Raw genomic sequence first — 243,615 nt, forward strand, 5'->3', positions numbered from 1 at the left:
CAACTGCACGCAGACACAGTCTGTTCTGCCAAGGCATCCCTCCAACTCCACTGGGAACATCCCAGCGCCTCTAAACCAGCTGCAGAAGGCAGCCAGTGCTGTACGGCTGGAGGACATGTTGGTCTCAATGCCCCCACTTCCTTTCTTCAAAATTTGGAAAAAAGTTAGGAAAGCAAGGATGGGGATTTCAATGTGCTGGAGAGACTCTTCAGTGTTGTTATTAAGCAGCTAAAGCCACAATGAACAGGACTATCAGAATTAACCATTTATATTGGATCTAATAGCTATTAAAATAAAGTCAGACTCTTCAGTAAGAAATGAATGGCCTTAAATAAAGTAACCGCTAGAATGTATTCAAAGACCCATGCACATCCATGTGCTTTTGACTCTGCAGATGACATGAGGAAGAAATGTGCCCGCCAGCAGCAGCGAGGGCTCCACAGCTCCTGCTCCCAGCCCTGCCGAGATCCGAGTCCCATGCCTGCAAGGCAGTGCACCATCCAGGTGCTCTGTTGTCTCTCAGACAAGCAGGATGGACACGGACTGATTTCTGTGCCAGCCTTCCCGTTAGTGTAACGCTGTCTAAAGTCAGCACGGCTCTTTGTGACCTGCTCTGAAAATCTGAACTGAGCAGCTGAAACACAAAGCTGCTTCATTCTACTGCTCTCAGGTCCCAAGAGCTCTGCTTTGGGCAGTGGTGGTGACATGGACAGCAGGGGAGGGGAAGAGAGGAGTTTGGTGGTACCTGAGCCTGGCCATATGGACATACCAGCGCTGTTCCTCATTGGGAGGACACCACACAGGACATCACCACCTGAGCGACCCAGTACCCTTGTGACTCCAGGTACTTTTCTCACTGCCCACATAAATACAGCCTGTGTGACAATCTGCTGCCAGGACAGCACTCCACATGAATCTCTTCAGTGCAAACGTCTGAATTAAAAATCTAAGATTACACAAGCAAGTGAGCCCCTCTTAGTGAAAAAGGGAAAGGGAGCCAAACACGAGAACTTCCCCAACAGAACCGCCTTGCTGTGATGGAGCTAAGACTGCCAACACAGATGAGATGGATCAAGGCATTACTACCTTCCTTCATGGAGTCTGTAAAAATAAAGACAGTATGTAGCCATGGTGCCAAAGGAAAAAACCCTCAACTCCTTCACTTCTTTCTCTGCATCACATAAAGTACCTACAGAAAGACAGATACTTGAAAATATAGCACAAATTGTCTGCAGTAACAATTCAGCGTTTGGTTTGTGAAGTCCAAGCTCAGACTGAACCCCTTCCTTTCAGCAGCCTGCGCTTCTGGTACCAGAGCTGTATGGAGTCTGGCATCCTGCAGTCCAAGTTAAAAGTTCCCGATTGCGAAAACTTTCCCTTGGGAGAGGCAGCAGCCAGCCCGGTTTCTCTACTTGGTGGCACTTAGAGAAAAGGTTACATACACTTACACAATTACTGTTAGCAGCTGACAAAGGATATATGCACTCTTCCTCTCACCCCCCTGAACTCTTCACTCCTAAGAATTATACTTTACCCAATTAATTTTTGACAGGTATGAAATCAACTGTACATACAATTTAAAATAAATAGTAATTAATGTATTCCACTAATGTCTACAGCATGCTAGGCAGAGTCCAGTAAGAGGTAAAGATGTCCCCCATCTGACGCTTGGTCATGTTCACTGCCTAGTCTGCACTGATTAATACAGTTGCTAAGCTACATCAACAGAATGAAACATGGGGCACACTCAAAAGTTTCAGAACATAAATTATAACAAAAATTAGTTCAATGACTGTTCCCCATAAATCTGCTTAGATGTGAGGAGCACTGCAGTTTATGAAGCCAAGGACAGACCAAGGCATTCCTGGAGGAGCCCCGACTCTACCTATCTATAGGCCCACACAGCATCACCAGCAATTCAGTATCAGATCTGCTTGCGAGCTGAAGCATAGGAGGTAACACGCAAATACACCGACAGATCTCCAGCTTGCACTTCAGCAGACCCTCAATATCTTCGATTGCCTCTGCTTTGAATCAATTGGCTCCAATCAGAAATGTAAAACTATATAGCTCCAGAAATAAGTGACTTCAGAGCATGAGCTGCCCTGTCAAAGTAAGGGGAATATTCGAGAGTGCAGATAACTATACTTGCTTGTCTACTATTCTAAAATGATTTTGTATTACACTTGAACTAAGAGAAGGCACATGGTCTGTTGTTCAAATTACAACTTCATTCATAAACAAAGACAACAGTTTAAATGGAACATGAAACAAAACATATTGAAAGCATCAGTCCTTAAGCCTCAGGTCTAGATGTCATTTTTCCCCATATTAATGTTCATTTTTTATTCCCCATTTTATTCTCACAGGAATGTTTGTAGACAGCATATTTTTTGATACCACAAATCTGACCCCAGGATTTTTCAGCCCTATCAGCATGTGGTCTACCCTGACCGCACCTATTTTAAATGAGTATGAAAACTCCATGAACTGTTAAATCGAAGACAACAGGGAAGGAATTGTTTTTAAGATATCTTTTGAAGATGCTACTTTACTTGATAGTATTTCTCAGTCTAAAATTCACTACATTACCTGTAATGAATAAGTACAGTGCCTTAGGAAAATAGTTGACTTTTGGGGGACTTAATATGCCTAATCGTTTACATTGTGCTAAGAAGCTTACTGGGTACATTTGCTTTGGATTTTAGCTCCCTACTGCCTGTATATCTGACCTGTACTGATTATCAAGCTATTTATTAGCCAGAATACTGCTGTTTTCTGAGCTACTGATCAATTAAACTGCACAACAGACTGTCTGCAAAGGAATTATTTTAAAGGAGCTCAACATTAGTTCTATAATTTAGTGAACCTATTGCTTAAAAAAACCAACCAAACAAAAAAAACCCCAAACAACAAAAAAACCCTACAACAACCCAAAAATATTCTTAAAGGAGAATATACCAAACCCCTAATCACCACCAGGAAAAAAAAACCTTAACCAGGAATTGTTTCGGAAGGTTGTGAATGCATTCCTTGATTACCTCACAAGTTTCAATATAGCTCATGAGCAGTGCAACTATTCTCTAGTGGTATCTTTACAGCATTTAATAACAGATGAACATGCGGCCACAAGAATATTCCTACAAACATCCAGGAACAAAGCAGCCAAATGCCTCTGCTGCAGTTTGGCACTCCAAATGTTGAAGGAAAAATTACTAGCAGAAACAGGTTTGCTGTCTGATTCATATGATTGTAGACACCATTTACCACTCATTGTAAGGTATTTCATAGAGCTTTTTTTTCCCCCCTGAAAGCTATTTCTCCAGCACCTGCAGGAGAGGTGCCATGTGCACACCTTTCAGCGGTGAGCCACAAAAGGGCACTCCCCCTTACAAAAACAACTCCTGCTTTACAGAAAAAGACCGCATTTCTGTGCAGACCTCATTTCTAGCAAAGTTTTCCCTTTCGTTTTTGAAGCAGCAAATCTCAACTTTCTTAACTTGTTCCTCTTGTGAATAGGAGATGAAAACCAGGAGTAATGCTCAACAGCTGCTGAAAACACTAACACAAAAGACTCTGGAGACATTTCTTCATGCAAGAGAAGGTTTAGCCAAAGTGCCACAAATACTTGGCATTTATATTTGTAAGAGAAAGGTTAAAGGAAGCTAAAGATGTTAGGCTACCAATTATTCATCACCTGAAGTCATACCTACATCAGATGTCTGCCAGCACAGTATGTAGTCAAACTCTAAACCCAGAGGAAAAACCTAGGCTCAGCCAAGGTGGATTACACAACTCTCTGAAAGGTTGTAAAATAATCTTACTGATCTTTGGAACATCTTAATGCTCTGGAGAATTGTGGGTCACATTCGATTTGTGCCAACAGAAGGTCCATCCTATGATTGTATTTGAAAACAGTATTGCCATAATTAAATTGTGGAAGGGCTCTGAAAAAGCCTGGGTAATTTCCCTGCCTGTAAGTACTGTTTTTAGCAGCAACTCTGTGTTACAAGGACTTAACTGCAGGTTGCTGCTAACTCTCAGTCAGAATTAAATTCAAAAGCATGAGAAATTGATCAGTAACTGCATGTCCCACAGATACCACATATACAATGCACTCACAGAACTGGCAAAACCAAAAATTTCTTCTTCACGTTTCCACAAAGATTATAATTCTGAAAGGCTATTTTCCCAATAAATGCATTTTTAAAGCTCATCTCACACTAACATTTTAGTTTTCATTCTCTCCACTTATTACAAACAAAATAATTCATTCACTAAAGTGAAACCCAAAACTTACTTAAAACTAGAACCCAAAATACTCTCATTGGGGTACATATTGTCTTCTCCCCCCCCATCTGTTTTTTCCCATGTCTGCATACTGCCTGCTCTCAGCCAGACACAGACATACTGAACCAATGTTCTCCCAACATCTGCGGCCAGGCTGGAGCTGAGGAGCACTGGGAATCCCAGGGAAGTCCAGGCCACAGAAGTTTGAATAAACTGAAATCATCACAAAACATTGGCTGATTGTTCAGAACAAACCAGCTGATGCTCACTCATCATGATGAAACGTGCAGTAAGTGCTAATGCATTAGGAGAAGCTGAATGGTTCTGAACAACTCTTTCCTTTTCAAGCATAACAGAGCTGAATGCTGATAGTCGTACTAGATACTAGCAGCGTATTTTCTCAAAATACCCTGCAAAGCACTTAACGATCATGGGTTACTTCTGACTGTTCACAGAGCTAAGCTGATAGAAATCCCTCCTGGAATGATCTCACTAGTGCAAAGTCCAAAAGAACAAAGATTCAAGCAAGGTCCATTTGCTCCATCATTCAATCCACCAAAACTGTATGAAAACTAGGAGAAAATAACAGTGCAGAGAGCACCTAGCTGATGTTGAAAGTCAAACCATTTAAAACCAAAAGAGAAAATGCATGACCTCAGTAAATACACTACTAGAGGAAAAAATGTTTTCTGTAAGTGTAATCGTGTCATTATAGTATTGACATTTACCTTATTGCTTCATTTTTATCTTAAGCTAACTTGAGCCTAAGAAAGAAATATAGTAATAACTATGATGAATAAAAATGAATGAAATAAAAAAAAGGAGGAAAAAGAATAAGTCAATTGTTATTAAAAAACCCATATTTGAGAATTTGGAGATCTCCCTCCCATCCTTCCTCTCTCACTCACCCTCAGAGTGAGCTCATCAGCACTCAGCTCCTGGCACCCGTGTTTCCTGCTCCCCCTCCTCCCAGCTTCCCTCCCTTGGTCCCTGCATTACCGGGAGCCCTGTGCCCGCACAGTCCCCAGGGCCACGCAGTGCTGCCAGCCACAGACACTCACACAGCCAGCCAAGCTCAGACAAATAATGCAGATCACAGTACCAGAGCCCCGATTCCCACAGCACAGCATGTCCTGCAGCAGAACCAGCAACGTTTCCTACTGCACTCCTTAAGCAGCTTCTGCTTCCAAGGTCGTCTTTTTTTTTTTTTTTTTATTAAAAAAGTGCATTTTGTTAAATTCACTGGGGTGCCAGGTGGAGTTGGAAGAAGAAATCAAAATCCCCTTCTTGTTGGTCATCTTTTACAGAAAGGAAAAGGAAATAGATTGATTTTCCTGTCCTGCAATGCATTTTTCACTTCTTTAAAAAACTAGTTATCACACTAGTAAACCCTACCCATGTGCCTTTGAACATTCATTTTAGCATCAGAGCTCCATATATGACATGCCAAAAAGATAGAACAGATCAGTTCATACTGCAACGTATTTCATGTGTAAAATTCAGCTGAAGCGTAAACCCAATGGTATCAAACTGCATCTATAAACGCAACCGTATTTTAATTCCCAGCTTTGGACACCATCTTAACTTCCAACAGCCAAATCATAACCATGGAATGCTTTAGGGATTTGTGAGCTGAAATTTGCCCTGAAATGCAGTCTAGACAATCCCAGGGCCGCTTGTAAGAATAGGAAATGGTGAATTTTCATGTAGTAGTTGTTTTGTCACTGTTGTTATTTTAATGGCAACTTCTGACCTACAATTTCCCCCAGACTAAACATGAGGCTTTCTTAGAGCCCTTCCTTCACATTTCATTACTTTCAGAGCTCCAAGTATTGAAATCGAATGTAGCAACAAGAATTTTCACTAGAAAAACAGTATACTAAAAAGAATATCAAATATTCTGTAAAGTTCAAAAAAAAATATTCAGGTACTCCTTCTGTAAATCCTTATAAATGGGATGTTTTTTTCTTACTTTATCTTTATTCCTATTTTACTGCTGATTAAACATAAGGAATTTGAAGAGAGTCACAGCATGCATTAATTTGATGTGTCTTTTTGATGTCTCTTTTCTAGTCAACCTGCCTTTTCCAAGGGTTAACCAGGATTATCTCTCTACGGTACTTTCACAGTCTATCTGCTGGCCCGAAAAAAGGCCAGAGTAACACATCTGGCAAATGTGTTATTCATTCTTAGTAAGTTAGTACTTAGAATGAATACACACAGGGTCTAGCCTCAGAATAATTCTGAGAAATGTTGCAATATCCAAATACTTTTAATAAGTGTTAAGGACATGGATTTGCAATAACTGTTTGCTAGTGTTTTTTAGTTGAAGGTTCATTACAGAGAAATTTATTCTGTTTTAAAATACCTACAGCGCCCAGCTGGTTGCAGTGCTGCTGCAGAATTCCTGCTTGGTCTCCAGCAAGAAGAGTCCAAATTCTCAGGCCGAAGCTGAAGTGACTTCAATGTATTTGTAATTGCAATAATGCAATTGAGTCCCTGAGGCTCACCAGCTCTGTGGCTCAGGTTTCTGTTACAGCAGAGCCAGTACTTCTCACTGGATGTTTTGAAGTGAAAACTATCTACAACCATAATTTGCTAAAACCTCTTAAAATCATTTCTGACTCTAATAATAATAGTGCAAGCTAAGCAAATAACTCTCAAACCGCTTCTCTAACTGTTAAGTAGGTTCCAAGACTGCTTTTTACCTATGGGAAGACAGGAATGTGAAGTGAGTTTCTGCTTTGCACAGACCAAGTGAAGGGCAAACCTGAATGTCAGTACCTGCTGAATTCCAGGCGGTTTTCACCCTCGCAGCCCAGACTGCTTTGTGGCCCAATCAGTTACAAAAGCCTTTTAGAAAGTTCTCATGTGTGAAAACATCAAACAAGCTGCAAGAGAGTCCACAGCCCTTGCCAATAACTAACACAGCCGAGTGAAATGCTTGGAATATTAACAAGACTGAAAATACTGCTGTGATTTGACCAAGGACTGGCCAAAAAGGACTGACCGAAAACTACATAGAAATAGTCTCAGAATGTGAATCATATCAAAGATTAAAGGTCCAGCTAGAGACTACATAAAAATAGCCCTTATTTTTAAATAATCCCAGTGATGAGCAATCAGCTTGTCTTGTCTCTGCTCATCACAGGCTAGGGTCCTTCCGCAAGCTTCTTGTAACATTTTCATCTAAGACATAACATGCACTTATCACCAAATGCTGCATCCCTTACACTCTCAGGGATGCAGCAGGGAACAGGAGTTGTATGTGTACAGCAAGCACTGCCTCCCCGAGAGGCTGCCGGGGAGGCCACACAGGCAGCACAGCACAGGGAGGTGGGCAGTCGCCAGATCCTGGGAAAAAAAAGGGTTCCTTGGAAGCCTGCGTTAAGCGTGTTAGTTTAGGGCTCCATCCAGCTTTTGTAGGAGTCAATGGAAAGTGTCCCCAGGGTGAGCCACATACCTGTAACAGTTCACACATAGCAAGAGAGCTTTTCACCCTTAGTAAGCAATACAAACCTGCCAGGTTTTAATTCCAATGGATTTAATCTAAATATAGAGTAATTCTGAGTGACACACATAATACACATAATTCTGAAATAAAAATATCTTTGCCTGCAGTTCTGTTAACTCTAATAAAATGCAAATTTACAAGAAAAAGGGTCTCTAAAATTGTACAATGCGTTACAGAAGATTTAGCATCTACAAAACAAAACAGAAAAATCAACTTCAGAAGGAGGCTGTCTTCAAGACACAGCAAGGCAAGTACGAAATTATCACAGTCTGTATTTAAGTGGAAACTCTGAGTTCCTGAGAAACTTCATCCCTTCTGTAATCCTGCCATGTGCAGGATCTTTTCCTGTCATCCCAGCTCTAATCCTGCCACAACCAGAAACTTTTACTGTTTTTCCATAGACTGAATTCTTTCTGGCTAGAAACATAAATTTTGGCTTTAGGTCCCTAAGCAAGTTTACTCTAGAGGTCATCTCAAAACCAATGTTAAAGCAGAGAGCGCAGCAGAATACTTTGCTGGCAGCCACTCCCAGAAGCAAACTGGACATTAATTATGTCAGGCTTAGGACAGAACACAGTACCAATTTCCCTCCAGCAGCGGCCCTCTCACATCCAGGAGGGGAAAGCCACCTGGTTGTGGACTGAGCTGGGCCTAGGGGGTACAGGTTCTCACCATCTTACTGTCTGGCGGCTGCTGGCAGAGAGGAATGTCACCTTCCACCAGGCAGAGACTCCCAGCACAGCCTCAAGAGGCTGACTCCCACAGGGGAGCGAGGAGGAGAAGAACTTCTCAGCTTCTTCAACAGGCCAACAGACCCAGGTCCTCAGTGTCTGACCCTTTTCTTATTGCCGTTTCAAACACCGCTCTCAGTACCTTGTCATGGAGTGTAGCCACAAGCAGCAGACACTGCCTTGCTGGAGCCTCACACAAGGCTCACGCATCCAGCCCCAGGGCTTTTCTCCCTGGAGAGACCCTCTATGATATTTTCCTGTGCTACTTGTGTAAATCAGACAATTTCTGCATTTAGTGCCTTTGCTACTTAAATAAAAAGCAGGGAAGGCCTGAAAGTTGTTAGTCAGTGGATTTGCACCAGGAGTGGGTTTGATCCAGTGAGTTCTCCCAGGCTTTGCTAGCCTCCACGTGGCCTCTCAAGGGTCCTTCCCAGATACCTGCCTGCTGTGAAGGGCCTGCATGACTGAATGGCTCAGCAAGATCAGCAATTTCTTCTGTCAGATTTTCAGAAGAAATCAGAAATGAGGACTAGATCCCAGTCAACCATCAAAGCCAAAAGAACTACTATCTTTGGGAATGACCTAATGTGTTAGACATGTCATTCAGACTCCCTGGCTTGTCTTGGTCTTGAAATAAAAGTTACTTAAAAAACTACATCTGGAAACATAATGCAGCCTCCTAATGACTCCCTGTTACACCAGGCCCCTACAATTTAAACACAACCCGTTTGTGCAAGTGGAAAAGGCTCTCTCCTTCTAGCACATTTCCACAGGCTCAGGAGAAAAACTCCCATGGGATGCTCTGGGATCTCCTCCACAGCAGAGCAAAGGGAGGGCAGTCAGACCTGGAAGACCCTCAAGAGATTCATTCCCATGCGGAGGACACCCACCGCTCACTGGCATTCCCAAGCTGACCAGCACAGCCTCCACTCATGCCTCACTCTCCCTTCGGTGTGTCAGCAATGGGCCAGCAATAGTTTTGCAGTCCCAGGCCAGGGACTTCTACCCCCCCGAGTGCTTAGACTAGTTTTGTTCCAAACCAGGAGCAGGCTGTGTTTTCCACAATGCAGACTGAAGGGCAGATGTGTTTATAGATGCACATCCCAGACCTCTGGAGCTTCCCGAAAGGATTGGTGCACCTGGGAGCTCCAGCGGTGGGACACATCTTGGCAAAGCCCAGGTGCCTTGCTAAGGTGGCAGACATGGCAGGAATGAGCGTGTGCGAGAGAGGAAATGCTTTTGGTAATTGACAGAAGCTTCAAATGGGCTGTTTCGCCTTCAACACATTTTCACCAGAAGTTTTTAAGCTTGATCACGACCTAGATTACCCTGAAGTGCTGGGTTTGAACCGTGTAACTTGGACCCCTCTACACAATTACTGCATGAGATTTGTAAATTGAATGAAGAAAAAAATTAATTGGAAGGCATCAAAATTATGTTCCAATGCAAATACATTTCACATTTCAACCCCACATTGCATCTCTAATTTCAAATTACTCAAAAGTTTTAAAACTGTTTCTGGATGTACATTTAAACAGAGTGAGGTGCCTTCTCATGCCTCTGTCTTCTCCCAACCCAGAGGTTCTATTTTGAAGCCAAAGAGGACTCCAGGGTTATGTCCCAGCTCGGCACCTCACCGCTCTTGGGGCTGCTCAGGTGCCTGTTTCACTGCAGCTACTTTGTATGAAGAAAAAAGAAAAATGTTTCCCTGGGCCTTTTGCCTTGCCTGGCCTCCTCTTTAAAAGCAGACTGTTGTCATTTGATGGCATTAGTTCACACAGTTCTTTTAAAACTAAGCATGTAATTATTTAAGACGACAGATGCTCTTTGTGTTACATACAATATAAGCAAGCTATCATGTAAGAAGATGCAATAACTCCTGTCTATGAAAAAACTCCCCAGAACAACCCTTCCTCTTCCTTCCATTAAGATCTAGGGCCTAAATTTTTTCAATAGAAAAATTGCTTTCTACTGCTCTGAAGTAACAGCTAATACCAGACTATAAGCAGTGACAGAAAAAATCAACACATAATTACAGCATTTTGCTCTGTTTAACAAAACCACTTTTCCTGTGCAGTTCACTGATGCCCTGCAGAGGCATCCTGCGACCTCACGGGAGAGGGGAGCACCAGCATCTGACCCACCACAGGGAAGATCAGTGGGAGCAACAGGAGCAGAGCAGCTCCCAGCACAGGGACCATCAGCAGCTTGAGCGTGAAAATGGATGTAATGAAATGGGTACACTCGCACAAGAAACAAGTCGGACAATATTTCTGGATAGACAGATTCATCTAGAAGTCCTTTCTGCTGGAAAGCAATGCAAAACCATGGTCTTCCAGTAGCAATATACATGGGACATACAAGAGCACTTCAGAACGCACTGTGAAAAACACACAAATTCTCATGCTTGTGTGAGCTTGTATCTAAGGGCTTAAAGTAATACAAAAAGATTTTAATATTGTGTTGTTGTAAGGAAATATTTTTAAGTTTTAATCCTATTTATAGCTATTGAGAAGCTCATATGTATTAAAGGACCATTGATACTTTTTTTATTATTTTCACTTCACGTGAAATTACTTCCTGGCTTATCTGTCAATGACTTCAAACATTTGTTGTAATTCTTTGTTACTGAGATTTAATTACTGTAACCCTTGTTTCTGGCCTCTGAAGTTTAGGCAGACCCATTTCTGGTAGATTCCTCCCTTTGAAAGCTCCCCGGCCTCCTGCCTTCAGCAATTCTGCCTGAGCTGCCTTTGCTTGGCAGCTGGACCATCTCTCTCAGGGTTGTCCCCTTTGAGGACAGCAGTTGCTGCAGATGTTTGGTCTTGCTTCTTAGCCCTTATAAACTTTTTGTCCTTTATGGATTCTTTGCTGTTCCTTCAAGGGCTCTATACTAAGGGCACTAAGCCAGAGACCTGGCAAAATGCCACACCCCCTCACTCCCCCGCCCCTTCATTATTAACTTTAAGAGAAAATGCCAACCCCTTTTACAGCCAAAGCAAACATTTTTCTGTGTTATTGCTGTGTTTAGCATTAGAAGGGACAATACATGAAAAAAACCTACAATGCTGAAAAAACCTACAATGCTGAAAAAACCTACAATGCTGAAAAAACCTACAATGCTGAAAAAACCTACAATGCTGAAAAAACCTACAATGCTGAAAAAACCTACAATGCTGAAAAAACCTACAATGCTGAAAAAACCTACAATGCTGAAAAAACCTACAATGCTGAAAAAACCTACAATGCTGAAAAAACCTACAATGCTGAAAAAACCTACAATGCTGAAAAAACCTACAATGCTGAAAAAACCGGAGGCCAAATAGATACTACAGAAACCATGCTTTAAAGTAATTTATTTAAATTCTGACAGAGCTCCATGACATTTGTAACTCAAAAGGATTACTTCTACCCCTCCCCCTGATTAAAAAAATAAATATCCAAACCAAACAAAAACCCCACAGAAGAAAGCAGAAGTACAGACTAGAGATAAGTGCTTACAGACAAACAGAGGGGAAAGACCCTCCCGGGTCACTAAACTTTGTGCTGCTGCACACAGCTTTACACCAATATATTTCAAGAAAGCCACACCATTCTCAGAAGAAGGAAAAAAAATAAAATAATCCTACCTGCTGAAGTTGAGCCAAAGTGCTCAACTTTGAACTCCCATTCAGTGGGACAATTCCCACGAAAGCTCAGGTTTCTCAGAGTCTTCAAGTATTAGTCCCTTAAAATCATTTAGGGTAATTACTTCAGAAATGGTAGATGTGCTTAAATATCAAAGAAATGTGATTCTCTCTATGAGCAATGACAGGCATGCTGTGAGAAAACCGAAGTATCAACTGAACTGTTAAATAAAGCCTAGTGACAATGCAGCAAGAGAAGGCAATCATATCTGGCTGTAGTCACACCTCACCTCAGGCTTAGCAGAAAAACACAAGGTAAAAATAGGAAATAATAATAATAATAATAATATCCCTTTCAATACCATTTACACTTACTAGTGATGACTTCTACTTTTTAGCCCCTTCCTCATCATTCCACACTTTTTATTACCAATTTATGGGCAAAGCATTTTAAACAGCTGTTAAAAACACCCAAAAAGGCTTTCAAACCCTACGAAGGTTTGTGCTAGCTCTGGGGGGAAAAAGAAAAAGTGACACCTGGGGAGATGTGGACACAGCCCGGACCACAGATGCTGAGAAAGGTCTGGGGAACCAACGCAAGTCCTCCAGCTCCTTCAGCCCGCTCCTTGGCCCAGCCTTCTCCACCCCCTTCTGTCTCACCTTGTGGCAATACCATCAGGCGAATTTAGGGAGAAATGGCTTTTAAAGCACATACATTAAAAGATTTACCACATCTAAAAAGGTTGCGTTAAACTATTTTCCAATGAAAACAAGCATTTCTTAGCATCGCTACAACTCAAAAGTCTGAGTGCTTCCTTGTTGCTAGTAAGCTTAAGCAATGTGCCTTGAGCAAAAGAAACACAGAATGAGGAAAGACATTATCAACAGAGTATCAACTAAATAGGCGAAGCTTTCCTTGAGTCTATACATGTATAGCAGGAAGTGTAATAAGAAATAGAGCATATAGATACCTAAGACAGATCACAGCATATTTCATGGTAGACAGTGTTATTAAATATAAGCACAGTAGTAATAGCCAAGCCCACCAGAAATGGGAAGTGTGCACAGCAGCTTCTAGGGTTTCTATAGCAGCATACACATCGGGGAAGGAATGCGAGAGCTGTCAGGTTTCATAAAAGTGTTTAATGTCTCTTCACAGAGAGCTCAGCCAGATATCAATATTCAAGTCAAGATGGGTAAAAGTCCTGTTAGGTTAATCCTAGCTATGAGAAACAATAATCCACGACCTGAGAATGTTTTGTTGGTATATTGCAATTCTAGATTAATTGCTCCCTTAAGTAGAGAGAATGACATTCATATAATAGCTTTGTATTCCTCCCAACAGCTAATTTCCAAAAACCATGGTGGGCGGGGGCGGGGGGAGGGAGGGGGCGGGAAGAGAAGAAGGGGTAGCAGAAAGGAAAAAAAGTGCATTTTTCTTGCAAACTAAAGCAGTAAAGTCAGCAAGATTCTATAAGTGTCTTGTAAAGTGGTAATATATGATTCTTCAAGCTGGTTGAGGAGCTACCTACATGAGGAAGTTGTACTGCATCCCTAGTTACGCCAGTACTGAACTAATGAACAGGCTGTGTGGCTCTGGTTTCAGCTGAAACTGCGGCACTTCTGATTTGTACATTGAGAATAATTAAGGTAAGAATGACTCACACAGAGTGTTCCTAAAGATTTAACAGGAAAATAAGGACTTTAACAGGAAAATAAAGAACTATGCTTACCTATAGAAAAGGTGGTAAAAGGTCTCCATCAATACCCATAATATTATATAATTTTTATATTTCTGTAACATCTCAGTTTGACAAGTTTGAAATGACTGGCGAGACCTTCACAAAGCACAAAGTGGTATTTTCAATTTATGCAAATCACACGCTTCTTTACTGCAACGCCTACAAGGATGAGCTACTGAGATGTGTGAAAAGAGGAGGGGGCTAGGGGCAGAAATCCTTCCCTCAATTGAGTCCAAATGCCCAAGCATTGCTCCAGATAGTATTTTCCCTTTGCAGCACTAACTGTGGTTGGAATGAAATGTAGTTTGGAGACAGTCAGTAATCAAGTACTCAAAAATAAAAAGCATTGCTAATATAGCAGGATAAACTAGAGCAGTTGCTTCTCATTTCACAGTGCACATAAAATGGAATCCCATCACTAACAACCTCACACGTTGGTTTTAATGGTTGCATGCATTTTTTGTGGCAATTTAGCAGTTGTTTCTTATAAGATAATTAAATACATTCAAATAAGATGGATTTTAGTAAAGGATAGAAAAGAAAGTTTCATTCACGTGGTTTTGGATGAAACAGTCCACCAAATCTGAGAGATTCCTGCACAGCAGATAAAACACAAGTCTGCCTACCACCAAGTCATCCATTCCTTAAAATGCTGATCTCACACAGTCACTACTGCAGGCACAGCAGTTGCACACAGCAGCACAAGAGCAGGGCTTTAGCTGTCCCTTGAAACATCATCAGTCATTTCAGTGGAGGCAAGAAAGGTTACAGCTGTATTTTACTAGCAATTTATCTTCAGGAAACTGGTACAGGATACAAGACAGCAGTATATTGCCACTGCCATCAACACAAACTGAGTTCTAGCACTTTTACGAGGTGGAAGACAGCATAGTGCCAAGTATTAGCTTCTCACCAAAATAAGTCACTTGCATAGTCTACTGAATAGCATTTAAAAAAACCAAAATAATTATATAATGAAGTTTAAGGAATACGCTATGTTTCTCTATCCCTCTCTCCAATGGTATTTTTGAACACAGTAAATGATCTTTTAGCCTAACTAATGATTTTCAGGAACACTTAAACAACTTGATCCAAAAACATTCTAACTACAGTCCTTGTTTTCAGTCTGCAACTGATGACGCTATATTTCTTCCAGTCACACTTAAAAGTTTTACCCCCGGGCACGTATTTGTAATCTGTCCTACTGGGTCACTGCCTGGACCCCCATTCTGCAGTGTCCCATCACACCAAGGCAGGTCTGAGGTGACCCCGCTGGGCAGCAGGACAAGGTCAGTGAGCAGAGCCACATGAGTGCAATCTGCTGCACTTGCACAACTGCCTTGTGCAGACACATCCTTAAGTGCATGACCTTGTTTAACTTTATCTAATCTCGGTTTTAGCACGTCGGTATCAACTATAAACCACATGTGAAAATAGGAAATTGTGGAAGAGCTTATTTCCAGACTACAGCTATATGCTGTATGTTCAATTCCAGGGAAATTTAATGTAGATACCACAAGTTGTGCTTGGATAGTACTGCAGTGTCACGCTGATGGGGGCCTAAGTACTCACAGAAAGAAGCAAATTATCAGAAGTTACCCAAATGAGCAAATCCATTAAATCACCAGGGAAGAGAGACGTACTGATCCAAACAGTATGAGCTCAGAAAGAAAGGGGAGAAGGTTACTTACTCCCTCCACGTTGCTTTCCTGCTGTTCAGTTTGGCACCAAGCATGGTTTTCGTCAAGCTGACGTGTAGCATTCATGGTTTGTTAAAAGCCTCTTTAGTTCTGAATGGACTTTAGATGGACTTTTCCCTCTATTTGAGATAGTTGTTTTATACAAGACACTAGCAACCAACTAGCAATAATTTTGAAAGCATGATGGAGGTAGATTGATCCTGGCGCACGCTATAAATATTCACCAATACACTGAAAATGTTAAAGCACTAAAGAGCATGGTTCATACACAAAAAACCCCTCCGATTATCACAAAACTGGCAGAGAAATGAAATCTGGACCTGTTTTGCTAAGAAATCAACTATGATGATATAATGTCTCTTAATTTCTCTATGTTTTATCCAACAACATGCCTCAGCTGCCATCTGAAGTTTGATTAGAGCAGTCAAATAGTGAAAGACACCAATTTGCAATAGCTGCAGTAATTCTGATGGGCACCAGTCACTAGCAGCGTATTCAAACCATTACTACTGAGCTACTTTCAGCAAATTAAGGTGTTTTGAACTCCACGCACATGTATGTACAGCAGATGTCTCTGTTTACAGGCAGTGTACGTTTCACAATTGTATCATAAGCTGATGTGATTTAGGCAATGGATCTTGCATAGGAAATTTCAGTGCTGACCACTGCGTACGTGGAAGTGACCACAGGAACTACACTGAAAAACAGGAAACTACAGAAAAAACAGCACAGAATGGCATTAGATGCCTAGGAAAGTAGAGGGGAGGAGGCCTAAACAAGACGAGTCTTAGACTTCTCAGTGCAATGGATTAACAAGTTTAAAAGTATGTTACGTTCAGCATTCCTGAATTCCCTGTTGACTGTTGCTTCTGTGAAGTAATTCGGTTTTAACATAAAACTACAGCTCGTAATACTGATGAATAGAAAAATAATGAAGAAGAACAGTGTGTACATCCAGAAAGACAGTGGAAATTTCCACATTCACTTGTCAAGCCAGTTCAGAAAGGAAATGAAGCTAAAACATTCTCTCTGTACAGGCATCCCACACTCCTGTTCAGAGCTACTGAACACGCATTATTTGAAGGATCAGACTTGTGATATTTTCAGTGCAAAAAACCTCTGTACTTTCATCTTTGATTAAGGATGCTATTCTGGCAGTTGCATATGAAGTCAGAAATTTGCACATTCAAACAGTTTCTTACCAACTATTCTCAGACTCATCAACTCTGCATATCAAATGTGTGCTTTCCCACTTGAGCAATACAAAGTGTAAGAAAGCTAAATCCGATTCTACCTAATGAACTAAGTTTTTGAGTAAATTGTCATGTACCCAGCGGTTCTGCTGGTTAAATGTGTCACCCACCTCTATGCACCGCACAGAAAACGAAGAAATCAAACTGTAGGAAGGTTGAGCTTAACTGGACCAAAGCCAATGACATTTGCATGGCACACTTGGATCCACCCTGCAGAGTAGGGATTTTTAAGTGGAAAAATGAGTGCCATTCTCAAAGAAAACTCAAGTCTCACTTGAGGCCAGATCCTTTTTTCAATGCTAAATTTCTACACTCTATTAAAGCTTATTTCACCTTTTTATAACTTCATTGCTAATAACAGTGATATGATTTTAAATACTAGTGATCCTGAAAGTTGTTTAAAACCCTCATTTATGTTTCAATAAAAATTTCTCACTCAGACTCTCCCTGTAAGGCTCACATGACAACCTGTCTGTCTGTAATTTACAGCTGCATTACTCACTCGGTAACAGGTCTCCAGGGAACCTCGCCTGCAGAGCTCCTTCCCCACAACATCGTTTGCTTTGAAGTTTTCAGCCACAGACCTGGGGGCTTAGTCCATGTGTAGTTGTTCAGCTGAGCCAATAAATCACACCATTTCTACCTCCCTGTTACAGAACTGTCTCTTGTCTGTACTGATTTATTAGAAAAATACCGAAGTCACTTCATATACTTTTTTTTCATGAAGATCTTTATATTTTTTGATTAGTCTGTTTCTAAAGCAAACACTTGAAGGAGTCATTGTCTTGCTCACATTTTCCTTTGTTTAATTTCTAGGACCACTAAATTGACATCAGTTTTGTGATATAAACTTCGTGCTTGCAAAATCACAGCATTGATTTTGCAGGGTATATCTAGCAGTGACAGACACTTCGAGACAAAATACTTCCCTAGAATCAAACACAATATGCTTCTCCTAATAAGCAAAAATAAGCACCTAATAAGCAAAAATATCATGCAGATGTTTTTATGTTTTTCCATCTTTTATCACTCCTATAGTCCAGCTACTGAAAACAAGTTTTCCTAAGATTACTGTTTCTCTTAGAACCATAACAATATATTTTACTGTCTTTTTAATATATGGAATAAAATTGTTGCACACACACTGCTTATCTCAATATCAAGATAAATAACACCAGTTCAATACTTGCACTGCAAGACCTTCAGGGCAGGTACTGGCTCCAAATATTTTTTGCACTGCTTATTACAAACATGTGCCACTAATATTAGAGTATTTCTCTTGCTTCAAAAGCCATTTATCCATATGAAATAACACAGGGTTTTGTCTCTGAGCATTTCTACCCACCATAAATTTAAACTGCCATAAAAAAAAAATAATCTAGATGCCATTTCAGCTTTACCTGCGACATCCCAAGCACCAGGTTGAGTGGTGGCAAGGGCCTGCACAGGGCTGTGAAAGTTACAGGAAGCTGTGCTACCAAGAGACCAGCTATGGGGAACTTGCACAATGACCCTGCACCCTCTCACAGTCAGAAGAAAACAGAGGAGCAGGGCTGGCTGAGATAAGGGTATGAGATCTTTATAAAGCTTCTCCAGATGAGAGGGGTTGACAGCATTTGTTAGATATATTTAATTTTATATACCCTCAAATATACCCAGACGCTTTCAGTCTTTCAAGACAGAGAGCACTCACAAACATCTGAACTGGGGAGAAAAAAAGAAAAAGAAAGAAAGAAAAAAAAAAAGAGTGATGGCAGAAAGTGAGCCAGATGTGTTTGTCAGAGGCACTTGGATTTGCAAAATTAAGTCCTCTGCAGCCAATTCTGAATCCTTGGAAACCAGTGGGAGTTTACCTATATCATCACTGGATCAGAATTTGGTCCCTCATCCTTACTTATTATGACCTAAAAATTAAAACCAGCTCATACACAACCAACCAGGTATTTTCTACATGTATTCACAAGGGGAAAGTCTTCAGAAAGAGCAGAGAAAGCAGTATGGCACCCTTACTTTGTTTTAGAAGACTCAAACCAAAATTATGAGGGGAAAGGGAAAAGCCAACAAAACACCATCCATAAAAGAATGTCTGGTGGAGCAGGGGCTCAGCATAAAGGAAAGTGTAGTACGTTTCAACAACAAAGAAAACATAAGCTCCATATTTTTTATACTCCTTTCCAAAGCATCTGCATTTGGATTTGATCTCTTTGGCCTCTCTGCCAGATGTTTCTTATTCTTTTTATAGCAGAGATGGGTGAGAACAAGGAGAGTGCAACTCCTAGGTCAGAGCAGCCTGCGCAGGAACAATTGTATTCCATCTTGCCTCCCTCAGAGGCAACCTGAGCTTCACAGAGCTTGGCACAAACACTAGTCAATCATGGATTATTGCAGTTTTCCACAATTTTCAATATGTGAGGGTAAAAAAAGTTTTGTTTTGGGTTGAGCAAACAATTGCATTCAACTCCAAGTGCTTTGTTTTAAACCAAGCAAATTTTTAACTGGGAAGAAGTCATGAAAAGATTACATGAATTTGAGAACTATTTCTGGCACAAAACTGAAATAATCTACAGAAGAAGTTTTGATTAAAAAATTGTGCCGTGCTGAAGTGTTGTCAGTACAGTTCTCCTGTCAAAAATCAGGCAAGAACCTTATCTCCTGTGAAATCAAATCTCCAGTTGAGGGCGTTACCAATACTTAGGTACAGAAAGAGTGGACTCCGTCTTCCTTCCAGTGACTAACCATATGCAGTGACATGCATGAAGGGTGGCTTGTTGCTCACTCATGTACAGGGCTGCTTCCTCCTCTGATCAGCAAGCCGTGCTCATCTACAGGCGTACAGACAGAGGGATCCAGCAGAACAGCTAGGAGGAAGCACAGGGGCACCTACACCAGCGGGTGCTCTCAACAGTGCGCTTTGTGAACACCCTGGCCTCACCCTGCTATCGGTTTCCTGCAGGGCTGTGAAATGAGCTGTAAGAGTCTTAGTTCCCGTCAGAAGTATTTATTAACATTGGGTTTACACATCTGGAAGATGATTATAAAGATTTTGCTTGTGAACAAAATGTTGGTAGTGCCACTCCTCAGTGCAGCAATGAAACCCTTTACAAGTCAATGTAGTTTTTATTACCACCAGGTGAGATAATGTTGCAAGCTTCAAGAATATCAAAGTAAGCAGAGTTCAAAGTTTAGAAAACAAGAAAGGGTTTTATGTGCACATGTAATTGCAGAGACTGCAAGACTTTCCCCTCCCTGTTCCACGGCCATTTGACCTCCTCTCCTTGCTGGCATCTCCATACATTTGTTTGTCAAGCTTTCCAAACGTTCTCTTAAGTTTTCTTTTAAAATGAAAAACTGCTACTGCCCTTCTGGACACACACCTTCCCACCCCCCAAAAAAACCCAACACAATTGTCCTCATAGACTGAGACTGCAGAAGAAGAGTTCCTCTCTCTAAGCTGTTCCAGGTGTTGCTCCATTCACTTTCCCCAAGAGGCATTTCTCTATCACTTAAAAAGCAGCACCAAAAGCCCAGTGATTTTCCTGCCAAGACACTGCTTGGATGTGCAAGTGTCCAGCCACCGTGAGCGAGCATGGTGGTGGGAAAGCAGCTGAAGGTTTCAGCAGAAGGGACCCACCTTTTCTTCGGAGCTGACTCTCCAAGGTCAAAGCCCACCTGCGACAGCAGCAGCTCTCTTGATGTGGTTTGAGATGACAGAATGAACTCTCACAAAGGCTGGGGTTCACAGCAGCTTCACCACCCCATCTCCGACAGCCTGACGCATTGAGTGGTGGAACAGACAGCCCACAGCATGGCCTTCCTGCCTGGGGACACCACCACTGCAGCTCCCAGTGAAAGAAACTCGCAGATGATTGATATTGCTCTGGGATTGACACAAGAACCAAATTAGAATAAAATGTTATTTTTAATTATGCTTCATGCCATCACAGGATGAATGGGGGACCGAAGTCTCCAGTTTTGCCCAACGTGTAGGATTTTGCTCTCACAACTGTCTAATAACCTTTTAGTGAAGTCACTTTGGACTTCACATTGTAAACAAAAACAGAACAAAGCCAAAGGTTATCTGCTAAGCACACAGTAGATAAAACAAGCTAGAAGCCAAGAGTATGCAAATTTACAGCTAAGTACTTCCAGACAGTGACTCTTTGGTTTTGGCTAATCCCAGTGTCAGACAATGCTTTTCCAGGATGAGTTTGATATTATTTTTTTTTTTGAAGGATTCGGAAATGAACCGAGTTGTGTTTTTGTTTTGTTTTGTTTTTTAAAAAAAAAAAGGCCAAGTCATCCCCTTTTTTGTTCTGTCCTTTCAATGAAAAAAGAATCCTGAAAGTATTTTCAAGAAACGGAAAGACTGCTTTAGTTCAAATGCTGGAAAACTGATGATTTTGGCCAGGTACCATTTGGGTTATTCCATCCATCCTCTGCTTTCAACATTGAGTGGGTAATTTACCTTTCTCAGCTGTTCTAAGGGACATGGCCTCTCTTTGAAGGAGAAAAAAATGCACGTATTACTTAGAGGCTGCTACAAGTAGACCACTGGATATCACCCTGCGTGCAAACACAAGTCAAATCACAGAGAAAAGAGGAATAGTAAAGTGAAGCTGCTTTAAAACTACATACTCGCTGTTTCCCATGTCTAACTAGTGCCTCTATTCTCTGTTATGAAACAAAGGAAAAAATGTGCAAAATGTTCACAAATTAAGATGAAAATGTTCTGTGACTAAATGCAATATTTACTTGAAGTAAATCTGGTATTTACAGTTGTTTTTTTTTCCAAGTGCTTTGAACATAAAAAAGACTTTATAAATATACTGGAAAGTGTTTAAACTTCAGCCAGAGATGAATGCTTCATTTCAGAAATTAACATTGGCTTTGGGCTGACAGAGGAATAGCTCAGCATGACAAAGAAGCATCATCTGGGCCTTTTGATGAAGACCAGCTTATGGCAACAGGTTTCCGGTTTATAACTGTAACACAAGCCAATGTTATATCATGTTATAGAGAGCTAAGCTTGCTTTGGAAATAATTTGTTCATGTATATTATCCAAGCACCATCAGCCCTAAGACAGCATTGAGAAAAAAAAAAAGGCATTTTCTCTTCATACCAAGAAAAATGCTGGAAAGCATGGAAATGAGAGGCAAATGTTGTTGCAGAAATAAGAAAAACATTGCTCAGGTTTCTGAACAGAGCTGTTGAGCATGTGGCTTAAGGACTGCTGAAAGAATTAAGGGCACATTCCTTTCAGCTTGATTCAACAATTTTCTTCATAAAAAATTACAGTATTAAGCTTCCTGTTGTGGAAAGAGAACATATTTACTAGCTTTTAATGAGAGTCACTAGCTTTTAATAGAGAACTTTCAGCCAGTGTTCACAATCTGCTGTAGTTTTACCCAAGAAAGATGTTAAAATCTTTATTGGTCTAACTATATACAGTTACTTGTTTCAGTCATTCAAAAAACAGCAGTTGCCAGTGTCCTGATCTAAGTAAAAGCTTATTTGTATAGCAGTGATGTATTTTACCTACAGATACCTTCTGGCCAGCCAAAATGGCCATTTCTGATACCTTTGCTTGGAAAACAACAAACCCCGGAGAGCGAGAGGAGCCGTCGGCACAGCCCTTCCTTTGCTGCCGGGAGCGTGGAAGCAAAGAGACAGGAGCCGGCTGACAGCAGAGGAGTTCTGCTGCTGGATCCGAAGGAGACCAGCAGTAAACCACCAACCTGTCACCCAAGTCAGCCGTGCTGATTGAAAAGCGTCTGAGTTTCTCTCCTACAAAACTGCCCTGATGCAGGTTTTTGAGCCAAGCCAGCTCTTTCAAGAGCCTCTTGTAGCCCACTGGGAGGTAAGTCAAGCCTTCAGTGTAAGCAGAGGGCAGCGCAGGTCTGCTCGCCAGCAGGCTGGCAGTGCTTGCTGCCAAGCTGTAGGTGGTGAGCACTGGGGCACCATGCCCACAGGGGGCCTGGGCTGCGGCAGACAGCTCCTGCCGGCAGCAGTTCTGGGGATGCTGGCCCTGGGAGCTGGCAGCTGCCACCAAGTCATCACTAAATGGGCACTGCTTCATCTTCAGGAGTGGGCAGAAAGCCTAAGACATGCAGGGAAGCTCTTATGGATATGAGAAGCCCTCACCCTCCTCATACAAAGGCCTCCTCGTGACACCACCTGTAAGTAACCTTTCCAACTCAAGCAAAATAAAATTTCTCAGTGGCTGGCATCAGCACTGAACTACCTTGAGTGGGATGTATGGCAAAGGATAGTATAGTTTGTTTCAGAAATGCAAGCTACAAATCAGATTTAAAATGAGGTGCTAAAATATGGAATCTTACTTTTTTTTTTAGATTAATCTAGATGGAGTCTATAACCTTCATAATATTTTTTTCCCTTTAAAAAAAATGGGATTAGCCACAGAATGTTGAAAACCAAAAAAAACCCCAATAATTAAAAACTATGTTCACCCTTTATGAAAGATTTACCAGGGAGAGAGAAAAGCGACAATAGTAAAGCAAAGGCCTATTAGTTTGGAAGTAAAATACTAAGTGCATTCCTACTCATACTGAGTTTACTGTCGACTGTCACTGGAACAACACAAAGAGCAATTTATATTTCTCCTTCTACGGAACACTTAGAGTCTCTGTTGTGCCTTTAACTAAAGCACTGCAAAGCAAAGGGTTATGAGGCATTTACCAACTCCTCCTGTTGCCGGCAGACACTAGGACAGCAGTTGTGCTGTTTTGGCCGGACTCTTCGCAAAGCTCAGATGCGTGGGTGTCTTCCTCATCGCCTCCAACACCATGTGCCTCTGAAGAGCCACACTGAACTGTCACACACTGGGACGCCTCTTGCCATGTGAATGCTTGCACGTATGACTTATCCCCACATTCACATGTTAACTAATCTTACAGCCTTTTTTTCTCAGGGCTGAGAAACATGCACCATTACATGTGGAAAAGAGGAAAAAAACCTTTAGAAAGTGAACAGATTTTTAAATTTAGATTATTGAAAATGCATTTAAAAGCCTTTACGAACACCTGCAATTTGTAACGCAGACCTGTATTCAGTAGTTAACCTGTATCACAAAAGCACAATACCACAAGTTTGCTGGTGGCAGCATTGAAGCCAGAGAACATGCCACGGTCGTGCCCTTGCCTGTTTGCTGGCGAGGCGAGCGGCAGAGCCCAGGGATCCTCCCGGCCTGCCAGGGCCCACGCCGCAGCCGAGGAAGCCGTGGTTTGGCCGCCAGTGCTGCTTCCCTGCAGGAGAGGCCGGCGGGGCTTTGAACACGCCAGACCTCGGGACTGAGCAGCCCTGAACACAGACAGGAGGGAGCCAAGGCCAGGAACATCCATTTCAGCATTTCTGGGAAAGTTAAAACAGCAACTGAGCAAGTATGGTATTCTGCTGCTATTGCACTTTTTGCTTGTTAGTTGTTCTGCTTCCATCTCCCACTCCTGAAGGAACAGTTTTGCCTAGTTCTTCCTTCACCCTCCATCACCTTCACAGCTTTTTAAACACGTAACTCAATCCCTTCCTTCCTGCATCCAAAAAAAAGCATCTATGTGCTGCTGAAAGATGCACACAGGGTGGAGGAACCCCCTTACTCTATCCTGTAAGTTCCCATTCCAAACCCTTCCTCACTGCCCATTTACCACCAACCAGGTCTGCCTTGGCACCCAGCTCCTGCTCTTCCTCGCTCCACCAGCCATCCGGGCTCCCAGAACAAAGGGTTCCTTGGCAGTGGGTGCTCTTGTGGAATAAAACACAGACGCAACATTCAATATTTTGGTTTTCCATTTCATATCTACCCAGCAAGCTTCAGGCTCATAGGTTGCATTGTGAATGAAGGCATGCCTTTAAAAAAAATTCCATATTGATAATGTGAAATTTTTCTGTGTCAGGTTAGTAACTATAATTTAGCTACTGACTGAATGACAAACTTTTTACTTTTTTTACCAAAAAAAAATTTAAGATCACATACATGTAGACTGTTCCAATTCATATACAGTGTCAAATATAGGTACCCTCTTTAAATTCATTATTTTTTCCTAGTGCAACAAAAAAAGAAAGTCACGCTTTTTGGTTTTGAACTGTATTCAATCAAAGACTTAGTAAGACATTCAAAGTTTTAGATTCTTAATGCATCACCATTTAATTTCTGAATGCAAGCCAAGGAATAAACAGAAAAGAACATTTATTTTAGTGGCTGTCAAGTTGCTTCCAAATGCTCTCTCTATTCCACATCCCTAATAGAAAACTAATAAATAAAACCAGATTATGCTGGGCCAAGTGCAAGGGATCCCAAATCCCAGAGCCTGACTCCTCACCAGAGGATCCCTGCTTGCCCCAGGCGTCCTGGTGGACCCTGCAGCACCTCCTATCTTGGAAATGCCACTGAGTCCAAGAAGCCTCACCTGCAGCAGCGTTCCCCAGCACCTGGGCAAGGAGAGATGCATTTTCCCCCTGCCCTCCTGCACCCACCTCTGCCCCACAGTGCCAGTACCAAGGAGCTGCTATTGCGCTCCTGGCAGCTGTGCCACACCACGGCCTGTCCCAACACACTGCACCTTCCCTGCTGCTCCCCAAAAAGACGGGAATTTGCATTAAGGGTCATGCCGACAGCAACAGGGAGACAAGAGCAGGGAGCAAGGCATAGGTTAAATAAATTTAGGTTAATTGCATTTTGATCTGTATGAAAGCATCAGATTTCTTGGCTTTTAGCACAGCAGTATGATATTCTATAAGAGATTTTTATGGAAGAAAACTCTGTTTTGGAATAGTTTGCAACATTTATCCTTGGAGAGTATATTACATTCAGTAATGGAAAGGTCATTCGAACTGACTTACGGTTCTGACACAAACCAACAGAAACATACAGTTAAGTCTGAAATATACAGCATGTTTCCAAAACAAATGAAACATAATAGCAGTCACTTAGGAAACCAGCAAGGAAATGCTCTCTCCTCCACCAGTCCATTCTTGCCTTACGTATATACCAATACAAAAATCTGTTGTTCCATCTAGCACTGCTGAAGGGTGCCCGATCTCATTCATTAAGCTCAGAAACAGTAAGCTATTCCAAAAGAGGTGGTGTAATGATGGAGTTTCCTCCTCCATTCCCCTTTACCCCAATTAACATCCAAGTCAGCGCTGATGGAGCCAGCTCACACAGGAAGAGTTAAAGCTAATAGCCCACTGATGGGCAAAGTCCCATTTTACACCTGGTTTAGATAAAGAAACGGCAACCATCAAAAAAGCATTCCCTGGGTAAATAAATGCTATTACAAATGTAAGTCTATAAAGTTCTTTGGATATAACCAGATCGGACTCTGGATTCATGGAATTGGAATGGAATTCACTCTAGTGATAAAAACAAGATCTTATGAATTTCTGAGCCCATGAAATCTAGATCTAGGGACTTGCCAATCCATCTATAGCTCAGAGCCACCCCACTGAAACAAAGCGCCACATGTTCTAAAAATACCTTTAGTCGCATAATTAATCCAAATGTCCCACCTTTCCTTTTAATCAGCAAGTCAATAGCTCTATACAAGAAGCAAAGGGTTTTAACAATCACCTTTACTGAGTTTATTGGGAGTTATACAGACGATCTCCTCAGTGTTAATGCGAGTTCAGTACCATACACCCCTGTACATCCCACCTCACATATTATCAAGGTCACCTCTCCTCACAACATAAGATATTTGAATTGTGACCCAGTGTTACACTGAATTTATTTATACACTTTATCAGACTTTAGACATTTCTACCATTACAGTCAAAAATGTAAACATCCTTTTTTTTTTAATTGCAGAGCTATGTTTGGTTTGTGTAATATCTTGTATACTTTTCTGTAAAAGTATTAGGTTAAACACAATCTGGACAACTATTTTATAGGACAAAGAAAAAGAAACCGCACAATATTATTCAAAACCAGAACATAAGTAAACAACACAGACTTCAGAAATCTCATCTCGAGATGTTTGAAAAGTCGTATTTGGAAGACCTTGATTTTCCCTGTGGTGATCCATTTTAAACCAGAACACAAAATAAACATATTAAATCTAATAAACAACGTGGCTTTAGCATTGTTTAAATGTTGAACTACAACACATTTAAAGCAGAGTTCAAAGCAGGCCAGTCATTTCTCATGTAATTTTGTCATAGGACACAGCTATTACAAGAGCCTTAGAAAGACAACCGCTACACAACAGTCATTAAAGAAGCCACAGGACAATATTATTAAGATAAAAGTAGCAGAAGAGACACACAGAGATCATTACCTAGCTCTAATCTCATGATCTCATTATGAGAATTGAATTTTTTTTAAAGTACTTTTAATCAGGCATTTTATACTTGAAAATTATCGAGACGCACTCTGCTGAACATACAAAGGGAGAAAATGACAAGTTTAAACTCTCCACTTTTTGCTTTTTAAATTCATATCACATTTTCACAGTTTTTTTTCTCCCAAATGACTTTTCAGATGTTATTCAATGTAGAAATTATTCAATTACTTAAAGCTTAATGTTTTAAAAAGGCACATCAAGCGAGCATTCTCCCCAGCCTTCTTAATCAGCTTATTGATGCAAGTTCCCCACAAAACCACCACCACCGTTACTTCAGTTAACGTGCTCAGCCCCAGAGTCCGTACATTTAGAAACTGTCTGACAATATAGTTACAGCAGAAAAGCCTTATAATGTAAGTTGAGCTTATATAGGAAAATATAGTTTTGATTTTATGCAACCCACCATGACACGTTCAGCAATTAACATAACGTGTATTAGCTAAAAGCATTCTTAATTCCTATATTGCGAACAAGCATATTCTAGTACAGCGTTCAGGCTTTCTTACCTGTAGAACTGGCATTTTCTTTTCCCTCCTTCCCATATTTCAATCCAGAAAAACCTCTAATTTTCCAGTATTGACCTTAACTTCAAATATAAGAATTCCTACATTTGTAAGAGCTCTCATTGCCTACAACTGCCAATCTTCAACCATAAGCCTCAAAACCTATTTAATGGAATAGAGCACAAAATAGCACTAGACCTTGCCAAACAAAAGGTCTGAACCTCTGCTTACCTTTAAATAGTCCCTGCAGGTTTGCGTGAATAACTTTAGGCACGGTGTGGCTCACTCTTCTAACATCTGAAAATAATGAAGTTGTCTGGCTAATTAAAATGCTGACAAATTGAGAGCAAAACCTATCAGCTGTGCAGAAGAGAGCTTGCAATCGCAACCTGACAAGCTAGCATACATGACTTTAAAGCATTTCACTTCTAAATTTTAATTTAATTTAATTGTAACTGGGAAATAAAACATAATTAAAAAACATAGTATCATCTGTAACTTGGAAATAAACAACCATGCCTTGTTTCTTTTACCCAGAGGTATCTGTTTGCTTGTTTATTTTGGTGGGGTTTCTCTGTTTGTTTTTTCAAGTATTTAAAGGACAAATTAAAGGCCAGTGAGCAGGGCCATCTTCAGGAGATGACAAATTCATACTTCATCATAAGCAAAGGTCATCCGTGGCATGTATCAGCTTTTTGTTTGTTTTCAATTAGCTGGTAGGTAAGTTTTAAGATTCTTGTTAATGAACTGCCAGAACATCTTTCTTTGATCACTGCACTATGCCTATAGGTTACATAGGCTTATAGATTTGTACGTAACAACATACTGCCCTTTGGAATCATTTATTTTTACCTAAGATGCTGGCTAATTACAATTAGAAATTGTCAAATGGTTAAAGATGGTATCAGCTATTAAAAAATTCTTATTTCAATTCCCACTGATACATATCTCATAGATCTATTTAGTCATATATATGTGTGTATGTATACATATTCATGCCATTTTTGCATCAGAGGAGCTGTGATCATATCATTTTACTAGTTAATCTTTGGGTGTGATGAAGTACAGCTTTACCCAGAGTGTTATGATAAATAAAAGAAATAAAGAATCATGCTTTTTTAAAAAAAACCTGATTTTAACTACCTGCTATCTCGAGGAGCCGTTATCTACTGCCCAGCAGGTGCTGCATGCCTCCTGGTGGTGAAGTACTCTCAATTCACACTGACCACAGATATAGGTAGGAATTTCTAAACTTTCATACTTGATAGTCTAAGTTTAGGACTTTCAGTTCCAACCCCAAGAACACAAGCATACCCTGACATACGCAGAATACAATGGAAATACCCCAGCTGATTTTGGCAGAAGTTGAGAGTAGGAATCAGGCAAAGAACTTGAGGGAAAGGCTTATACTGGAAAAGTCACAGGTTTGACTTCATGTCATGCCCAGTATGCTCCGTTCCCATTGCGACACATGAAACTCTCCAAAGTGCGTTGGTCTCTCTGAGGCAAGAGACTCAGGAGGTGTGTGTGCGAGGAGAGAACAGAGGTTTAACAACAAAAAAAATCACCCTATCCAAAAAAAATCTCTAGTGGCTCCAGAAGAATGGAAACTAATCTGTTAACCTCATAAGATTTTTCAGTTTGCAAACTATTTGCAAATTTTAAACCACATAGGTCACACTCAGCAAGAAACAAAGAAAACCAAAACAAAGCCACTGGTGAGTTGGTATGTGCAGGGGAGAACAGGTGAAGCTTTCCAAATGAAAATTCAAACCTCAATCATGCTTTCTGCAAACTATATAAACCTTTTCCCACCTCACACATTAATCAAAGCTATTGATTTGTGGCAAAGTTACTGGCAGGGTATGAGAAGATACAATTAGGGCCGGTTTGTTGTTTTTTAATATATGAACTGCTCATATCAAAACAGGGGGAGTTAAATACCTTATTTAAAGACACTTGACTATAATTTTGTGGAGATGCATAAACAGAAAAGCTTCTGCATACTCTCAGCACAACATTTTTTTTTTTTTTAACTGCACATGCAGGAGTCTTCTAATGTATTTCTTTGCTTCAGAACAAATAATATCATAGGAGAAATCATAAGTCACTTGGATCAATCAAAGCTGGTTGTAAGAATTTCTGACCCATGTGGTTGAGTAGCAAAATTGGCATTTGGGATTAAACAGATACCCTCAGATCTTGACAGCTTAGTAGAAACCATCCAGAAAACAAAGTACTTTGAATGTAAATTCTCCAATTTCAAGGTCAGTTTTTAAAGGTAAGGAGGGAGAACAAAAAATGGAGTATTTACAAGGCCTAAAAACTTACAAAATGCAAGAGAATCAGTGCTGTAATGTTTAACTACTTCTGTTTGTGTAGCTAATTTTGTTGACATTTCATAAAGCCATGTTCATTCAACTTCTTGGTTCTTCTCATGTTTTATTTTTTATTAAGGCAGTCACAGTTGAGCATTACTGGAAAGCAGATTGTTTCACCGGCTGCCATGAGAGCCTTTCTGTGGAACAGATACAGGGGAAGGGACGGGCAGCAGTGAATTACTCCCCCCTGTAGAGCACCAGTACAATGACCACCCTCCACTGTCCCTCAGCCTAAAAAATAAGCACTGACACCAGCTTGAGGAACCAAAACTGTTGTGTAACATATGCACCAAATCTTCCTACTCTCCAGCATTCAGCATCAGACGTCTTACTGATTTCAATAAAGCATTGTCTCTGCAATTCACAGCATGAAGAAAAAAAAAAACCCAGGGATTTATGCAACTCCATCAGTATCAGATAACAGGAGAAGGAATGACTATAAGCTTAGATAAAAGAAGCACAATATCCAACTAGCAAGTGTGCAGGATATTCAGTCTATGAATTAGCACAAAAATTGGTATGCAGCATGTTGTGATTGTTACAGATTCAAACTTAGTTTAATTTTTCAAGATAAAAGAATAGCCCACTGTTCATATGAGCATTTTATTATGGCTGTCCCTGACGTCCTGACAATGACTTGCAGTGCCAATGCTGAACACACAGGAGCGGGTTTGACAGCAGCCTGGCCATGGTTTTTGTTTAAAGGCAAGGTCACTAAATGACCTAGTGCAATGGACCACCATGCTGGGAACTAAGACAAGAACTGCAAGAACGCTCTTTCCCTGGTAAGGGTCATCCTCTGAGTCAGACACCAGCATGATCTAGAGACTGACCTCGAATTGATTTAAAGAGTCTTCATGCAGTTATCTATGTACTAAGGCATAGTTCTGAGTGATCTACATTCACTGAATTTGACTAACCTTTTTGTATCAGCGTAGCTATGTTCCTCTCTCTTATGACCAACGTCCCTAAATTTTCCCAGGGTGCTAGATCTAATCTTGTGTTCATCCTGGGAGCTTGTTTCCACTGTACACTGCTAAAATACTTGTTTCCAGAGCAAGTAAATAAGACATTACAGCCGCTTCTTCAATTTTAAATTAAACAATTCTATTAGCCTTGTGCCTTTAATAACACAAATAACCAGAAAACTTGCTGCCTTATCCTATGCATGTAAATTCATACTGTCTAGTGGCCATCAAGAAACAACGACATGCCAGATTAAGTATTCTCACAATATACCTACAGAAAGCAAGCAACACAGGCACCTTCAAAATTTGCTTTCAATACTGTTTTTGAAATGAAAACCATTAAAAAACACTCTAACCAATGTTTGAGAAGAGCATTGAAAGCATCCCGTCTACACCTGCAATACCACTTCAACAGGAGTGTCTGTGATTCAGTTCATTTGCCACTTGAGTAGATTTGCAGGTTAACATCTCTGCTTGCCAGGTGGTCTGAAAGGAGACTAAAGATCTCACTGAAAGCACAGGAACTACTAATTGTACATGTCATTGTAGATCAAACATGTTATTACCCTGTTTGAGGATATGCTCCAGTAATGAGGATAGCAGATTTTCCCCAGGCACAGTTTTAAACATGCTTTTCCTCTAAGTTCGAGTGACAGATGATTCCTCTTTTCGTGCCCACATCTAATAACTACCCAGGTGAAAGAGAAAGATGTTACAGCTTTCCACAAGGCAAGAAAAGATAGACCTTTCTCAACTAAATAGGTTATTATCTGCGTGCCTGTATTAAATGCACCAAGCAGGAGCTTTTGATGTGGCTGCCAATACTGCGGGTGATTTATCGGGCCCCATGTCATCTGAGCTGGATAGAGTTCAAAAGCAGCGGCCAGTGGGAGTCCCGGGCTTCTCAGACCCAGTGCAGACATCAGTAACAGCCCATCCCAACCAGAAAAGATGAATTGCCTCCTGACTGCGCATCTAAGATACTCACCAGTCAGAAGGGTACAGAAGAAGAACAAAAGAAAGCTGGAGCACAGAGCGCTGTGGCCACAGGGCCACCCGTCAGGATGGGCCAGGAGGGGTGGGCAGCCGCAGCCCAACACCCCATGGACAGGCAGTGCCAGCGACCAGCAGACAAGGACAAGGATGAGGAGGAAGATGGGGTCAGGGCCGGCCTGCCTGAGGAGCAGCCCTGGCAGCGTCCTGCTGCAATGGAGGCGTCGGGCTGGGCAGGGCGGGGCAGGCCCCGCTGAGGCCTGTGGGCGCCCTCAGGGCCCGGGCAGCATCGCTGACAGGGAACGACCCCTCTGCCCAAGACCCTGTGGAGAAAGCAAACATAAATGCAATATTCTACATTAATTTTAGCTTCACATCAATTTTATGGCCATGACTTTCGGAACAGAACTGTGAATTAAAATAGCTGAGTCTGGCAGCAACATCTACACAATTTTAATTTCATTAGTATATTAAAACTATAATTCTCAGACCCTTTCTCAGGACACGCTCCCAAAAGAAAGGTTCTGTAGGAACCGGAAGACAGCACACATCCATCACCAGAGGCAGGAGGCCACGTTCCCTGCCCACATCTCTCCCTCCGGGCCCCGCAGCCTGGAGTAGCCAGCAAGCCGCCGTGCCAGCAGCTGCAAGACAGGTTCAGGGAATGTCCTCTTCCATTCCCGCCTGAAAAGCTCCTTTTCTGTGTCTGTAACGAGCCCTCAGCACAAAGCCAGCACTCCCCGTGACGGGCACGACCCACAACTGACAGTGTTTAACACTTTCCAAAGCGTCTTGCAGAGCTGAGAAGAATCAACATGGGTGCCAGGAGGTGATGACTTCCATATCAAAAAGAGAGCCTTTTACCTCAGCTGGTTCTAGCAATCTGGCTGGGCAAAATCTGCATCAATTGAATTTGTTTTCTGTGTAAGATGCTAACTGGCAATACCTGTCACAATGCAGGAGATATTTAAAAGTGCCAGCATTTTCGTGTAGTTGTTGGTAATTGCAAAACAGCTTGTTTTACTCTAGATGCTATTATCTATTGCTATACATACTCAACAGCATATGAAAGAGCCTTATTGTCTCCTGACAAGGTTTTTACATTGCTGTAGTTTCACTGAATTCAGCTAAACTCCTCTTAAATAGTAACAGAAAAGTAAGAGTGGACACCACTGAATCCAAGGTGCCTTGTGAAGTCAGTCATGCATTTCCGAAAGACCGTTAATTTCCAGAGGAGTAAAATGGAACTCTGGCGGGATTACTGCCATGAGATTTTGGCCAGGGCAAACAGGAGTGGAATCTCTTTTCCCATGACCAGCTGCCTTGTTCTTCCTACATAAGTAGAAAACTTTATTTAAACTTTATCAGAGTTCCATAGAACACCAAGGTTCCAGCTGTATGCCTGAGTGTGTTTGCTTATATGTATGAGAGAATCTCAGTCCTCTTTACATATATTTCTCTGACGTACTGCTTGGTTTCTTGGAGAGCGGTATACAGCATTGGATTGCATAAAGAAGGTGTGACTTATAGTCCCCATATTAATATTTGCATAAATACACTAGCAGCTCAAAAAAACTGGCTGCGTTTTTCAGAATCAATTGATGTTTTGCTGGGAGCTTGTCCAATTCCTTACAATGGAACTTAAGTGCCTGACTATGGCCTTGAGCCACAGAAGAATTGTACCTAAGTGTGTTATTTTGAAAATTCCCAACAAGGCACTCAAAGAGTCATGTAAACCTTTTAAAGGCTGTCCAATAACCCACTGAGACGGCCCTTAACAAAACCTTATCATACTAATGTTAGTTGCCCTGTTAGTAACCTATATTTCACAGTCTGGCGAAGGAGATCATGTGCTTTAAAGCTCATTTGAAGAAACTTATTTATATCACAAGCTTCAATCAGATGCCAGAGTTCTTTACTGCACTGGAGGTACTGTTATCTCATCTTAAAACTGCCATATTTGCTTTAGAGTAACAGTTAAGACTACCTGAAGATGTGTTACTTTGACTTACTGTGTAAGTTAAGAAACTGTAAGACAATGTAAACTTTGCTCTAATGTCTAAGAACTTGAATATATTGCATATTAAAACAGAATTTCTGCATGCTCACTCAAGCACAGTTTACTTAATTTCTTAAGCACTCAGCCGCAGAGGCTGAGATCTATAGCTCTGAAGAGTACGTTGGAAATATCACACTGAAATGTAAAATACCAGTTTGGTTCTGGCTCTGAGTGTTAAGCACTGTCAGAATGCTCAATTCTGCATAAAAGATCCAGATATTTAAGATTTAATTTGAAGCATATAAGTTTAGGTTAAGACAAGGTGAGAAACTAGAAATATTTCACTGAAAGTGCTGCAAAATTTTGTGCTTGCAGCCTTACTCCAGGACTCTGACTCAGTGCTCATTCCATTGTGCATGGAGGAGGCATGGGAATACACAGCATCTGCTCCAGAGAACCAGGTAACAACAGGGACTTCTTTCCAGATGTAGCAGTACTTACTGCCGAAGATGTGAACTGGGTTGTTCTCTTATCTCAGAGTGGTTCTTTCAGGCTTCAAAAACCCTGGCAGATGCAACTGCACCAAGTCACATCATCGGGTTTTTCCATGTGTAAATAATAGCAGAAGCTATACCTTCTTCAAGGGAAAACAGTTTTGACAAAAGGTACTGGGCTCTCGGAGCTTAGTGACTCCTCAATCCAGCACTGGGCATGTGTCACCTGGTCACTTTGGACAGGTTCCCACTCCTTTTGCCTGTTAAAGAAAAATGAGACAGTGGGCAGCCTTGTGCCCTGCGAAGCAAGTCCTTCGCACTGAATTAACTTCCTGGATAGATTTCTTTTAGCATTCTTTTTCCAACATGAATTGAAAATAACATACTCCTACACAGATAAGAGATGCTGACATGCTGCTTTATCACAAATTTTAGTGTTTTATTTTGTTTGTTATTACTTCCCTATTTAAGAAAACATTAAGACAATCCAATTCTGGCACAATCAGACACACGATCTGGTACCATACAGTGAATTGGCACAGAAGACATTAAAAGAATTTGGCCAGCAAGAAGCTGTGAAGAAAAAGAACAACATGAAAACATTTTGCAAAGGACATTTAAGGAGAACTGGCATAGTAAGGAGAGAAGAGATAGCACAAGGAGGAAAAAATTGAGGCAGAGCGGGATTGTGTGACAGGAACCGAGGCACCTGGAGTACTGGTCTGCAAAACAGTCAGATCAGTCTCACAAGGAAACACTGCGTATATGGGAGGGAATGGCCAGTATCTGCAATGGAAGAACAAATTAAAAAGCTAATATCAATTACAGAAAAAAGAGGTACATGATTCAGATGATTAGAATTGCACAAAATAAAAAAATCTTCTGCTGACACTGATGCACAAAACACAGCAGTATGGTGCTCTTTAAAACTGTTGTGCCCTCTTAAGGTAATTTTTTTTTTTGACTCCTGTAAATAAAGGGATCATCCACCGTTTCCTTCAAGATTCCAGCTTTGTGATTCAGCCCCATCACAGTTTGCTTGAAGGAAGCTGACAATACACCTAGCAATACAGACGCCTTATGCAACAGCTCCTGATGCGCACAAAACACATGCAGCTCCCCTGCACTAGTTTCTGCTGCTGCCACACCAGGAATATGAGCATTCTGCCTTATGAACAGGGTCGGCCACTAGAGATGCAGACTTGCTGCTTGAAAAGCAAGACTATTCCCATTTTCCAAGAAAAAAAACAAGGAATCATTCCTTCCATATATCATTTGCTCTCTGTGACTTCATTCCCTAAAGATTGAGTCATTTTGCACTGACTTGTTCATGCTGAGGAAGAAGAAAAATAAAATGCTCATTAAAAAAGTAAACAGAAAAATTGAAAAGCAAAACAAGAGCACCAAATTATGAATATATATATCCACCTAATATAGGGTGGATTAGTGTGTGCACTTGAAAATTCTGTGCATATTTGACTTCGTAGGCCTGGCTTTCTTCAAGGATACAGAGTTGTAAGTAATGTTGAAATATGTAATAAACTAAGCACTGTTCAGTTCCAGGGCCTAGACTTCTACTTGATTTGAATGGTATTTTTGCCTGAATGAAGACCTCAATACTGAAGTTTGGAACTCTGAGTTTTACACTAACACACTGAACTCGGGTTCAGGAGAGCTGGTTTGCTTCCTTGCGCTACCACAGATATTTATATACTTTTGCCCGAGTAGCAGTCATCCAGCAACCATGTCCCTGTCCCCTGAGACCCTCTGGTTTCAGGTGTGCCTCCTGCTACCCTGCTGCCCAGCCAGCCCTCCCAGCTGCCCCTCAAACGCAGAGCTTCCTCAGGTAAACCAGTGAGCTGCTCTCATGGCTGAAAGCATGATGCCAGCTCAAGTGAAGCAAACATAATGTTCCTGAATGCCACCTGCCTACTGTGAGTTACATATGCTTCGAAAGGCACACAAACTATACGAGCGAGTTGTAGAGCCATGCTGCCTTTCCTCCTTGTTTGTACAAAGTTAGGTTATGTCATATAAATGTACATTAGGCATTGAACTGCTAAAAACCAAGCAGAAATTGTGTTCCATTTTTGGTATGTATTATTTGCTGTGAAGACCCAGTTCAAAAGTCCTTTCTTCGTTCAGTGTTCCTCTTCCTAGCACTGCTGAGCTTACGCTCAACCACACCTTGCCAAAATATAGTTTTGTTTAACAAAAAGCTCCCTTGATTCTCCTCAATAATGAATTCCACCTAAAGCAATGTCTTTAAATATCAGACATGTGCCAGAATTTGCCAGCAAAACAGAGAGATCAGCATGGGTTTGTATAACCATTGTATTTTCCATAAGGCAGCCCCATTAAATCACAACCACATTATAATGTAAAATATTCCACATGTTCTTCAGCAACCTTCTGGAAGGAGAACTTTGTATTTTTTGTAATTTAATACTCTGTTTCTCAGAAGCATAGTAAGAGCTGGATTTTAATTACAATACACATAATGTATCCCTAGATGAATACGCTTTTCTTAAAACTGACAAGGTATATTGTACATTTAAAATATTTTTTTATTTTAATGCAGATTTTCAAGTATGTGTTTTTGGAAAATGTTCTCAGAAGAAACTTCAGTCCTTTTTCTACCACAAATTATGAAGACTAGTACAAATCATTAAAAAAAAGTCTTTTACCTCATGTTTACACCCACAAAAAAACAACAGTGGAATGTGTCACTCCAGAAGCCTTGACCTCAGTAATTCAGCAGAAAAAAAAATTACTCATGAAAGCAATTCACCCTTTGCCCTTCAGACCGTAATTAAGATTTAGAAAACATGCCTAATGATAGCCCTGCAAGCCTCTCTTTATCGCTCAGGGGAACAGACTTCAGTGGGACCAGGGACAGTGTGAGCTCTCAAGTTTTCCCTTGTTCTCAGGGTAGCACCTAAAAACGTCAGCACTTAATTTAGTGCCAGTGCTCAATCGGGGCTTTGTTATTTTTCTGAGACCAGAAGTGCCAGGTAGTACAAGCAGGTTAGTGTTTCTCGATGTAAACTCCCATGCTGAACCGAACTGAGACCACCTACGTGTTTCACAGAGACAACCACTGAGATGGTAACTAAGAGCATCCAGTAGATACCTCAAGAGAAGTTCTAGCGGGAATACACATAAAATCACATTACTACCAACTTCCTGAATTTCCTGTAGTTGGTGCTACACTTCACAATTTCAGAATATGTGCAATTTTTTAAGTGAAGATCATCATGATGTTCATCCCTACTTAAGCATACACAGTCACCTTATAGATTTAAATCACTTCCTCTTTTATTTGCTTTTTAATTTCTATGAACAATTTTTAGAACCTTTAAAAGATATTTTTAAGACTCTATCTTGTCTTTTAAAGTTTTATCTTACCATTACTGCTCCAATTATACATTTGCTATTTGCAAAGAAAACACAGCATTAGCCCATAATAGGATATTTAGTCATCAAATCAGTCCAAGATATAATATAGAGAATTATTAACAGGCAATGCAGTAACATATCCATGGCTGAAAAAAAAAAAAAGCCATTTGAGTTTGTATACAAGAATACACTAAATTGTTCATGTTTCTCTTCTCATTATATCTTTCATTTTTAATCTTAAGAAAAAATTATAGTGACCCTAAGCAGACAAATAACAACACACTCAGTGTCCACTCAAATCCGTAATACCTGGCTCTTACAGTTTCCTTTTCCCGAGTATTCTGAGGTTCAGTCAATATTGAAAAATACTGTCATGCTGTGGATTAAGTGGTTTCAATTTTCCATGTAGTCTTAATATGGGTTATTTTGCCATTCCAATAAATTAATCCCACTATGTATGCTTAAACCTTCTTCCTCACTTCAGACAAACTCTGCCAAGAAGGGACTCTCATAGATACTCCAAAAGCCTTTTCTTACTTATTTCCTCTGGAAGACTATTGTGATTTAGCAAAGAATCCACTTTCTGAGGATAACCTCAGAGAGCACTGTACCAAGACTGTCACCATACTGTGGCAGTGGGCAACGGCAAGACATTTAATCCAGGTCAGGCAAGGTGCACCAATTTAAATTCCACAAATATGCAAGTTTTACCTGATATTCAGATTGGTGGTGTTTTTTCAGAAACGTTTGATTAGCTGTAGTTTCGGTGTCTTCTTACAGCCATCCTGATAGGACAGGTTTATGTACCAAAACGTGGCACTATCATCAAAATAGCATAGGACACTCCACCTATGGAAATAAGCACGCCATCTGAGTAAGTGAAAAATGTTATTTGCAATATAACATTCTCAGATAATTATTGTTGATCTGTGTGTAGAAACAAGTGTGAAGCACTTAATTAGTTTTCTTGATTCCGCAAGAACAGGGATCTTCACCTATTTTTACCAAACCAGGCTAATAGATTTGGTTTGTCCTAGAATGAGGCTGATGAGAAAAGATAAATACTTGGTACACACACATACTACAGCTTCTGTTTGGCACCATGGCGCTGAGGCATTTGTAAGCAGATTCATGCTGACCTCTGATGCTTTGGCTTTCCTCATAGAAAACTGAAACATTTGGCAAAATTAACATTTCTCCAAGAAAAATACCAATTCTGTGGAAAGCGCAAAATCTCAGTTAAAAAAAAAAAAACAACAAAAAAAAAAACAAAAAACTTTTTGGCTGAAAATTCCTACCCAGTTCCAGGCACAAATGACAACCTTGTTTGAAGGTTCATGTAAAGTCGGGTGCCAAGCATCGTCCGCTTCCTTGTGGACTTCCTTACACACTAAAAGCACAATCCAGCATCATTTACGCTCTGTGGATTATACTGGTTTCCTCTCATTTCACTCTAAACCCTGAAGACAATCTTCTTATCTTTTATATCGACAGCAGACAACATACAAACACACCGGTTTCTGGCAAGAAATCATCAGAAGTTGCTTAGGCAGATTTATTTATGACTAACACAACAACCTGAACATTTATCTGGCAGAAGGCAGCAATGGGTTATTACTCTGTCCAAACCCATCTGGAGTGTTACCCTGTTGTGACTTCATTCTATATCTGGCATAGCTATTCTTTAAATACTTTTTTTTTTTTTTGGTGGAAGATGTTTAGCAACTATATCAAATAAATTCACCGATGATTCCTAAGGCATCATAGTTCAGATAAACAGGAGTATTTCTGCAGAAGAACGTGGGGTTTACGTGAGATTGTTAAGGAGCTTGTTTCCTGAAACAATACTGATTCTTTGCTAATTTGGAACATAGAGATGGAGTCACAAATGTGTAACGCAACAGAACTGCCATAAACCTGAGTGACAGTTGAATAATCTGTGTGTCTCGCCCAGTGTATCTAAACTCAGCTGCTCTTTGCCCTGCACAGATAGAAAGAATTTTGTGGCTGGACCGTAAACAGCCATATTAACACAATTATTAATGTTGTGCATGTTCAACCAACTGATCTGTGAGGAATATAAAACTGCAAATAACCAGGGACAAGGAGTAACAAGCGCATTTGGGCTTTAGCGGGAAAAATTCAGGTGCTGGACAAAAATCAGCAATGCTGGTACACGTGGTGATGTTGATACACAGTGACATTGAATACCAGGCACAGAATGGATCAAGGAGCTATGGGGCCTCTTCCAGTGCCATTCGGGAGATGCATTTAGAATCACGGGATGGTTTGGGTTGGAAGAGACCGTTACAGGTCACCTAGTCCAGCCTCCCTGCCACGAGCAGGGACATCTTCAACTAGATCAGGCTGCTCAGAGCCCCATCCAATCTGACCCTGAAAGTTTCCAGGGTTTTCCTCAAAGTTCCTAAATTTTAACTTTGTGCAAGCAGCGATGTACTAGAAATTTCCTGCAGCTTAGAGTTTCGCTTCTAATCCTGGATATAAGGACATAATAATTTGGCATTAATTAAAGCAACTATTAAAATGCAACTGTAACGTTTAGCAGCTCAAGAGCTATTAGAGAGCTGGGTAATCATGTGTTAACGTATCTACTAACCTTTTCTAACACATACTTTCAGCAGAAACATACCATCAGCCAAGTTTATCACTGTTATAAACACCATTTGGCAAAACATGAGGAGCTGAAGTACTGATAGACTTGATCTAAAAAGGAGTCATGGAATCATAGAATACCAGGTTGGAAGGATCATCTGGTCCAGCCTTTCTTGGCAAAAGCACGGTGTAGACAAGATGGCTCAGCACCCTGTCCAGCTGAATCGTAAAAGTGTCCAATGATGGGGAATCCACCACTTCCCTGGGGAGACTATTCCAATGGCTGATCCTTCTCATTGATAAAAATTTTTCTCCGGTCCAACGGGAATCTCCCCAAGAGTCACTTGTCCCCATCACCCCTCCTCTTTTCCATGTGACTCCTTGTAAAAAGGGAGTCTCCATCTCCTTTGTAGCCACCCTTTAAATACTGGAACGTGGTGACGAGGTCTGCCTTAAACCTTCTTTTCTCAAGGCTGAGCGAACCCGAGTCTCTAAGCTTTTCCTCGTATGTCAGGCTTCCCCACCCTTGATCATCTTGGCGGCCCTTCCCTGGACCCTCTCCAGCCCGCCCGTGTCTGTTTTGCATAGTGAGGACCAAAACTGCACACAATATTCCAGCTGTGGCCTGATAAGCTCTGCGCAGAGTGGGACAGTGACTTGTCTCTGCTGGCGATGCCCTTGTTGATGCAACCTCGGTCCCCAAAACCCCGAACTTAGGAGTAGTTTTAAAGTGTCGCCACTCAGTTTTTGGAGGGATCACGCACAATTCCCTCACGACGGCAAATTTTACCAGTTTTGTTCCTTTAATTACGAGGGCTGGGGCCGGGCTCCCGCAGAGGCACAGCGGACCCCAGCCCGGGGCGGGGGGGAGCGGGCGGCGCTGCCGGGCCCCCGCAGCCCCAGGGCGGCTCTGCTGCCCCGGGGGGCGGCGGCGGTCGCCTCTTCCCGAGCCGCGCCGGCTGCGGGGGGCACGGGCGGGCTGGCAGCTCCTCGGGCGGCCCCGGCCCCCCCCCAGCGCGGCGGCGCCTCCCGGGAGGAGGAGCCGGCGGCGGCGGCGGGACCCTCCCCACCCGGCCCTGCCCGGCTCTGCCCCGAGGTAGCGGCCCCGCCGGGGACTGCGGCCGCCAGCGCGGCCCCGCGGCAGTCGCCGCAGGTAGGGGCGGCGGGGCCGGGCCTCTGCCGCCGGGCCGCCCTCAGCCAGGTGCCGGAGCGGACGCGGGCTCCGCTCCCGGCGCAGGTGGGGACCGGGAGCCGGTCCCCGGCCGAGGGTCCTGGGGAAGCGCCGCGGGGAGCGCGGGGCCGCTGCCGCCGCTCGGCGGCTCTGAGCGCGGGCTTTGAAATTAGTTAATTTTGTTTGGAATAATTACTGGCAAGAAAGGAGCTGACGTGTGCCTTCCCGAGGATAAATTGCTAGCAGATTTATACACGCTCTGCGCGGCCAGAGCCGTGATGCAACCACAGCCAAATACTACAGCTTCCACGTTTGCTTCCTTCAAAAATTAAAACTCTACCTGTAAGCAGCAACTCACGGGGCACAGCGCGCTCAGACGAAGAAACTGTGAGGCTGTTTCTTTAAATGACAAGCGGTTTAGGTCATTACGCAGATCTGAAAACTGAGGGGAAAACCAAGAGTTTGGGGTCTGTTTTATGGGTTGGTTTTTCTTTCAAGTTAAAAAATTCTTGTGCTTCTGGCTTAAAACTGAGCAACTCAACTCGCTGTAAATGCTTGTGTGTTTTGTTTTCCTCGTAGGAATCTGTTTGTTCGCTTTTGCTGTGAAGGATGACAGCCTAGTGTTTCCCCGCAGGATGAAGGCAATACGGAGAGGCAGACCCTGGTGCCTGGGGACCCTCCTCGCTCTCTGCCTGGCCGCCCTCCCCGGCTGCAGCGCCTGTCCCAGGCTCTGCGCCTGCTATGTCCCCACCGAGGTGCACTGCACGTTCCGGTACTTCACAGCTGTCCCACCACACATCCCCCCAAACGTGGAGCGCATCAATCTGGGGTATGTTTAACATCGAGATTTTAAAATATTCTGTCCACTTATCTTTCAACACTTTTTGCAAAGCAATGATTAAGAGTTTACAGATTCAGGGCTAGAAATTAACTAAAGCAATAAATAAATCTTAAGAGCTTAATGTTCTGCAGTACTCAGAAATGGTTGCAGTCACAGCTAGCAAAGCCTAGCCTCCAACACTAAGTGGAAATTTTGGGGATGTATCACAGGGCATGTAAGAACTTCAAAATGTTTTGAACTCAAATGAATTCCTGTATACTATCCAAACATTTTGCATCTGTAACATGACACTCAGAAGGATTCTGAAATAGGGAGAATTCTCTCTGGGAAAAGATAGTTCAGAGCTCAGAGAGTGGGCTGGAATACTAGTATGTGTATTAAAATCTTCAGAGACTTCCATGTGACTTTAGAGTGTCACACAATGCTAATATCTGTTTTTATCTATTGAGTTCTTGGGAAATAACTTGTCTGAGTATTTCAGCTTTCAAAATGGTTCTGTTCTGTGAGTGGTTAAAAGGAACTATACCCAGGCTCAGCTGGCCCATTAATGCAATTTCCAGCAAGTACCCTCTCTCGTACAATCAAATGGTGAGACCAATCAGCAATATTTGACTGATCCTTGTATCGCTTTTGATACACATAACCGTTGAGTTGTCCATATGCATATGCAGAAAATATAAAAGGAAGATTTCATTGAAGTCTTCCCTTCATCTGCCTTCTGCTTCCCGGCAACATATCCAGATCCCAGCTCCTGACTCTTGTCTGCCCTTTCCTTCCATTGATTTTGTCAGTGTTGTCCAGAAGTGCTGTATATGAAGTCTTACAATTAAGTACCAGTACTTTTAGAGGACTATGAGTTATCTGAGGTGTGAGACATATGTTTGAAATACATTAATTACTACTCCGGCCATCTATCTGACTGGTCAATCGATCTAACTTACCTGTCACTGCTGTGCAGTACAGTTCTCACTCAAAGGGGGCTCTGTTTCATTTTTGGTTCCCCATTTAAATCCAGTTTAGGCTATCTATACCGTATCAGTGCTCATGGAGATCAGAGAAGGCTGAGGATAGGTCCGCATTAACAAGTAGCGTGCACCATTGAACACCTTTGGAGATGGCATAGTCAGGGACCAGGGAGGGACACCACGACACTCCGCAGAACCCTAGGCACAGCCCTCGTCATCCAGGTCCCAGGAGGAAGGTCACACCCCAGTACCCTTGGTTTTACCTAGTTCTCGGCAGACAGCAAAGGCGGCTCTCTTGTGTTCGTGGTCCTCTCTGCGATACTGCAGCGCTGGGAAAGAGGCATCAATGTATCACCAATCTCTACCATTACAGGAACTCCTTGCTCTTCTACGTTGAAACCCGAAACCAGCATTCTTGTCTGCACATTTTTGCGGTTATTTTCCCAATCTACTGTTGAGACAGTCTTCAGAAAGCTGCCCTGGAAAAGTTACCAAATCTTGTGTTAACAGGAAGGAATAACTTAAAATTTAATCTTAGCAACCAGAAGTGCCACCTACCTTTATGCATTTCCAAGGAGTTGCTCTTTTGGTTTGGGTTGGTTTGTTTGTTTGAAAGTTTGTGAAGTTAAGATGTCTGACTAAACCCAGGTCTGGGATGAAATGTTTGTTACAGTTACAACAGCTTGCTTCAACTGAAGGGAACGGATTTTTCTGGCCTGGAGAAACTGGAGTTACTGATGCTGCACAGCAACGAGATAAATACAATCCCTGATAAGGTGTTCAGTGATTTATATTCATTACAGGTAAGAACTAAATGACCTGATCTTAGTTAGGAGATACATAACAAAAATTAAGATTAGGTTCTTTTAAACAATCTGCAGTAATACTGATAAACGGAAACAGACCAGTAGTCTGTAGCATTTTGGTTTCCTGTTTGTTGTTGTATCCACATGAAAGACGAGGGCCTTCAAGATCCAGTATCCTAATAGGAAATGTCTTCCCTTCCCAAGTGGGCATTCAGTACAGTTTAAAGAGCATAACAAACATATTGGTAGGTATCTGTCAGCAATATCTGAACAGGCAACTGCAGCCGAGATGCTCTTTGCATGAGAGAGAAAGATTGCAGAGCTTCGAGTACTGCAACTTGGTTTTAGTTAATTTGTTAGTCAATTTATGGGGTTTTTTGAGGATTATTTTCCATCCACATTTCCCTTTCCCTTCAGTGCAGTATAATCCTGCCCCTTTCTGTCTTTCATTAAAAAAAAGGCTCCTACTGAACAGAAACTGAAGATATTACATATAAACATCTTAATGCTTTAAAAAAAACTACAGTTCATTGGTTTTATAGTTTAATATATTTAATTTGTGGACTTTTAAAATGTAGTATTCGATGCCTGTTTTGTTTTTTAACTGAAATATTACTCTTTATGAAATATTACCTATATTTAAATATATTGTAAAAATCAGTAAATGTACAGTGTCATAGAGGGATTCTGGAGCCATCTCAGTATCTCACTGTGCCATATAGATATTCATATATAAAGAAGTACTTACATGATTGTTTCGGAGAACCATTCCCAACGAATTCGATGTACAGGTAATGCTCTGTTCTCCAGTTAATTTTCCATCTAGAGCTGTTATTAACTGCCACAGAGAAGTAATAATGTTGCAGCTGTGGTGAACTAAGAATATGAGAGACCTGAACTGCTCAGACAGAAAACAGGGTATTGGCTCAGTTGCTGGGTTTAGGGGATTACGGGTGGGAGGGAAAGGCAGAAACCAGACGAGCTTTGGAGCGCACAGATCTTCAGGTTCCATTAACCCTCATAAAGGGCAGTTCTGTGCCTGAAAGCTTGCTTGTTAACTCCTTGCAACTGACTTAATGAAATAAGCTTTATGGTGTCCTACGAGCTTTTCCTCCCTTATCAACAAGCAAGATGACAACACAATTATAGATAGTTTTAATGGAATTATATTTGGCAAATAAACTTGCACGTTATTGTGATTTTGTACTTTTCCCCCTCCCTGATTTTCAAAATACAGAATTTGTGACTGTAACAGTATAATTCTAACAGGAAAAGTAACAACAAAAAGGCTGTCTTGGGTACCATACTTAGTACTTCAGCAACATGCCAGATTTGTTCATCTCATAGTTACAAATTTGACTTTTAACCTGTCAGCAACAAAATGGCACCTGAGAGTGGAGGTTTGGCAAGTACACATCTCACATGACACAAATTCTGAAGCTGGGAACACACTTAGCATTCTATTGGTTAAACTTCAAACAAAATAGACTGTTGCATGCCTTTTTATAGTCATAACCCTGGGTGGAACAAAAATCACTGCCACAGTTTATGGTCAAATTCTGCTTACCTTTTCCATAAGTGTGGTTTAATCAGGAATTTTTGAATGAGAATTAAGCATTGCTTTATTATATTTTTTTAATCATTGCATTTTGTAAATGTGACTGCTGAGGTGTCACCTTAATGGACTGTTGGAACAAGAAAGCATCCTTGTAGTCCTGCAACTAACATTGCATTTAAAAATAATTCCTTCTACTAAGTTTTTTTTCCCCAATCACTTGCATTACTGGTCTGGTGAAGTACTTTCATATCAAGAGTAACCATCAATCAAAATTTGTTAGGAGTCTTTTTGTACAATATAACAATAATTTTGTAACAATATAACATGGGTTATATTATACACTTGTTACTTTTTCCATCAACAGGTCTTAAAAATGAGTTACAACAAGGTCAGAGTACTTCAGCAGGATGTTTTTTATGGTCTAAAGAGCTTGGTACGGTTGCATATGGACCACAATGAAATTGAATTTGTAAATCCCAATGTTTTCTATGGACTCACATCACTGAGGTTGGTCCACTTGGAAGGAAATTTACTTAAGCAGCTTCATCCAGATACCTTTGTCACCTTGCGCTATAGCCAAATATTTAAAATATCCTCCATGAAGCACATATATTTGTCTGACAATGTGTTGACTTCATTACCACAAGAAATGTTTTCCTACATGTCTGAGCTAGAGAGCATTTACCTTCATGGAAACCCATGGTCCTGTGATTGCAATCTACAGTGGTTTGCAGAATGGGCAAAACAGAGACCAGGTGAGCTGAAGGCTTTGTTTGTGCTTTTTAATCATGTTACAGCATCTTATTCTTTCTGATAAAGGTAACTGTCATTTGTTTATTTATTCTCCCAGAAAAGACTGGAAGACAAGATTTTTGTAGGTGCATGGAATCAGGATAAACAGATTAATACCATTTAGTTTCCTAGATTAAATTAATTTAGTGGTCTTAATCCATTTCTAAGTGCAGCTTTCCTTAATGGAACATTTTCCTTGGCCAGTCCAAAGTTTCTGTGCACCAGGAGAATCCACAGGAGATAAGAAAGCTAATTTTTTATGTAACTGGCAATAGCGAAGACCACATTGTACTCAATTCTTCAAAATCAAAAGGAATGGGACTCAAGGACTTTCTTCGTCGCTGCCCTGAGTAGAGGTTGCACATGACAGTGTAGTGTTACCCCCAAACTGCTAGAGCCTGTGTCCACAGCAGAGCCCACCTTGCCTGGTGTCAAACCACTGGGACAGAAGGACACCACACTGAGCTGCAATAGCAACAGTCCTTGAGCAGTTTCATCAAAGAAAATTCATTAGTTTTCTTAGGTTTAGGTTTTCATAGGTTACTTTAAGATGAACTTTGTTAGTATTTTATTCAAGAGAACAACTTGCTGGTAGTTATGTGGGTTTTTTTAATGCTAAAAATTGTATCACAGAAGCTGACTGCATTTTTCTTCCCTTCAGATGCTCTAAAGTGCAAAAAAGACAGAAGTTCTGGTGCTCAGCAATGCCCAGTTTGTGCTAGTCCCAAAAATCATAAAGGGAAAGGCTTAGTGGGTATTCCTTCTGCATCTTTAACCTGCTTTAAGCCAGCCATACATGACTCCCTGAAATTTAAAAACCTCACAGTGCCAGATGATGGGGATTTGAGTTCTGTCTCTCCCAAGGACTTCATAGCTCCTATAGGATCTGTGGTTTTGAACATGACTGACCAAGCAGGGAGTCGAGGTAACTTGGTTTGCAACATCCAGAAACCTAAAGAAATGTCTCCCATCTCATTTGACAACAATGGCAACAGTACAGTACTCAAAACATCATTCTCGGCATTTCTTGTGTGTGGCATTGACTATGAACATATTCAGCAGCTATGGAGCATACTGGCACTGTACAGTAATTCTCCCTTAAAACTGGAAAGGAATGACCTAGCAACTAATGTGCCTTTTATTAGTTACAAATATAAACAAATCTACTCTGAGAAAGATGAACTTTTTACCAATATAGAGACTGAACTGAGAGCTGAACCATCTTGGTTAATGCAAAGCAAAGTGGCATTACAGCTAGACAGGACAGCAACCACACTAAACACATTGCACATCCAGTACTTCACGGATGCTCAGATTACTTTGCCCAGCACTGACAGAAAACAGGTGAGAAATAACTGGACCATCATCTCCAGGGACAACAAAACACAAACGGAGCACACTGTTTTAATCGGGGGGACCGTAGAACTGGAGTGCCAAGCAGTTGGAGAACCAGCTCCTGCCATAGAGTGGATACTGGCTGATGGGAGCAAAGTCAAAGCTCCTTACATCAGTGAGGATGGAAGAATCATAGTAGTTAAAACCGGCACATTCACGTTACGGACAGCTGATACTTTTGACACTGGGCTTTATCACTGCATAGGCACAAATTACAATGACGCAGATACTCTCACGTTTAGAATTACCGTGATCGATCCTTACGTGGAACACAACAGCGTAAATGGAGCCAAACTTTCTACGTTTGTTGGCAGCACTCTCTACCTTCCCTGTACATCCACTGCTGCTCCAGATGCTGCCATTAGCTGGGTGTTACCTCAGCACGTGATTCTTCATCATTCCATAAGAAACAAACACATTTTTGACAATGGTACCTTGAGAATACAAGGGGTGACAGCACGGGACAGTGGCTACTTTAGATGTGTTGCAGCCAACCAGTATGGTGTCGATCTTTTGGTTTTCCAAGTGCTAGTTAGAAAGGATGAAACCACTCTAAAGAAAAAGCTCGTAGCTGTGGGAGAATGGGAAGAGGGCGATGGCTCTGGCAATGCAATGCTGGCGTCTGATACAAGACAGAAACATCCTTTAGCTACTCCAGCTACCTTGACAGCTCATCAGGAATCTGCTGCCTCAGCATCCAGGAATCGCATCGCACAGAGTGCACGTAAAAGGAGCAGCTACGGGAAAATTACTTACAGGCACTACAAGGACAAAATAAGCAGGCGGTTTAGAGGAGACAGAAGACAGTTTGTTTCCTCAGCCAGGAGAGTTGATCCAGAGCGCTGGGCAGCCTTTTTGGAAAAAACAAAGAGGAACTCAACATTGATAGAAAAACGAGAAGAAGTTGCAACGAAACCACCTATTCAGGGCAGTAAGTTCTCAGAAGTACCTGGGGATGAGGAGGAAGCATCTGGTGATCTCGTATCTCCAGAAGAAGAATTCATGATACCAGTAACAGAGACAGCCACTGTGTCTACTCTGGGGAGAGCAATGGAAAGCGTAGTAACTGCGGGGCCTGAGATGACTGCGAGTAACACTCCTGTGAGGAAAATCTCTCTCCTGGTTCCAGACGCAGTAACTCCCCTGCCCTCTCCTTTTTCACAGTCTGTGTCATCTGACAGCAGAAGGCCACAACCATACCTAAAACCTACAATTACAAGCTCATGGGAAAGACCCGACTTAAGTCAAATATCAGCAAATGGTATAAAACAAACAACTGTATCAAATGGAGCAAGTAAAACATCTACACTCTTCCCTGCTGAGCAAAGGCTGGTATATTCTGGGGAAGGTAATAATCACCATTTAAAATCTGTATCTACGACACCCATGACAGATGTTACAGACACCAGCAAGTCCGTAACTTCCCAGAACACAGTGGACAAGCTACATGTTTTTACTGAGTCTATTGATAAGATTTCCACCAAAACAGATCACCAGATACTTGTAGTGACAGTCAGTGAGCCAAGTCCTGAATTTGATCACATATATTTTCACAGTACTCCGAAACAAGTAACTCCTAAGCCACCATTGGACTCAGCTGTCATTACTCATCAGCAAATTCAGGTTATTCAGGATGTGAGAACTCATACAGCCCAGGCCCAGAAGCAATATGGAAGACGAAGGAAAATTTCTGGTAGGAGACGAATTGTTAGACCAGGACGTATTCCAAGTATGAAAGAACACAGATACAATTTTGGGAGGCCAGGGTTTGTCAGAGGAAGTACAGCTGTCTCTGCAGATGTTCAAGTGAATATGAAATATGTATCAAACATACCAATTTTAAATAATTTAAGCAGCTCTATCGACTCATTTAGCCCAGAAGCACCTCTGTCCTCCCCCTCTACCATGAATACGCCATTGGAGCACACAGCAGGTACTCATCAAAACACAGCATTCCTCAGGGAAGAGAAAAACAAAGCTAGTGCAAGGCAAAAAGCTACTGCAACAGTAATGCCTTTAATTACAAAAGGCACCCATGATACTCCTCAACGGAAATTAGACACCAGCACTTCATTTCAAACAACTACTGATACAGTCCAACCTTTTAGTGTCAGACAACCAACAATGGCAACCCATACAGCTCATATTACAACAGAAATTACACATACCATAAGCACTGAGGGATCTTCTACCCTTGAATCAGTCTCACCCAGCATTAAGCCTAGAACCTCAGCAAAAAATTCTCAAGCAGGAAATATTACTTGGGAACGTCTGTTTGGAAATGATGCACAAAAAGAGATCCTTCTTCAGAAGCTACCAACCCAACAGACAGATGTGTTTCTATCAACAGAGGTATTGACCATGCTTCCTAAAACTACGGCAGCATTATCTATGTCCAAAATGTCTCCCTTGGACTTTATGCCTACTTCAACAAGTGGGTATCACAGCAGTGGTTTATTGTCTTTAAACAAGCCCTTTCATTATGGCAGTAGTAAATCAGAAGAACATCTTCCCACGTCAAAACTGCAGTCTTACTCTAATCCTGCAACTAGTGCAACCAAAGAAACGGATGTAGCAAGTTTGAAGCCAACAGCGACACCTATTATTACTCCTCAAACTGACACCAGAATCACCAAAAGTAAAACACTCAGAGTGGGAAGAAAGCGAGGTCACAGGAGGAAGAGGCCCCCTAAAACATCTCCTTCACAAAGCGTGACTGCCGGCCACAGCATCGCAGCGGCTCCCGCTGTGAATGCAGCCACGCCTGTCGTGACAACAACTACATCACTGACTATGCCTACAGGTCCTACCCCTGCAAAACCTGTCTCTGAGAGTGCAGGCGCAGCCTCGGTGACAGAAATGCCAGCACTGTGGAGCCTTAACACAGCAGAGGCACCTCAGCACGTGCCTACAGCAGCCACGCAGACGTCAGTGACCCCTGTTACACAGAAGAACACCCCGTCAGCACCCGATACTCCTATTGCTTGGAGCCCCACCACCACAAGTCAAACCACATCACTGCTTTCAAAGCCTTTCAGCATCACAACTGTGAGACCTGCCACAGTCTGTGCAGCATCTGGGTCAGAACCTGCTCAGCAAATCAAAGCCACCACAACAGCAGGTGAAAAATCACACCTGAAAATGGAAGAGAGAGTTATCCAAGGAAACCACGTTGCACAGCCTACATTCCCAGCAAGAACCGAGTCAAGTGCCAGAGCTCCTGCTGCATCCACAGCTATGTCTCCTCCCAGTGCTCAGCATCCCACCCCACCACCAGCTCTAACAGCAGTTGTGCTGCCTGCACGTACTGTGAGAACCACTGCGCCTCCGTCAGGAGAGATGAAATTCTGGCAGAGGCCCTCTGCTAAAGTCACAGAGGGAGGCAACACATCAACTGTCAATACACTGACCATACCATCACGGATCACAACTGCGTATGCTCCTCTGTGGGGGAAGGACAAGGACAGTTCTGTAAAAGGCTGGTCGGAAAAGAGACAAGATCAAGGAACTACCACAAACAATCCTAGAGCCTTGGACACTTTAAGCAGAAATCATTTTGCAAAGCCCAGAATAATTGGAGGCAAATTAGCTGCTTTCACTGTACTAGCTAATTCAGATGCTTTTATTCCTTGTGAAGCTACTGGTAACCCCCGTCCAACAATACAGTGGACCAAGATATCATCAGGTAAGCTTGAGAAACCTCTTTAGAATTTACCTCCTATTATAGCCTTGGCAGATGTTTTGTGTGCCAAACACAAGTACTGCTTCATTAGGAGTAACGTGAAGTATCAGTGAAAAGATGAAGTTGGAAACAGTGAAAAAGAAAGATATCCCAGCACACTTGCTGGAGTGGCGTACTACTAATTATGAAACAGTTCTTTAGGGGGGAAAAAAAGGAAATATATGATCTATATTTAACTATAATTCTGTGCTTATTATGAGAAGATTTCAATATTTATTGTATATTACCTGCTATTTCAGAACAGTGAGACAAGTGAAAAGAAAAATCTGTCTGTGGCAACAAACCATCAAATCAAGTTTAAGCTATGCCAAAATATATTTGAATATGCAAAACCTAGTCACAACTACACCAAAGTATTTTTGGATATGTAAAGCCCCATCTGCTTTACCCAAACTTTGTCTCTAGTGAGGACTAAGTTTTGTTTTTACTTTAAAGCTTTGTCACTGTATATGCAAAATACTATTATTTTTCTCTTTCTCACTAGTGTCTTAGTTATTTGGGCAAAGTAGACAGGGTAGGGAAAGTGTTTTCAAGGGCTGAGTACAAAGGAACAGAAGAGAGAGGTTATAACGTGCTGCGCTGTTGCCCCCTTGCTTCCGTAGGGACCGATGCTCTGAACGGCCGAGGCAACGGCAGATGGATGGTCTTTGCCAACGGCACACTCTCCATCGCCCGGGCGGGCCTGGAGGACCGGGGGCAGTACCTGTGCACCGCAGCCAACCCACACGGTGTGGCACGGCTCCTGGTCACCTTGTCAGTAGTGGCCTACCCACCCCGCATCACCGGTGGCAGGTGGCAGCTCCTCACCGCTCACTCTGGAAAGCCCGTGGCAGTGAAGTGCAGGGCTGAGGGCAGGCCTCCTCCCACCATCTCGTGGGTTCTAGCAAATAAAACACACATCTCTGACTCTTCTGCAGGAAATAGCAAAGTTCATGTGGAACCAGATGGCACTTTAATTATCAAGGAAGTCACTGTTTACGACAGGGGCCTTTACACATGCATGGCTAAAAACCCAGCAGGCACTGACACGCTGGTTGTAAAACTGCAGGTCATTGCAGCACCTCCCGCTATTCTGGAAGAGAAGAGACAACGTGTTGAAGGAATGATGGGGGAAAATTTGAAACTCCCTTGCACCGTGAAAGGGAATCCTCAGCCCACTGTCCACTGGGTCCTCTTTGATGGCACGGTGGTGAAACCTCTGCAGTTTGTAAACGCAAAGCTGTTCCTGTTCTCCAACGGTACCCTCCACCTCAGCAACATTGTCCCTTCTGACAGTGGGAATTACGAGTGCATCGCCACAAGCTCGACTGGCTCCGAAAGGAGGGTGGTAAGCCTCGTGGTGGAACACAGAGATACGCTTCCAAAAATAGCTACCGCCTCTCAAGAAATTACTCAGTTGAATTTTGGCGATAAGTTGCTTCTGAACTGCACAGCAACTGGGGAGCCAAAGCCCAGGATCATCTGGAGGTTACCTTCCAAGGCAGTTGTTGACCAGTGGCACAGGTAGGAGTCTTCCCCTCTCTCTCCTCCCCCCCCACCCCGAAACTTCAACCGCTGTCTTCTCTGGTGCTTATATAAGTGACTGTTACATCACTGAAACAATACATTGTGAAGTAAATTCACTTTTAAACTTTTAACAGTGGTGAAACATCTGTGATGTAGGTTTGTTATTATAGGTCTAATAACAGATCACATCAATTGTCGTAAGTGGGTAAGATCTTACCAAAATGGATACAAGTCATATTTGAATTAAGGAAACTGATGGTAATCATGCATTAGCTGAATTCTGTCATTTTGTAGGAGGTAAAGTTATTTATAGTAGAACTCAGGAGCAAGAGGCTTCTGTAGTCTCTGCCAAGTCTACCTTTGAGGACCTCCCCTCTATGCCTCCTCCCACAGTAACACTTCCCCTTTGCTTTGGGAGAGACAGTCCCAGGTCAGGATGTTCCCATCAGGCTCATGAAAACTTACAGCGGGGCCAAGGGAGATCCAGGTCCGTGCCCTGCTGCAGGAAGGGCAGTCAGAGAGTCATCACTCGGTGCCAAGTGTCGTTGTGGACAACATGTGGCGGCACTGCCAGCTGCCCCCAGCTGAGGGCAAGTATTGCGGATTATCTGCAAGGAGAGGCATGAGAGAGAGGAGCAGAGCATGGTGGGGTGAGGGACGTAAGATTCAACAGGCTCATTCGTTCACAGAAGAGTTTTCAGCAGGGCAGAGGCGGCATCGTGCAGCTTTGCGCACCCGCGCAGAGTCAGCGAGCTCAGGCACACCCACGTAACAACTACATCAGGTTATAACCCTGCGGGGATGTGGACACAGTGCCTTTGGAGAGAGCTTCTGTATCCTGTTGTGCTGTTAATATTGTCGGTCACTTCCAGTGCTCTGTATTCACCTCCAGCATTTTTGTTCCGTAACTCTTTTCCTCTTTCTCCCCCTACAACAGAATGGGAAGTCGAATCCGTGTCTACCCCAATGGATCCCTGGTTATTGAGGCAGTTACTGAAAAGGATGCAGGTGACTATTTGTGTGTCGCAAGAAACAAAATTGGCGATGATCTGATACTGATGAAAGTCAGCATCACAATGAAACCAGCCAAGATTGACCAGAAACAGTATTTCAAGAAACTGGTGCCATATGGAAAAGATTTCAGAGTGGACTGCAAGGCCTCTGGGTCACCCGCACCAGAAATATCCTGGGGTTTGCCAGATGGGACGGTGATCAATAATGCGATGCTGGCAGATGACAGTGGACACAGGTCTCGCAGATACGTCCTCTTTGACAATGGAACTCTGTATCTCAACAAAGTTGGAGTAACAGAAGGAGGAGACTATACCTGCTATGCTCAAAACACACTGGGAAGAGACGAAATGAAGATACGCATCACAGTCGTCATGGCAGCCCCTCAGATAAAGGACAATTACAAGACATACATTAAAGTGAAAGCTGGAGACACGGCATTACTGGACTGTGAAGCTGTTGGAGAACCCAAGCCAAAAATATTCTGGTTGCTGCCTTCCAGTGACATGATCTCCTCGTCAACAGACAGGCATTTCCTGCACGTCAACGGTTCTCTATCAGTCAGTCAAGTCAAACTGTTGGATGCTGGGGAGTATATGTGTGTCGCTCGTAACCCTGGAGGGGATGACACAAAACTGTATAAACTGGATGTTGCTGCTAAACCACCCATCATAAATGGTTTATACGCGAATAAAACAATCATGAAAGTGACAGCAGTGAGGCATTCAAAGAAACAAATCGACTGTAGAGCAGAAGGGACACCTTCCCCTCAGATTATGTGGATCATGCCTGATAATATTTTCCTAACGGCTCCATATTATGGGAGCAGGATTGTAGTACACAAAAATGGGACACTTGAGATTCGGAACATAAGGTCTTCTGACACAGCAGATTTTATCTGTGTGGCACGTAACGATGGGGGAGAGAGTATGTTGGTGGTGCAGCTGGAGGTATTAGAAATGCTAAGGCGGCCTATGTTTAAAAATCCATTCAATGAAAAAATAATAGCAAAACCTGGAAAAACCACCACATTGAATTGTTCTGTGGATGGAAACCCTCCACCTGACATAAGCTGGATGTTGCCTAATGGCACATGGTTTTCCAGCGGCATCAAGAGTTCCCAGTTTCTCACAGGTAGCAGTGGTACTCTGACCATCTATAATCCTGATAGAGACAAAGCAGGAAAGTATCGCTGTGCTGCCAGGAATAAAGTTGGGTACATTGAAAAGCTGATCATCTTGGAGGTTGGCCAGAAGCCCACTATTCTCACTCACCCAACGGGGCCAGTGAAGGGCATTAGCGGGGAGTCACTGTCACTTCACTGCCTGTCTGATGGGAGTCCCAAACCAAAAACAGCGTGGACTCTGCCGGGCGGCCACGTGCTGGATCGACCACAGATCAACAGGAAATACATCCTGCTGGAAAACGGGACTTTGGTTATACGAGAAGCCACCATTCACGACAGAGGAAGTTACGTGTGTAAGGCCCACAATAACGCCGGGGATTCCTCTATAACTGTTCCGGTCGTTATCGTAGCCTATCCCCCGAGGATTACCAACAGACCGCCACAGACCATACACACGATGCCTGGTGCAGCAGTTCAGCTCCACTGCATAGCGCTGGGAATACCAAAACCAGAGATCACCTGGGAATTACCTGACCACTCGGTGCTCTCTACAGATCACCACAGCCGAGCATCTGGGAGCCAACTGCTTCATCCCCACGGGACGTTACTCATCCAGAATCCCCAACCCTCAGATTCTGGCGCGTACAAGTGCACAGCGAAGAACCATCTTGGCAGTGATTTCACAGTAACATACATTCACGTCATTTGAAGAAATACAGCAGCAATTATTGGTAACAAAATCTACAGCTGGACTGAGTTCCTTCTTGGAATATGTTTAACCAAAGGCAGCCATCGGCATGTAAGTGCCTAAATACATGTACAGTATTCAGTCTGTGATGACCGTGCAAAAAAAAGAGAGGAAGGGCTTGGGGAAAATTAGATCTAGCCTTATTATCTAGCATTGGTTTTTTCAGTGATTAATCAAACTTAAATAAAAACAAACGTAAGGCACTTTTGCTCTGCCAGCAAACATTGAATATCAAAAAAAAAAAATTACTTTCTGGAAACGTACCTAGAGATCTTCAGTAAAGGATCGACTTTTTTGTATTAGTTTAATATTGTCCACCTTGTATAACTATCATCGGCATGGGTCACATAAAGCAAGAGTATCTGAGAACCAAAGAGCAGATTTTATTGTGATGCAGATTATCTTCTTAATAAGTTTGAATATTTAGTATGTTTTTTTAATAAATATTCAATGGTGAAACAAGTAGTGCAGTATTTTTAACAATAGAGCTGTTTCACACAGTCTTTTTTGAAGAACTTTGGGATAGTACATACAGAACATGTTTATTCTCATTTTCAAACGGGAGAGGAAGCTCTGTTTAATGCTGTTTAGAAAAATTGTACAGATCGTGTGTAGAAACACTCCCGCTTGGTATCTTTTTCCTATTGTCACAAAAGCATTTTTAAAAGATTTCTCACTAGAAAACAATTGTATCAATTTGCATATAAATTTAGAATTCTGATTTCTCAATTCAGTAGACAGGTCTAAGAAGCAACCTCCTGTACATGAGGGAAAAATGCCTTCACAATGGTAGGAAATTGCCACCTACACATTTTACACGAATGAATCGCAGATTGGACTGGTCAAGTAAAAGATAAAGCCAGTAATAAAAGCTCAGAGTTTCTTATTTTGTTCCTAAGAGATATATTAACGTCTGGACGGGGGGGTGTGAAAATACATGCAATGCAGTCTTTCTCCTTAAGTTTGCAAGTTCAGGACGTGTGTGTCTCACGGAATGAACGGTGCCATCCCTGTACTTCCAGCTGGTCCCACAGCCTGCAGCGCCCGGCACTGCCTGATCCTGCCGGAGCGGAGCAGAGAGACCGCCCGGCTCAGCTGGGGCTGCTGGAGGGAGCGGTCTCAGCATCCATTGCAGAGTCTGATGATGTGTGAAGGCTTCAGTATAAACATCCCCTGCCTCAGGAACAACTCCAGCTCTTAATAAAAAATCCAAGAATGGTAAGATGTCTCTTTTGGGCCTGTACGATGCCACTTCCTGCAATGGAACTCCTCGGTGCTAGCGCCACAGCAGCGTCCGAACCGCTTGCACTAACGTCTCTCGGCAGCAGCTGATTAGCAAACCAGACACTCACCGGTGAGAAAGTATTCGAGTCCCAAGAGCCAAATGCGGATTCTGCCTCATTTAACCACATCACAATCAACCTGGGGAATTTTAAATTTTCTTTTATTTAAGACTGTAACCTCACCTTGGATCGGTTTTCTGCTGGTTTGATCATTTTCTGACGTCAACCACGACATACGGGTTTGCTGTGGGCGTGTTCCCTCCTTCCACAGCATTGATGGAGCAGTAGCCACAAAACAGCTGGATTACACCAATCTCACTGGTTAATATCTGTAATAGCTTCCACTACTGTGAAGAACAGTAAATCTTCAAAGAAAAAAAAAAACAAAAAACTAAACAGAAATAATTACATAAATAAGACTTAATTGACTATTGCAAAAGCCAATCAAAACTTACTTGTCTATAGATTTCCATGCCGTGAGTATTCTTTCATCAGCTGTACTGCTTCCCACAGCCCTCTGAAGCTTGCGCAGTGCAGTTTTCTGCCTCCCCATAGAACACCTGACTACGACACCTTCGATAAACTCTTTGTATGGTAAAGTAAGCAAATTGAGTTAATACAAAACAGGGAAAAAAATATTCCTGTGTATATTTTAGAAGCATGTTCCACTTCCAAAATCATTGCATTCAAAACAAAAAAACCCAACATCATATAGACTAACTCCTAAATTACATAAAATCATATTAAATTTCTACTGTTTTTTTAACTCTAATACGAGCAAAATTATGACATATTTGAACAGGTTTGAGTGATAATTTGTTTGCAGTAATTTTGATTTATAATTTACCTGTGGTTTTGCAAGGAAGCTGTTAACACATAATGCCTTGCACTGCTGAAACTCGCCCAGCCATCAAGACTCAAACATGCAATTTGAAGGACTTACCATACAACACGGGGAGCAGACACAGGTAACAGGAATAACCCATTTCGGGCCACTTCAGTACCCAGAGCTGTCAGTTACGGCAGCGCTGAAACCACAGAAAGGACTTCAGTGGCTTTTCCCCGTTCACTTTGTGAAAGCAGGTACGAGGCTTGTTACTGAGGGCATCAAGTGAGAGACGGAGATTCGCCTCCCGTGAGGCTTTACCAGGACTCGGGGATTTCCCTACACGAGTAGAGCAAAACCTGATTTGAGTGTTCAGTCCTTCTTGCTACGTCGTGCACTCCTTCAGAACTCATCGCTGGTGAACTTTATATGAAAAAGACCAAATAGGAAACACAGCTACTTCTAGTAGGTTTATTAACATTACATTGTGGCTTTTAATATAAACTTTAAGAAGTTCTAATACAAGCAATAAACCCACTCAGCACCTTCTTACCACAATGAGAGCAAGAGAAAATTGGTACTTTAAACAAGGAACTTTTATAAAGTGCATATGAAAATTACAGTCAAATAAACACAATTTAAATTGATGCTTGTTCTACCAACAAAGAAAGGGCGAATATTTTAATGAACAAATTAACTTCTATGCCAAAATCGGAAGTGCCTTTCAGTTCAGCAGTTTGGTCCAGTGCAGTTCTTTAAACAAAAAATAAATAATTAAAAAAAAAAAAAAAATAATCAACAAACCCAAAAAAGTGTTTCCCACAAATAAATAAATCCAGCATTCTTTGTCCTCTTTAAAATTAACAGGACCTAAAAAGCACCGAATTCATAAAATCTGCTATAACATTCTTCAAATAGACCCACAAGTCCATACATTTAAATCTAGTTAAACGCAAAAAAAAAATAATCCCCAAACCCCAAAAACCCACCTTGTTACATATTCACATCAACTGCAGCACAAAAAATAATTATTGAAATAATAAGAGAAGAAAACTAAAGTTTGCTTTCTAGCAATAACTAGTGCATTGAATTTTGAATGTTCTGTTCTTCAGTGCAAACGTAACATGACGTCTCCCTTCCATCGCTGATTCAGAAGTGTGAAGGATGCCCGTACTGGTTCACTCCTTGTTGTGGCTGGTTACCTGGTTGATAAAGCAAAGGGAAGCGTTTGTGCCTCATGACTTGTATCTACAGAAAAATACCTGCATTTCATGCAGCGGTAGCAAACATGCTAACACGTTCCCTTATACACCTATCGAATGCACGCAAGAGGGGCTACTTCCCACGGGGGCTTTGCCTGTGGTAGGACTATAGAAGGGAGGGGAGAAAACATGCAGCAAACTGTGACTGGGCTGCCAGCCCAGTGACTCAGGCTTCTCTGGAGACCAACAGAAACCCATGGGATGCACTAGCACGAGAATTTTGGTATTACATCACCACTGGGATGGTTAACCAGCCTTCAGTAAGTAAATCACTCACATCTATATATGGCAGCATTTAAATAGGCAAAACATCTCCAGAAAGACAATTTCATATTCAAATATACATATATATACATATTTACGTACATCCATGCACGCACACACTTACTAGAGAGCTGCTTCTGGAGCTGCCTGACCAGCGCCGCTGTCTGCTGTTGCTGCTGTGTCTGCTGTAAGCCTTGTCTCGGGAACTGCAAGAGAAACATGAAAGATGGAAGAACTCGCAGAGGGCCAGTGCCAGCTCAGGTACCTGCAGAAGCGATCAGCTCACGCTGCCCCATCAGCCGGGGGACTGCAGACGGCAGGCGGTGCCCCCATGGCAGCCCTGACCGGACCTTCACAGCACAGCAAGGACACACGGAGCTCACTTCGAATTCACAGAACATCTGTCTTCTGCATTCCCTGAAACCTCACGCATTTCCAGTTGTGTTACAAGTGTCACATGTGTCCAGCCAGACACAAGGGACGGAGTCAGTCTCTGTCTTTTCCACCTCTGGAGAGGTCGGTATTCATCCTGCAAGTCACCCTGAGCAGCTTTACTGCCTGTATTGTTCAAAGACAAGGCAAATCAAAACTGCAAATAAAAATTAACAGCCTTTCTAGCATTTTAAAACACTGACGTGTGCTTGAAGCCTAATAGTCAAAAGAAGCTTCTCGAAAAATATTTTTCCCAGGGCAGTGGCACTTCAGGTAAAACGAAGGATGAGCACAAAGCACACGTTGCTCACTGCGCTGCACACCTGCAGCGGGGCTGTAGCTGCACGCTCAATTCTTGGCTCCAGTGGAACAAGAGACGGACCAGTGCCCAGCCAACCGGGCCAACTCCTCCACCGAGCAAAATAATCATCGTTCTGATCAGGGTTGAGACAAGGCCCTTCCAGTCCATGGCATTAAGCACAAAGGGATTAGACACAAAAAGCTTCTAAAGAAATCTGCTGTTAATGAATTAAATCATGACTTCAATCACTTTGAAAGTGCCCTGGATGTAAATGCATTGACTTTCACAAATTTGCACTCTATTTATACTTGCACCAAAGCAGAGTTTAGTCTTTAATTGGTCTGACAGCATGCACGATTCCCTACATATCTGACCCATGAAGCCTATTTTTCAAGTAAGGATGGGCAGGAGAACAAGCACCGCTTCCCATTCCACGCTTCTGGCTGTCTTTCAGAGGAAAATCGTTCTCTATTAGCAACTTTTAATGACCTGTATGCCAGAGTGCTGAATATACTGCACACTGTGCTACTGAATTACGACAGACGGTCTGTGTGCGTGCCGTTAGGATGGATACCTCTGGAGCCAAAGGTCTGCCTATACAAGAAGCATTTCTTCCCTTGGAAAACGTGTCACCCACATGAAAGAAAACCATCTGTGCAGGACCTATCTTGGACTCCTGCGGACAGAGAGCCGAGGGCACAACTCCCTCATTCTTACCTACTCCTGGGAGGGGAATCGTGATGCATAGGTACTGCTATGCCAGCGAGTACAAACCAGACCAAACCCTCACCATTTACTGTCTCTCAGCATCTCTAGGCTCTCTAGAACTGCTTCCTAAGTCCTGGAGTTTTCCTTCTCATTAGATTTGGTGAAAACGCATGTGCCTCTAAGTGATTTTTTGTGCTTCTGCACAAGGATACACAACAAGCCTGACCAGTTTGAAAATGTGATGTGCTGAACGAAAATGGAGTTATTCAATACTTTAATAACATCACTTGCGCTACAGAAAACACCCAGGCTTTGTTTCAGTGAAACCTTTTGCTTACTGAAGGCAGTTTCAGTGTTTTACAAGACTTCAGCATCTTTTCCCTTTCTGAAACCAAATCCTTCACTTAAAATACATTGTGTAATCATCTGGCTAACAGTCCTCAGTAAATGCTGAGGTTAGTAAAAGCATTAACCACACCAGGGTTTCTTGGGGACACGAAACCAACACGCAGAAAGCTTTCTGCTGTGCTAAGTGCTGGAAGAGGAGCCCGCAGCCAGGCAGGTGCTCTGTCTCCACAACGGTCTTTCACATGCACTTTGTTCAAGATACAAACACTACTAAGAAAAGCTCAAAAATGGATGAAAATGATCTTTCAATAGCTATCAGATAAACTCCTTTCATTTATCCTTACTCTTGCACTTACAAGCCACCTCCAGTTTCTCTATAACATCATGTTGATTAATGCTTTTAAACTCAGAGGCTAGCAATTTCAGCAATACTGTATTTTCTCCATTTTTCTACGGCAAACTTTTCCTAGTTATCCTCAACTACCTTAACTATGCCTGAAAAAACCTGCCCAAATACAGGAAAGAAGCATAATGACATTGTAAATTCAGTGGATGTGTCCATAAAAATGACGTGGTAGTGACAGTGATTTAGCAATCATACATTGAGCTATAAAAGGCTGCAATTCAGCATAAAGGAACGTCTCACAAACGATTTTGTTTGTACAGTTGTCGTCACGCAGCTCCATTTTATGACTAATGATCTAATTTAAAAGGATCTTCAAACAATAAAAGCCATTTTTCCCCAGCGTGTTAGCAGCACATCCTAAAAACTGAAGGCCCGAAGTCACTCACAAGTCACTTGTGACACGACTTAAGGCAGGGGCTGGAGTTTGGTGGAGGTGGAGCTGCCGGCGGCTGCAGCCGACGCCAGAGGGAGCGGGGGGAGCATGGATGCTCATGCACAGGGCAAGCACGGCAAGGTGGAGGAATGCCAACCAGCAGCACCTCACAGCTTCAAGTGAACGCTTTTCTAAGTGCTACAGCAAAAACTAGTTCCCCAAAATACCCGGCAGTCGCCTCCGCTTACCAAAGGCTGCTGCGGTTGCACAGGCTGGAGACCAAGCGCCTGCTGCTGCCCCTGCTGCTGCTGCAACTGAAAGGAGATGGGCATTGAAACCACAGCGACACGACACGCACTCTGCCTCGGGGAACAGCTACCAGCCCAGCAGTTACGGCTGCTCACGACTGATGGCCAGCACAGGAGCTGGGCTGCTGCTCACGACTGATGGCCAGCACAGGAGCTGGGCTGGCTTGCAGCACCGGTCACTGAAGGCCCCGTTTGGGAGATAAGCCTCACACCTCTCCGCTTTCATCGTCAGCCACCAAGGCTGACAAGGAGCATTGATAATAGACCAAAAAATACTTAAAGGCTGGTATATTTAGTTTACTACAACATCAAAATATTTAGATAAAATACATTATTCAACAGGAACTGGTATGGATAGCTATTGCATTAGAATGATAACACGAAAATAACTCCAACCATCAAAGGGCCACAGGAAGGATTTTAATGTAATTTACTTCTCTACATATTTAGCTGATAAACTGATATTTACTTTCAAATTAAAAATGTATCATCAAATCAGAATATAGGAAATAGGCTAGACAGGAAGCAAGCCCTTCCATTTAATTCTGGTGCACAATATACGGCCAGACAGGGGAGAGCACAACCACTGCTTTTGTCACAGCACATTCAGCTTGGCCATTCTCAAATTTACCTTCTCCAGAGGCATTCTACAATCTTGAGAAATAAAGTACTGAATTTTATATGTATGTTCAGAGCTCTCTTTTGGAAATCCCAAATGTAAACAATGAATTACCGGACTTGAGTAAGAGCAGTTTGGGTTTATAGCACCAGGCTCTGCTGCTTAGACTTGAAGACACATGCATCACCCGATACAGTGACGTCTACGCTCCCTTCCTGCACTGAAACACCCTGGGTCTCCAGTGCAGCTGAGCCCCTCACCTGGAAGAGCCTCTGCTGTCGCATCTGCTGCTGTCTCTGTCTCACTGGCTCCGGAGGCAGCGGCACCGCGTTCAGGGCCGGATGAGGACCCGCCGTCGATGCACTGTCCAGTCCCCCTCCAACCAGAGAATTTGGCTGCAAAGGCTGATGGCTCAGTCTGATCGGGGGAAAATAATAATGGATTATACTTCATTTATAGATAGAGCACAAGTAGGATTACTCAACTATAAGCTGTGACGTTAGACTTCTATAGATTTAAAAGACATTACGTTTTACAGGAAGCATATATTTCCAAATATGAACGCTTTGAAAATTATTCCATAATAGAAGCTGTACCATACTATTGCCCAGTAACTGATGTAATAACACATTCCTCTAACAAGAAGAACAGATCCAAGCATTCAGTTCTTGCTTTACTGGGAAGAGTGAGTTTCTACATTTCAAGCAAGAATTCCACGTAAGCACTAAAACATTCTCCCAAACAAAACATCTCCTAGTTACGTTATCATGAATTTAAAACTGAATATAAAGACTTTTTACTTGCTAAAATACTAAAAACACCCCACCAAGCAAGAGAAATTTTCTTAGGATGTTATGGGAGTGATTAACATTAACAAAGCCGAAAGACATACATGGGGAAATTAACAAGCTCGTAATTTAAATTAGCTGTTTAAAACTCAGTAAAGACAAGGCAATTCAGGTTAGCAGCTTTATTCCTAACGCAATGCTCTCTGTAGGTTTTCGTACACGGCTGACAACAAAGTCAAGGCAAAACCTTTTGAGGTTTTTTTTGAACTTGTGTTTTCTTGACTATATTGGAATATTTATTGTTCAATACCACACACGTGTTTGCATAATATGGATACCATATCTGTGTGTGTAGTGAAATGGGAACCAACAGCTATCTTTAAATGAACTTTTATGTTCTACAAACACACAGGACAACTGTGCTACAACATGTGCCAAGACCAACTTAAAATAAAAATTAAATGAGGGAAAAAAACAGGAGGAAATTGGAGAGAAAGGCATATTTATTGCTAATTAGACCCAGTGTCAACCTCATTTTGATTAATACACTTCATTTTAAATAAAGCTTTAGATCTCTAAGCAATGCCATTAAATTCCTGCAATGTTACCATCTGGGAGAACCGCAGAGGCTCACCGGGGAGTGCCTGTCAGAGGCTGGATGTAGGCAGCAGCCTGCTGTTGGATGTACCCGCCGGGCTGCTGCTGCATCTGCCGCAGCCGCTCGGCCAGCCCGGGGCTGGAATGAGCCGCCGGGTAGGTTCGGGGGGTATAGCTGGGGGAAAGCACCACGCCGCCGGGCTGCTGCTGCTGCAAAGGCATCTGAGTGCTGTACATGGTGTATCCGTGAGGCATGCTCTGCGGGGCAAACAGGCAGAAAAGTAACTTCAGCGCGCTCGCACTTAAATTAGCTTAACTCTAAAAGAAAGAGATGGCTTTTACCAAAGAGCCAGAGCCTGGACAACCAGAGGCAAGTCAGTGAGATGCCCACGCACCAACCTGTGAGTCCCCCACACTGGCTGCACCCCACTTCTCTTTGTGGGTTCAAGCAGCTGCAACGTGGTCACACACAGCAGGGTGGGACGTGCACCCGTGCCACCCGTCCCGGGGGAGGCACTGAGCGAGAGCGGGGCTCTGCTCCACAGCTCCACCTCTCTCTTTCCTTTGTTCCTCCTCCGAATCCCAAGTACCAGAATGACCATGACATAATGAAGAGTTGCTGGTATCACTATCTCACCAAAAATTGGCTAAATTTCAGGCTTAACGCAGAAGTATGCTTGCCTTTAACAGCAACAACATTAGGAAGAACTGGGAAGTGACCACATTAAAAGCGTTTACAAGCTACAGCGCGCGGAGACCACAAGCATCCTGGAAAGAGGACTCACCGTTACCCTAGGCCACACACAGGAGGCTTGTCCCACACATAGAAAATCAGGCTGGGAGGTAAAGGAGCTCTGTTTAAAAGCATTTTTACGCATACACTCCATGGAAGCAGTGCAGTACCTGTGCTTGCTGTAACCCTGGGTACTGTGGAAGCTGAGACGGGGGTCGAACTTGTGGAGTGAAAATAGCAGCTTGGTCCATCGGCTGACCCTGAAAGACACATCGCCCATCAGATACGGCCTCCACACCCCCAACAAGTCCAGCTCTGGACACAAACCCCACCAAGTTGTCCCCTAAAGAGTCATGGAGAGACTTGACCATTTCCTTCAAGACAGCACTGCTGCCCAGTGCCCAACTGAACTGCATTTACTCATAGGGAGACAGAAGAATTGACTTTTGTTTGATTTCTGACATGACTGTAACACAGCAGCAGTGAAGAAACAGGCATTTACTGACCAGAGGTCTTGCAGACACCCTTTAAAATGAGGATTTACAAAGGATTAGGAAAAAAATACTCTAGCTGTCTTGAAGACAGTACATTAAATTATATAGGAAGCTTAGAGTGAATGATAATCCCCAGTAAAAAATACACAGTCGGTATCTTTTTCAGGCTACCTGATTACTAGCTTTCCCCCAGATGAAGCAGGCAAACGCTGATTAGCAAATTTTGTGATGACACACAAAATACCAGTTTGATAAATGGGTAATAACGCAAGCATCTCCAGCTCCCAGCCAGTACAGCTCAGAAACACACTCCCTGTTTCTGATCAGCAGACAGCCTGGATTGCTCATTTCAGATTGCCTCCATATTTATGGCCAATTAATGGCAAATAATTTAAAATTTTCAACTATAATTGCATTAATATCTTTTGAAGCACCAGAAAAAGAGGAAAAAAAAAATGTTAGACTTAATTTCAGGACCAAGATTGTAAAAACTGATGAATGAGAATTTTCCAAGGATACAATCAAGTCTGTGTATTTTTTGTGCGATTGTGATGCTGCATTTGATCATTTTGAAAAACATTCTACTTTAAAAAGCCCAGTGGCAGACATGAGCTGGAAGCAGTGACGCTCCTTCCTTGTAGCTGCCCGGTTCACCACAAAAACAAACAAAAAAATCCAAGTCCTCCAACAAAGCCTTTGCCATTTTAATTAGGATATCCTTATAGAGATGCATTATAATTTGAGGCTAAAAGTGACCTTGATAACACACTGCAAGCAGCAACATTACAATCAGGGCTGTCCGGTGGAAAAGAAAACCTCACATGGGCTAAAATACTGAAGCACCATTGGAACTTTCCTTCTTTATCTGCTCCCATCCCTTTAGGGATAATTACACCAAACATTAACAGGTCTGTAAGCACAACCAGCACTCCTGCAGTTCAGCTATTATTTTGGATTTGGTTTAAAAAAATGTGCATCCTCATCGACAGACCTGGGAAAGAAGCAGAGCTACCTATTGTGAACGGGAATCGCTCAGGGAAGCAGTATGGTAGAGAGAAAGTGTTCCAGCTTCAACTGACCCAGCCCCAAGAGATATGGACCGCTGTGAACGGGGCTGGATTAACCGCCCTGTGCTTTGGGTAGAGAACAGACAGAAGAGGTCAAGGACAAGATGCAAAACCAGAGGCAAAGCTACCACAGGGGGCCACAGGGTTGGCACACACATTTTTCATACCTTCCTTTCTTTTAAAAACAAGCAAGACCTAGCTAGGCTCTGTGCCAGCCTCTGGGACCACCACTAAAGGGGTGACTAAGGCCCAGGCAGGACAGCAGCCAACTCTGAGACAACCAGCTACACTAAGGAGCAGAAATTCCACTAAGGATTTGTTTCAAAAACAAGCCACTGTCTCATGGAAAATTCTGAAAAACATATTAGGAGGTGTGAACAGAGTAACATCTGTCAGTTCTGACAGAAGTTTAAGGTAAATTAAATTTATCTGGAAAAACATCTGCAAAATCAGACAGGGAGCTCTCAAAACAACCACCTGATAGGTGAGAAACTGAAACGCGGAACAGAACATACGTCTTGCAGTCGGGATGCACATAAACAGATGTCAGCCAAGTACAGGGGGAAGGTACTCAACTACTTAAGATTTTTTCTTTTTTTAAACAGAGGCAAAAGAAGAGAAACAAAAAACACCAATAAATCCTCTGAGGAAATTGCTTCTGAAACTTTTTCAAAGATGCCAATCACATGATAGATAAAGATGCAACTTGAAGTCACCCAAAGGTAAAATCTGGAAAAATCATGACTGATTTCTAGAAAAACTGGTGCCTTAAGCTATTCCCTGCAGTAACACAAGCACCTGGTGGGTTCTGTGCAGCTGCTCTGCGGAGCGGTGCTCCATGTGTTTTTCTTTTGTTTCTCTGGGTCACAGCTAACCTGGGGTGCCCAAGAGCAAAATCTGTCTACTCATGCCCATGCAGCGCAAACCGTGCCCCTGCAAAGCCAGTGGAAATTGTATGAATGGAAACTGAATTAGGCCCTAATTCCGTAACAAAATCCTAAGCGAGCAGCTGCATGTTCCCAGCAATACAGGGTGGGCAGAAAGCCCCAAGTGAGTTTTGCCCACAGATCTTCTCCCTGCCATTTAAAGCACACGCGAGCAGCAGAGCTTGGCAGGGTGGGACTCCAGAGCAGCACCCGTACCGAAGGCACCACCGCCCAGGCCAGGCAAGCACCACAAGCAGAACCACACGTGAAACGCAAGCAAAAAGCTATTCATTAGGTAGGGGACAGATCAATTTATTCCACGGCAGCACACGGCCACCGAGCGAGCTCCTGTGTTGTGAGAGCGAGCTCTGCATTCCCGAGGAGCAGCAGCAGATGTTGCTTAATTCAAGGGGACTTCTCCCTCCCTGCATAATTTAGTAAAGAGTTAACTAAACATGCAAGCCGGTTGCTGCAAGCCAGAACTGCATGCACGTCAAACAAAAACAAAACAACAAAAAAAGAGAAAAAAACCCAAATACTTATATACAATGCTGATGCAATGCTACAGTAATAACCACTGTTCTCTTTACCTTACGCTGAAGCAAAACTTACTGCTTTTTCCTGTTAGGTATGTGACCATAGCGTGTTTGGAGGGAATTTTCTTTTCTAGGTAGTGCTGGGACTAGCAAAGGTGATTGTAGCAGCCATGGCACTTTAGGCGGATTTTAACCAAAATCTGACCAAATCTGACATTGAAAGTAGGCAATGAAACACTAACGCTTATTTAGATAAGATGATGATGACAGATTTGAAAGACGTCACTGTATCCTTGCTGCATAACTAGGCGTGCCTAATTAACTGCAAATATGGTCATCTACACCCTCTTCTGATATGTTACCAGTAACAACAGGATGGTTGCACTTATATAAAATATAGACAAGAGGGAAAACAGCACAGCCTTTTCGAAAACACGTTTTGCTTTGTCTTTCCAATTAGTGCTTTTAACAATGTTGCAGTTTCCCTAAAACAGGACGAAAGTCCTGCAAAGTAACACCGCAACAGGTTTTCTAATTAATATCTGGAAGGCTTTTCAACAGAGATATTAGGGATGAAGCTTCATGCCATCACTGTTTTTCCCCAGAAAACTGAATTCTGTGAAGGGTAATAATTTAACAGGTATGAGTTAGCTGTTACTTGTTTAGGCAGTAACAAAAAATGGTTATTCTCATCAGTGCACATTCTGCCGTAGCTCAGGAACAGACCGTCAGGCAGCATGCTGTCCTGCTCAGGTGGGACAAGAAGCATTTTGGTATTCTGGAACCTACAGCTCACGCAGGGCCAGGGGAGCCAACCCTCACTGCCTGAGCTGAGTGGCACGACTGTCCCACCACAGCGGGAACAGGCTCCAAGTGCTGCCTGGGAAGCTCTGGTGGCCAAGAAGGATGTGTGGTCCATCCTTTACTGCGACACAGCTGATGGCAGCAGAGAGGAGCAGACCCAGCTGCTGGTGGGGAGCCAAGGGCAGAATGGGAACACGCCAGCCAGGCTTAGATGGACATGGCATTGGACATACCTTGCAGCTACTCTAATCTTTCACAGCGAGAAACAAAACAGAAGAGGAAAAAAAAAATTCATCGATGTTGCAATTGTTGGAAATATTTGTAAGAAAAAAAAAATATTCTGTGTGTGCAGGTGTATTCACAGCCTTCCCACATGCAGCCACTGCGCTACCTAGGTGAGAGGAGTGCCAAAGCGTACCATTCTCATCAAAAGCAGCGTGTGCAGCCTGTGTGTTGAAATAAATGCATGTTTGTGCAAAAGAAAAAATAAAGAGAAGTTCACGGTCTCAGAGTGGTTACCATTATGTTGTCAAAGCCATCCTGAAGGGATACAGCAGTGCTACAGACATCCTAAAGGAAAAGGACAGGCGAGAAAATAGCAAACAATACAAAGAATATACATGATAAGGCTTGGATTGTTAGTGAAGCAGTACAGCACTTTTACAGAGCTCACCTGTATGTACTCATAGAATGCTGAAGTTTAGGAACACTAACAAGGTCCTTTTAAGTGTTTTTTATGCTAATGAACCTCAATACTTTTGTGACATTTATGAAGAGAAATTCTAAACATGGATAGGACTCCTTATCATTCACAGGAGCCTATTAATTCTATACCTAACACTGACATTTTTTTAACAAGTCGTGGTTCTTAAAGACCTTGCACCACAGGTATTTGTTTTCACAAGCACAGCATGCACAGCACAGCACTAAAGAGCAGAGTCCTCCTGGACTGATTTTACAGAACTCTCCACACCAGTGCCAGTGATTTCAAGCCGAGTAGGCAATTTCCTTCTGCAGCTGCAGAAACATAAAAACCAAAGAAGAAACCTTCCCTATTTAAGCTCTACCTAACAACATGCACCACACAGTAGCAAAGCTTCCAAATCATCTTCTTCCTGAATTTTCAGGTACTATCTTCAGGCTTGTTCATTGCCACAGCATTTCCTGCTCTAAATCCAGGACTGCAGGAAGAACCACAAGTTCCCCAGGACGTGTTTCTGAACCGGAGCACCATGGACGCAGGCAGGTGTCCCACCGGGGCAGCCCAGGGTGCTGGGAAGCGCGCAAAGCCCCAGTGCCACTGGGACCTTGGAGGGGTTTCCCTGGTGTCAGCATGGCCAGCACACGCTGAGACAAGGAAAGCAGACAGGGCAGCCTGGTGAACTGTTCATTCACTTCGTTACAGTGAAAGTTTTCAAGCATCAGGCTAAATCATAGAATGGTTAGAGTTGGAAGCGACCTTTAAAGATCATCGAGTTCCAACCCCCCTGCCATGCGCAGGGACACCTCCACTAGAGCAGGTTGCTCAAAGCCCCATCCAGCCTGGCCTTAAACACTTCCAGGGACGGGACATCCACAACTTCTCGGGCAACCTGTTCCAGTGCCTCACCTCCCTCACAGTAAAGAATTTCTTTCTAGTATCTAATCTGAATCTCCCCTCTTTCAATTAAAAACCATTACCTCTTGTCCTATCACTACACTCCCTGACAAAGAGTCCCTCTCCAGCTCTCCTGTAGGCTCCCCTCAGACACTGGAAGGCTGCTACAAGGTCTTCCCGGAGCCTTCTCTTCTCCAGGCTGAACAACCCCAGCTCTGTCTTCATAGGAGAGGTGATCTAGCCCTCTGATCATGATTCTTCCCAAACATCCAGTAAGGCAATATATTAGAACTAGACGGAAAACAGTGTCAATCTGGGGTGCTCCCCGGCCCAAAGGACCTGGCTGTGCATGCCACTGTGTGGAAGTAACTGGGAAACAACGCCCAGGTTGGATGGCTCTGGTTTGACTTGGTTTACATCAGTTTAACTCATGCTGCCTTATTGCAGAAGTAAAACCACGGCTGATACAGAACCACTGACTGATGAACGTCCGGCACATGTCGAACGTCAGCTGAAATACACATGTGAACCTACTCTGCTGAGTTTTAGTGCAACTTTTACATTGTAAAAGTTTGATCCAAATTTTATGAAAAAGTTCATCACAGACACCTTATTAATCTTATTTAGGCATAGATTCATGCCTTCATGGCAAGGTTATTCTCCTTACTGACAACCTGTCCATGCAGCACTTTGGAGAAGTTAACTGTTGCTCTTAACACCTCAGATACTGTCCTTATTTGAAATCAAAAGGGAAACACAACATCTTTTGTCTTCTAAATGTGACAGTGTTAAATAACAGCATTTCTTAAATGAGAGAATAACATGTTATTTTAGATCTTCACTTTTTGATCCACCTAGCCATAAGTAGCAATGGTCATTTGTTTACTCAGCGCTCTTATTTAAGCCTGTATTCTCTCATAGTAATTGAAAGCCAGTTGGACTAACACTAAAATTGTGAGATAGTGTAAGAAATATTACAGAGTTTCTATTAAATAGGAAGCAATGGCTCACTGTAGAGCCCAGTAGCCTGACATTTACGGTACCTGATCCTTAATACCTCATAGTGCCTACAGGGCACCAATGCAGGATTAAATATCCACTGTACCATTGATATTATAAAAACACACATCCACAGCTTTCGGGGACTGCTTTTTTTTTTTTTTTTTAAGGTAGAAGACAGCACACACACAGGGAAACCCTGGTTTCACAATTATGAACAGCCCCATGAAAAACTATTGTAGCCCATCAGCAATTTTAGCACTACAGAGGGCTTTGCATGTATCATAGCAGAGAGATCGAAAGACGGGTGAGAAGGATAAAGAGGGAGCTATAACAAAATAGAGATAGCATGGGAGAAATTACGAGGATATTTGCTGAAAATTTGGACTATTTTGAGCAAAGAGGGCACATCACAGAGTTTGAAGGCAAGACAGCATAAAGGTAATGTAATATATTCTGCCATGAAGGTAAGAATGGGTCAGGAAGACTTTAAAATAAAGGTGAGAAGTTATCGGTTTTACCACCAACCACTGTACATGTGTTGCAGGTTATCTGGGATCCAAAAAACAATTTTCTATTCTTACACCATTAAGTCAAAAGCAGCCTATCTGTAGCCATATTCTGAGAAGGAGCTTAGGCTCTGAAGGGTGTTGCACAATAGCCGTGTGCAGTTTGGCACACAGCAGCTGTTCTCTGCAAAAACATTAAGAGAAGAAATACCAACTATTTCTAGAGAACATGGGTGTCTGTGTGCACACGTGTATGGAAACGGCTCCTGGTGGACTTCCTGGATTTTCAGTTGTGAAGAGCATTGCTGTGCCTCTGCTGCTTACTTGCAGTTTGGTGGTACACAGCACCATGCATTACACTATGAAAGCCTCTGTGACACAACAGGGAACAAGAATATCATCAAGTAGCAGAAGCAAAACCTAATTTTATGAAACATAGGAAAACCAGAAGGGGCTAAGAGACCAAAGGGCAAATGAAGTTTAAAAGCAGGTGGCCCTGGCTAAGCAATATTAAGGGTATTACTGCAATTGTAAGTATCAGCTGGCCCTCCACTCTGTAAGCCTACGCAGGGCAAGCAACCCTAGCGGAAGGCAAAACCACCGTGGCGCTCTTCAGACTTGGGGGTTTGGACAAACCTGTTGGAGAGACCGTGACTGTGCTTGCTGCCTGAGGAGCCGCTGCTGCTGCTGCTGCTCTTGCTGCAGGAGTTTCATCTGGAGCAACTGCTGCTGAGGCGTGATTGCATGGATAGAGGGGGGCTGCATCATGGTGCCAGAGCGCCGCTGCAGCATGTTCGACAGGGCTTGCTTCGTATTGGTTGGAACAAAGGAGCCTGTCGGATCCAGCCTGGAACCACCTAAAAACCACCCAAAACACAAATGTAGTCTCTGTCTTCCATAAGAGTGATGTCGGTACAGATCACTGCTAGTTCATCAGCTCCTCTTCGGTTAGCTCTACTATACCGATAATAAACTTATCGCTGTAAAGGCAGACAGTGAACTGGATTAAACCAGATTACAGGCCTGAAAAATTGAACGGGGAAAATAACTTTGAAGGCTATCCCTTGTAAATTACAACAAAAAGTAAAAAGGCTAAAGGCTATTGCATATTCTATGTCACATAAAACATTTGACTACTACTGATGAACAGAAGTTGCGTGTCTGATCAAAAGCATGATATGAACAGCTAATTATGTCAAGCCAATTTTATAATGCGATGGCAGTAATTTATGCACTCTCTGCTATCTGATAAGAATCACGTATCCATACACAGGCAATCTCAAATATTTGTTTTTAAAAATCAGCATTTCCTTAAACCTTTTTAGCCACTGTCTGGTATAGTCGACTTTTACACACTTAAAATACGGATCTAGTTGTATTTGGAGCTCCAGAAAGAATATCTAAAATTTTAACTGGAACAAAACTTCTAAACTTCTGCATAATATCAGAGAAGAACACAATATTTCTCAGAACATCATAAACTGCTGCCCCCTAGAGCAAGTAAAATACCTATGTTAAACTGTGTACACATTAACTAGAAGAAACAAAACAATTCTACAAAAAATTAAGCACGTATCACAAATGCTGAAAAAAAGTGAGCCCGTGAATTTATTTATTGCATCTAGCAGATGTTAAATTAGCCATCATGGTTCTTGGTATGAATCATAGAAGAAATAACCCAAAGGTCACTTGTTCCTTTTAATCATCCCTCTCTTATTTAACTCCTCATTGAATTTCTACCAGGTTTCTTGGACTATCACCACAAATCCCAGAGTAGGTAATTTTTGCTTATCTACCAAAAAAGTTCAATAGCTTAATAGAGACAGACCTACAACAAATAATAGAAAGCCCTTCAAAAAAAGAGGGCTAACTAAAGGAGTAAAATAAATGGCAACAGCAGACACAACTTGCTTCGGAGAAAGTTAGAAAAAGAATGTGGCTATAAGAAGCCAATTTTTATCATACATCAAATAATAAAGCCCCATGTCTGTGAATTCAAAGCTTACACGTACCTGGTGGGAGGGGCTGGTTCTGCACAAAGAAGCCGGGCTGCGGCGGCTGTCCCATGATGTTGTAACCCCACAAGGCAGACTGAGGATGGTGCATCATTTGAGAGGAAATCGGTGAATAAGTGGGAGGCACTCTATATAAGTTATTCTGCGGATATTCCTTAAAATACACAGTAAAAGTGAATGTTACTGACATTCATACCTTACTAACTCATAAATAATGCCAATTTTCCTACTAAATTATTAAAGGACAGAGACAGGTCCCATTGTCGTTTGCAATGATGTAAAAAATAGATTAAGTCTCAGGCTGCCCACAGGTAATTAACACTAACAACTTCACAGACACACCATCCATTTTTACCTTATTAGCAAGTTTTTTCTGCAGGCTATAATTAGGTATAGCACAAGGACAGCTTACTGTATCAGTATGTAACTAACAAGAGGAACTTAACTGAAATATCAAAAAGGTCAGAAAATGATCTTAAAATTACAACTACTTAAAACACAACATGCTGACAAACCAGCTGGATGCTGACAGAACACTATCACATCTACAGTAGGTAAGACTACACTGGCAGCAGTGTGAAGAAGATGTAAACCCGCAGAATCCTGCTACTGTAAATGTACATTATTATTTGGGTGGTGCCAGGAACGTTTTTCAAACCCTTGGTCTAAGGGATTCTTTAGCTCAGGAAGGAACCCACATCTCAAAAGCCATTAAAACCAAAAGGGAAAGTGTCTCAGAAACCAGAACAAACCACACAGTAGAACAGTTTACCCACGTGAAAGAGCTTCTTTCAAATTGTTTTCCATTTGAACGGGACCTGGGTTTAAACCAACATTTGGTCTCCACAATTTGAACAGGAGGAATTTTAGAAATTGATATAAACAATAACAGCTGTACTTTACACCAAACAAGAGAAAGCATATATGGAACCCGGAGTAATATTTAGTGAGTAAGATCCAGTCTAGCGTATTTTATATGGCACGTAAGATCCTAAGCATGGTACATTGCTCTACGCTGATTTCTACTTGATAGAAATCCACCCTCCTTCTGACCATCTCTATTCACTCCCTTTATTAGGAGCCGCTCCTCTGGGTGCAGAACAATTTCTGAAGGTAGCCAGGACAGCACCATGCAACATCAGATGCTTCAGTGAGATATTGCAAGTTTTGTATGAGGCACCAACTACTTACATCAGCCCTTGAGCTTGATTTTGACTTTCGCTTCCTGCCTTTTGTCTTCTTCTCATCATCCGTGGCATGTTTTCCCTGATCTGAGAGCTCTCCTGACTTTCTTTCTGGTTCCTGAGAGACAGGTGTGGTGGGCTCTTCCTCCTCCTCCTCTGGAGGAAGGGGCAAGGGCTCGAGGTAGTAACTCCGTGGCTTGGGTTTGGTGTGTGTGTGGTACAGGAGGAGATGCTGCTGCTCCTCATATTTTATCACTTTCCTGTCGACACGAACGGTACCAAACCATGCCCAGGAAAGAGGAGCAGGATTTTTGTGACCTTCAAATAAGTCCCAAGGGGACACCTTTTGTTTTGTTGAAACCTGAAGACCCTGTTTCAGAATAAAAGTTAGTGTTTTAAAGAAGTTGAACACTAGAGCAGGCTTCTTGCTTTTGTACATCCTTGAGTCAAAAAAAATCTGGTAGGCTTTTTTCCTCTCCCCAAAATGTGCCAAATGAATACCGGTGGGATTTTAACTTCTATTCAAGGCTGCCACTAGATAAAAGCAATTATATTTTTATAGTACTATTTGCTCATAGCTATGCTAGAAATCTCAATCTCCATCCATCATATTTCAGAGGAAAAGTCAAATATTTATCATAAATTGCTAATCCGAGAATACCCTTGCTAAAAGTTCACCTATTTAAATAAGGGGATAAAGCCTAAACACATCGCAAAAAAAGTCTACCCAGTCTGCAGAATAAAAAGCTCTATCCTAAGCTTTATCCTTCTCTTTCAAATAAAGTATTTTTAAAAAAATTATGCATCCCTTCATATTCCCAAAAAACCCAAAACAACTAATACACTTTTCCCCCACCCCACCCCTCCTCTGTCTTTTGTAAGCAGCATCACCCCCTGTCTTCTTCCCAGCAATTAACATGTCAAAAGGTTCCCAGGTCAAGCGAGCTCTCAAATGTAGGATTCTGCTTGAAAAGCAAATACTTTTGTAAGAGTTTCTGCTGTTCAAGTCAAATGTAATTTCCTTTTTGGCAAATTTTGCAGAGTTGGCTGACATCAGTCAAGACCCTATATTGCAAAATTGAGCAAGCTTATGTCAACGCTCATCACATTAGCAGTTACAAATTGACCATGTGCTCTGTGGATTTAACAAGGAAGGGCACGCAGCAAACATCATGACTGAATTTTAAACAAACCAGAAAGTGAAAGGTTACCCAAAATTTTGGATTTGTACAAGTAGCATAAAACTGTTTCCATTAAAGATGTATATATCTCTAAGGCTCTGAGACTATCTGCAAGTATCAGCGAGTCGAAAGAGAGAGGAGGAAGGAATCGCTGTGGGTGATGCTGCAGGGGTGGTGAAGCTGGTGCACGGTCCAAGGCAGACCAGGCTGCTCGAACCGTTGGGCTGGGATTTAACAGCTCCCTGGGTGCCTCTCTAAACCCACTCCAGGTTTCACACTCTGACTGGGAATTTTCACATGGATCATGCAAACAAAAACTGTGCAAGAATACTTGGAATGGAAATACATTCGATACCAAAAAACAGTCTGTCATTTGCAACGATTTTTAAAAGTATTATTCTACAAGCCCAGCACTCCTCACTTTTGGCATCACTGCTCACAGAAAGGTTCCTGTTTACATGAGACTGCAGCTTCAGCAGACTGTGGCTGAAGCTTTAGCAATGACTGAGTGCATTAGAAAGCTGTATTACAGCAGATGTACAATGCTTTTATGATACTGCATCTAAACGCATGTACTGGACAAGCTGTACCTGTCTGCTTGAACTTCCCACACTTCAAAAATCATGGAAAAACTGAGATGAAAACGAACATATACTCTTGCCTGTTTCTTATCAATGGAGTCAAATCCTGCAATTTTGTTCCCCTTGGTGTCAATCAAGGATCCCATTGGCTCACAAGTAATAATATCACACGTCTGCTTTGGCAAAGGGAGCAGCTGGCGAACCTTGTCAATGCTTTCTGACCGCTTGTCCCCCAGCTCTTTCTAGAGAATAAATACATCAATCAATCAAACAGAAAGTGGGGGAAAAAGGAAGAGAAACATTCCACTGCTTTCACTATTAGAAAATGTCCAGTTTCTGGATGAATCATTTCCTTCTATTTTCACTAAATTTAAACAAGTGGCTTTGCAAGGGTTTTGTTTTGTTTTTTAAGAATGTAAATTGTCTTTTCCTCTCTTGTTAGAGCAGAATATAGAAAATAGGCAATACAAATTAAATACAAATCTAGCGTCTCAAACATGAATAAAAGTAGTTAAGTGTCTTGCAGGGTGCTTAACCGCAATTTAATACGAAGAAAATATTAGAAGTCTGTCTTCCCACCCCCATATTCCTGTATTTTTATTTTCCTCTTTTTCTCCTTGTTATCATTAGTGCTGTTTCAGTCTCTCCTCTTTTTCCAAGAGGCCTCCCCAGAACTAGAAATGGCAGGATTAAAAGATAAGCACACAATGCGCTTCAAAAAAAATGCTGAAAATGACAAGACGTAATACTTACTTTTAATTTTTTCACTAAATTCATGTAAGCCCTTTTGTTTTCCTCAGGCCCTCCTTGGGAAGCATTTGACAAGTCGGAGGCAAGCGTCCCATTGATGAGGACACCCAGCATATCGAGCACGGTCGTGAACAATTCGCTGAGAGTAAAGACAAGTATTACCCAGAGGAACTACTCATTGCAAAGAGATCTAGAGACAGATATTCACAGCAAAGCCCACAAACATAGCTTTTTAGACAGGTGGGCTTTTCAGGGCGCTCTGCACACACACACCTCTCAGCCTGCAAGCGTAAGCCCCGGCATATACATCTGGGGGGTCTGTTGAGACGTATACACAAATCTTATTCTAAATCCCAGCTCAGAGCTACAGACGGCACAAACTGCTAACAGAGAGTCATGAGGAATTACAGGCTCCCACTGAGGAAAGCGCTCAGGTACATGCTTGTTAAGGAAGAGTATAAATAGCAGCTCCAGGGCTTTCCAAAATGGAGGTGCTCCCCAACCAAGACCACCATTGAGCATGTAAGTTGCACTCAAGCAGTAACAGGATAATAGCAAGAAAAATAATAACATACATGCAGTCTAAACTTAAGAGCACTAAGGACGTGAATTAGCTTGTTTAAATAGCACGGACGTACTTGTTGGTCTGCATATCAACAGTTCCTGAAGTGATTATCTGGAGGAGCAGAAGCGCCCAGTCTGTGGTCCACTGGGTACTCCTCTGCACAGTATCAAACATGCCACCAACCTGCAAAATAATATAGCAGATCCATATATCTCATAGAGGCACACTTCCCCTATCATGTGGATTATTTATAAATAAAACTGCTATCCAGTCCCGTGAGTTCTTCTGTGCTGAATGCCACCTTGAACTGCTGACTTTAAATAACTTTTCCTCCCCACCCCATGCTCCCAGCATAAAGCTCCTCCTAAGAAGGAACTATAGAAAAGCAAAATAATTTTACACTGCTCCTTCAGTTTCATATCTTCACTTTCATGTTTGATGCAATAAACTGAAGTTGGTGAAAAACATTTCAGAAGTGAAAAGGTGTTGAATTAAAACTTTATAGTAGTCATCTTCCTCCCACACCCAAAAATAGACAATAATGTCCAGTGTAAAGAGAAAAAATCTGAAGAACAATATAGCATTGACTGAAAATGAAAATTGCTAAATGATATATTTTACTCTATGAACAACTTTTCACTATTTCTACCAGTATAGTATGATACTGTAAAATCTGCTTTGGCTTTGAGAAGGAGCCATTTTACCAAAATTCATCCTCCAAAGGACCAAACTGCAGTAACACAGGATACCTGCTCAGGTTGCAAGCCTCATTACCAAATGGTCAGACTAGAATCCAAATCCCAAATTTCAAAGGTATAACAATTCTAGCTAATGAAAGCACAGCTGGCTCAAGGTCCCTTGGCCTGAACCAGTGGCAGCGTAAGGCTGCGGTTATCCCTCTAGTTGCACAACTACATCTAAGTAGCTTCCAAAGAAATGGGAAGAGAACGCTGCAGTGTTACTCCTGCCTTGGTCCTCCCTCATTTGGCCTCACATGTAGCCTCCACACGTTTGTGCACTGTGCTAAACATGCTGCAGTGGTCCTGACATCTGGAACAGAGGTTTCAAGAGATGTGGGACATTGGAGAACTTGATGGAAACTTAATTACTACACGCACAGTAGAAATACATACTTGATTAATTCATGCATCCAAGTAGCAGCAACTGAAATTGCACATGTAAGTTAAATAGCCAAATGTTACACTCCCCAAGAGCTCTGAAAGTCTCAACTATATTGACTGCCTAATTCCATAAAATCTTCACTTGTTACATGGGTATAAACCATCAGTGGACAACAGCTTTGCATATCCACAAAGAGATGATACATTTCTGAAGTTCCAAAGACATTGCAAGGAAGAAAGCAGCACAAAAATAAGGCATGAATAAGGTATAGGCTGTCCTTCCTATTCATTTTACGTCCAAACGTTATGGCCAGGAGGCATCAGCTGAAACGAGAGATTGGAAGAGCAGAGACTAACACCAATGGAGCAGAGAACCCCTTGTGTCAGAGTAGAAGGGACACTAACAGCCTTTGCTGTCCCCGGCCAGCCCAACCTGGGGCTACCCCCACCCCTTGCCCTGGGCTCGGGAGCCCCAGGTCAGGAGCCTCAGCCTCTCCACATGGCCCTGCCTGGCCATGCCAGGGCTGTGTCTGACCCTTGTCCCCCTTGATGGGCCTGATCCTGAGCCACCTGCCATGGGCTGACATCCTGGTGTAGCCTCAGCTTGTCCCCATCCCAGTGGAGGTGCCTGATGCCTGGGGCTGGGGTCTGCCAGCTCTTAGGGAGCCCCGGCCCCTGCGGTGCCCTGACACAGTGCTTCTTGTTCCTTACCACCTACTCCAGAGTAGCTGTTACATCCTTTTATAACATCAGGATAACCATATCAGTTTTTCTTACCAAGTTAAGACGAAGTTGTAGGGCTTCATGCATCATTTGCCTAGCTTTAACATCATCCTGGTACCGCTCTTCCCTCCAGTTACTAAGGATCTAAGAAAAGGCATTTGATTAAGGTTGTTTTCTACCCATAAAGGAATGTTCTCCCTTTGAAGTTGAAGTAGTTGTGACCATTATCTATACAGAATCACAAAGGATTATTAACCTTTTTATCCTCATGCCTTTAAGGTTTAGAGCAGATTAAGGGGAAAGAATTAGTTTGTAAAGAGCTAATACTCTGCTATCAATTGTGTGACTAGATCTTCCTGCTGCAGCAAAAAGAAAATAAGCAGCTTCGTTATGCATTTATTAAAAATACTGTTTCAAGCACTCTATTTAACTGTTCACTACAGGTAAGTAAATAGATCTCTCGCACTGGATGCAGCTTCCCAACAGGATCTGGTAAGGTCTCTGGATGAGAAATGACCAGAACCTTAGGGAACCTGGACCAGCTGCATTTCAGGAGAACCGATAGAGCAAAAGGAAAGCCCAAGTGTCAGTAACACCAGGAGAAAAAACATCAAAGGAATGATTTTAACTAGGATGTGGACCTACATCATAGCCTGGACCTGAGCTGAGAGGCAAAATAAGAAAATAACAGCCCTACAGGTATCAATTTTCACTGTCACCATAATTCATAGAAACTAAAGTCAGAAAAAAGGGAAACGTACCCACTACACTGGGCACTGTATATATTCATTTTAAAGACAGTCTTAAGGAGCTACTGTAGGCTAGAGCATGACTCAGATGGGAGCAGGAAGTCTAGAGCAGAATCAGCAGAGGTTGTGAGTAAGCACAAGTGATCCAAAGGAAGAACTGTAGGCAATGGGCCAGTTTGGGACGAGCAATAATGTTTTTTAACATATAAAAAACCCTTAATCTGTACCAGCTGGAAAAGATGAAGGGTTTTCCTAAAGAAGGAAAGTTTCAAACTTATAAAAACTTTTTATGATCAAGCTAGAGACTGAGAAGACTGTTCCTCTCAGGACAAACACCTTTTATTGTTTTTCCTGGAAAGAACTGAGATCAGACTCAAGTGCATTCTACGTCTCTGTAACCATTTTAGAAAAAAAAGATGTATTTGCTCTCAAAAAGGAACAAACACCTCCCCATTCTTCCTTCCTTGGACTGTTCCTTTTGGCATCCCATTGCACTGTAATTTTCCTGGTTTTACACCATCATATACACATAGAACTCATGACACATAAAACATCTAACGAAGGGTGCTCATGGTTATGTGCTTGTTTTACCTGATTAACTTGATTCTGCAGTGATGTTAGAAGCCCTTCCCGTTGCTCATCCTGTCCCTTAAGGCAAGTAAGTACCAATGAAAGGAAAGGTTGCTGACTCAAGAGAGACATGCTTTAAGAGAGGCAAACACAGAAGTCAATTAGTAAAGTTATTTTGATGCTTCCCATCCTCACTCCCTTCCTTGTTTTGTCTATTTTTTTTTTTCCTGGAAGTGGCATCGCCTGCATCTATGTCTGTTTCTGGTTTAGTAAATTAGAGCCTTGCCAGGCGAATCAAAGATCATGCACGTAAGAAGGCAGAGCACCAGCCAGTATAAATGCACGTATCATGCATGTCATCACTGAGAACCCACCTAGCTCAGGGCATTGAATGACTAAGAATTGCACGGACACTTGAAGGCCTGACTCAGAAATAGAACATGTTATTTTAAGGCTACTTTGATTAACCAGACATATAATTTTTGTGGAGATTAGGTGCCTAAACTTTCTAATCCATGTTAATGGTCTGAAACAAATCCCAAGGAAGTTTCCCCTACAAGCACTGATTAGAATGACAGCTGCCTATATTCCACTAAAATTCTAACATGGGCTTAGTGGAAGTAAACTGAGATGCAGCTGTAGCTGCCTGTAGGATATGCTGTACCAGTGCAAGGGCTTTTTTTTTTTTTTTTTTTTTTTTTTAACATTAATGTGGATCCATTATAGACATAAAACTAAGACAAACTGAAAGAAATAGAGGAAGGTGAATTTGGAAGCACAACGTGTGAAGTAGAAGAGGAGAAGTTAAAAATGTCAGCAAAGGGATTTGAGTAACAGCTCATGCAATGATTTTTGCAGTTTTAGGTATATAAGCTCCTTGAAAATTAGATGTATCCATAAACACAATATAGATACATATCCACTCATACACATGTGTATTTATTACAAGTATTCATTTCAACAGCTATTTTCATTTGGCATTTGACTTCAACAATTTAGGTGACAATTAGTGTAAAGGAATGGCAAAATCCCAAGGTGTCATAAAAGAAGCAAAATAGTCTGCATTTTCAAAAGTCATGTTAAACAGTGATTTTTCTGATTTTAGGAACAACATGGTAGGAACACATCTTCATTTTCTCATTAATTTCCATAAGAAACATTTACTGTTTGCAAGACAGGTATTATTGCAATTGCTATCCCTGTTACAGAAAGCAGTTTGAAAAAAGAATGAGAGAAATTATATATGTTATGTAATACTTCACACTTTCCCATAGTATCGTTGGTTTTGTCAATCACAGAGCAGTAAAGTTTGTTTTCAATCAAGAGGAGGCTGAAAAGCTTCAAAAGGCACACAAGGAAGTTAAGTTATTGCTACAACTAGAACAACTTTGTAAATGCTTTTACTTCTGCGCATAGGAAACACCATGGAGGAAGGGCTTGACAGTTTCTATAGGCATTATGTTTAGGCTTTGAAAGAGGCTTGGTTTAGGTTTCCCACACTAGAGCTCTCCTGTAGGAAAAGAAAGGGAAGACAGAGCGAGGTTCCATACTCTACTGATACAAGTAGCAAGAGCACCAGTGAATAATGGAACAGTGCTGAAATGCTCAGAAACACCTGAAAAAGAGATCCGGAAAGCAAGATGTCTTTTTTATCTAACAGATCAAGCAGGTATTACAAATGAATTAGAAGGACAAGGAGGAGATGGATTCATAAAGCTAATGCAAAGCGTACTTAACTGAAAAACTGAACATGGCAAACAGAACTTGTATAGGTCGATAATATCACAGAAGCAGCTTATTAAAGAAACAGCCCAGATGAACTAGGAGGGTCCAGCACATCAGAGAGTAACGGGCATACTGCAATTATGATGGAAAGGAAAAAATATAAAAATTTTCTAACCTTAAAGGGAAAATAAACTAGGTGGAAGTGGTAGGAAAATGGCAGTAGATTTAAAATGCTCCATGAGTCTTATGACAACCACGAGTCAAAATCAATACATACAACGCAGGCTTACAAGAGTACTACAAAGTGGCGAAGCCCAATTATTGGTCCCACGCTCAGGGACTGTATACATCGCAGGTGATCAACAATCAAATACCACAAGCTTTTAAGTATATAAGTGATTTTAAGTGATTTGTTTATTTGAACAACTGTAATTTGGAAAAGCTTCACAAAAAGAAAGATGGTTGGTATGCGAAGCTAAGAGACCTTGTGTATAGTATTCAATGTAGTTTCTATCATAACTCTAAGAAAGGACAAAGAAAGTATAGGCACTGCGGAAGCATATTTTACTAGAGGAAAACCAATAACCACTAAGTCATTAAAATTCTCATGTGCTTGTAAAGTTAGAAATGAGCTTAAGCTTAATTCCCAACAGGAATTGACATTTTATGACAATTATGGAATCTTAATGGTAAGAAAAGTGGCCTACTGCCATAGAAGGGAAGAGACACCAAGGCTGCTGACTACTCTTTTAAATCTCTAACACTTCCCAACACCAAGCTGCAGAACAGCCACTAGAAGATGTGGTACAAAGGTTTCACGTTTCTTCCTCTGAAACCAATGATATTTCTTCAAACTAAATGAAACCTGAACCCTGTTTGGGACTGATAAACTTTTGCTCCACAAAAGTAAACCAATAGGGTTTTGTGAAGCCAAAATCCAGTCCTCAGTATACTCCCCTTTCAAAAATACCTTTCAGCTCTCATACCTTTCCCTGTATCAGCAGATACAGGGATCTCCCAAGGTCGTACCTTTTTTGCTTCTGTCTATCTCTTTCCTTCTTAGAAGATGACCCCAAATGCTGACCTTTCTCCAGCTCCTCTCCCGCAGCTTTCAAGACCCTACCTTGAACTGAGGTAGGCAGTTTTGCAATCAGGGGAGCCACCAGCCACACTCCTCGCCGCTCAGAGGAACTAGAAGTAGAACAAACTTATTTCAGCCAAAATATCCGTGTAGTTTGGCAACCAGTATTAGCTGTTACAAGACTGAACTGCTTTAATAAAACAGTTGACACAATGCATCTCGAGTAACTACTGTGGACTGAGCAGTCACAATTTCTGGTTTCCAGAAAATTCAAGAACAGCAACTATATTTATTGTTAAACAAAAGTAAATAGAAGTAACCTTCAGGTAACTCATTTCTGTACATTCCTGTTTCAAGTGCAAAAAAGTCTAGGCAATCTACACATAATTAAGCATCATGTTGGCTAAAATAATTAAAAAGGTGCTACAAAAAAATACCTTAGGAATGTCTTTTTACCATTCTGTCTTGTATTACTTGTGTCAGCATTTCCAACAGAGTTTGGATTGAAGAGGCCTATACCAGAGTTAGAAGAGTTATTGTTTAGATCAGCGGATTGCTGAAACACCTCTATTGTCGCCTTTGCAATATTATCCAACAAGCTGTTCATTTCAGCCACAGACCCAGAACCCTACAGTAAAACATAAGTAAACTAGCACATTCATGGTATGTTTGCTCATGGACTACGTTAAAATTAAACATACTTTATTGCATTAAATATTTAGATAAGAAAGTTTGAAAACAAATACTCACAGGCTCCTTCATGCACTGTTTGATCATTAGTTGCAGCTCCAACCAAGACTGCCGGAGAGTCCACTGATCTAAGTTCTAGGTAAGAATTAACATTACAAATACAAGTGTCAACACTTCACAGGTATGAAGAAAAAAAAGTCTCATAATTGAATACATTACATGCAAAAGCCTCATCTTATAAGCAGATCATCACAGTCACCACTGGTTTTAACAGCCTAATGATATCCTAAATATTAGACCTATTAAAGAATGTATGTTAACTTCCACATCTTTGCAGTCAATATTGTTACTCAATACTTTTAACTATGCAACTTTTCTGAATAAGAATCTTGCTCTCTGAAAAATCTTAGTTAAATATGAATACAGGAAACATAAGTCGTTCTTTCATTAGTAATTACATTAATCCATGGCATTGCCATCCAAGTAGACATGTTTATAGTTAGCACAAGGCCATCTAGACACGATTAAGGTAAGCACAGCAGCTGAAGTGATTATTTTGCAGGACACGGATCACTATTTGTCCTGGACCAGATATTGCTGATTTGATTCTTCACAATTCTATTCAAAGAAAATCCATTTTGTAGTTTAAGAAATGAAGCATCCCTAATGCAGCTGAATTTGAAGAAATGGTCAGTTCAGGACTGTCCGTGTAGGTGTTTGAGCCTTTTCCATGGAGTGTCTTTCGCCACAGGACTGTCACAGAGCCCTGCTGAGACAGCAGGCACCTCCACCTAAGCAGCAACCTTTTCAGTGGCTTCCTAATGACTGACAATGACGAACAGCAATGGGGAACGTGCTGCACACTTATTTCCTCCATAACTGTGGAATCAGAAGTAACGAGACACCAGAAGTCACGCTGTGAAACGTTTACCACAGAGACCCAGGATGCTGAGCACGTACAAACTTTAAGGAAGAATCTAATGCCTGATTGCACCAGGAACTGCAAATCAATGTCAGTTGGTGGTGCTGCCGAACGACAGGTTAAGAGTCAGTGCATCACAGGTATTTTTTCCACCTTTTCCCCGCTGCATTACCTGAAGTATGCGTTTGATGTGCTGCCTCTGAGGGTTGTCACCCTCGGTGCATTCTTTAATACCATGAGGATAACAGATAAGTTGAAGGAGTTTCTGTGCTTGTTTGTTTGAAAGAACAGGATCCAAAATAAGATCTTTGTCTGTGCACAGCCTCTCAGGTTCTTTTAAACAGTGTTCTCCAACCCATTCCTGTAAGTAATAAGATAACAGATTCACAAGATAGTCTCGAGGCAATATTAACTTTGAGTAAGCTAAACAGAAAAGTGATTTTTCCATATGCAAAACCTGAAGTGAACTATGGTTCATGCAACATGTGAGATTAGAAATGTCTTCTGTCATTCAGTATCATCTGAAAGTATAAGACTGTCAACGTGTTTTCCAAAATTCATTTTTCCTATACTTTGAAAGCAACTTTGCAACAAACCAAATGCTACTGCAAAAGCACTTTGTGCAGACAGCTGATGGAGTGTTCCTATTGCCTTCTCAAAGTGCTTGAGATTCAAGTAGGAAAACCACGGCAATTCAGATAAAATGCAGGGAAATGCTAATAACTAACCACAGCAATTTTCCCCCCCAGTAACATACTACTCCATGTATAAATTGTCCAAATCAGGAAACCCAAACAGAATTCAAATATTGAAAGACTTCAACTTTCATTCTGCACCAAAATATATGTTACACTTTTTGAATAAAATAATGTTCTTTCTCCAAATGAAGACAGAAGAGTAGTTTTACAGATTACCTGCTGGCAAATTGTTCTTAGCACATATCTAGCATACTCGCTTAAACTAGCAGTTTCTATAGAAACAGCTTTTCCGCATGACTTCAAAGTGTGAGAGGAACCCCAGATTTCATCCTCATTGAGTTCATCTAATAAGCCTCTAATATGGAGATCTTCACTCTTCAAGGAGTCGACATTGTTGCTGCCAATTTCAGCGTCACCTGTACAGCAGAAGCACAGAAGCACAGAACTTTTACCCAAGCCCCCATGTCCCCAGAACCCTTGCCCGCTGGGGGACACCTTTGGATGCACAGGTCAGCTGAGGAGTAAAGCAGGAGTGGGGCAGTTGCATTCAAAAAGAGCAGCACTAACTGACTCCGAAATCACCATCTTCAAAGTATTGTCCACTTGCTTCATTTTGCATAGAATATTTTTAACGGATAATTCAGACATAGGAAAAGGTTTATATAAATGAAACACAAATAAAGCCACTATGTGCTCGACAGGAAAAGCTCTGTGAGTGTATGGAATTGCTTAGGGAGATAAGGAAGAGTTGGGTTACTCACTCTTCTCAGATGTCCCTTTCCCAAGTCTTCTCTCTTACTTTGATTTATTAACAGTCCACAGATCAAGAGACAAGTTTTGACCAGTGGCCCTTTAGCCCACCTTACTGTGAACTTCTTAACAAGAAGAACTTCTTGGGCAAGGAAGAAGATGCAACTACAGCACGTAGTAGTGGAGAAAAAAGCCCAAACTGTTGCACATAATAATACCTTAGACCTGCGAGGCCAGCCAGGAGAGCGCATGATGACATGCTGCATGGAAAGCAGGCTAACTTAGCCTTAATGTTTTAAGTCAGCAGAAACTCCTGTGAACCTTAACTGATGCACCACATGCAATAGTCATCCCTTAGAAAAACACCCAGTTTACTATCGGGATCAACAACTACCATGACATGACAAAGCTAAATGGCTTGCTTCAGCCACATGGAATATCCACTCACTCAGACACACACACACATTCACACCATGGCTTCTGGTGACAATATGCTAGAAGTTTTTGCTAAAGTCTACCAGTACCAGCAAAATATTTCATACTACTGCACCAAGGAGACTGACAGCCTTTCAGCAGCTGCGGCCACATCCCCAGACTACTACACATTTACACAGAGTGCTCGAAACATGATGGTGTGCAGGGTCTTCCTGCACACTCAGTTCTCTCGTCACTGTTTCTGTGTTCCCTGGTACTGCATTGCCCTGAATGAAAAAGAAAAAATGAGGGTCGAGTAGAGTTACTGCTAAGAAAAACAGCCAACGCCTGTGCCCCCACCCTGGCTTGTGCTGCTTTAGAGTTACTCCTAAACAAACGGCATACAATCCTTTTTTTAGCAAGACTGAACTTGTTTTCTAGAGCATATCAAAAGCAGACCCCTGACTGGCTGTGACAGACCAGCCTGTACCCAGACAGTACCTCCCGGTGAGTGGCAGCGGTGGTGACCTCCTCTGCACGGCCCACTGCAGCACGAGGAATCAACTCCTTACAGAGAGGGGAGACACTGAATGAACAGCATTGTCACTCGTGAGACAGAACAGAAGTTACTTTTAAGATAGGCCAACAGCAAAACAGTAAAACATACCCTGAGAAATGAAAGCAGTTATAATCCCTCTGTTCCCCCAAATCCAGGCAAATCCGAAACCCCCCGTACCGCTGACCCAATGGCTGATAGAGCAGATGCATCAAGCCCTGCAGACCCAAAGCCCAGGACAAGCTCATTACAAAGAGTGTGGGGAAACAAGCCGATGGACAACTGTGCCCAACATACATGAACAGACAGCAGCAATCAGCCCATCCACACCCTCCCTGCACTCAACCGTCTTAGGAGCTTGTGAGCACAACCACATCAGGCCCAAATCTGTATCCGTGAAGGACAAGAGGGAAGAACCTGGCAGGCAAATAATAGGATGAAGAGACTGATACCAAGCCACATGTGAAGCTAAAGCCACTCCAGAACACTATGATAAAACTTGTTAAGACATTTAATACACCCTAGAGCAAATGACTGCAGCATCATCTCTCATTGTGGGTAGAGATTATTTTTTCTAACGTAGATTTCAACTCACAAAGCTTCCTCAGCATAGAACTACAACAGCTATCATTTATCTGATGCTTTTCCCCAGAAAATCAAGTACAATTTTTAAATAACTAATGCAGTGTGACAACAAGAGACATCTCCAAATATAACATTTTGGGTATAGAAGGAGATGTGCTGCAGTGAAGGCACAAATAAGCTGTATGCCCAAATCTTTCTTTGTACCAGTCTGCACCAGACCCTATCCAAACTACGTCCCTGCATAGAGGCAAAACAACAAGCATTCACACTACACACCGTTAATGAAGAAAAATAGCAAATCCCAGCACTCTTTATAGCAAGAAAACACAGATAATCACAGAATCACAGAATGATATGGGGTTGGAAGGGACCCCTGGAGATCATCTAGTTCAACCCCCCTGCCAAAGTAGGTCCACCTAGAGCAGGTTGCACAGGAACGTGTCAAGGCAGGTTTTGAATGTCTCTGGAGACACCACCCTCCTGGGCAGCCTATTCCACCCTCAAAGTAAAGAAGTTCCTCCTCATGTTTAGGTGGAACTTCTTATATTCAAGTTTGTGCCCATTTCCTCTTGTCCTATCCCTGGGAACCACTGAATAACGCCCATAAATGGATTTCAAACTCACTCTCAAATCCATCTGTCCATCCCAGATAGCTATGCCATTAAAATCTTTCCCAATATAGTCAAATCATTAAGGATCATGGGGGTTTTGAGACAGTTCTGAGATACTGGTCAACAGGGAATATAGTAACAGCACTCTAACTGGAGGTATACCGCTGTGGGTATGTCCACATCTGGAAGATCTTGCTTGTTTAGCTGGACGTTTACTTAGCTCCAAAAATACACTTCACCATAGGTCACAAGAGCTTTAACTGAACTTAAGCCAAACCAAAGCTTTGAGGCAGTTATTTGTTTGGAAAAATAGCACACTTGTTCGTGGACAGTTGCTAAGCAGTGATTCTTTCACAACTTCCACAATGACAGGCACACGTGATTTGTGGTAAAACACAGAAAAAAGGTGGGAAAAATTATTTGAGAGCATATTTCCTCTCCATATTTGAGAAGGACTCGCCTGAGTTCGAAACGTACTGGGACTTAGTGGTGGGGTGAGGGTCAAAATGTGAAAAAGTCACATCTGCTCAAAGCCTTATCAGCTGGGGCTGACTCACCAGAGAAAAGCTCTGTCTCTTGACCTGTGGGGGAAATGCTACTCACATGCTACAGAAGCAAGGACAGCATCCACATTTTTCTCCTGTCATCAGGGTTTTCCTTTCCAAGGAGCATTCTCAGGGAAGTGAACTAGCACAATCTGTTTTTTTACCCAAACACTGGAACAAAAACATTACAAATGACTCTGCATAATCTTACCAAGCATCAAAATTGCTTTTAAGACTGCAAACACAGCTCCCACTTCTATACTGTTGTGAGCAGCAGCCAAGAGGTGACGATCACAAGAAGAACGAATTCCAGGAAATAGTTTCCCTATGGAAAGAAGAGTAAATCTTGTAGAAAACAGTTATTATTTACCAACTCGAATTTCCTTTGTACAAAATCCTTTTCATCTAGAATAGCTATAGAAGTACAACAACTGAATGAAGAACTGAATGTCTTCCGTTTCAATTTCAGAAAAAACAGGTAAGTCATTAAAATCAACTGGGATACACGGTTATGATGTATTAATATAAAAATAAGCTATGATCATTTAAACAGAAAAAGAAGCCTGTCATTTCACTGTGTAAACAGCGAATTTAACCACAATGAGACAATGAAGTGTATTTTGGTTTTGACTTCACAGATTTAGTAAATTACTTCCCTCACCTAGTCTTCCTAACAAATGAGGCAAAATTAATATAAATGCCTGTTGCACAGTTAAGCCTAATTCCGTAGCTCAGAAGAAGACTGCAAAAGGAGTCAGTGAGTGCTTCTTCTAACCTGAAGAAGGTAAACAGACTGAAAGACAGGGAGGGAGGGAGAAAGGCAGGACGAGTCCACCTCCTTTCTGAGGTGATTAACTGAGCCATACGTAAGAAAAGACCGCAACATGGTCACATTTTATTTGATTTGTACTACTTCCTAGAGTTCAGACATGATTTTTCCTATCCATTCAAATCCACTGGGATCACGTAATGTATTTCTGTTACTCAGATGGTATTTTTCAAGGCTCTGACTTGTTTTGCTTAAATATGCAACAAAAGCTCATCCATTTCTGGTCAAAAAAGAAATTAATATTACTTTTAGATGGAAGAATTTGACACCACTTAAGAGCTGAATTTTTTTTTTCTTTCAATTTCATTTTCCCATAGAAATAGCCTTGTCATCAAATTTGCTGAAAAACTTGTAAGTCAAAACACAGGTCATTTCCAGGCTTGTTTCCTTTAAATTGTTAGGTGCTTGTTCCCTGCCCTTTTCCTTCCTCTTTTGGTCTGTGGCAAACACACACAGGTCAGACCACAGAGTATTCAAATTAAAAGGAAAGAGAACTACCTTAATATATTCTGAGAACTAATATCCTCACGTTTCTTCTGTTGGACTAGATGCTTTATTATACCCTATTTTAAATCACATTTAATTTCAATTTACATGCAAGGCTACCAAACTGCATGATGTGTATCCCTATTAGCTTCTATATGAACCACTTCAGGAGCTGCCGCTGCCCCGACAGTACTCAGTAGGAAGGAAGGTGGGGACTGTGATAAATACTACCTGTCCCAACAGCAGCACTGGCACAAAACCAGTATTGATAGGTCCCAGGCACACATCATTGTTTCATTGAAGTTCCAAAACAAAATGAGAACTATCAGGTCACAACAGTTCTTCTAAATGTATTCCTCTTTGCTGAAGTGTTTGCAGCTGTTGTGTTAAAACTTAATTTTGTGATATAAGCTGGAATATAATATGGTTGAGTTTTAGGTCAACGTTATGCCACAACTCAGTGGTCAGGTGTTGATAATGAATAAGTTTCAGCAAACTCCTATGGTTTTACACGCATATAAAACATTTCCCAAACAAGTAAGTATAGTATGTATCAACTTTTCACTAGTGAAACATCTGGAATTTTAAACAGGCTATCATTTCTACTTGCGCTATGGATACTTTCACACATGAAATCTGAAGACATCAAAAACCTTCTAGGTTCACTTTCTGAAATGAAAGAACCACCCAGCAGGTAACTTACCTGTTCCCTGGGGAAACAGGCAGACCTGGGGTGTCCTGAAGAGGTGCAGGAGTAGACGACAGGTCATCCTTGCCCCAGGCTCAGCATCTGGATCTCCACAGGCTATGGAAGATGGGACATGGAGATAAGGCATTTGCCCAGGACCTCACAAGTCACAGTGGCAGGCCTGAAAATGTTCTGCCTCACAGCCCCATTTTAAATGGGAATATGATGATTTCATCAACAGGAATCAGCATTTATGGCCTTGAGTCATTAAAGAACAGGAAAGAATACTATAATTTTTGGTAAGCAAGAGACCTAGTTAATGCCAGAAAAGAGTACATGGTTAAAATGGCTTTTGACAGTCAAAGCAGAAATAAGAAATACAAATCCAAGAAGAAAGTGAAAAGAAATGCGTGAAGTGGCCAACAAAGACGACCATAGCTACAGTACTTCAGGGAGGTGAAGATGATGAGGTCAGAGAGAAAACGCCAATGTCAGTCTGACACTATGCTAGAAGAAAAAGCAAACCCTGAGTAGATCTGGCAGACATTTGAGCGTATAGCGTAGAGCAGAAAAAAGTCATGAGCAGAAGGTGAGGCTACATAAGATAAGGGGACAGTGCACTATCAGCAACTCTAATACCACTTGTCAAGCGTGGGTTCTCTGATCTAATTTGGCGTCTCTCCGTTTGGGAACTGCAGGGACACACGTTCTGCATTGCACAATAGGTGGCATTCCGTACAAGAATGCAGTTCAGAACACACTACTTATTCATTCGATGAAGACTTCTTAAGAAGTCTTAAGTTTTTCATTTTAAGTTTTCCTCTTGGCATTTTCTTACCAGCTGCAAGAAGAGAAGGCAGTGCAACGTGCTGAACTACATCTTCCAGAGAAAAGCACTGCCGGGCGATCAATATAGCAATGAAAGTGGCCAGGGAATCGTGAAACGACAGGTCACTCACCTTGAAGGAAAAGCAGTGCAAGACTTCACATAACAGTGCACACATCACTGCCATGATTATTAAGGAATTAACTACAAGAATAAACAGTAAAATGTTTACACATAAGCATTTGTCACTATATTTTAATGCATTTCCCAAATATTTTATGGCAAATGCTGATTTCATTTCATTTTAAAAATTTCATTTTAAAAAACAACTATTTAAAGTGCCACAAATTCTGAAATAAAAAGCATTAGTCCTATAAAAAACTTGAGAAAATTCTATCATTCTATAAAAAAAATGATAACATCAACACTCATTCCTTGGCTTCAGGACAAGAATATGTCCCCAAAGTACACAGCTTCAATCTCTTCCTAAAAGCATACGTAATCAAAAGATAGATAAATATATTGAATCAGATATTGAATAACATGAGTCACCATAATCCTGCTGACTTTAACAGGACTATGGTGACTTACACCAGGGGAGTAAGGAACAGCAAAGCGTACCACCTCTTCTACAGTCCAAGAGCCAACATGAAAACAAGGTCTTTGAAATAGAGATAGTTATTTGCACATCCATCAACATTTTAGCAAAGTATACAGACATGGCTGCTCCTTTCAAATAGTACCTCTAATATTCTGTATCATTCCATAATAAAGAAAAAAAAAAAATCTACAAAAACTCTAAGCACTGCCCAAATTCTACATTAACTCTGAAGATGTAGGAAAGAATAAAAATCAATCAGGAATCTCATTAAAAGCCTTGAAAATTCAAATGGATACAGAACTAAATTTGCACTCAGATTTTTGTATTGAATGGAAACCTTACTGTCAATCCAAGTGCACCATAGGTAAATAGGATTAACAGGTACTTCAGAAGATATCGAACTTACATCCACACTGCAGAGCAGATCATTGAAACCCCAGACATGATTTGAAGAGCAGCAAAGAGCTTTTACGACCCCCAACCACTCTGAGCTAAGCACCGTGCAGCACGCCGTCAGCTCTGCACAAAGGTTGGCTATGTCATTAATCCTAGAAAAGAAGAGAAAAAACTAATACAGAAACAAGGTATTTTGTAAACAATATTTAGGTGGAACCAGATCAGTGCTTGGCAGAGAAACTGGCGTTTCCTTACTTAAGGTAAGGTTATGTCCAAATGTGATTTTGCTACTGTACATATCACCTAGTATTATTCGGATGTGGACAACTGGAGTATCTGGGAAAAAAGACAGTATGTGCTTGTACCCCGTAACTTGCACCCATCCAACCTACGGTACTATAGGGCATTTATTTTGTGTAAACCCTACGTGTACGCCTACCAGCTTCCCTTCCTGTGCTGAGTTGCCCAGGAAGAAGGATGGAGCCTGCAGCCCACCATGACAGATCCTCTCTACAGGGACACACTCTGCCCTTCCTTCAGTGCTGCCGCACAAACAGCAGCTCCATCCTCTCTCATGCAAAAATGCCCCAGGGAAGTGGTGTGTGTGGTGCACATCTCCCAGCCCCCAGGTCACCAGTGACATCTCACCGCAGGAGCCCTCCCTCCCTGTGCCAGGCCAGCACTACTGTTTAGGAGGGAGGAGAGTCACAAAATCAATTGGCATTAATGAATTTTACTTCATAGATCGCATACTGTGTAATGTGTAATTCGGTGTCTGATTCAGAGTTATGTAACATTTTAAAAAACAAAGCAGAACTGACTCATCCCAGTGCAAGTTATTTTTTTCTCTGTTCCACAGTGAAATTCGTTTGACCACATTAGATGTTCCCCTTTGCTGCTCTTACAAAACTGCTTCCTCTCCGCTTCTCTGCTCTGCCAAGGATGCTCCACATTTCATAGAATCACAGAATGGTTTAGGTTGGAAGGGACCTTTTAAAGACCATCTAGTTCCAAAACCCCTGCCATGGGCAGGGACACCTACCACTGGACCAGGTTGCTCAAAGCCCCATCCAACCTGGCCTTGAACACCTCCAGGGATGGGGCACCCACAGCTTCTCTGGGCAACGTGGGCCAGTGTCTCACCACGCTCACAGTCAAGAATATCTTCCTAATATCTAATCTAAATCTGCCCTCTTTCACTTTAAAATTGTTAACCCTCGTCCTATCACTACACTCCCTGATAAAGAGTCCCTCCCCATCTCTCCTGTAGGCCCCCTTTAGGTACTGGAAGGGGCTTTAAGGTCTCCCCAGAGACTTCTCCAGGCTGAACAACCCCAACTATCTCAGCCTGTCCCCAGAGCAGAGGTGCTCCAGTCCTCTGATCATCTCCGTGGCCTCCTCTGGACCTGCTCTGGACGCTTTGGCGATGGCTTCATACTGGGGACAGGGAGAAGGATACAGGAACTGAACACGGTTTGGGCAGGAGTTAATCAGAAAAGAAAAGAAAAAATATATACAAAATTTCCTTGAGTTTTGTGATCTGTCAGCAACTTTAAAAAAAGACTGTCAGCTACTGCTGCACCTACTACCTACCTGCACCTGCTGCAACTATCAAGAATTTCTTAATAAAAATGGGAACAAAATCATAACAAAACACCAAGTTCTGGTGGTTTTGATTGTGTAAGAGGAATAAAGGTGCTAGGGTCAGCAGTAAAGGCTAGATCCAGAAATTGGTGCCCGTTTCACCCTGCATCACAAACTTTGCAGAATGGAAAACCAGGGCAGAACAGTTTCAACACTGCAATGCCACATTTGCACATTTCCACGGTAAGACAGGGCCAGACAACCTGCTGAAGTGCAGACCCCATCCTTAACTCTAATCATTGGAGATCGACTTAAACTGTGCACTGTGAGGTCCAAGCTACTCTTAAAATACAACTGACAGCTGTTATAAGTCTAGTCGCTTCTATACAATAAAACTCCTAATGTTTTTTTTAAATATTTTTGAAAAATCTACAAATTACCTATGAAGATGAAATCCATAATAAATAAGTTACACATTTAATAAATTAAACACTAATTACATCAGAAGAAGGAAATGACCTAATGCAGAACCTTCCCTCATTTACAGTCTTCTAATGAGCGAAGATTGCGCTGAGCTGTTCTGTCTGAAGCAGCACAACTGCTGATACAAAAAAGCTTACTGACTGTCTTACAGTGAGCACTTTATACTTGTTATTCCTTCTTGTTAAATTATGCACATTGATTTAATGAAATAACTCAGAGGAAACTTACTCAATAAATTTTCAGCAACCTGAATGAGTAACGCATGAAATCAATCGCAAAAAAGACACAAAACAAAAAGATGAAAGGAAACCTCGTATATACCATGCAAAACCCCATCCAGTTATGGTTTCTGCACGCTTTGCCTTACCTTCCCGCATCTTGGTGCCCCATGCACACATTCATTAGCGCATTGCAGACAAAGCTGTAGCGGTTGGCTGCATTATCACTCAGGATCTTGCCCAGCATTGAGTAGTTAATGCTGTGAGCAGAAGGATTCTCGATGAAATCTAGCATGAACTCTGGGTCCCACAGTAAATTGGAGTTTGAAGGCTGAACATTGCTGTATATCGTCTGCTTCACCTTAGAACAGGCACTACTGAGGACGAAAAAAAAGAGAGAGTTGCCAAAAAATGTACTCTGCAGGAATGCTGTTGAACATACCATGTGGGACTAAAAAAATATCCTAGTTTGGTTACACAAAATCCTAGTTCTGTACACATTTTCAAACTCATTTTTGATAAGTAGCATCTACCAGAAAATAAGGCTGATACATCTCTTTCATTCAAGTTTTCCTGCAAATAAAACGTCAAGTTTCCAAACTGCTCCTAAGACATTTCTCTGACTGAAATTGTGAGCAGCTGGATGAGGACCACACATTCATTCCTTACGAGCAATAACTTCCTAGAGCATCAGATGCCTCTGCAGCGAACTGTAACAGCGCTTCATAACGCTGCTCCCCTTCTTTATGTGTTATGACACAGTGAACTGCAGTGGTGGTAAGAAGAATTAATTAAGGAAAAATGAGAAAAACTTATCTAAATTAAAAACTCTGCATTTGGTAATAATGTGACATAAAAGACAACTTTTTGAAGGATGAAATCAGTCAACAGAGAAAAGATACTTAAAGGTCATATTTTGACATTAAAAATTATGACAAAAGGTCAAGAAATGTTCCAGGCAAGGAATGCCTATATGTTAATTGACGTTCTTCAAGGGAAAAAAAGGTGGTGTTAGTGAAGAATGCAAATTTCATACGTTTGTCTCAAGCATTGGGTTTTATACCACAGCTGGAAACAACATCCACATGGACAAACTTCACTAATTATCCTAACTAGGAAGACTTCCTCATTACTGAAAAAAAAAAATATATCTATTAATCGACATTAAATTAAAATACATGAAAACTTTGGAATTTTTTTTGAACTCCACTGGCCCCAGGATGAAAAGACAGAGGAGGCACTGTGCCACCTGGAAAGCATCTGTGACCTGTGAAAGGAGTGCGATGTGCGCAGCAATGCCTGGACGCAGGGCTCAGAGGGCAGCCCTGGGGACACCCTGTCACTGCGCAGCTCCTCACCAGGATGCTCCAGTGCAGGAGAAAGAGGCCAGCTGCAGGATAATTAATTTACAAGAATCTACTGGCTGTGTAACAGCAAAGAAAGCAAGCCAACCAGTGGAAAACAAATACCCCATACCTCAAACATCAGGCACTATTTAAACAGGCTCTCACGCACCAGCACCCTGGGCACACCTATGTCCCCAACACTCGGTCGTCACAGCATCTACCTACACCTACCCTGCGGGCCAGAGAAATAAAAAGGTCCAAAACCCAAACGATACACTACTGAGTACATGAGCAAAGCAGCCTCTGAAACTGTACTTGCACAAGAAGTAATGCTGGGGGAGTGGCCAGAAGATAAGATTTTAAAAACAAAAGCGAAGGAATGATTTTAAAGAAGGAAGTTTAATGAGTACAACTAAATACACCAAGCACGCTAAACCAAAACGTGCAGCTCGCTTAGTACAACCCAGTCACAAGTAACACTGCAGATGATACCAAAAGCCATTTGCGAAGCACTGCAATATACGGAAGGTAAGTCTCTAAATTTGAACATTTATGAACTGTACTTTATGGTCGCTTCAAATTGACTTACAGAGAGAGAGAAATAGCTGGACTTACAGTGTGCTAAAAAGAGATAAAAAAGTTGCTGTGTACAGACAACTGAGTTTGGTTTTGCTTCCATTGTAGCAAGGAAACCGAGAAGAAAATGAGTCTAGCGCTATTCCCTTATGTGGAATGTCTAAAACAGCCATCTAAAAAAACGTATACATAAATTTTATTACCAGTTTTCAGAAAATTTCTAACTCTACTTGTCTGAAAAAAGGGGGCTTCAAATCAAGTGCTGTATATCACATATGATTTAGACCTTAAATATCACTGTATTACTAGATGGTGTTTTGATTTGCTATTGTAGGTTAGTATTAATAAAAATGTCATTTTTTATTGTGTTACTGAACTTCAGGTTTTAAGCAGAAAAATGAGCATACAGCTAAGACACTTCTGTAGTTCTTCTATATTTCATATTTCTTTTTCCTAGTGCTTCTCATATTAAAAGCTACTGTTCCCATGTGTTTGTAAACCTACTAAAATATTAAGATTATTGCTGAGAACTCTTTTCCTGCTCCCTATTAAACAAAAACCACAAATCTGAAACACACAAACCAAAACCAGGTATACAAACTAGGAGGGGAAGCAGTAACTGAAGTGGTTTGTAAGTCTCACAAGACGCACATTTCCATATGAAAGGTTTCCACTCCCCCTTTAAAAAGTAAGAGCCAAAAATACAGCATATGGGTACCTAAAATATTTTTTTAATTTAAAAATCAAGGAACGGAACATTCGAGCACAAAACTTCACAAACTCAAACATGTTTGTGCCTCTCCCCACATCAAAGGAAGTATTTCATAGAATATTACAGCTGCGTCAGCTAAGATTTTGTTACTTTTCCATCCAACACTGTATGTATTACAGCCAGTTTGCTGATGCATTTTAGAAATCCAATCAGTCACATCCCAATCTGTGAAAGGAAAGGGGTGTGGGGAGGGGTCCAAGGCTGCACAGTGTGACACTGACGGTCCCCGCTTCCCTCGCCCCACGCCTGCTCCCTGCGGCAACCCGCAAAGCCAACCACAGCCTTTGAGGAGGGCTCAGCCTCTGCTCTTCCACCACAGGTACCCGCACAGCACGAGGGCTTCACCGGCTCAGGACCACACGCTGTGCTGCCACAGGCAAGAGAATTGCATCAGTGAAGGTAAAGCAGCAAAGGCAATGGCAAATTTTCCATGGAAAGCAGAGTGAACTGAAACCACAGCACCTCGCATCAGTCTGCAGGCTAGGCAGTAGTGAGAAAAATCCCATTGCCACCCACCTGAAGAGGTCTCCAAATTTGCTTCTCAGGTGACTACAGGACACGTACAGATCGTAGAGGTAAGCTAAAATACACCTTTCTGGGGAGGAACACTCTGAGGGATTAACGACGTGCTTTACCACCCCGCACAACCTGCGAAAATAAAACCATCCTCAGTTTGTTCCAACACACCTTAGAAACGCATCTCATATTGTTATGTATCATATAGACCCCACCATTAGTTGGGCAATGTGATGACAGACTTTGTGTCTACAGGCTGACAGGGCTCATGTGAAATTTGGGGTCACCTGTGTGCTTGCCTGGGCCCCGGGGAGGAGAGGACACAGAGGTGCTTGGAGAGCCCAGGGCAGAATGGGGCGAGTGGGTAGGAAATCAAGACACAAAACTCCCCCACTTTTCCCCGGTTCCAAAGCGTGCGGATCCCACCAGCCCCCCGCAGCGGGGAGAAGGCTGCAGAGGTGAGCCATCCCCTCCACTTACCTAAGCTCACTTACAGCCTTCCAATAGTTGGTCTCACTACCTGAACCTAAACGCATTTTTTTGCTTAAGAGAGAACACCAAAAATACTTTTTGGAAAACTGTAGCTGCCACAAACCCTTCGAAGACTTGTGCGGTTTGCTCCGAGTTGAGGATGAGGCAGGCATGGTAACGCCGCAGGACGGCGACGATGCAGACGCACAGCCCCGTGGTGTAGCTTCCTGCCAGGCTGGACGACTTCAGCAGCAGCTCTGCCTCCACAACGCTCAGCTCGTTCAACAGCTGAAAACACATACACAAAAATAATGAACTGAAAATAACTCCCAAGATAAACATATAAAATAGGCGCAACCCCCCCAAAAACATTAAGCAAAAACGATACGGCAAACGAAAATGAAATTCCTTACTCACTACCGAACAAGGGAAAGAGGGAGCAAAATAAAACGTTGAAGTATAAAAGATGTCCCTCAGAATTGCTCTTCAGAAATACAAGGCATTTCTGGCACCCAGACGCTTTACTGTGTAGTATGACAGTCCAGTCTGACACATCCTAACACATCCAGTTGGACACATCCAGTCCAGCCATCCTAAAATATTTTGTGCTAAAATAATCCAGAATTTTATTAATTTTGAAAGACTTAAAAATAAGATACATCTACTGATTCTCCACAGTTGTCAAATTAAGACAGAAAGGGAAGTATCTGAAAAGGTCAGGAAACTGAAACAGATAAAAGTGCACAGCACAAAATACAGAGAATTTTCAGTACAGCTCTTGGGGTTATTTTTCCCTGTTTTTACAGAAAAGGTATCACAGCTTTATCCTGACATATCCCCCCTCCCTTCTCCCCCCCCCCCAAAAAAATGAACTCTGTTTACCTGTATTGCAAAGTCTATAAGTCCATTGATATTCAGTGCTGGCTCCATGAGATCAAAGATGAGCTGTATATGGTGTGCCAAGGGAAGATGATATGACGTCCCTGAGGCAAAACTAGTTATCTGTTCGAGAACATTGCTGGAGATCTGTAAAAATGTATGATGAAAAGTCATACGGTGACTGAGAGCTTCAGATTTAGTGCTCCAAAAATCCTATTTTATAAGTGGTAATAGCAAGTGACAGCGTTTTGCAGATAAAAGCACTAACAAATCATGCATCAGGATATCTGTAACTCTACTATCCTGCAAGTCAGTTGTAATGACATTTTATTTTCAAAACTGGCAATACAGAAAATGCTGTTCTGCTACCATACAGTTGAGGGTCAAACTGTTCTTAACATCTACAATATTGATTTTTAACCCTGTGGGGTATTTTTAAACACAATTTTGTTTTAAAGGAGAAGCAAAATAATTTTTCTTTTCATTTTACTGCATTGTGATTCTTTTTATTGAGGGCTTTCAGATAATTAATTATCCTGCAAACAAAACACGCAATACATCAAATCAAAGGACCAGATCCAAAAATATCTTAAAAATTAATGTGTACCTCTGACTCTGTTCACTTTGTTAGCCTCTGGTTATTAAAATAAACTTAGAAACAGCAACATCTGCCAAAGTAATGAAATCCAATGCTGATAGATTTGCACACTTACAAATCCTAATATAAACCAGGAAAACCAGGCTTGTCATTTAAAATAAACTATTTATGTTCTCCAGTCAGCCACTGATATGACTTCTTAACGGTAAAGGTTGACTGTAAATTCTAATATGAAGAACAAACTGTATTATCCGCCAGCTTCTCGAAGAGACATACTCAGTTTGTTGCACAAAACCACGGAGGAGGTCCCCATCCTTCATAAACACAGATGCAGTAATGTACCTTGTACACATGCAAAAGATTGGTTAGTAAGTGTCTAATTTACCAGTGAGCCCCAAACAATCCTGTTAATGGAAATTCAATTTTCATTAAAAATTGTGACATTTATAATAACCCTGAAAGCTTCTTGTAAAACAAACAAACAAAAAACCCCAAACAACCAAACCAAACACCCAAATATCCACTAAAGCAGGTATTTTAGAATAACAAGGCAGCATTTTTTTTTCCTCTGCCTTTAAAGAAGCAGCACACTGAAAATTCTTGGTATATATAAAACACATCTAAAAAACTAGATTTACTTTCTATTTGATATCTCTGCAGCAGAATGTAAAAAGTTACAGTTTTATACAAGGGAAGTACCTGAGATGTCACCTGATGTTGATCAAAATAGGACAGTTGCTGTAGTTTTGTGAACACGGTCTCTAGGGTTGGAAATGCTTCTTGTTTGGTCTTCCTGGCTTTTTGCCCTTCATCCCCAACTTAACAGATAAAAAATTACTTTAGTCATTTTCTATTTAATGGAGGCCTAGTAGCTTTGCATTATTACTGATTTAAAAGACAATAAAAATCTTAATAAGCTTTACTCGTGACTACATAAAACCCTACTTGCCTCACTTTTACATTATACTTGGGACAAATGTACGCCACAGCATGTAACAATATCAAAGCTGCTTTGAGGTTACTCCAATGCAAAAAGGTGACACCCAAGAAAAACTCAAAAACAGTCATACAGTTTTACTAGGAGGGTAAGGAAAACGTATCACTCCCTGGTCAGTATCTCATATTCCAGGCTCTAGCCTAACGCAGGTGTTTACAGCCAAGCTGTTATAATGGAAAGCTGAGATTTCTAGCCCCAATGGGCTGTCCTGGCGCAGCCATAAGGCAGGCGAGCAGATTGCACTTTGCGCTGCGGGACTCCGGCCAGTACCTCACCCAGTGGCTGTGAAGGGGATGAAAGCCAAATTAAGTGATCAACACGCACGGCTCCAGACAACTTGCTGAGCACCTCACAGCTCCCATGACCTTCACTACAGGCTACCATACAGCAGCGTTAAAGCATTTACCACCCATTTCAGTAGTACTCTTCTTATTCAGAATTTTGAGGATGTCTTTGGTAATCTTCTTCAGCTGATGTCTTGCTTCATCACGCTCCTTGCCAACACCATAAAGGAGAATCATGCGCTGGTTACACTCATGACTTGAAGATTCATCCTGAAAAGACCAGATACGAGTGAGGCCCCTTTTCTTTTTTCTGCCATCACCTGCAGAAACCTGACCCAAACAGCCCAAGCTGCAATAAACAATAACTAACTCTTTGTCACAAAAAAATCTCCTGTAGTTATCAGTATGGAGGAAACAGTGCCAAATGAAATCACTAAGGAGACAGGGTAAAACCACAGAGGGGAAAAAATGTAATCCGATATTATGGATTCTGTATGTACCTCTAAGGACAGAGGCAGGAGACGCACACGGATGGCCCTCCTAACTGTCCCCTGGATTGAGATTCAGTAGCAGATCAGTAAACAGAAGACAGGACGTCTTAGAAACTGTGTGCCATTTCTTTCTTACTATGTACAAGCCCATGGAAAAGAAGACGCAGCCTAATTCCTAAAATTCTATTTTGCACGTCCAAGCGAAATTGAAATATGCCATCATTTATTTAAATTGTAACTGGTTATATTTAGCCTTCTAATAAAATGTATCATATAGTGTTCATGCACTGTATATAACTTAAAAATTTGGAGAACTGCTTTGCCAGTCATATAAGGTATAAATATTTTGTTTGGTAACATACTTACCTTCCCCAAACTAACCAATCACTACCTTCTTTAAACATAAAACTACTTTGAAAGTTTTAAAGAAATAAGGCTGGTACAAAAACAATACTAAAGAACCACAAGGCAAAAAGGTAGTAGACGGGAGTGCAACTCTGTGCTCAGAAAAGTTGCAGAGTATTACAAAATACAAGCTCTCTTTTAAAAATAGTGACTCTGTAGGCCAAAAGCAGGAAGTAAATCTCTAATTATTTTTAAAATTTCTATTTCTCTCTTTCTTCTAGAGGAAACAAAAGCAGAAGCACTGAGAACGTCACCTGAAATTTGCAGCTGTCTCCGGCTAAGAAACCGGTTCAAAGCCAGAGGAAGGTCTAAGTCTCAGAACTGGGATGCACAGCTGCTCCTCCAGCCTCTCCTCACTCTGTGGGATTTACAGACGAACACTCCTGCCTGCCCACACGGTGAAGAGCTAAGAGGAACTGCCACCAACCCTCCGTCAGCAGCACCAGCTTCCCATCACAGGAAATACCCACACGTTTCATCGCTTCTCAACAGCGCGCTAGGGTAAGATTCTCTTTGATTTTGGGGTGAAGGGAGTGGTGTCTGACTGCATGCTTAGGGAATACTTATTTCATTAGGATTAGACTCGGCAGCTAAACCCGTTACATGCTTCAAAGCATAAGCCAATTTATTTCTATCTTACTGATAGAAATAAAACTTCGCAGCTGTGAAAGGAAGATGTCAGAGATGCTGGAGCATTGGCTGACAAAGTGTCAATTCCCCTGAGTGCTTTATTTGAGAGAGGCAAGGATCACACAGAAATACAGCAATTTTTACAATTGCCTCGCTACACTCGTGAGAATTACTCCTTTTGAAACGCACCACTGACTGATTCCACATCCCTGCCTGGCTTTCTCAGGCAAGCAGTTAGGTTCAGACCTGACCTGATCAAGGTTTTTGGACTAAGAGTAACAGTTTTCAGCCCATCCCCTGTTACCAACTAGGCAGATGCCGGCTGCTGAGTGTTTGTGGCCAGCTGTGGCCACCAGGAGCTCCTGGTTTCGTGGCGCAGCTCTAGCCAGGGGTCTCGGCAGCGGCAGAGCACGGGAGGCTGCAACTCCTGCGTGCGGGCTCCAGTCAATGAAGTTTTAAACTGATTTGCAACACAGCACTGGTAAAGTAACTGATTTAGGAAAAATGACAGGATAAACTGTCAAACTAGAAAGAGAGGCATCCATAAACACCTACATAAATAAAGCTACAAATAACTTCAGGCTTTGCTGGCAAACGTGTAACCACTGAAGCGACAGTCACCGTTAGCTGCCCCAGTGCTAGTATGCAGGGCTGAGGAGCAGGTTCTCCTCTCTCACTCTCTTCCCCTTGGAAGCAACACACAGTGGCTTTGTGGGGTGTCACCTCTACCCATTGGGTACCCGGGCGAAGTGGCGGTGGCCTGTGAGCTGAGCAGGGGCAGGGAGGGGAGGGCAGACATTGTTTTCAAGGACAACCAGAAAACAATGTGGGGAGAGACAGACGGACAGCCAAACAGAAATATAATAAAAAGGGGCAACTGTTTCCTTTTACTTCAGCCTGACATTGTTAAACCTGCAGTCAAAACAAGTTTAGATGCTACCCCTTTTCACACTGAGGAAGCCACAGAAAAGGGACATTTCTCCCTTATGACAGATATAACATAATTTAATTTTTTTCTTGTTTGTTTTTACAGGGAGCCGGGGGCAAGACGAAGTGCAAATGAAAGCCACAACCAACTTCAGCTATGCTAGAAACAACAGCAACTGCACCAGCGATAGCAGAATCAGTCAAGTCATTTTTCCTTTGCTTTATACAATTCTGTTCCTGGTGGGTCTCACCATGAATGGCCTGGCAATGTGGGTCTTCTTTAAAATATCCAGTAAATCTAATTTCATCATCTTCCTCAAGAATACTGTCATTTCTGACTTACTCATGATCTTGACTTTTCCATTTAAAATCCTGAGCGATGCAAAGTTGGTATCATGGGTACTGAGAGGATTTGTGTGCCAGGTCACCCAGGTTGTATTTTACTTCACCATGTACATTAGCATTTTGTTTCTTGGTCTAATAACTATCGATCGCTATCAGAAAGCCTCTTCGCCGTTCAGAACATCAACACCAAGGAGCCTTTTAGGTGCCAAGATCCTGTCCACAGCAATTTGGATATCAATGTTTGCTCTTTCATTACCCAACATGATTCTAACAAACAAAGAGAAAACGCTTGAGAACGTAAAAAAGTGTGCTCGCTTGAAATCCGACTTTGGCTTAGTCTGGCACGAAACTGTAAACTATATTTGTCAACTTATCTTCTGGGTTAATTTAGCAGTCATAGTTGTATGCTACATACTCATAAGTAAAGAACTGTACAAATCCTATAAAAGGACAAGATGCACAGGAAAAGCATCCAAAAAGACCGTAAATCTGAAGGTTTTCATCATTATCGCAGTGTTCTTTATTTGTTTTGTGCCGTTCCACTTCACTAGAATCCCCTACACGTTGAGCCAAACAAGAGACGTTTTTGAATGCTCTGCTCGGAACACCTTGTTCTATTTAAAAGAGAGCACTTTGTGGCTGACATCGCTAAATGCTTGCCTAGATCCATTCATATATTTTTTCCTTTGCAAGTCATTTAGAAAGTCCTTGCTAGACATGCTGTGCAAACACACAGCATTGTTGGAACTCAGAGCTCAGATGAAGGAGCAGAACGAAGGAGATGACACAGACGAGACACCACTTTAAAGCTAAGAACTACCCATACCCCTTCTCAGCCACGTACGTTTATTGGTGGGAGGAAGCAACACAAATCCTGCAAAGAATATATAGAATTTCACCGACTTCTTCAGAAATTGGTCCTACAGACAAAGCACAAGCACCCTGGAACCAACATCACTGACTGCAAAAACGGTGAAACTGAGAGAGCTTGGAAAAAACCAAGAGCACCAACTGATCACAACCTCCACGCTTGTCAGAACTGCTAGGAAGAAGTTTGAACTTATAATTGGGGCTGTAAGGAAAAAATTAATACAGTGTCATGAAACGCTACAGATGAGATTATGAACTGCAAAGATTTTGCAGAAATAGCTTAACTTGGGCCAGAACAAAGTTGATAATAACACAAGATCTGGGAGATGCAATTAAAATCCACAGTAAGCATGATTTTTTAAATACAGGGAGTTGTCACCTTGTATGCAACTGGCAGACAACAGAAATATAGGACATATGTAGATAAGCTATTTATCTGTGCAGAATTTTGGTAACAGAATAACATTTTGCTTATCTCATTATATGCTTGCAGTTCTTAATCCATTGACCAATAATTAATAGTTGTACGTCAGAGGAAATTATTTCATAATCGGGCTTATGTTGATGTGAATTAAATCTTCAAATACTTCGCCTTACTATATGAAAAATAAACAGAAATGTACACTTGTATAGATAACATTATATTATATGAGAAAAATATACAAAGACTCAATTTACAGAATACTTAAATCTTGAAGAAAGACTCATGGTAAAACCTTTACTGATTATTAAGGGTACCTTTTTTTGCATTGTATAAAATTATAACAACTTCGCCTTTTTCATTTGGAAAAGTTGAAAAAAAACAGTAAAGTATTTTCAGGTATGTAACATTTTCAGGTATTGTAACAACCACACATGAAAAACGTTCCAGGCTATTGTAATAAATTATGGTTAATTTATCATCACTGGAAAACAGCTCCAATTCAGAAATATGTTTCACCATCGTGCAAGAGCTCAGTCCTGCCAAAAGCCACTGCCTGTCTACCCTTCTCCAGTACTTACCTGCGCCTGGCAGGGCACCAGGCGTTTTCACTACTGATTTCCTAAAGAGTTAAAAGATGGTTCACTTACTTTAGCCCTCAGCCTTAGAGTTTATGCATCTCTTATAACCTGCCTAGATGAATTAAGTATTTTACAAAATGTTTCGTGCACTGCTTATGCTGGTATATGCACCAACACCGATTACAATCAGTAGCTGGGTTGTTACACCACAGAAAACAGGTCACCATTATTTCCCTGGAACCAGCGCTGCCAGACACCCCAGAGCACGCTCCCCACAACCAGCTGGGGCCCAGGACTCATCAGCTCCAGCTGATGCCCAGAAGGAAGCGCGAGATGCCCCACTTCCACCCAACACCCATTCCCCACATTTTTTCACACCTACACATGGAGAGAGAGTGGCAATTATCCGGCAGGTGCTTTTCCTGATCAGATGAGCGATTTAGACAACAGACACTACAGCTATCCATGCACCACACAGCAGTTGCCAAGAGGATACATGGAGGCACTTGATACCTGCCTCTTACAGCTGGGAAGAGTGTCAAGAGGCCAGCATGGAAGAAAACGGGCAAGATGCTGCTTTGGACATCAGTCCTGGGGTATTGCAATGGACCGTCTCAGCTTTATATAGCTCTTGATGAATGAACAGAAGCTGGGTGAGGCAGCTAAGGACATGTCACACTGATGACAACGGTCAGGGTGACCTTCATCCTGGTCATCCTCAAGGATCTTTGCTCTCTGCCAGCCATTTAACACCAAAATCATGGACATCTACATTAACTAAAATGTAGATACTAATGCCCAAACTTCTTGTCAATGCAGCTGCAGCCTGAGAAACTCAAAAAACAATCCACGTCTGCCCACAAAGGGATGGCTTGAACCTGAGCTGTTTCCCACATGGCAGCAAAGAGCCTGAACCCTAAGTAACATCAGTTGACAGAAAAATACAAGACAAATCACACGACTCAGCTAAATTTATACAAGATGTTCTGTTCACAGAGAAATGCGCTAGATTCCAACATTATACATAATAAACACATAATAAATACGAAGCATACCATGCAAGGGCAGCAGCTTCTGCCAGAACCAGAAAATGGCTGTAACCAGCATGCTCTATCACCTGGCTACAATGATGCTAAAATAAACCAGAAAGCCCATTCTGGAAATCAGAAGTCAAGCTCAGGTTCATGTGTCAATATTAATAGGCTACAGAAGGAGGGAACAGTTCCAGAACATGTCAGTGCAGATGATTCTGTAGCCAAGTAACTCATTGTAAGGGTGGCTCTGAACAGACTTTTCTGATCATGTATTTGACAACGACTAGCGCTGTCCAGAGCGGGGGAACTCACACACACAAACAAGAACTCAGAGCTACATTTGAGGATTATCCTGGAAAGCTGTCAGGAAACACTCTATGTTTGTTCACCCCATGTCTCTAATGGAGCCACATCATAACGGCACAGTGTAGGTGTCATCAGGTCTGCCTCATACAAAGAGAAAGTCAGAAAACGTGCCTGTCTTGATGGATATAGTAATTTTTTTCTTCATTAGTGTAGGAGAAGGCAGTGTACTTTCTGACAGAGCGCAAAAGGAAGAGAGAAAAGCAACAGCAAACGTGATTAACTAACTCAGGCGATACATAAAAATGAGGAAGGAAACAACACACTAACAGAAAAAGTCGCATCTTTCTACACATTTCCCCATTCTTAATACTTTGCTCAAGGCTTCTGTCAGCAGAGGAACAGCGGATGAACCGGAGAGAGCCAAAGACCCCTCTCTGAAACAGCTGCTGCCAGGTTTGCTCAGGTACTTGCAGGATCATGTGGTGTGATGGGGCACTCGGGCATTTGGCTTTGAGATGTAAGAGGCTGATAACAAGCTGTCTGCATCTTATTTTGAAAATGTTATTTCAGTCTGAGAAAGGAAAGATGTTGTGTGCTTGGTAAGAAATAGCAGAAGTCACCTTCCCAGAAGCACCTCGCTTTTGGGCCACAACTGTAAAATTTCTATTGAGTGTTCAAATACATTTGCATGTAAAGATAAATGGTGCAATCTGCTGTTATACCTTGCTATAATATTATCTTAGGCCTCCATAATGAATATATACCATTTTAACTTTTCATTAGACATTTGTTTGTGAACAATGTAAGCAGATATTTAGATTTTCTATGAACTAGAAGAGAAATCAGTCAGTCTATTTAAAGCACATTCAGGTTTCGTGTTTATTTGTGTAAGCCTGCCAGTCACTACAAGAAGCATGTACTTTTAAATACAGCGTGTTTTGTGTTTTCTCTCTCCTTTTCACCCAAGTCTATTTCAAACAATGGGAGACTTCGCAAACAAGAGTATCCTCAGTAACTCCAGTGGAGCACCCTCCTCCGCACCGTGCCAACGAGACACCACAGTCACCCACCTGGTCTTCCCAGTACTGTATACACTTGTCTTCCTTCTGGGACTCGTACTGAACAGCCTGGCTTTCTGGGCTTTCTTCCATATCCCAAGCACATCAACTTTCATTGTCTACCTGAAAAATATCTTAGTTTCTGATTTTGTAATGACCCTGATGCTTCCTCTGAAAATCCTGACGGACTCTGGCCTGGGACCATGGCAACTCAAAGCCTTTGTCTGTCGCTTCTCAGCCGTAGTATTTTATGACACCATGTATATTAGCATAGTGCTACTTGGCCTCATTGCTTTTGACAGATTTCTCAAGATTGTGAGACCTTTTGGGAAGTTCTGGGTGCAAAACCTGACCTCAGCAAAAATTCTTGCGGGTCTGGTCTGGCTCTTCTTCTTCGTTCTCTCTCTACCTAACATGATCTTATCGAACAAGAAAGCAACACCCCAATCCGTGAAGAAGTGTGCCTCGTTGAAGAATTACTTTGGACTCAAATGGCACGAAGCCGTCAATTACATCTGTCAGTTCATTTTCTGGACTGTTCTCATCCTCATGTTCCTATTTTATATAATTATTGCCAAAAAGGTATACGAGTCTTATATAAAAACACAGAAGAAAGACAACAAAAGTGAACAAAGGATCAAGGGGAAAGTATTCGTCATTTTCACTGTGTTTTTCATATGCTTCGCCCCCTTTCATTTTAGCAGGGTTCCCTATACTCTGAGTCAAACGACCACCCACATGGACTGCCACCTGCAGAACCAGCTCTTCGTTGCGAAAGAGAGCACGCTGTGGCTGGCTACCACAAACGTCTGCATGGACCCCCTGATATACATGTTCTTGTGCAAACCATTTGTAGAAAAGGTGTTATGCAGGAGAGTAAAGACATTTCGGAAAACAGATCAAACCAACCCAAAAACCGAACTGGACACACGAACGTCGGCTACTCAATCTTGACTCTGCAGCCTCACGCTCCACAGTCTCTGCATATTCACAGAGAAGTTTCAAATAATTTACTTCTTCTGTAGAAAATGAAAGGGTGGTTGTACTCTAATACTAATACGTAATAAAAATGGCACGATGGATTTCCTTATTTATGCTTGCTGCTTAGCCTTGATTGACAAAAAGCTGTCACTCGAACCGCCGGCCCTGATCTAAAACCAATCTTCCCCCTGAGCTGTGCCCTCTCATTGACACCACCATCGCTAATCAAAGCTGGGGAGCCCAGCCGTGTCTTGGTTGTGCCTGCCCAGCCACAGCGCTGCCGCACTCACACCGCAGGGATCCGTACCGCCTCGGAGTCACTCATGCGACTTCACAGCCATAACCACATCGGTCTGAATAGAAAAATAGCATCGATGATGCATAAAACTAACCATGATCAGTCTGTAACCTTGAGTTGCTGTGCTGGCTCTGCAAAGTGAATGAGAACATCATTTTTTCTGATTTGGTCACTAAATCAAGTCCACCTTACAGAATACAGACAAACCACAGCCTATGAATTAAAACACCTTCATATAACTCAAAACAATCTACAGAATAATCATATCCACTTTAAACAAAAAAAACCTTACTTGTTAACACTTACGGACTATGGCTGCTTCTAAGGACACTTTAGCTTTATTTGGGATTAAACCCCAGAGCTGTTGAATTTGTGTGTCAGTAATTCTTACACTGGGTGTCAGCTCAGCTGGCACATGGCAGGGCAGGGAAGAGGAGGGACTGTACTTCACAGAGGGAAGAAGGACACGGTCCCTCCCCATCCCTACCCATTTCTCTCACACACGTAATTACTTTCCTGCCGCCTACACTGTTTCACCATTCTTCCTCTCCACTCCTGGCGGCGACTTCAGTGGAGGGCGCAGTCAGCAATAACCCAGTGCCCTCAGAGCACACTCCTTGCCCAGGCTAGCAGAAGGCCCAGGACTGCTTCCCCTGCCCAGGGCAGCCCAGAGCCACGCAGCATTCACCCCTGCCCTACCACTCGCCAGAGGGGAACACCCAGAAATGTCCCCCTCGGTGACACATTCACCCTGCCCAGTCCCAACGATGGGCAAAGAGAAGGCAGCAAGCAACGCTGCCTAATCCTCACCGTCCAGAAGATCCCTCTCTACCCAGGTCACCACACCACTCGCAGAGCTCTCCTTTAGCTGTCCCACAGGAGAAGTCCAAATGGACTGTCCCTAAAGAGAAACCGCTTTTTAATCCAAAAGCCTGGCATTTATTTCACTATTTAAAGATGTGAAAGAAATACCAACCATTTATTGACTCCAACTCCACAAAGTATATTAAAAAAAAAAAACCTGTTAAGCTTGCCTTAGACCTGAGCCATTCTTCCTCTCTTCTCAAATAACCTGTTCCTACTGCTACTTGTCCCCTGACATACCCATCACCCTGAAGGACCACCCCAGAGGACCACCTCTGCATCACGCACCGCTCAGGTGACATGGCACTGCAGAAGGGGCCTCGGGGACAGCACCACAACTTGCTCTCTTCCATCAACCCTCTTGCCTGGACACTTGTCTCTGTGCCACTGGAGTCCCCAGCACCTTGCTGAGAAAGCAGTGACGTCCCTTGTTAACAAACTTCACTTCTCAAGCTCTCCTGCTAGCTTTATGCCTCCTCACACGTGCCAGGTGCTTTGATCATCACTCGATTGCTATTTTTAGAAATTAAATATTTACAGCAGCCTAATACAATCATGCAGGTTGCTCCATACAGCCTGATTTTTTTCAAAGCTGTTTTTAGATTAGTGTGCATTAATTACATCTGCCTTTGGGATTCCCCAGCCTCTGCCACACAGGTAGGTGTATATACATTATTTAGTAATTTCCACTCTCTGTACCTTCTCCACTGGGCACGTTGCATACTTTCCATAACTGTAACACCCTTTTACAACTAGAAACTCAACTAATCCCGTCAGCTTCCAGCTGGTTCCAACCTTCCCTGTAAAACAAGGTTTTCTCAAACAGCGTCTTCCTCTCAGGATTAAATGCTGTTCAGGAATTAATTCTTCTCTCCCCCACACAGAGTGTTTAACAGGATTAACTTAGCTACTTTAGTAAAAGTAAATATATTGAAAGCTTAGCTACTTAAAATAGTCACCCCTTTAGCAACTGCCTAAAAAAATGTATGAGTCTGAAAATGTTTCTCTAAGCCTGTTGAGATAGCACAGCAATTAAAGCAGTGACCAGAGCTAAACATCAGGAGGAGACAGCTTGTAAATCAGATGGGATCTTCCACCAGGCAGGTGCCCATGGAAACCAGTGTTCCTGAGCTTTGGATGTATGAGGGAAGAATTCAGCATGAAACTGTGCAGCTCAGTCCTCCCTCTTCCGAATGACTGACACCAGCACAGCTAATGCGGAGGTCCCCAGGGCTCCCAGCACAGACTCACATCCAGCTCTGGATTTAAAAGTGGAACTCTGTCCTATATTTGTAGTTATTACAGAGAAAGACAGTAACATAAAATGAGCAATATCGTAGCGATAAACTATCAAAATGTTGAAGAACAGAAAACTTATTCCTCTGTGGAAGTTGTTGGGGTTTTGTTTTGTTTTTTATTTTCTCATTTCTGCTGCTTGTAATCCAGTGCTCATTTAACGCTGTGCACAAACACATACTGGCAGCACACACAGTTAAGAACCAAGAGCCTGCATGTAAGGGTGGGTGTAACCACAAAATAGGCTGAGTTGCTCCTTAAATAAGGGGTGTGCCAAAGGTTTCAGAAGAGTCTTAATCATCTGTTTTTCAGCTGTTGCTTCTTATGTAGGTAAAAGGGAGCCAGAGTTACCAAATTCCGTAGCGGAGAAATGCAAGGTGACTGCAAGGGTAGGACATCAGGTTGATCCACTTACAGGAAAAAGAAGTTCCCTAAATGGTAACATTTGGGATTTTGCACTTTTTTCTGCAAGTTTTTAGATCCCTGCCTCCAGATGGAAGTAAGAATCATACGAGTCAAAACTCCTCAAAGTTTAGGTCTCTACTTTTTAAGGCTCAAAAAAATGGCCAAAGCAGTATTTTATTTTTTACACCTGACCAAAATGGAGACGTTTTTTGAAAACAGACTGCCTTCAGAAACACGGAAGCCATGAGCCTAGATGCCATAGGAAGCTGCTTTTCTGGGCTCTCCAGATTTCTTTAGTGCAGTCAAGGAATTTATGTAATTCAGTAAAGTTTACCAGCATATTCAATACAACAGTCAGCATTTTTCCAAATCTGATTTTTCTCCCAACTTAAATTGAAAAGTTAAAGTTACAACTGACTCTCATGTCTCAGAAGCAGCTGAGAAACATCTGCTTTTCCTAGATTCAGCAGCTGTACAAGAAAGAGCAAACACATATAAAGTTTCCACCTTACGTGTGCTTACTCCAGCCTGTCACCACCATAAGGCAGCAGCAGAGCTTTTCCTTTCTGCACCCAAACGTTCATTTGCTCACCTTGTCTATGTTCCAGACTAGAAGCAACAGACAACCTAGAAACTGGAAAACTGGCACCAGGCCTTAAACTTGTTCAGACAAATGAACTTTATTCCAGGCTCTTGTGGTCCAGGTTCACACGAAAACTACTAACACTTATTCTAAACATTTTTACAGGTTGTTTGGCTCTCCAGAGGGGAACTATAGGGCAGTAGGCAGTCGAGTTTTATAGGAAATCAATCTTATTTAGATACACAAAGGCTTACATATATTTCTTTGTATATTTTATTTTATTTTACTTGCTTTTCAGAAGAAGTAAATATATTATACCTTTGCCTAATACACGCACCATCTAGCCTTCCCGATTTGGTAGCAGACTGCCTCTCCACCATGGGACAGCAAGTTAATTCCTGAATACCTAAAGACAAATTCTGCACTTCATATGTGTCCCGACTCTCCGGCACAGTGATACACATCCTTCCATCAAGGCTCCTACAACTCCGAGTACTGAGAAAACTCTCATAACATACAGCAGTACTTTAATTAATTAGAAATGCAAAACAACAATTTGCATAAGTGAGTAAGAGCTGGGAAGCCAAGTTGAGCAACCGAGATATTACCCATACGACGACACACAAACACACAGAGCCAGCAGCATGTGAAACCAAAGGCACTAGAATAACCTAAGTCTGTAGACAGGATCAGCCAGCCAAGGTGCACAACTTCAGGTTACCTATCAACATAATGCAAAGAACTCCAGGATAGAGGAAAAAAAAAAAAAGAGCTTTTTAAAAGTCAGTTCTTAACTAGCTCCTTTCCTCCCTCTTTCCCTTTTAGTAACAGCCATCAAAACAGTGGTCGAAGGAAACCACCTAAGGAAAGGGGAAGCGTCACTCTTCCAAGACACTTCCACTGACAACAGCACCTCCATCTTGCACTTCTGAAGGTATAACGCTGGGTAAATCATCCCAGCATTACAAGCTCTGATCATCCTACCACTTTTCAATGTTTAAAACAAAGAAAAAGCCAGTCTCATATATTATCCAGGTGGCTAATCTGCTTTAAAAATAACCCTGTAGTTCATATTGCTAAACACGATAGTAAAGGAGTTTTAGAATGAAGCAACACAATAATTGTTGTAATAATGTCGTTCGGGCTCTTATGAAATCTGAGAATTGCTCTCTAATCACCAGAATACAAAAAGGAACATCCAACCTTTAAATATGTGAACAATAGTAAAGTTATAGGTTAGCTTTCAGCTTCTCTTTACATCAGAGCTTCACATTTCTTTCGCGCTGTTTTTACGACAAGCTCCATAGCATTTCCTTGTCATGCGGCGGCCAGTCCTGACTTGCTCCAGCCTGAGAACAGCCAAACAACAGACCTGAATTAAATGCCTACTAGGGGATGCTATGGCAGTGGTTTCCAATCCATTAAGTTTTACTGATATGCCAAAATACAGATATTTTAAAGACAAGTTAGCGTGCCGTTGTACCACATTCAAAAAACAAACCAACCAACCCCATTCTCATGTAGATTTTATGAATCCATTTATTATTTGACCACTGTTAACACACAAACTCTATTCACAGAGTACCAACTATTAAAGGCTTGGGTCTCTGTAAGAAATTAACATTAGTACTGACAGGTCTACGTTGTAACAAAGCCAAAGAACAGACCCTTTGGACAATGGTTATCTTACCACTGGAGAGGAGACCACAGTGGTGAAAAAGTGGTGCTAAGGTAAGATGGAAAGCTGACTAGAAAGAGGTCTGACTCCAGCAGCAAACATCTGGTGTTGGGGAAGAGATCTGAGAAATCCCCAAAAGGGCAAACAAAGAAAGAGACTTAAATGAAATCCCTCAAACTCTCAAAAGGAAGGAGATGAGGCCGACCCCAAAATCAGCACAGACTTTGCACAGCACCCTGTCCTCAGGTAAACCAGACTGTGCTGAAAGTCAACCAAGGAGCTCAAAGTAGGAAGCCCATCCAGATATTCCCATAGCTCCAGAGCCTCCCAGTTACCACCCAGCCACATGAGAGAGGGCAGGACAAACAGCCTTGTATGCTCCCCAGAGGAATAATGAGGTCCCCGCTTACCAGAGAGCAAAGACAGTGATTTATGGAGACTGGAGAGGAATACCTTAAAAGAGATTTAATGCTGAGATATCAAGCCGTTTGCGTGGCTGTGCAGTGAGCCGTACCGTACCTGAGCTGCGCTGATGATAGCACTTCCCACCATATCCCAGGGCAGCTCTCACTGCCCTCTCCATCGGATAACTTCTCAGCTCAAAGGAGCAGCCTACGAGACCATCAGTCGGGCACATACTCCTGTCTTACACAGGCTACACTAAGAACAGAGAACTGGACCACCACAAGTAACTTTAGCATGGAAAAAGGCTGAAAGCCCCAGAGGAAGCGAAGCAAAGACTGGAAGGAAAACAGAAGGCACCATTAGTCTAGAAAGAGGACAAGCAGTTGGGAGAGGAACAAAACACAAGCAGCTGCTCGACACTGGAGCACAACAGACGGCTGAAAGAAGGTGAAATGCTGGCTGGCACACACTGTCCTGCATAGCCATGTGCAAGGTCTGAGAGAGGGAAAGACTCTTTCAGAGTGGAGAAAAAGCCTTCTCCATCCTCAAGTGATGTGATGTGTGCGATGGGGACCATCACTTAATGTCAGAATATCCAGCTCCTGAGATCAGTTTGGCAGCTTGCAGTAATAATGCTGAAAACATGATAGAAGTATAACGCATGTTCCTGCTGGGTTCATTTGCATTATCTGTTTTGCCTTGCAAAAGCTGGTCTTCAAAGATGAGCCATGGCAGAAGTCTCCTACAATCAGGGACTATACCCAATTCAAGGGAGAGGTCCTGCAGCAAATGGGAATTTTACAGTCTGCCCACTAGCAGAAATGTGGAAATTAGGACAAAAGCCCCTGGACACACAGCCAGGTGAAGCTGTTCCCCACTGCAAGGAGGGAGCTGATAGGACCTGCTCCTGCTCCAGCTCCTCACAGGGCTCCACGCAGCTGCCAAGGGCACCTACGCACAAGGCTATCCAGTCTCAGAAGAGGGGAGCTGGGATTCAGTCCCTCAGATCTTTGGGGAAAAAAGGCAGAACAGACAGAGCAGTCCGAGAAAAGTGACTTGGCAGCCATTGCTCTCTAGCATTAAGATGCCCCATCCCTGGAATTGTCTAAGGCCAGGCTGGATGGGGCTTTGAGCAACCTGCTCTAGTAGGAGGTGTCCCTGCCCATCGCATGGGGGTTGGAACTAGATGGTCTTCAAGGTCCTTCCAAATCTAACCATTCTATGATTCTATGATTCTAAGATTATTTTTTCTTTTCTCCTGAAGATTTAACGAGGGTGATATATATTTGCTTTCTTTTTAAGAAGGCAGCAGAAACGGGAAATTAAACACCTCATCCTCCGCTGACACGAAGCAAAATTTTGTCCTAAAATAACTACTGCCATGATTATTTCAATGCTCTTAAGGAACCAAATTATCTTACTCTAAATATGTGTACACCCAGGACCACTGATGACAGGACTGCAACACTCAGCGGGCTTACAGACACCATGACAGTAAAAAGTATGCAATAAACAAACAGTCTAGTCATTTTAGCTGAAATATTTAGTTACAGACTTAACATTTTGCTTTCATCCTACACACTACTTAGAAGAGAGGATCTGTTAAAAGCACATTAAAGATGTCTAAATATAGTCAAATTGATAACTGACATGATAATCTCGATTAGCAGGTATTTGCATCTATCCAGCACAGGATTTTTCAGTATCACATTAAATTCACATTCGCCCTGCAGACAAAACCGTATTAACCAACAGACACGGGCACGGTTGCGCAGGTTGCTGTAAAACACGACTTCAGCCTGTTCGCAACGTCTCCCTGCAGGAAGGCTGCTGCCTTTAACAGGCACTAACCCACCTCTCAGGTGAATCACCGTCTGCGTCCTGGGCGCCTGAGCTGCTCCGGAGCCAGGAAGTGAGCGGGAGCGCGCCGCTCACCTACCCTGGCATGTGAGTCATTCCCAGGAATGAGAAAGCCAGTTGCTCCAGTTGCTCCTGGCCAGGGGAATTTTGACTCTCTGATCAGGTATCGCAAAATAAGGCATCGGAAGCAAAAAAGCTTACTTCCAGATATGGTTTGTTTAACTACCTTATCGCAAGAAACACCCACGTGCCTACTGTAGTTTTAAGATGCACTTTGGAGGAGTCTAAGGCGCTTTCGAGATGCAGCTCAGAGACAAGCGGAAGGCGACAATGGTGACAGGTAAGTGATCTTTGAGCATCTGAAAAGCGTTTGATAAGTTGTTCTGTGAATCTTCTTGCTGTTAATCACCCTCAAATGAAAAGAAAACAGGAATTAAGATACAGTTGCCGAAATCCAGATTTGGAACCATAAACTGAATATCAGATCAATTAAAAGCGTGAAAAGTTCTCAAAATAGCGCAGCTTTACTAACCTTTTATTCATTCATTAAACGTTACTTGTTGTCTTTTTCCCAACGGCAAAAAAAAGGTTTTCTACTACTCATTCCTTCTTAGATATGAATCGAAGTGCAGAAGGTTCCATGGTTTCAGTAACTTAGTTCCTGGTAGAGTTTAATTCATATCAAGTAAGATTCAGTAACTAAAACACCTGAATTTGGTATAAAAGGTTTGGACCGTATTCCTTTTCACCTCTTTCGGTAAAAGAAAGCATACTTGAATTCTCTTAATTATATTATACAGAATAAAGGTTCTCTTCCTTCATACTTCACTCAGATCGTGTTAAAACTTGTCAGGTTCACTGGAAAAACCACATAGCTCCGAACAAGCAACTTACAAACTATATGTCTGATTAGTCTCAAAGTTTGAGAAATGTATAAGGCACTTTCAAAAACCTAGGTTGTTTAAGGAGTATTTTAGATTGCAAAAGGTTATTCTTAGTTACGAAGAACTGAAAGTAGCAGTGCAATTAAAAGTTTTTTAAAAAATTACTTGCCACTTCTGCATTGTAGGGATTGTAGACATCTGCCTTCTCATTACGTATGCTTGGTCTGGAAACTCTGGTAGCGTTTCACCTTTTTTCCATCTTTTTTAAGAAGATTCTGCAATCTTCTTTTTAAAAGGGAAACCAGGAAACTCAGGCAAGCATTAAGCTGATGTCACGTATTCACTCCCAGAAGTACAGGCCCTGGATCACATGAAAGCCGCCGGCATTTCTCCAGTTAGGAGCCCGCTCTGGCGGGCACCTCGGTCTTTGGGTAGGCAACCAGCTCTGGGGCACCAGCCAGACCCTTCCCCTTCTCCTCCCTCTCTGCTCTTTGGAGAAGGGGAGCTGGCAGCACCTGGGGAGAACCTCCGGAGCGGAGGATGTGGGTCAGCTCCTGGAGGAGGGAGAGGAGAGCTGGGGAGCAGAGGAGGGGAGACAGGCCGAAGGGCGTGCAGGGACCCCAGAAACAGAAAGCATCTGTTTGCATTAGGGGTGTGTGAGAAAAAAAGCAGCACATTTTCAGCAGCACCAGCCGCTGGTTCCTCCTCCCTCCCCGCGGAAGGTTGCCTTTCCCAGCTCAGCCCTGCTGTCTCACCCTCGGCTCCCCTCCCTAGCTGCCAGGGCTCCCCCAGGGCAGGGCGGGAGCGGGGAGACCAGCTCGCCCAGCACCTGCACCCCGCAGCCCGTCCTGTGCTAGCACGCACCCGTGCTGGGCGCTGGAGCATCAGAGCTCCCGGGGCTCGGGGCCGTTGGGAGCCACCAGGCCACAGGGATCCTGGGAGCACGGCTGAGTCGGGAAGACAACCAGGAAGGGCGGCCGGACAGGGAATGTACACCAGGAGGAAGGTGGCAAGTCACAGTCCAGAGTTTGTCCGACACTGAAGCAGCCCTTTGGAAGCTAGATGCTCCTTCTCAGCCGGGAAGCCTACTCCACTCGCTGCACGTAGCCCGAGATGAGCTATATCCAGGAACAACTGAAGGGGGAAGCTCCTTCTTCTATTTTCAGGACAAGTCACTTGCTCGACTCCGCACAACAAAGTTCAGATAGACCTACTGTCTGACCAAGTAAGCACTACGAAAAGCCAGTCAAGACATCTGCAGTAAGACTGTAGCATTAAACCTGAAGTTTGCAGTATTTATTAAAGGTTTGGAACTAAGTGAAAATGCGCCTGACATAAACCAAGAGCTACAGACCCACCATATTGCTGTCAGCTACCAGGGCTCCGTAAGAAACCAGGCTGCCAGAGACACTAATCCCAGTGCTCCCAAGAAAGCACTAGAAGAAGTCAGTGATATTAATTCCCACATTTCAGTGGTGTTAACCCTTCAAAACACAGAAAGTTACAGTACCTTCTTAAACAAACAAAACCAAAAGAAAACTCTCCCACCCTCAATTATCAAAAGTAGGTTTCCACATCTGACCAACGCTGAACCTCACATGAGATACTACAATAACCACTACTTCTTGTTTTTCCTCGGGAAAATGTCAGTGACATATCGAAGTGACAACTGATGATGAGCAGTACAAATCAGGCTCGTATCACCTTCACTGCAGCAGCAGCTTCTGCCACTGTCCAAGGAACAGACAAGAGCTGGCGAAGCAGTTTGGGCCGATGCACAGCGGCAGCTCCCTGCAGCCGGCACCCTGAAACCCCGCCTGGATCTGCCATCCGTCCGTCTGTCCACCTGTCCCCGAGAAACAGCAGAGTAGAGACTCCCCGGGCTGCTCATGAAAAATCGGGGTTGCACCAGGCTGAACTTCTCCCAACCATACCCCAAAATCCCCGTGTCCTTTTCTTTCCTCTTTGAAATAGCGGTGTTGCTGCAAGTAGCTAACATGCTTCATTGTGGCACAGCAAGAGATACTGAAGCACAAAAAAAATAACCAGCTGCCAACAGCACATGAGGAGTTTTTTGCCCTTTTGCAATGTGAATTAGAATTGGATATAAAAAAAAAAATCAATAGAAATTGTTTCAATGCAAAGTAAAACACCTAAAAAGTGAAACTGGAATTACGCAGAAGTTTAAATGGCACTGTCTACATGCATGTACAAATAATAATTTTTCCCCACGAGATAATTCTTCATAGTATCCCCTGTAGCATTTGAGAGACGTGACAGATGAACAATAGCCAGAGCTACAATGGATGAAGGTATAACGTGGTTGATCACGTACCTTTGTTTCTTTTCTTTGTGAGACCCAGACGACATCTTGACTGTTTTTTAAAGTTTTATTACGAGCTTTTTACTTAATGTTTTTCATTGCGTAATACCAATAATGAAACCTAAACATTAATATTTTTAGCAAATAGCTCCAGCCCCTCTAGCCTGACACCCAAGAGAGTCTTTGCCTTGCCGGCACGCTCAGAGCAGAGGCTCCGGGGAGGTCTCTGGGCTGCAGAGGGACCCGGGAGCAGCTGCGTGCCACGGGGCTCTGCGGCAGCGCCGAGCGGAACAGCCGGCTGCCAGCTCGCCTGGACAGAAGCCAGTTCCTCTGGAAGGAGCTCAAGACCACCCAAGCACCACATGCTGAAACTGAATAACCAGGTTTTGCTTTTTAGCCCAAACTATTGTGTTTATAAAGCTTTTCAAATTTAAAAGACTAGGACTTCGGGATAATAAAGCGCGCTGGATAAGTAAGGAACAGCTTATGGAAGTGAAGGGGGATTATTTGATGAAGATTTCTGTGCTGCCCATTGTGCCAAGAACAGAGCCCACGAAAACACAAGCAGAACAGGAACAAAAAGGCTGGGAGAAAAGCTTGTGAAGAGATTAAAAGAGGGAAAAGCTGAAGTTATTCTGGAGAAATACATGTAAATGCGAACCTGCTTCCGGCCTCCCCCTTGGAAAGGAAGACTAGAAACGTGATGTGGTGAGAGATTAAAACTGTGTCTTCCAAGCAGCAAAAGAACTGCAATCCAGTGGGATGGAACAGGGACAAAGTCTGCAAAGGACGTCAAACTGGGTGATACCCCAGAGGGTCGTGTTGCCATCCAGAAAGACCTCGACAGGCTGAAGAAATGGGCCGACGGGAACCTCATGCAGTTTGGCAAGAAGTGCGAAGTCCTGCCCCTGGGGAGGGACAGCCCCCCGCACCAGGACACGCTGGGGCGCCGGCTGGAAAGCAGCTCTGCAGGGAAAGACCTGGTGGACAAGATGAACGTGAGCCAGCAGCCTGCCCTTGCAGCAAAGCAGGACAACAGCCTCCCAGGCTGCATTAGGCAAAGCACAGCCAGCAGGAAGAGGGAGGGAGCCTTCCTCCCGGCTCAGCACGGTCAGGCCACACCTGCAGTGCTGGGTCAAGCTCTGGGCTCCCCAGTACAAGAGAGAAACGGACTTACTGGAGCCCAGCACAGGGCCCCAAAGATGGCTAACATACTGGAGCATCTGATGTACTGTGGGGGCTGAGAGATCTGGGACTGTTCAGCCGGGAACAGAGGTGGCTCAGGAGGATCTTATGAATGTGTACACATACCTGCAGGGAGGGTGCAATGAGGACAGAGCCAGGCTCCTGTCAGTGGTGGCCAGGCCAGGCGGCAGTGAACACAAGCTGACACACAGGAGGCTTCATCTGAAGACAGGGCTTTTTTGTTGTTGGCAGTGTTTTGGTCTTTTTCTTTTTTATTATTTTTTTATTAATTACTGTGCAGGTGTTCAAGCCCTGGAAGAGGTTTCCCAGAGAGACTGTGGAGTCTCCATCCTTGGAGATGCTCTCCACCTGACTGGACATGGTCCTGGTCAGCCAGCTGCAGCCAATGCTGCTCTGAGCAGGGAATTGGAGCTGATGAGCAACTGCAAAAGGCAGTGTCAGGAAGGAGTTGAAAAGATAGCGGGTGGAGGCTAACCAGGCAGCAGCGAGCAGGTGGTGGTGACGGGGGAGAGACCAGGACCACACTGCTCAGAACTTCAGGGCTGCCACCTACACCTAACCCTGCTGAGTGCCCTGCGCATCTCGCACAGCAGATTCTTAATGGGGGTTCAAAGAAAGCAACTCTATAGGGTTAGGATACAGCTTCCACTATCAGTAAGTTTTGTGCAACCAGAAACTACGATCAGCAGGATCTTCTAGAAAGAAGCAAAGGAAACATTCCAGAGTTAATCCTTTCCTCCCGTCTAATTAGAGGCTGCCATACTGAGAAAAACATTCATTATCACGACTCTGCCAACCATTGCGTTGTACTTTCTTTAAAAAAAAAAAAACAAACCCAAACAAAAAAAAGGGGAAAAAAGGCAAGCAATTGCAACACATAGCTCCTCTTCCACCACCAACAGCCGTTTACCTGCTGCCCAGAGGGACACCATTTCTGTTGGCAGTTCTCTCCTAACTCCTAACTATGCTTTGGAGCATCTCCCTTATGAAGAAAGGCTGAGAGAGCTGGGACTCTTTATCCTGGAGAAGAGAAGGCTGAGGGGAGACCTTATCAATGCTTATAAGTATCTCAAGGGTGGGTTGAAGGAGGAGGGAGCCAGACTCTTTTCAGTGGTTCCCAGTGAGAGGACGAGGGGCAATGGGCACAAGCTGGAACATAGGAGGTTCCACTCAAATATGAGAAGAAACTTCTTTACGGTGAGGGTGACAGAGCCCTGGAACAGGCTGCCCAGGGAGGTTGTGGAGTCCCCTTCTTTGGAGATTTTCAAGAGCCGCCTGGATGCAGTCCTGAGTAACATGCTCTGACATGCTCTGGGCAATCCTGCTTCAGCAGGGGAGTTGGACTAGATGATCTCTATGGTCCCTTCCAACTCTAAAAAATTCAGTGAAATTCAGTAAATTCAGTGAAACTCTTTGTGTAAAAGCAGTTGCGGCCGAAAGGAGACACACGTTAGCGCTGCACTTCGAACTACACCGCTTTAGAAATGGCAGTGGAAGCACTGGCCTCTTCCACAGAAAAGACCAGCGGCGTACAGGCAGTTGCTGCACTCAGTTTGCACAGAGCCAGGCACAGTGCAACAGACCAGGGCCCACAATAAACGCGTCACAGTCGTTTCTCCTTTTGGGTCATGAAAAATGCACATGCTTGTCATTAATGCAACAAGGGACTGGAAAGCAATTCTTCAGTATCCCTTAGGAACAACAATGCATATTCAAGAGGAAATAGAATTCATGCATCTTCAGGCTCTGCAAGTAAAGTTTAAAAAATAAACAGTCTGAGAGTCATGATTAACATCACTTACTAGATTTTGTAACCTCTGCATAGAAAATCTGAGTCAAAATAAGTGAAGTTAGTTAATAGTAATCTATGAACTTTTAATGAGGGACAGTTCAAAAGACAGAAAAAAGAGAGAACTTGATAATTCAGGCAGCATCTCAAAAAGGTCTCATGTCAGAGCTATCTTATATAGGGAAAAATAAGGGTTCGTACTCATTCACTTCAAATGAGAAAAAAAAAGAATGGTTACATTTGAACACAATATTCCAAAAGTGACTTTGAAAAAATTAGATATGTCCAAATGTTTATATTTTTTCAGTGGGAAAACAGTATTTTCCTAAAGGCATATTCCCCCAAAATTGAGAATTTTGCATATTAAACAAGGCTTAAATTAAATTAATACTTACTGCTACACCCACTTACAGGTGCAAACTGAATGTGAGATTTCAGGCAACACCTGCAGTAAAGCATGGGTAGAGACTGATGTAGAAAGCATAAATAAGCACATTTAGCTGGTTACTCAGATGCAAGGTAAATCTAGCACAGGCACTGGAAATACGCATGGTACTATCAGCTGTCATATACAAAGGACCAAAAAAGGCTAAACCCCAAATCTCAGTAAGTGACTGCATGTGGGAAGCTCTACAGCTTACTGGAATGGGGTACTGATAATTTTTCTCAGAGACATCTCTTGGGCAAAATGACTGTGGGGAAGGAAGTCTCCGCTAGCAGCGCGTCTCAATGCGGATGTAGAGGGACTGCTGCTCCCACGCGCCTACCGGCACGGATGTTGGCTCAGGGTTCGGATGAGGCTTCCACGGGGAGGGACGGTCCCTAACCACTGGCATCACGTGCCTTCTATTGAAGACAAATGGACAGGACAGGGCAGGGACAGAATAGGATCCTAGAGACAAAAGAAGCTGCTCCACCAGCTGAAGGCAGATGGAGGCAGGATGCACGGCAGCTTGCCCGGGGCCAGGACGCTGTGCTGTTCAGAGACACGCAAGAGAAGAGTTAGGCTGGAATTGAGAGGGAAGTTCAAGGAGGAACCTGAAAACCAAGAAGGGGTTTTTTACTAGATACTGAAGCAGACGAAAAGCTTTCTGAGCAGAGGCAGTGGTTCCTGTTTCTGGATATGACTAAGACGACAAGCACCGTAAGCCACAGCTGAAGACAGTTATACTCTAGTTCTTATTTTTCAGCCTCTCTGCAATTAAGCATGGCAGTGTTACTGCATTACAGGGAACTAGTACATACTGTCTGCACGCCCCTCCACCACCACTCTCCTAGGAAGGCGGGCACCGGGAGCCGAGGGCACAAAGCCCCACGAAGGGCTATTTTCACCCTCTCCCCAGCCACCTCACGTTGAAGCAGTTCCTGGTTTGCAGCACCCAACACGTGCCAGCTGGCTGAGTCAGACATGCAGGATGGTGGACACCACCACTTAGCTCAGCCAGCCTTTGGCAGGCATGCAGGAGCGGGCACTCGGGGATTCCACCAGTGAAGCAGAGTGTGGCTGAGACAAGGGCAGCCCTGGAGCACCCAACCCACAGGAGGTATCTCCCAGGATGGAGATCCACAGCCTCCATGAGCAACCTGCACCCATGTTTGACCACCCGCACAGTAAAAAAGCATTTTCTTGTGCTCAGATGTAATTTCCCGAGTCTCAGTGTGTGCCCACTGCCTCCTGCCCGGTCAGTGAGTGCCCCTGAGAAGACAAGAGCCAGGCTCCCACCACCAGGGAGCCATGCAGACTGTTGAGTCCCTGAGCCTGCTCTGGGCCAGGCTGAACCACCTCAGCTCTCCAGCCTTTCTGCAGACGAAAGACACTATGCTTGGTGCATGATTACATCTGAGCACAAGTGGTCAGGGTCCTGCAGCGCCCAGGAGTCTCTGACTAACACAAATCCTGGCATTATGCTAGTTCTTGTCACTGCTTGCGCTGCTGCCAACAGCATGGCATCTCTTGGCACAACTGGCGCAGAAGCATAGTTCCAAGGACAGGGATGTGACAGCTAGAAAAATGCAAAAAATAAGAAAGAGTACAAACCACAAGAGAGTAAGAGGTGCATACTCACTCGCTGTAGGTACGAATTCCAACAGGAATATCAAGTTATTCCACTATGCATTAGCAGCACATTAACATACACTTTTACCAAAAGGGAGATGGGACAATTTTTAACAGAGGCCTCCAAGGAAGGTAAAGGTGGTAGTGTCCCAGTTACTGGGATTGGGCTTTCTATCAGTAATCAAGGAAAAGCACTAAGGAAGATAAATAGATGCAAGCAGGGAAAAACAGAACATTAAGGCTTGCTCAAGTGATGCAGTACAGGGGTGGACTGAAATAAAGAAGAGAGCAGGGACGCAGGCTCCACGTGTCTGCTTGCAGAAGCTTTATGCACACATACACTTACAGCCTACATCAATGCTTTTTTTACCCAAAAATCTTTACAGTTAACTCAGATTTGGTTTTAAAGGGCAACAGAAAAGATGGCAATCACAGCCAGACAGTAGCAAATTTAATAAACTGGCTCACATTTCTATTGTTTACATTAACTCTGTCATTTACCAAACTTTATGGTGATGAATGCAGATTGACTGGCAAGAAGCCACACATCAAAAAGCTCAAATAAAAAAAAAATCACTTAAAACTCTGCAGCCCTATGACCTAGAATATCTAGTCCAGATTACAAAGAGAGTTTTCTATTTTTTAAAAAGTTGTAAATAAGATGAAGAAAGAGCAATTAGAGTTGAGGATATAGAATTCCTTTAAACAGTGAGGCAACTTAAAGCCTTAGTCATTAGAAAAACTATACAGTCATTCCCTACCCATATGACACTGAAGTCTGCCATGCAGCCTATTATTTAATTTCTCATCTGAGGTTCTACCAGTCATGCATATAAACCAGTCTATCAACATTAGCAGTAAAAGATTACCTCATCTGTGAAACAGAGAGTTACTTATATTTAATGCAGTTGACAGTCTTTAGGGGAATGACAGAAAAAAAAACAACCAACAACCAATCAAGTGCATAAACTACAAGAAGTATAAAGTATTCTTCTATAAAGAGCTATTTAAATAAAGGAGCCACTTCTAGTGCATCTTCAAAAACATATATTTATATGGAAGAATGAGACAGCTGGTTAAAATGAAATTGGTCAGAAGAAAAGCATCTGGAGACCTGAACTAGGAGTGGAAAACCAACCTTGCCCAGCACAGAAATACTGCATTCAAACAAGAAAAAAAGCCACTATCAGAGCACGCAGTCAGTGAACAATTAGAAAATACCTTAAAATACTCTTGAAAGAGAAGGCAGTCTTCATCTCCCATTCCAAGAGAACACATGGAAAAGGGTGAATTCTCCGTATGTGATAGCTTTCGTCCTACTCCTAGAGTCTGCAATATAGTGGTCTTTATCCGAAAAAAAAATTAAGCTTTTGGAGTACAGGGATACACTAGATTTGACTCAAATGAGCCTTGCTCACCCACCCTAGCAGGTAAATAATGAAACCACACTACTCCTAAGTGCTCTATCACAGTACCCCTTTGCCACGCTTAGGTAGGAAACCATGGAAACACCTTTGGACTGGTGAGCCTGAGTAGGACCACCTCTGTATATGCCAAAATTCTGTCACACGACCAGCTCTGTGCAGCATCGTGCCTGCACTTCTCTGCTGCTCTGCACGAACCTGTTTGTTTAAGACTTTAAAGCTTCAAACTACAGCAGCATAAGGGAAAGTCTTTAGCATATAATTAGGGCAGCCTTTGGTAGGTGTTGTCTCTAACCTCCACCCCATGCGTGCACCAAAGCCTCTCTGCTGAGCTCAGCTGTGCCAGCGAGGCAGGATACAGAACGCTGCTCAGAGAGTTTAGGTGTCAGGGTTTACATTTGTGGAGTCTACTGCTTTGTCTTTCCAACCCATATGTTGTTGGGATATTTTTGGAACACGTTTTAACATCAAAACCATCAGGAATAAGATGACACAGATATCCATTCCGAGGCTTGATCCTAATTGGTCTTCAGGAACAACAAGCAAGCTCCCAGTATGGCTTCCAGGTGACCTGGATTTCCCTGGGCAATTAGAGTGTGGTCACATCTTCACTGGCCAGGAACATGCATGTGGCAGGGATCCCTCACGGTCAGTAGCCTGTGCAGGAATCAGCAAGTCCCTACGGAATTTGCTGAAAGTAAGCAGCGCTGACTTGAAAAGCATAACGGATGTGATGCTGCTGCTCCTGTCACCCATGCAGCGCCTTCCCGTGCTGCCTCTGGAAGGGACAGCAGAGCCCAACAACCGAGCAGCCAGGATGCTTCAGCCAGCACAGGTTTTGCATGAACCGGGGAGATCAGCAGGCTGCACCTGAGCAGACAAGTTGCAGGACAAGCATGGGAGCAGTGCTGATACTATCAAACCCCAAGAGGCACAGGCGAGCCCATCAGAGACTGGGGACTGTAACACATTCCCCGGGGTGGTAAGAAGCATGCCGGTCCAGGGAGAGCCTTCTGTCACAGCGGTGTAGCCATTTCTGGTCTAAGCGATTGCAGTCCATCTGCAAAACTGTGCAGTAGTTTTCAGCTATAAGACAATGGGCTAAATCCCAAGACTCAGACTAAGAGCCCAGTGGATTCAAGTAACAGTAGGCAAGGAACAAGACACTACCCACAAGGAAGAAGGAAACTGGATTTTGATTCACGGTCAACAGAGGCTTGAGAGTCTTAAGGATGATGCGGATGGCCCGTCTCTGCTGACAGTAAAGCACAGGATGCAGATGGGAACGTGAACAGTGCAAGCTAGAGGGAGAGGCCAGAGGATAGCTAGGAGACCCCCTGCAGCAAAAGAGCTTTCTCACCAGTATCAGAAAACATCCACCAGTTCTCTGATGTAAAACAAGTGACAACCTTTGGAGAGTGTAGGGGCTGTCTGTACACGAAGAGGCATTCACAGATAACCTGGTGTTAGATATTTATGGTCTCTTAGTGACAACATCCACCTAAAATGATGGATACAGAGGTGGAAAAAGGAAGGAGCCTTTTTGGACAAGATTTAGAGCAAATCCCTTTGGGACACAGAGTCACTGACAGTACATGAGAAGTCCATTTAGCTCAGATCTGATCTGCAGCTTCATCAAACCCTGGGTTCCCAGGCTTACAGCATGGGAACATGGGAGTCAGCAGTCGCACTGCCTCGAATCTCAGGCAACACAACCGATGCTTGACTCACTCCTCTGGACTGAGGATCTGGGAGAGCACTTGCCTGAAGAGCCTGAGAGCAGGGAGCTTTCCAGGGACCAGGACCAGAAATTACACAGACTTAAAAGGAACTCTGAAAAGCAGAGAAATAAGCATCATATTTGCATAAGAAGATAGATATGCATCTTTTCATAAAATCACATACTCTTTTGATCTCTGTGCCTCCTGGGCAAAAAAGGATATCTGCAAATTATAAACAACAACAAAAAAAGCGATAGGTTACTGCTTCTCAGACCAAGAGAAACATAATATCTAAAATACCCCTAATGATCTCATTATGGACCCCAGTTATTATCAGAGCAAACAAGAAGCCAAACTGACAAAAAGCTTAATATCAGAATTAAAATTTTTACTGGTGCTTTAAAATGTAATGATTTGCTTTACTGCCACCTAGTGACAATTCAACGCAACTAATAAGAGTGATAATCGCATAAAACAAGTTTAGATCTGCAAAAGGGCTTCAGTAATTTTATCACCTATTCATTCCCATATGAGAGGCAACAGGCTAGTCAGGTCTAGTGTAATTGCTGAGATCTGAACTACTTTGCTAGTTTTCCTATCAGAACTTGTAAACAGAAAGTGAAGCGTGGAAAAATTAATGCATTTGCACACTGCAGGAGTAAAGCAATAATCAGGAATGTAGTCTTAGGAATCAGTACTGTCAAAACTTCTTTGAACAATGTCAAAACACTATAATGCCATCACAGCATAAATTAGATGCTGTAGTTTTTCTGTATTCCCTGTAGGCTGGCCTGTGAACCACTTCATTCAAAACCATGAGAAAGGAACAGGAGCTTAGAGTTTCCACTCCAATTTGCTGGATACATTATGAAGTTATACACACATCTTATAATTACACATGAAACTTTTTTACTTGAAGAAGTGAGAGATGACAAATTAAAAAAAAAAATAAAAAATAATCTACTCTCAGGCATTTGTCACTGAAATGCCCAAGATCAAAAATAAAGAAACATGATGTCCAAGCAAGAGATGCTGGAATAAGGTCAAGGGCCTTTACCAAGGAGTAAGAAACCAGCTGTAGCAGCAGATCATATCAAAGGCATTAAACCAGCATGTTCTGGCAGTTAGGAGACAAACTTCAGCTACTGCCGTAACTGGAATGGTATGTTTGCAAATACTTGTATACTAACCTACTTTTAAAGCTGAGAAGGGTGGTCTAGAGATACCCGCCTGGAGACTATCAAAGCCAGTATGAATTTAAAAAAAGAACATTCTTGGCCTGGCTGTTAGAAGCTCACTAGTCACAGTCCAGGTTTTCGCAAAGGTTTAGTCCAAATTTTTTGAAAGAAATCAAAAGAAGGAAGACAAGTTTTAAAAAGTTGAAATGCATCATATTTTTACAGAAGTTAACAAACTTGAAGTTTGCTGGGACAAAAAATCCTCACGAGATCATGTAGCTAAGGACAACAAAAAAGCCAGCTACACACTGGCACCGATCCCTGTGAAGCACTAAGGAGACAGAAAGCGTGTTAGAGCTGATCCCAGCACAGCCGTTTGCCACCAACCTGGTGCAGATGTAAGGAGGACTTGAGGAAGTGAGAGCCCAGAAAATGTTTGATGAGGCATTTCAGTGGTGACATGAACCAAACCACCATGAAACAAGCTTTTCTTAAACCTCATTTGCACAGTATTTGTCAATGGGATTCAAGGAAGATTATCTTAACTGGAGCAGACACAGAGAAGGGCCAGTATCTTCAAGTCTTACAGAAACATGAGCAGGGTTTGGGCTTGCTTCATCACAGTACGTGAAGTCTCAATACAGTAAAACACATATGCAGAGGGGTAAGTATCAGAAATGGAGATGGGTTCTTTAAATTAAAGACACTGGTACAAAAATACACAAGACGGTGGCCAGAGACATTCAGGCTGGAAATCAGAATAATGTTGCTGAGTATTACAGCAATAAGGCTCCAGTACAGCTTTGTTAGTGAATTGGAGAAAGGAAATAGTTTTAACGATGAAATTGATAGGCTTACAAAAACTAACGTGGCAGGATGGCCTGCAACGATGCAGCGGATGCCCAGCTGTAAGTGAAGATGTGGCAACAAAGACCTCAATAGCAGAAGAGCTGTGCAGTATCCAGACATCAGCCCATTCACTGGGAAATCTTGAGGATGCTCATTTCACAAAGCTCCTTTCCATGTTGGGGAGAGGAAGGTGAGGTCTTCTGGTTTGCTTTGGTTTTAATCCCAATTTATTTTCCCCAGAACATAATGCTGGCACAGCCCATGCCGCATCCTGGATCTACAGCTGCCAGTGGGACTCCTGAAAAGCATTTCGGCAGAAAACCTACAGCAGTTCAAATGATGGGGTACAATTTGTCCTATGGAAAACTGCCAGGTAAAATAACGTTGGAAGTTTAAGTTATTGAGAAGAACTGTTTATTGTATTACTATCAGTTCCTATCAACATTTTAAAGAAATAAGTCATTTCAGAAAAGGCTGTCTAAATACGGCCAAGTGCTGCCCCCGTGGGTGTCAGTCGTGGTTTACCACACCAGCCAAGTTCAGAGTATAAACAATATGAAATAAAATGTGCTATAGTTTTATGAGAGAATTTATAAGTCTGAAGATTTTTTCACAAACATTTACACATGAAATCTTAAAATCCCCAAAGGCTGTAATTTTTAAATACACTTAAGTAAGCTAAGTTTTAAATTAAAGTTTTAATAGGTCCAAAGACTTTCCTCAGAGTCCTGTCTCTTAATAAATAGATCATCTCAGCTCACAAAAGCTGCATTCTGTCAAGACAGCAAGAGCTGACACCCTGTAAATTTGATAAACAGTTAATTCCCAACAAGCTGGTATGCAGCTGCATTTGCCCACACCCTTACACAAGGGCTGGTGTCAGACACGGCAGACCTCAGCCTGCAAGGAGGGGAGCACCCAGCTCCGCTTGATTCACTGGCTCTCTCTCTACAGAGAAATTCCAGGCTATTTATTTTCTTCAAATACTGTAAAAATGTTTACTTGCGCACACCCCCTGGGTGTGTTGCTGCCCATTGCCATGCAGCACTGAGCCCACCAAGCCAGGCCCCCCACCTGCAGGGTGACAGCAAGGGCAGGCAGGGAGCTCCTGAGCAGTGCGGGCACCTCGGGGATATACACACACTCGCACACCACATATTTTTTTGCCTGTCAAATTATTTGCAGAAGCACCTTTATATTTCATCGGGATGCACAGACGTTATGCTCAGAGGCTGGCAAGCCACAGGCACATTTATTCTGACACATGCAATACTCAGGAGCACTCTTATAAACTCAAGTTTTCTGGGCTGGTTGATCCCAGAAGCCTCCAGAATTGCCCAGAGACAGGACGTTTTCTAGAGGGCAGTTCTGAAATGGCCCCATTTGTAAAACACCAGAAACATACTTTAAACTTGTTGTTTTCCCTCATCCCCACAGATGATCTTCTGAGCCAAGACAACATCACCTCACCCAACTCCACAGCAGGCTTACTCAGGAATTCCACACACAACGAATTCACCACCATCGTCTTGCCTGTGCTTTACCTCATCATCTTCCTGGCAAGCATCCTGCTGAACGGCCTAGCAGTGTGGATTTTTTTCCACATCAGAAACAAAACGAGTTTTATATTTTACCTCAAAAACATCGTGGTTGCAGACCTTCTCATGACACTGACGTTCCCATTCAAGATAATCCAGGACTCGCAGCTGGGACCGTGGCACTTCAACTCTTTCCTGTGCAGATACACCACGGTTCTGTTTTACGCAAACATGTACACCACCATCGTGTTCCTCGGACTCATCAGCATCGACCGCTACCTGAAAGTAGTGAAGCCTTTTGGAGACTCCAGGATGTACAGCATCACCTTCACCAAGATCTTATCTGCCTGTGTTTGGGTTGTAATGGCTTTCCTAGCGCTACCAAACCTCATCCTTACCAACGGCTACCCGACAAAGAAAAATGTAGACGACTGCATAAAACTGAAGTCTCCCTTGGGAGTCCAGTGGCACACAGCTGTCATCTACATCAACACCTGCATGTTTGTAGTGGTGCTGATAGTACTGATAGGATGTTATATCGCGATATCCAGGTACATTTACAAATCGAGCAAACAATTCATTAGCTCATCAAGCAGAAAGCGAAAGCATAATCAAAGTATAAGGGTTGTTGTGGCTGTATTTTTCACTTGCTTTCTGCCATATCATTTATGCAGAATACCCTTTACTTTTAGCCATCTAGATAAGATTTTAGACGATTCTGCGCATAAAATCTTGTATTATTGTAAGGAAATGACACTGTTCCTGTCCGCATGTAATGTCTGTCTGGATCCAATAATTTACTTTTTCATGTGTAGATCATTCTCACGAAGGCTGTTCAGAAAATCAAATATGAGAACCAGGAGCGAGAGTATTAGATCACTTCAGAGTGTTAGAAGATCAGAAGTGCGCATATACCATGAATACACTGATGTCTGAAGTCACCTGCACAGAGACTTTTGCTAATTTGTGAGAATGTTTGTATATCATGTAAATAAAACGTATCTTTGGGTATCTGACCATGGAAGTTCATTAAGGAATGTGCAGACATGCACAGCTTTTCTGTTTCAGCTTACTAACATCCATCTCAAAATTCAAAAGCTTAAATCTACACAGAGATCAGGTTCACTTCAGAGGGGATTTGGGGTTGTTTTGGTTGGTCAGTTGGTTTTTTTGAAGGCCAACAAAAGCTAAGGATGCCTCAAGCTCAGAAAGCAACCTGGAGCTCCAGGAGGTTCCAGTCGAGATGGACAAGCTCTGGCCTTGGAGCGGGATCCAGCGGGACAAGTCAAAACCCACAGGGTGTGGCGGATGGCCACTGAAGGGCTTGTGGCAAGTAAAAGAGAGGGGAGGAGGTGGCACCCGCTCCTGTAGAGACCCTTTGGTGTCCTGGCAGGCAGGCAGCTGTCGGGACAGGGCAGCCACGGGGCTCAGTCTGCCCACACGGTGCTTTGCCGTCAGCCGACGGTGTCTTGGCTTTCTCTCTTTGGCATTTGTGGTGCTGGCAGCACCGTCTCATCCATGGATCAGTCCTACCAAAGTGCTTCTCATCCCTTCTAAAATATCAAACATAAGCAATTCACACAGAACCCTAGTTGTCTCTTCTCAAAAAAAAAAAAAAAAGAAAAAAAAATCAACCACCAAAGGCTGTTAAAACAGCTTGTGCTTCCGATTAATCTCATTCTAAGTGAAGACACAACAAAAAGTGTCCTTTCACAGACCCACATGTGACAAGACTGAGCCATCAACATCAAGCTGAAAATTCTGTTTCCCAGCACTTTCTGTGCCTGCTTAATACAACAGGAATGAGAATTAAAGCATTAGGAATTTTTTGTTCAAAATTATTTACAACTCCAGCTGCTTTCAACTCTTGGAAACAATGACTGTGTGCAATAAGCAGGTGAAATAATTTTTGGAGAGTAGCTCAGGCAACGCCTTCAGGGTATTATTGTGCACTGTGGTACACACAACGAGAGCAGAGGAAATATTAAAGGAGAGCGTCCAAAATCAAGGGAAACAGAAATAATAATAATAAAAGACCAACACACCAGCTGCTGCATGAGAAAGTGTTGACTAGCGACTACATTATTTAAAAGAAGAAACCAAGTCCTGGAGAGCTAATATTGACTGGGACACCTCGTTTCAATGAGATTCTGGCAGGCTTCACACTATGCAAGCTGTCTACAGCACTTCAGATTTGTTTATAACAAGGGCAGAAGAAACCAAAACCACTTGTCACAATCACTTGTAGAAACATTCCTGAGCTGATTTTGCACCAGCTCATCCTGGCAGTGGGACAGGCGGCCAAGCTGGCCAGGGCACCCACACCAACAGGGCAGGGAAGACCGTAAGAGGGTCTGAGGCTGCTCCAGCAGCTCCTCCGCCCTGGGAGGCGATGTAGGGACCTCTCAGGTTAAGGCAGAGGCAGAAGGACAAGTTCCTCCTCCTTTGATGGCATCCATTTCCCACTGAGTGTGCCCCAGGTGCCTCCATGCTTCTCAGGGACCTCAGAACAGCTCAGCTGGGGCCCAGACGAGGAGCTCCCCAGGGCTGGGAGAAGGGCTTGCAGGGAGGCAGGGAATCATCCATCCCCCAGGAGCATGAATTCAGTCACCTTCAGCCAGCGGAGACCACCCCAAATTCAGAGGGGTTCAAGAACAGCCTGGGCACATGACTAACCCAGCGAGCAGAGACGGGTGGCCCTGGACCAACACCTCCTCCCTCGCTCTGCAGCGACCCAAACATCCTCAGTGAGCCTGCAGAAATCGGCAGGGAGGATATATTTGCCCACTCAAGGCTACAAAGACGTGTTTGTATTTAATCCTGTGAAGGGAACAACATTTACATGAATCATTTTGTCCTGTACTTCACCAGAGATTAAATCAGATTTGTTTAGAGTAAAAGCTGCTCGTACAAAAAATAAACAGCCAACTTTAAAAACGTAGATTTTAAGGAGCTGACCCGTGTTTTGAGCAATTAATTTTTATATGTATGTTATGCAATGTAGTGCAATTGAACAAACAGAAGATGGCAATAGTCCGTCATCAAGTGCCTTATTCATATAAGGACTTTCCTTTTACTATAGAAAAAAAATGGTTTGACAAGAAAATCCTGAAAATGCAGCATTCAAATAACAAGATAAAATACTGCAGAAGAACACCTTTGATGAAGTTTTCTACTGAAACAAGAGTTTCCTCCTTTTTATTTTTTTTTAAACACTGCTAATTTAGTTTTAGATTCTGTTCTATGCATAATGAAAACATTGAAGTGTAAGTATTATAATATTTGGATTAATGCAAGTAATATAAAACTACTTACATTGTTCGAGGGAGATTATTTCTGGAAAGGAAGACAGGATATTTTGGACATTCATTCTACTTTAAATAAAAATATTTTACATGCCTCAAAGACCACAGAATAAACCCTGTTTTCCAATCGACTCTGTAGAAAACTGTTCACACACAACCTCAAAGACTAGTTCTGGGATCAAATTTGCCATTTTATACTCTTAGGGGTCTATGCACACATAAAACCATATTAAGAAAACCACTTGGGGGACTGGGTTGCATAGTTCAAATTCTCACAGGCACCAAATTAAATGGAACAGCGTACTGGGTTGGTTTTGTGAAATAGTAATATTTAGGACTGGAAGATCATTCATGTACACACAGACATTAAAAACCAAAGACTCTCTTACTAGGTCTTATATGGTGTGCTTCCATGCCGTATGAGTGCTTCTGGTCTCCCTTTTACGATGCAAGTAACAGTAAATCACAGAAGGGTTTATGGCTTGTTAAATTGCACTCAATAATTACTGTGTTAAATTCATACACACACACCACCACCCCCGCTCTCTGCTTTGCAGCTATTCCCCTTTGCAACATCCACAGGAATGAGCAGGTACACACAGCTCATCGCTTCCACTAAGGGAGACCGCTACACAAAACCTTCTAATCCCAAGATCATTCATTTAAGTGGCTGCAACTTTTTCCCACCGCACTCTGTGCCATCCCCTCCACATGCTCATCACCCCGCCGCAAGGTTAATGGAGGTGGCTCACGCTGCTGCACGTTCCCTCATGTGCTCCACGGGCTCAGCATGCAAGACTGATAGGTATCATTGTATTTTTACTTTCCTATAGCCTTCTCCAGTACTAATCTTTTCATCTGTTTTTTTCTGTGTACTATAAAGCCTATCTTCATTTACCCAAAAACATCTTTTGCCTTGCAAGAAGGCACACAGACCCATGACAACAAGTTTTACATCTGCTTAGAGAGAGATGCTAGACTCTGCAGGCAAACTGTGAACTATTCCATCCCTTACCAGATGGAACTACAGTCAAGCCCATCACTAGTGGATAGACTATTTGCAGAATAACTGTGCTACAGATGAAGATGGCTCTTCCCACCTTCGTTGCCCACTACTGCTCAGAAATCGTCACCGCTTGCACCATTGGAACTGATGCTCATGAGCCAGCGAGCCTTAAGGCTGCTCAACCACAGCCAGGCTATGGGTTTCCACCAGGCTCCCTGATGCTTGGCTTCATCCAGGTTCTTCAATTCTCAGCAGTGCTCCAGCTCCTCCTTACCTCAGACAACAGAACTGTGCCCCACAGGCTTCGCTGAGCTGACTCCTATCAGAAGCAAATCACAGAACCAGCACACACCTCCTAAGATTAAATTCAAATATCCTGACTACTAGACAATATTTTAAACATATAGTATAGCAGAGTATTGCTATATATAATGTATGTACGCATACACACACACTGTAGGATTCATCATATATATACAGAGCAAGAAAACTTTAACCCCTCTCAGAGTTGTAACCTTATTCCAGGTGGATGGTGGACTCAACTCCAGCAAAGCCCAAAGAGCTACTTCAGTGGAAGCATCCCTGTTTGTCCCGAAGCAGGGACACAAAGGACAAGTGAGGAGACTGCAGACCAGGCATACAGGATTCAGGATTCTCCCCTCACACAACGGTGGAGCCTGCACACCAAATGGTGAAGCTCAGTGATGGCTGAAAACATGACCAGATGGCCACCTACATCTCTTCTAGCATGCTGCCTGCTCTCCTTACAGGATGTGCATGCACATATACTACTTTCTGACTACGCACTTCTTTAACTAAAGGCTGCATTTACTTAGGATTTCCTCCTAGGAGAAACAGTATTGCTCTTCCCTAGTAAGAATTCTATACCAAAAAGCGTATTACCCAAATATTACAATACTACCCAAAGCAACTGCACCTGGGGTGATGCCCTTCAAAGAACGACCTTAAGATACCCTTTCCAGGGGACCAGGGAGAAAAGCAACCAGTAGTTTCTGGAAAGCATGGTCCCAACAAGGGATCAGTGGGGCATCCAAATGAAATCCCACACTGGGAAGGGAAGACGCAGCCATGCTATCCCAGCACAGAGGCCAGCCAGGACAAGTCTCTGCTCTGAAGCCTGACAGCTTGGATGCATATAACACTTCATTGCAAAATCACCCCCAAAATACATTTACTTTATCTTGACAGGATGTATCTGTGATAATCCTTTATCACTGGTTTATACACGCACTTACATATGCAACAATTCTTTGAAGATGCTGTTTGTGAAATATTTTCCCAGGGCTAAAAATGCATTATAAAACAATGTCCTAGTCCACAAATACCAGAGAACTATATTTAATTTGTCTGGATTTGACAGATTTGACATGGAATTTTTTTCCTTAAACGTTCTTCTTGGAAGACAAAGATACAAGAAATTTCGCAGAAAAAGTCTCAGGCCCTGATCTATTGCTATCATTTCAGAGAACAAATCAGGACAGAAGCCTATGTAAATTTTGGTTGTGCAGTCTGAGACTCCCGTTTTTTATAGGACGCTATATGTGAAACATGGTGGAGGCACAGCAGCAGATCAGGCCCAAGAATGCAAGGAACACACAATTTGTGAACATTTGTGATTTTTTTCATCTAGGAAGCCTTGCATTACATTGCAATTGAGCAGCCCAGCCAAAACTCTCCATGCCATGGGGTTATTGTGGAAGAAATGATATTTGAACACGTACTTAGAGACAGCTCCAGACGACTACCTGTGCAAGATTTTTGTCACTATGTATATTACACCATTAACTTTCAAGGTTTCTCTAGCAATAACCTTTACTGTGGCTTTCCACTAGTGCAGCTTCTTAGGCATCTTAAAAAAGGAAACTAAAACCTCAAAAGTTCTAAAAATGTATTTTTGTCTTGATGCACACCAGAATCTCATGAATTAAGCAACTGTAATTGCATAACCATGAATGGGCTTATTCAAATGTGCATCAGTCCCATCCCTCAGCTCTCCCCACTGGACCCCGTGCCACCCCGTAAGGCAAAGTGTTTGCATCGTGAGCGACGCCAGTGTCATCCGGATGTGGCCAAAAACCTGATGACTAAATTTCAGACAGATCCTTATAAGGCCTCTGAAGGCCATTCAACAATGATGCATAGATATCTACCCATCAGCACAACAAAACTAGGCAGAAGGTTATTTGCTGGCAGTTTTGATAAAAAACAAAATCCCGGAGTCCTTCAATACTTTTGTAATTAGCATGCCTTCTAATGGGATTATGCTACAAAAATATTTATCTTGTTCATCCTGCTCACGGAGCTTGGCCACAGATATAATACAATCTATGCATTTTCACATTTAGTAGGGTTAGAAGCAGCGACTACTTCATTAGAAGGTTCTGATGGTGGGGCACAGACCTACAAGAGGTTAGTAGTCAGAGATATTGCTTATATATGGCAATGGTTTGGTGGCATAAGATCTTTCAATTAGAAAAAAACAAGTCTGAACCCATCAGCCCCATTCCTGTTACCAAAGGCTTTAGAGCTGCCACCCCAACTTGCACTTCTGCCATCAGACATATGAAGACCCAAATCACCACCAACACCAGCAGCCCTTTCAGTCACTAGATATGCTCTGATACACCATCGGTTTTCTCCTATCTCTGTCTATGAATCTGTATTTTCTGGTTCTGATACAGAAGTCCATCAGCGGGAAGCCTTTTTTATGGTCCTTTCATAAGCAGTGAGCTCGGACAAAAAGTTCAAATTATTTTCTTAATAGAACGACAGCTTGATGACAAGAAATGAATTTTGGATTTTAGGGGAAGAAAGACTTGTACGGCTAAAGGTAAAACACATTATCTGTTGTTAAGCCACCAAAAGTATATGATATACAGCAGGGGTCTTCTGGCAGTCATGCTCGCTGCTTGCTTTCTAACCCTTTGGAAATAGCAGCTGTATCTTTAGATCCTTAAATATTAAATTTGGCTGGACTTCTGGAAAAATATCCATGTTTGCATAACAAAGCAGCCCTCAGTCTGCCCTGCTGTCTAGAGCCATTCCAATGGGGTGAAAGTGTACACAGAGCTGAGACATCCTACCCACCCTTTAAGCTTTTAATCCTCTGCCCCGGACAACTGCTTACTTCTCTCTGAAGCACGCAAAAAATCATCTGTGCTGCAACATTTAATCTATCACAGAACGACAGCTGACACTTGAAAACATTGCATTTCTCCTTCTTTTGGGACTTCACATACTCAGGGAGAGCTGTACACTTCAACCTTTTACTGGAGGCACCATTGTGACTGACGTACTTAGTTCTAGTTTAACAATTATAACAAGTTTTAACCAAGAATGACATTTTAACCCCAAATGTACAGTCACGTCACTAGGCATGGCTACAATGACATAATTTCAAAATATAAAGTATGAAAAAGTCATTCCCAAAGTTACTCACCTGTAGATCCCGTTACCTTTCAGCATATTATGATTTTTAAAACAATTTCATACCAATGGTTACAAAGCTCGAACTGTCTGCTGCATCATGAGACCCACACGACTTTTCAGCATCCACACATTTCAGCACTTCAACTGGTGATCGAGATGACTTTGCCTGCTTAGAATTTACTTCCTTTTCCAATATACACTGACTACTCGTGATCTTCAGAGAGGAAGACCAGTGACGCTTCACTTCTGGTCCCTTGGCAAGTGGTGTTCTGCTTCTGTTGTTCAAAAACTCTGCGGCAGCCAGGGCTCACTGAAGCTTCTCTGCAAAGGAGCAGCACCAAGGCTGAGCCAGAGGACCAGAAGCCCTCCAAGCCCATCCGCAGAGAGACGCAGCTTCTCCCAGACACCAGGTATGTCCTTCCCTAGAGTCAGCTAAACGGGAATGATCATCCTCTCAACTTGGGCTTACATCTGCATTGCGTATTGCTTTAAATTAAAATTCTACCTTCAATTCAAGTCTTGGTAGCTATTTCCATTATAAGCCATTTTTAAGGTACGCGTATTAGCATTGGCTTGTTCACAGGGGCTTACATGTTTCATTTTGTGTCTTTCCCCTTCCCGTTGAAGAAGGGAACAAGCTTTGCAAAAAATACATATGTGAACAAGATCCTGAATGCATCAGGGTGATAAAACGTTCTGATTCCGTGCACGTCCTGGAGCTCGAGATGCTTATAGACCAGTGAGTGCTTTACAGTGAGAGCACCACCAGAGTGGGCACCACTCTACCCACCTTCTTTTTATTATTTTCTTCCTAAGTAATGACTCCTAAGTAGCATAAAGAAAAGAATTTCTCAGTTAATTAGTGTATTGGTTTGAGTTAGTTCAACCATTTTATGTTTCTATCAGGATATGATAAAGTTTTAAATAATCAAGAGACTAGATTTTGGACAAAAAGAGTGTGTGAGCATATTAAACATACACTTCTGGTTAACCAATAGGCTGCTACAACTATACAGGTGAAACACTCCATTCAAATTAAGTAACAAACATGATAATACATGTTTTGTTTAGTTTGTGTTGTTTCAAGTACAGTGATAGCCATCAGAAGCCCCAAACAATAAACAAAATGGAAAAATCACACAACAGATAAAAGGGAAGTGAGAGGGAGAAAGGAGATGTCACTAACCAGACTGAATAAAGGATGGCTATTTAAAGCCACTGGAACAACTTTGAACATTTAACATGAAAAGGCACGTTTTGAGGGTTGTTTTTAAGCTTTTCCTCCTTTACCTCAATACATTAAACACACATACGAAATTGTGTTCCTCACAAAGGCAAACAGCTTTATTCCCTTCCATGTGATAAGGTTAGTTACAGCATTAAACTGTAAGCCTGAGCAGCCGGGTCACACTGCCCATCTGAAGATCCCACTCAATATGTTTTAAAATACTTTGCGTTCAACTCCCAAGAAATATTTTGTAAAGCACAGAAAACAACCCTTGACTTTGCAAGAACTAAATGGCAATTTCTGACTTCAACCTAAAGAGATTTCCCCTCTAGATAGAATGAATTTAAGATTCCATTCAAAGGCAGGATGTGTTTAACAACTTTTCCATACTCTAATTCTAGGGATGCAATTACATTACTTAAGTACAACCAAACAAAAATTGTTCTAAAAACACGTCATTAAGTTTCACTGGGTACTGCTCTGAAAAGCCATGGGACTAGGAACAGTGACTAGGGATTAACATGAAGGCCACCCGTGCAAAGAACAGGCGCACGATGTTCCTTGGAGTATTGGGCTCTAACCTTCACTATGTCACTAAAAAGCCAACCAGTCTTCCTAAAGCAAGCCTGCACCCCCATCAATGCAACTCATGGAAATCAACTGCAGCATCAATCTGCTTACATTGTTATTCTGAGTTAGTCGCTATAAATGATTTATATAATATTCTACATTCTATGGTGATAGTATTGTTTTCTTCACAGAAACCAAGTCAGTACAAAACTACAGTTTGTTAGACACTCACTCACTCAACATCAAACCCAGAAGTGCTTATTTCCAGAACTTCATTACACAAGGCTGAAAATTAAGGACAGTCAGCAGTAATTTGCAACGCACGTGCTGTTCGATGTGTCTTGACACTCAGCTGAGAAGTAACAGCCAGCCCTGCCATACGCACATTACACAAGACAGCTTTCTTTCAACGTGATCAGGGTTGACAAGAACAAGATGTTTCACTTTCTGTTTCAAAGCATTATCTGGTTTTTCTTGGGGGGTGCGCAGCAGCAGGGGGAAGGATGGAAGAAGAGACCCAAACAACTATGATCCAAACTAAGTAACCTATCTACTTTATGACATCAAAGCCCCATTTCCAGGCTGCACAAGAGCATCTCATGATCTGAGACCCCAGGAAAGGAACTGGGTGTTGGAAAGCACTGAGAACCCCTTTTAAGCAAGCTGGAATTTTCCAAGTCAGACTCTCAATTCAAATCAAGCCTTTCAAATAGGGAATAATAAACATGCAATCAAAACCGCCCCAAAATTCGCCTCATACTGGAGATCAACTCCAGCTCTCTGTTTCAGCTCTGCCTGCCCTGGCGTCGGTGCGTACTATGGTCACGCTCTGTCCACATGCTTTCATTAGGAGCCAAAAGTATCCAAAACACAAGTTCTGTCCCACTGACAAATGAACACCTCATGACTGATGACAACATTCATAACCGGCCATGACAGCTGCGTAGGACTGCTTTAGTAGGCGCAGAATTGGCAAATCTTTTAAGCAGTTCCCATTTTCAGCCTCGCGGTCCCAGAGCCTGATCTTGCTATGACTGCAGGGATTTCACGGATACCTTCCACAAAGCCAGAGACTAACAGTCTGCAACTCATAAAAAACAGGACGTTTCTCCATGAAGAAACACCTTTCTCAGAAGAGTAAGCCACACACCCCGAGCACTGGTCATTTCAAGTCTGTGCAGACTCAGAGGCTTCCAGGATCAGTTAACCAGCGTGTTAGGAGAGATGGTAAGGAAGATGACACTGCGCTGCTGAGATGACTGCCAGATGTGACGTTTCCAGGAAACCCCTGGTTAGTAAAGAAAATTAAAGTGTAAACCTAACAAGCAAATCTCCTGATGGCCCAAGATATTTAATGCACAACAACTCCTGAGTGCCAACAGATAATTTCATGGCCTTTACAATTAAGACGCTGCAGAACACAGAGTCTGGGTCTGGATTTTATGATTCTAAAAAAGGAAATTTGCAGGCAAAGCATGGAGGAAGTTTACCGGTCTTATTTATAATGAAAGGACAACAGAATCCCATGACTGAAAGTTTCCATGGCTGTTTCCATCAAAAAGGAAAGACAATACACAACTATCTACAGAACTCAAATGTGTCTGTTTCCGAATGGTCACTTGGTTATTTCCTTGAGGAATGCTTATTCACCAATGGCATCCCAGAGAAAACTGAGATCTCTCTCATACTGAGATGAAGATGTAGGAGTGATGCATTTCTCCCTCTAATCACAGCAGCGAGACTGCACCAAAAACCAATCCTGGGACGCGACCATGCAGAGAGAAAGGGCAGTTCCTGCTCTGCAGAACCAGGGAGCTTACCTGCAGCAGGACAAGATGGTCGGGTGTGAGCCCTGCCTTCCCCAAGGCAGGACGACTGAGAGGTCAGCGTAAGCACTCCAGATCACTTGCCTGTGCTCACATCCACCTTAGTTAGCTAGGAGAGGTCTACTTTACAGTTCTAAAAATAACAAATTACTGAGTCATTCAGGGATGAAGGCCTATGATTGGACTGTAAACCAGCTAACCACCACAAGAAGGAACATTATGCTTCAGAAAAACATAAAAGAGAAATTGCTCTGTAGAGAAGAGCTAGATCTACTTTAAGCTTTCTGTAACCAGAAGCAGGGCACAGCTCGCTGTATCTACATCTCCTGGCCTGGCCGGAGCACACCTGCATTAAGCCTGAGATTCTCTAACACTGGTAACGCAGATCTTGCAGAAGAGACTTTTGTTCTCACACACATACAAGTAACATTAATGAGCCCCGGACGTGTTGAAATGGAAGAGCCATCTCCAGAAACCCAAGCAATTCTTCTGGCAGGAGTCCCACTTCCACACCAGCATCACTACCTTCAGGTCCAACATGGTGCACAGCCACCTCTCCAGCCAATGGAAAGCCCATAGGTGGCTTTGGGCCACTTTGGGGAAACTGGAAAATAAAAAATTTGGGGGTAGAAATAACATATTAAAAAACAGTGCTTCCTCCTTGCTTTGCTTGTGAAACAACAGGCCCCTGCAGTGTAACTACAGCAGCAGGGGCTGCCACAGCGTAACACCTTCCACCCCTCTGCAACAAGTCTGTTGCAGTAACAGGCTCACAGTCTCCCTTGGAAATGCTGATGTCTTCTTAGATCTGCTTTGTAACCACCTTCTCAGCTTCTTTTCACGTAGAAACAGAGGGTAAAAGCCCCGTTTCTGTTACTGCTGTTCACAGGAGACCAGGGAAAGCAGCCTGTGTGCCGGTGCCTTTGGAAAACAGCCGGGCGGAAGGGTGTGGAGAAGAATGTTGAATAAAGTTACCCATTATCAGGGAGTGTAGCAACAGGATGAGGTGGGATGGTTTTAAACTGAAAGAGGGGAGATTGAGATTAGATATCATGAAGAAATCTTTCACTATGAGGGTAGTAAGACTCTGGCCCAGGTTGCCCAGAGAAGCTGTGGATGCCCCATCTCTGGAGGGGTTCAAGGCCAGGCTGGATGGGGCTCTGAGCAACCTGGTCTAGGGGGAGGTGTCCCCGCCCATAGCAGGGGGGTGGAACTACATGATCTTCAAGGTCCCTTCCAACCCAAACCATGATATGATTCTATGATACTGCATTGGTAATTAGAGCTGAAAGAAACCTGGAGAAGAACCTACCAGCCTGGGCTGTGTTCTGGACTTCACTGCCAGTTTGCTTTGAGGCGCTCAGTCCTCAAACAAGAATCCTAGTTTTGTTGCGTGCCATTTTACTCTACCAGAGCCCAGTCCCTCAGTGACAAGTTTGCTGTATTAGCGGAAAGACTTTCTGTTGCACAAAGGCTGGTAGTCCAAATTGTTGGCTGCAGGCTCAAGTCCTGATTTCCGATGAACTGGCAAAAAAGGTTATTCAGCTCTTTGCTTAAACATTCAAAAGTTACTCCCGTTGTTTCAATCGCTTGAGTATTTAGCAATCTCCTCACTGCTCAAATTTTCCCTTTTGCTAGGTCTTTGAATGACGGCTTCCTTCAACAGTGGGGTGCTACGCATAAAGTGAGAACTGCCCTTGGAAGGGAGAGATTTAACCAAGGTTGGTGGACAATTTTGCTTTTCCAAGAAGTTCCTCTTATTCTTTATTTCATCTTTCTCTTTCTAACTCACTTGTCTTGGTAGACTGCACTTTTCTTCCTCTTCCGCAAGGATTTCATCTGGACACAAATGGAACATCGCTTATTTTAATTTTAGGCTAAGATGAGGAAGCTATTGGAAAAAGTTTGTTGTGGGTCACACTCTGAAAGTTGATCTTGGTCCCAAAAGGGATATTGAGGCTTCTGCTGCTGTTTCTGAGGACAGAAAAAACAACAAAAAAGAAGGAAACTTTTTTTTTTTTTAGAATGAATTACAAACACTGTCTCAGAGGACCAGAGGTTTTTGAAGCACTTGTGATCAGTCGAAGCCTTATTTGACCCATTCCTCTCATCCTTGCTTCAAAAAAATTACAATGTGGTGGATGGAAAGAGATGCAAAATTTGTCTGACAGGCTGCCTTCTGGGGAATACCTGAAAAGTCTTGTGCAATGTCCTGCCTGATCCTCCCCCGGCTGCAGAAGGTCAGCCAGAGGCAGGCAAACGGGGCAGGCTTGCCCGTGGACAAGCCTCCTCGCTCTGCAGCCCAACTCAGAGCAGCCGGCTCCAGTGGGGACTTCCCAGGGAACGGGCTTCATGGCTGGGAGTGGCCGGGAGATGCACCGACATGGGCAGCCCCCAACATTGGCAGCTCTCAAGGAGATGGTGGTACCCTCATCCCAGCGGGAGCGGAGCAGGATGCCTGCCGGAGCACAGGCTGGGAATAGCAGTGTTTCCCCCACGCAGCCATGTTCCTGTTGCACAGCCAACAGCCTGGGCTACCTCCAACCTGCACAAAGCCCAGGTCTACTCCCATGGGACTGCAGCCCAGCCGTAAAGAAGTTGCTGCCACCAACTCATGTCTCATGGCGTGAAACTGGGCTCCCAGCTCACAGGCGTGATTCCTCTCTAGCTGATTTCCACATTCGGAACAAGAATGAGAACGGAAACAGAATCCGTATTTTTCCAAAACATGCTTCAGTTAAAAATAATATCCCATGACCAATAGGAGAAGGAACAGGCTTCTCTGGGGTGCCCTGCCCTGCCTGAAACCCTCACCAACACACTGAGGAACACAGCCCAGCAACAGCAGTTCAACAGCCTCCTGCCATCCCTAGCAACCCACCTGAGTCTGGCAAAGTGCTCAAAGCAACAGGGCTCCTCCGTGCTGCTCACCGCCTGTGTTGGCACCAGACCAGAGCAGGAGGATGGCTTCCATCGAGTCTCCCCCAGGAGAGAGGGGTGTAGGCACACCAGGATGCCAGACATGCACAGGCGTGTGCACACACACGCAGGGAGCAGCCGGCACTGGGCATGAAGCAGGGCTGGTCACACTGGGCAGGTGTGCTGGAAGGGCTGTGCTCCTGAGATGTGTGCAGGGCAGGGAGAAAAGGGCATAGAGACATGCAGGTGCTCCTCTAAGCCTTCCCCAAACACTGGGGGCATGTCCCTGTAGCTCAGGAGGAGGATTAAACCATGCAACCTCTGGCACTCACCACTTCTTCTTAAGTTAAAAGTTTAACCCTCTCTTCTCCTGAGGCACAGGAAGAGCTATGACTCTTTAAGGCAGACGGATTTCCTTCAATCTGCTTGAAACCAAAGGCTGACAGTATGAGGTGTGACAGACAAAGTCCACGGGACATGAATCCTAACGCTACAGCCCACAGGGCGGATGCAGTGCAAGGAGACCCACAGAAGTGGTGGCAGCAAAGCAGGCTGTGATCAAGTCAGGCTCTTATCAGCAGGAACCTGCAGGAGTTGCCACAGCTTGAGGAGACTGCCCGAAGAGGAAGGAGCCTGGCACCAGGCAGCTGAGAGGGAACCAAAATGTGCCCCTGCCTCTGACACACAAGAAAGTAACTGAAACCAAACTTTTACATCACAGCACCTGCCTATCAGACCCAAAGAGCTTGGACTCAGACTCCCAGAAAGGCTGAATGCTCATCCTGCCATGGAAAAAGAATATAAGGCAGGTCTAAAAACTCTGTATGACAGTCCAAACTCATCACCCAAAAGCAATGAATAATTGAGCATTATTGGCTTTGATCTGGGAGTCTCAGAAATAAGAGAGGGGCAAGAATACTCACAGTAATGTAAAGATAATGTTGTCTCTGAAGATACCTCCTTTATGTCACCGAGAAAGATTCAATGAAATTTGGCGGAAGGAAGGGACTACAGGTTCAGGTTAACAGCACTGGCTCTGAGTGAAAGATGAATACATTGGCAGCAATGCGTCAGCAGAATGTACATTTGTTTGTCAATGCCTTTATCACCTTACAAAAAGGGACCCAAACACTCCTAGAAGGAAAGTCCACGAGGAAACGGTGTATTTAACAGAGGGTTTAGGTTACACACTGTAAAGCATAGCTCAAGTCATGTACTGAATTCTTATTAACACTAATGCATGCAACTTACATATCTCAGTTATTTTAAAATAAACATATAAATCTCAATTTCTCTCCCCAAACCTCAGATGTCTCTCAGAATATAATACTTTCGCAGATTCATAGAAGAGATATTAGCTTTTCCCTCACCATACATTTCCACTAACTTTGTGCTTGATTACAAAGCCTCACAGTAAACATATGGGAAGAACAGGGAGGAAGACAGACAGGTTATTAAGGTTAAAAAAAAAAAAGAGAGAAAAAAAAAAAAAGAAAAAAGAAAAATAAAAAAGCCATACACCCAAGATTCATCAATTGTCCCCAGAATACATGTCTCAGCCTCTGAGCATGCCCTGAGCAACCCCAATGTAACCCTGTCCACTTCAGTTCAGAACACCCCCAGTAACAAAAGCAGAAGCTATCAAATTAGTAAACTTTACATAAAAGGTCGCAGCTAGGCCTGGGAACAGTTCAAGAAAAGAAAACACCAGCCCTTAACTTAAGATTGCTTACTGCTTTGCCAACTGCACAAATGTGTCTTTCTTGAAACCAGTTCAACGCTGATCTTCATGGAGTTAACGTGTAAGCACACAAAAATAGCCCTGACCATCTGCAGCACTGGAGATCTCAACCACATTTGGCCCAGCGGCAAGGCATGACTCACCAGCTCTTCGACTTTCTGCTTGGGGAGATAGAGCACACTCTGAACCACTATCACTGCGGGAGCAGATAATGAAGATAAAACTGCAAAGCAGTTGCCGAAAGAACTAAAGCCGATCCAGCCGTGAAGGAGCAGCACATGGGTAAAGCAGAGCAGAGAGAAGACTGCACTCCAGCCTGTAAGTAACAGAATCAGCTTACACTGGTTTTATGGTGTTTGACATTATAAGGCAGTTATAAAGGGTTTATTCTGTAAATCTGTTTCATAGCTGAAGAGAGACCACACATGCAATTTTATACTTCTTTCCAGGTGAAAGACTCTGCCTGTTCATTACATGTTTCTGTACCTTACCAGTTCTCTCAAACATTCTCTTTTAATTTTTAAATAACTACCACTGTAATACTTTTTTTTTTAATTGACAAATAAGGTGAAAAGGAAATCATCCATGCATTATGCAAACCACAAACAAATTACTTAAAACACAAATGCGCAGTCATAACTGTAAATAAATATAGAAAAGTCAGGCAGACAAACTCCCACACCTGTCAGAGACACGGAACAGCCTCAAGCTATGCCACCAAAGACTGACGATCTACAGGTAAGGATTGCTCTATACTGTGTATCTTAGCAAAGGATATTTTTTTTTAAGCAACTACTTTTGTTTTATGACTGAGGAAACATAACTATATAAAATGCATAGTCTAAAACAACAGAAAATAGATTTAAAAATTAAATATTTAAATGACAAATGTTACTATTAAAATAGAATATTAAAAGGAACAATTTCTTTATTTGAGCAACATTTTACTACTTTTAAATACCCAGGCTTAAAACAATAAAACTACTAATCATTAAAGTGTTTTATTGACAGACTCATACTAGAATAATTACAAATTTGATAGGACAGTTGCATCTAAAAGCTGATCTGTTTAATCCTCTGATATCAAATCATAAACTGACCATTCCTAATACCTTGGTCTTAACTTTTTCTCTTACATCCACTACTCCCTAATTCAGATACTATAACTGATGGGAGACAGGAAGAATCTCAGGGGGTTTTTTTGATGCTTAATTAAAAAAATTGAATATTTGGGTGAGATCTGAAAATGATCCTACATGCAAACAGCTCAAAGCATTGTTCAGTTTCAGTGTGAACATCAGGGTTTACACAGATACTTCAAAGGCTCTAATCTTCTAATGTTACAAGGTTGTGGTTTCAGAATAACTCAAGCCCTTGTCTAAAAATCAGAAATAAAAACAGAATGAAAAATTTAACTTATCAGGAAAATTAGGCTGTTAAATTTCAGATTTCAAAAGTAGCATAGGGACTCCTGGACAATAAGAAGAAATAAAACAATTATCGGTGGGTTTTACAAGACAGAAATAAAATTCTACCCTTGAGGTGTCCTCACGCTGACACCAAACAAGCTCGCGCTGCCCTTCAAAGAGCCTGTTATTTTAACAAGAAATAAACAATCTTATCTACAGCTGTTCTTTATACCTGTGGGCTTTCCCCACTCGCTTTGTCCTTCAGAACACCAGAAATTAATCATACGTGCCAAGAAAACATCACGTATGATCTAACTGTCTGTAATAACTTTGGTCAGGAAAATTAGTTATAAAATGCTGTCAATGCTAAATGCTGTCTGCCCTTATTGGTGCCATTTCATGTGGCACGTGTTCTCCTGGCAAGGTAACAGCAGTAAGCCTGGCACCGGAGCTGTGTTGGTGAACCGGGCGCGTGGCTGCGGGTGCAGGGAGACACCTCGCCGCTGGGCAGAGGGGACCAGCGGGAAGGCCTGGGGCTGCCGAGGCTCCGCATTGCCCCGTATCTCTGCCTCACAGAATCACAGAATGATACGGGAAGGGACCTCTGGAGATCATCTAGTCCAACCCCCCAAAAATATTAATGGTATTTCATCGATGGCTGGGACGGTGCAGCACACTGCACTCCTGGGACAGAGCTCGGGAATAAAAACATTTATTTCCTCATCACTGGATTGCCTGAAAATGTCACCTTGCAACATTTTTTTTTCCTCTTTTTTTTATTTTTCCCAAATGTGAGCAGATAGGGAGGAGAGTTAGGAAGGAGGGGAGCAAGCAGAACAAAAGCTCACTACTCAGATCTGCATCAGTTTTAGAAACAGGTGTTTTATATCCAACTGGAAATGAGAATTCATTCGAAATCATAAAAGAGTCAAGACTTTCTACTTCCCTGCTGCATACTTTTGAAAGGTGTTAATGGGACTCCTCCCAGCCCAGTCACTGGCAGGAAATGTTTGTAATGCACTGAACTTACAAGCTTGGGAATTATTTTTCACAAATATAAGAAATGAGAAACACAATCATGAATTCATAAGGTTTTATGAATATTGGCTGTGTTATACAGAGAAGTTCAAATCTTCACCCACACCCCCAACCAACCCAAAGAATACAGGCAGCCAGGGGCAAATGCAGTCCCAGCACAGAGATGTCACAAAAGATGTCAAGGCTTTATTCCGTGTTTCTTGTTAAAATAACATTTTAAAGGTTAGATAATACAGAAAATTTCTTCCACATTGAGAAAGTCAACTGCTCCCTCCAGTTAAGAGGCGAAGAAGAAAAGACACTTCGGGCTCCCCCTGCTGCTGCCGAGAGCAAGGCAAAGGGCTGCAGAGGGATGCAATGGTGGCCAGGGGGCTGCCACCCCACCAAGTGACATGGGGTCCTAGACTACCAGGTCATTCGAGAGGCTGCGGTCCCTCGCTAGGTGGGACGCTAAGTGACACTAAGTGGGGATACTGGCAGAAGGGAGGAGAGAAGCCCGCTGTGGAGGGCTTGGGGATGAGATGCACACAGGAGGAAAAATACGGTAGACAAGGCAGAGGGTTCACACGGCCCGGCAGCACCATCGGGACTGGCACGCCATCCTAAGAAAACCCCCAAGGACAGCATTCTGAGTCCAGGAAGTCAGAAGTTTGTAAATAAAATAGCATAGCATGAAAAAAATACTTCCCTCCATCACCAACTGCTACCTTCTCCCTAGAATATCCTGAATTTTGCCTTTTTGGATCAAAAGTGAGAAGTACCTTTGAGATGTAAAGGGTTTACACGTCTATTCTCACCCTTGCTAACCGCAGCTGCAGACAGGCTGTACCCACAGCACCACCAAGGCTCGCCTGGGTCGGCAGGAGCCACTGCTACTCCTGGGGACGCAGCAGCAGCAACCTTCATGGGACACCCAGCCTCTCCCAGCCACTTGCACAGGGGACAGTACTCCAGCACCCTGAGGAGCAGCCTGAGAAGAAACACAGCTGGCTCTGTCCTCTCACACCAGATTTGAGTGGTTTTGAAAGCGGGAGCTGGAAGGCACAGCAGGAAGGCACCGAGACCCCCTAGACGTTACTGCCACTGTTATCAGTCCCCCTTTTCTCTGAGCCATGCCAGAGGAAGCGTGCACTGAGCACCACCACCACACACGATGCTATCTCACAGTTAATCACTTACTACTTCCTGCAACGGGAACACTGTTTTATTTTGTCTAACGCAACTATTCATCTTCACTAGACTACTCATCCCATTTTCCTCCACTACGTTCTACGCACCTATGACAAGAAGGAACAACTACCACCCAATATGCCATTTTAAAGAGCTGAAATAGTACATAGTGTAGTTTACATACTTTTATTCTCTTAAGTATTAAAATCCAGACATTGCCTTATGACAAATGTTATAATAAGAACAGAAAAATAACAAAATCTTAGTCACTTGGCAAACTCACAAGAAGTCAAATGTACCAACCTATCTCCACAGTCACTGCAAAAAATGCCTTCCAAAGAGACCAGCAATTACAACCACGGACCTTGAACGTCTCCACCCTGGCACCTACCCCACCGGCTGCCAGGTCAGGCACCTTCGTGGAGATGCAGGAAAGAGCAGCTCAGACCTGAGAATACACGGGCTGAGAAATGCCTGGGCAGCCAGAGGAGAGGGCTTTCCCCTGGAGAGCCCCTGCCAGCTCCCACCCAGCAGAGCACTTTGAGAGAGACAGTCGGAGAACGGAGAGACAGGATCCCACTGCCTGCAAATCCCAGCTAGCCCTGCTTTTATTTCCCTGCACTGGTCCAGCTCCTAACGAACAAGTTACCATGTCCAGCCTTTTAAACCCCACAGGAGACCCACAGCAGACTTCCAGCCAGCTCGGAGGAGGAGATCCAGGGAGCGGGGCAGGCAGTACACATCATGGGAGGAAGCACGTCCAGACGGGGGGCTGCCTTCCAACAAGATCACACCAGTGTGGCTGGGACTGCAAGTTCAGACCACCCTCAGTATTCCTACCACGTTAGAAAGAAAATCTTTTAAAAAAGAGATTCTTCATTTAGCTCAACTCAGCACAATTCACAACTCCTGTGTTCTGTGTATTGCACGTCCTCTCTCTCTGGATTTCTCATAGCATCGGATAACATTCGGTGTGACCTTCTTCCCTGATAAACTCCATTTTGCAGTTCAAAAATGGTTTCTGGGGACAGTGACCACTGTCAACAATCCCTGACCCAGTAACTGCACTGCACATTTATCAAGCAGCTACATTAATTTCCATAAATAGCCTAAAACATGCACTCAGTACTACAGAACCTTTATTATATTCAGACTAAAAAAAACCAACAAACCGAACTTGTAAATATTATTATGTTCAGTAAAACAGCCACAAACTTTGAAATTTGACAGCCGAGTTACAGAAGTCAAGAAGAAGTGCCTTAATGATATTGGAAGGGTTACAAATGATAGTATAAGAGTTTGAATACAGAAGGAACTAAGCATTTTTAATGGTTTATGCAACTTCCCTTTTGTGTATCTTGCCAAGGCAAACTGAGAAAGTTCAAAACTTTTATATATCTTACCAAATCAATCTTGTTAATTTTATGAATCAAGTTTGCTGGTTTTTGCACAACTAGTTGATATTGTTTACAAAGAATAAATATACTGTATATCGGACCACGCATTTGAACAGGAAATGCTGCTCAAGGTCAAAAGGTTATTCTCACGTACAAGTCACAAATTGCCGGGTGCTAAGACATCACCCCCCAACACACACCAGGAAACAGCAGCAGTTATGCAACAGCAAGGAAAAAAAAAAAAAAAAGGCAAACTAATATTTTAAGAATTGGGGAAAAGAAAAAAAAAAAAGAATCCTTAAGCTTAGTTATCACTTCAAGTAGCACTTGGACAAAAAGGTCCTACACTGACCCACCAATAAACATCAAATGAGCAGTATTCAGAGTTTCCAGATGAATCCCAACATGGAATGAGAATTAAATACGCTCATCTCAATCCACATATCACTTGGTGGCACCACTGCAAGTTCTCAGGTTCTCATGAGAGAAGATGTTCTCGTTATGAAGGTTTAAGGGGTGCTTGAAGAAGAACGCAACCAAAACAAACAGGAAAGGGCAGCTCTTCTATAAAGTGGAAGTATGCCTTCTGCCAACTCCATGCAAACCATCTCTGCAATACATGAATCAGCAGATGAGTGCAGCCATCACGGTGGCTGTTGTTATGTGGATCCAGAAGCACTAAGGAGCTTCATGAAGGCCACTGATAGACTGATTCTTTACCAGAGCTCAGGAGTTACACCTCGTGGTACCACATCGCCATAGCTCCTACAGGATCCACACTGGGACCCACAACTGATGGAGGGAACAGGCTAGCAAAATGACTGTTCACCACCAATGATGAATTATTCAGAGCAGTAGGACAAGGCCTTTTAGAAGAGCCGAGTGTGTGACTAGGTGACAAAAATAGCAGATAAAATTGATCATGAACACAAATGATGTGATGCATAACAGGGGGAACCCCATAAGCCTCTAGACTTACCCATGCAGCGATGGGCTTTAGGTTGAACAGGACTGCTCTATGACTCTGTCCCTAACCAATTTTGAAGTTCTCCTGAAAGATCTGAAGACTTGTCTGCAGTACTGATGATTAGACAGTCTAAACAGACATTGCACTGTTCAGCACCACAGAATTACATTGTCCTATGTTATGATACACAACTCTAACAATGGTATTTTCTCATCTCTCACATAGGTCTCCCAGCAAGAGAAGGAGCCCTGTGCCTGAGAATGGAAGGCACTCTAGACCCTTAGCAAAAAGTACCACAGCAGTCAAATCAAGAAAGGTAAGGGGGCATGACATTGATACTGAAAGATTTAGAGTCTAGCTTGGACTTTGGCCTCTTTCTCAACCACAGACAGTTGATAAATCTGCTGGTATCAAGTGTAAAATTTGTCTAGGGTGTCTTCCGTGCTGCATGGACACAATAGACTTTACAAAGTTTTAAAATTCACATCTCTAGTCATGTACTTCTGAAATAACCCTTTGTTGTACGATGCCTCAAGCGCAAGAAATTTCATGAACTTCCTAGGCCATTTAATATCTGCTACTAAGTCTAAGCGTAGAAAGAGCCACCTCTACGTACTTTGTTTTAGGAAACCCTACAGAAAAGGAACAACTCCTAAACACACCACATACAGAGAGAAGGTCCTGCTTAGACAGCCTGCCAGGAGGAAGAGAACATGTACACAGTGTACAGCAGTGGGAAGAGAACAGTTTTTAAACAGTATGTTACCATCCTAAATAAAAATACCATTCGTTATTGGTACTTTCCAGTTGTTTGAGTGGATGGTTGAAGGATACAGAGAGAAAAGGGGAGATCCTCCTAGTGGTAGCAGCGTCACCCCAAACCTTACCCATTATCACCTCCTAATCCTAACACACCTATTCACATGGTAGTTGTAACACCCATTCTCCACACCATCTTTTTACTTTAAAAAACCCAATCAAACAAAAACAAATGCCTTGATGACTGGAGTTTAAACATAGAGATAGGACGGCAGGTCCTCATATGGGAGAGCTACCAGGAAGAGATTAACTGCAGGCTTTGGGTGTGAATACGGGCAATACCTGCTCCATTGCCCCCTGCTTATCCATTCATGTTCCAGAACAGCACCTAAGCTGGTCAGCCTTTACAGTGTCTGCAAAAGAGATACAGAAAACAACATACCAAAGGAAACAATTTTACCTATTTGAAAGAAAATTACCATTTCTAGTTATTGCAAGGTTGCATTCAGCTTCCAATCTGCTACAGAGAGGCATCAGCTACTGAATTGTGGCAATAAGGAAATTCCTTATTTTCTAAAAGACAGAATAGGATTTTTTCCCAGCTCCATGGCATGTGTTTTCCAGTTGCCTAGGTTTTCATTTGCCAAATACAGCAGCATTGTATCTATATCTGTTCTGCCCTCCCTACAGAGGATAATCCACCCCCGTAAACATTCTGTCAAAGAAACACAGATAGCAGATGCATTTTCTTCTTGGAGATCCTCTAAAATTTAAATCTGAATGACTTAAGAGGACAGCTCCAGCTTCTACACCACACTAACACACAGGCATGCTCCTGTGTATCGTGCTACTAGAAGTTTAAAGCAAACTGTGCTAGCTGCACATAAGGCTTCCTTTCAAGTGAACATTAGAAAACATTGGCATACACCAGATACTTGCATGCTTGACTAATGCAAGAGTGTTTTCTACGCCTGTAAGCAAAACAGAACACTTGTACAAGGAACACTCATATCCCTCACACACTTCCTAGTAAACCAGTGTTAAAAATACATACTGGTCATTAAGGGTTAATGAGATGTGCTTAAAGTCACAAAATCACTGTGGCTCAGTCCCCATCCTATTTGCAGCACGTAGGCTTATACCCACAGAAAAGGGGCAGCCCAGGACTTGAAGACAATGGATTAAAGTCAAACAGAGGAGCAAAAGGATTCTCTGTTCAAATCAGCAGTATGCCCTTGAACATCATCAAGAAGTGAGATGGCACCACTTGGAAAACACTAACTGTGCACTCCTGCTGGAAATAATATGGTGTGGAAATGTGGTGGTTTCTGAGAAGTATGCCAAGTTCATTTTGAAGTAAGAGTAGAAATCTTAAACTAATTAACGGAAAGCCTAGCACCATCTTATCTCACTGAGATAATCTTTCTCTGCTTCTAGGAACAAAGATATTGTAAGATGTTCAACTCCAGCACAAACTCCTCGGGAAACAACTGCAATGACAGCACAGTAATAATTAAGACAGTCATTCCCCTGGTCTACTTCTTAATTTTCATAGTAGGACTGTTGCTGAACAGTGTGGCAGCCTGGATCTTTCTGTACATTCCTAGCAAAAAGAGTTTTATTGTCTATCTCAAAAACATTGTTGTTGCCGATCTCCTAATGAGCTTGACATATCCTTTCAAAATTCTTGCCGATTCAGAAATTGCACCTCCACAACTCAATACATTTGTGTGCAGATACTCTGCTGTTGTTTTTTATACAAACATGTATATTGGGATAACATTTTTTGGCCTCATAGGTTTTGACAGATACTACAAAATTGTAAAGCCTTTATTCACCTCTTTTGTTCACACAGTTAACTACAGTAAGGTGATCTCTATAATCATATGGCTGTTGTTAACGCTTTTATCATTTCCAAATATGCTTTTAACTAATGAAATTGCTGAAGAAAATCATTCCAGAAAATGTATAGGTCTTAAAAATGAGCTTGGCAAACAGTGGCACAACGCATCAAGTTATATTTCCATAGGGATTTTCTGGATTGTTTTTCTTCTGCTAATTATTTTTTACACTTCTATATCAAAAAAAATATATAGCTCTTATAAAAAATTCAGAAGGAACTCAGATGTGACCAAGAGAAAAACCAGCCGTAATATATTCAGTATCATGTTTGTATTTGTCATTTGCTTTGTACCCTATCACATCTGCAGAATACCATACACTCTAAGTCAAACTAGCTCACAATTCAACTGCCAGTTAAAAAAAACTCTGTTCTACACAAAGGAGTTTACTCTTGTACTGTCTGCTGCAAACGTGTGCCTTGATCCCATTATTTATTTTTTTCTCTGCCTACCCTTTAAAGAAAAGCTGTATCAAAAACTGCATCTCAAGCTGAAAACTTCAAGGGACGTTGAAATTTCTAAATCCAGAAAATCAAATACACTTCGGGAAAGTATAAATATAGTATAAGTTCGGGTCTGTAAAATAACACACTTAAATAACTTTAAGAATGCAAATGTCTCAAAGAAACTGAACAGATGAGAACCAGCAAAAAAAGAGAAGAAAGGTTTCAGCTTAAAATACCAAATGGCGTTTCTCTATACAAAAACATCATTGCAAGTTGACAATATATTTACTATGTGCTATTTCAGCTGATGCTATGATTGCATTATAGTGGAGTATGACCTATCTCGATCTCAAAAGGGAGGGATAACTGGAACAACACGTTCTGGAGCTCCAGGCTGTGGGTCTCTGAGCTCATTAGCCAACAGACCCAATAATGAACCTGAGTTGCTCTTGTTTCTCATGAAGCCAGGCACAACACACACGATGATCAAACCAGCCTGAAGGGCCTGAAAAACTCCCAGTCGCTCCACCGCAACTGCAGCAGAGTCCTCAGAAGCAATACGAGGAAGTTCAGCACAAGTCTTTCTGACTTGGCCTCCAGCAGCCCATAAAAGAGGACTGAGACCCTCAGGGGAAGTGTTCTCTTGTTTTTAACAGCTCACAAAGCAAGGCACTGAAGGCAATATGCAGCTTAAGGAAGGACTCTAACAACAGGGGTGGGAAAGAAAAATTTAAAAAGAAAAAAAAAATACAGATCAAATCCTTAAAGATGTCCACAGAGCCTGAAAACCTTTAGTAAAATGTATATAAATATTTATATATTTATTTTTTTTTTAAATTTATATATATAAGATTTCTTAATGGAAACTGTCTATAAAATTAAGAATTAAACTTCATTATTTGTCACCCTTAGGCACCAAATGTTAGAATACTTTTACGAAATGTGATGCTCAAGATAAGCATTTGATTAAAGAGGATCCTTCTGCAAAATAAATAGCACAGTTACACTGCACCATATTCCTCAGGACTTCTCTGAAATAACATGGTGTACACCAAAAATGTTGATACCAAACTGACTGAGATTTTATAACTCCCTTGCTGTTGTTGCAGAAGTATGTCAGAACAGCCAAGGAGCTGTTTGAAAACACACACATACAGCTGTCTAGAAATTCTGGAGTATATTTAAATCCAGAAAGAATGATTTGCTGGGTTTTCCTCTGCTTTTGGTACGATGATAAAGCATTTCGCTCTGTACAAAGGTAATAGCTGAAAGCCACCAACCTTCTATATATAAATATAATCTCTTTTCTTAACTGTATTTTTCAGTGCAGCCTTTTTTTTTTTTTTTATTGATTGATTTCATCACTGTACAGGGAAAACACACTAGTGCATAAAGTACCCACAAAAGCTTTCAGGCAATGGCTCTGGAAGCTGAATGCTTTCATTTTACTTAACAAAGAAGATACAGGAACGGAAATAACATGTACTTCAACTTTCTGCCACTGTGTTTCATTTTAGTCCTAACAGATAATCTCTCAGGGTGAAAGAATTTTAAATATACGGTCTTTGAACCTTCTCCAAGGCTGTGGGTAACTTCTCTTGGTCTGAGACCACCAACCTACAGCAACAGTATTCCACCATCACACAGGATTATATTTAAACCAATGGACTGGACAGCTCTAAACTGCCTGCTGAGTTTAACGGAGTGTATTTACCTCCATTTATTTCCCACTTGACTGAAGAGCTTTCCCACCCCAAACCCAGAGAGCAGCCAGTGCCTGACGCTGGGGGGAGCCTGGATGTTCAGCTGGGAGCAGGGGCTGGGGGGATCCTCAGGCCGAACCAGCCTTTAGGGAGTACAGGAGAAAGTTGCATTTCAGTCATGTTTTTTTTTAAAACAAATACATAAAAGATTATTTATATGGTTCTTTCAGAGCTCTCTGCCTCCTGTCAAACTGAGGCTTTGCAGGCTCTTCCCACCAAGCAAGGGAAATAGTCAGCAGGGGAAGGGAATCCATTGCTTTGTGGGAGATTTTTTGTCGTCATTTATGGCAAAAACATTTAGTTCCTTACATGGTATGGCTTGGTATTTGCCTACGTAAATCTAAATAATTGCAGCTGTGAAAGCACAGTGGCATACAGAGATGAAAACGCTTCCACTATATGCATCTGTATAACTTTGTAATTATTTTGCAAGCTTTGAAAAAAATATTTATATTGTAAAATTGTTTCCTTACTCCACCAGATTACTGATATTAGAACAACAAAAACCTACATAAGGCAGCCAGGGGAAAGTTTGCTGACCAATACACTTTCAAAAAAGTGACACTAAATTTCTAGCTTTTGGTTCGCTTTGAATTGGCACAGAAAGGTATGGGGCCAAGGTTTTTTTCTGCAGTGGGTAAGGTAATTTTTTCACACCATTCCCAGCACATCACACCTCAGACAAACCTAGCCAGCACCTCTGACACCCAGAAGTCTTGCGGTCACACTGAGTACCAGCTCTTCCCTTGTCAACTGACCACCTGGAGGAACTTTCTTGCAGTGAAAAGCTCTGGGTAACCCAGAGCTAAATGGGGTTCCTGTTCGACGGTGACCCAGTCCCCAGCTCCAGCTCATCCTCCTGACTGACTTGTGACCCCTCCACTTGTTCCACAAACAAGAAGCTGGCTTTGGTCTATTTATTCTTTGAAGAGCAAAGTTATTCAGCTGGACCTGGAATCTCTTGTAAAGGCATGTGGTGCCCCTGGGAAGCACCAGCACAGATCGCAGGCTGCCGAGAGACTTCAAACACACACGTTCGCACAGAAAAGTTGTTGTGCTCACACGTTTCAGCCTCTCTCCCCCAAGCCTAGTGGAGTTCCCGGTCATCCCTTTGTAAGGAGACGCTGTTCTGCTGTTCAAAACCTTGAGTTAGGACCCAGGTAGGGTAGCATAAATCTGCTTCAAAAAGCCCATAAACATCTCACACTTTTAAACTATGCATCACCACATAAACCTGCCCCAGCCTTTAGCAATACCGCAGAGCTATCTACCCAGAAACCATCTCAACATCACTCTGGACAAATGACAATGCTGCAGTTACTGTGCAATGGGTTATTTATGCTAATACTGTGGTGTAAGGCTTCAAAATGGACCATTTTCTCTGTCACTGATAGAGCGTAGCAATTTTTCAGGAAAAGAGCTAAAACCAGCAAATGGAAATCCTGCCTCCATCCACTATTTCAGGAGAGAAAGCTCACTCTACAGCTGCCTCAACATACAAAAAAATCCTGGTTGTGCAGAAATCAGCAATAAAACTCTGACACAGTTTAATTTTGCAGGATGCCATCTCAAAAAACTATTTCTATTGTAAAAAACCAACACAACTCACCAAAAAGGGGGCATATGCCACCTTAATATACCTAGCAAGGCCACACAGTCACAACCAGCAGAGGTAGTGAGGTAGCACCCCGTGTACTTGCGAACTGTAACACAGAAATGACAGGAGGGAAGAGCTAGTTTCTCTCTGTCAACACCCTCACAAATTTTCTCCCATCTCACCCCAATAAGTAAGTCCTTTACTATTTTTATGGGAGTATCTTCATTAGCGCATCAAATGATCATCACTTCAGGGCACTGCGTATCTGTGAAACACTGTTCAACTAAATAAACTAAATATTGGTAATTGAAGGAAGGCGACAGGGCAGGCTAAGGAGGTACGTGCTATTTGACAGTAGGTGGGGTGTGTGATCTGCCGGCTGCTGCTAAGGTTCATCCCCAGGATGTGGTTATCTACCCATAGTATCTGGAGTTCACACAGCCCTGTGTGCCAAGCAGAGCAGATCCACCCTCTCCGACAGGTTCAGTGACACAGGCTACACTGAATACATCTTACCTCTTTATGCTCCAAAATAAATACATGAATCAGGTTTTTTGTCATCAGAAATAGCTATTTCTGTTCAGAATTCATATTTACCCTGTGCCAAGATCACTCCTATTTTTCATTTATAGACATTACAATGGGATAAAAAATTTTAATCTGTCAATGAAAGTCATGAAAATTGCTAAGAGAAAATACTAAACTTGCTAGTTTGTACACATTTTGTACCTGAAAAAAACTTCTTGGCTACATGAATAAAGGATGGCAGAGACACCATTCCAAGATTGTTCCTCAAAGACATACCTCAATATGGACACAATGACTGCAACAGCCATGTGCAGAAAGAGGAAGACTATCTCAGGACTAATTTGTACCATCTGCTCATTACCGTGCCTCTGAGGTTTTGAATACTTCTCTCACAACTGAAGATAAGCTGAAATAAAATCAACTGTTTGCAAGTGGATTTTGTTTTTTTCTTCCTGTATACCATCCTGTACATGATACAAAATCATGATAAAAACAGGGTTTCCGATCAGTTCTCTACCATACATCGACTGCAGAATTTCTACCTGTGGATTTCTGTCTGGCTTGCACAGGCACATAAACAGACACTGAAGAAATTGAGACTCAAAATTACATCTCGAACTTTCATTTATACAGAGTGAAGCCCAGGAGAGCCACATCCCTCATGCAAGTAATCCACCCCTAAAAGTTCTCCAACACGACCATCACAGCTGACTCCTGAACGTACCTCTGGAGATCTGCCTGCAGGAGACAGTGTCACTGCCCGGGCCAGGAGGAGGAACCGCCGCTGGGGCTCTGCCCATGCCTCCCTCCCACCAGGTCCTGTGGGGCTGGACACTCACCACAGATGGCCTGATCCTCCTCTCGGGCTGCTTCGTGCTGAGCCATGGAGGAACGACATGGCGTCAAGGATGCTTCTCCTGAGAGAGGGAAGGTCTCCTGCTCCCCCAGCACCGTCCCACACCACAGGAAGCTTACAATTACCTTCCCCCACCTAAGCGTGGGTGAAAATTCTCTTGTTTTCTCCCACTCCACCCGATGCTGGAAAATCTGACAGAGAGTCCACGTGGGCACAACGTGCAAATAAGCCTTACTCTTGTAACTGCACAGAAAGTAGTCTCAAAAGCCTTATATAAAGGAGTCATGTAACTCTATCCTTGACAACCTTCCTGATTTAAAAGATATAGGGATATGAATGATACAGATTCAAACGTTAGCTTCCTAGCAGATGGATTAACAGGTTGTTATATGTTTTCCTCATTTAAAGAGAGGAGATTACACAGAGTCTTGAACACCCGTGCCTGGCCAGTGCTTGCTAACATTTAATGGTCTCCAGGGCTGAAAACAAGGAACACACAACAAAAACGAGGGGCTTGAAGACATCCCTTCACCAAAAGCTGCACCTGCCTGGCAACTGCAGAAATAAGGACAAACATACTGTAAATGCACACTCCCATGCAATCCTGCCTGTGCGCTGCCATACAAAATTAAAGAACGTTGTAAAGAAACTTAACTGCAGCCTTTATAGTGCATCTATAATTAACTTTAATCCCGAGTAAGTCCCATAGGACCCTTATCTGAGGAGCCTCAGTAAACAACTCCTGAGGTGACCTGCTGAAGGAGGAAGAGAAAACCTCTGGTGATATCTCCTGGTGGAATTGTCAGCCAACCTGAGCGCTAGCGTACCCCGAGCATGTACCAGGGACGTCATGCAATCGTTAGACAAAGTGTTCATACCCAACGAGCAAAGCCCAGCTGGGCAGATGTCTGCTCTCCCACAGCTGGGTAGTGCCGTCCGGCACAGCCCCAACACTCCCCACGCACGATGCTGCGACGTGACATTTCACAGCTTCAATGAGTCCAACCCCAGGATGAGGAGAACCCATGGGGACTCTGAGGTACATCCAAACTCACTCCCCCATCCACCCTGGCTACTCTCACACCATTCTTCCCCCAGCTCCTCTGCAGCCTTCATGGGTAACCCAGCCCGCAGCCTTTGGGAGCAAGTCCAGGCTCTCCCTCACCTGCGATGCTGGAGCCCAGGGCTCCCCCTTCCCAGGGGCACCGCTCCGTGCTCCGACCCAGTGGCGGGTGCTTGGCTGGACCATACCCGCAGTGGAGGGTGCTCGGAAAAAACAAAAAGCTTAAAGACTACTAACAGCAGAGCTGCAGAAAGCCTCTGGAAGTTTTTTGTGGATGTGAAACCTTTCTCCAAATGAATATGCAAAACACAGAGAGGTATCAGAAGTGACCCTGACACAAGGACCACCCACATAAATCTTTGGTGTGTCCAATTCAAAACATAAGGCTCCTGATGCTCTTTTAAAGGTCATCAGATCTGGGGTGGTTTTTTTCTAAGGTTTAGATGTTATTTTTTCTAGCTTTGTTCTCAGAAATGGTTTAATCTTTTTGGCTAAATTCCCACCCACACCAGCACCCCTCCCCTTCCTTGCTCCACCCCCAATCCCAGGAGCCAGCTGAAGCAGACATGCATCACGGAAAAATTAAAAACAAAAGTAAAAAATTCAGCAAAGTTAAACCTCCAAAAATAGTGTTTTATGATGAGAAGTGCACAGCAACTTTAATAACAGCAACACCTACCATCTGCATCTGTAATTTATAAACTAAAAAGGCCTTTAAATTAGACTTATAGACAGGGGACAGGGATGACACTGAACCGCAATAAAAACAGAATTTCAACTCAGTAGACTCATGTTCTCATTTTTCTTCTCCTCCTGAAACACTTTTGTAGGAAGCGTAGGCCATTTTTCAGTAAAGGTTTACCTAACCGTCGCCTTGTCTTTCTACACCTAGAAGTTTTCTGAGCTGTAAACGGATTCAACAGAAAAGGGGAGACACAAGTACACACACAAAAAACCTGACTGAATGCTACATTTCAAGTTGTAAAAATAAATAAATAAAAAAGAAACCCAAGTATGGAAAGATCAGTTTTGCACAATGAGCGTAACACCATAAAATTAGTCCATGTTTGCTCAAAACCAAACATAGGATCATTCCAGATTATGAAGCTTTGCAAACATTTCGACAAATATGGTCTGAACTTTAAACTTATGACTAAACTTAAAACCAGACATTCTTAATTTGTTTCTTCACAAAGCTCTGGTACGTGATTTGTAAATTCCTGTGGATGCTCAACTACAACAAAGTGCTAACATTTTGGGGTTTCAGTATTGTTGTCAGTACTTCAGTACCCCAGCCTGGTGCTAGACAACAACAACAACAAAAAAAGCTTAATTATAAACATTTCCCTTATATCCCTAATGTGTCATTTTTATTTTTAATAGTGCTTGGCAAATGTCCAAAGGACTACAATTTTAATTGCCATCAGTAAATCCCTATGGGCCTTTAAATCTGCAAATTAGGTTGCAGTTCTAGGGAAAAAAAAAAAAGGAATCTCATGCAGGAATATTATAACGAATGAGCGCCAACTACATTGCAAATCCCCGATATCAGATAGATTTTAAATGTAAGATGTGTGGAGGGGTGGGGAAGAGAGTTTCAGATTTTTAAAAACAAAAGGAAAGAAACTGCCATTGAGGTCACACATCTACAGCCCCAGGTCAAGAATCTGGGGCTAACCTGATGAAGTTTTAGGCACTACAAGAAAAAGCCCACATGCTGGGGCTGACCAAACCACACAGGTCTCATCATCCTTATGTATGTGAACACACGATGAACATTTAAGATTAAACCTTGAGGCCTGAAGTTAGGAGGAGAGAGTGAAAATTGCACTGCCATCAGGTCCACGAGGTACCAGCCAGTCGACAGCACCGTTCGCTATCCCTGTCGGCTCTCTGATGCCGACAGGTCAAGCAACTCTGACCATCTTCCCTCCACAAAAATGCATTTTGAACGGCAATAATGGTAATAATCCATGCTACTGGCCACATCAACATGTCTAACTCGGCTCTTTCGCAGCCATTTTCCTCCCCATTCTTCTCCGTTTCGCCCTGCCCAGCACCAACTGCCCGAGGAGCCGCTCATCAGCCCCACGTGGGGCCGAGCGTGCAGAGGACACTGCCCTGGGAGTGCCCAGCCACCAGCCCCTGCCCCGGGAACAGGAAAGAGAAGTCTCTCCGGGCTGTTCCATGAACACTGACATTTTTCTGTCACCTCTTTTTTTAGGTAACTTCCACGTGGTTTAGTTATTTAAATGCGGGTTTTAACTGCGTCAATCAGCACATTTAAAAACCACAGAACCGTTTCAGAAAACCAGCAGACGCAGCCAGAGGAAAAGATTAACACGCCACTGGGCTGCGAGAGCAGCCGCTCAGAGACATCAGACCTTTGCAGACTAATGCTCAGAAGACCCCAGAGACCGCTCAGACAGGTACGTGCTTTCAGTCTATGTCTCTTCCAGCTTATCTAGAGCTACGCAAATATACAGCCTGAAATATTAACAGTGCCAAAGCCAGGCTCGAGTACTCAGCAACACAGCCATTGCTTTGCCTGTAGTCAGCGTTACCGGCTTCAGCCACGCTGTATCCTTGGAGGCTCTGGTTCCCGCAGCATTTCAGGGTTCGGTTTGCCCCAGCGTGGGAAGCTCCCACCACCCCAGGAGCACGGCAGCATGGCCAGCAGCTCCCACAGAGCTGCCCGCTCCTCACCGACACCACGCTCACTACCAAACTTAATCCAACTCGGTTACATGATCTCAGGACCAAAAAAAAAAAAAAACCAAAAAAACCCCCACCTCAATCATGGAGCAGTATATTCAGTTAAAATAAGACTAAAATTTTCTACTTTTCTTCCCTATAATTTCCAGTCAAGCCTAAAAAGGAAGTGAGCAAAATTATTTAATAGCTGCTTCTTTCAAAACATGCTTTTTCTAAAGGCTTCATAAAAACACACAATTAATTTATCCTCTGTTCAAGTAGAAAGACAGAGCAGTTTGCAAAAACTTGGGACTGATCAGAACTATTTGCTCACCTGTCTGACGTATCCGCGCATTGGTTTGACAGTACATTAACTTCAAAACTCCCAATACATTTTTATAAAACAAGACTGCTACAAATACTACCTTTTTTTAACACATAGCTTCGATTGTTCAAAAGTTACAAAGTTTTACTATGACCACCATTAACCAGATGCTTAATCTTAAATAGATTCAAACCTTTTTTATGGTGTTTTGGTTGGGGGGCAGGAGAGGGGAGGATTGAACCAAGCACTCACTCAGAAAGACAGCTCTATCGTAAAAACTTCTGAGAAGTCCGTATGCTTTCAAGAACAAATCCTAATACGTTTCCAAACTTTTCCGGCATGAGAACAAAGCCCTCTTGAATAACTGTGAAGTAGCACGGAGAGAAAAATATTTCTTCCCAATTGCATTTTCTCCATGAACTTAATTGAACAAATTTCTCAGAAAATAACAAACGTCGCTCAGGAAAAGCTGACGTCATCTTGGTTCTTTTTGTAGGTTCTTGGTATCTCCGAGCAGCAAAACCAACTTGCACAAGAAGTTTACAATGTCAAGCAATGTTTCACACTGCCACATCGGTCAAGAAATGGAACCTTTTACTTATTTTTACTACTTGATTTTTCTTATGGGATTTATTGGAAGTTGTTTCGCACTATGGGCATTCACACAAAAAGATCAGAAACAGAAGTGTATGAGCATCTACTTAATTAACCTCTTAACAGCGGATTTTTTGTTGACTTTGGCATTGCCAGTAAAGATTATTGTTGACCTAGGAGTTGCGTCCTGGAAACTGAGAATATTCCACTGTCAAGTTACAGCCTCTTTCATCTACCTGAACATGTATTTATCTATTATATTTTTGGGATTTGTAAGCATGGATCGTTGCCTTCAGCTAATGCACAGTTGTAAGATCTATCGCATTCAAGAGCCTGGATTTGCCAAGATGTTGTCTGCAGTCGTTTGGACAATGGTTCTCCTCATAACAGTGCCTAACATGGCTATTCCAACAAAAACCATTGAAGAAAGACCTGGTGCAGGATGCATTGACTTCAAAACAAAATTTGGAAGAGACTGGCATGTGTTTACTAATTTCATATGCACAGCAATATTCCTGAATTTTTCAGCTGTGATTCTGATTTCCAATTTCCTTGTTGTCAGACAACTCTACCGAAACAAATACAGTGAGAGTTACGCAAATGTGAAGAAAGCCCTCATCAACATACTGCTCGTAACTGCAGCCTACCTACTGTGTTTTGTTCCATACCACATTGTTCGCATCCCCTACACTTTGAGCCAAAGCGATACCATAACCAGCTGCCCTCTGAAACAAGCTCTCTTTAAAGCTAAAGAATCTACTTTGCTGTTTGCAGTATCAAACCTCTGTTTTGACCCTATTCTCTATTACCATCTTTCCAAATCGTTCAGATTGAAATTTTCTGAGACTTTTGCAGCACCCAAAGAGACAAAGGATTTCACAAACAAAGAGGTGCAACACAGAAGTGAACAGCAGATGCAAGAGTACTGATTCTAAAATACATCAGAAGAGCGTGCAAATCCGCAGGATAAGCAGCTGTTGTGCAATTGCGAGCGCGGCTACTGTGGTCAACAATATTCCTGTTGACTAAGCCCAAGCAGAAGGAAAAAACTTGAACAATATCCATCGCTTCGTTATGCACTCACATAGTAGGTCTGAACTAGCAGAATGTTCAATAACGCCTTTCAGAAATAATTCCATGTACCAGCGACAACCTACCGAGGATCAGCAATACTTCAGAACACAACATGCTCAGACTCAAATGTATCGTATAATTATTTATGGTAAACACCTGAACTCACCTTTTCTAAGTTAAATATTCTATACTTACTATATTAAATGACTTGGTGCAATCAAGTGAAGAGATTATTTAATAGCAGTTCATGAACTGCAAAGTTTTCACAGATACAATTAATCCAAAAAGCATTTTAGAGGGCATTATTTACTCCAGAAAGTGATTTTAAGCTGCACTGATGAAAAACTATTGTATCTGCTTACATGACACCTGCGGTCTTTATAAATAAATTTCTTGGCCTTGCAAGTTCCATTGCCTTTCCTTGATGCTGCTTCAATCAGTATGAAAAAAAGTTACCATGTTATTACAGAAAATTCAAGGAAATTTTAAAATTAAGACAAAGAGTAAGTGTAAATACCCAGTGTGTTCTCTTTGCTTGTTTTATTTATAGAAATTTAGAAAACAGCAACTAAGTTTATTCATATTCTAATTTACAATTACTTCAAAAAATAATGCATATGTAGAATAGTCAATAATTAAGATTTTTTAAAAAATCAATTTGCATAAGCAAAATCCAGCTACCTGGATTAGCTCCATCTGTAAATCAAAAATATTTCAGGAACAAGACCAAACCAAGTTATCTCTTTTCTAGTACTTAGAAAGTGGACAAAATATAAATCAAACTTTAAGCAAGCGTTCAAAACTGTCCTGAGCAGAAACAGCTCATTCAGTATTCTCATAACAATTCACCTGCAATAAATCAGAACCCCAAATCTATGGAGAAGAAATGTAATGCAAAGAAAACTGTGGTTATCACATCATACTCTCACGTGACAATTCCTGTATTGACAGGATTTAGTGTTGTTAAAAGTTATAGCTGTTTGGAAAAAAAAAAAAAAAAAAAAAAAGGTAGATACATTCCCATTTGAGGCTTGTTCACTATTTGCACCTTTTTTCCAGCACAGTAGAACACATAAAAAGACAACCGAATGAGGGCTTGGGATCTGGAATGTTATTCATGGGGCTTTCTTCAGTTCCCATGAGCCTACAAACAAACACAACAGCAGCGAAAAATCCACGGTAGAAACAGCAAGGAGTGGGTGGGAGGAAATAACGCTGTTCTCTCCCTTACATTTCAGAACTATTTCTTTCAGATATTTTGGTATTCATGCATCTGGCCAGCTACAATACCAAATTTTTCTACTTAGCAAACTTTTATTAGACCCTGGAATGTGGTGGTTTTATCATGGTGCCTGTCTCCTTACTCGAGTTAGTCATCACATATTATTCTACCTCTCATGCGCTCTTCCAGCTATCCCCTTTCCGATAAAACCCACGGGGTACTGAAGCCACCCCGCAGCTCACGGTGTGTGCACGCTGGCAGCAACAGTGGCACGTGAACTGACCAGGAGCCCTTGGGCAGGAGTCACACAGCCCAGCTCTCTTCAGACAGTCACCTTTTCTTCCTTTAAATGCTTTGCTGTCACATCAGGCAGCACCGTTACGCACACGAGCGCAGAGGTCACTCACCAGAGGTATAGGGAAATGTGTTGCGTATTGCAAATGGCGAAGGAGGTCATAATTGGATGGAAAAATCAGTTCTCTCAGTCTCTCCCTCTTGACTGACTTCTCGCTGGTAACTGAAATTCTTCTGTCTAAAGAAGAGTTCACATTCTCACAAGACTCCCCAGGCATCGGAGAGAAAATCTAAGTCATGTAAAACAAACGTTTAAGGTAAGTGTAACCTCTAGCTTTCAAAACTCAGCAATTGCATTCAGAGATGTGATTTTGTTCTTGCTTACAGTTACTTTTTAAACATCTGAGGTTTTTCAAAGATAGACAAAGTAAGTGCAATCATAATCAAGCCTGGAATTTAAGATACATATACACATTTTATCTCTATGCATATCTCTATTATTACTAGACAAGTTTTAAAATAGCAGTACTCAGTCAGAAGAAAAATCATTATGATTCAGAGCAATCTCCACGCTTCTTATGCTGCTGTGACATGGAAACTGAGATACTCCAGTGACTGAGAGAAAATAATGAAAAGGGTGAAGTGGGAGGTGACAGGAGACACTGTAGGCAGGCATGGATATGCTTGAAACCACCAATATGACAGATGTCAGGCAGAAACAGGGGTCCTGATATCCTACAAGTGGATCTGCACTGATAGGTCTGGGCACAGGAATCTGTGCAGGTGCAGAAGAAGGACCAGTCCAAAGGAAAAAAACTAGGAGATTGAAGAGTAATGCAGACTCAGGCTAACAGTAAGGAGAAAGAGAGGGGGAAGCAGATTTGAAAGACAGAGCCAAGACATACAACAGTCACTTGAAAAGCATGTGGTATCAATTTGGGGTTCCTCAATGTTAAAGAAATAGGTAAATCTGCATATTTATTCATACTTAACTGTACTACTCAGCACTCTGAATATGCTGGAGGTAAGGGGGAGGAAGGGGAAGAGGGAGAGAGGAGTGTGCGTGGGTGTGTGCGGGTAGACAACTAGGGGAAGCACAGAGGAGCAATAAGTTGTCATAGAGCAGAGACGCAGAGAAAGGAGGCGATGCACTGACACAGAAGACAGCAGGGGCCGGATGCCAAAGGACATGGGCTGTCAATGGAAGAAGCAAGGTGGTGCTAGGGCATGGAGAGACATGGAGTGACATGTCATGGAGTGACAACAGCAAGCAGCAGACACAGGCATCAAAGGCATGCAGAAAATTGAAAGTTAAACCTACTGGAAATTCCGAACCAAAATCTGCCTTAAAGTCACTCTTGTCTACATCATCAAAAATACTAGCAGTTCCTGAGTCAATGCCCATTTGTTCCATAATACTATGATCCTAATAATTGCCAGAGAGAAAAAACAAACATCAGTCACATTTCATTGAAGACCCATTTCACTGATCACAGGTAAACCCAAACATCTAACCTCTTTAAGAATTAAGTATTGATGGTAGGAAGTTTTCAAATACTGACTTTTCAATCTTTATGGTAAACCTTCATTCACAAAAGTAATTCTCAAGACTAAATCCACAGAAGCACAGAAAAGGGCAGGAGCCAAAGAGGGAAACAAAACTTTACTGTATATTCCCATGAGCAATTCTGCTCCAGAGACACCTCCAGAACAGGAACCTGACTCTGGTACCTTCCCAAGGTCTATTTCCTACTTTGTTGTACCGAGAAAGGCAACTCGTAGAAATCCCCTGTACTTCAGGGCAAATTTGGCCAGAAGACTGACATAAGAGATATACAAAAGAAATTAAAAAGAAATATCAGAGGATGCTTTAGCTGCCCACAGGATCCACATGGACTGTGCAGCAGAACAGGCTACATCTCATCACAGGAGTACAAATGTGGTCCATGGTCCCAAGTTTAAAATTGCCTTCCTCTTGCTCTAGTTTTAGAAAAGCTTATGAACTGCTCATCTGATGAAAGACTCGGGATTGCACCTGGACTGTGCACATACGAGTCATGAGGTTTGGCTTCACAGTCTCTTCACTGAATCACATCTGCAATTAAGCTTTTCCATGGGTACATTTAGAAGTCTACATTGTGCCTTGTTGTTTGTCCCAAGTTATTTAGATTACCAGAAAACTGTCACTTCAGTATATTTGTACCAAAATGGCAATATTTATAGCTATATACAGGAAAGAAACTAACGGATTACTGTCGGTCTTCTCGAAGACAGAGAAAGAGACAAGGAGACACAGATTAAAAAACTTAATATCTTATATCTAAAATACTAATGCTTCAGTGAAAATCAACGTTTAATGAAACAGTACCAAAGATGGGAGAAATAGCATGAAGTGTTACCTCCAGTTTCACGTCATGATCCTTAGAATATTGTTCATCCACAGTTTCCCCATTAGGTGAACGTGGTCTAGTAGTTGCAGTGATTGACAAGTCTCCGCGTGATATTAAAGTGCACATGTACGCATCATGGGAGAAAACATCATGCCGAGTGAATTCAGAAAAAAGCAGCACCAAATTCACAAACTCTGTCTTCTCATGGTCACTATTTGGGTCAGCTGCTCAAAAAAAAAAAAAAAATTAGACTGCAGTTTCAACTTATAAATATTTGGGTTTCAACTACCCAAATTGCAAACGCCAGCAAACTAATTTTAAAGGCCTACTAAAAATGGCTCTGGCATCCTGCACAGGTTTCTCTGTCTCTACAGAACAAACCATTTCCCATCTGATTTGCATGGTTTTGCTTTGCTGTCAGCTCCAGACACTGGACAGACTTCAGACAGCACTGGATTCCAGAGCATCCTTCCCCATACACATCTGCCCCAGTTGGGTGGGTGGGTGTCAACAGCTAAGTACAATGTTCAAATATTTCTAAAAATTAAAAAATAGAGAGAAGAAAGCGAGGACATTCCCTGTGTGAAGAAAAATTAAAGCTGAAGCTTTGGATTATAACAAGCGACCCAATGGTTGTCCTTTTCTCACAAATTATATTACTATAGTAAATGTTACTATCTTACCTATAGTACTTTTGAATTCATAACAGAAAACCTTTTAAAATTAGTTTTTTTGAACTAAAAAAATTAGTTCAATACATAACACTGTATCTATTTAGAAATTCTCATTACCCTGCAGGACAGAAGCTGTACCAGTGAGCCCAAGAGCACACCAGCTCAGGGTCAGGATTTCTCTGCAGCCCCCAAGTCCCTCACACCCAAAACTGCCCGCGGGGACCCTCTCCCTCCCCAAAGCAAGGGGGGGCCACAGGATGCCATAGGGATGAGCACCATAAAACACACACCTGCAGATCAAGTGATCAGCCCTCCTTCAAAACATAGCGGTTACATGCTTTGCATTTTTGGAGACACAGAAGCTCAACCACCGTAAAAACAATACAATACCACAAAACTTGTCCAATGCTTGAAACTCCCAAAGAATATTTAAGCAAGGAAAACATTCCCCAGGGGCTCTCCCTACCCTGCCTCACAGAGCTACCCGGGTGAAGGATGATGATGCTGCATTTGAAACAAGCACATCAGAAACACAAGCCTAAATAACACAAATAGTTTGGATGGTTTATTAAAACCAGGGTCACCACTGTCACGAAAATAGAGCACTGCCAATACCTCAGAGTCTGTAACAAATTTTTAAGAAGTTTCTCCTTTTTCGGATGTTGAGGGTTTTCAGTATCATGTTTCAAACCACTTAAAATCCCCTTGACTTTACGGGCCCCAGAAAAAAGAAAAATGCACTAACCAGCAGTACCTAAGATACCAGAAACACATGCTACAATATCAGACAGTTTTATTAGATCAAGAGATTTCATAGAGCAAACTACGATGAACAAAGTCTCTTTTCTCAATCCACTTATTTGTCAGTGAACAGCTTTCGACTTTAACACTTGGGTGTAATTTCCAAGTCAGTCACTTCGAATGTGGATGTGTCAAAAAGAGGCGAGTGTTTGATGTTAAATATGCATAGAGTGCAAGTAATTTCCCCAAATCTCTTACAGCTTAAACAAAAATAAGCATAGTTTCTGCCAATTTTCCTTTTGTGAAAAGAACAAAATAAAAATCACAGAAAGATCCTTTAGCACGGCAGGAGATTTAAAAAAAAATGCGGGTGTATTAAAATAGAGCAGGTAATCATGGAAACTGTGAAACACTCACTCCAGCAAAACAAAAACTTCAGCAGCCAGACAGCAGACCAGTTGCTTCTGACCTACTTTGGAATATAGATTAGTTAATACTCACATAATGAGGGAGCTTGTGTATCTAAAAACCTTAGCAGGACATTCTGAAAAACAGGAAGACTGGAACCTGTCAAGGAGGCTGAAGACAGAGATTCCTTTTCATCTAGGACTTCAGATTCACCACATCTCTGCACAGTTAAATAAATAAAAAAGCATGTATCTACACACAAACGCAAATAATATTCCCACAATTTGCATCTGAGGCAACTATACCTGCAATTTTTTCCTACCTCTTCATAAAATCCAACTTGCTCTAGAACGACAGGTTTTTCCCATTACCTGGTTTGGTTATTTCTAAGGTGTTTTATTTAATCACTTTGGATTACTTATTGAAAAGGAATGCCTGAGACATGTACCATTATCTGCAATGACACGGTTTCATATAAAAGCAAAAATTTAAGATACAGAACTTCCAGGACCAACGTGAATACAAAAGGTAACTCCTCTTGTTTGTATAAATTACACTAAGTATAATACTAACCAGGGCAAACATCTCTGCTTTGAGTGGATTTCAGTGCTAGTGAGGCAAAAGCAAAACCATAAGCTCCCACCCCCCTAATTAATGGTTTGTGGTGAGGAGCGGACAAAGCAGAGAGGCTTTGGAAAGTAAAGTCTTTTTGTACCTCACGCTGTCTGCACAGCTGCACTTCTGAGAGTGCTCTCATCTGTCTGTCCCCGCACCCAGGCTGAAGAGACAGCACTTTCCTGGGGACCCTTTTCTAGGAAGAGCGTCTCCGGTGCTGCTCGGATGCAGGTGACGCCAAGGCAGCCATGCTTTGGGCTACGGGGAATATCGCTGGCCCAGAAAGCTGCAGCGAGGCCACAGTGAACACACTGCCTCTCTTTAATCCCCACTACAGAGCAGACTGAGTATTACTGAAGTTTCAAGGAGAAGTGTCAAGTTTATGCAAGCTGGAGTAGGATCATTTGCCACAACAGACAGACAGCAGTTTACATCAAAGATGTCACTACGGTGTCTCTGGTGAAATGTTTCATTTCCCCTGAAAACAAAGGAGTTCTACAGAATGCAAGATTTCAAGTTACACTCAAATTTTGCCTTAAAACGGATCTTAGTTTTGGAACCTTCCCAAAGACTCCCACCGGCTGAATGGCCCTGCCCCACCAGCCGAATGGCCCTGCCCCCTCTTTTTAAGGGACTCCAGATACTGTGGCACTCCATTATTTGAGGAAGTAGTTCACAGAAGTAAAACACTTCAAACAAACAGACATAAATCGGCTAACTTAGACCATTCTGAGTTACCCTTCTTATTTCAAAAAGGCAGCTTTTTCATTTTAAGTTTATCTAGAATATTAAAACTGTAAATTGATGACAAAAATCCCCAGTGCTCCAAATGCCATCAAACTTACTTGTTCTGTAATGAGACTAAAGTGATGTTTCCTTAGAAATATCTTACTTTTTAAGCATACTGTTCATGCTAGTCTAGAAGTAGAAAAAACTTACTTCTGCTTCAATTTCTGCTTGCCTCTTCTCCAGGAGCTTGGCTACAGCCATGGCCCTGTGCTTACCGGATCTTTTACAGCTCACAGCCCATTCACAAAGCAGCGTTACCACAGCTTCGTCGTTCGGGGCTACCTGTTCAGGGCAAGAACAAAGACAGAAAACCATTTCACCCACACAGCCAACAGGCTTATTTCCGAGCAGACAGCTTGCAGCAATCAGTGTTCTGGGGGATGAAGACAAAAGCTGGTCTTTGTTCTTTGTAACTGAGAGATGCACGTTTGCTTTATTTGTAGTGTGTTCAAATGAAATATAATCTGGAAGCCAAAGAGGAAAATCTCAGTTTTCACACTGCTGATACTCAAATCAAAATTTTCATTTATTGTAATGTTGCTTCACAAAACCAGAAAAGGGCGATTTGCTTTATAAGCAAGAGAAACAGGAAAAGCACACCATACAGAGCCTCTCAACCCAATTAACCACACAGAATTTACACCTTCCGTCTTCCAAACCTCCTTTGTTTCTACACCATTACTTGCATCCCACTGACACATTAAAACACAAACCAAAACACCCTAACCTCTAAAGGTGTATCTCTCAGATAACTAAAGTTAAATCGAGCTCTTTGGGAGGTTTTTATTTCTGACCCAACATAGACATTTTTTGGAAACAGTATATGTCTTTAGAAAATCTGTGTTTACAGAATAGCGATGGGATATAGTCTGCTTCTATCTATTAATTATTTATCCAATCTCTGTTTCCATTAACCACCCACATTTTGGAAGTATTTTTTTCTTGTGTGCTGCTGAACTGGATCTGCTGAACTTCCTCGCTCCTGCCCAAGCTGGCTACCATTTCTGAACACCTAACCGTAAGACCAACCTGCAAATTAAGCAGATGTGATTTTTCTTCTTTCCCAAAGATTAGTGGAAACTACACTTATAAGTAAACATTAGAAGGGCTGGAGTCAAGCACGGCACCCTCAGAAAGATAATACCTTTTTCAGAGTGATCAAGTATTACAGACCCACAAGCACGGAAGTTACTGATTCAAAGCTATCCCAAGCGTCCTCCCCCAAAACACAAAAAACAACAGTATGCTAAACAAGGCTGGTGCACGCGTCAGAGAAGTTTCCTGTAAATATGCTTCAACAGGCGAGCAAGAGATACTAAGCAATTAGGGGGGGGAGGAGTGGAGGGAAGATGGGAAAATGTTTTTTCTTACCCAAATGAAGTGACATGGTAATGTCACCACTGTCGTGGTTAGGTGCAGTCAGCTAACAACAGAAGTATGGATACTATTATTTATTTTTTTTTTGAAGGCAATGCAGAACACCTGAAAGAGTCTGATCTTCACACTGACTTCTTTCACTTTCTGCTAACAAAGAGAAACCACGCCAACAAAAATGAGCGCTTCTGTATCTCAAGCAGGAGACACCAACTCGGAGCTCAGGCAAAGCATATCAGGTCACACGTCCCCTGAAGCTGCACCTGCGCTGCATCGCATCCTGCGGCATCCCAGGGACAGCAACACAGGACCTCTCTTGCCCTCTTTCTCACGCAAGGAACAGCATCTCTCACAGAACGGCCGAGCAGGTTGTCTTCTCCAGCAAGGAGCAGGTGGTGCTCCTACAACCAAATCCTTTCGGAAAAGTAAAGGAGGAAAGCCTTGAAGAGGTGTGGCAATGGGGCACCAACACCAAAAGGTCAGAGCTCACTGTGCTGGGGCAAACACAGACAGGGAAATCCTGGCAAGAGACATTTAAAAGAAGACTTACACAGGGAACTTCTGAAGGAAAAAATGGTTATAAAACTTTTTTGCTCTGGACTAAAGAGAAGGGCTTAAGTTGTTTTGGGAAACGTCAAATCGTAGAAGAAAACCAGCCAATTTTTTTGGCTTTCAATTATTTTCCACTCGAGAGAAACGAGGGTGCTTTTCCTCCAAGGAATACACACGCTGTGCAAACATTGCCAGCACACAGACAGACACTGAGGTATACATATGCATGTGCACATGTACAAATATTTCCTTCAGACGTTGCCTGAGATACTAAGCCAAGAATATCAGCCTGTTACTCAACTGTCCTCGGAGCGATGCTCAACTATACTTAGCAATGAAAAGCAACACCACCGCAGCCTGCAGCCGGTGAGCAAACCACTTCCACTGCTGCCGCTCCCGCTGCTCAGGGGAACAGATGTTTAAGCCCTATGACAAACGTGAAAACAGCCCAAAGTAAAACTCCGGTCACCATATACAAGAACACACAAATAAAATTCAAATCGAATTCCCTGTGCCCATGTTTTTGGAGTCCTCGTGAATATTACTTGTGACTTTGTGCCTGGCCACAACGAACACACGACTCGGCAGGGCTCGAGCTTGCCTGCGCCACTGAGCCCTCTGGTCCCCAATGGCCATCGCTCTGTTCAGTGAAATGGGAGCAAGTCCACGAACAGGCACATCGGGGAGGCAGGTTTCATCAGACTAACCTACCACAGGGTGGGCTCCCATGTCCCCCAGAGCCTCTGCACCCCCAGGTTACAAAGCCAGATGCCAGGAGGCCACAAGCATTTGTAATCAGACATGCTGTGTGTACTTAGAGGTTGTAATTAACAGGACACCTCGTTTGAATTGCACACCCAACTGTCTACGATCAAGGGCTAAGGCTTATTATTCACCCAAGCACATTTCTTTCATGTTTGGTTGGTTGTTTTACAGTCTTTCATGAAGCTTACTGACAATGAGTGCAGTGGAAACTAAGTAATATTGTGATTAACAGTAAATTGCACATTTAGAGTTTTAGGCATTAAACCAGCAACAGCCACTGTCTTTTTTTTTTTTTGTCTTTTTTTTTGTTAAAAAAAAGATTACATAAATGATTTATTTGATAGCCCAAAGAAAAGAGAAAACTCAGGGCAAGCTGACCTTTTTCTGTTAAAGCTGGATGTTATTTCAGTTATTTCAAGAAATGCTGTGAATTCTTACTTCTGAACAGCACTTCCATGTGTAGCTCTGTATTAAAATTCTCTTTTTGCAAATTTTTGTCTTATTTGTCAAAAGGGACAAATAAAGGACAGTCCTTTGTGCTTACAAGAAAGTAACATGAAATTATCCTGATCAGGACTGCATTGAGGTCTACATAAACTAACTACAGATTCGTTCCAAGTCTGTTCTACCTGAACTTCAGGAGATTTCAGAGAATGGCTGATCATCTTCAAGCAGCTTATTTTCAAGGGACAATCTGATTTTTTGGGGTGGGAGTGGTGGAGGTGGTGTTAAAATTAAAAAAACTAGAAAGAGACAGCTCTACAGTTAAGAAAAGGCAGACAGTTAATTCTGTTTCTAAATGGAGTAATTTGCTATCACTGTGATATTTATTAGTGCAAAAATATAAAAATAACTCCCCAATTCTACACCTACATTTTCAGAGACGTAGAATCCAACATCACCATAAATCAAACAGTTAGAAGTGATTACACACCTTAAAAATCACAGTGTTGATACTGCAGTTTCACATATATGCAGAACATAACCTCTTTTGAAGGGAAAAAGGCCCACCATAAATACTTGAAACATCAAGGTGTTTATCCACCTAAGAATTTCAACCACACCACTTTTAAGTACCTAAAAACAGTGAGTTTGGTTTTAGGAACCGATACATCCAGGCAACTAAAAAAAAAAAACAAAAGTTATTCAAGTGCAGTAATTATTTGAACCCTCGAGGCAGACTTTTGTCAGGCAAGTTGGTATCACCAGAGCCATTCCCATACGTTGGGCTCTTGGAACATGGGGCCCTGCAGCAGCTGAGAAAACTAAAGTTGAAGTGTCTAACCATCAAATACTTTCTTTTGCTTTTGACTGAAAATAACAAATACATTTAGAAGCTGTATCAAGTCCCTGCAACATAAATAATTATCCAAAGCCCCTACAGTAAGCACACCTCTATAGCAGTAGGTGGGCAGCGGAAAACCATGCTAACCAACCCACAGCTCGTCCGTAGAGCCACAAACTGAAAAATGAGTTAGTCCAACACTGGGAACTCCAGCGCCAAGTGCTCGCTGCCTTCCTGAGCGCAAACAGGGTGTGCTGCTCTGGGGCGGCAGCAGCCCATGACGCTGATATCACACGGGGGAGAGCTCAAGCTGCCGGTCCCACCGCATGCTGCAGGACTTCCTTCCTCCCCACGCTGCCTCCCGATAGCTGCACCTCACAGTTCCCTCCCTTCCGACACCATGTTTACTTAAACATGCTAAGAATGCGACCAAGTAACACCTCTCAGAATAATCAGGTTCAGGATTTGTCTAATTTGGGATCTTGTACCTGCAGATGGTCTGGCCTGGAAAAGCACAGACGACATTTCAGAGGGGCTCAAACTACTGCCTTGAAGAGTAGCATTAAGATCACATTAGTACCCTTAAAATTTCAGGGACAGGAAAACAAAAAGATCAGTTTGCACGTTACTTAATGTTTACATTTTGTAGGGAAGACAAGACGTAAGGCGCTGGAGCAGAGAACAGGCGTGGGTAGGCAGGAACTGCAATTCCCTTGGGCTGGGGGAAGCTCTCCCACAGCTGAGACCCTTCCTCGAGATTCCCAAAATTTCCACTGTACTAATGAAAGAAAAACACTTCAGGGTGGCATCAAAGGGGAGGGATTATCTACATCAGGTAGCACAGACCTTCGAAGGAAGATTTCAAGTTTAGACAACTCACTCACAACATTTGTCATTTAGCCACAACCCGAAATAGCTGCAACCTTCTGAAAGCCACCAGGCAAACCCTTTCAGAGAAAAACAGGCCTCATTCCCAGCAACTTATAACTGGAGGAGAAGGTGGGTGAAGAAAAGAAGAAAAAAGTTGTTTTGGTTTTATTTGAAAAAAAGCACCACAATTAGCAAAACAGGAAAGTATTAAAAGGAAAGTATAAAACATTACTGTTCCTGATAGGTTTGGAAATAGGAAGCCAATTATTAAAACTCCGCTTTCCATAACTCTAAGCCCTTTTCCCACTAGTCCTTGCTTTCATTATTTATTTAGAATTTGCTATTAAGGCCACCGTTGACGCACCTGGACTGCAGGAGTTATCGTTTTGTGGCGGCGGCAGGAAGAGCAGGGCGTAACGCCCAGGAGCTCAAATCACTCAGCAAAAGGAAACCCCAACCTCCTCTCACCTCACGGAAACCTCTCCAGAAAGCAGCCAGGTGTGTGACTCAGTGCCGCCGGGGAATGCCCGTGCCGTTTGTCACCGCTGCTCACCGGGCTGCCACGTACGCCGGGGAGCTGCCGCCCAGCCCAGCTCAGCCCAGCATCCTCCCTGCGCTGGGAGCCGCTTACGGGAACTCGCCGCCTCTCACCGTGGCTGCTGGCCTCAACACCTTCAAGGGAGAGTGAGGAACAGCACCCGAGAAGCCTTTCCTCCTGCCCCAAGACACACTGCGGCTTCCTGAGTTAAAATGGGGGGGAAAAAAAGCTTGTAGCAGATGTACTCTTACTCCAGTCACAGGTGCCTGCAGAGGATATAAACAAGATACTTTGTATATACATATATATATGTGTGTGTTTGTATATATGTATATACATATGTATATACACACACAGTTATATGTATGTGTGTATATATATTTATATGGTTATTCCTGTTCCTTTCAAAACAGAAAGATACTGAAAACGCATTCAATCAAATCATTCAACAAATCTCAGCAGGGGCTTATTACAAGTCAAGTCTGTTTCGCAGGAAGCCAGGCTGTCCTTATATCATGAGGAAGGTTAACAAAAAACCCAACAACAAAGAAAATACCGATTGCTTCCTAGTATGACAGAGTTCAGTCTCAAGACATAGAGCTTCTTTATTTCTAATGTTGTAGAATTCCATCATTTAAGAACGTTCCCTTTAAATACTAAGGCCTTTTTGAAAGGTAGACTATCTAAATAAATTTTTAATCACAATTCCAGTTAGCATTTTCAAATTAACTCCTCAGCAAAATAAAATTAACATTTTAACATTGAACTCCCAGTCTGCCTTCCAAGAAGACAAGAAAGAGTTTTCAGAAGCCATATTTTTATTAAAAGAGACAAAGGCGGCATACAATACAGCATTTATTAGTACAACCCACCATTCTAAAGAGAACAGGTGAGGAAAGACAACAAGAGACAGGAACAAAAGCACTCTCTGATTTTTGTAGGAAAAAGATGGGCCTGTGCCATCCACAAATTCCTGGCTCAGAATCCCAAATCCACGCAAATCAGCTCCGCTCACAGAACAGTCAGGGAAGCCCATTCCATTTGAAAACACATCTGTGTATCTGCAACAGGAGCTCTCAAGGTGTACTACTCTCTGTGAAAAAATTGTCCTTAAAAATTTGGGGTTTTTAAATGAACTAAATGCATGCACTGACACCAACAATGCAGTCTAAAATATGGAATATGAAGAAATGCCTCTGACTGCAGCCCAAGAGGGACAAAGTCATTACAGGACTGTTGGCAACCTCTACACATCGCAGCACTAACAACAGTTCAAAGACAAACCTTTTTATTGGAATACAATTTGCATATTTGCATTAAGCTATGAGACCACGTTCAAGAAAATATTACGCACAGCTTTGAAGTTGTCTCACATAAAAAGAAAAAACAAGTTGTGTGTTCTTTTTGAGGACCCCATCACTTAAATAAGTCATAGAATAAATTTTTCCCTCCAGAGAGATTTTGTACTTTTAACTCCCTTACACACCCTTAGGTGAGCAGGAATCTGACGTTGGATTTACTGAAATAATAAAGGGTGAAAATACCCACACAAATAAGCTTCAGATACCTAAGCAATTCAAACAACTGAGCAAATGCTAAATGCATTATTTAAAATATTACAAGAACGCTCAGAACATGTTCTATTTTCTCACTGTTTGTGGAAACAGACTCTGATTCTGCAGGTATTTCAATCCATATAATTTTGCTCATCCTGTCTCTCTCACCTGTCATGCATCCCAACACGCTCAGATTCAGGTCCCTTACATAGCAGCAAACTGTTAAATTGTAGCTTATTAATGAAAAAGGCATCGTTAGACCTCCTTTCCCACAGACACAGCGGGCTTGGGTTTTTTTGTTTGTTTGTTTGATTTCCAGCAAAGTCATCTCAGAAAGACAAATATTAACTCTCTGCATTTGTAACAAGCCCTATTCGTGAGAACCAAGTTCAAAACAGGACTTTTTCACTCTAAAATGAAAAACATCTCTTGACATCATAAGAATTCGGCTGGACTTCAAAGACAACATGAGAAGCAAGACCTAAATACAAGTTCAGAGACTTAAACTTTAAAAGCAATCCGAGTGCACAAATATCCATGAAGTTTCAGGAATCTACATAACGATTTCAAGAAATTCAGTAACAATCCTTAAAAATCAAGTGCTCTCTCCTTTCATCAATTTACCACCGCATGCTTAGTAGAAAATACTGGTATGAAGTTTCCTTTAGTAGGTATCCCTCCCGCTGCTTAGGTGTATTTCAAGCTGTACTTAACCAAATTGTATTTTTCTACACAGGAGACTGACAAGTTAAAAAGTCTTGCCAACCATTCTAAAACAAAACAAATTAAGGGGGGTGGGGGGTGAAAATATCCTTTCTCAATTCTCTGCCTTAGTTGTACCTGTGAAAGACTATGACAGATAATAAAATACAAGTAGAGCGAAAGTTAGGCAAGAGTTGAGTGGGTTTAAGCCACAGGAAGATGACAGGTGAACTGAAAGAAGAGTTTTCACAGACATTATGAAAACATTGCCGTTGCATTCTCCAGCTCACTCGTCTGAGGGCTCTATTTTTGCACAAATTGACTCAAGCCTTCAGAGGGAGTGATCTTTAAAAGAGGGTGGAGAGAAACCAAAGGTGTGCTAAATCTAGATGAGCGCAACACAATTTTACTGTAATTTAAAACTGTATGGTAGAAATACAAACGGTTTACTGGATTTATTTATTTAAAGATACCTCTGCAATAACCACCAGTGGTAATCATTCTGGAGCTGTACACAAGAGATGTTTTGAGTAAAGGAAATGTCAGATGGAAAATACCTGCGGCTATAAATAAGCCCAATAGTTTTCTCTGCAACACCATCTCAAACGAAAGCGAATTTACCGCTTTATGCCACGTTACAGATTTCTAGATTTCAAGTCCTCCTACTCAGCCAAATCTACCGAGAAACTCTATACAAGTCAGTGAAGCAGAATTACAAAGAATACCCTTGTATTACTCACTGTGTACATGGTCATACTCACAAGGTAGCATTATTCTTACCATATTAATGCTGATATTTTTATTGGCTGTCAGACCTTCACACCAAATGAATTCAACAACTGTTATTATCACTTGGAACTTCATGGATAAAAAGCTGAGCACCTGACAGATACACTAAGTGCTATTATTTGGGTTGCACAGAGTCTGATTAAGGCTCAGACAAAGCTATTCCTACGAGATTACACAGGGTCCATCACTCTTTAAGACACAGAGAAGTCAGTGAGAAACTGCAACGCAATTCTTATCTACTATTTAAAGTCTGGTTCATAATTCAGCATTTAATAATGCAATCACTGCTCCTTCATGCTAAGTCTTCTCCAAGTCACTGGAAAAGCACTGGATTCTCTTCCCACTTCTGTGATCTCTCTCTAGGTAAAGGATGGAGGGTTTGTTCTAGGTCTGGTCAAAATGTGGATTTAACATGACATTTTCCCACACACCTTCAGTCTGCCACCTCTGTCATATGCAACATGACACCCAAAATCTGAGCTCTGTTCAATGCCTGCCGCTCATCTGCCCTATTTGTCCTACTCCAATTCAATGCAGAGCCGCAGCTCAGCCCCTCACTCCACATTTCTCTCCATTTTGCTCTCTCATGTTCTGTCACCATTGTCACCAGATCCCAGCCTTCAGCACCATTCCTCTGCATCTCCTCATGGAATGAAAGGCAACTCTTCCCCCTGCAGGGCCCAGGATACCTGGCCTGTCACCTAACCTGTCTATACCCACCTACCCTCCCTCATTCCAGCCCCTTCCCCCAAGTTTTACTTTTGCTCTGACACTTGGGAGTCATGAGTTATGTATTAAAACAATTCTGGAGAAATCAATAGTGTGTATAAAAGCAGCATCCTGAGCACATTTCTCTGTTTTCAGTCTCCCTCAGAACCTAAGTAATTTGTAGCAGGAGCCACCTTCCTTCCATTCCAGCATGTTCCCAGTGCTTTGGAGCACCACTTTCACGTATACTTCCCCTGGCATCATTTGCAGTCATCACGACAATGTTTGGCAATCCAGCAGGAAAAACGGACAGGAAATAGGTTCCAAACATGTTCCAGTCGGCCTCACATCAAAACAGGGGTAGCAGATAGCTGTCCTTCAAAGCTTTAAATAACGACATCAGTAGGCAGACATCCTAGTGATGGACATCTTATTTACAAAATAGAACTCCTTAGATGAGTTGCCAGCTGAAAACAGAGCGTACACAACCTTGTAACTTTTGGCCTTTTCTGCCAAGAAAAAACAGCCTACATTTATTAAGAAGGAAAGAAGGAAATAGAGAGAAAAAGAGACAAACAGCATTGCGTGTGGCAACACCCTTGTGTGCTTAACCTTGCAGCGCCGCAGCCGATGCGCAGTTGGTGCGGGGAGGCGCCGACATCCAGCAGCCGCCGAGCAGCTCCACAGCCCTTCTCTGGGACATGGGGCAGGGCTGTGCCCCACACGGGCGTCCACCACCAGCCTGCCCGGCAGGTAAGTGCTAAACACTACACTGGCCACTCGAATGTAACGTTGGAAGTTCAAACATCAAAATGCCCAAGAACCATCAGTCGGGCATTCAGCTTCCCAAGGCAACCTCCTGTCTCGCTGCCGAAAGTTAAGCTCCAGCCAAGCAACAACTAACAGTCTTGAAAACTCCAAAGGAGGAGAAGAAGCTGCAGATAATTTAAAAGTTTGGTTTCACATCAGCTCTAGACCCAGGTAAGGTAAGACTGAAACCTTCAAAATTAAGTTTTCTCGTCTCAGAAAAAAGTCAGCATCTTCTTTGCTTCTGCTCTCCCTACGGTCTCCTGTGACTACTGTCCAAACGTAGGCACATCATCACTTACATATGATAATGCTTTATTCCTACTCAGCATTCGTCATCTCAGAGCAAAATGTTATGCCATCAGAAGATAGGTAGCCCTGCAAATTAACCAGACAGACCTTCATAAAAATGTATGGTACCCAGAACTGGGGAGCCCACCTTTGGGGCCAAAACAGGCATGTTCTCAAGGCATCCCAACCTCAAATCATCAAGTACCATAAACCAAAGGCAATAATAGCAGACAATCTACAATAAGAACAGAGTAATTACCTTAACTACCTTACTTTCAGAAGTTTCCCTACCAACACTGCCTTTTGAAGTACAAAGAAATGGTGTATTAGTAAAATGGTAGCTGGAAGTCAGAAAATCTTTTTGGAATACAGACAGGGAGAAGGAAAAAAAGATACAAATAAAACAGCAGAAGAGCAACAGCACAGAACCACATCATCTGACCCCAAAAGCAGATGAAGACAAAAAGCCAGCACTCAAACGCTAAAGCATATCACACCCTACCCATTTTAAAAATACAAAAAATCTTGTGTGTTGAACTCCTGATTTCATCCAAGCACTCGGGTTAAGAACTTTCAGCAACTTCATCTGCATGCTCTAACAGCTCTCCTTCCTCTGGTTCTCTCTCGTTACCATAATAGTGTATTTGAAATACAAAGACAACTCTGGCAAGCATTTCACTCCTACCTGCCAGTTCTGAGCTTCACGTCCAGAGTTTGTTGGCAGGTATATCTCCCTGGAAATCCTTCCAGAGATGTTATCCCCCCCAACACTATATTTTGCTTGTTTACTGCAAAGTCATTAAAATGCTGATTGACAATTATTATGCAGTATTTCTGTGCAATAGAGCATCTTGAGTTATGACCATCATCACTGAGAACATATAGTCATGACAAAAAAACAGGCGTATTCAAAAAATAAGCCATTTTGCATAAAGGTTTTTAAAAGATTAACATGAGCAGCTATGACATACTCACTAATATTTTCCACTTTAAAATTTTACTTCAACAGTGTATTATTAAAGCTGGCTATTTCATCTTTTCCCCAAACACTTTCAAGGGAAACTCAAGAGTTTGACATTATACATAGGCCCAGTGGCAACAAAAAAAAAAAAAGAAAAACCCAAAAAACAAACAAACAAACAAAAGTAAAATGTTAAAAGTTTCTGATAAAGTCTTTTGTGATCTTTGAAAATGGTCCTAGGAGCACAAATACCAAAAAATATAAAAGTATGTAGTTTTAGAATATTTTACTATACTTAATAACTTATTAATTTACTACTTTCTGCAACAGATACAAAAGTTATCAAACAATAATTCAGAATTTTACTTGACAAAAACCAAAACCCAAACAACACAACCTTGATAGATCATTTCTCCAAAATGAGGTTTATAGTACATAGAACTGAAAAATTCAACTACAACAAAGAGCTGTTTTCTCCTAATAAACCAAATGACAAATAGTAAAGAAAAAACACACCAAGAAAGCGCAAAGCTTCTTTATCAAATATACACATAGACACAATTCTCATAAGTAAAAAGAAAATCCATTGTCTACAGATCAGGAAGTGAGAGGAGAATGTAGCCGTTACCTCTTGGTTATCTTTATTCTGATTTGCCCAGAAAATCTTATGATAAAGCGTCTCCATTGAATTGCTGGAATCTGATCTGTCAAAACAATGCCGATCCAACACTTCTAAGGTGTGCAAAACTCGGCTGATGGTCACCCCTAGAGATGGCAGTTAGAGAGGAGGGCGGGGGGGAAGGAAAAAAAAGACAGGGGGAAAAAAGGTTTACACAGGAAGTCATTGCATTACATCCATCTGTAAAACCTATTACTAGATTTAATCACAATGCAACAGGATTGTAGTCAAGGAAGAAGAACAGATGTAAACCCTAAAGCTCCCAACGTTTGTTTCATTTTGAGTTGTCTTACCTGCAGTTGATTCTTGGCACTTGTCAAAAGACCACCGCACCTCCACAGCGCGACCCCTTTGTTTTATCTGCTGTTCTACTTCATAAATCTTTGCCCGAACCTGTAAAAGAGATAGTTGCTAATTAGCTAGTTGCAGGAAGTCTCAATTTTCATTTCAAGCTTGTGACAGCTTTCTCAGCAGGAGCAAGGTACCCTATGGTGTTCCACAACAGTCCTTACATTTGGGAACAACAAGCTGAAGTACGTTCTGTTCAAATGCTTTTGTCTGTTACGAACCATCTCGTACAATAAAACATAAACATCTTTTCCTTACATTCAACCCAGCAAAAGTTAACTTTCAGCGTGTCTGAAAAGTTGCATCTCACAATACAGATAAACCAAGCTTCCTCTTACTTGCCATTTTATATCTTAAAGTAATTTCAGTTTAATAACAGAAAACATCTGAACATAAATAAAATTCCTGACGTTTTCACAAAATCAGTACCTGAATGAAGTACCAAGTAAGGTCATCAAAAACTAGCACAACACTAATCTTGAAACTAGACCTACAGAAATACCTAAACTTTACTCTAGTCCTAATGATCACAAATTACTGTTTGATATATAAAAGAGATCTTAATAATCTGACAATGAATAAAGCTTACCTGCTGATTAAACGTGGAATTTCCACCTGGCATAGGTAAACTAGATGGAGCAACTTGAAGTAAATCCAGAGGTGAGCCTGGATTAACGTTCTTATTTTCATTTGTGGAATAATTCCACACCAAGGCACTTGGGCAACAAAGAGTTACAGTCTGCAAGCAATCATACAAAACAGAAGTAATTTCTTTGTCTAAACACGTGTGATAGACAATACCAATAATAAGAGAGTTCATGACACTAGAATCACTTTTGGTCTAACTACTACAGTGAAAGGAACAAAAAGACGAGCCTATGCACAATTACTTCAAAACATTCATTTGAGAAAATTCAACTACTATATTATCTTCTTTCTTCGTTATTAAAAAAATATTTAAATATATACTTCTACAATTCCCATTTGTATTGCTTTCAAAACGCTGTCAAAAAACATCACCAAAGGTTAATTTCAGTTAGAGTCTTTCCATGAAACGTGAATGGGCTTTCGAAAAAATAAGTCATTTTGGTGTTCAGCTTACAGAAAGAAGCTACATGTGAAAAAAATTAAAATTTAAGAAATTAATTAAAATAAACTCTTCTGTCAAGATTTAAAAGCACAGAACAGTCATTGAAATGCACCATGAACTTAAGATTTACTTCAAAAGAAAGATTTTTGCATTGACAGGCTTCAAAACAGTCATTTTACAATGGCTTGTCAGCAGGTACCTATTACCCTGCAGCATTTGGTACTGTACAGAGCAAAAGCAGAATGCTTTGGTGTTGTGGGGTCAGACATAAATGTCATCTAAAATGATGGAAGTTGATTCATCTTATAGGTGTTTATTTTTGAGACTGCTGGATTACTTCTTGGGAAGCTCCCCTAGTCCGTCCAGATCTGGATTACAAAGCAGCACTTCAGCAAAGGCATTGCCTGGAGAAATGCTCCTCTGAAAAGACAGAGAGTTTGTCTGAACCCAGGCTGTCCCCTGGACCTGCTTGGTGGCACAAGAGAAAGAGGCAGAAAAAAAGAGCAAACACACACACGTACACAAACCCAAAGAGTACAGGAAGACCAGAAAGACAACCAGCTGTGTTGCTAGCAGAGAAAAGCTGTACAGCTGCCAGAGTACACAAGTGTACCCCAGCAGTCCAGGATGGAGACAAACGCTGACATTCCCAGGACATTCCATGTTCAAGAGGGAAAAAGTCACAGCACACTGAGAGCCAGACGGGATCTTACTTCCTGACTCACGCATCCTCAGCAGAGGGAGGGATGTGGATATTCTCCCTCTTTCTTTCCTCAGATAGCACGAGTGAGCCTTCCCTGCATACAACCCAGCCTGCCTCCAAGCTCTGAACTTCCCACACTGCAACAACTGTAGGGAAGCAGCAGCCCCAGAGAGGGAGCTACGTACCACGACAAAGTGCTGTTCCAGCACCGGAACAGGCTGCCCAGAGAGGTGATGGAGATGTTAAAAATCCAGCTGGACATGGTCCTGGTGAACCTGCGCTAGCCAACCCTGCCTCAGCAGAGGGGTGGGCAACATCATCTGAAGAGGTCTCTGCCAACCTCACCCGTTCTGTGATTTTGTGATCCCAAGAGCACCAGCATACTCCTGGTACCACCACCAGGGCATCTCTGCAACCCCCAGAGACAGACAACTGAGCAGGCAACAGCAGGAGGGCTTGAGGAAGTCTCACCAGGTCAGCACTCAGAAAGGCAAACAACTGCAGCTCATCAAACAAGTCCTTTTTTAGAAAATAATTACTCTCTTGACAATTCTGCTATTGCCGAGCAACAAGCGCAAATGAACAGTCTCTTCTGTTCCACAGTTTTAAGAACTGTGGAAGTTGATAAGGCAATATAAACTGCTCGTAATTCTGACAAAACCAAAATGAAGCAGCCTGCGGCGGCACCAAGCATCAGAGACAAGTTAGAAAAAGCAAGGAAATCCTCAAAGGTCGGAGCTTTCAGGGGTCAGTATGGTGCTGTCTTCTGTCCCACCTCACTCAGCAGACAGTCAGGGTCTGGCAGAACTGCACAGGTTCACTGGGATGAGAATGTGATAAGATACGCAGAGCATTACTGCAACAAGAAACACTCCATCACAGAGGGAAGGCTTGGCCATCCCTGGCAGCAAAGTCGCTCCTTCCCACAGCAGAGGTGCAGAGACACGGACAGCACAAGCTTCTCCAGGTGGTTCCACCACCCTATCTCAGACAGTGTGGAGAATCCACCCTCCTGCTCCCCCCAGACCCACCCAGCCCTCACCTGGACACAGATACATTTCAAACCACAACAATCACACTTTGTCACACAGAAAAAACACAGTTTTCCAATAAACTGAATGGTTATAGCCTTGAAAACAAAGAGCAACAGAACATTGGCCTACCTGCAGCATACAACTAAGTCCATACACCAGTGGACGGTGTTGAGGGCAGGAGAGGAAATCCGAGCAGGCCAGCTGTACTGGGCTCACCACGGGACCCGGGGCAGTCGGACTTGGGGCTGCCAGAGGAGGGTTACTTGGTCCAATAATCATATGGGGAGAGTGTGCAGGTACAAGGTTAGGACCATCGCTTAGTAATAAAGATAGGCGTCTGGCACAAAAATAAGCAAGGCGACGGGATAGGTAAGCTGACTGAACAAACTCTTCCGAATACTGAAATTTAAAAAAAAGGTATAGTTTACTGCACAGTCTATTCCATGTATTTATCTTCTTTAACAATTTAACATCGAACATGCATAAACTAGAAGGGATTACCTCCAATATTTAAGAGCCCAGAAGTTAAAAAAGAAAAGAGCACCTCAAATATGAATCTATAATCTGTCTCTTAAAAATTTCATCTTCACTCCAGGACCCGTTACAGTAACAGAAATCCTTTCATCAATTCAAGTTAAGGACTATAAAGCATGAACATTTTAAAGGTGTTTATAAATTTCAAACATGCACCATATTTCCCTAGATGTCCTAACTAAAAATGTTTATACAGATTTTACCACCACAAATATTAAAATCATTTAACATGCATGAATCCCATTTATATTGATTTTGGCTTTAACAAACCCATGTACCTGCAACATTAGCGGCAACAACAGCTTAAGAAGATCATCATCAGTGGGTCTGATTTTTTCCAAAACATCCAGTATCCATGTCAAATACTCATGTCTCTCAAGCATTCCTTCCTTAAAGGGTTTAAAATAATGCATCACATATTAACCGAGAGCACTAAGCAAGGAGGCATGTAATTACAAGTTTTATTTCATTCCTGGTTTAGCTTTCATTACCCACATCGGCACAGAGCTCCCAAAACCCTTGACCCCCGCTTACACAGGCAGGAACCAGCCACCATCATGGCAGCCCTATGGATGGGGAAGAAACTGTGTACAGCACCAATGATCTCCGCAGCTCTAATTCAGCAGGCTGCCTGATTTACTGCTGACAGACAGACTCCCTCCCAGCAACCCTTCTGCTATTTCTATCCTTGGGTAGAAACAACTAGAGAGTTATTCTGGGCTAGAACCGTGTGGAACTGAACAGCCAGGCCACCACTCCAGCATCCAAAGCTTCATGCACCACAGTGACCTCAGCCTGATACACAATCATTAAAACCACCCTTAAGAGATGGGATAATACAGAAGAGACAGAATAATTGAGTACATTGCTGCAATCGCAATCAAGCACACTAAGCAAATCAAAGCTTTTTTCAGCCAGCAAATCTTAAATGAATTAGCATTTACAATTTATGCAAGTCTTACGACAAAAGCTACCAGTAAGTTCTAAAATTGAACTTTCCAAGAATGGTAACCTAAAAAAAAAAATAAAAAAAAAATCCATGCACTTCTTAAAGTATTACCTGAAACATATAAAATGACAATTTTTCATTATATTCCCATTGCTTCAGGGCTTGTTCCATCTCTTGAGGCATCACTACAGAGCTGTTGCCTTGGCTGGAAGTCACATGGTAAAACTCTGCAACCTTTGCCAGCTGCTCTCGAAGGTATCTGGTTATAATTTGAGTCCACTCTACAAAATAAGTTTACAATTAGAACACTTCAGGCGATAAAAGGTTTCTTTCACAGTGAGAACTGAAGCAAACTTATATCGCCTTGGTCGTCAAAAATACTTCTCCAAAACATTACCCCACAGTTGCGTAACGCAGCATCTATTGTGAATTAATGGGCTTCTTACGTGCCTCTCCTGTGCACTGGTCTCAAAGCACAGATACTGTTAAGTGGGCAAGAAGCCTGCCAGCTTAGCATGATGCAAAAAGCACTGACACAAGGTACGCCTTTAGGGAATCACCTGTCTCTTTCATCAGATTTCAGAGTTCAGCCAGAAAACAAGCTTGAAATAGATAAAATAAATCTATTTCATTACTTCCTTCCATCTGTACCTTTACTCTCCTCTTCCTTTTCTCTCCAAATATAGCCAACACAACTCAACGGGACTTTGCACAAGCAATGGGATATAAAACTGTTCTCTCTATAATCACTCTGAAACAGACAACTCCTCAAGATTTTCACTCTGATGAGAATAAGAAAAGCTCAGGAGCAGTTTCTTAGGTCAGAGTGACCAGCACAGTGCAGAGGTCTGCCAGTAAGACTGATTATCTTTCCTTTGCCCTAGATAGGCCAGTAGGTGCTGTTCAGCAAACACACAAACCCAAAAATTACCATTTTTTGTGTCTGCTTCAGCAGTGATTCTGTATTTAGTACAACTTGGAGAAATTAGTGAACAAAAGTAAACTTGCTTGGTCATATACATGACGCTTTGGGAGAAGAGGAATTGTAAAGGCGGCATTCTCTTAACAGTAGCTGGAACAACCAAGGATATTTGTTAATATCTCGGAGACAAACATCTGACAGAGCTGTATTTAATCAGCATGCAGCATATTTTAGAAGAGCACACTCTTTTATGAATACATAATGCAGTTGCTTTGACAACCTAAGCCTGTTTACTGTCAGAGTTACAGGAACCACCACTCTCAAACAACTATTTTCGCTGTTTACTACCCACCTCAGACTTCAGCTAGCACGTTCATTTTTTTTTTCCCCCTTTGCATTTGTAATTGGCAGTTCTGTCAACATATACAGACTGTATGTTGAATGCTTTTCTATCCAAATCCACTGAAATTTGTGTATGAAGCTAGTGGGTCTCAGTGTTTTCATACAGCAGGTTAACTCCATTTACTTCAAACATTCACTCACTTTTGGAAAAACAATTCCAAATCCACTACTTCAAACTTATTTCATGTGACAGTATGAAAGAATAATTTTCCCAAAGCAGTTTCCAATATCACTGTGCCACTGAGTTAGAAACAATGCAACCTGAGGCACAGATATAAAACATTTTGGGAACTGTCAAAGGCTGCTCAGCAACACGCAGCAAACTACTTCCCAAAAAGCTCTCAACACTTTGCAAAACAGAGGACAGAGGACGTCATCTTCAGTAACCTACCCCAGAATACTTGCTGATAAAAGTCACGGGCACCTCAGCCAGCAGACACTCTTCCTGGCTTCGTTCACTCTCACTGTGAAGGGGGTGCCACCATAGTGCCAGCCCAGAGCAGAGCCAGAGCAGGAGCACCTGCCTACTCCACAATGCGCACCACCACCTTGCACCTTCCCAGGAAGCATAAACTCCTTTTATTTTAAAGAGCTACTACTCCCAGCCAGAGCAAACTAGGTCTAGATCAATTTATCACAACAAAGTGAACAATCTTAGCTTTCCTCACCTCCTTCTTACTCCCCTTTCTCCCCGACTCCCGGACAACCAAGAAAGAGGGTGCTTGTTTTAACTACACCTTCATGAGTACGCCCCAGTCCTGGTGCCCAGCATCCCCATTTCAGTCCTCCTGGGAGAGCCACAGATGCTCTCCTATCACTAGCAGAGCTACTCACGACAGATTAGAAAAGCAATCAGCCTGCTCTCACTGCCTGATGCGAGTTTCCTGCAAGGGTCTACTTCAAAAAATGCTTACATCATTCAAGAGAAAAGGGAAGACAACCCGAGAGGTTGGAGAGAGGCTGTTCCAGCATCCTATGGTGTAAAGGACAGAAGGGGAATCTGAGAGAAGGAAAAAGCAAGTCACCCATCCCATGTCGGAAGGAGAGGAGACCTGTGCTGATGATCTCCCACCAAAGCAGCACTGAGCTCACTACAGGGAAGCTAACACCAGCATGGCAGCCTCACAGAGTCCATACATCAATGGAGGCACCAACCTGAGTTGGTATCTGGGCAGGTGTCTCTTTTCCTTCTTGCCAGCCACACACATTGCCTCCCCCTTGCTCTCTGTCTCTAAAAATCAGACTGATTTTTTACAATATTTTTAAAACTATCACCAAAGAACCAACATAGGATGTTTACTAGAAAATAGACTTTGGGGGCTCTAACTAGGAACTCAGAGTGAAAACTAGTGTTACGAATCTACAAATAATTAAAAAAAACCCCAACACACAAAGCAAAGTTTGAAAGAAACACCTGAATGAGCTGGCAGGAAGAAGCAGACATTTCTCACAGCAGTATAGAGATGTTGCTAAACAGCAGTGAAATTGTCTGTTCTGAGCACAGTTATTTTGAGGATAAAGAACGAAAATGTTCATTCCAGAGAGTAGAAGAGCTGTAGGTAGCGTATGTAAATTGAGAGAGTAAAACTATGACTTTGGTAATAGTTAAAGTACCTTTGAACACGTTAAAGGTGGTCACTGCTTGGCCCGTTGGCTTGATGCCAGACAGTATCATTTAAGGTTAATACTTAAAATAAATACATTGCCACCTGTAGTCTAATAAATAAGCTTTGAAATTCACATTTCATCCCAGGCTTTCTAAATTAGTAGTTCTGTTCATTCTCTGGTAACATTTATCTTAGCACAGCCTTTGCCGCTCCTGCCAACCCCACAGAGACTGGTGTTGGTGGTGAAGACGTGGCACAGTCATCTCCTCAGATGCTGCACCTGGAGATTTAGGGAAGAATCAGCTAGAAGGGGAAGCAGCCAACAGGGCAGTATTTATGCTGCAATGCTCTTTGTAGTCTTTGACACACAATTGTAAGCAGAACTGACTTAAATGAATTTTTATTCCCCTTCCCACTACAAAGATTCCTCTTCTGGACATCTAGTAACACCAAAACCATGAAGAAGAGAAGCAGACCCCTTCAGCTCTTATTATGCATTTAGACATTAGAGATGTTTATTTACCAATATTTGGGTCAGTGGCCTGGCGTTTCTTGATTTTAGCTTCAGAAATAGCAGCGTAGTAGGCACATGTCATTTTGATCAGCCATGCTGCTCGCAGCAGTGGCACAGAATATTTTGCTAAGTAAGCAAAAACATCTTCTTTTTTACTGAGAATAGGAACCTGAAACGAAACAGGAAGCAAGTTATAGCACACAGTCCAAGCAGCAGCTGGCACCTGTGGGTTAGCCCAGGCCTCCTCTGCTCAACCCCGCACTACCTGGAGAGCGGGAATCCACTATGCTGACACACCTATTGTCCAAACACAGAAATTAAGAGACTTGTTTCAAAAAAGAGATACTGCCCTAGACTTTCCCCAGGTTTCATCAGGAGCATCCTTTCCCTGCTCAGAGATGCCTCTAGGGCCACTTGCAAACCTCTCGACACAAAGACATTCAAAGTGCAGAAACAGTTCTGCAAGCTAATCCTCAGAACCTCTGGAAAATGGAGATACATCAAGTTTTTGGGCAAGGGTTCAATTACACAGACACTGCCAGTTTCCCGAGTGCCCCTGGTTCAGAGAAGTCCACAGTAACTAGAGTGCACCAGGGAAACAACACAGCCTGGCCAGCTAATACTGCCAGCACTGGCCACACACACAATGGGACTGGTCCCACAAGACTTCCAGGTAAAGAATCACCCCATTTGATCACAGCAATCCTTACACCTTTCTGCATAAAGTACAACAATTTTAAAATTCATTTTTAAAGTGACATACATGAGAACAAGTCATTTCATATCCAGTGGAGACAGAAGGGAGCAGAGGCACAAATGCTATGTCCCCTATCAAAAAATCCTCATTACTCCTTCAGGCATACTCCACCTTTCCAACAGAGTGCCTGAAGAACAGAGATGTGTAAATGCTGAAGAGAGCAGCAAACAAAGCATTGACCCTTTCCTGCAATGCTCTTCAGTGGTCAATCTATGGATTCTACAGAATCAGTTCCAGTGTTCTTAACGTGCTTCCTTACTGTTATCAGCAGGTTTACAAGTCTGGTTCTTTAAAAAAAAAAAAACAAAAAAAAAACCACACAACATAAATAATGAAAGAAATCTCTCTAGCACTTCTAGTCACAAAGTTAACCTCTCAGAAATTTTGGGGGAAACTTAAGGTGGTAGCTTGCTTGCCACAGCAAAGCTCTTGTTTTTCTGCCACCAACAGAGCCACCAAAGAGCATGCGTTCTTCACCAGCTGCATAGCAACAGACCAAAAACTGGTGAAACTTGTACCTTCTGTTATTTTCATCCATTTATGCTCAATAGTCTTGGAATAAGAGCTCCCTATTTCAGTGTAATTTATACTCAGAATAACTCCCAGACACCGTAGGATTAGCTGCTTGTACACAGAGCTTCAGGAAAGAAAGGCACGAATAACAGCACCTTTGTTACTGTGTTCTAGACACCACCTTGGATGAGTTTTAATGACCACTTCATATTTATCTGGTACTGCTGTTCTTAACAGCATGCACTATCCAAAGAGATAGCTCAGAATTGCGTTTTCCAGTTATACAAAGATGGCCACAAAGCAGCAAGAATTCTTCTCCTTAATTGGAAACTTAACCAAGAATGCAACTAGTAAGACTGTTTAACAAAGATTGTTAATACAAATATAAACGTGAAGAGCACACAAAGGGGTTGGAGTTAGCAGGCAGGATCTTTTAAGAATGCATCGGCTTCCTAGCTGATTATCTCCTTACCAGGTGAGAATTTCTGTAAACTCTTCCTTTTTTTGACAAAGAGACCTTTGAAGTGAAGCGTACAGGCAAAGAATCTGGCTGCCAGTAAGATATATGTGCTTGAGCTAAAATACAGTCATTCAAAGGAAGTTTTTACCAGCTAGATCAGAAGTTCCCCTCTGCCCAGGTACCCTCCTCCTTGCAGGGAGGGAACACGCTGCACAGCAGCAGCTGCCTCCAGCACCGCTCCACACCCAGCATGTTCAGAAACACTGCCCTATTCTTAGAGCCCAATTCAGCACAGCCCAATATTCAAGAAAAAGAGGAAGGTGTATTTTGATACCTTTTTTGCTAAAAGAGTCAGTGGTTTACTTCCTGCTAAATCTGTGAACCAGTTGTGAATTGCGCTCTGAGACCGAGCAGTAACCAGCCAGTAGTTGTCTTTGGCATTTACTTGTGGTTTCTTCTTTCCTGTGTCCTGGAAAGTGTTAAGTTTTAGCTTTTCCGCTAGTATGCTGCTAAAGTAAGCGCCAATCTGGTGGGAAAAAAAGGCAAAACATATATGACAACCCAGTAAGTAAGCATCTATCGCACATTCATGCAGAAAGGATTTCTATCTAAATAAGTATAGTCATCACTCCAGTCCAGGCTATCAATCTAGTAAGATTACACATTCATTCCCTGCAGCTGAGATGGGCATTTATGATATTAAGCACCCATGCAACACGTCTACATTATCATTGTAGAAGCTGCAGATCAGCAAAACCAAGCCAAAGACAACCAGGCTCCAGTGACACCAGGGATGCAGCTGCCATTCCAGATGGGTCACTGTGAATGCCCGGAGCCACATCCCTCCAGCAGATGGGCATCTCAGATTTAATTCACAATTCAGTGTATTCCAAGAGTGTCTCAGAACATTCCTCCCCTTCTACACTTCAACATAGCATAAGGTATGTAAACACACATTTTTCACTTCTATTTAGAACAAACTGCCACAAGAACCATATTCATTGTCTTTCTGTCATCAGTTACAGCAGGCAAGACTTCAAAGATTTGGGTAAGCTAGGAAGTGTTCTGACTTCCATTCAAAACTCCTCCGCTACCACTCAATACCTCCAGAATGAAAAGCTTTGTAAAATTTGCTTCCCCAGTACTTTCAATCCCAAAACAGCAGAAAAAAAGCCCAATAGAGGTTTTACTTCCCATGTAAGCTTATTTACTTCTCAAAATTACTATAATAGGAATTAATTTTTTGGCCTGACAATAAGAATAAAATGTTTGATTTTCTAATAAATGTATTCATAGTTGGGTAATTTTAAAATCTATGAAAAGCTTTTAGGAGATTATTTTGGTAATTTTACACTTAAACGTTCCAAATAACTATACGCACTTCTTTACAAATTTCTGTTTTACTTTTCAAGCAATTATGTTCAATAGTCAAAACAGGAATAATTAAAATAGAAGACAGAAAGGGCCTGCAGGTAGCAATTCCAGAAAACAAACTCGGAAGAATGTAACAGGAAAACCTTTAACATTTCAACAATAGCAACCTTATCATTTACGTGTATCTCTTCTTCTGCTAAAATAAAAGAGCATCACTGTATAAGTAAATTCACATTTTCCAATAAGCTGTATAAAGTTATGTATTTTAAAAGTCAAACAGCAGATAATTATTTTGTCTGAAAGCACTTTTATAAGCTTCTTAATAACATTCTCCTCCAAAACCGTTGCTTCCTGCTTTCCCAACAGAAAAAAAAAAAAATGAGACTACATGAATCTGGACAGATCCCTCAAAGGTATATGGGATGGAGTTTTTTTTCTCAACAGCTATTATTTTCAATTTGGGGGATAGTAACTAATATTTTAGTGATTTTTATTGCTCTTTTGTATCTCACACTTCTTTCACTCTCAAAAAAAAAAAAATACAAACACAGGAGAGCTAAGTTAAATTTCACTAAACAATCCAAGAATATTTTTCCAAGACACCTGGACCACAGTGACCAGTTTCTCCTGGCAGAAAACAGCCTGATGAAACAAATACAAGGCCAAAGCAAGTTAAAGACGTGTAAACACTAGGGACTTTCAGGGAAGGAATCACTACTGTCTTTGTAAGTGAAGCAAATAAAAGAACAAGAGCAAAAATTAATGCCTCTTCTACAATGAAGCGTGCTAGTTAAATTCTCCTCTTGGCATCCATGTTTTCCTCTGAAGACTGATAACATTAGGTAGCAGAAACACAGCTCAGCGTTCTTAAATTAGTTCTGTAATTAACTTAAATATGAAGACTTCCAACCAGAAAGCAAAGCAGTCAAGAACCAAATAAAACCACTGCCAGCTTAGTTCCAAGTTCAATGAGTATAATCAGACTGAAAAGCTGTCTTACCTTTGAGGCATTAATGACAATATTTCTAGCAGATCCATGCTCATCTCCAGAGAAGGCAGGTTGATTACTGAAGCCTTGCTTTACGTTCACTGCAGTAAGTTCATCCTGCAAAGAGTGTTTCAACGGTAAACAATTAAATGGCAATTTTAAGAAGTCACATCATTCTGAAAAGCATGTTTTCATAAAGAAAATTTATGTATTTGCTAGTATGTCACACTCTGCATTTGCCTGAATCCTCAAAGCGCTTTGCACATTCACAGGATTTCAGTGAAGGGGAACACAATGCCGCTCCTACCCGCCAGTCCCCCAGTGGTTTTGGGGAGAGATGTTGCCCAAAACCAGTAACAAAGTCTTCTAGTAAAATATGACATTCTTAACTTTACTTCTCCTGTTTTATTTGCTTGGTGCACAGCAGTCGCTTGTTGTTTTCATAGGTTATTTCACAGTCATCTTGGGGATTGTTCCGGTATCTTGCCCCTACGGACCCAATGGTGCAGTCCCCCATTACTACAGGCTTCCAGGCCACAACTTGATAAGGATGCCGCTTGCTTTGCTGCAAGAGGATTGCTGCCCATGAGAAGGGTAGCAGGAAACCAGGTTTTACGGAGGCTGCCAAGGCCTTGAGTGCCCCCCAGCACCCAGCCCTAAATCCTCCTCATGGAAGTGGTGCCAGTCACCAGCCGTCCTGACCATCGGAGGGAGAGCAGCGCATCCTCCTCTCCTTGAGATACGCCGGGATTCCTGGAGCAACCTGCGAGGCTCCACAACAGAAAGCTGCACAGCCCTCCTTACAGCCAAACCCACACGTCCCTTCCCCCAGCACAGACAAGTTTTTGCATCATTGTTTTGTTGAAGTTTAAAATGTTACTGTTTCAGATTGTGGCCTCACAACAACTGTTTGAGAATATCTACTGAAATAGGAGAGAGACCACCTCCAGCAGAAACAATTTCAAGTAAACGTCTGTCCCTGTTGCAACTAAACCCAATTCTTCTGGATTTACCTTCGCAGTGGAAATATTACTACTCTCCTACTACACTATCAACATACCTTCATTTTGCTGCATACAGCTATTTACTTAGCTGGATCATATTTGCAGCAAGAGCACAGAACAGACAGAAGTGGGGTCAGTAGCATTAGGTGCAAACACACACCCGAGTCTTCACAAATAGAGAATATAACTTCCTACGTGAGTCCCACCTTCGCCCCATCCTTCCCTGTTTTCACTCCGTATCTTCGCCAAAGTTAATATTCTTCCATGGAGCTGTGCAGTTCATTTACTTATTCAGGATCCGTGTCTGTCAGACTGAGATTTACCTACGCCAGATGAATGGGAGCTCGGCTTGTTTGTTTCCCCCAGCAAGTCAGTTACTTGCCCCCAAAGGTACTCTACTCAAGCTCAAGTGGTCCATAAACCACTTGGGTCTGTAGGGGCAAGATACCGGAACAATCCCCAAGATGACTGTGAAATAACCTATGAAAACAACAAGCGACTGCTGTGCACCAAGCAAATAAAACAGGAGAAGTAAAGTTAAGAATGTCATATTTTACTAGAAGACTTTGTTACTGGTTTTGGGCAACATCTCTCCCCAAAACCAGCCACCCAGAAGCTGCCATTCAGCTTGGTCTCCTACTCTGTGCAACGCATTTTGCTTTTCAGTATTTTCGCAAAGTTTGGGAGTAACACAGAAGACAGTAATGTATTTAGAAGACATCTAAGCTCTCTAGGGTTTATGAAGTTAGCAAGCCTCATCTGAATTTTAAATGAAATCAACAAGAAGTGCTGGAACACTCCTCCACCCACACTATCCCCAAGACAGCCTTGAAAACACAGTTAAAGGCAGAGATGAAAGTGATCAAAGATATTATAAGCAAATAAATAAAAGGTAAATGGCAAACAGATGGAGATATATGTTACTATTAGTGCCATTTCCACCAATGACCCCAGTTCTGTTATCTTTAAACTTCTCCTCCTTTGAAAAAAGCTGTCTAGATATCATTATGCTGAAAATAACTAAGAACCGTATGTTGTACTGCTATATCCACCACCACTGTAGGAACAAGCTGCGGATGGACTGACAACACAAACACATCAGTGTTTTGGTTTTGTCTGGCTCAGATTATTAGCTCAGATTTCTCCCTGCCTTCAGCGGCAGTTCAGAAATTCTAAACGGGGAACATAGGACAGTTGCATAACCAAACACCAACTAGAAATGAAAAGACATGTCATCTGCGAACACAATGCACACAGATACTTTTTCAAACAAATTAACAATAAAATGGATGTTCACGGGAGCTCTCATTACGTCTCGCTTACGCCAGCTCCATTAACAGCTCGGGGTCAATTTCTAAGAGCACAGCTGTCCCCTAGCAGAGGGGAAAGTTTCCCGGCCACCAGCACAGCCGAGTTGCACAATACTGAATGCCCCAGGCTTAAACATCCTTTCCCGCGGCTCGGTTTGCTCCCCTGCTGACAGGCACAGGAGCACCGCGCGCTGCTGTCACTAAGTGACGCGCTCTGCGCCACAACGCACCGGATCCTCTGGGCTCCCGCAGGGATGTCAAGCTTCCTTTCAAAATGTCAAGCAGGGCCCCAAGCGAGCCCAATCAAGGCTTAAAACCCTCTCGCAATTTTAAGTAGTCAAACGAACATTCAAGCCCAAATTGCGTTAATTCGCTTCAGAAAGGATTTTAATTGTTTCGTGTGGGATATTTAAGACCCACCAACATATCTGCAGCACTCCGTTTCTGAACACAACACGTACAGATGGATACCTCTACAGAAAGAAAGCCCAACAAGTTCAGGCCAACGTTCGCAGGACCTGAGCATCACCAGCTCTGCCAGAAGTCAGACCCCAACTTAAATCTGTGTGTGCCCACTCCATCACAGCCATGACTCCTGCAAAGTGTGTTCACAGGAGGCCACCTGTAGCACTCACCCAGCCGGCTGCAGTCAGGGCACTCAAATCTGGACAGAGAACAAATGACCAACTGTTAGGATCAAGCATTGAGGCGTTGTTGTTGGGGTTCTGGATTGTATAATTCCATATTAATTTGCTTTTAACGAATAGGAACGAGTTCTTTCAACTTCAGCATTCTCCTGCTTCCTTATCACTGCAGCTACACTTGCTTACTGCAGCACCAAGCCACTAAGAGAGAAGCAGAAAGCTAATGATGTATAAAGGTTTGGAAAAACCAGGAACTGGCCAGTTTATTCTGACATCTACGCTGAGCAAACAATCTATAGAGCTATATCAGCACTATTTGACAGATAAAAACAAGGCATTTTTGAAAAGCATTCTTTTTCTTCCTAACCCCCAAAATTTCCTTCAACAGAGAAATTTAAAAGAAGTTCATATTAAATTCATGAAAGAAAAAAAAAAAATGGATCTTTTTAACCAATCATTACTTTTAGATCCTCTCACATGCTCCATCTTTTGCTTTTTGTCTCTATTACAAGAGGGCACCCACTTTCAGCAGCTTGGAGCAACCATAGCCTTAGCTTGGAGACCCAAACCATCTGCAGGAAGGTGCAACCTGTGGTGTAGCTGCTGCGGCGCAAGCCTTCTGCTATGTTGGGCTTGGTTTGAACGAGATGAAAAAATAACTCCCTGAAAGAGACGGTATAAAATACTGTGCCAGTTATAGAATACTAAACAAGCTGTATTTCATGATGAAGAGAGGAATAACGATATTTAGAGGAGCATTACCCACTCCAAATCAACGGCTCAGAAGTCGTAAACAAGGATTAGCCCAAACCAACAGCCAACCGCAGGCAGAAGCAACTTTTGCCGAAGATGAAGACGACGACATACTGGCCATGTTACTAACAGGTGCTGAGAGCAAGAAGGAAGATTTGTCTTTCAAAAAACAGGTCTATTCCCAACTGGCATAAGGCGGACAGTACTAGAGAGGCCTCTCTGACAGAAGTTTCAATTTCTTTACCCATCCTACTGGTGAGAAGGTGGTCTGGGCTACTGGTGGTTGGAGACATTGGAGAATTGAGCCTTGGAAGGGTCAAAACCACTACGTGTGGAGAAGGCAATGGAATTTCTTCTGTCTGAAGGCTATTTCTCAGTATAAAATGATGTCGATTTTGCTTTTTTGTGCTTTGAAACTGAATTCAATTGAAGTTAAAAACATTACTCACAGGTAAAATTGTGAGGCTCTGGCCCTGAAGATAAGGTATTCAATGTTTTTATCTTTGGCTTGTATCAAACACAATTTGCGTTATATTTGATCCATCTTAGGGAGACAGTAACAATTCAGAGCACAGGAAGTGTTAGGAAAAAAAAGTTGATTCTAACACCTGCCTTCAGATGCTTCTGCTAGGGCATGACTTCCAAACCTTCCTTTTGCTCCACGATCAGTCAGAGATACAGGGGAACTGTGTGCAAAGCACTGCCCAAGGTTCAAAGAAAACACATTACAGAAAGACAAGGAAAGCTAATTCCTCATAATCTTTCTTTCTTAGAGCAGTATCAGGCGGTGAAAGCAGCCCCAGCAGGTGAGTGCATTCAAGCAGAAGCCTTATGCTATGCAATTTGAAGACTTCGCCTCCACCACCCGCTTGTTTCTGCAGAGGGGATTCTGCACACAGGGCACAGGGCTAAGCCTCACCCCAAGGTTTCCATGGGGGGACCTTGCAAAGGCTGCAGATTTCCACCTGGCACTCGGGTGAAGGGGCTCTGGAGCATGAGAGCTCAGGGTGCTTGGAGGCGCTGGCTCTTTGCAGAAAGGGAATTTGGAAAGGCAGAGGGTGACAGCTGGCCACACCAACATCACCAGACAGCCCATTCCCACCTCTACTAGGATCTGCAACTCCAGATTTGTCTCTTTTTTTCAAGTTATAGACAGACTTCACCAACCCAAAGGCTGGCACGACACAGGACTGTCCTGTAAATGCCCAGTGCACCAACACCACCCACACACACCTGGAATGAAGACTTTCCCCAAGCCACACTTCAATCAATTACGTTATGACCCTGTTGCAGTTATCTTCTACTTACTAATGCACCCGTGTAACATATTTTAAATATTAACCATCTGGGCACTTGCCACTTCCACTCTTATTGTAACTGGCTGCGTATTTATAAATGTGTCTGTAAGAATCAATCCGCCACCTGACTAAAAATATGCAACAGTCCAGAGCTAAAAATTCATCTCCGTGCGCTCCATACACTGCCACGGCTGAGTTCAGAGGCAGCTCTGCAAGCGTGGTCACGATCACGCGTAAAAAAAATACACATTAGACAAATATTTCTAGGTACCGTAATCATCAAGTCCGTAAGTGTGATGAGTAGCCGTGTAAGGGTGAAAAGACAGAAGGATGCTAGCGATCAAAAAATTGAGCTGTATCTCAAAGGATTAGTAATGGACTTGAACCGACATCTCTTACTGCCTGTTCCCCAAGCCCTTCTCGACCAGCACTGACCAACAGTCACTCCCTCATGAGCGCTTCTCAGCCTACGTGAACCAGACGACAATGCTCATACACAGCTAACAGATTACCCTTAATTAGTCTCCTTTCTGGAAGCCTCACAAGAAGACAACTGACAAGGAAGACAGCACAGCACGAAGAACGTTGCATATCTGCCCTGCTGTACTTGCTCAATTTCACTGCTGTTCCTACTGTAGACACATCAGACTGACAACTTCCACGAGTGCCAATTCACTGGGACAGAAGACGGTGAGGAACACCAGAAGAAGAAGAGGACATCCCAGACCAAGCACACGAGAGACAGGGATATCTGGCACAGACGGCTTCGTGGACAAGTCACAACCCAGGATATGAGCCAAATCTCAGAGAGACCCACTGACTTTTCCAGGAGACATCCCAGTCACAAAACCCAACCAGAGGCTTCTTCCACCCACCTCTGGAGGGCTGGTGGCCTGGAAGCAAGACTCGGAAGCCAGGATGGGGAGAGCCTACAACCGACCCCGTGACTTTGCTGGACATGCCAGCCATGTCACAGCCCCTGCCCGAACTACACGCTCACCCCCAGCACCAACTGATGGTGGGTCTCCATGGGTTTGGTCACGGTACCCAGGAGTACGACACTGATAGTCTGACGCAAGAGTACAAGCTACAGCCCCGCTCACCCCTGTCTTCTGGTTTTGACCTCCAAAACCCTCCAGACCTTTCATTCCTCCAACCACACACCCCTGCTGTCAGGTCAGGAACACGGGTGGGCAGCTCAGCAGACCCATACTTGCCCCAACCAGTGGCACCTCTCACCCTCTGGTCGACCCCTTACTGCCTTACGGGCCAGGGGTGGCCCTCATGGCAGATGCCCGTGACCGTCACGGGCTGCGGGTGCCCCTCACGGGTCCGTGTTCCTCACGGGCCGGGGTGCCCCTCACGGCAGATGGCCGTGACCCTCACAGGCTGGGGGTGTCCCTCACGGGCCCCCGCCTCTCAGGGCAGGTAGCCCGGCTGGCGGCCCGGCCCCTCTGCCCTCACCGCCGCCCCGCAGGGCGAGCCCGGGCGCCGGCCGGGCCGCGGGGAGGGCGCCGAGGCCGAGGTAGCGGTGAGCGGGACCGCCGCCCCCGCCTCGCCGCAGAAAATGCAAGTCAGCGGGCGGCTCCGCGGCCGCCCGGCGCCGCTCAAAAGTTTCGGGGGAGGCGCCGGGCCGGGAGGCGAGGGCGGCGGCCCGCCGCGGGCGGGGGGGCGGGCGCGGGGCTGGCGGCCGGGCCCCGGGGCGGCGGGCGCGGTGCAGCGCGGCCGGTCTCACCTCCTTCTGGCGCGGGTCCTGCGGGTAGACGTCGGGCGGCCCCAGGCGCGGCCGCTTGAGCGGTCTGTGCTCATAGCTGAGGAGCCCGAAGGCGGCCATGATCGCTCATGTTCGCCGGCGCGGCGGGCGGGCGCTGGAGCGGGCTCCGAGCGCCAGGGAGCAGCACTCGGCGGCTCGCCCCCCGCCTCACCCCCGCCGCGCCGGGGGCGGGCTGCGCGCCGCGGCGGCGGCGGACGGGCGCGGGGGGGCGGCGCGGCCCGGCCCGGCCCGCCCCGCTCGTTCACCCGGCAGGTGCCGGCCGGGGCCGCCCCCAGCCCTCCTCGCCGCGGGTACGGCCGGCGCCCCACCGCCCCCCGCACCGCAACGGGGCGATGGCGGAGCCGAGCGCCGCGCCGGAGACCCCCGAGCTACCCCGAGGGAGGGCGAGGAGGGGCTGGGGAGCGGGGAAGGCAGCGCTGCCCCCCCCGGCCGGCGTGGCTGGGGAGAGGCGGTGGGGACAGCCCTCCGGGGGGAGCGGAGCGGCCGTGCTCCCTCCGGCCCCTTCCAGCCGCGGGGACGCGGCACCCGCGCGTTCGCCCTGTCCTCCGTCCCCATTCTTAGTATCATTCATTCGAGCGGATAAATAATTCGCTCGGGGAAACAGCCGCCCGCCGCGGAGGAGGCCGGTCCGCCCACCCTCCTGCCGTCCCCCCGCCCCCGCTCCGGGCTCCCCCCGCCGCTCCGGGTCACCGGCCGTCTCTCGTCTTCCCAGGAGCAGCGCTCAGCCCCCGGGTACCGGCTGCCCAGGGTACCCAGCAGCTGAGGAGAGGGGTGCAGCAAAGCGCCCCCCCCCCCCATCTTCCACCTCCCCTTCTCCCCTCGCCCTGCCCCAGCCAGCCCTGGGTGGCCCTTGGGCGAGCCGCTGGGGCCATCTCCGCTCAGCTGCCACTCCCGGGACAGGGAGAGGGGGCACGCAGCTCTGCACCCCCCACCCCCCTACACCCCCCCCCCCGAGGATGCTCCCGGGGACCAGGGACCACTCGGTACCACCCAAGCGGATCCATCGATCACCGTGGATCAGCCAAGCGGGACGGGAAACGCGCCGTCAGCGGAGGTGCGGTTTCTGATTAACGGATCTCCAGAACAACAGTAGCACAACATTAAAGCCTCAGGGTTCCCCCTTTTTCCAGCGTGCAGGTGGGTGTCCCGTACGTGCCCACCTTCCTGAAACGGGGCTGCAGTCCCCATCACAGCCTGTAATTAGCGTCCTGCTGGGCAGAACACGTTCCCCTCTCGGTATAGGTGCCACCTCCTTAGGTATTGGAGTGGTAGGTGCAGTCCTGTATTAGCATTACAGTAAACAAGCATGAAAACTTAGTTCTGTTTTCCCCCCCTTTCTATCCATTATTTGTGCCAGGTTCTGTCCTTGTGCTACATCTCCGGGACAGTACAAACACGAGGTGCTTTGGAAATAGAAGATTAGACAGTCGGTTGCAAGTAAGTCCAAATAAAATTAACAGTGCTCTATAAATGACCTTATGTTCGAACTTAGTATGGACGAGAATAGGAAATACAGCCAAATCACATTTCTTTGGTCTCTAAGCAATTATCTAATCAAACCACAGATCACTTAAAAGCTGAGGCTGAGCTAGGCGATAACAATAAAGTAAGATAGTAATGCCCTACACTGTCTCATATTTGTTAATACGTCTTCTATTTAAATCTTTGTCACTTTTGGTAACCATTATCTTCCATGCATCCCACTGTGTTGTTCACCAAAGGCAAGGCTCAACAAGTCTGAGACCCTCAAACTTCAAAATCCAGCTCTGAGATGCCTTCCTTGACAGATTTATCAGACTTTACATATGGTCCAAGGACATGAGCCAAGGACCATGAGTGTTTGTCTGCTTTTTTCCTTCACTCCACCAGTGGATAAAATTGCTTCAGAGCTTTTCATAAGTCACACTGGCACACTAGATCAGTGTTGTGATCCCTGGCTTCAGGAAGATTAATATCATGCATATTTTAAGATAATATCATTACATTTTATTCCCGAGACTTTGTTAAACACATCTTGATGTATTTAAACAAGACTAGGACAGATCCTAGTCTTCTGGTGTTTTTTTGTCACACAGAATGGTCTGACAATCCCATCATGGCACTTGCTGTTCTGTGTTGATTTGCCTGCATTTTACAGCACCTCTGTAGTGCAAGTGTCCCAGCAGAGACTGGCCCCATCAAGTCCATAGATCAGGGTTAGAGATCTGGCTATGGATTTGCACTATCCACTGCTCCACTACTCGTTCAGTCACTGGTCTTTGGGAAGTCATCACCCCTGGTGCTCACATCCTGAGCGTTTCTACAACCAAGGATAGCCTTTCTGGTAAATTGATATCAATGCTACAGCAGTTGTAACATGATGGAAAGGAGCAGAATGTAACCAACATCAGTTCTACATATATCACGAGTTGTTACATGGGTGTGGATATACAGCAGTTTTCATCCGTAAGAGTTATAAAATCCAAATCTTTTACAAAACTTCGTGGCAGTTTTGGAGGTCCTAAAATCTTTTTCTACTCTGTGCTTACCACAGGACAAATTTAATCAGTGAAATTAAAAAAAAAGTGTCTGTTTGACTGCAGTGATTGCCAAAGATCAAGCTAGTGCAGGACATTCTCTGCGAGAAATGGTATGCTACTACCGCTTTCCAGGTTCACGTACACAAGCCACTGTTCTTCATCTATCTATACCTCACATTGCATATTTACCCTTAAGTATCATAAACTGGGGCTTAGGCATCTGTGGGAGAAAAAATGAGGTGGTTCATAACCACTCCTCACTTAATGGGCATTTGCTCTCATCAAAAATGTCTGTTTCAGTGCGTTTTTCATAGTGGTTGTTCACCTTGTGCACTGTTGACCTGCATCGGTTGCCAAATGCAGAGTCAGTGAACTGGAGTGGGACGTGGTGCTGCTCCCTCTGGGCAGTGGCTGAAGGAGGAGCTAAGCACCCGCAGCTGTGACCAAAGTCACATGGATGGCAGCATTTTATACATCACCACTAGTGCTCACACAACATCATGTTGTACTTACAATGAAAAGTGAAATTTATTAGCTAATCACCATACAACACTCCAGTAGCTTGGGTTGAGAGGTATTATAGTCTATTCCTTTAAATTTAGGGGGTTTAAAAAAAGTTAGTGGTTGAGAGAAAATTTGAGGAGGAAGTGCATCAATGACAATTTAAAATGAACCCTTTTCAGGAACAGCTACTCAGGAGCAAGTAACACCATATTAAACAGGGAAGAAGAGTACTGAGCTCTCTACAAGGTAACGGCATGGGTGGAAAAGCCTCCCAAGATTGTCATTATGCCACTGCACAAGTACAGCAATAGAGACAAGACCCCTGTATAGCTCCATATCCAGTCAAGATTGTCTGATAATATAGCCTCACCCCAATTTTATTTTTTTTTTATAAGCTAAACAGTGACAACAGTCTTTCCTTTATCTTTTTTCATTGTATGCAGGCCTGAAGGGAGAAATGGGTATGTAGGGGGACAGGAATGAAAACATTCCATCAGCAATGGGCTTGCAGAAAAAATGGGAGCAAAAAGCAGGACAAAGAGAAGGAGCAGGAACCAGCCAGGATGTGGGGAGAAGTCCTGGGGTGCAGCACAGGATGAAGGAGCTGAACCTGATACAGGGCAGAAGGCAGGGAGGAGCAGCATCCCTCCTCACCAAGGGCAAAGCCCCAAGCAGCCGGCCTGCCGGAGAGGAGCTACAACAGCACTGGGGAAGACCAGGGTCTCCAGAGCCTGTCTGAGCCAGTGCGGAGAAGGGCAGTCACTTCCAATATTACAGGTTAAAACAGCAGCAGATTTGGTAGCATCTTGGACATACGAGGTGGGAGAAGGGACTTGAGCAAGATGAGTAAGCTGAAGAGGAAGGCTCTTCTCCAGTGAATGGGATGGGACTGTCAGGCAAGACCTGAGACTGCGACAGGCTGTGAAACGGTCCATGGTGCTGCGTGATGTGTTGCTCCCGAAAGCAGCATCCAGGTGCTCAGGCCAGTATCATCCCTTACCTCTGTCCCACCCAGTCACAGCAGCAGTTTTACCATATTCCTTGGTTACTTCTTTTTTGGTTTTTAAGCTTGACCTTGAACAGCGACTCACCTAAGTCTTGCTTCTAGTGCGATTTTACCAGAAAGTGGGGAATCTACTGCTTCTGAGGGAAGAAACAAATGTTTGTTTCTCCTTTTTATCTTGTGATTTGGAGTGTCTCCTTTGCTCGTCATACATTCAAAGCAATATTCATTGTGGTGGAGCATGCAGCATTTGCAGCAAAATACTTTCTGTGATCATCAGATACCTCAGTTTCACTTTATCTGAGGGAAAAAATAACCCATTATTTGCTTTGCATGCTCTAGAAGAGGGAAGATGCTACAAAAACCTGTCAAAAAGTTCATTGTAGGAGACCTTCTTTTCTAAAACTGCCCATCTTTAACATCAGGAAGCATGAATTCCTTTTCCTGTGCTCGTTTGATAAACACAGTACCCCAGATACCAGGAAATATTATTTTAACAGTCCAGAAAGTAAAACTGTGTTACTGTGCAAACACAAACAGACCCTGTCAAATGCCTCCTTACTGTTTCCTGCAGAATTCACAGCTGGAGCTAGAGAGGGACTTGCACTGCCTGTCAAAACACGTATTAACTGAATTGTTTTCAAACAAATGCCGCCAGGATCCATAGCTGATAATGGATGCTCCAAGAAAAAGCTACTCCGGGGCAAACTCCAGGACAATTTTTCTCTCTGATTTCCAGCTTGTCCGTGCACAGCATCATCTCCAGCCCGATCTCATCTCCGCTGTCTTCACACCACCAGCCACTGCCCGGCCTATTGTAAAGTACAGCCGAACGCTGCGGGGCAAAGCCCCCCCAGCACTGGCTGCTCCTGGGTCACCACTGATGCTTTTCTGAGGGATTCCGAAACACCTTGGCTCATTCAGAACACTACAGAATTTTCCGTGGCATAAACTACTGCTCCATATGGAAAGACTGTCAGAAAACTGACTCTTGAAAAACATAGCCAGCAAACCAGATAAATGCAATAAATTCTCCCCACCCCCCTACCCCATCAAATTCTTCCCAGGACACAGTCACTTTTATATACGTATATGTTCAAACATGTTGCTTTCACTGCTATTGTGCCGGTGATAATCATACTAAAACATTACAGTCCCTCTTCAGGGAACAATAAATGCATTCTGCTCAAGTAAAGTAGTCAAAACCATCTTTAAAAATAAGCATTTCCCCAAACCTGTACGCATTCAGCACTGTGTGCGAGTTCAGTGGTAACGGACCCCAGCGGTACAGCAGTGTGCCATCTTTTGGTTACATACAACGATCACAGCACGAACCACAGCTTTATTTAAGCAAAAAAAACCCATTTGTCTCTACACAGCCCTGCTTCGTCTTAATTCCAAGGTTGTCTTAAAAACATACGTAGTTAAACCAGACTCAGTCTTTAAGCCAAACTGATACGATACTCTGAAACCACCTGAAGAATATTCCTGCAATAGATCTGCATCCAGTTAACAAACCACCCAGCCTCGGGCAGACTGAGTCTTCTGTAAACAAGTAAGAGAAAATTTGTGTGTATTTGAAACCTGAACTGAAATATTTGTCTGAGCACCCTACACACCGTAGCCAAAAAAATACAATAAATATATAACAGACATGCTGCCCTTCTCAGGGAAAAGTAAGCACCCAAATGCAACCAAATACTGCAGAGGGGCCTCCTGGCTCAGCAGGGGAGCTGTGTGTTACCTGTGCCATTGTGGTAGGAACAACAACCAAAAAAAAAAAGAAGAAGAAAAAAAAAAAAAACAAAAACAAAAACCAAAAAGACACACACACCCCAGAAAAAAAAAAGAGCAGCTCTACATTGTTAGCTTTATGGGAAAACCTGGAAAAATAAAACCCTGTGAAAACTTCCCTTTTGGAGGGCAGATAATTGGAGGCAGCAACCAAGCCTGTCTCTGAAACCCCCCACTCGCCCGGTCAGACGGGCAGCTGGGAAGAGCAGAGCAATCATCAAATTACTGAGAGGCTCCTTCTGTCATCTTAAACCCTTGTTATCAAGTGACACAGAGGATGCACTGAAACACTCCACAAACTGCTCTATTTTTCAGCTTACTTAAAAACACCGGTGCGCGAGCTGGAGCTATACAGAAGGGGACGGGTAAGAAATAAACCTTTACAGCATCTTTCAGGGAACCTGTCCCTGGTGGAGGTGGCCGCTGAAGGTCCCTCAGGAGCAGGCTCCCACCGCCAGCAGGGCTGGCTGGGCGCCCGGGGCTCTGTCCGGGCAGCGCTCCTGCTTGCCCTGCTGATGAAGACCTTGTCGCTGCCTTGCTGAAAGCTGCGTCCTTTAGAGGACTTCGCACGCCACCATGCCAGCTCAGCAGAAGAAAATCATCTTTTGCATCGCTGGGGTGCTGAGCTTTGCCTGTGCCCTGGGGACCGCAGCAGCCATCGGCACCCAGCTGTGGGTGAAGGGGACAATACTCTGCAAGACGGGAGCCCTGCTCGTCAACGCCACCGGCCAGGAGCTGGAGAAGTTTATCGGCAAAATCCAGTATGGGCTTTTCTACGGCGAGCGTGTGAGACAGTGTGGGCTCGGGGGGAGACCTTTCCAGTTTTCATGTGAGTAACAACGGCATTTGAATTATTTAGCGCAGCGCTGCTGACGGCGAGGGGAGCCGGGAGAGAGCTGCCCCAGCCTCCCCTTGCTCACAGGCAGAGCCTAACAAGCATGAAATATTCTAAAGCAAATGCTGCCATTACAGTGTTCTGATCTTCAGGTTCAAATGACTTTTCAGGCTAACATTTTTAACAATCTGTATTTCCGTTACACAGATACCTACAATTCAAAAGATTTATACTAGTACTTTAAAAAAAAAGTATAATATTTTTGTTTTTCAATTAATCTCTGCCATCTTCCTCTCTGTGTGTGTGTGTGTGTATGTTATGTTCTGTGTTCCATCGTGAAAGAATGAACTAAACCAGCAGAAATCTCATGAAAGAGCTGGGGCATAGATACATTTGGCTGCTGTTGAGAAACAACGCAGACAAAAAGTTAGCAACCTGCTGCATTAACTGGCAAAACGGCTGGTTGATGGCAGCTGATGCTCAGTCTGTTTATCTACAAACTGAATTTGGTATCTGACGTACAGAATTTTATCAAAGACTGTTAGCAATGGCTTTGCTTTACATGTAATATTCATAACCTATTTATCTTCAAGGATAAGAAGATCAATAAAATGATCAAGTGAACAAACAGCCATTTGTTATATATACAATATGCCACCTGAAGTTATTACAAAACACAGTTTAGAAGCATTCTGCTAAAACAGCACTGGCAAATTGCTTACACGAGTCATTTAAGGCAAGGCAAGGTTACCAGATAGGTATCAGAAATTATTTACTACATAACATTTTTTCCAAAGTGGTAGAAAAAAATTCATTTAATATAATATTAATATTTGCCATCTCTAATTAAATTCCATCATTAGTCTATTTATACAGCTGGAGTTCTCCTCGATTGCTTTGTTTGCTGCCACGGCGTGCAGATATTCCACCTGCTGGTTATAGGCTGGGGTGAATTTCCAGAGGGGTCTACGAAATCCCAAGGAATTCATTTTCTGCTGTAGGTGACAATGTTATGAGCCATAGCTGACAAAGGCGCTGGCGATCAGCAGGGCCGTCACTGACATTTGTCCAGGTTCATTACAGCAATGGAGCTGTGAAGCACAGCCAAACTGTAAAACGAGGACAAGATGCAGCAGGACTAACCCCAGCCACGACAGACAGCCCCCACACCAGAGGCAGCCCGTTGGCTTATGTTTCTAATAATTTTATTTTCACATATTTGTTACTTAGATACTTTTAAAGTGTTTCATTGATTTCCCTTGCATTCAGGCTCCCATCTGTACATTTCATCTTGTTATGGCTGAAATATTTTAATATATTGCTAGTGTGATTGTAGCAATAGTTAGAAAATATTTTTAATTTTGCGAGCGGTGTGAATTAATATTACAGGTACGAGAGAGAATACAAATGCACAGCTTGTTTGTGATGATTTAATAATATCAATCATCACATCTTTTTAAGTATCTCGCAGTGCTAAATCTAGGCAAGCTCTAGATCTGTGCAAGTACTGCAGAGCATTTTCAAACAAAAGTACTCCAGGGTTAAAGGAGTTTGCTGTCACATAGCCAAACGCTTTCTATCCAGGCTCTCAGGAATCTCACTTAACCAACCTCTCCTATCCAAATGTTTACCAAACTTGCACTCATAAGTGTTATTTCAAGGGAGCACGTAAACACAAATGTAACCAAAGAACAGAAATAATACCATGTGAAGTTTTTTTTTATCCCAGCTAAGCAACCCGCTTTGGAACGGTCAAAACCCCAAAACCTGGGTGTTCATACAGAGCTGCAGAATCCTACTGCACAGGACAATATTAAAAATTAATTTCTTTAATATGAGTGTCTAATGTACATATCCAAAGAATTCCAGGGCTTTCAAGAATTGCATGAGGAAGAAAACATTGAAAAAGTAATTCACTCAACATCAGTAAACATCACCATTCTCATTTTCAGACAGAGAAAATGAGGTTTGAAGAATGTGCTTCAATGCCTGTTCCCAGGATATGAAATCTAGGCTGGATTTAATCTTCTAGCTGAGACTCCTCAGGTCAGAAGCGAATTGCTGATGTGCCCGGGATGGAGCAGCATCCCTCATTTTCCCATACCCACTGTCCTGCCCTTTGGGCATCGGTCACAGCAGCAGCAGAGCCAGCAGGGCTGAAGTGCTGGGGTCAGAAATGCAAACCCAGAGCTTTCACCCACCTCACAGTCATGCCAAACTTGCCTATTAGAGCATTCTTTTACCTGTAACTCTCCTTTTGTACAAGCCAAGCATCAATAGTGAAATACTTCAATAGGTCTCATTCACAATATTGCATGTCCACTGTAAGCCTTAGAAGAGATAACACTACAAGGTGATCTTTGGCACTGTGTATACCTGAAGTGTAGCCCAGTTACAGCCTAAATAACTTCACAAGCCCAGTTGTACGGCTATGGCAGTTCACGGGGCAGGCTTTGGCCCCGTGAGCTTTCACTGACAGCTGATGGTGGAAGTGTTGATGTCGTCCTCACAAATTGCTCTCAGATCATCTTTTATTTAGATTAAAAAGCAAACACAACACTTCATTTAACAGGATTTATATTTAGGAAAAATGGTTGGGTGGCTTGGCAAAATATACGTCTACTAGAAGCGGTCATTTCATGAAGGGGCTGGTTCACGTTCTCTGGGGCTGCAGCAGAACCATCCCATCCAAGTCAGAGCTCTCAGGAACTCACTTGGAGCCTGCTGGGAAGCAGGATAACCATATACAATATATACATCCATAGCTTAATGCACCAAAGTGCACTTTAGCTTGTCTGAGAAGAAAAGGCACGGAAAATGGGCTAAATGATTTAGTTCTATGTTTGTTCCCATTAAATGCTCCCCTCTGACCACTATATCTCTTTTAATTGTAAAATGAATTTGCTCTGCCAGCAAACCCGGTTCGGCTGGGGAAAGCCTTCTGCCTCATTTGCTCTTGCTGATTCTCATCAGTTTCTGGGTCAGCAGTTCATTTTCTAAAGGTCGCTGGCATGCTTACCCAACACACAATTTCATTCATTACAATGAAGGAATGTTTTCCTTTCAAGACAATGTAGCTGCTGGAATTAATTTTTCCTGATATGTCACATATAAAATTTTAATGACATAAACCACTATAAATGCAGGTGCCAAGGGAAATACTCAATACAACACAGTAATATGTTTTCTTAAAATAAACAATAACGAATTGTATTATTAACGACAGTTTTGTATGTTCTCCCAAAAGATCAGGTAGTGTTGCAAGAATTAATGCTGTTCTTTGTAGAAGTTATGCACAGGCAGGGGCTCCTCAGCCTTTTGGTTGGCTAGCCTGAGTGGTGCAACAGAAAAATTGTCCTGTATACCACACTAACAGTACGACTGCTTCTTATGCTTGTAAATACATGAAATGCATAATATAAAGTCCAATAAACACAAGGTCTAGTTTCTAAAACATGCTTTGTGTTTTACAAGGATGATACAAGGAATTGAAGCATCAGTGGCACAACTGGACAATAAGTAGCCATCAGCAGTAATCGTCTTTTATGCAGGCAAATTCTTCCTTTAGATAAATAGGTACATTTAGTAAACAGGTAGTTTTGCTGTGCACATGCCGAGACAGCAGGCAGTTGTGTTCCTGGCCTGGACCCGGCAGCCCAAACCCCCCTGCCCTCATGCAGCATCACAGATGGCGGGCACAGGGCTCCACGTGCCCCCGTGTGCAGTGAGAGCCCCCAGATCACGGTCCCCCGTGGGCACTGGGTCCCCCTCTCTGCTCCCAGCCAGCCATCAACACCACAAAAGGCGATATTTACTTATCGCAGCTTCAAGAATAGTTTACAAACATTTGCTTCATTAATTTGCCTTTCGTTTGGTCAGGGAGATAAATTGACTTGACGCCACATTACCTGCTTCTCTGTGTTTACTGCGTGGCAAACTGCAGAACTGTTTGCTGGTAAACATTTTACAAGCTAGAGTAATTTATTGAGGCTTTTTTTACTCTCTGCACGTTACAGCTGCAGCGAGGCAGCGCCGAGGCGTTATTACCCCCGCTTTAATCGTGCCCCTGTGGATCAGGAGCAGTTAAGTGTGTTTGATGATTCCTTCTGAAATACCCATTGTTGCCAAACAAGCATGAATGATTAAAAATTATTCTCTCAGACCGAGTCTGATTGACTATCCCCTCATGCCCTAGCTAAGCAGGATCACAGTTTGAAGTAGTAGCTAAAAAGCTGCATGAAAAAATATTTAAAGTCTTCCTAAATTTTTGCATACGTAGTCACACCGGCCGTTACACGGCTGGAATTCAGCACAGCCCATCAGGCAGAGCTTGGTCAGGCAGTGGTCATTAACAAAGTGGCCATTAACAAAGTGCAAAAGTAGACACACCATTTAGCTGCTGCTTCCCACTTGGGGGTCCCGACCTGCCCCCCGGACTCTGCTGGGGCAGCACCTGGGGCGAGAGATGGAATGGCAAAGGCAGCTGATGCGAAAGTTTCCAGCTTTCAGAAACTTAAAGTTCTACAGCGTGTGGTGGAAATGTTCCATTAAGCGTGTGACACAGGCAGTACTGGCACCTCCCAAGCAATGTCCTCCTTACGCTCCACTCCCCGGAGCAAAGCTCTGCCACAAACACCCGGCATTTCACCCACCAGCAGGAGGAGAGCAGTCAGGGGATGGGGCAGCACCCCCTTCCCAGCTGCATGCTCCTTTTGTGTCTTCTGTCTCATCTTACCCTGGTACCCCACTTCTTTTACTGTAAGATTTCTCCGTTTCCTCTCATTGATTTATCATCTTCCCTTTTTGGCCTTGGGTTTCCAGGCACAAAACATTCCACAAGTGTTTTACTTGGGGGAATACAGGGAGAAAATTTTGATCATATAAAATTCACTTACTCTTTCAAAATTTCATTCAGAGAGTTCGTTGCAAATAATTCTGATGTAACTTTTATTAACTTCTCCCTCTTTAGTATTGTATTTCATTTTAAAAATAGTTTAAGTTTGATGTATGTACAAAGATATATCCCTTTTCTATTTTTAAGGGTTTTTATCAAAATACCTTTTTTTCCCCTATTTTCTAAAAATAGAAAAATCCCAAAGGATTGGAGGTAAGAAACCTCCGATCCTTTTAGGTGTCTGCATGTCTCCTTGGTAATAACTGTTAGTGGATTTTCACAAGGAGTCTCCATAATATAAACAACTTCACACATTCTCTTCCCCAGATATCATGTTCCCGGAGCCCTGAATGTCTCCCAGCAACACGCAGCGCACAACACAATTAACCTGCCAGTATGTCAGCACTGCGGCATCACTAATGATTTCCTACTTCTTCATAATAAAATGTGGACCTTTTAACTTACAGATCTATTGCCTAAGGTTTTCAGAGAAATACCCACATATTTTTATACCCAAAATTCTTTGGGTATAAACTTACCAAAACAGCACTGTGTATTTATATAAATTGAAGTGGTGAAATCTCTGCTCTGAAATAGAAAGGGAATCAGCATCCACACCTGGAGCAGCTCTTTGCCTCCCCAGCAAAGTGGCCAGACCCTAACTTTTGTGCACCTGAGACACATCAGACTTAAATAAAACGCACACGCTACTGCAAACCAAATGAGGGAGCCCAGAGAGACCCCCGTACCCATAGGGGCTGCCTGGCCTCCTCCCTGCCCACACCCCAGGGAGGGGGAGCCAGGAGAAGCATCCCTTGGGAAGCGGAGCTCCCTCTCCCTGTCCCAGGTACCAAAAGACATGCAAGACACGTGGTTTGGATACTAACACAGAGTCAGGAACTTCTCATCCTCACCTGACCCTCCCTGCACCTGTGTTTTGGAAAATAAAATAAATACAAGAATCTACTGACCAGAACAGTCAGTCCAAGAAACATGTTTTGTATGAGTTGCTGACCACTCCAGACAGGGTCAGCTGTAAGAGTGTCACACAAATTAATTGCAGCCAAGCTCAGAAGCTGATAAAGATCCAGGTGGGCAAATAAATCTCAATTGCCCCCTGTTCAGTGCATGAGCCAAGCAGGTATAATTTCATATCCAATCTCATGTCCCTCAGTGGGACCTCATGAGCATAAATGCAGAGAGTTTGTTTCTGGGTTCACTGTCCACCCCCCTCCAAAAGAGATGGGTAGGTGGCCAAGTCTCCAGCTGAGGGACACAAGATCAGACCCCTAACACCCGTGCTGTGAGTAGCCCTCCATGCCATCCAGCAGACCAGCGCAAGGTGGACCTGCCTCCCCAAACAGAGCTTCTAATTTTTTTCTAAGTATATGCTGTTCATGTTAAGGACGAAATGCCACCTTCACAGATAGTAGGCACATTATCCTCCACCTTGCATCTGCATCATCTGGTTTCTGAGGAACGAATAGCCCCCAAAGCCTCACACTGCCCTGAATAGCACCTACAGGTGGAGAGGAGTTTGTTCTGCCGGACAACACACCGGGGCAGCCACTGAGGATGCTGATCCAGATCAGGTCCCCAGCGCTTAAAGAGCCATGGACAGGGCGCCAGGACCACAAAGGTGCTGATCTGCATACATCATGGGGCACAGCTGGGGCAGGGGGAATAACACACGTAGGGAAACATGCTCGGGAAGGGGAGGAAAGGCTTTCCCTGGAGCTAGTCTTTCTCTGCTGGCCAGTCTACACTTTTGAGTATCACAAAATGCTTCTGCCTCCAAGCATCCATGAAACCTGCTTCTAGTTAAGAACTCCATTTTCATCTTTGGTTGCATTTGGAAGAGCACAATTAAAAAAAATTATCACAAACCGGAAAGAAATCCCTGGCCTGACTTCTAAAACAACTTTCCTAATGCGTGTAATAATGTTTTGTCTGTTTTGTTTTTAGTTTTTCCAGATTTGCTCAAAATTATCCCTGCAAGTATCCATGTTAGTGTCATTCTCTTCTGTACAGTACTGATCGTCTTTGCTCTGGTGGGAGCAGGTTTCTTCATGTTCAATGCTTTTGGCAGCCCTTATGAAACCCTGCACGGCCCCATCGGGTTGTACCTCTGGAGCTTCATTGCCTGTAAGTACCACCCACCCTCAGGCTAACACCTGTCCGGGTCTGCTACTTGCGATAACCATTATCGACGTAGGAGACTGTATTAAGGACCACGGCTGCATTGACTCAAAACTGGCAAAATAAAGCTAGGCAGAAAGGTGGATGATTTGACTGTAAATCGAAAGATGTTTTTTCCAAATTGGAGTTAAAAGATAAAATGCCAAAATCCTCTATGAAGGTGGGCAGCGGGATGGGCACAGGCAGCGGGATGGGCACGGGCAGCCCCAGCACCTCTGGCCCTTCTGTGTAAGCTGGCAGAAAAAGGGGATGGTGCCCAGGAGCTCCAGGGACCCAGAGCTGGGGCCACATCACAGATCCACAGCACACGGTCAGAACCAGAAATCACACCAGAGCAGGGAAAAGTGTGGGAGGGGGAACGCAACAACAAAAAAAAAAGTCAGTGATGCAACTGCAACTGCTTGTATTCACCACGATGGGAAGCTTCCAGCCATGCAAGCGAGATCACCACTTACACCAGCAAGAGTTTCGCAAGGAAGGGAAGAACTGAGAAGCGGAGAGGGAGAGACTGACAGCAACTTGCTGTAAAGGTGGTCTCAGAAAAAACTCCGCCAACAGGGATAACGGACCATCCCTGTCCCTCTGCCACTTACAGAGAAGGTAAAGCCCATTCTCTGTGTCACTGGCTTGGCTGACAATAAGATTTGCCATTACTTTACAAGGTATTATGTATTCCAATCATAATTTAATAAAGGACTTAAGTACATATTTCTCTTTAAACGTGCAGACAGTTCAGTTATGCTCAATGGGACAATGAGCAGCTTGAAGCTGAAAAAGAGCACAGACACGTTGCTGGATTAGGGCAGTAAAGCAACCGTGCTAAATATTATGGGTCCTAAGCCAAATTCAACTGAAAAAGCTTACCAATTTCAACAGCCGTTGACTTGGAGTCCAAAAATAGTCCCTGCTAAAGCTAAGTTACGGTGGCCGTAATAAGACTATCAATATAGCATTTGGTTGGGATGTGCATGACATGGGCTTGCTGCAGGTATGGCCAGGATGATGAGCATCTCTCTCTCCATTTCAGGTTCCTGTGGCTGCCTCATCATGATTCTCTTCTCTTCAGAAGTGAAAATCCACCACCTTTCAGAGAAAATTGCTAATTTCAAAGAGGGAAGTTTTACATTCAAGACTCATAGTGAACAGTTTGCAAATTCATTCTGGATCATCCTGGTTTGCTCTCTGGTGCACTTCCTGAACGCCTTGCTAATACGATTTGCTGGATTTGAATTTCCCTTTTCAAAATCAAAAGATTCTGGGACAATCACTGGAGCAGCTGACCTGATGTATTAGAATTCCATAACTGAAGAACATTTCAAGCAAAGAGGTTCATCACCACTTCATCCAGCAGCACCAGACGTGCTAACTTGTAAATTATTAGCTCTAAAGAAGTGTAAAAAAGTTAAGTTTTCAAACAAACATCAATATGGCACACACAGTAAACAAAAGCAGACGTGCTATTTGGTAATGTATAGATGAAAACACCTTCTCTCCCTTGGGGTAAGACCTTATATGAAGACATCTGCCTTTTTTCCAGTGAGTTATTTGAAAAGTAGCTGGTATGAAGAAAAGTAGGAATATCAATAGCGTTGAACTGGATCTGGGAAGTAAAAGAAATGGGTTGCAATAGAGGCACAGACTATCACCAGCACCTTTAGCCCTTGTGAAGGCAAGGATGCATCAGGGCAGTGGAGAACAAGGATGCCCAGCAAATCTACAAACTTCAAACGAGGAAAAAATGTCGGTGCTTTGCTCATAACACACACCAGGCTACATCTCAGAAGCGCAATGCTCAGAAGGAACACAACACTATAGCAAGTGCTTGCGGGACAAAACCCAGACACCTGAACCCACCACTAACACTTTAACCTAGCAGCACACACGTCTCAAGTCATCATTTCTGTCCATAAAGTTCTTGTTGGGCTTTTTTTAGTTTCAACAAACCAAATGGTAACTCTCTGAGGTCCCAAAAGCCCTCACTTCCTCATGCGACCACTGTAGCTGGGGGCTTCACAATCTCGGTTGAAGAACTGCACGCAGAGAACAGGATGGAGGAGAGATGCAACACTCTCCCTCCTGCTTGCCCAAGGGAGGCAGCCTGGCTTGGTGCTACTGAACAACCCTCTGCAATGCACCAAGGCAAAGAGCATTTCCTAGAGGCACCTTTCACATTGCACTGCATCCTCCCAAAGCCTCATGGCCAGAAGCATGAAGAACCCTGCCCAGAAGACAGCCCGGCAAACTTGTTGTCATCAAACAATACAAATAAACAAAGTCAAAACCTTTCGCAAAGGGCAGCAATGTAATAATACCACAAACAGGCTTACAAGGCATAGAATCATAGAATGGTTAGAGTTGGAAGGGACATCAAAGATCATCTAGTTCCAGCCCCCTTGCCATGGGCAGGGACACCTCCCACAAGAGCAGGTTGCTCAAAGCCCCATCCAACCTGGCCTTGAACACCTCCGGGGATGGGGCAGCCACAGCTTCTCTGGACAACCTGGGCCAGTGTCTCACCATCCTCACAGTCAAGAATTTTTTCCTAATATCTAATCTAAATCTCCCCTCTTTCAGTTTAAAACCATTCCCCCTCATCCCACTGCTACACTCCCTGATAAAGAGTCCCTCCCCATCTTTCCTGTAGCCCCTTTAGGGACTGGAAGGGGCTCTAAGGTCTCCCTGGAGCCTTCTCTTCTCTAGGCTGAACAATCCCAATTCTCTCAGCCTGTCCTCATATCAGAGGGGCTCCACCCATAAACTTCTGCAAGTCAGTTAAAGCAACCAAATCACTCACCTCAGGTACAGCTGAGCCAGCCCAGACATGGACAGATTGATCAGAAGAGCATCACGCCACCAAACACTATCTCCAGGGGATTATGTAGGTGCCTTGGAAATGAGGTGCTCCTTACAGGCTGTGGAAATAACATTCAGAGCAGAGAGGAGGTGGACAGGGGGACGGCCACTTCCCCACTCATCTGCAGGGGCTGCAGCCTCCTTCCACCCAGCTGCAGGCGAGGAGCAATCCCACCAGCACCCATCCAGTCACCTGCTGTGGAAACCAGGCACAGGTGCCTCTTAGGACTTGCCTCTGAAAACTATCTCCTTCAACCTCTAGCAACTTGCCAGATGACCTCACTGACTCTTATGCCATTTTTTTATACTTTTACTACGAATGGCAAAACGTTGCTGTGGTTTTTTTTGTACAAGGTTTGTCAGCTCTGCCCCTACTCCGCAAACCCCGTCACAAAGCAGCTCCCACGCTGCCTCCCCACGCTGAACTCTATCTCCCTAGATTTTAACAACGCCTAAGGACTACTGCAAGTTGCCCCGACCCCAAACTTTTTTCATCATTTTCTTCTTAATTAATATTCATATTCTTCTTAATGTATCTTCTTAACGCATAATTTGTATTACATCTCATGGCATTATTTACTATATAGCAAATAATGAGGAATAATGTTTCATCTTTCTTCTTCCTGATGTTCTGTGAAGCTGCTCGGCTTCGCAGTTCTGTGGCAGCTCTGGCGACCAGGTCAGACGTACAGACTGCTCCCCTGCCTGCGTCTTTCAGAGTGGTCCTTGCCAGTCCTGAAGAAGGAGCTGGCCCATATATGTAAAATACAGAGTTGCACAGACCTGCCTCAGCACAGGGCATAAACCCATCTCCATCCCTTCTGCTGTGCAGGAGAGAGCAGCCCCTGACTCGGGCTCCAGGTTTTATCATGGGGGGTCACCTCACAAACAGCCCAGCTCCACCACTCCCCCCGCATCCCGCTCCACTCAACCAGCACGAGGCCAGCTGTTATTTTCATTTATACCCAGTTTCTAAGGCAAACATAACAAATTCTTACAAGCAAAATAAAATCGAGACAATATTTTTGTGTTTGACCAGCTGAAAGTAACAGGCAGAGCAAGCAGGACCCGCTCAGCTGGGACTCCTGGAGCAGCACCAGCACGTACCCCATGGCTCACTCGTAATCTGTGTGCATCAGCTAGAGAAGTTTTCCCTGTTTCATTTCTAGACTAGCATATTTCATGATTTAAAAAACTACAAAAATTGTGTAGTAAGAAGAAATAAAGAAATACACAAACATATTTTGAAGGTTCTTGAAAAAGCAAATATTTTCATATCCCAATAAAAAGTTAGTGTGCACGCGTGTCTGTATGTGTATGCACATCCATATAAACACAAATATATATATATATATATGCACAAGGGTGTGTACCAGAATTAAACCACTGACCCAGGATGCTGATGCAGGGGTGAGTGGAGGAGTACTGTGTTGTAGATGTGGAGCTCACCACGCTCTCTGGACCTGTTTTACACCCCACTGCTGTGACCCCCTGAGCAGGGATGACGGAGGTCGCGCTGCTGGCTCCGATAGTGGCCCCTTCTAAAGCACACCCACCTTAGCGGGTTTTCTTGTCAAAGTTACTACCCCAAGCAGAGATCATTTCTCATTTGGAAACAGCGTAAACAACAGACTTAGCTGACTCCCCTGCAACCTCACAAGCCGTATGCCCACACTGAAATCTGTGGAGGTAGCTCTATAAAGCACAGCCAAGAAATGGCAGACCTCAGCAGGGCCCCGCGCTGTGGAGCAGCTCAGGCACCAGTGTGGCAGGGACAACGCTAACGAGGCCAGACGCCCTACAGCCCGGCCTGGGGAGCTGCGGGACGAGGGATGCCTGGCACAGGAGGGATGCTCAGCGCTGTCTGCAGCTGTAGAAATGCCAGCACCGCTGCCCCAGCGAGGAGCCTCTCCTCTCTGAGATATTGCAGAGCTGAGATTGTGCTAGGATGAAATTAAGCTTCACAGCTTCCCCTCTGATGCCTCAAAGCATTTACCTACATCATGGAGAAGTCAGAAGAGATCTGCACCAAAGCCCTGTTGATGCAAGTGGGGATTTCTCCCCTTGGGCCAATATTCACTTGTCTCTCCAGGGAAAGGGCTTTGACATCTGGAGACAGAAGCTGCCGTGGAAATGCAAAGTTGCATTAACTTAACTGCATTATTTTTGCCGCTGGTCATTGTTCCCATCAGAGGCTGAGAGGTGTAGGTCCATGTTCCCTCTGGCCTGGTGGTGGCACATGGACAGGGGTGTTGCTCAGCTGCCATCGCTCTGAGGTTGGACTTCATCCTCTCCCTGGGAGGCACCAGGCAGGCATGCAAAGGACCCAGCCTGGATGGAGGTGGGAAACGGGGAGAGGGGAACCAGCCCCTCGACAGGGACAGGAAGGGACGGGGTGGTGTGGATGTTGCAGGCAGCCAAGGGATGGGGTGTCCTGTGCCACGTCCTCCTGCCAGTTTCACAGACCAACTGCTGAACCAGGCAGGGAGGGTCTGCCTCCTGCGGCCAGGTCCTGGGCTGTTCGCTGCCCTGCTGCCTGAATTTGTCATCACCACCAGCACCAAAAGTTATGTGGACTTGATGGGCAAAACCACATTTCAGTCCGGCATTCTGCGGGAAGGCACCATGTCAAGCACATTACAGACAGGCTGATACCATTCCTGATGGAAAACACGAGAGCTGGGTACAGGACGCTGTTCCCCAGCACAGCAACTGCTCTGGCGTTTCACCTGATGTCTCCAGAAGAGCACGGCTCACTGGGAAGCCATCTGCATAGAGAGGAGAGCTGGGTAGTGACGCTTCCACCCATTTCTTAGGAGCAGGTGCTTGGTCCCAGCAATGACCAGTTCTGCAGAGCCAGGTTCATTCCCCTCTGCCATAAAATATCCGAATTTGGTGAACTCTCTAAATCTGGAAAGGCTGCTTGTCCCACACCCTGATTTCTAACCCCTGGAAAGACACAGTCTGGTTTGCACTAGCCTGCTCCATCCCAGTTTACTTACAAATGTGGGGTAGGATTGGTCTATTTTATTCTGTTTACAAATCCATAGGTAAATCTATTCTCCTGATGTCAAAAATCTGAAGAAATGACAAGAGCTAATAATGAATTGACTCATGACATAAGCCAGTGTTTATTGGGGAGGGAAGGACTGATTGCCTGATTTTCCAGGTCAAACTCCTTTTGTGCCCTCATGCATCTTAGGGAGGCAATTAAACGAAGCGGGGATGGACTCAGCAGGGTACACTTTGCTGTTACAGCCCAGCTCCTAAGGGGCATCTTTCTTTCAAGCCAAATTCAGTTCTTGGGGCTCAAGAACACAACTCCCATTGACTGCAGCCGGGATTGTCCTCTGCTCCCCACATCCGGGAATGTACAAATGAGAAGAAAAGGTTAGCCTTAATTTTCTTTGCTTCTCCCCATCTATAAGCACTCTGGCAGCCACGGCCGTTGGTAGCAGGGCAGTGTAGAGCTGCTGCCGCAAACCTCCCCTGCACACGGAGGAGTTTCTGTGTGAGAGCTCTCACCTCACCAGCACGTGGTGGTGCTCACCCCAGCGCGCCCAGCACGATGCTCCCACCCAGCTCTTCCCCAGCCTTCTCCCAAGCAGATCTGTGTGGTTCCCACTCAATTTGTTGGGAACCTGATGGATACTCTACCTTTTCTATAAGGAAGTTCTACTCCAATAGAGGCAACGGGGAAGAGGGATTTTATGTCAGTTTTTAGGAAGTAAAAGGACTGGAGCCTGTGTAGCACTGAGAAAGAGAGCAGAGCTTTTTACCAAGTAAAGCCACAGCTCCTTCAGCTGGAAGAAAAAACTGGGCGTTTGGTGTCTCACGTGCAGGCTGGCCCGGATAGCTTCTGTTTTCACAGATTTAAGCCAAGCAGTTCCAGCTGACCCTGCAGAGCTGTCAGAGCCGGACAGCACGGCTGCCCTAGACGGACTGAGCACAGACACACCCGGGGAAACCCAGAGCTGCTCTCCGGTGCGCCAGGCTCAGCTCGTTAACATCGGCTCAACCTCACGTTTTTTCCACTGAAACTCAGACAGATACCCTGGGCCGGTGCGTTCCCACAGACCGAAAGAGAAGAAAACAAACCATGAGATTTCCATAACCCCAGAAGCAGGAAACCAGTGGGTTTCCCCAGCTCAGCCAGGCAGCGCCTGAGCCCTGCCCCTGAACGCCAGCCTGGCTGCAGCAAGCGGCAGAAGTCGAGGGAACATCACTGCATGGTTTTGCCTTTCTCCAGCTCATCTCTTCAGTGAATTTCCTCAACTTTACAGGCATCTGCTAAATCTGTTCTGTTTTGTTTTTTTTCTTGAGCTACGCAATTTCCACCCAGCCCTCGCAGCCCAGACTCCATCCCACTTGTCATCAGCCAGTGCAGGGGGAGCTGCAGCTGGAAATTACCCCCGGCTCCTGCACCGTGCCTGGAGCCAACCCTCACAGAGCTGCCGTCAGCTTTATATACCTCTGTGTCAGGCATTAAACATTCATGCTGCTTATACAGCGAACAGAAAAACACAGCCTATGACAGGCTCCGATGAAAGTTTAATTGGGGCGTGAGGGTGGGAGATGAGAGCGAGCCCCGGGGGGGGACAGGCAGAGGGGACCCCAGTGCCTGGCAGAGGCGTGGGACGGGAGGAACCACTCCTGGAGCAGTCCCAGTGCCTGCATTCTTTGGCATCACCTGGAGCAGAGGTGGCTGCAGATGGGGGACCGGGAGGCTGAGCCCACCCTGCCACGGACAGAGCTAGAGGAGATCACCAGCAAAATTTCAGATCTCAACAAATGGAGAGAAATTTTTAGTTTCCGTGGGTAAGATTTTTATTCTGCTTCATTATCATGTTTTTAATTCCAGGTGGTTTTTTTAATATAATTTGTTAAGTTATGTTTTATTACAATACTTATGTGACCACGGAAAAAGGTCTTCGTGTACTCAATAATGTAAGTACTATAGCTTTTACCCTTCCTTTCTTTTGGGGTTCTTTTCTGGCTGGTCTCCTGTTTCTTCTTAAATTAGCAATGCCTCTGTTGTGTGGGTTTTTTAATTTGTATTTTATTTTTCACTTTTCAGTTTGGAAATCAGCAATTCAACTCATCAGGTAACTGTTTCTCTAAAATGTAACATTTGCTATTTGTCTAGTGGTTTTTCCAACTGTTCCACCAATTTAGCACATTGAGGAAATCACACATCTATATATGCAGCACAGCAGACAGTCTGTCTTTATTTCTTAAGCTCCTCCTTTAGGGAACATGCATTTTCTTCAGATATTTTAAAGGAATGCCTTCCTGATCTAAATCAAAGTGGCAGAGTAGTCCGACATAAATTAACCTTTCTGTCTAAAAGTAACAGTTTTCATGGTCAGATTTAGAACACAGGAAAAAAAGGATAACAAATTAAGATCTCTAAAACACAAGTATTTGGAAAACCTGCTGTGTTTTTAGGTTGAAAAGCACTGAAGTTTATTCCCTGTAATTCAGACAAACACAACACTACTTTATACTCCAATCATTAGCTTGTAGGGTCGTATTTGTAAAGTTCGGAAAAAACTGGAACTCTAACATGCCAGTGCCCCCCAGCCACCAGTATCCTGCCTCCCTGCCCCTCTGGAAGCTCACCGCAGGTTGTTTTGCCCACCCCACTGGGAATACTGGGTGTCGGGGGAGTAACTGTCAGCACACACCAGGCAGCACCGTGGGACGATGCCCCGTCTGCCCCTCTCTCTGTCCAGCCGGGCCAGGGCAGCAGCAGCAATGGACTACCTGGAGATGGAGACCCCACGGGGCCGCAGCCACCTCTGCCCCCCACCGCCATCCCCAAGCCCCTCCTGGTCCCGCCGGACACAGGTGGCCGACCCATCTCCTTGGAAATGGCAATGGTGAGCAGGCCTGCTGAATTAAGCATGAGTGGTAATTTAATCTCGTTAACAGAAAGAGACTCGGGAGCCTTACCTGGCGTCCCAGGAGGCTCAGCGTATTGCTGGGCTGCAGCCTTCAGCCTTCTGTTAGCTGGAACAGAAGTGTATCATCGTCATGATTTATTTACAAGACTTTTAAAGAACATGGTTGCAACGCAACCTTAAAACTGACATACTATAATTCTCATTAGATAATAGGTCAAATGACAAAGTGTAATGTTTCCCCGCTCTTTGGTGCTTTCCTAGGGAATAGCCTCAGAACAGAGGAGATCAGCAAGATATTTCTACTCTTACCCAATTACCCGGGTTTAAGAGCACCGCTCATGGGTGCTGCTGCCCCTGCCCCTGTGAAGAGCCTTCGCCAGAAGCTCAGGGGGTTTTTGCAGGAGACGGCAAAATGGGCCAGTGCCGACCTTACTACCCGTGACCTCCCACACCAAACCGGTCCCCTGTCACTTCATCACAAACCTAATGAGAAGCCCAAGGGCTTAATACCAGAGGTGACAGCCTAGCCAGGGCTGCCTTACTGAACACACATCGGAAAACCTCCAATCCTGAGGAGATTTAGATACACAACCGCACTTACTGTCAGCTTCACAGGAATCCGCCCTCTCCAGCTCATCACCCGCTCGCACAAATCACCCAGATCAGTGGCGAGCACTTTTTAATGGGAAGAGCCATGACATATGTTTAGTTTACTTGGCTCAGCGAATACATCATTCACCAGAATTAATTCGGAAAAGGTTCCAGGTGGGCCCAGGCAGTGCCCAGATTCTCAGGGTGGTGCAGGGGTAGGCCAGGAGGCAGGTTCACCCCCCTGGCCACTCAGCATGAGGGTACATCATGGGGCCATCACCTGCCCATGAACGGCACCGCCTGCCCTTGCTGCCATATGCTTGTGTTGAAAGTTACCATAAATGGAACTCACCGATATCATCAGAGACTACAAGCACATCTATTTTAGGTGGAAACCACATGAATTTTTGAACTTTCTCTTTTAATTCAGCTGCCAACCCACAAGCTGGCTGTGCGTGCCTGGCCACATTCTGGACCGGGACCTGCTCAGCGCTGGCTGTGTCTGCTCTCCGAGGGGGGCCACAGACAAACCCTGCTCTGCTTCCCACCAGCACTGCGCCACCCCGGCCACGGCTACACAGCCACTTTACAGGGGGTTTGCAGGGGCAAACACAGATGTCTAATTCTGTCCCCAGAGGTGCCACTGATGAAGGCAAGTGCCTTGCCCAGGTCTTCCCCGAAAAGGTGTAGCGTATCCGGATGTAAATTATTTACACACTGCAGCTGTACTTCACAGGAGTGGGTAAATACTGAGTGAAGTCACTACATAAACCACAAACATCACCTTTGCTTTGAAATTATGGGGCCTGATTCTTGCTAGATGATTTTACGCTGCTCTGGCTGCAAGCACACAGGCTGAACCCGTACCCGAGACCTCTCTGACATTACAGATCCTTCCTGATGCTAGGATGTGAAGGGAGCCCAGCCCAGCCTGTCTTTCTCCTCCTCTACAGGGGCTGCGAAAGCTGCTGTTTGGAAACACATCCCACCTCTTCAGCTGCGAATGGGCACAAGCGTACTTCAGGTTTCGCGAGCCGTATTCTGACCTGGCCTATGCTTTAGAGGCAGAAAAGGTAAATGGTTCGGTGCAGCGATGGGCACCATCTCCCCAGCACCTCAGCCACTTGTGGGAGCTGGTAGCCAGTGCTGGGTACCATCTCCCCAGCATCTCAGCCACTTGTGGGAGCTGGCAGCCAGCACTGGGTACCTCGGTGGTGCACGTCTGCTCCCCATTCTCTGCATCCCACGGCAGCACCCCACGCTCTGCATGCCTGCATCCCACGTTCTGTTCCCCTGCATCCCCCACCCGCATCCCACACTCTGCACCCCTGCATCCCACACTCTGCACACCCGCACCTCACTCTCTGCACACCTGCACCCCTGCCCGGCTGAGCTCTCTCCACAGGGCTGATTGCAGCGGCTTCCAGCCCCAGCCATGCTCCACAGCTCTCCTGAGCGAAGTGGAGGAGGTGAGATGAACTGTCCTGATCCAGCAGCACACTGCAGACACAAACTTTAAATGCCACGGTATTAAATGCTTCCAAGGTGAAGGCTCAAGAGAGAAGCAGCAGGTTGTTGTAGGTGGGCACAAGTAAGAGGTACTTGCCCTTTTCTTTTTTAGGAATTAGAGTTACCTTCTTCTTACTGCCCCACCTGGAAACCAAATAGGTGAATTTACCTGCATTTTCATTTGCTGAAAGAGGGAGATTTTCTTCTTTCTTATTTACCATCATAATACTTCCCCCCAAAAAGAAGAAGACCAAGATATACACTTAAAATTGCAACTGCCTTTAACCTGCCAGCAGACTAAAGTGTTTTTTACAGATGCAGGTGAAAGTCTCTGAGTCATCTGCAGAGATGACAGCCCTGACGAGTGCAGCCAGCACAGCTAGGAGCTGGGCACGGTCACCCTCGTGCACGGCCCCACATCAGCCCCATGCTGCCTCCAGACCCCAGTCCCTTTGCTGCATGGCTGGAGGAGAGAAGAACCAAGCCATGGTGCTTCTAGGCATGCATGGTATCTGGAGCTGGGAGCCCTTCCCTGTGGCTGCAGTGCCGCAAGGCAGGGACCCCCACCTGGGACCTCCCCTCCCCGTGAACCAGGCCCACCCCGGAGTCTTTTCTTGCGTGAAAGCTTCTTGGTTTTAGGAACATAAGGTCTTTTTCAATTTACTTTTCCATTTATCTCAGAAGCTGTCGGGAGCGCTCCTGAATTCCCAGGGAGAAAAGAAAAATTACCCTCCTGTACTGACAGCAGGACGGCTCAGACTAGCCAGGGACTGGATTTCCAGGAGAGCGACAGCGCACGTGCTAGTTTGGGCTCCTTAGCACTGGAAAGTGTTGTCTTTCTGTTTCTAGGGGGGAACAAGAGCTATTCTGATGGCTGTACAAGCGCACATCATTAAATACCTGCTCTTCATAAGAAACACAGAATATACTCACCTGGAAAGGTAAGAAGCTGAGCCTTCCCCCGGGACACACAGAAACTATTTCCTAGCGTTATTAGGACTAAGACAGACTATTGGCAGTCTCTAGGTTTAACTGAACTAGACCCAGGTTCAGGTTCGAAGCGACAGGTGGGGATTTGCACCCAGGAGACAAGCTTTGTCTGACTCCCAGCCAAGGCTTTTTCCTACCAAAATGTTTGGTTTTGTAACGGTGGCAGTTGCTCCCTTGTCCCACTCCCTGCCACCATGGTCTCAGCCTGCCCCAGTTGCACTGGGAAAGCAGAAAGGCAGGGCTCAGCCCCTGGTGTGGGGACACCCAGGTGGCAGTCCCCGCGGGAATGAAAGTCCCCACGGCAGACACGCCACTCTCAGCGCATGGGAAGCACGTCTGCACCAGCAGCAGTGATGGCACCACGCACAAAGCTAAATGCCAAGGAAGAAGGGCACAGCTCGATGCGTAGCTGCCTCCTGCACAAATCCCCGTGCCGCTTTGCAGCCCCGCTTGTCACAGCTGCAGAGTCCTCCTGGTCACCAGCTCACGCAGGTGGTGCAGGACCTCGGGGGTCCCATCCAGCCCTGGCTAGGAAGGGGCCCGTTTCACAGCCAGGTTCAGGCTCAGGGCTGGGGGGGGCTCTCAGTATCCCCAGGGACGGACCCTCAGCAGGGTTTCCCCTGGCATCCCTGCCCCAGCCCCTGTTTCCTGCCCCGCAGGCTGTGCAGGACAAGCCGGCGGGAGCAAGGGGAGGCACTGGCTGCGGCCCTGGCAGACACCCTGTGGGCAGCAGGAGGAGGTGGGAGAGCCGTGATCTGCCTCCTCACCCCAACCCTCCATCTCATGCCGAGCGGAGACTACAGACCCGACAGCTTCACGGAAAGAGTGAGTACAAAAATGTCCTCTGCAAACAGGATTTTCTTCAAAGACACCTTTGGGCCGAAATTTTTAAAGATAAGAAACATGAAATCTGATAAACCTGTTCCCTAACTTACGGCACACCACAAACTGCGAGCACTTTAGACCCACATTCCAGCCGCAGCCTGTAGGACACTTCTGCCTCCTTGTAGAGGCGTTAGGTGAGTCCAGAGGCTGCCATTCCTTTTCATTAAAAGCTGGTCTTTCTTCTCCTGCAAAAAGGAGCAGGAGAAAGCATTAATGTAAATCTGTTCCTCTAACTCTTTGTATAAAGTGGAACTCCTCGGTTTAGGAAGGGGCAGAGTAGACTCTTGCATTATTCTTTCATTTGTCTAAAGGAAACATTGAATTAAAATTCTCAGCTTTGGTATAATGAATGTCTCCTTTACCACATTTTCCGCTGTGCTCGTGCCCGACAGATCCAGCTGTTTGAGTTCTTTGAGAAAGCAGCAGCTCAGGAGTTCATCTTTGACCATATAAACTGTGTAAGTATGGGATATTTGATTTGTTCTGAGTTATTTTGTTGCTTGCTTACATCTTATTTCCCATTCAAAAGTGGACCTTATGGAGATCAACAGTATTGCCTTCAGCAGGACATCCAGACTGTTAACCTATGGTCAGTTCATGGACCATTTCTAACCTTTCCTACAGGAAACGATCCTGCTCCCACTAAAACTCCCGGGACTTTACCCACCAATGTCAGCACTCTCAGGCCACAAACACTGGGTAAACAGGGGCAGCATTTTGTCTATTACTCAAATATAAAATACCGTTCCGTGCAACTTTAGCAAAAATCTGGGGGGAAAAAAAGTCTACAAAACCAGCTTAGCCAATAACCAGACGTTTCTTCTTCCTTTTTTCACCTGATCTGACTCAACAAAATTAGCTACAAAATCTTCCCAGAATAACACCTTATTTGTTTGGCTCAACATACTCACCTAAGGTTGTATTTAAGCAGAGCAATTGTTTTAATTAAACATCATATACCTGCCATAATTCCTTTTCTGTGATTGCTTATTTCCTTTTTCCAGTTCAAAGGCGAAGGAAGTCATGGAGTGATCCTGTTTTTATACAGTTTACTTTTCTCTAGGACACTGGAAAGGTATATTTCATTTTTCTTCTGAACTGGTCTTTTCCTTGTTTTACCTAAATGTCCGTTCTTAGTCGAATGTGGAGAAGCAAGCGTCCAAGAGGCAGATGCTGCCCTGCTGACTGTGGTTTATGGGTAGGGATGCTGTACATGCCAAGTACCTGCCTGCACGCCCTGGAGCAGGCGGGAGGGGCAGCAGAGAGAGAAGCCTTCTTGCATACACAGCTGAAATAACACACGATATAAAAACAGGAGTGATCCCACGGACAGCAATAATCACTGTCACAGCCAATTAAACTTAAACAGGAAAATCACAAGAAGTTTATTTAAGCATGGAAGAATTCTGCCAGGGTGGCTGTGCTGGCAGAGGTAACCGATAGGGTCTTTCTAAACTTGGTGAAACTAGGTTTGAATAAAGATGCTTCAGAAAGGTACAGAAGAATAGTTATACCAATATGAAACATGATTCATACTAACATGACACTATGACAGCTATTTAGCAAGAAATCGCACCGCCACATGAAATAGCTGCGCTTGGGCTATGCCCGGGGTATTTGAAACCTTTCAGCAGTAACTGCACCCAGGGAAATCCCAGCTCTGGCTGCAGGGGGTCAGAATCTCACCCTAAATTTGAATTTTGATAGGAACAGATCTGAAGTGCAAGAGCTCCAGCTGAGCATGGAACTGCTGTGCTGGCAGCAAAGAGAAAGAAACAAGTCTATGGAATTTCTCCCTGTTAATCAGACAGTGATGTACAGTGATCCCTCCGGGCACCAAAAAGAATGCTACCGTAACACTTTGTGCTTGCTCCTACAGGGTCCAAGAAGATTTAGACAGCATGGCAAGTCCCCTGTTAAACATCAGTTTTGGAAACATCACCTGTACACAGGTACAGGTAGATTAGCCTAATTTCTCAGGTTTTCCTTTTTTATTATGCCCACATTTGATTTAGGAAAAAATTCTCACTTGTTAAGCTGATGGGAAAAAAAGTATAAGGCCACAGAAAAATACTTTGCAAATTTTAATCATGACTGTCCATTTAAAAACCGGACAGTGATGATGATGACGATGATGATGACAACAATAATAATAATTAATAATAATAATAATAATGCCAGAGGTAGCCTGGTGTCCCTCTGCTCCTGACAGGCACAGCAGACCTGGGAGTGGGACCCCAGGGGCCGTGTTGCAGAGGGCTATTGCCCTGGTGCCGGGGGGTGATGGTGGGCTGTTTCCCCGCAGGCCATGCTCAGCCTCCTCCTGACGGGCCGGGCCAGCCCGCGGGAGCTCAATGGTGGCCAGGAGCTGGGTCATGGCAGTGAGACGTGGCGGCGGCGTGGCCCGGTGGGCTACCTGTGCTGGGACAGGGCACAGGTGGAGCGGCAGGTGAGCGCTGGCAGGACCCCGTGCCCCTCAGCGCAGTGGCTTCGGGGCAGAGCCAGCCCCGCTGGACATGTTGTCTCCCCTCTCCCAGGTGTGCCATGAGCTGAGGACACCCCAGCTGCCCATCTGGCTGTGCAGCATCTCTGGCAGGCATGGCGTCCTCTTCAGCACCGACAGCCAGCTCCTCTCTGACTGGAAAACGGAGAGAGTTTTCCACCTGTACTTCTACAATGGGCAGTGGGAGCAGACGAAAACAGCCCATCTAACGATAGGTACTTACCCGAGCTCACCGGGGCACGACGGGAGGTGTGGGTGTCATGTACAGACCACGTGTAGAGCTGTATATGTGCATAGCTAGGTGTGTCTACTTACACATACAATTAAATGTTTAATATATTTATATATATATATAACTATATCATAGAATGATTTGGGTTGCAAGGGACCTAAAAGACCATCTAGTTCCAACCCCCTTCCCATGGGCAGGGACACCTCCCACTAGACCAGGTTGCTCAAAGCCCCATCCAGCCTGGACGTGAACACCTCCAGGGATGGGGCAGCCACAGCTTCTCTGGGCAACCTGGGCCAGTGTTTCACCCTCCGTTGCTATTAAGCCCCCATCATCCCAGTAGGAATGCCTTAATAACTAAGTGTCCCAGAACAACTAGCAGGAGAAGGGAAACCCACCCCTCCCATGGGACAAATCCTAGGAGAGAATGTTCCCATAACTGCAAAGTTTAAATGCAACAGGAAGCAGAATCGTTTCATGATTAATTAAAAATTTTGAATAAACCTATTTCTAAGGCAGCAGTGCTGGGATGCAGGATGGGCTAACAGCACGCTTTCAGCATCTAACTTAGACTTAAGTCGGTATTTTCCCGCCCAGCAGCCAGGTGCCACTGGGGCCCTCGTGGTCCCTCTCAAGTTTTAAATCCACACCAGGAGCAATGAACTGCTCCTCGTAGCATCAAATGGGTTGAGAACCAGGCTGGGTGCTTAAGAGGCGAGTTTCTTGTATCTCTGTGCCACATTCACAGCTTACTTTCGCTTTCTGAATGCCCAGCCCCTTTTCCTTGCTCCCTGTTCACTACAGCATTCAAAGTAAAGAAAGAAACTTGAAAACACCACATTAAAGGCTAAATTTGCAGGAAAGAAGGGTGAATTGAGATTCACGGTCATGATATGCCACATGGCCACAAAAGAGGATGTGCATCTGTTCAGAAAAACAATATGCACACATACGTCATGAGGAGCGAGAGCTGCATTTATAGCACCTGAATTTCCCAAGGTGGGGGGCTATGAAGTGTGGGGGGCAGGCCCCACCAGCCCAGGGAGGCCAAGTCGGCATCATTCTAAGCTCCCTCCTTTTTAAAACCTTTTTGAGGAGGGGATTCAGACTTTTTTTTAACTGCGTTTCCTTTTCAGACACTCATTCGCATCCCTGGGAAGAGGACCCACGTGAAGACCCAAGCAGCCCAGGGAAGAGGCGTCCTCCCTTGGAGATGGCCATCAGGACCAAGTGGGCAGGAGCAACTGTAAGCTGGAATGGGACAGAGCCCTTCTTCTGAGGAGTCTCAGCATTCCCTGCTCGCCACTGACCGCACCAAACACCACAGTCTGCAGGAGAAAAAACGCCTTCACCAAGAAAACAGCCTTTGGCACCCTGAGCCCTGTTTGCCAAGGTGTCACACCCACTGCGAAGCCTGTGCCGGTGAGGAACGGTCGCTAGCGACGGTGCCTCACTGCACACATTTTCCAGCTGGTTGGATGCAGGTTCCTCTGCTTCCCACGACAGCTGGCAGAAAAGGAAAGAAGGTGGCAATTTTCTTTCCTCCCGTGCCAGGCAGAGATGTTAAAGAAATCAAGGTGTCTCTTAAAACTGCAGTGGAAGCGAAATCAATATCGAGCACTGACAATACCGTGTACATCTAATTTATTTAATCCAGCGTGCGCACCTAATTTAGCTGTTTTCAACGAGTCAGGTTTCCTCCCAGCTCTCTGCAGCTGTGACTTCTGCAACTGGGTCTCTCTCCTGCTTTCAGTGACAGCTCGAGCGTGAACTCTGGCCAGGTTGGCTCACGGAGCTACCCTGCGTCCCGCTCACCAGCGGGGAAGTACAGCTCATACATGGGAACTGGGGCAAAAGAAGGTGCTCCTTGCTGTGAATTCAGTGATTTTACTGACTCTGAGCACTCCTGGCACCCTGCAGCAGCCTGGCAAGCTCGGGCAGGGCACATCGCTCCTCACTTGCATTAACCACTTCCCACTTCCTTTTTAATAGACATCATCCAAAAAAGATCTATTAGTCATACCAAAAGGTGTGTTGCTAATGACAACTCTACTGAGAACAATAAACCTTTCTGCAAGTGATCCAGAAGTTTGGTTTAAATTATTTGGATTTTACAAAAAAAAAAAAAAAAAAACCAAACCAAAAAGAAGAAGAAGTAGTAGTGGTCACAACCAGCCTGAGATTCAGCCTGGTCGGAGCCAGGAGCCCGCTGGTGAGCAAGCTGATGCGGCATCCGCACTTGTCATTGCCCCCCTTCTTCAATTTCTGCTCAATTCAGAGCTCCCCTGAGCACGTGCCATCCCCACTGCAGAGCTGTGGGTCAGCCGAAGCACCGCAGTCCCCAGCTGCTCACAGCCCCGGTGACACCATGACAGGCGTGCCACCACCACCCAGGCACAGGCGCCACGTGGAAGGACCTGGGGCAGGGCTGGGAGTACCCAAAACCTGGGGGCATCGGCAAGATGGCAGCACCCAGCACCAGCCACCAAGCTGCCAGCAAAAGCCAGAGCCAGAGGGTGCTGGCAGGGGACAGGCAGGAGGGCACGCTGTGCCCCCTCCCCACTGAAACCTCCTGCCAGACTGGGAAGGCCACGCTGCCCACCCAACAACACCCAGAGCTGCCCAGGGGGCTGTGAGTCGGGGCCGGGGAGAAGGGAATGGAGGAGAGCCCACTTGCAACAAGACACTGCAAGACAGCACCTATTTTAACTGGGGAATGCCGGCATGCGCTTATGCAAATAATGAATTAATAATGAATGAATGAAACTGTGCGGTAAATGCTAACGAAGCTCGCTCAGCCAGCACAAGGCAGTATATTGCAAGGCTCTATGTATGCCGTATAACAGCTGAACGGGTTACTGTGGAGATAAAAGGGTGCAAAAACAACTGAAGAAAGGTCAATAAGGTCCTCAGGGTATTTCAGCCCAAGCTGCAGCAACATCAGTATCAATCTAGCTTATCCACATAATTGCACTTGGTGTTGGCATAAAGCATATCGAATGAAATGAAACAACAAAATCATTTCGCAATTTGCAGGAGATTGTGAAGAGCAGACCTGCTAACATCTTACTTCTAGAGAACATCAGTAGTGCATATTTGGATTTTACCCAAGATATCAGGAAAAATTTCTTCACCGAAGGCATTGTCAAGCATTGGAACAGGCTGTCCAGGGAACTGGTGGAGTCATCATCCCTGGAGGCGTTTAAAAGATGTGGCGTGGAGGGACATGGTTTAGTGGTAACTTGGCAGTGCTGGGTCAACGGTTGGACTCGATGATCTTAAAGGTCTTTTCCAACCTAAACAATTCTGTGATTCTATGAAAGACCAGCCTTCTAGAGCTGTTTTCCACGCAAAGCGGCAGCGTCGGTCCTTCCCCTTGCTCCCGACAAGCCATGGGGACAGTCAGCGTCTCTGGCCCTGCCTGCACCAGCTCCTGCTCACACTGCAGAGGGAACCCCGGGTCTGTGCCCAGTCCGTGCCCATCTGTGACCACACCAGCCACTCTGACCACCAGCAAAGGCCGGGGAATGGGGCTTCAGGAGCAGGGTTGCCCGTCCCTTCGGTCACATCATCGTCCCCGGGGTGCCCCGTCTGCCACCTTGGCTCTCGCTCACCCACGCCCCACTGCTCCCCGTCCCAGTCACAAACCCAGGTGCAGCAAACACCCGCCTGACGCTACAGACAGAAAAGGGAACAGAAACTGAGCGGCACCAGACTGCAGGAACACACGCCCTCACCGCCTCCCTCGGGCTTTCATCTTTCTGCCCCCATGTCTTCATCTCTTTTCATAACCTTCTTGCCGTGCAGGGCTAAATTTAAGCTGCTAATTTCCCTCAGTGAGAACTAAGCCCTTGCTCATTTCTGCGAGGCAACATCACGCTTATGGATGTTTTAAAAACAAGAAGCAATAATGACACAACCTGGCTATTGGACAGACTTGTCTGAAAAAAAAAACAGGTGAGGGATGGGGGAGTTTAGCAGCTCTGGCACCTCAGAAAGCTCTGTCTTTGTGACAGGGACGACAGCTGCAGCTTTTCACTTCTAGTCTGGAAATTTCTTTGCAGAAGACAAATAAACCTTGCAAAACTGCACACGCATCCCACAGAAGCTCCTGGGTGCTGTCATGCACTCAAACACAGGAATATTTGGGGGGATCGGGGGCTAGCTGAGAAACAGTTTAAAGTCTTGGCAAGGAATGCAAGAAACAAATCCTGACACACACAAATAAAACCCATGCCATGTTTTGCCACCTTGCATCAGCCAGTCTCAAGGAGGAAACAAGTATCAGAGCCTCCGGCAGCTCACGAACACGCTGCAGGTTTTTACCTCTAAGGAAGGAAAGGGATCGGTGGGGTGGAAAGGCTTTTGAGACCACACATTACCCCCTGAGATAAATTCCGCTAACTTCCCCAGCAGGCAGGGAAGGGTCAGCTCTTCCCCACGTGGATGTGCGAGTACGGCAGCCTCCTGGCCCTCCCAGTGCCCTCCCAGTTATCTCCAGAGAGCCGTGTTTGCATTAGTCTGTCAATAACTGGGACAGCCAGTGGCAGCCCCACACCTCTCTGGCGCTTCCTCCACCAGCCCAGAGTCTGACCTGTGCTTTCCCACTTACCCCAAGCAGAAGAAATGGACTCTATTCAGAGTCCTTTAAACCAGACACCAACCTTCTAAGTACTATTTTGTACATTATTTATTTATTTTAAAGGAGTCATCGGGGCTGCTAAAAAAAAGTAGGATAGTCACATTCTGACATTTAAAAAAAAATTATTATATATATATAGCTTAAATAACATATTTTTAAATTACCCTGTATTATTAAAAGCACAGAAAAAACACATTTTATTTGTACAAACCTCTACACTGTTCCAGTCTATTTCCAGTCGAAAAAAAAGGCTCTTATTTTTCCTCTTCCCTATACCACAGAATACATAAGAAACCACAAACCAAGTGAGAGGTCTTCTCCAAGACCACAGGACTATTCTGGCCTTGTTTTCACACCAGGCCGTGGGATCAAGGGGGAAAAGGGCTCAGCACTCCAGGATGGAGACTAGAATCTCAGGGCCTATTAACTCTGATTCTCTAATCTCAAAGGACACACTCATATGCCTATGGCAAAGTTTCTCAACACCTTTTACGACCCACTTCTCTGTTTTGTTTTGATATAACCTATAGATAAAAAAGATAGAGGGAAATTTCTCAAAATCTTAATAACTCTGTAGCCTTTTATAGTCTATATATCGTATGGCCATGTAATTTTAGGGAAAATGGGACAAACATCTCAATTACACAGTGTCTGAATCTATTAAACTTTTTTGTTTTTGCAGCAGCAGCAGTTAGTTATCAAGAGTTTGGCTTTCTGTTGAGAATTCAGTTCTGATTGGAACTGGTTTGGCAAGCCATCGGTGAGGATTTGAAGCATAATTGCATTCCAAGATGCCAAAATACTGTCATTCTTTGACAGTGATTTTTATTATTTTTTTTAAATCACCCAGTGTAACTCACAAGTATTTCCTCAGTGCCATCTAACTTCTAGGGCTCATGGAGAGCCAGCCGCGGGAGGCTTCATTCACTGCAGTGCTCAGTTCCGATAAAAATCCAGCAAGAATTCAGGTGCTTGTTCCCATTTGTGCTTTCCTCGTGAAAACTTCTCAGGTGAAAACCTTCCTGGGGAAGTCCATAGTACAATCCTGTTAATTTGTACTTTATAAAGTGCAAGACTTTTTCATTACGGCCGAGTGCACTGCGCGTTATCGAATGATTTCTCAAAACACCAAAGGAAAACAACCTGTAAAGCGCTGTCAGGAGAACTGGATACAAAAGGATTTTTTTCTCACTTCTTGGCCTGTTCCATCTTGCAAGGTTTAATGGAACTTCACAAACACGAGAAAAAAATCAGACTTCAGGTAATGAGGCACCTTCCTTTTAATGAAAGTTGAGTACAGAGTGCCTTAATTGAAAATTTTGTGAGGCCTGGAGTCAAGGATGAGTCACACAGCTGCACATCCCAAAGGATCTTTGATAACAACACCACTTTAGTGAGCGTTAAAATCGCTCATATCTCAGAAGAAAGTATTGCTTATTTAAGGACAAGAAGCCTCGGAGCCAAATTGCAAGGAAGAACCCTTGGGAAAATAATGTATGTGAGAAAAACTTGCCCATTTTGCTGACAGGGGAAATAACCTCGTATGACGGAGCGCGTTTCTGGTCACCCTGGTTGGATGTGCTGCACAGGGGCACCGAGGTGGGATTTTGTACAAAACAGGGGAGAATTGCATCTCCCTGAGCAAGGAGAGCCATGACACCACAGGGGCCAGATGAATATTGAACAATATGCCTATATACAAATATGCCTATTTAACAATGACTCTGCCACCAACAAGCAAACGCTCTTCTTTCTTCTTCAATCTTGCTATAAGAGAAAAGTGATCTTGGAAGATTTCTGTCCTGAGACTTCAGTGCCTTCAGTGTGACTGAAACACAAGATATTTAAACTATCACGTTTTTTTCCCTCAGTCTTATCTGGAGAATGAAAACAGCCCAACTTCTTTCCTTCTCTGGTCCCCACATGTAAAACCAGAACTAAGAAAATATCTCATTCTAAATCACATTTTTAAAAAGCTCAAAAACATCTCCTATTGTTCTTTTTCACATTTTTTACGGCTACAACTCCCCCTGTAAGAATCGCATCGGCCTGTGCCCAGCTCTCCTAATGCACACTCACATTTGCAGGTGTCACCTCGGTTACCCAGTTCAGTCCCACAGTCATCACGCACCCACGCTGGTGGGTGTCACTATCCCACGCACCAAGACGTGAGGTGCAGCCCCTGAGGGGAGATACCCTTTGCACCCTCCCAACCACCCTCTCAGGGCACCCCACACTCCAGACCACTCACCACCACCAGCATCTTCCCTTCGCTAGAAGGGTTTGGGTACAGAATGATACATGTTTAATTACCGCTGACAGTGACCGTAAAATCATAGAATTAGTTTGGGTTGGAAGGGATCTTTAAAGATCATCTCATCAACTTCCTGCCATGGGCAGGGACATCTCCAATCTGATCAGGTTGCTCAGAGCCCCATCCAATCTGACCTAGAATATTTCCAGGGATGGAGCATCCAGAAGGGCAGAATCCCCTCCCCTGACCTGCTGGCCACGCTGCTGGTGATGCAGCCCAGGATGTGGTTGGGTTTCTTGGCTGCCAGCGCACATTGCCTGCTCATGTCCAGCTTTTCATTCGCCAGTACCCCCAAGTCCTTCTCCTCGGGGCTGCTCTTCATCCCTTCATCCCCCAGCCTGTATTGATGCAAGGGGTTGCCCTGGCCCGGGTGCAGGACCCTGCACTTGGGCATGTTGAACCTCATGAGGCCCACTTCTCCAGCCCATCCACATCCCCCTGGATGGCATCCCA

General features: G+C 43.4%; 9 protein-coding genes across 9 annotated transcripts; 8 read left to right on the forward strand and 1 right to left on the reverse strand.

The window, feature by feature from the left end:
* The first annotated feature begins 42,368 nt into the window (after positions 1-42,368).
* IGSF10 (immunoglobulin superfamily member 10) lies at positions 42,369-56,184 on the forward strand. The gene is made up of 6 exons (XM_074153766.1): positions 42,369-42,562; positions 44,213-44,342; positions 46,268-46,658; positions 47,357-51,775; positions 52,435-53,335; positions 54,276-56,184. The coding sequence occupies exons 1-6, from the start codon at positions 42,369-42,371 to the stop codon at positions 56,182-56,184; spliced, it is 7,944 nt and encodes a 2,647-aa protein (XP_074009867.1).
* Positions 56,185-58,911: 2,727 nt separating this feature from the next.
* On the reverse strand, positions 58,912-207,049 carry MED12L (mediator complex subunit 12L). Its single transcript, XM_074152934.1, has 43 exons — positions 206,951-207,049; positions 200,219-200,323; positions 198,179-198,370; positions 196,124-196,283; positions 192,781-192,950; positions 191,999-192,109; positions 191,316-191,585; positions 188,949-189,098; positions 188,305-188,404; positions 187,961-188,097; positions 176,285-176,416; positions 174,824-174,950; positions 172,917-173,131; positions 170,631-170,807; positions 103,092-103,239; positions 102,388-102,506; positions 101,094-101,237; positions 100,336-100,499; positions 99,741-99,872; positions 96,680-96,907; positions 94,256-94,397; positions 93,261-93,381; positions 92,438-92,539; positions 90,631-90,744; positions 87,175-87,374; positions 86,433-86,621; positions 85,399-85,473; positions 85,086-85,276; positions 84,597-84,758; positions 81,864-81,975; positions 80,578-80,667; positions 78,753-78,862; positions 78,118-78,253; positions 77,445-77,606; positions 75,610-75,972; positions 74,416-74,572; positions 73,040-73,260; positions 65,642-65,731; positions 64,776-64,996; positions 63,560-63,770; positions 62,675-62,731; positions 59,983-60,064; positions 58,912-59,534 (listed from the first exon to the last, which is right to left on the reverse strand). Exons 1-43 carry the CDS (start codon positions 207,047-207,049, stop codon positions 59,482-59,484), a joined length of 6,441 nt encoding a protein of 2,146 aa, XP_074009035.1. The 3' UTR covers positions 58,912-59,481.
* On the forward strand, positions 105,555-106,574 carry P2RY12 (purinergic receptor P2Y12). Its single transcript, XM_074152935.1, has one exon. It carries the CDS (start codon positions 105,555-105,557, stop codon positions 106,572-106,574), a length of 1,020 nt encoding a protein of 339 aa, XP_074009036.1.
* On the forward strand, positions 109,960-110,991 carry P2RY13 (purinergic receptor P2Y13). Its single transcript, XM_074153524.1, has one exon. The coding sequence runs from the start codon at positions 109,960-109,962 to the stop codon at positions 110,989-110,991; it is 1,032 nt and encodes a 343-aa protein (XP_074009625.1).
* GPR87 (G protein-coupled receptor 87) lies at positions 132,177-134,311 on the forward strand. Its single transcript, XM_074153532.1, has 2 exons — positions 132,177-132,210; positions 133,275-134,311. Exons 1-2 carry the CDS (start codon positions 132,177-132,179, stop codon positions 134,309-134,311), a joined length of 1,071 nt encoding a protein of 356 aa, XP_074009633.1.
* Positions 157,616-158,629, forward strand: P2RY14 (purinergic receptor P2Y14). The gene has a single exon (XM_074153756.1). It carries the CDS (start codon positions 157,616-157,618, stop codon positions 158,627-158,629), a length of 1,014 nt encoding a protein of 337 aa, XP_074009857.1.
* GPR171 (G protein-coupled receptor 171) lies at positions 167,879-168,856 on the forward strand. The gene has a single exon (XM_074153931.1). It carries the CDS (start codon positions 167,879-167,881, stop codon positions 168,854-168,856), a length of 978 nt encoding a protein of 325 aa, XP_074010032.1.
* Positions 207,050-213,385: 6,336 nt separating the features above from the next.
* Positions 213,386-222,030, forward strand: CLRN1 (clarin 1). The gene is made up of 3 exons (XM_074153848.1): positions 213,386-213,638; positions 220,504-220,683; positions 221,765-222,030. Exons 1-3 carry the CDS (start codon positions 213,386-213,388, stop codon positions 222,028-222,030), a joined length of 699 nt encoding a protein of 232 aa, XP_074009949.1.
* A 6,271-nt stretch (positions 222,031-228,301) lies between these two features.
* On the forward strand, positions 228,302-237,485 carry MINDY4B (MINDY family member 4B). The gene is made up of 12 exons (XM_074153566.1): positions 228,302-228,408; positions 228,668-228,695; positions 229,326-229,472; positions 231,041-231,160; positions 232,446-232,537; positions 233,246-233,411; positions 233,864-233,929; positions 234,476-234,546; positions 235,351-235,423; positions 235,777-235,920; positions 235,952-236,189; positions 237,343-237,485. The coding sequence occupies exons 1-12, from the start codon at positions 228,302-228,304 to the stop codon at positions 237,483-237,485; spliced, it is 1,395 nt and encodes a 464-aa protein (XP_074009667.1).
* The last annotated feature ends 6,130 nt before the right edge of the window (positions 237,486-243,615 follow it).

Source organism: Numenius arquata, chromosome 9 (assembly GCF_964106895.1).
Source record: "Numenius arquata chromosome 9, bNumArq3.hap1.1, whole genome shotgun sequence".
NCBI classification, from domain to species: domain Eukaryota; kingdom Metazoa; phylum Chordata; class Aves; order Charadriiformes; family Scolopacidae; genus Numenius; species Numenius arquata.

Bases quoted from the DNA above. Each gene is read 5' to 3' on its own strand.
- GPR171 (XM_074153931.1), top strand. From the start codon at position 167,879: ATGTCAAGCAATGTTTCACACTGCCACATCGGTCAAGAAATGGAACCT.
- MED12L (XM_074152934.1), bottom strand. From the start codon at position 207,049: ATGGCCGCCTTCGGGCTCCTCAGCTATGAGCACAGACCGCTCAAGCGG. The intron at 85,277-85,398 runs GTGAGTATTTGT...GTTTTACTGTAG, and splicing joins AACAGTGCATGAAGGAGCCT to GGTTCTGGGTCTGTGGCTGA. The intron at 65,732-73,039 runs GTTTGTCCAAAC...TGTGTCTTTCAG, and splicing joins AGTCACGGTCTCTCCAACAG to GGTCAGCCGATGGACCAAGC.
- CLRN1 (XM_074153848.1), top strand. From the start codon at position 213,386: ATGCCAGCTCAGCAGAAGAAAATCATCTTTTGCATCGCTGGGGTGCTG. The intron at 213,639-220,503 runs GTGAGTAACAAC...TTTTGTTTTTAG, and splicing joins GAGACCTTTCCAGTTTTCAT to TTTTTCCAGATTTGCTCAAA. The intron at 220,684-221,764 runs GTAAGTACCACC...TCTCCATTTCAG, and splicing joins CCTCTGGAGCTTCATTGCCT to GTTCCTGTGGCTGCCTCATC.
- P2RY14 (XM_074153756.1), top strand. From the start codon at position 157,616: ATGTTCAACTCCAGCACAAACTCCTCGGGAAACAACTGCAATGACAGC.
- P2RY13 (XM_074153524.1), top strand. From the start codon at position 109,960: ATGGGAGACTTCGCAAACAAGAGTATCCTCAGTAACTCCAGTGGAGCA.
- P2RY12 (XM_074152935.1), top strand. From the start codon at position 105,555: ATGAAAGCCACAACCAACTTCAGCTATGCTAGAAACAACAGCAACTGC.
- MINDY4B (XM_074153566.1), top strand. From the start codon at position 228,302: ATGGGGGACCGGGAGGCTGAGCCCACCCTGCCACGGACAGAGCTAGAG. The intron at 233,412-233,863 runs GTGAGTACAAAA...CGTGCCCGACAG, and splicing joins CCGACAGCTTCACGGAAAGA to ATCCAGCTGTTTGAGTTCTT. The intron at 235,921-235,951 runs GTGAGCGCTGGC...CGTGCCCCTCAG, and splicing joins GGGCACAGGTGGAGCGGCAG to CGCAGTGGCTTCGGGGCAGA.
- GPR87 (XM_074153532.1), top strand. From the start codon at position 132,177: ATGGGGTACAATTTGTCCTATGGAAAACTGCCAG. The intron at 132,211-133,274 runs GTAAAATAACGT...TCATCCCCACAG, and splicing joins GTCCTATGGAAAACTGCCAG to ATGATCTTCTGAGCCAAGAC.
- IGSF10 (XM_074153766.1), top strand. From the start codon at position 42,369: ATGAAGGCAATACGGAGAGGCAGACCCTGGTGCCTGGGGACCCTCCTC. The intron at 42,563-44,212 runs GTATGTTTAACA...TGTTTGTTACAG, and splicing joins GTGGAGCGCATCAATCTGGG to TTACAACAGCTTGCTTCAAC. The intron at 53,336-54,275 runs GTAGGAGTCTTC...CCCCTACAACAG, and splicing joins GTTGTTGACCAGTGGCACAG to AATGGGAAGTCGAATCCGTG.